Source organism: Peromyscus eremicus, chromosome 13 (assembly GCF_949786415.1).
Source record: "Peromyscus eremicus chromosome 13, PerEre_H2_v1, whole genome shotgun sequence".
NCBI lineage: Eukaryota > Metazoa > Chordata > Mammalia > Rodentia > Cricetidae > Peromyscus > Peromyscus eremicus.
Window position 1 is genome coordinate 21200320 of NC_081429.1, and position 285271 is coordinate 21485590.

Here is a 285271-nt window from a genome sequence, read left to right on the forward strand (position 1 = left end):
CCAGCACCCTGGGGGCAGCTGCCTAAGCTTGGCAGCTTGCCTATAAACTGACTACTGTGCAGCCCCTGGACCCCTACTTGCTCCCCTGAACTGGGCCGGGGCCTTGTCAACAGCAAAGAAAATTACAGTAAGGGCACCGGCGACCATCAAGGGCCTCAGCCATGCTGCTCCTGGCACCCAGTCTTCACCAACACCTCCTTCCTAGCCCATCCCAGCAGCTCCTGCAGCTGTCCCTCCCAGTCACTAGCAGCCCCTAGCAGCCCCAGTTCCCGAAAATGTCACACACAGACAGCGCGGCTACTGCCCCGTGCACGGTAAGGGGCAAGGAGCTTGAGGCGCGCCAAGATCCTGACCCAAGAGAGGTGGCTTTTCATCAGAGCCTACCCGCCCCCAGCCACCCTGCACTCTTCCTTCACCCCTGAGCCGCAGGAGGCTGAAACCTGGGTTTGAATCCCTTCGGAGCCTGGTCTAAAGAGCACCACCGTGGGATCTGTGCCCAGCAAAGAATACAAGGGTACAGAACCCTGAGCTGGCAAGGGGAAATAGCCAGGCACATATGAGCAGGAATGCAGCCAAAAAGCATGAGAGACGTTCAAAATCCGAGACCAGAGAAACCCACCTCAAGTCCACGGCAGGGAAACCTAGTCAAGGCTCAGGCACCCTTCACTTTAGAGCGGTGGTCCTCAACCTTCCTAATGCTGCGATCCTTTAATACAGTCCCTCATGTTGTGGTGACCCCCAACCATAAAATCATTTTCGTTGCTACTACATAACTGTAATTTTGCTACTGTTATGAGTCATAAGTTAAATACCTGATATGCAGATGATCTGATATGCAACCCCTGTGAAACATCCTTCGACCCCAGAGGGGTTGCAACCCACAGGGTGAGAACCGCTTCTCAAGAGACTCAAAGCAGATACAGTAGTTGGGATGGGCCCCCTTGGGTAGGAAAGGCCCGTCCCAGAGTAAATCTTAGACAGTGGCCCAGTGAGAGGGTTAAAGATGCTAAGAGGGTCTGGTACATGTCCCATCCTTCTGACCCTCACTCCAGCTAGGTCTGTGGCTCAGGCCTCCAGATCCGTAATAGGCTGATGTGAACCCCAATTCCCAGCCACAAGTTCCCATAACTACCCTCTCTGCTTGAGTCTGAGCTGGCCCCAAGGATGCTTGTTCGTTCTTTACGTTTCATCAGCCCATGCCCTACTGGAAGCATTCCCCATATCTAGAAAGATCTTTTAATCTAACTATAATCCATCCCAGGGCCCGGATCTTTTTGCGTATTCCTCAGCCTGGTGGTGTTCCTGTCTCTTTCTGCTCTGGGACTCCAAGGCTCCAAGGTGTGTTGGCACCGTGGCACAGGAAGATTCAGGTCTCTGTAAGGGGACAAGTTGCTGTTGTGTGACAAGACTTTTGCTGGGGAGATGCAACACAAGCCTACTCACCCCTGATAGGGAGCCCAGGACAGACGAAAGTAGGAGAGGAGTGCCATCCAAGTCCAGCGAGGTGAACCAATGCGGTTTATTGGGGTAATTTACACGAGTATCAGTGAGGTCTACTTAAAGGAGCAGAAATGACTCACAGGCAGCTGCATTACCACAATCTAAGCTGCAAAGAAAACTCCGAGTCTAGAGCAGCTGCCTGGAAGAAACAGAAACCCCTGAGCTGCCTGGACTGTTTAGAGCAACCGAGTCCCTTGGAAGAGAGACTTCCAGCCCGTTGAGCTGCGGGCACGCTGTGCTCCTGGTTCCCAGCTTTTGTGGGCTGTCCCTTATGGTGGCATAGGTTTTGGTGAGTTTGTATTACTTTCACATCATAATAAACTCAAAAGACTGTAAGCTGAAGCCCTCCTTACATAAGCCTGGGATGGTAATGTGAGAACTAGCTCTTCCACCGCAGGGGAGCCAGCTCAGGCCTCTCCATTGAAGGGGAAGGAGCGCCCCCTGGTGGAGGAGAGGAGCGCAGCCCTAGAGGAAGATGGAATCTTGCATCAACAGTGTTAACCCCAGGTCTTTTGCTGTCTCCCAAAAGCATACCACACCCTTCTCAATTTGCGTCTCCAAAACAGGTGGGATCCTGTTCTGTCAAGTCAAGAGACATTTTTTATGGGTGGGTAGCTGTGTATGAGTCACAGCAACTCCTCATGTGCTGGTTAGACTGGAGTCTGTACTCTACTTTTTTCATTTATCTATCCTTCTGTCGGTCTATCTATCATCTATCAATCATCTATCTATCTATCTCTCTCTCTCTCTCTCTCTCTCTCTCTCTCTCTCTCTCTCTCTCTCTCTCTCTCTCTCTATCTATCATCTACCTACCTATCTACTTATTTTTGAGGCAGAGCTTCTCTATGTAGCCCTGGCTATCTAGGAACTCACTATGTAGACCAGGCTGGCCTTGAATTCATAGAGATCTACCTCCCTCTGCCTCTTGAGCGCTGGGATTAAAGGAATGTATCACCATACCCAGTTCTCCTTCTACCTTTATAAAGGTCCCAGGGAATTAAATTCAGGTTACCAGATTTGCACAGCAAGTGAGTGTCTTTACCCTCTACGCCACCTCACTGATCCAAGGAACATTTACTGATCACTTACTACATGCAAACTGCTGGGTGGGATGGTGGGGGTAACGTGTGTGTGTTCACTAGCATCCTTATTGGTATCAGGTTGGGTGAAGGTCCACTCAGGACAATGCTACCCCCACCTAAGACTTATCCCAGGTCCCCTAAGAGCCCTGTTGGTGAAATTTTGCAGATGGAGGCTAAAGACCCCTGACCAATCTGAGGCCCATTGGCATTGGGAATCTACCTAAGCTAGCATATAGGACTCCCAGCCCAGAAGCCTCTGGATAGTGGGAGCAGACTCTGGCAGGCTGCAGCTTTGCTGGGCTGGCAGAGGAAAGCAAGCCACATCCTGAAGGCCCTGTGTCAGACAGGAAGTAGCAAAGGACACTCACATCCTCAACTTGGGACTTCCTGTTAGAGCTTTGCTTGGGGAACCTACATCATTGGGACCAGGAAAGAAAAAGTTCTCAGCCTTATAGGATCCTAACAGTTTGTTACCAGTCAGTGAAACCACAGTGTGGATGAGCACGTGAGTCAGGCTGAGGGAAAACTTAAAGGCCAATTGCGGGCCCCCACCCCCCACAAGCAGGGCCTTGAAAACACCAAGTTGGGAAGGAGAGGGACTGGGATGTGAACACCTGTCACCCTCTTTCTCTTTTCTTTTTTTAAATTCTTTGAGACAGGGTTTCTCTGTGTAGCCCTGGCTGTTGTGAAACTCGCTCTATAGACCAGGCTGACTCAAATTCAGAGGTTCGCCTGCCTCTGCCTCCTGAGTGCTGGGACCAAAGGTGTGCGCCACCACCATCTGGCATGTGTCACGCTCTTAGCACACATTTCATTTATTCCCCCATTACAGCAATGTCAGATCGATCCAAGGAAATGAGGAAAATGGCTCAGTAACTTAGCGAGGATCTCCCAGCTTAGACACAAGTGAAGTGTGACGGATGCTAAGCTTATGCCCTCGCTCTTTCTGCCTCGCACATTTCTGGTGGAAATTCTTCCTGCCTCAGCCTCCCCAGTGCTAGGATCACAAGGATTCACTGCCAGCCCAGACTGATGCTTCCCCTGGGCCATGGAAAACAGCTCTACCTACAGAAAACACACCCATGTAAATTTTGCTTCTTAACTACAGAGAGCACAACTGGTCAGCAGAACGGGGATCCTCCTAAGGCCATGGTCATGTGGGCCTGGCACCTCCAGTTATGTGCATCATGAGTGTGGGCATCTATACTGGCTAGTATGGTGGTTTGAAAGAAAATGGCCCCCAAAGGAGTGGCCTTGTTGAAGGAAGTGTGTCACTGTGGAGACTAGCTTTGAGGTCTCATATATGCTCAAGCCATGCTTAATGAGACAGACCACTTCCTGTTGCCTGTGCAAGATGTACGACTCTCAGTTACCTCTCCAGTACCATGTCTGCCTGCATGCCACCATGTCCCGCCATGACGATAATAGACTGAACCTCTGAAACTGTAAACCAGCCCCATTAAATATTTTCCTTTACAAGAGTTGCCATGGTCATGGTGTCTCTTCACAGCAATAGAAACTCTAACTAAGACAGCCAGTATGAGCTTCTGTGCTATCCAGCTAAAGAGAAGCCCCGGAATGCACAGTGGGCAAAGATTTCACAGCAGCCTGGAAAGTCTGGGAATTCGAGGCTTGTAAGAGGCTTGGTGGAGCAGGAACTCTCTGCCCAGGAGAAAGGAGTTAGCAGCCTGGCTGGGTCTGTCCTCTAGGAAAGTGCCCGTAACAGTGGGAAGGCTGATGAGGGAACAGATGGGCTACCTGGAGGAACACTTGAGCTGGGTGACAAGACCCAGAAATGTAGCACTAGCCCTGCCACTCCTTTAAAGAACACATCGGAGCTGGGTGTGACTGTTGTATAAGTCCTGGTCCCTCTTACAGAGGCAGGCTAGAGCTAAAGGCTTGGCTCTAAAACTCTGGAGAACCCCAAGAACAGAAGTGCAGATCAGAATCTTCAAGGAACGCGAAAGGCAAGGCAGATAAAGAAACAGCTTCCAGAAGAGACAGCAGGGAAAAACAAAAAAGGAGGAGGCAGAGAAAGCAGTGGCCAGTGGCAGAGAGCTTGTCCAGCCGAGCAGGCAAGCCAGGGCTACGTAATATGATTGTTTCAAAAAGCAAAACACACCTTAAACCTTTTGAACATGGAGCCTGAGGAAAGCAATGAAGGATGTCACCACCAATAGAGACTTTAGCTTGTCAACTGTTGAGGTCCTCGACCAGCCCATCCGTACTGTGGAATGAAGGTATACTGGGCACAGCAGTGGCATTGCCTCCTAATGAGGGCACTGAAGGCTGTACACCCATCCAGCTCTCATCCGTCATTGTTGCTCTGGCCTCAGATGGTGCAGAATGATGTTCTGAGAAGTGCCCCATACCCTACAAGAGGATAGATAGGACAACTTGGCATGACTGCTCTGGGCTGTTTCATCAACCCTGCTTGCAAGAGCTCTCTGCCTTCCAGAAGACTCCCCCCTCCCAGATTCCAAGGGGAAGTCGTCCCTGCAAGTATATAGCTCATAATTTCCCTGCATCACATCACCTTCCACAACAGATAGCCACAACATCTAGCTGACGGTGGCTCAGCATAACTTAGTAACGTGTAGGGTCCTTGATATGCCCACTGTGTCTTTGCGTGTGCATGTCCAAAGAAGGCTGAAGGGAGCAATGGATCCCGCTAGAGCTGGAGTTACAGGTGACTGTGAGTAGACCAAAGTGGGTGCTGTGAACCTAACTTGTATCCTCTGTAAGAAGAGTTAGCACTCATAACCTCTGAGCTATCTCTCAAGGCACTCTACACATACATCTTTTAAAAGCATTTCTTTCTTTCTTTTCTTTTTTTTTTTTTTTTTTTTGCTTTTTTTGGTTTTTTTTTTTTTTTTTTTTTTTTTTTTTTGGGACAGGGTTTCTCTGTGTAGTTTTGGTGACTGTCCTGGATCTCCCTCTGTAGATCAGGCTGGCCTCAAACTCACAGAAATCCGCCTGGCTCTGTCTCCCAAGTGCTGGGATTAAAGGCATGTGCCACCACCACTGCCTGTCTCTATATTGAATTTTTAAAGAAAGTTGAGACAGGAAAAGCAGGATCTTTTAAAAGATTTATTAAGCCAATTGAGTATGCATGGCTGGAGGAGAGGGGACGTTTGGGGGACTTCCATTGATGTCCTGTGGTAGGGCACAGGCAGGGCGTGGGCTTCTCGGAGCTGGAAACAGAAGAGAGCTGAGGCTCGCAGACCTGGGCCAACACAGGGAGTAGGACATCTTCCCGGCCTGGGCCCCGCCAGCTGTCATTCCAGAGAGCCGGAAGTCCGAGAGCCGGAAGTCGGGCAGCCGAGCTGGCGGACACTAGGACCCGGGGGTGCGGGTCGAGCGGAAGGGGGCGCGGAAGCGGGCGGCGCGGGACTGCCGGGCAGCGGGGCGGTGGCGAGCAGGTGACGCCGCCGCCTTGGGTCAGGCGTGCGGGCCCGGCCGGTGCGGGCAGTGACAGCGAGGCCCGGAGCAGAGCGACCCTGCAGCGGATCGGAGGAGGCCGGTGAGGGCGCCGGGGGGGGCGGGCCGGGCCGTGCAGGGCTCGGGCTGCAGGGTAGAGACGCACCCCTTGGCTGCCTGAAGTTTCCAGGGAGCACGGGTCGGGGAGGAGGATGTGCTCCAGGGTGCCGGGCGCTGACGAAATGATGAATTGCACGGGAAGACACGCTCGTGGTGGGCGTTGGTGATTCTGGGTCAGTCCGGTGTTTGTTTACCAGATGCCAAATGCCTGCCACTAGGAACATGTCATTCATGCTAGGGGAAAAAAAAAAAGAGTACGGTCTCTTGTCAATTTAATATAAAAAGAAATATTGATTAACATGGGTAGATGCAAGAGAAACACTCTCATTCGGGATTGTTTATATGTTCATGGGACACATAAAAAGTCAAAATGATGAGTAAGCAGGCATTATTGGAGGCCTAGACCGAACTGCAGCCACTTGTGGGGAGTCTCGGAACAAAACTCACGTATAGATGACTTCTGGTAAAGTGCTTTTATTTTTCAGCTACATCTCTATCTTTTCAGCTATTAGTTATTTTTCCCCATTAAGTAGGTGGCCTTCAATCCGTTTTAGATGGTGGCTTAGAAACTTCCCCTTGTGGGTGGAGATGCAAACAGACATCTATCCCCTAGTGACAGGGCCCCAGTGACAAACCAAAGTACAGTTCCATCAAAGCCATCCTTGGGGAACCCCTGAGTTTACCGCGTTTACTTACAGAACATGGGTGACCCCAGAGCAGCGGAATCACCAGAAAGCCACTCTGCGTGGATGATGAGCCCCGCTCAGTTAACTTTCCAGTGTGTACACTAGGTGATGTGCAACTGGGACAGAATTTTACATACCGGGCCAGGAGAGGCAGGAGGGAAGGGCAGAACACCTCACCCCCACCCCCATGAGAGAATGGCACAAGTCCACAGGCCTATCTTGAACTTCACGTTGGAAGTAGTAACCGTTACCCCAATGAAGATGGTGGCTGTCGTGCTTGGAGGGTAGCGTTCTGCACAAATGACACCCCAGACTTTTCCAGCGATGATAGCCATCAACCTCTTTGTAAAAGTAGATAGCAGTATTTAATTCCAGAGTTTACTGTGAAGATGAACAGCTACAACAACAATGCTGACTGACCATTGGGGCTCAGAGCAGAGTCTCTTGTTTTTCCCCTAACATCAGGACCCACGAAGGGGGCATAGGGCAGGGTTTCAAGATAAACTGTCTGACCATTGGGGCTGAAAAAAAAATGTGAACTCTTACATGGTTTTCATTTTTATGTATAAAAACGACAGAACATACTGGTAGATAACAAGTTCTTGAATGAGATAATCGACTCATATCTAGCATAAGCTAAGATTTGATTGTTGAAGTTGTCGTTGGGTCTGCCCAAACTTCCTTAATTAAAATTGGGAGTACTAATAAGTTCCCAGACACGAAGAGAGATAGAAGGCCATTGTGGAGATGAGGTGGACTGGCAGAATAATAAAACGACAATGCTATGATTAATTGTGATTCTTACCCCAAAGCCCATTCTTGGATATGTCTTGCCTAAAAAGAGTAACAGAGACGCTTTATAAAAATTTTACAAATTTTTTTGTGTGTTCAAATGTGATGTTGTGTGGGTACATGTATGTCTTGCTGAGAATGTGAAGGTCAGAGGGTAACTTTTGGGAGTGGGTTTGTGGAGGCCCAAATTACTCAGTGTCAGAGAATCTGAGCTTGCTTTACCCAGCAGGGCTGCATAAGGGGATGATGGGACCATGGGCATGGTTCCCAAGTATTTGGAAGATCTGCACTTGGCTGTACAGTGTGCTTTGATGGCAAGGCGGAGGTCTTTTGCTCCGCCCCAGGCATTGTTATAAAAAGGCCTTTTGAAAAGACAGGAGGGGGCCAGTGAATTTTGATCCAGGTCCTCCCGAAGCTACCCTGTGTTTCTGTCTATCTCCTCTCCACTATCTTACCATCTAAAAGTTTCTTATTCCTCTCTCCTCCTCATAGGAACCCTTTAAAAGGTGGGAGGTGGCCTCGCACAGATGGTGCCCTGAACTTAGGTTCAGGGACCCCCACATGGGTTCTCTCCATCTACGATGTAGGTCCCAGGAACCTGACTCAGGTCAGCAGGTGGCAGCAGCTGCCCTTACCTGCCGAGTCATCTTGCCCGTCTGAGAATTAATTCTTTAGAAGATAGGACATGGGGAAGGATAAGGAAGGAAATTAGGTTCTGCCAGTTGCATACGTGATTTTGACAGTGAAAATAATTGGGTGAAGTTAACAGTCTATTTTAATTGAACCCACTAGATCTCAAATGTGACAGTTGCAGCCTGTAACCAACAGGAATGAGATGTTGTACCTGGAGGTCTTTGGTTGTGTATCGTTCTCCAGCTGCACGCTGAGTGTGTCACCTCACTGGACGACAGGGGTCTCAGGGTTTCATGCCCTTTTCCACACTTGCTTCTATGTATCATTCTGTGTCTTGCTGCTCCTCCCGGGATTCTTACAGGGAAACCATGAGCTGTCATTTACCATTCTGCTCCAACTCCAGCTGTTCCTCGTGCCTGATAGCCACAGGTAGCGCAGAGGGACTTTTCAGATGTCCCTAACCCACAGTGTTCCTCAGTAAAAACCGCATTCACAGCCCGGATTAGCCCTCTTGTGGGGATGTGACAGCCAGCCCTAACCTGATGGCATTGTGTTATTGCCTGCTCCATCCCAGTCAGTTAGTGACACTCACCCCAGAGTGCCCAGATCTGTGTAATAAGTTACACATAGCTCACCTGTGATGGCTAAAGAAACTTAACATGGTACCAGGCACTCCTTAAGGGCCGTTGGCCTTTGCCCTGGAATGCTTGTGAGTTCCTAGTGGCCTGCAGGTGAGATAAGAGTGTGGTGGTGCACACCTTTAATCCCAGCACTCAGGAGGCAGAGCCAGGCGGATCTCTGTGAGTTCAAGGCCAGCCTGCTACAGAGCAAGATCCAGGACAGGCACCAAAACTACACAGAGAAAACCCTGTCTGGAAAAACAATAAAGAATAGGCTAATGGTGTTCCTGCTATGAGGTGTTTAACTGCTTGCTTTCTGCTCATGTAAACTTGGTATTTAACCCTTGCTTCTGCTTGTCACTGTGGGACTGGGGTGAAGTGGCGTTTTTGTTACTGTGCAGCAGGAAAGAGAAACAACTGAGGGGAGTTAGGCAGTTCTCTTTCCGGCCATGAAGTCTGGAGATAACTGTAATGTCCACCTCCGATGTCCAGCTTTGTGAACCCTTCCTTCAGCCCCGCTCAGCACGGCATGCTGTGTGCCTCAAAGGCTGCCTTCCTTCAGTGAGAGTAAATTCATTCAATCTAAGCTTGAAGCAAGTCTTTGGTCTTTCCCAGTGGATTCCAACGCCATAGCACTCTCCACACAGGGGGATTCGGTTGTTTTTGAGTCTGTCTGTCTGCCTGTCTGGTGTTGTATCTCAATCATCTCTGTTGTGATCGACACTTCGTAGCTGACTAGTCTTTACACACAAGATGAGAGTAAATGGCTGTGTTCACTGTCCTAGTTCTCCAGTGAACCTGCTGCTTCCTTGTTTAGAGGATTTGTGTCTGTCCTACCCTCGGGGACATGTGCAGGGACACTCACTCATTCAGTTGCAGGAATTCAGCTTAAACTTTCTATTTTTTTTCCTCTTGATTTTAAAGATGGGAGCCCTCAGGCTTGAATTTAGGTCAGCGTGGCTAGCAAGCTTGCCTCAAGATCAGTGCAAGAGGTGAGGAGACATCTTTGAGAGATTCTGGACTCAGGGTTAGGTTCCTGGATGGTTGTGGAGTAGTTCTCTCCCTCTTAGTGACCTGATAAGTGCAAGGGACAGAATGAGGAGCAACACTAGCTTGGATGGTTGCTCAAGGCGGGTTTCGATCTGGGAAGCTGAGTGTCCTGGTCACTGGATTAGGAAAAAGGTGCCCGTGCCAAGAAAACACTAAAGAGTGGAAGGATCAGATCTGGACGAATCTCGGCCCAAGGAGGTAGGAGAGAACCAGTAGCATAGAAGCAGGAGCCCAGGAAACCAGCAGGAGGAGCCAAGAATAGATATTAGCTTGGTGAAGGTCTTGCTAGGATACAGTCGGGGTCATACCTAGATTTTTATTACTGGAACTACAACTGAGAGCAGGGCCAGTTCTTAGTCTAAAGAATGGAAGGGATCGTAGTAAGAAAAGATAAACGTTTTATACACAGTCCCGCAGCACTTGTAAAGCCTTCTGGTCCTTCCTGTCACACTTAACTCAAAGGCACTCACCTCCATTGCAATCGAGGGCTCCAGGGTGGTGCTTAAGAGGAAATCTGGGGTTTGGTGCCAGGCCTAATGAATGTCTTCCTCTCTATCTTCTGGTGAGAGCCTGGGGTTGCCCCTAATTATAGTGGCCTAGTGCCTCAGTATCAATTCTTTATGGCACATCTCTTGCCAATCATATCAGTGGTAGTTGTAGTGTGATTGCCGCTTTAGTGGCACTAGGGGGCAGCACTAATTAAACCCATATATAAATGTATATATAAATAGACCACTCTGGTCCTGTGGTTTGGAGATACTTTTTCCTGTCTTTGCACGTTTTGGACCCCTTGGCTCTGGCCTGGGTGAGCAAAGCCTGGATGTCCCTCTTCCCAGAGGCGTGAGCCACTACAACATCTGTCTCAGGGACAGCTTCTGAGTCCCTCAGACAGCCATGTGCGGGAGTCCAGCTCCAGCGGGGTTCAGGTCCCAAAGAGGAGGTGTGGAGTCGGCGAGGGAAAGAGACTGACACAATCAAGATGGCTGTCCATATAGAAAACAGACTACACCTTTTTTAAAAAATTTATTTTTCTATTATCAGCTTGATACAGTATAAATTCTTATCCTAATAGTGAAATGTTTCATTGAGGCTTGCCCAGTAATTGAGTAAAACCAAAACTTATTATAAGTCACAGTCATCCTAGGGTGACCCTGCTATGTAGCCTCCCTGGTTCTGTGGGTTGCAGTCTGATTGTTCTTTGCTTTATATCTAGAATCCACTTGTGAGTGAGTACATACCATGTTTGTCCTTCTGGGTTTGGGTTACCTCACTCAGGATGATATTTTCTAGTTCCATCCATTTGCCTGCAAATTTCATGCTGTCATTGTTTTTCTCTGCTGAGTAGTACTCCATTGTGTATATGTACCACATTCTCTTAATCCATTCTTCAGTTGACGGGCATCTAGGTTGTTTCCAGGTTCTGGCTATTACGAATAGTGCTGCTATGAACATAGTTGACAGGCTACACCTTTACACTATAATTGCATTGTAGTTTAACCACAAGCAGTGTTGAAAGCGTACTTAGTGGTTCCAGGGTGAAAGCGGTCATCAGTGTCATTACAGCATTTTTCTTGAAGCAAAAAACCATAACTTTAGCCGGGCGGTGGTACACGCCATTAATCCCAGCACTTGGGAGGCAGAGGCAGGCAGATCTTTGAGTTCTAGGGCAGCCTGGTCTACAGAGTGAGTTCCAGGACAGCCAGAGCTGTTAGAAAAAAGCCTGTCTCGAAAAACCAAAACCAAACAAACACAAAATAGTAAGTTTAACAAGACTCTAAATGCCTATTGCCCTCTAAGGTTCAGTAACCCTGCCAGGTGCCCTCTTACACTTCCTCCTGCCCGGTTCCAGACACTGATTTCTGAGAAACAAACCCATAAGAGCAGCTTTCATTCTTCAAGGGGCGTGAGGCAGCGTTTGTACCGCGTAGCACAAGCTTGCGCTGTTTCCTAATGGTATTCCTTTATGTCTTGGTCATATAACATGGGCTTGTTCCCTTCATCTGCTCCCCAAAGGGAAGGTCCTGACATCTTAATCTTTTTTCATTGTACCATGCCGTTCTGATTCCTTCAGTGTATGCTCCCGTATAAGGCAGAGGAGGAGCAAGCCAGTCTAACCTCCTAACAGAATCTGTTCCCCGTTGGACAGACCAGATCTTGCCGTTGATCCAGTAAGCCACCAATCCTGGGCACTGTTCTATCCTTACTAACTGAACTCTTGCCCCAAATGGCCTCAGGCTTTTGCTCTGGGCTCACTGTTTCTCTAGATGGTGTGTTTTTCATTCATGGGACCAGGTATGCCCAGGTAGTAAATCTTTAACTTCTCTATTCCTGGTGTAATGGGGGAGGGGCGCAGTGGGGAGTCCTGTGTGGGGCGGAAGCAGAGTTATCATGCTACACGGGTCCACGGTGGTGGGGATTATTCTTCCAAAGAATTATTTTGTCTAAAGAGACTGCCATTGAATATAGTCTCATCCTTTACCAAAGCTCCCACAAAACTCACAAAGGAAGAGGCGTAAGGGAGCTCCCATGGCACGTAATGAGAATCACTAACAGTCAAAGTAAGGGCCTGGAGAGATGACTCAGGGCTTAAGAGCACTGGCTGCTCTTCCAGAGGTCCTGAGTTCAATTCCCAGCAACCACATGGTGGCTCACAGCCATCTAAAATGAGATCTGGTGCCCTCTTCTGGCATGCTGGCATACATGCAGACAGAATACTGTATACATAATAAATTTTTTTTTAAAAAGTGAAAGTAAAAGTGGTGGAGAGTTGTGATCCGCAGTGTTGGCATGCTGGACGCGGTCCACGCCACCCAAGGGTCATGTGTCTGCGTTTTTAGTCTGGAGACAGCTGAGCAGTAGGTTTGGGTGACCCCACCCATCCTCTGCTTCCCGTCTGTCTCTTTTGTGCTCTGCCGCCGTGGTCGTGATGTTCTGAGCTTGGGAGGTGGAGGTGAACTGATGTGTTAAGTAGGGTGCTTAGCAGGGTACCCCGGGAGTAAGGTCACAGTGTCCCAGTTTTTCTCAACTCTAGTCTGCCAGTTACGAATTCCCGCCATTGCCCTTAATCTTCTTATCTAGGCCTCTGCAGAGTTCTTTTTCTGCCTCCCATGATACTCACACACAGTAAAGCTGTGTAGAAATCAGCTCCTTTGTATGACCCACCCCCTCCCCCAGTACTGTCTCATGTAGCCCAGGCTGGTCTTGAACTTCCTATGTATCAGAAGATGGCCTTGAACAGCAGCTCCTGCCTCTATCTCCCACGTGCTAGGGTTACAGGAGTGTGACATGACCACCTTGTCTTGTGGCTAGGAGGTAGACAGAGTGACTGTGGGACTATGTTCTTGATGTGTTCGTTCCTACCCACAGGCATCATGACACCCGTGAAGACCCAGCACTCCTTGGCAGGTCAGCCTTACGCAGTGCCCCTCATCCAGCCGGACCTGCGACGTGAGGAGGCCATCCAGCAAGTGGCAGACGCCCTGCAGCACCTACAGAACATCTCTGGAGACATCTTCAGCAGGTGGGACCTGCTACCTGGCTGACCTGATAGAGGGCCACCCCTTTCCTAAGCAGTATTCTCTGTAGCCCTAGGAACGTACCTTCTGCAGACACCCTCCTTAACGATCCAACTAATCCCCAGTGTGGAAAGGGTGTGAGGGGAAAAAGTCCAGCTTGGAAACCTTGTGAGTTCCTGAGGGCTCACCACTACTTACTGTCTAATGCAGCCCCTTAGTCTTCCTGTGGTCCCACGGGCTGCTATGGGGCCGCTATGTCCTTCCCGCCAGACCACGGCCTGCACTGACTCCTGCGGTCAGCCTGCACTGACTCAGTGTTTGGTGCACAGAGTCCTGTGCACTGAGTATGTCGTGTCCCCTTTCAACTAGAGCATAAACTCTGGCCGGGATGACAGACCTAAGTGCTGTAATGCCTTCCTTAACTCCAACCATGACCTGAGGAGTGGGTCACTAGATGGTTTTGCCCTTGTCTGGACAAGAGAGTTGGCTACACAGATGCAGGTGGCTTGGCCATCCACTGTAGGTGGTCTCTTGATGTTATCAATTAACATAGTAAAATTGAGATTGACAATAACAGCAGACCTCTCTAAGTAGATAGAATACACTCTAAAGTAACAGTAGCAATTATACTACAGTAAAGACAGAAGCCAGTGCATCTCATTTATTAGCATCACTAAGTATATTATATTGTGCGTAATTGTATGTGCTGTGCTTTATGCTACTGGGCAAGCAAGAGGTTTGTTTTCACCGGCATATCCTCAAACCCAGGATTAACGTGCTGCATTATGGCAACATTACCTTCAGTAAGTTAGGAGAGGAGAGGTTTTCTGCTCTGCTGTGATGTGATGGGCATACCTTCATGTCTGTGGTCCTTCATTACTGAAACATCATGGTGTGCCGCATGAAAGTAATTACGTGAGCAGTTAACTACAGTTGTACTAAACATCTTTATTTAGCATTAGCCGTCATTGATCTAGCTGCATTAATTCTTTTAGCCCTGGGGATATTCTATGAGGAGGTCATGTTATCCTTCCTCCTTTTTTGGGGGAGGATAGGGGCAGGGATAGAGTGTCATTGACCCAGTCAGACCCTGATCTTGCTGTGTCCTGGAGGATGACCTTAAGCTTCTGATCCTCCTGCTTTCAACTTCCCCGTGCTGGGATTAGAGGTATGCGTCATCATGTCTGGTCACCTCTCACAGACAGGAAAACTCGGCATGGGGTGTGTGTGTGTGTGTGTGTGTGTGTGTGTGTGTGTGTGTGTGAGCAGGATACTAAGTGGGTTAAGGCACTTGCTGCCAAGCCTGATGATCAGACTTTCATCCTTGGGACCCACATGGTGGAAGGAGAGAACTGGTTCCCAAAGGGTGAAAGGGTGTCACCTGACTGCTGCACACACCCCACGGAACATGCTACTCCATCCCCCGTGTGTGCATGTGCGTGTGCATGTATGCTCACATACACACACACACAGAATAAATTTTTTTTTTTATATTTGTTTGTTATTTAAGTAAAGAGACTCCATCAGGTGACAAAAGCAGAGTTAAGCCCATTCGGAAGGGTGGCTGCAGATGGTGGGAGGGTTTTTGTCTCTGGGAGTGGAGTGGGGGTCTATTGGTTAAAATATTAAGGCCACTCCACATAGTTAAAAGGGAGGTTTATTTTGTGGGGTAACTCACAAGTGAAGGGATAAGGTTACAGGGTCTGGGAAAGGTGTAGCACAGTCCGGCCGTGTTCTCTGGAGAACTCTGCTCGGTCTACCTCCAGCGTCCAGCGTCCAGGGTCCAGGAACCAAGAGAGCCGTCGCATCCGGATCTCGGGTCTTCAGGGTCCTCTCTCAGCCCCGCCTTGTAGGCGTGACAGTTACTGAAGCCTCAATGGGGGTTGGAACTTCCAGATCAAAGCTGGAATGGCTACCTACTACAGGGGTCTGTCTAGAGGGATGGGGAAGGGAGGTGTGAGAAGTAACATTTTATGGTAAAGCCTGTGAGGCAGACAGGCCAGGATTGACAGTCCCTAAAGAGAAAGTGAGTGGCAGTCCTAAGGTGGGAAGGGCTGGAAAGGGGTCCGGGGTAACTGGAGCAGCGCAAAGCTGGAGGGTGAGTGGGGCCTTGCCGTCTTGGTTGGTGTTGAATTTGTGTTTCCTAGTGACGAAATACCCGAGACTGTCAACTTAAGGAGGACAGGTTTATCTGGGCTCATAGTTGGGACTTTTGTCTGGTCGTTGGCCACGCTGTTTATCCGTAGCACAGTGCTTCTTGGTGGCAGTGTGGGACAAGGGGGTGACTGGAGTCACGGAGTCCAGAAAGTAAAGAAGCAGGCAGAGGCTGGGATTTTTGTATCTCCCTCAAGGGCATACGTATGTATGTAAGTTGACAGTCTCAGGTACCCCATCCACCTCCTACCATGTGCCCCTCTTCCAGCTAGGCACCAGGGGTTACAAAATGTGTGAGACATGGTTTCCTCTAGAAGCTTAGAACTTAGAATAAGAAAGCAGGGGAAAGTGCTGTAGTTTTTCAGGGATCTAGAAAAGAGAAAAATAATTTGACCATCAGAACTGTCCAAATGAGGTTCTGCTAAAAGTAAGGTTCAGGCTTTTGCAATGAAGGGCTTGAATGATGCCATGGTGGCCCCCCTCCGCACCCCTCCCCTCCCCGCTTGCATCTTCTAGATTGTCTCTGTTCACAGACAGGACTTGGTCTAGTGGTGTCATGTCTGCCAGTGAGGGCAGAGCTCCCAAACTCAGACTCGGGTCCAGCAGGAAACAAGTTTTTCCCGGTATCAGCACATCCTGGAGATGTAGCACCAGCCCTAATGGCCTGCCTGGATTTGCCTCCACATTCAAGGGCTGCTAGCAAGGGGTTGTCACACACTGCTCATTGTGGCCCCAGGTCACAGCACCCTGCTAGAGTCCTGGGTAAAATCCACCTGCAGCTTGAGATTGAAATGGCTTTGTGTGAGAGATACATTTCATAAAGAAAATGAATGTTGCTTCAATTAGGAGGAATGTCTCACCCACTCCCTAGGGCCAGGCCAAGTTCAGGGGAAGGGAGAGGGTGTGTGGATCGGGTTCAGATCTGAGCACAAATGGCATCTGATAGAGTTGGAAATGGGGGTTCCAGGCTTAGACAGACTGAATGCAGTCTGCAGTATGGTCTTTCGTAGGCTGCAGAGAAAGCGGTCCTGCCGTGTGGGGATAGTAAATGGGCTTGAGATTGCAGGCATTTTGGCTTCTAACACATTGTCAGCTCTTTTATGTCAAAGAGAAAAATGATGGCTGTGAACCTTGGGAACTTTGCCTACTGTTCTTCTGTGTCCTCAGCCACACTCTGGGAAGACTTCAGGCAGGAAGCTTGGCCTGAAGCAGGGCTCTGAGTGAAAAGTAGAGACCTGTGAGTTGAGGTCCACTGGGGTTCTTGTAGTTGGACAGGACTTCATGATTTGTCCTGGAGATTCATAGAACCATGTGAAGTTCCTAAACAGAAATAGTGGGGCAGAAGAATTTGGGAAGGACAAAACGGGGAGTGGTCGGGCCCCAGGATCAGCCTGCACAGTTAATGACTGAGGACAAGATGGGCCAGGGCTGTAGCTCCAGCCTGGGAAGCAGAGAGGACCGGAGAAGAAACATCTCAATGAGAGCAGGATAAAGAATGGAGCAGTGGGGAGTGAGGGTGAGCGGGACAGGACAGGACACGGGACTTGGGGCGGGGAAAGGAGGAGTCAGTGAGGGATGGGGTGGTGAGTTCATCCACTTGCCCCTGCTGAGCAATCTACAACCCATGGGACTTTTTACACTTGGTCCTGTAGAGCGAGGATGAGCTCAGCACCTTCCCCCTTCTATATGGCCCACCTGCTTGGGAACCAAGAACAGACAGGTGAGTGGAAAAGCCTACCCACTCTGCCGGGCCCTGGCATCAGCTGATTGTGGGCAGTGCACAGGATGGTACTCATCACAGGTTTCTCATCAGCGCTGAGAAACAGGCCTTCCCTCCTGTGTGCCACAGCAGGAACTTGGCAGAGAGAAGGGCTAGAACCTCTGGGGATTTCTCTAGCTGCTTCTACAGAGGGCCCCTCCCTTTGACCCTAGGGAACCATGCTCTAAGATACTCACACAACAATGTAAAGCCTCCCATAGCTTAGCTATTGTGGTCATTTGAAAGAAAAGGCCCCCAAAGGGAGTGGCACTACTAGGAGGTGTGGCCTTGTTAGAGTAGGTGTGGTCTTGTTGGAGGAAGTGTGTCACTGTGGAGGCGGGCTTTGAGGTCTCATATATGCTCAAGGTACTGCCCAGTGTCACAGTCCTTCCTGTTGCCTTCTGATCAAGATGTAGCCAGCACCATGTCTGCATGCATGCTGCCATGCTCCCCGCCGTGATAATAACGGACTGAACCTCTGAAACTGTAAGCCAGCCACCCCAGTTGAACGTTTTCCTTTGTAAGAGCTGCCGTGGGCATGGCGTCTCTTCACAGCAACAGAAACCCTAACTGAGACAGACATACTCAGAAGGAGTTGGGATTGATGTCCACGGGGTACTAGACAGAGTCTGTGAATATGTGGGTACCCTGACCAGCACAGGCCCAGCCATGACCCCCAAAGCAGCAACCCTCTCAGTTCTTCCTCCTGCTCTTCTATTTCATCCTTCTTCCTGTCTCTTCCTTTCTTTCCTCTTGTTTCTCCCTCTCTCTCGGTTACTTTCATCCCTGTCCCCTGGCCCTCACTTCCTGCGTTCTTCTCTTCTCCCCAAGCAGCACCTGGTGACTACAGGGTTCCACGAGGAGACAGTCAGCTTCTAAGTAATTGACAGGCTACTCAGAACTACCTGAGAGAGTAGAGGCCATTCACCAAAGGCAGGAGTCCAGTGCAAGCATGCTGTAGGGGCTTGCTAGGGTGTGGGGAGGTGGCAGTTCTCTCTGTGGGGAGATGGGAGAACAGATGGGCAGAGGATTGAGGGGGAAGTGGTCCATCAGTCCCCTGGTGGGTACATGGTCAATGATGCCCTGCAAAAGTGGGATCTGCCTGGCTTCACGGGGAGTTGGGGGCTGGGTGTCTAGAGACTCTCCTGGCCATGTTTTCATTCTCCCACAGAGCCTTGTTAAACGTGGTGTGCTCCAAGCCAGAGGCGTCGTTGGAGATGGTGGTGCCTAAGTTACCTTTCCTGTTGCTCTGATAAAATATCCTGTCAGAAGCAACCTGTGGGTGTATTTTGACTCACAGTTTGAGCTGCAGTACAGCCTGGCTTCATAGGGCTAATGCTCAGAGGCCTGCTCTGGGTAAGGGGTCACACGCAGGAGCTGGTATTCTTGGTGGCTGGGGAGATGGAAGAGCATTGAGAGAACGCCATCCTATTACACATGTGGTCAGAATCAGCATCACAGGGAGATAGACCTACTGTGGTTCAGAGGTGTGGGGAAGTGTTTGCCAAGTTTACACGCATTGAGTGGGAACCACGTGGGTGCACCGTGAGCCCCTGGAGATGCGTCTGTGCCAGGCACCATGTAAGACTAAAGTATGGCAGGCAATAAAGAAGGCCTGGCCTTTAGTGTGCACAAGATACACCAGGGATTGTGGGGAAGAGCAAGCAGGCTAGGCCTGGGAAGTGCCTGGGACAGGTGTTCAGTCTGGTCAGGGAAGCTCCAGTGAGGAAAAGCTTTAATGAGCGGAAGGGCTTGGTCCCGTGAGTCTCACTCCATATTCCATTTGGTTCGGAGACCCAAGGCAATGCTGGGTTTGGCATGTCAGGGCACATCAGGATATTTGGCACTGTTGTGCCCACCCCTCACTCTGGAGAGCATGGGACAGGCTGGGGTGGGGCTGTGCAAGTCTCATAAGCCAACACTGGGACTTCGTATGTATTCTGTGAGCCACCCACAGTGTGTAGGGCAGTTCCTCATCTGCTGGAGGTAAATTTAGGAGAGGCCATTGGCCTGGTTGCACTTGTTTTCTTCTCTGCAGAGACCAGAAGTCTGTCAACACCATGTGACCACCAAGGGTAGGTGTGGGTGCAGACATTGTCAGCTGTCAGTTGCTAGTACCTGTGTGAAGTAGCTACTGTCACATCTGTCTTCCTGGGTCCACGAGCCGTATGTTTCAGATGGCATACGTGGGCACCAAGCAAGAGCCACAGTGGCTGTCCTTCTCTGTCTAGAGCTCATGGCAGAGAGTTCCTAGACCCCTTGGGCTGAATAATCGGGGCAGACAGAGGTCCGCCAGCCTTTGTCTTTAAGACCAGTCCAGTAGGCAGGTTGTAGTGTGTTGCGCACTTAAGCCCAGGACTTGGCAAGGTGCAGGTCTGTGGTTGGCACAGGTGCACAGAGACTACAGAGCTTGAAGTAGCCCCCATCCCTACACTTTTTCTTTGGTAGGATCTCCCAGCGAGTAGAGCTGAGTCGGCGCCAGCTGCAGGCCATTAGGGAGAGGGTCTCCTTGGCCCAGGCTAAGATAGAGAAGATCAAGGGCAGCAAGAAGGCCATCAAGGTAGGCCATGACATCTGTGTTCTGTGGCCGGGGCCTTGATCTTCCTGTACCCCTGCTGTTCAACTGCACCTCGCCCTCTTCCTGTCCATGGTCACCCCGTTCTTAGTGCCAAGTCTGAATCTGCAGGTCTTCTCTAGTGCCAAGTACCCAGCACCAGAGCGCCTGCAGGAATATGACTCCATCTTTACCGGTGCCCTCGACCCTGGTCTGCAGAGAAGACCCCGTTACAGGATCCAGAGCAAGCACCGCCCACTGGACGAGCGGGCCCTGCAGGTCTGAATGCCACCTGCATGTCACCTATGGCTGCTGGGAAGCAGGGACTGAAGGTTGACCACAGACTGGGATGGTGCTGAATCCATAAGCCTGGTACTAAAACTCCATCCACTCCGATCCTGTCCCAGGAGAAGCTGAAATACTTTCCTGTGTGTGTGAACACCAAGTCAGAGCCTGAGGATGAAGCGGAGGAGGGACTTGGGGGTCTTCCCAGCAACATCAGCTCCATCAGCTCCCTGCTGCTCTTCAACACCACAGAAAATCTGTATGGCCAAGAGAGAGCCAACGGGAAGAGGGGAGGGAGGGAGGGAGGGAGGGAGGGAGGGAGGCCCTGCTTAGGTAGCTTCAGGGGCCTGAGCCTGGTATAGTTCTCAGGACTGACAAGTTTGATTTGGCTTCTAAGACCTGGGTATCCAAAGGACAAATGCAGTGGGAAGGGGGGTCAGGAGCCTGCCTGGTGCCGGGACAGGTGATGGCCTCCTGACCCAGCCCGCTCCACAGGTACAAGAAGTATGTTTTCCTGGACCCTCTGGCTGGCGCAGTAACAAAAACCCACACGATGCTGGGCACGGAAGAGGAGAAGTTGTTTGATGCCCCTCTGTCGATCAGCAAGAGAGAACAGCTGGAGCAGCAGGTGAGGTGGAGTGCTTGGACAGACGAACCTTGCCAGGGTGCTGTTCCAGGGACGGCTCCATTAAGCCTGTGCCTACCCGGCTGTGCGGGTCCACGTGTGCTGCCTGCCCTGTGGTTACAGTGTGGGGCCTGTGCCCTGGCAGAGCTGTCACACTTCCTGTACCGCCTGACCCTGCAGGCTCCGGAAAACTACTTCTATGTGCCAGACCTGGGTCAAGTGCCTGAGATCGATGTGCCGTCCTACCTGCCTGACCTGCCTGGCATCGCAGATGACCTCATGTACAGTGCGGACCTGGGCCCTGGTATCGCCCCCTCCGCTCCCGGTGCCATCCCAGAGCTGCCCACCTTCCACACAGAGGTAGCTGAACCTTTCCAGCCAGGTGAGCTAGGCCCCAGGATGGACCGGAGCCAGAGAGCCCTTGCTGCCTCCTTCCCCCAGTCCTCACACGTTCCCACTTTCCTTACAGAGCTAGAGGATGGAGTGCTGCTGGCAGCGCCCCCGCCACCACCACCTCCTCCGCCACCTCCCCCAGCTCCCACGGTGGTGGTCAGTACCCCCCAACCACCAGTGTTCCCTGAAGTGGCGGCTGCACCCTGCCAGGCTGCCAGGGAGGAAGACACGAGCAGCAGCGTGGCCCACTCAGGTAGGGGCAGTGCAGATGGGGTTCACGTGGCTGGCCCTCATTAATCGGACCCCCAGCTTTCTCATGTTGGATCCCCGAAGACTTCTCTGTAGGTCGTTTGTTCCCAGGTCCGGGATCTGCAGAGTTCTCATTGTGGATACCTACCTCGTCTTACAGGGTTGATGGAGGGTTTCTGTGCTATGCAGAGTTGGATTCTGACTTTACAGGGCAGAGGAAGCCTGGGGATGGTGTTGTGCCCTGTTTCTAGTTAAGCCGGTGGGAAAGGGTCTATCAGCAAACTTGAAACTTCCAGATTTCAGTTTTCCATTGTATCTCTCAGCCTATCTCCAGCCGCTTCGAGGGGTGGAAAATCCTTTGTTGGCTCATGGTGCTCAGCACATTCGACTCACAGGGCCTGTCACTGCAGAGTGTCATCGAAATAGGGGGTGGAGAGGGAGGAGAGATGCCTAGACACGAGGCCCCTCAGCTCATTGTCTGCAGAAATCCAAGACCATCTTGCATAGTCCTAGAAGCCACAGTTCCACAGCTGGGCTTCCCTGTGGATGACAGGCCCCTCCATTTGCCAGGATCCTGAAGTCACCTCCAGCCTCAGGCTGGGCAACTTTCCTCATCTTGCAGTGCTGAGCAATCCTTTCCCCTTCTTCTCCTTACAGCCTCTGTCCAAGGAGCTCCTAAGGAGGTGGTTGACCCCTCCAGTGGCCGGGCCACTCTGCTCGAGTCTATCCGCCAAGCTGGGGGCATTGGCAAGGCCAAGCTGCGCAGTGTGAAGGAGCGCAAGCTGGAGAAGAAGAAACAGAAGGAACAGGAGCAAGGTGAGGGCACCAAGGGTCTGCTGCAGCAGCCAGGCTCCCGGTCAACCCACAGGAAGTCCCTTGTGGCTACCCTGATAGGTACCCTTGTCCCTCTGGCCTGGGCTATGGGTTCCCTGGGAGAAGCTTTCCCATCTTGAGCTCTCCCAGCTGAAACCATGAGGAAGTAGAACCTTTGACAAGCATTGTCCCAGGGAACCTGACGTCTTCAGAGATGAGACGGAGGACTGATCCTTATCCATCCTGAGGATAAGGCTTTATGTCTGCCAAGAGTCCTTGCTCGTGGCATCCTAGTTAATCTGTGTGTAAAGTGTCAGAAGCCCTGGGTTTACATCACGGATCTTCTGGCCTGCTTTGTGACCGTCTATCAATATAGCCTGGCCTCTTTGAGCCTCTGTGCCTGTCCATACAGGGGTACAGAGAACTGAAACATGAAGGCAGGACTGGGCCATGGGCATGCCATGGCAAGAGAGCGGGTGTGGGAGTGCTGCAGGGGGCAGGTGGTCCCAGTGTGCGACTGTCCTTGATAATACCGTGCTTGGTCTCTTCTTCCCTCACCCTTTGCTCTCCCACCGCAGTGAGAGCCACCAGCCAAGGCGGGGACTTGATGTCAGATCTCTTTAACAAGCTGGTCATGAGGCGCAAAGGTAGGCATCTTGTGCATCTCTATCTTCAGGGGCTGGTGAAATGGGGCCCCCCTGTCTCTCTCTCATCGCCTCTCCCTCCCAGGTATTTCTGGAAAAGGACCCGGCACTGGAACCAGCGAGGGACCCGGTGGAGCCTTCAGCCGAATGTCAGACTCCATCCCCCCTCTGCCGCCCCCGCAGCAGCCCGCGGGAGACGAGGACGAGGATGACTGGGAGTCCTGAGAGCGCTTTCAGCCTTCTCCCACAGTCAGCAGGACGGGCTGGGAGGGGCTCCTTGGCCAGCTGGGGCCTTTCAGGTCCTGTTGCCCAAGGAGGTCCGGGGGGTTTTGTGCCAGGTCTGTACCCAGTTTCTCTTCATGGAGTGAGGCTGTGTGAGCCGTCTGCTGCTCCCCTGCTTCATGTGACTGCTTTGCTTGATCCTCACCTGAGGAGTACCACAGCGACAGGGTGGAATGAAGAAAGTCACTGTAGCCCTGAACCCAAGCCAACAGTGCCCTTTCAATAAACCAGGAGTAGCCATGCTGGCTGCCGACAGCTTCTTGGAGTGTGAACTGTCCTTCCCGAATGTTCTCAGGCACGGTGCGGGAAGTCTGGGGGAACTGGGCTCTTTCTCCGGCATCAAGGCAAATGGAGATGAGGGCAGCTATTGTGTGTGTGTGGGGGGGGGGCGTATTTTTCCACGGGAAAAATGTCTTGGTGTTTGCTGAAGGGGCTGAGGAGAATTTAGAGGCAAGCCAGGGAGTCCCGTGAAGGACAGAACACATGAGGGACAGGGATGTTGTTAGGAACTGAAACTGGCTTGAGGTCCCTGTGGATACAAGAGCCCTGAAGATGTCGATTCCTGTGGTCGAGATGAGAGGATCGAAGATCAAGGACTCCTCATTGCACAGATGCCTCCTGGGAAGGCCAGCAGGAAGTTGGTCCTGGCCTGCACAGATGCCTCCTGGGAAGGCCAGCAGGAAGTTGGTCCTGGCCTGCACAGATGCCTCCTGGGAAGGCCAGCAGGAAGTTGGTCCTGGCCGTGTTGGGTGGGACAAGCAGATCTTGGGGGCTGAGCTGCCCCGGGCTAGGCAGGTAGGGCTAGGGCTTGCTGTTTCTTCAAGCTGATCCACATTTGCTCCTGGTAGCTCTTTGGTATATGGGCCATGTGGGGGCCACTCAGGTGTGCCATAGGCTGTCAGAAGAGCTGGAGCTCTCTGGATGAAACTGCGTGTGCAGGAAAGTTACCAAGGGGGCTTTGTGGGGAGGGGAAGGCAGCCTGAACCTTCCACACAGCGGTGAGGGCAAGACCAGAGGTGGTTTTCACCTTCACTGGGTGTGGAAACCAGATCGGCAGCTCTGCCAGGACAGGAGGGTAGGCACATGCCCGCAGCTTCTCTGGGACCTGATGGTCACTTGAGGGTGGGACTCTGAGTTACCTCACAGTGGGTGGCCATCTGGTAACTCCCCCTCCTCTGCCCTCACATGGGAAATATGGCAGGTACCGTTCCTCATCTTCAGCTGTCTGTCAGCCCCCAGCTTGCCTCTAGCTTGGTGACAGACAACCTTGATACTCGGATTCTTCCCCAGTGCCTTTCCTGGTGGGGACCTGACGTGGAGTTCTAGTCTGGGAAGGACACAGAAGATGGCTGGTCTGTTCTTACCTGTCCTGGTGTCCTGGCTCTGCAGTCAAGGCCAGGTTTCATGGACCCAGGCCGGTGGCATGTGTGAGAGGTGAAGTCATCGAGAAGAGCAAGTGGATGGAGCCCAAATTCTCTTGTGAAGTCAGGGACTAGCTACTGTCAAACAGGGCCTTGCCACCCCTGGCCCATGGGTGACACCCTCAGACCAGGGTCATTAACAGGCAGGGCTCAGCCACCTTCCTTGAATAGGTCTGTAAAACAAAGCATAGTGTAAAGTAGGAAAGGGAGCTTTGTTCAGTGTGACTCCCCTGGGGAGGGAGCAAAGAGGTCTGCTTATCTCCCTCACTGCTGCCAAGTCCATCTTTGGAGTCCTAACATGAGCTTTAGGTTTAAACAAAAGGTAAGAGATATGGTCAAATGTGGTCCAGCCCATCATGACAAGCCAGCTGTATGGAGCCAGGCTCCCCTCTGCCTAGTCCCAGAGCCTCAGCCTTTTCCTTCTCCTGGTATGAGATCCTAAGGGAAATTCCAGTTCCTGGAGGTACATCATCAGCTCAACCGTCTGATAGACAAAGGAAGGACACAGGTGTCCCTAGAATATCTTTGTTCTTGTGAAGATGGTCCCAGGCTCCTCTCCCCAGCCCTCCCCTGTTCTCTGAAATGCTGGAGATACTTCAAAGGGTCTGATAAGTAAACTGTCTTAAGAGTATCACCACATACTTGTGGGGGGACACAGGAGCCAATAGCATATATGGCCAGGCCTTCACAGCTTCATCAGCTGTTGTTACCTACCACTTTCACAGCCCCTCTGGCTCTTTCCCTGTCCCCATCCTGCACCTACCCCCTGAGAAGGGTGTGTTTCAGCTCGGAGACCCAGTCCATGCCAAGGAACTGAATCCTCAGCAAGTCACAGCTACCCACATCTCTGCTCCATGGGGCTTCAGCCCCAGCAAAGAGGGCGCTGCCTACCAGGCCAAGTCATCAGAAGTTAATCCCCTTGGCCCTCTTCCTCAGACCACAGAGAAGAGCAGGGCTTCTTCAGATGGCCTCCAGCCAGGCTTCTCTGGGGAAGCCCACTACTATTCCAAGCTGCCAAGCCTATATGGTCTCTGGATCCAGTCTTATTTCCACCCCTCTGCTTGGAATTGCTCTCGTCACCTGATCCGCCTGGTTTGTTTTCTTGATACTGTGGAAGTCTAGAGAGCTGGCAGGATTGAGAAATGGGAAAGCAAAACCTCACATGGGCTGCACCAGTGGGAGTGCAGAAAGAGTGCAGAATCCCAACCAGCAGACCACTAGGGGCAGTCAGGTTTGTCTGGAGAGTGTGGGGCAGACCATGCTTTCCAAAAAGAGGACTTCGGAAGACCCGTGGTGTCTTGGGACTGCTTAAGATCCTGGGTTTTCACCAGGCAGTGGTGATACATGCTCCCAGCTCTTTGGGAGGCAGAGGCAGGGATCTTTGAGTTCTGGAACAGCCAGGGTTACCCAGAGAAATCCTGTCTTGAAGGAAAAAAAAAGAAAAGAAAAAGGAAGCTCCTGGGTTTTGAAGCCTGGGGCTGGAACTTGACACAATCTAACTTTAGGGCAACAGTAACTCAGCCCACAGAGCCTGGAAGTGAGTTAAGGAGGCAGAAACTGAAGCATCACAGGTTGGCAAGCTTGAGGAGTCCCAGGAGGCACTCCAGATGGCACTGTCCTCACAAAGTGGGGTCTGGCTGCAGGGCTACTCAGCGTTTCCTGATGGCCAGGCCCACCAGCAGTCCCTCTGGGCACGGATGTGGCACAGAAGGGGAAGAAACACACCACTGCCTTGGGGCTCACTTCATGGGCTGCGGAGAATGTGACCTGACTCATCTAAGTGCAGAAGTCAGCAAGGAGCCCCCCAGGAGGCAGGTCCTGCAGCCCTGTTGTGTGACACTGTTCCCAGGAGATGGGAACAAAAGTCTACTTATCTCTGATAGGGAACCGATGTGAGGCGCCCACCAAAGTCCAACTCGGTGAACCAATGAGTTTTACTGGGGTTGCAGGGATATGGGTGAAGGGTGACAGGGGTGGACACTTCTCAAAGACAGCTGCCATCACCCAAAGCCTGCTGCAGCCTGTCAGCCACCAAAGCTGGAACACTGGAGCACACCGCACAACCCGCAGGCAGTGAGAGGTCCCTTTCAGATAGCTTGGTTGGCCTGAGCCTTTTCCAGGTAGCTCAGCTTGTCCTGGCGTGCCTGCCAACAGCCCCATGATCAGCTTCAGGCACTTCCTGAAGCTGCTTTGAGTTCTTTGCTGAGCTTAAGGAGATTCCTCTCAAGATGGACTGTTTACTTTCCCTTAGATTCTCTTCTGGTGAATATCCCGTGTGTTAATGAGCTTCCCTCCACGGTGGAAGGTCGTCATTTCATAGGAACTGCCTCACAGCATCCCACCACTTGCTCCTATGTCCTTTCTGCCCGATTTTCTGCAGTGGTCCGGAGCCTTGGAGGGGGTAACATGGAAATCTGACTGGTCTTCTAACTCTAGTAGGGTAGGGAAACTTTTTTAAGTTTTAAAAGACAAGAGTCTCTCTGTTTCAAGACAGGCAGCCCTGGCTGCCCTGGATTCGTTCATTCTATAAACCAGGCTAGCCTCAAACTCACAGAGATCTACCTGCCTCTACCTCTTGAGTGCCGGGACTAAAGGTATGCACCAACACAGTTCAGCACTTTTTTTTTCTTTTTTTTTAAATCTGTTTCTAGAACATGGCTGATGGTCAATGTCAGTGGTATTTCTTCGGTGGTAAAATACAAGTGTGGAAAATACAGAGAACAAGAAACAGAAGAACATAAATGATCGTTGACAGCAGCAATAACCTCTAGTTATAAGGGCAAGTGTTGGGAAGTGCTCAGCTAGTACATCGTACTCACTGACTAGAGCAATGGCAATTGTTTTTCTCTGGGACCTATGACTTCCCTGGCCATAGGTTCTGTGTAAGCCCCTAGCACTAGATGTGAATTTCCTCTCATGAAGCAGACCTTCGTCTAATCGGAGAGCTGGGTCCATCCATAAATACATGTGCCACTATGGCACTATCTGGCAAGTCTTGTCAGGCACTTTTTGTTATCAGGTATGCAGAATCCATAACTGAGTAGGACTTGGGATCATAATTATTCTCAGTGACCTGAGTAACATCTCTGGTGATACAAGAGCTGGACCATAGGATGGGAACACTTCCAACTCAGTTCAAGACCTGCAACCAAAGCAAGGGATGTCTTCAGTAAGAGTGTTGCACCATCCAGTTTTGGAATGTAACCAACATCAATGGAGATCTTTATTGTTTTAGTGGCCTCTAGAGCATCCCTGGCCAACATCTCAGGAGGTAATCCACCCCTAATACTGGGATTTTTAACAACTTTATAGTTTCTGTGAGCATCTGTTTTTACTTTTACAAGATATCCTTGTTTATTCTTTGTGAACTGATTTTTTGTTAGTTTTAGTGTGTGTGTGGTTTTTTTTTTTTTTTTTTAGATTTACTTATTTAGGGCTGGGCGGTGGTGGTGCACGCCTTTAATCCCAGCACTTGGGAGGCAGAGCCAGGCAGATCTCTGTGAGTTCGAGGCCAGCTTGGTCTACAGAGGGAGATCCAGGACAGGCACCAAAACTACATGGAGAAACCCAGTCTCAGAACGCCCTCCCCACCCCCCCACCAAAAAAGATTTATTTATTTAGCATGTATACAATGTTCTACCTGCATCCCTACAGGCCAGAAAAGGGCACCAGATCTCACTACAGATGGTTGTGAGCCACCATGTGGTTGCTGAGAATTGAACTCAGGAAGAACAACCTTAATCTGTGAACCATCTCTCCAGCCCATGTATTTTTTTTGTCTTGGTTGATTTTTTTAAATTTATTTTTTAATTACACTCATGATATTCATTAATTTGTGGTATTCATTGATTACATTTGCAGTATTCATTCAATAACTATATTTATGATATTCATTAATTTCATGATATTATGTCCTGATACTACTGTCCGTTTGTGGGGCTTTTCCATCACACAAAACAGAGATTCTGTACTTAGGAAATCATTGCTCTATATTCCTTTCTTCTTCATATATATATTCTATATATTTCAATTCTATAGTATTTGTCCTTTTTTTTAAATGTAAAAACATTTTATGTACAACTATAGGAGAAATAATACACAGATAGCTTGAACATAAAAACAGGTTATAATTCAAAAGTCCAAGGTTATTTAAAACTGGAAAATACTTTCTTTGTAGAAAATAGTAAAAAATGATAACATTTCCCAATAAGCCCTTTTAAGCCAAGTTTTCGGTTCAGTGTGAGGTTCCTAGGAAGCCATGGGCCGGCCTGTGTTCCAGGTGCTTGGGATTCAGTCTCCCTCATTTCATGGCTTTCTTTCCCACTTGCGCATTCTCTCATAGGTGGCAGTGCTGTCCCACCAGAAGTCGCTCCATGTAGCCATCAGGCAGGCCATGGAGTCTAGCTGCAAGGACGGGGAGTCACCGTCACCAAGGCACTGTGTCATCGTAAACATACATAGTGTGGAGGTCAGTGGTGACGGGGATAATGCGCCTCTTTCTTCTCGAATCTGCCATTGTGGAGAGTGACATAGTTCCTTCCTTGAATGCCCGAGCTTAGAATTTCTCTGAAGATAGGGCCTGATCGAGGGTGACCTGAGCAGAGGTCCTGTCTTCTCAGGTCCTGGCTCTCCAGCAGGAGTGAGAACTCCAGAGACCCAGTTTAAAACAAAATGGCTTCTTTCTGTGCTCATCACCTGTCCTTCAGCCAGGCTGCCGCTGACATTCTTCTGGCCTCTGCAGGCACAGAACACATATGCGGTGTGTGTAACACATGCAGACATTGATGTGCCAAAAAATAAAAAATAAATAAATGCTTAAAAAGAAACCCACCAAGCTCATGAGAACTATGTGGCCAAGGATGGTGAGAGGAACAGAGCAGATTTTGCTCCGTGTGTCTTGTCTTGTGCTAGCTCTAGGCTTCAGGGAAGCCTAGCTACTCTGACCTGCAGTTTGCCCTTGGGTTCACGTTGTGGCTTTAGTAAACATCCTCTACGGCTAAAGAAAACAAAGAAACCCACAAATTAAACAAAGAATTAAAAAAAAAAATTCTTAGAGGTATATGTCAAGGATGTCAGAGCCCCACAAATGGCGCATGACCTCCGATTTCTGGGGCTGAGCCATTGTTCCCCTTTCTGATGATCTCTGGCTGCTGTCTCTCCCTCACCATCTGCCTTTCCCATCACCAGAGGACTGGGGACAGGGCACTGCAGCATGGTGGCCGGGATTACTCTGCCACCACTGTCCTAGGGCCTGGAAGCTAAGGAAGAGTTTTCAGAATACTATTTCATGGGAAGTGAGAATTACATGAAATTAACACTGGTGCCCATTAACAATGTATTATTACCAGAAGACATGGCTAATCATCCAGGCTGGCAGCGTGCCACATGGCTGCTCTCAGTCCGTCTGTCTCATCCCTTCTATCCTCCCGGGCTCTGCCCAGCTGTGACCTTCACACAAGACAGTCTCCTCCAACTCCCTGTATTTCCATGCACCCTCTGAGGTCCATGACTCTGTTTACCTGTTTTCATGAGGACTTACCTCAGCACCTTTGTCTTCCTGGTTGTCCTGGACTCTGCCAGCTCCCTGTGGATGGCTTGGCCACCAGACTACCGATCCTGGGATCCAGCCCCTACTGAGGGCCTGGCACATGACCGTGTCCATCGAGTGTCAACTGACAAAAGAACAGCTCAGATCATTGCACAAAGGCAGCCCAGAAGCTGGGCTCAAACCTCAGACCCAGTCTTCTCTCTCATTCCTTGTAGGTAAGAATGGGATCAGGGCTGTGGAGGAAGAACCGTTCCCATGATGCTACAGGGGACCGGAGCAGGCACATGCCAGGAAGTGAGGAACAGGCTGCATGGCTAGAGCTGTAAGCCCAGCTCTGTCACATATCCCACACCTGGAACAAAATCCTAAGAGATGCAGTGACACAGGTCACAGGGCCACCCTCTGACACGTCTGGAGAGACCCTCCTCCAGGTCTCAGAAGCCAGAGGAAGGATTCTCAAGGAAGTTGTCGCCCTCTTGAGGGCAGAGCTCTTACTACAAGGATGCTGCAGGGACCTAAATCAAGAAAACGGATTTATGGCTTCATCATCTAGCTCCTAAGTGCTTTTGGCCTACAGCTGGCTCTGTCCATGCAGTTGTTGGCACACTGGGGAGCAGAGGACCCCTAGTGGTGGGACTGGACAGTCTGAGAACTCCTTGGACTTAGAAAGGGAGCTGTGAACGGGAACATCAGTGTAACAGCTCCTGGCTCGAAAGACCTAGGCTCGAAAACCCCAGGAGCCTTTCTAGGTTGAAACTCAAGAGTTTCATTCACGATAGTGAAGATGGGTCATGTCTAGGAGGGTCATAACTGGCAACAGCCTTGTGGCCTTGCCGTGTTGTCTGGCTTCTCTACCATCCATACCTTCCCAGGCTGAGGGTTTTGGGCAAACAGCCGTATCCTCAGAAGACTGAGTCACAGAGGTTCTTGAGGGGTTCAGTAGTAAACAGAGAGCCAGGCTGGAGACAGTAGAGGCCTGAGGGTACTGTTTCTCCCAAGAGTCTGCATCATGAAGCCCCCTCACAGTCCTTGCTATATTTTCCACACCACATCAGACCTTTGCGGGGACACTTATCCAAACCAGTCAAGAAGGTGTGATGACTCACTGTCACCTCTGACTGCTGGGATTATTTTGTTAACCCACCAATCCTAGCCGCTAGACCTGTGTGTAAAATGAACGACGATGAAGCCTGTTTGATGCAGCGTGAAGTGACTTTAGGGTTAAAAAGGATGTTGGGGTTAAGATGGCGAGGTCCTGCATACTAGAGGGCTGGTACACACGAGACAGCTAGAGAAGAGGAAGGACTGGGGTCTGAGAAGACCAGGCCGGTATGAGCATGTCTGGCTCTCATTCCCATGAAACCTCCCCTGCCCTAAGGAACACATGAAAAACGCTGATGCCTGTTTCCGTAGTATTCTTGATCCTAATGCAGCTATTTGTAACAGACTAAACTGTGAGAACAACTTCTGAAAAGCCTCCCACTATCTCCAGCCCATCCCACAGACGAGGGTCTAGATACGAGGTAACCGAGACAGAGTGCAGTCCATCCATGAGAGTTAGCTACTGCAAGCTTTGCCTTGAGCCTCTGATGCCTATGAGTAGGTGAGAACAAAACCAGCATAATTAATTAAAGGCTAGCAGACCCCAGAAGGATTGAGTCTAGCTGCTGCCCAGCTCCTTATACAGCGGGCAAAAGGGCAGAGAATGAATCATTCTTGTCTCTTGGGAAAGAAGAGGGAGAAGGGGCCCCAAGCTTGAGGCTGTGGTTAGGATTTCTAGCCACAGCCTCTGCAAGTGGGTCATGTCCAGTGTCCTTTATGCAGTAAACAGAGTTTAATAAGGACCGATCGCTATGCCTTCTGTGCTGTGTGCGCTTTTTAGTGACAGAAAACCAAATCTCGACAGATTGACTGTTCCTCAGAGCCTGGCAATTCTTTATTTTTCATTACCCAACTCTAACGAATTCACCGTAGTACAACTTCGTACCTACAGTACTGCGAAACAGATTCACTATGTACATTAAGGAGGAAAAATTCATAAATAGATGCATGAAGTACTACACCAAAAAAAAAAAAAAAACCCTCTTCAGGCTTTATATCTCTGATAAATTTATTTTAACGTTTAACATTCTTCCAGAAAAGTCTTATTTAGCAACGATAACTGGACAGACCAAAAATCTAACGTCGGAGGTTAGATCAAGGCTCGATCCCTTAAGGCTCGATCCCAATATCGGCGGACGCTCACACCCCCTTCAAACCCAGGCTCACAGCCTGCCGGTGATCTGAAGTGCGCAGGCGCAGTGGCGCGGAGGGCGTGTCCGCGTGTCCGGTTTTCCTGCGGGCGGACGCTCCTCCTCCAAGTGCAGCCGCGGTTCCAACTCAGCCGCCGCTTGCTCGCCTTGGCGAGACCGTCCTGCGGCTGAGGTGAGTTCGGTGCTGCGTGGGGGCAGAGCTGAGGGCGAAGGAAGCGAAGCGAGAAAAGTCAGGCTCGAGCGGAGACGCAAACGGAGGGCGCCAGCGAGAGCCACGGGGCGGAGTGAGCGGAGCGCGCGGAACGGCCGGAAGTGGGGGGTGGGGGGTGGAGACAGCGCGTGATTGACTGGCCGAGAACCAATGCGAGGGGCAGCCCGGGGATAGCGGCGCCTTCAGGTTGAATGTGTGGAGTGTGGTGAGTTCTAAAATTTAGGAAAGCTGTATTAAGCGATTTTTTTTTCTCCAGGGAATTATTTTATCTAGTGAACGTCAGGTGTGCACCATTACCACCTCTGTTAAACATGAAGACACAGGTTTTATTGATAATTACTAACTTGAGATCCATTTTGGCAATCTGCCCCGGGGCCCGGCCGGTACTGTTAAGTGCTCTGCTGTACTGCTGTTTTTTAGGGTTCAGGAAGGAAGATCGGATGTATGTAAATCTACCACAGTGATAATGGAAGTGGCGTAAAAGTGGGAGTCAATAATAAATACATAGTTCCCACACTGTCCTGAAATCCAGGCTAGCTTGCAGTTTTCATATGCAGGGAGTCCCTGTCTGCCAGCTGCGCCTGTATGCCTGGTATATTCCCAGACAGCGACACTCTTCACCTCCGAGTGCATCATTCCAGGCAATCGCCTTTTTAGTCTTGCTGGTTCTGTTGTACTTAGGTGAGCTTGACCGAAGCAGAGCTCTCTGGACCCGGGTTAAATCCGTGCTTCTCTTCTTGGAGTAGCTAATGTTTCCTCTCCTAACACCCCCGACAGCTAGTGAGCCGTCACCCCAGCCAGCAATTATTTAATTTCTGTAGCATCAGCAGCCAGCAGCCATGTTCTGTTATGATGTTGGTGATAGGTTAAGTGAGATTAAAAAAAAAAAGAGGAGGCTGCAGAATGTTTAACACATGCCAAATGCTCAGAATTTATTGGTTACCTTTTAAAAATTATTTTTATTTTATCATTTTATGTGTATGGATATTTTGCTCGCATGTATGTCTGGATCCCTGGAACTGGAGTTAGAGGCAGTTGTGAGCTGCCATGTGGGTGCTGGGAATTGAACATGGGCCCCTCAGGAAGAGCAGCCAGTGCTCTTAACTGCTGAGCCATCTCTCCAGCCCCCGTTGGTTACTTTTCTTCTCCTTCCCTTCATGTTTTAATGGTTTTTCAGTTACATAGCTCTTTTTATTATTGAATTATCTTAGTTTGTGATTTGGGTCTTGGTTTTTGTTCTTTTGTTTTGGTAATTTCTCCACCTGGGCAGTCATTTTTCTACCTCTAACTATAATTGGAAGAACACATTGGTAACTGCTTTTCCTCATAAATAGATTGACAGCTCTCACTGTCATTTAGGATACTGCAGTTAAAAAAAAAGTTTTCAATTTATTAATAATAAACTGGGTCTTAGGGTTATTAATATTTGGACTTAGAGGAGATGGACCTGTCCGGTTAACTCTCAAGAGGGTTGTGGGTGAATGTGACCTCCAGATGGCAAAGAGATGGTAGAGGAAAACACAGTTTCAGAAGAGACACAACATGGGGAGCTGAGAGCCCTTGACCTGGCACGGGGAGAGGAATCCTGTGGCCCTAGTATTGGGAAGCCATCCCAGTCAGAGATTAGTGGCTGTGAAAAGCGTCCTTCCAGTCTGGCACCAAACAACTTTTTTTTAGTGGGAACCCCCAGACTCCCACTCGCTGCTAGTAAGCTGTCTGCCATTGAGCCCCAGGAAGCTCTTACGTCTTGAGGCCAGAAAACGATGACCAGTAGATGGCGCTGCCTGTGTCGCTCTAGAGGTTAGGATGTAGCAAAGCAGATGTGAGCTGTCCGGTGCAGGAGGCTGTGGATGTGAACTGTCTGAAGGAGCCTGGCCCTTCTGTGCCGTTTCCCTTAGTTTTAAGGGCCTCCTCGGTCGCAGGAGCAGGTGAGGCAGCTGGGGCGTGGGAATGCCCCATCACAGAGTCCTTGGAGAAGGAAGGAATCACAGGGGCAGCTTTGAGCCAAAGGACGCTCGCCTTGGCGTGAAAGTGCTCTGCTTTTGTGGAGGCACTGGAAGGCTATTCCGTAGCAGCGTGAGAGGCTCATGTTAGGGGTTTCCTGGGCTGGACTCTGCAATAATAATGTCTGACCAGCACCGTCAGATTGAATGTACGGCCCTGGCATATCATGTGTATGTATAAATGGACAGAATGTGGTCTCTGCTTGCCAGAAAATGTACAGCTGAGAGGGGAATTCTGTGACAAGTGAGAAAACTGCTTTGGGCTAAAGATTTCAAGCCAATTCATGGCTCATGAGAAAGGTAGTAGATTTCTCTTACTTTTTTTTTTAAACTCTAGGGCAATGGCTGACGAAAGCCAGGAGATCGGTGGCATCCATTTCCCTTTCCCCTTCCCACCCTATCCTATCCAGAAGGACTTCATGGCGGAGCTCTACAAGGTTTTGGAGGCTGGCAAGATTGGGATCTTTGAGAGTCCAACTGGCACAGTGAGTATGAGGGATGAGGGAGTGTCAGCCACTAAGACAGCCTGGAGGTAGCCTTGCTTTCCTTGACAGTTCTGTGCAGACATTGCCTTCCTTGAGAAGAAAGCGGGCACAGGAGTCGTCAGTTTATCTTTCTGCATAGTACTGACTTCCGCTATTAAACTGTTAAGCACAGCACCACAGTTTGAGGAAAATCAGGCTAAAGGCAGCTGAGACTTGAAAATTGCAGTGGACAGTGTAACACCAATGCTTTGGGATTTCTCTGGCACACTGCTGCTTTGATGTTCTGGGACATAAACATGGCTGTGGCTTTTCTCCAGGTTCGGCGTACTGTTTTAGAGTGTAGGATATGGGTTCCTGAGTGCTGTTAGGCGCCCACTGAGGGACCCTCCGTTTTCCTTCCTGACCCAGATTGAGTGAGCGATGTAGTTGAGGTGGGCTGTTGAGACTGAAAGGGCTGTGGCTGGTGATCCCCAGCTTCTTTCCGGCACTCTGGTGTGTTACCTTGCGTGGTGAGTACTATGTGATGGTGTGAAGATTCTCAAACTCTAGGCTTCAACCTCACAGATACAAAAGCCTCTGGTCCCTGTTAACTGCATGCCTGGTATCTGTAGAGCTTGGCAAGGTTGGCCTACGGGAGGCTCTTCACATGAGTTTTCTGAACGAACAAATGAAAGACAGTGAATTATCCCCATCCTTATAAGTGTGCAGAAGTACATCTCTAGAATTGACACCCAGGATTCTGGGACAGAAAATATGTCTTCTGGGATACTCCATTGTTCCTTTTCATTCCTTTTACACCAGTGGTTCTCAACTTGTAGGTCGTGACCCCTTTGGGTCACAAAAATGAAAAAAAAATGGCCCTTTCACAGGAGTCACATATCAGATCTCCTGCATATCAGATATTTACATTATGATTCATAACAGCAGCAAAATTACAGTTGTGAAGTAGCAGCAAGAATAACTTTATGGTTGGTGGTCACCACACATGAGGAACTGTATTAAAGGGTCGCAGCGTTAGGAAGGTTGAGAACCGCTGCTCTATATGGTGAGTGGAAACATTTTCTGGGTGCCTTGTGAAGATTGTTCTATGGCTTAGGAGCATATTTGGATTTGCAGGGTTTTTGTTTTTTGAAACAGGGTTTCTCTGTGAGTACTTGCTATCCTGGAACTCACTCTGTAGACCAGGCTGGCCTCGAACTCAGAGATCTACCTGCCTCTGCCTCCCAAGTGCTGGGATTAAAGGCATGTGCTACCACAGTCCGACTGGATCTGCAGCTTTTTAACAAGTTCCAGTCAGCCTCTTTTAGTACCATTAGCATTATTATTATTATTTTTTAATTTCTATTTTACATTACTTGAGACAAACCAGGGCCTCAAACATAGCAGTGGAGCTCTTTACCACCCACTTACCTTGCAGCCCTCTCAGTCTGTGATTTTTATGGTCTTCTTACAATACCTAAGCCTGTGGGACTTTAGTTACCGTCGGTGTTTGTGTTAGAGTGCACGCTGTTAACTTTGGAAGGTGATTTGGGGTGTACCCTTAGGAACTGCTGCTCCCTTTTTAGTGAGGCTAGATAGGGGCTCTGTCCCTGGGCCATTGGTGCACGCTAGTGTCTTACTGTCTTGCCCAACAACATCTGAAGACAGTATTTCTTTTCCACAGTCAGCACATGACCAACCCCCCAGGCTCTTCTGGAGGAGTGCTGCTTGGATTTCTTTCCATTTAGTGTTTTCTGGAAATGGAAACAGTGCAGTGGGGTGTTCTTTAAGTTGTGTGATCTGTCTATTCCTCAGAAGGGTCATCCTGCCAAGAACCATTCAAAATATTAATGAAAGCTGATAGATTCCACATCTCAGGATAGTGATATTCCATCATTATTTAAAAGTAGCAAGTACTCCATTTCTTACTTTACTGCCAGGTATTTTTTTGTATTCTGCTTTCTGTATATTAACTATCCTAACGCTTGTGTCGGCTGCATGAGTGGATCTTACTATTTTCTGTCCCAGTTTTGCATATATATGGAAATGAGCTTTGAGAGTCAGCTCAGAGTCCCAGAGCTAGTAAGATGAGTTACTGTTTCATCCAGGATTGCAGGCGAGGAGTCTAAGGCTTATTATGTACCTCCCAGGGCAGGTAGGTCTAGAACCCTGGTCTGCAGACTCACAGCCACCCTGGACTAAGTAGGCAGAGGGGTCAGTAGACAGAAGGCTAGCTCTAAAGATTCACCTGAAACCCAAATGGGTCCTAGGAGCAGCAGCATGGGGAACTCCTCCCTAGAACTGTGTCCCTCTCCTGGGACTTCATAGATAGCGTACCACAGATTGGGTGCACAGCAGAAATCCTGCATCTTACAGTTCTGGAATCACATATTAGCAGGTTTGGTTCATTCTGAGGGCTATGTGGGAAGGGTATCCAGGCCCACTCCTTGGCTTGTAGATGCCATCTTCTTCCTGTGTTTCTTCATGGTGCCTTTCTTCTGTGTGTGTCTCCATCTGAATGTCCCTTTTTCATAAGGTTCCTAATCCTTGTAAGAATTAGGATCCACCTAAGATCCTCCTGTTAACTAATTGGATCCGCCGTGATTCTGTTTCCAGGTAAGTTCACATCCTGAGATACTGGAGTTAGAGTTCAGCCCCGGGGGTGCATGTCCACCTGTGAAAGGGACCATGGAAAACTGACCTTAGTCAAGAACAGGGTTGTGGACAGCAGTAGTCTTCAACAGTAGGGACTCCTGGGACTGACTATGTTGTGTCTGGACTTCAGTTGCCTTAAAGCTTAGAGTCCAACGTGGCCTTGGCAAGAATTTGGGATTTGTCTTTGTTTTTTTTTTTTTTTTTTTTTTCAAGACAGGGTTTCTCTGTGTAGCTTTGGCACCTTTACTGGAACTCACTCTGTAGCCCAGGCTGGCCTGGAACTCACAGAGATCCGCCTGCCTCTGCCTCCCGAGTGCTGGGATTAAAGGCGTGCACCACCACCGCCCAGATGGATTTCATGCTTTGTATTTCTTGGCTATTAGTGAATTTTTTCCACCATTGTTTAGTTATATTAGTTTGCAGTGTTTGTAAGTTGAGACGACACTTGAATTCTTTTGGAACGTGGAGCTATGTGGTTTCAAAGCTGCTCGTTACTGCTTCTTGGACCAGGTTTTACACCCCCTGGCCTGTTTCTGTGGACTCTGCTACTAACTCGTTTCCTTTCTACATGGTCTCAGAGCATCCTCACGCTTAGAAGTACAGCTTCTTACTGTTAACCGGGGAAGCTGTCCTTCCGGGAAGCTTGGCTGCTGGCCTTGTGTGAGGTCATCCTTCTTCCTGCAGGGCAAGTCCTTAAGTCTCATTTGTGGGGCCCTCTCCTGGCTCCGCGACTTTGAACGGAAGAGAGTGCAGGCGGAGGCCCGTCTCCTTGCACCTGGGACCGGCCCCACGTGTGGTGGGCAGAACTCGCTTCCATCTTCCTCCTCTTGCCAAGAGCCCTCTGGCACCCCGAGGGCTGGCGGAGAACCTGACTGGGTCACTGAATTTGTTCAGAAGAAAGAAGAAAGGGACCTGGTGGAGAGGCTGAAGGTGAGCTCCGAGGGGCTGAGAGGGGAGCGATCAGGGACACAGCTCTCCCTGATTATTTTCAATTTATTACAAGTTGAGGAATTCCGTATCCTTTGTTTTGGTGGTGCCTTTCAACCCTTCTGTGAACTTGTGTGGCTATCGCCGTCTCTTTCTGATGCGAGCAGACCTTTCCCATGTATGGCTCACTCGGCGAGGGACTCGGTTGAAGAATGACTTTTGTATGCCCCAGAGAGAGAGGATGTAGCTCTTTTGCACTGACCTGCAGTGGGGCCAGACCTGCAGAGATGGAGCGTGTGTGTGTGTGTGTGTGTGTGTGTGTGTGTGTGTGTGTGTGTGTGGTGGGGGTAGGAGGGTTGGTTCGGGGTGGCGGGGAGGTGTGTGAGGCAAGGACGAGAAGGCCCCTAGTAGACCCCTCGCTGAGAAGGGCCCGGGGTGGCCCTCCTGCAGGAGTCTCTCTGCTGCCCCTCTCCTTTAGGAGGAGCAGGTGAAGAGGAAGAAGCGGGAAGAGCATCTGCAGCAGGTCGGCCAGGATGGAAGAAGGCTCAAGTTTGCAGCGAAGCGCATGGTGAGCATCTGGAGGGCTGCAGCATGTGAGGCAGCTGGACGCTGCCTGCGGTGGAGGTGAGAGACCAGAGTGGTAGACTCCAGTCCCTGCTCCGTTGGCCAATAGCTAGGGATCTTAAGTGGTGGAGAACTTGAGTCTGGAAGAGGCATTTTTGAGTCGGGTAGGGAGGCTCGTGTGATGAGGTCAGCCTGGGTGCCCTGTCCTTGGTGACAGCTCTGTCGGGGAGTTGGTGGGGCCCCAGTGCTGAGACTTCTTTTTGTCTTTGTTCCTACCCAGAAGAAGGAGGAAGAGGAGACCGAGACTCTCCTGCGCCTCAGCAGGGAGATGCTGGCTGAAGGGACCGGGCCGGAACGCCTGGAGCAGCTGGAGTGTGGGGAGGAGGAGCTGGTTCTGGCGGAGTACGAGAGTGATGAGGAGAGAAGAGCCAGCAGGTGAGACCTCTGCTGCAGTCAGTCTGCAGCCCTGCTGGTGCAGCCCTGCCCTCAGGCCACCTGACGAGAGGGCCTGATAGCCAGCTGCCCTTCACTCTATTCCGGCTTTTAGAGTCCATAAATGCTGGTGACAGCCATCACTGGCCTTTACTCTGTGCTGGTCCCTTGTGTATGTTGAGATAGTTTTCCCCATGGTAGCTCAGTGGTGGAATCCTGGAGGGTATGGATTGGTCAAGTGCCATGTCTTGACCATTGCTGTGGGCTTGTAAATGGAGGGGAGAGCTAGGCCTGGACCTAGGCCACCTGGCTCTAGATCCCATATTCCCCACCACTAAAGCATGTGTGGAGTGCATGGTCCTAACTGTCAAGGAGTTCCTGACTCAAACTTGGACACTGTTTTAAGGCTTCTGGTCCAGATGGGCAGGTTCCTATTTTATGAGCTTCACTTGGGGGTGAATTAGGAAACCCAGATGGGAGGGACTTGGTCACTTCTGCATCTCACAGAGCCTTTCCAGACCTTCTTTTTTCATTCCCACCTTAATTCTCGTGGAGGGAGTCCTGAGGAGCAGGGCTTGGCGGTTGCCTGGGACATGTCTGTGTTGTATTCTGGGCTTACCCCTCGGTCCTGTTGATGTCTGAGTAAAGGGCTGCCCTCCTTGTCAGTGAGCACCCAGAGCACATTCCAGTACTTTTAGGTATTTGGTTGTCCTCCGTGTGCTGTGTGAAAACTCACCTCTCTGTTTGTCTGTCTCTTAGAGTGGATGATGATGAGGAGGATGACTTGGAGGAAGAACATATAACCAAGGTAAGCTAAGCTGCCTACTCCTTGGATGCTTCTAGAGGTGGGAGAGGGGAGTTCCTAGGCCCAGGACTCTTTGTTCTAGCAGTTTCTCAGCCTCCTGTGGGTGAAGAGCTCCCAGCCTTAGAGGTGTGTGCTTCCCAAATGCAGAGCATGATCGCTCTTGTTGCTCCCTTGACTAGCTAGGCTCAGAGGGGAGGCCTCGGGAGATGCAGCATTTGGGGCCAGGGACTCACAGGGTTTCCCTTTGCAGTGGGCACTAGTGAGGGCAAGGGAGGGGCAAGCCAGTGTTGTAGATGTAACCAACCTTCTTATTAATAAGAAACACAGAACCAATGCAAAGAAGAAAACCAAGAGGTCAGAGCTAAGAGCTAAAACCTTACCCTTCCTCCTGCGGTGGTCCTACCTCTCCGAACCAGATCTACTTCCTGTGTTAAAGTCCTTATATAGAATTTCTGTTCTGCCTTCTCATTGGTTGTAAACCCAACCACGTGACCGCCTCGTCACGGCCTGTCTATATAGACCTCCAGGTTTTCCATGATTGGTATTGAGATTAAAGGCGTGTGTATCCAATAATGGCTGTATCCCTGAACACACAGAGACTTACCTAGCTCTGCCTACCAAGTGCTGGGATTACAAGTATACGCCACCACTGCCCTGCTTTCCTATGGCTTGCTAATAGCTCTGACCCCCGGGCAACTTTATTTATTAACATACAAATAACATTTTAATATAAATAAAATATCACCATACAGTGTGCCCTCCTTATTCTTGGACTCTCATGGTGTGTTTCTCTTCCTGCTTGTATTTCACATGCGTGGAGTGTAGTGAGCCATGTGGGGTCTGTCATTCTCCATTTTAAAAGTACATGCTTTCATCCAAGATGGATCTTTTCTGTTGAAAGTAGGTGTCCTTCTCTGCTGTCTCTCTCCTCACTGCTGAATCGTAGAGTAACCAGAATGTGTACCTCAGACTCCATCTTTCCCTTCAGGGCACACGTAGGGAATAACTTTCCACCCGTGTTCTCCAGAGGGCTGAGAGGATCACTTCTGAATCAGGAGTCGGTGCTGTGGGGAAACTCACTCTCCGAGGGTCTCCAGCTCCTGCTGTGTGGTAGGACTTGAGGTCCAGTGTGAGTTGTGAGAGTTGAGTCCTAGGGACTGCTTGAACTTCCAGAGCTCTGCTAAGCCCTCCTCAGGTGTTAGCTGACCTGAGCTGACGTGTGCACTTGTAAGCGCCCTCCTTCCTCCTGCAGGACCTCAGGCCAGTATGAGATAGTCAGACCCCTCTTTGAATCCCTCACTTTCCTCTGGTCAGATTTATTACTGCAGTCGGACACACTCACAGCTGGCCCAGTTTATACATGAAGTACGCAAGAGCCCTTTCGGCAAGGAGACCCGGCTAGTCTCTCTTGGCTCTCGGCAGGTAAGCAAAGGGGGTGGGTATGGGGAGCTCAGCCCAGACAGATTCCTTCTTCTGTGTCTTTCGTCTTGGCCCAGGCATAGAAAACTGGTGGGGTGGAGGCAAGGGGGGATTGGGATCCCTGCTCCTTTGCTGGCCTATTGTTCTTGAGAAGGTGCAGGAGAAGCAGGCTGGGTAGTGGTCCTTCCTGTGACCTGTAGCCAGCACCACTTCTGGTCTTTAACAGAAGCCTGTCAGTAGTCAGTATCAAAGATGTTGAGCTGAACTAAGGAACGCTGAGAGTGGGGGACACAGTCTTTCCCAGGGAAGAGCACACCATTGGTTATCCTAGACCAAAGGGTCAGTGAAAACATAGTTACAGATGGAGCAGGCTGTAGTTAGGAATATTTATGCATGTAGGTATACATATATGGCTGTAATACCAATTCATGAAAAAAGTTTGAAAGAGATCCAGGAGCATTTGCAGAGAGGAGAGGGAAGGGAAAAATATTGTAATTATAATCTCAAAAAATAGAAATTAAAAACTGTACTATTGGTCATGCTTCTCTCATCCAGTCCCAGAGACCACAACAAAGGACAGTATATTTTATTCAATGAGCTGTTTGCTAAAAAAAAAACCTCACAGAAAACTCATCCTTTGGTTGGGAAAGAAACAGACTATTAGCACATTAAAAAAGCGTTCATTTAAGTCAGGCATGGTGGTGGGGACACATCTTTAATTTCAATACATGGGGAGGAGAGGCAGGCAAATCTCTGAGTTTGAGGCCAGCCTGGTCGATGTAGTGAGTTCCAGGAAGTCAGAGCTATGTAGTGAGACCCTGTCTCAAAAAAATAAAAAGCTGGGTGGTGGTGGTGCACGCCTTTAATCCCAGCACTTGGGAGTCAGAAGCAGGCTGATCTCTGTGAGTTTGAGGCCAGCCTGGCCTACAGAGTGAGTTCCAGGACAGCCAGGAATACAAAGTGAAACCCTCTCTTGAACCTCCCCCTTTAAACTCCCCCCCAAAACAAAAAACAACAAACTAAACAAACAAACAAACAAAAAACCCAAACCTCTCATACCCAAATGGGGCCAGGGCTCTAGCTGCAAAGAAGCAAGCTTCAAAAATACATAAAATGGGCTGGAGAGATGACTCGGTGGGTAAGAGCACTTGTTGCTCTTCCAGAGGATCCAGATTCAATTTCCAGCACCTATACGGCAGCTAACAGCCATCTGTTACTCTAGTCCAGGTGATCGTAGGCTGTCCTCTAGCCTCCTTGGGAACCAGACACACATGGTGCACAGACATACATGCAGACAGAACACCTACACACCTAAACTAGGAGTAGATAAGTCCGCACTGATCAGTACAGAGCACAGTGGGCGGCACGTTTGAAGACAGCAGCCCCAATCTCAGAAAAGGTGATGAGTTTTGTGTGCTATACCTTGGGCACAGACAAATTTCTCTCATTCAGGAAGGCAGAAGAGCAATTTAGTGGTCACATTTATATTAACGGTCCATTCTGTATTTGAGGGGAAACAGGTCAAGATGAGACAATATTTAGGGTTGACTGAGGGTGAGCTTGGTGATCGAGGTTTTGCCCAATGTGCATGAAGACCACTGCTTTCTCTCTCCTTCTCTCCTGCCTTATAGAACCTTTGTGTGAATGAAGATGTGAAAAAGCTGGGTTCTGTGCAACTTATGAATGACCGCTGTGTGGACATGCAGAGAAGCAAACACGGTATGCACAGGAACGTGGGCTGTGCTGTTCAGTGGAAGTGGCAGGAATGTGGTGGGGTTGTTATAGGGCCATGACGATGAAGACTGTGTTACCCAGAAATAATGGGCAAGCAGGCCCTGGTTCCTTCCTCAGACCCCCTCCTTGGGCAAGAACGTTACGCTTTCTGGGTCAGGGTCAGGGACCTGGCTCAGAGATGTTTGTGCCATCTGTGGAGAGTACAAAGTAAAATCCCAGAGTGCTCTGATGAGTCCACAATTGGCAACAAGAAACGTGTTTGGACATCACTGCACCTACTTCTGACCCCAGAGCTCCTTCCTCCCCTTGCTTTCTCTCAATCTCCCACCACAGAGAAGAATGGAGCTGGGGAAGACAAGCCAAAGAGAAGGAGACGGAAAATCCAGACCTCTTGCCCATTCCATAACCATGAGCAGATGCAGCTTCTCCGGGACGAGATTCTGCTGGAGGTGAAGGACATGGAGCAGCTTGTGGCCCTTGGGAAGGAGGCACGGGCTTGCCCCTATTACGGAAGCCGCTTTGCCATCCCTGCAGCCCAGGTGAGTGTGCTGGAGAAATGGGAAGTAGTTCTTGCACTAACTGGGGCTTGCAAGGCTTTCCCCTTCCTCTTTAGTAGTTGAGGATGTCCCTGCATAGGTTATGTAACGGTAACGCCCGCGTTACTGTCACCCGTTCACCATGTCCGAGCGAGGGGCTGCGGATAAAAAATAGAGACAAGAAACAGCGAGTCATTCGCCACGGCTGTAAGCCGGGTGCCAGCCGAATGCCGTTTATTGAAAGAGGGAGGAAACCTTAAATACAGGCTTACAGCACAATGGGAGATCCCCGGAGGGCAGAAGTTTGCTACTGAATGTTCTACATTCTTGCATCTAAGCTGTTAACGCCCAATATGCAGGATACACAAACAAGGAACTTCCCTAAAGCATTCAGGAGGGTGGATACCGGCAGGGAATTAGAATAGGGAGGACATCTGGTCAAGGTCGGCAAGCAGGCAACGGCTTTACTCAATATGGGAGGAGACCAGGGCCCTACAGGTCCCCCCTTTTTACTAAAAAATGAGCTTCTGACTTAGGTTGCGTGGGACGTCAGCAGGTCACCTTACCCGTCATGGAGACACCTGCCCAGGCCCCGCAAGTGCTCTGTCTTAGGTTGGTGAGCGCCCCCCAAGCATTACCCGTCTCTGAATACTCATTATCATACAGGCTCAACCACGTGAGCTGTAGAGTAAACTGTTGCCAAAGATCTCAAAGTGGCGCTGGGCTTGCAATCTGTGCGACACAGAAAAGACCAACAGTAGTCCTAACCCACCCATAGCCAGGAGGCTAAAGGCGACTGAGCCATTCCCTTCTTAAACGAGCCTTACTGCAAATTGGAGTCCTTGTAAAGTGGTATCCCATAAACAAATGGAACTTGAGTTTAAATAATTTTTACAACTTTCAAAGCCAATTTAAATGTATAAATGTAGAATTAAATTTATCATGCCCAATAAAATAAAAGATTAACTAACTGTAGTAGCTACTTTTGCTGCCAGGATCTCCATTGTGCTAGCTGTAGAACCCAATTATGAAATAGCCATCCCAGAAATAGTAGCAGCAGTGGCCACCACCGCTGTAACAGCAACAATGGCAACATCGATGTCCGAGTCTCTTCTGGAGCGTGTGAGCATCATCTGTGTCTAACTGTCACGGTCCACTGGCATGGACGCAGCTCCAGGAACACGAACCACCAAGGCCCATTTTTCTTCATCCCAGCACTACTTAGGCTGGCAGGTCTGCAAAAGAACAACTAAGAACCATAAAGAAAACAAAAACAAAAACAGCAAACAAGGAGCAGAACTAATGGTCTCATAAACGGCTACATTCAGGCTCACAAATTTTAAGGTGTCTTCAAAAGAGGCTAGAAGAATTTCAGGAGGCCAATAGATGTTGCACAGAGCCATTCCTGAAAAGTAGGTACTACACCAGCTTGAAGAGGGTTGCAAAATGTGAAAAGGCTTAGCTGGCATGTTACTGTTAACAAATGAAGGTCATTGACCTTCGGGGTTATCCTTAATCTCCAAGGTGTGACACATTCTTAACATTTTTGAAAAAAGTTACCATACATTACCTTCTGAAGAATCCAACCACATGGCTACAGTCCCTAGGCTTACAATAATGTTTGCCAAGGCTGGCCGTATTGGGCTCTCAATCCCCATTGGCATCAGAAGGGGAGAGTTTTTTATGAAGGCCCAATAGGTCTCTGCCATGTTGGGCTTCAGCAGCAGCCACAGGGCGCACGCAGCGTTCAGGAACCCAAAGAGGAACTTCATTGTCCTGCGGAAAGACACAAACAGATCCCCGGGCCCACACCAACACCGGATCGGGTCCCCTCCAAGTGCCAGTAGAAAGGTCCTTCCATCGCACCAGAGGATGATTTGCAACAGGAGCCCTCCAGTGCTTATCTGCAGTGGATACTCCAGCAGAATCCACCGATAAAAAATTTAAAATATATAAAACAAGGGAAAGAATAGAATGTGGAGAGGAGAGATGAGCCCCTAGCTCCCCCCTTTTTACTTTAGAAATATATGTTTTTAAGGTACGATGGCAGCGTTCTACTATAGCCTGTCCTTGAGGATTATAAGGAATACCAGTCTTATTAACAATAGAAAAGTCTTGGCAGAATTTTGAAAATCCCGTACTGCTGTAGGCGGGACCATTATCAGTTTTTATGCATTTTGGCACGCCCATGTAAGCAAAAGCATGAAGGCAATGATTCTTTACATCCTTAATCTTTTCCCCTGAATGAGCAGAAGCAAAAATTAAAGAAGAATATGTATCAATAGACATATGGACATATTGTAATTTTCCAAAGGAAGGTACGTGTGTGACGTTCATCTGCCACACATGATTAGGTAAAAGTCCTCGGGGATTAACTCCCAAATGAGGAACAGGTAAAAATTCAACACAAATAGGACATGATTTAACTATCTGGATGGCTTGTTCCCGGGTTATGCCTGTATGATGACGAAGAGATCCAGCATTAAGATGATAACATTGATTCAACTGAGTAGCCTTATCAAAGGCAGAACAAACTAATGTGACAGCCATACGAGTAATGGTGTCAGCCCTCTGATTACCTTCACTTAGAGGTCCAGGCAATTGAGTGTGAGCTCTAATATGGCCCACATAAAGGTTATGTGAGCGGGACCATATAAGTCCTTGCACTTGCAATAAATATTCATGAATGGGAGAAATGGATGGTATGTAGGCTGTTGTCTCCAAAGGCATAATGGCATGTGCCACATATTGACTATCAGTATAAATATTTACACTCTCATCAGAAAACATCTGTAAAGCAAGCAACAGCGCCTGTACCTCTGCCATTTGGGCAGAAGTGCCCTGGACTTTCATTCTCTTTACTATGTTACCAGAAACCACCACAGCAAAACCATGTGAAGTGCCATCAGTAAATACCACATGGGCCTGAGGAATAGGAGTCATCTGTACTATCTTGGGAAATATAACAGGATGCAATTTAAAAAAAATTTACACACATCATTGGAGGGATAGTGAGTATCAAACTGACCCTGCATGGAGCATGTCAATATGGCCCAATCATTATCATTAGCTTGCAACCATGCTATTTGAGACTGGGTGTATGGGGTCACCACAATATCTGGCTCCTTACCGAAAGTTTGAACACTGATCTTGATTCCCTTAAATATAATCTGAGCAACAGCCTGTGGATAAGGAGTGATGTTTTTTGCTGGAGAAGCTGGGGAATGTACCCATAGAATAGAACCTGTTTGCCAAAACACTCCAGTAGGTGAATGAGTAAAACAAAATATTCATGACCTAAATAATGATAGGGAAAAGATACCTGTACCTTTTCTGGGGCAATCTGTAAATTAGCCAGGCTAAGAACCTCTTGTAATTTAGAAAAGGCATCAAAAATAAGTTTTTTATCTTTAGCAGCCAATAAAATATCATCCATATGAGTCAATCACAATTAAATGCCAATGTTTAGGAATTGCCACAGGAACAGGCAAGCCAGGTTGTGTTGCTCCCATGAGAAGCATGGTTTTATTTACAGCTCTAAGATCTTGTAATAGCCGCCATTTTCCTGACTTCTTGTAGAGGCCAGTTGGGATCTCAGGATTCTTGAAGTTATAGATATGTCCAGCACCAGAATCCAGTAATCTTTTAATCTCAATCCCATATAATTTTATTTTTAACTTAGGCTGTTTATCATTGATAACTGTTTGTCAAAACACCTTTTTCCTATACTTTCAAAGCCTCCAGTTCTACATATAGGTGCCATTTTGCAATTAAAATATGAAAGCAATATTAATCGAGCAATTTTATCACCAGCTTCTATTTTCATGGTCCTTTTTACATATACCAATTATAAAAGCATTAAATACAATCTCTACAGGATTAAGAGGTAACTTTAGGTAATACTTCTGAGTATTTTTATAAAATCTTAAAAAGAGGATCCTTTTTTATAGATTCCAAGTAACATTAATGTAAATTGCCAAATATTAACAATGTGGACCAAACAATTTACTTGTATTTTATTTACTGGAAAAATAATTTTGTAATCTCTTTATCAGTAAAAGATTATTATTTATGGGTTTATGTTAGCAACATTATTTAATAAGCGAACAACCCAATACATTTCAGGTGTTATATTTCTATAGAATTAAACCAAGAATTTCCAGAAAGCAACTTAAATTGCAGGGCCAAATTTTCAGTAATGATCAACAGACAAGAGCATACCTAATATATAGTTTAAAATTATGAATTCTGTTCCTTTAGTTTATCTACCATGAGAATCAAATATTCATCCAAACATTTATTAAGACAGTCAAAAGAACAGAACATCCTTTATTCAAACAGCATTGACTTAGCATTCTGTGTCCTGACCGAAACCATTTTTCACCAGAAGTTAGGCCCGTTTAAACTTTTAGGCGCTAGTCCCTCTCCCGGACTCTGCTGGCTTGGTCCATTCTGTTGGCCTTGTGGCTCCACCTCCTGCTTTGGCATACCTGCCCACCCACTGCTCCGGGCTATCTCACACACTGCTGCTGCAGCATGTGCCTTTGACCACAGCCATACTGGACATGCAACACACACACACACACACACACACACACACACACACACACACACACATTTCTGTTTAAACTTTTAGCGTTAGTCCCTTCCTGGGCCTCTGCTCACTTGGAGCGAGCTGAAGCTGTGGCTTAGCTTTGGCTCCGTCCAGTGCCCAGGCTCTAGTGCTGGTGCCCGCCCGGGCCGCGCTCCATTGCAGCTCCACCTCCCACCGGCCTGTACCTGTCTGCCCGCAGCTCCGAGCTATCTTGTGCATGTCCACCACTGCCGCCGCTGGGCGCGCGCCCCGCACACACAAACTCATGTTTAAACTTCCTACTCCCATGAAGGGACTACCTAATGAGTTATTCCCACCATAAGGGAAAAACAGAAAAACATTTCCCACGAAGGGATCCTAAATATTGAATTATTCCCACTCTGAGGGAGAAATAAAAAGCATTTGAACCAAAATAAGCAAACAGACAGCAGAACTTCTAACCTCTGGGCTCTCTTGCTGTTCAGCCAGCAGCAATGAGGTCTACCTGCCGATTCTTAGTAATTCAGATGCTGCACTGCAGAAAGAGCTCAGAGTTTCAGCTATCCTGAAAATTCTACAATTGGAAAGAGTCTTTTCTTCCTCCATTATCACTGGGAAGAGGCTTCTCTCTTTCCTTCATCCTTCCTCTACAGAGCCCTAATCTTTAGGCCTAGTTTCAAAAAATTTTTCCTTTTTTTACCGGGAAAATCCTTTTTTCTTGATTAAAATTTTTCTCCCTTTTCTAACAGGAAATTTCCTTTCCTTCCCTCTTCTCTATTGGGAAGATTTCCTTTTTTATTTAAAATCTTTAGCTGTCTTGCCCTTTCTTAACTTCGGTGCCTTCCTGCTTCAACAGTCCAATCAACTGACTGTGAGCTAGCTGCACCCATTTCAATTCACCCTTATCTTTTCTTTTTTTCTTTAAATTGCTGGCCAGCCTTACCCGGGTGTCCATCAGCTCGTCCCTTCTTTCTCGGATCTCGGTAACGTCTTGGTAGAATCTCGGTAGGGACCTCCATTTGTAACGGTAACGCCCGCGTTACTGTCACCCGTTCACCATGTCCGAGCGAGGGGCTGCGGATAAAAAATAGAGACAAGAAACAGCGAGTCATTCGCCACGGCTGTAAGCCGGGTGCCAGCCGAATGCCGTTTATTGAAAGAGGGAGGAAACCTTAAATACAGGCTTACAGCACAATGGGAGATCCCCGGAGGGCAGAAGTTTGCTACTGAATGTTCTACATTCTTGCATCTAAGCTGTTAACGCCCAATATGCAGGATACACAAACAAGGAACTTCCCTAAAGCATTCAGGAGGGTGGATACCGGCAGGGAATTAGAATAGGGAGGACATCTGGTCAAGGTCGGCAAGCAGGCAACGGCTTTACTCAATATGGGAGGAGACCAGGGCCCTACAGGTTAGGCAGACAACTGTGCTGCCTCGCATCTGCATGGCATAAAATTATCTTATCCAGAGCGTGGCGTTGCTCTGGGCTAGAGGCCAGTTGGCGTTATTGAGCATTCAGCAGATAGGAGCCTGTTCGTGCTAAGAGTTGCTCATCTGAAGAAACCAGACTGAAAGGGTGTTGGGCAGGAGTTGAGCCCAGAACATGAGCATAACCAAACGGCTTTTCAGGTTGACTGCTGACGTATCCACCGCCTGCCTGCACCTGGCAATCCTGTCTTGCTCAGACCTGCCCTATCTTTATATGGAGAGGAAACACTCAATTTTGTCTGATAGCCCCTTGCTGTTCACTGTGGCTGATGTATGTCATGCTGTCTTGCTGCCTCCGTGAAACGTGTCACTCATAGGGAGATCCGTGTCATCTGGGAGACTTAGATGGATTTCAAAAGAGAACAGGTCTTAGTAATCATACTGCACAGTGTAGTGCTCACTCGTGACGTCCCTGCTCTATGTGGGTACTCACTGTCCACAGATGTCTCAGTGAGTTAGTGCTGCCGCCATTTATATAGAAGTATGAAGACCTGGAATTGGCGTGGTCTTGACATGTGGAAGCAGTTTTCACCTCGTTTTCCTTTGTAACAGTCCATTGAAGTCGCCCTGTTCTCCCCATGAGAACACTGGGGCCCAGAAAGATGGTTTTCTCTCCTCTCGCTATCTTAAATGCTGGTACCCATATTGGCACCTGGGCCTTGAGTTTCCAGTTTTCTGAATTTTCGTTACCGGTATCTTTTTGTGTGTGTTTGGTGGGTGCATGTGTCTGCACGCATGTGTGCAGGCCAGAGAACAACTTTGGGTGTGGCAAAGCTAGTGGGTATGTGAGCCTGTTCTTGTCTCCCTGCTGCTGAGATTTCAAGTGGTACCACCATCCCTGGCTTTTTCCCCATGGGTTTGTGGCTCAGACTTAGCCCTTGCTTTCAAGGAAAACGCTTTACCAACAGAGCGATCTCCTTCACTTATCTGTTGTCTTTTAATTGGAAGATATTCATAGCAACATATACCTTCAGATTTGATGTTATACTCACCCCTCAATTGACATGGTTTGTCAAATTCACTTAGCTGATGAAAAACCAAGGGTCACTTAGATTTTGCCAGGGTCACAGCTCCAGGACCACAGGCTACTGTTGCTTTCTGGTACTCAGTGTGCTGAAGCAGTTTGGAGCCTGAGGGCTATCTTGGGATCTTAGATGAGGTTCACCTCCAGGGACTCCACCCCCTCCCCTTCCCCAGATGATCAGCTCCAATGTTGGTTCCTCACTGTTGACAGTCCACATAAAACATCGGAAGGAAGGTCTATTGGAGCAGGCAGAACAGTGAGCTGTGCTGTTCTGGCTTGAACACCCCTGTGCAAGGTTGGAGTGAGAAACTGAACAACTCCACAGGACTTTAGTGGCCTGGAGTTTATTGCAGGATAAGCCTTCTGCTGTGTGCAAGACTGGTTGCTTCACTGTCCGACGGTCATCTTTCCCTACAGCTGGTGGTGCTACCTTACCCAATGCTGCTGCATGCAGCCACCAGACAGGCTGCGGGAATCAGGCTGCAAGGCCAAGTGGTCATCATCGATGAGGCGCACAACCTGATCGACACCATCACCAACATCTACAGCACAGAGGTCAATGGTTCCCAGGTGGGTCAGCCTCTCCCATCTTGGGCAGAGTGACATAGGTCATTCCTTTAAATGCCTGGGCCAGGAATTCCTCTGGATGTTGGGCTTGGTAGAGGGCGAGCTGAACCAAAACTCTGTCTTTTCCTGTTCATCGCCAAGTGTGAGGTTCTTGGTACCCAGCTTGAGCAGAGTGGCATCTTCTGTCTTCAGCTGTCCTTCAACCAGGATGCTGCTAACTAGTTCTCTGTCAGTAGGATGGTGGTGTCAGGGACCAGGAGTCTCACAGGGTCGCATTTTATCATTATTGATACTGCTTGGGGGGTCTCTGCAGGCTCCTGTTTACTGTCATCTGGTATGTGGCAAGCATTGAAAGGGGTTCTGTGTGCTTCACACTTTTCTCTTGGGGTGGGGGTTCGCCGCTTCAGCTTCGGAGCTTTGGGGTTCTGGAGGGCAAAATTGTGTGTCGTATACCCACATTACACAGATTGAGGTGAGCCAGGATTTGACCCCTGGCTTCTGAGCATGAAACCTTTGTGATTATCTGTCACCATCTTGAATCTTACTCTTGGTGGAGTGTGAGTCATCTCCTAACCCAGTTCCCCTGTGGCATTTAGGACCTTGGGCTTTGGCCTTTTCCTTACCCTTGCAGCTGTCATCAACCCATGGCCTCTACATGCTTGGCCCTTGTCTGTTTCTGTCAAGCTGCCCATCACCTTGATGGTATCCTGGGCTGACATTTCCTAGACACGGACTAATGTCTCTCTGCAGAGATCCTCTTAACCATATCCTGGGATGCCTTCATGCTGTTCTGTTTTCTCCCCAGCTCTGCCAGGCCTATTCCCAGTTACTCCAGTACATGGAAAGATACGGGTAAGACACTACCCTGAGGAAGAAGATCTAGCCATGCTCAGTCTCAGTGGCCTCCAGCTCAGCCTTCCAGAGCACAATGGAGGTTATTGTTAGTGCCCAGGTCTTGGAGGATTCGGTTGAACTGGTCTGTCCTAGTGTGTGCCCTCCACATCCTAGGCTTTTTGGACAGAGCAGCAGGCTCTGAAAGCCTTGGTTTTAGCCAGCCTTTTAATCTGCTGAAGCCCAGTGTGTCAGGCTCTAGGCAGAAAGACCCAGTGGCATCCAGTGGAGGGAAGCTGCTGCAGAATCCTGTGGTAGCTCTGCCTGTGACTTCTTCCTCAGGAAGCGTTTGAAGGCCAAGAACCTAATGTACATCAAGCAGATCCTGTACTTGCTGGAGAAGTTTGTGGCTGTTTTGGGAGGTAGGAGCGTCATCCCCTGGACCACTCCTGAGCTTGACGTGGTGTTAGTCTTGTTCCTTGAATGCCAGTCAGCACACTTGGGTGTGTCCCGCTTTTAAGCACTGGTTTGATCATTTGGGGATGCTCTTTCCAGTTTAACTTGAGATGTTTGACCATAGCTTTTTCATTGTTGTGACTTTTGGCCCTAGTTACTTCTCCATGGTTTGTTCCTTTCGCTTTAAGAAACCTGACTGTATGGTTATGTTAATCACATGGTGCAGAGTGAAACCTGTTGTGTGGCATAGTCACAGCCACACAGCGTACTGGCACTGACACACAGGCAGTTCTCATTTGCCCCTGTGTGGCTAGAAGCCCAGGAGCTTTAAGCCTCATTACAGAGGAAAAGCTAAAGCTCAGGGTGCGACCTGCCTGTGGTTCATGAGACTGGAGGCTGCTGACTCCGGCATCCGAGATTCTTGGGTTATTCTGGTCTGGGACTGTTTCATTATGTGAACATGCCTTTTTTTTTTTTTTTTTTTTTTTTAAGATTTATTTATTTATTTATTATGTATGCAGTGTTCTGCCTGCATGCATGCCTGCAGGCCAGAAGAGGGCGCCAGATCTCACTATGGATGATTGTGAGCTATAATGTGGTTGCTGGGAATTGAACTCGGGGCCTCTGGAAGAGCAGCCAGTGCTCTTAACCTCTGAGCCATCTCTCCAGCCCCATGAATATGCTTTTAAAGGCTTCTGTAGAGCTGGATTTCCAGAAAGGCAGTGCAGGCTTTTCTAGAGAGATCTTGCCCCGTGCTGGTACTCTGACTTCCTTCTGTGCTGTGCCACAGCTCCTGTCTTCTGGAAGATCCTATTTTTTCCCTTGCCCTGCTCAGAGTGACAGTGGGGAGACTGCTCTGCCCCTGTCCCCTGCCTGGCCTTGGGCTCCTGCAACCTCCTGACTTCTTAGTGTGCTCTTTGTCTGCTGTAAATGCCCCAAGCAAAGTCTCTAGTGAATGTTCCTTGTAGAACTGCCACCATGACCTACTCAAATTCCCTTTTTTAGGTAACGTTAAGCAAAATCCTAGTACACAGAGCCTGCTCCAGACAGGTGAGGAAGTCGCTGTCGAGGGTGGGAGGTGATGTGAACCACTCAGAGCTCCACTCTGGGACTGAGCAGGGGACTCAGCAAGGTACAAAACCAGGGTCCTTTGTCTGTTTGCAGGTTCTGAGCTGAAGAGCATCAACGACTTTCTCTTTCAGAGCCAGGTGGACAACATCAACCTGTTCAAGGTAAAGGTCTATTCTGATTTAAGCACCTTCTGATTTACTTAAGGCTAGAAAGGAGAGGTGGGGATGGAGTGCAGCTGTTGGACAGGTGGGGATGGAATGCAGCTGTTGGACAGGTGGGGATGGATTGCAGCTGTTGGACAGGTGGGGATGGAGTGTGGCTGTTGGAGAGGTGGGGATGGAGTGCAGCTGCTGAGCACTTGTCTGTTATGAGTAAGGCCTTGTGTTCTGCCTCTAGCACACGATCAGAATAAACATGGAAGAAATAAAATGCAAATCACTGTCCTTGAATAGTCTGCTGTCCGAGGACCTGAATCGGGAAAGGCAGTTAGCAGGTCTTCATACTGGACATCAACAGCCAAATGGTCTTCAGTTGAGTTGGGAGCTGTAGGGTTTGGCAAGGGATGTTGCTGTTCTTTGCACTCCTAGGCCCAAACGCAGCTTCCGGTACTCCCCATCCTTTCCCATCTCCGTTCTGCCAGTCTTTCTCCAGGGAATTGTTTTCAAATTATAATCCATGGTGCAATGTTTGAGGCTGGAGCCTTGGGTTGGATGGCAGTCTCTGTCAGACCTTTGCTTATGTTGCCTTTGCTGTCTGATGCTCTCGCAGGTGATGGTAGCTATGAACCTAAACCTCAACCTCGTGTGTCTAAATTGAGTATTATTCCCTCCGTGGATGCTGTCCCTTTGTTCTGAGCACTATGCCAGAACACACTCCAGCCATTTAAGAAGAGGAATAGTTGCTCTGGAGGACTGGCCCAAGCTACACACCAGTGAACCAAGGGTGGCTGGATGGGGCCAATGCTCAAACCCAGCTAGACCCATCCTAGATCTGATTCCCTTTCCTTTCCTTTCCTTTCCCCTTTCCCCTTTTCCCTTTTTCCTTTCCTTTTTCCTTTCCTTTCCTTTCCTTTCCTTTCCTTTCCTTTCCTTTCCTTTCCTTTCCTTTCCTTTCCTTTCCTTTCCTTTCCTTTCCTCTCTCTCTCTTCTCTCACTCCCCCCCCCTTTTTTTTTTTTAAAGATTTATTTATTATTATACAGTGTTCTGCATGCATGTATGCCTGCACACCAGAAGAGGTCACAAGGTCTCATTATAGACGATTGTGAGCCACCATGTGGTTGCTGGGAATTGAACTCAGGACCTCTGGAGGAACAGCCAGTGCTTTTAACCTCTGAGCCATTGCTCCAGCCCTCGAGGACAATTTGTTTGTTTGTTTTTCAAGATATGGTTTCTCTGTGTCGCCTTAGCTGTCCTAGAACTCATTCTGGCCTCGAACTCATAGATTCACCTGCTTCTGTCTCTGCTGGAGTTAAAGGCATGTGCCGTCACCACCCGGCTGCCTTCATTTTCAAAGCGGCTGTCCCTTAGAGTAACGCCTTTGGTCATTGTCACTTCTGTGATCCTATCAGTCGTCTTTGGTACCTCTCTTCTCCCCTTTGTGTCCCACTCTAAGTAGCTGACAGGTCCCATGCTCCTTCTCCAGCTTGCTCAGCCCCCTCCCTTTTCACTTGTTTTGTGAAGGCTGGCTGCAGCAGTCTTAACCAGATGCCAGTCTTTGTAGCCGTTTTTCTAAGTCATCCAACCTCTTGCTCTCAAATTGTGAACTGAGCTGAGGCACCAACCCCTACATACTGAACACAGTAGGGGACTGCAACTCAGTCTTTCCTGGGACAGGCCCAGGACCTACCTCCTTCTTGCTTTTGTGCAAAGGATTAGATTTTTTCTTTGTTTTTTTTTTTAAAAGATTTGTCTTTTTATGTGTGCGCCGTGTGCATGTGCACACATTCGTGTTTTGAATTCAGGTGTGCCTGTGTCCCAGTATGTGTGTCAGATTAGAGGACCATGTCCCCTGTTGGTCCTTGCTTCCTACCCTGTTGTTTTTCCACTGTGTACGCCAGGCGAGCTGGCTCACAGGCTTTTCTTGGCTGTCTCTTGTCTCTGCCTCCCACTTCTCAGTAAGAGCGCTGGGATTATAGACACTCGCATCCCTGTCTCTGGCCGTTGTGTGTTCTCTGAGTATTCCAACTCAGGTTTCGTGGTTGTGTGGCAAGCTTGTGAGCCATCTTTCCAGCCCTTGGGATTGTTTTCAAAGTACCTTTTCCTTCTTCAAGGCCCAGTCTGCATACGGGCACTTTTAAAATTTTATATATATGAGTGTTTTGCCTGCATGTATGTCTGTGTACCACATGTGTGTCTGATGCATGAGGACGGTCGTGAGAGGGCCTCAGATCTGCCAGAACTGGAATTGTGGATGGTTGTGAGCCGCCATGTAGGTCCCAGGTCTTCTGGAAGAGCAGCCAGTGCTCTTAGCGGCTGAGCCAACCTTCTCAGCCTTCAGATCTTGTCTTGAACACCCTTAGGGTGATCTGAGCAGTGGGGATATTTGTGAGGAGGCTGTGGTTGTGAGGTCCCCTGTGAGGAACCCTGAGTTCTTGTGGGTAGTAGAGCAGTGACCTCAGAAAGTAGACCAGTAAGATTTCTTAGGATGCTTTGGGCTCCTCTGAGGTGCCAGTGAGCCAGAGTCCCTTAGTGGTATGGGGTGGCCATCTCTAGAGTTGTTTAGATCACACTTTGCTTCCTTCTCACATAGGCCTGTGCTGGTTTTGCAGGTGCAGCGGTACTTGGAGAAGAGCATGGTCAGCAGGAAGGTACCTCTCCCGTTGTCCTGGCAAGGAGCCAGAGCAGTCCTGCCTGCTTTGCTCTGCTGCCCCGGGGACACTAGGCCTCTGATTCCACTGTCCATAGCGTGGAGTGGTCTCTGGCGTGGGAGGAAGTGGACTGCAGACTGGCTTGGTGTCTCCTTCAGGGTTTCTTCTCATTCTGTGTGTCTGTCCTGCTCTCCCCACACATAGCTCTTTGGCTTCACAGAACGCTTTGGAGTTGTTCTTCCGTCTCCCTCGGCCTCTCAGGAGAACCGCAATCTGGACGGCTTCCAGCACTTCCTGAAGAGCCTGCAGTCAGGGCCTACTGAGGGTGAGTTGGGATGGTGAGAGAGAAGAGCCAGGCGCAGGCCCTTGGAGAGGACATGGACTTGACCTAAGGAAGGCCTTCTTTCCCATCCCACCCTTTTCTGCAGACTCCCTGGAGGAAGGCCAGGCCACAGCCCCACGGCCTGCCTCTCCACTGATGCACATTGAGGCCTTTCTGGCAGCTCTCACCACTGCCAACCAGGATGGCAGGGTTATCCTGAGCCGCCAAGGTAATCGAAACAAAGGGGCCTAGCTTGAAAGGGCTCTACCATCCTGCCCCTACTCTCTGTGTGAAGGAGCCACTCTAGGCCTGGAGCCGGCAGTGGTCCTGGAGACTGGGTTTCAGAGGTGCGGAATTGTCTCAGGCAAGGTCCCTACAGAACCTGGAATCTTACGGTTGAGGTTAGATGGGGTTGGACTTTGTTTTTGTTTTCTCGTCTGAGGGTTATGTGATTCTGGCCAGACTGTCTTTGCACCCGAGTCTTCCCATAAGTCCATAGTACCGAGGGCAAGAGAAATGGGGTTTTTCTTAAAGGGAGAGTCCTAGCTCGCGGGCCTCTGTGGATCATCTGGGGTTTCCTGTGCCTAATCTACTCCTCTCTTTGTCTGTCGTCTGTCTGTCTGTCTTCCAGGCAGTGTTGGTCAAAGCAGCCTCAAATTCTTGCTCTTGAACCCAGCTGTGCATTTTGCCCAGGTGGTGAAGGAATGCCGAGCAGTGGTCATTGCTGGCGGCACCATGCAGCCGGTAAGGCACCACCAGGACATATAAGTGTCAGCCCTCTTCTCTGTCCCCTGGAACCCTAAACAGAAATGGGCCAGCACATGCAGGCCCAGCAGTGACCACTAGGTGCCGCTGCCCTTGCCTTTGGGCTGGTGTGCAGCCCCGGAGCAGGCTTCTCTGAGAAAAGCCCTCTGTAGTCCCAGACTCTGACTTAGTCCCCTTCTGGTACCAGCATCTCTCTTAGAAGGTGATTACATGTATGATCTTAGAAAAGTTATATAGTTTTATTATAGAAATCAAAGACAAGCTGTAGACATCAGAATTCTACCAACAAAAGATTCATGCTGGTGTATGTACCATCCATATGTACTTACATACATTTTGCATATGTATGTACATATTTTTTTTAAAACCACACTCTACATTATTGGTATAATTTGCTTTTTCTCTCTGAAGCAAAATGTTAATATTTATCCTTGTCAGCAAATATTTATTCTAGCATATTCTACAGTAGTGTTGCATTCTGACCACATAGATGATGTTACATTTCACCATACGCCACTCACACCACACCCGCTTTGTTTGTTACTTAGACTGTTTTCCCATTTTCTCTGGTTCTGTGATCAATGAGAACAAAGGACTAAGGACTGTTTCCTAATTTCATCCTGAGTGCACTCAGGGTTAACACTGTTGGGCTCCTAAGCACAGGCTCCAGCCTTTGCTGCCTGCTGGAATAGTCCCAGAGCTTTCTTTGGCTTTTCTGTTTTGTTTTCCCTGTATTACTGCGGATGGACCTCAGAACCATGTATGGGCCAGGCAGATACTCTGCTGTCAAGGCACAGTCCAAGCCCACATAGGCATTTGCTTTGTTTTTGGTTTGTGGTGCAGGTGTGTGTACACAGATTTGTACATTTGTATTTATTTGGTGGGTTAATGTTGTGCATGGTCATTATTGTTCTGGTTTTGTTTTTGTTTTTGTTTTGTTTTTTTGGGGGGGGGATGGTGTCTCACCATGTAGAATTGGTATTTGTTTGTTTGTTTTGAGACAGGGTCTCTCTACATAGCCCTTGCATTCGCTCTGTAGACCAGGCTGGCCTCAAACTCACAGAGATCGACCTGCCTCTGCCTCTCAGGTCCTGAGATTAAAGGTGTGTGTCACCATGCCCAGCTCTTATTATGTAGTCTTGAATGGCCTTGACTGGAGTTACAGACTGTTGTTAGTCACTATGTGGATGCTGGGAGCCAAACCCAGGTGCTGTGCCAGAGCATTGAGTGCTCTTAACCGTATAGCCATCTCTCCAGCCCCCCAATTATTTATTAGATGTTTTGTACATGTATATATGTTGAGTATTATATTCCTCCTTGTATCTCACTCTCTTCCCTGTTCTCACTCCTTTCCCTCTCACTGGTCCCCTTTGTCCCCATAGACAGTGCCACTTCAACTGTGTGTCGTGTACATGTAATAATTTCATTATTTATAGAGACTCTAGGACTGTGGCTGGCTTAATCACTTAATGTGATCTTCCTCGGTTGCAACCATGTTTTCTGACAACTACACACACACACACACACACACACACACACACACACACACACACACACATTTTTTTTTTTGAGACAGGATTTCACTGTGTAGCCCTGGCTGTCTTGGGACTCACTGTGTAGATCATGCTGGCCTCAAACTCACAGAGAGAGTGCTGGATGAAAGGCCACATTTTCTTTGTCCAAGCCTCTGTTGGCTCTGTTGATGGGTATCTTATTTACTAATTGGGCTTTATACTTAGTGCTGCAGTGACCACTGGTGTGAAGTGCCTCTGTGGTACATTGGGGTGTTTCGGCTGAATATTCTGCTGGAGTAGTATAGCTAGTGTTAGGTCTCAGAAAAGGGGACAGAGGGCTAACTGAGGTGTCTGTTAACATATCAAAGGGTGTGCTCTCTCAGCTCTCCCAGCCAGCGTGGTACCTGTGGTTCCTCCCAGCTCTCTCACCCTGCCCCCCACCAAAAATTCTCCCTTCCTGGGGTTAGACTTCCTCTTCCCTTCTCCAAGCCTGATCCCTGTGTAACTCAGCCATGTTGGCTGTGCTGCTCTCTTGCCCTCTTGGCCCCGGGGGCAGACTCTCAGTCAGCTCCTCTCTTGCTCCCCCACACCCCCATCCCTCTCCTCTCGTGGTACCGTTTAGTCTGCCGGTCATGTTCAGCTGGACTCGTCCCTCTGCCTGCTTTCTCTCTTACATCTACAATGAAAATCTTCTCTGCACTTTAGGAGGAGTCATGGCCTCCTCCTTTTATTTGATTTTTTCATTCAGCTGGGCCATATTTTCTATGTGTTCTGTTTTGAGAAACATGCATACTGATTTCCTTCCATAGTGGCTAGACCCCATTTTCTTTTTCTTTTTTTTTTTTGGTTTCTGGTTTTTGTTTTTTCCAGACAGGGCTTCTTTGTGTAGTTTTGGTTCCTGTCCTGGACCAGGCTGGCCTTGAACTCACAGAGATCCCCCTGGCTCTGCCTTTCCGAGTGCTGGGATTAAAGGCTTGCGCCACCATCACCTGGCTAGACCTCATTTTCATTAGCGGTGTATAAGGGCTCCTATTGTCCACATCCAGGCCGGCACTCATTTTTCTGTTTTCCGGCCTTTTAAGCAGTATTTCCGTGCTTTGAGAAGTTCACATGATGTGTTTTGAACATATTCATTGTCCCCTCCACCTCTTCCCATCACGTCCATTTTGTGTTGCCCAGTTAGTCGTGGCAGTAAGTCCTGTGTGATTGGTGTATTAGAGACTCACATCCTTAAAGGAAACTGACTTCCCTCTCGCAGCATCTGTCAAAGGCCAGCCATTCCTTAGTTAGTGGTGGGATTTTGTCCCCACAACTCCGTCCATGCTGTGATTCTGCCTGGCTCGAGCTCGCTCTGGTCTCAGTCTGTCACAATCACCGTGACATAGTTAACCTGCCCTCTTGTGTCCTGAAACAGTTTTCTTTTCTTTTCTTTTCTTTTCTTTTTTTTTCGAGACAGGGTTTCTCTGTGTAGATTTGGTGCCTGTCCTGGAGCTCTCCCTGTAGACCAGGCTGACCTCGGACTCACAGATCCGCCTGCCTCTGCCTCCCGAGTGCTGGGATTAAAGTTGTGGGCCACCACCGCCTGGCGTGAAACAGTTTTCTTAATGTTACTTACCACCTCAGGCTCTTAAAGTCTTTCTTCCCTTTTCCACCTCTTCCTGATGATGCCTAAGCCTTGAGTGTTCTGTTTTCTTATCCTAACCTAACTGTCATTAGGTTAGGATAAGGTAGGAATCTTAATGCAGTTTTGATTTTCATTTCTCTGGTAGCTTGTAAAGTTGAACATTTTTTCATACATTTATTGGCCATTTCTTTTTTCCTCTATTGAGAACTCTTTGTTTCGTTGGTCCATTTCCTCACTGGGTTGTTTGGTTTCTTGTTTCATTTTTGAGTTCTTTGTATGTTGTAGATAGTAGTCTGCACTGTTGATTTTGATACACAGAAAGGGCCTGGAGCCAAATGTGCCATCTTCCTTTGCTCTTTTTTCTTAAGTTTTCTGTCAGCACTGGATGCTGTTACTGGTTGTTTTAACTAAAGGTCATTGGCCCTTGTACTTCCTCTTCTGGTGTATGGGTTTGCTGCCTCCTATCCCAGACTTTTCTTACCTTCACTGCAGAGCACACAACCCCCCAAGCTCTGAGGTCACAGGGCCCTGATGTTATGGCTGCAGGTGTCTGACTTTCGGGAGCAGCTGCTGGCATGTTCTGGAGTGGAAGCTGAGCGGGTGGTGGAGTTCTCCTGTGGTAAGGAACTGTGGGGAGGGTAGAGTGGGCCAAGAACTCTGAGGTCTTGATTTAGTTACACTTGGCCAAAGGCAGAGGGCACTACTGGACTTGAACCTTATTCTCAGTGGGTTTTCTCACTACCATACTTTTCCCAGGTTCTCCAGTTCTGGGCTCTCCTCACCACATTGCTTATATTGGCTATGTCAGAGCAGAGAGAAGTTGTGTACATTTAAAATTCTTGCTTCTGGTTGGGGAAATGACTTGAGAAACTGCCCTACCTGGACACTAATTTTCAGCCCTCCTTTGATATCACCAGGTCACGTGATCCCTCCAGACAACATCTTGCCCCTTATTATATGCAGCGGACCCTCTAACCAACAGCTGGAATTCACCTACCAGAGGAGAGAGCTGCCTCAGATGGTTAGTGCCAGCCCACGTCCCGTCTTCTCTGTTGTATGGCCAGGGGAGAATTCTTAGCAGCATTGGCATTGGGGCAGATGGTCACATCTGGCATGAGGAAATTCATTTTTTTTTTAGATATTTATCAAGGAAGATCTTGGCTGCTTCCTCTCTTGAAGGAGACCATTTGTCCCTCTGCCTGCTTTCTCTCTTACATCTACAATGAAAATCTTCTCTGCACTTTAGGAGGAGTCATGGCCTCCTCCTTTTATTTGATTTTTTTCATTCAGCTGGGCCATATTTTCTGTGTGTTCTGTTTTGAGAAACCTGCATACTGATTTCCCTCCATAGTGGCTAGACCCCATTTTCTTTTCCTTTTTCTTTCTTTCTTTCTTTTTTTCTTGTTTCTGGTTTTGGTTTTTGTTTTTTCCAGACAGGGCTTCTTTGTGTAGTTTTGGTTCCTGTCCTGGACCAGGCTGGCCTTGAACTCACAGAGATCCACCTGGCTCTGCCTTCCCGAGTGCCTTCCCTCTATCCCCTCTCTAAGGGTACTCTTGAGCAGGGAGAAATGAGGAATATGTAGATAGAAATGTAGAGGAGAGAGATAGAAAACACAGGATAGCCTTGAGAGGGCCTGGATCCAAACTTACCAGCCCCTTCTGTCTCTACTAAAGGGCTTTTAAAGGAATGCCAAGAGGTGGAGCAAAAGACCTTCCCCCAGCCCAGTCAAGTATAGACCATCCCAGATACTGCTGACCATGCATGTGGTCCAGCCATCTCCTAATGCAGCCCTGCTGTGTAAAGCAAGCTCAGATCTCACTAGGAAAACTGTGTGGGTTCCCACAAGTCCCTCTCAATTTTTTAAAGAGTCCCTGAGGCAACACAGAATAGACTGAGGTCTTCTGTCTTAGGTCGTTCTCTATGATTATTTCTTCCATGACCCGTCATGGACATATGCTTTTCATCAAGCTTACTCCGTCTGCTGTCTTCAGGCTGGAAGTTATCAAGAGAAAGTTGCCCGTCATTGACTCTCAGCCTCTGGTAGGAAGGCGTACTGAACTTAGTTTAGCTCTGGCCCAGGTTCCTATTGAGCTTACAACCTCCACAGCAATCTCCATAGCTGCCACACCTCCCAGTTACAGGAGTGGAGGATGATAGAGATGGCATATCGTTTTTGGAATGGGTCCTAAGATGTGTATAACAGCCTTAGCTGTGCCAAGCCCTTTTAAAATCAATAAGCTCTTATGCTAACCGCATCCAATAAACTATAGCCATCTTAAAGATTCCCTTAGCTTTTTTCCAAACTCTGGTTCATTAACCTTAACATAATTCTGGTATAAATATCACCATACATATTTACAACTCTCTTAATTGAATTATTATCATTATACATATTTACACTTTTTTTGCTAGCTTTCTTGAGCATTTAGACTCACATCAACATTTATACACTTCACAAACTCACATTCAACATATACTGATTTATACTTTTTTTTGTTTTGTTTTGTTTGAGACAGGTTTTCTCTGTATAGTTTTGGTGCCTGTCCTGGATCTCGCTCTGTAGACCAGGGTGGCCTAGAACTCACAGAGATCCACCTGGCTCTGCTTCCCAAGTGCTGGGATTAGAGGCATGCTCCACCACTGCCTGGCTGATTTATACTTCTTACAGGCTTATATTCTTAAGGAAATCTATAGATCTATTTTCTATTTTACAAACTTACATTCATAAGAACTATTAGAAAGACTCTCTTAACAGAACTAGCTTACACTAGAAAGAATAGGACTAACATTAGCAAGTATCTAACTTAGCAAACACCTAAAAGAGATTTCTTAACACCTAGAAGTGATTTAGAAAAGATTTCTTAACATTTAGAAGAGATGTTACATTATCTTCCAACAAGACAGAAAGTAATTTTTTTTGGACTTCATTTAGAAAGTAGAAATAAGACTAAACTGTTAGTTATCAAACCCAAAAAAGGAGAAGAGAATGAGAAGAAAACCTCCTGAGGGCATTCTGTTTCTGAATAGCAGTTCTACAGCAGTCAGTTTCCCATGACTGTCAAAGTTGGAGTGGGGTTCCAGACCTGCAGCTTTCAGTGGCTCCCCTTTGCACCAAACACATTGCTGAAACTTCACCCCAAACTCCTCAGCAGTCTGGAGGTCTCCTCGTTCTCCTACTATCCCCAGACTGCAAAATGGAACCTCAATATCATCTGCCTTTCACTCCAGTTCCACTAGAGGAGTGTCATTGGAGCTGACATTCCTCTGTTCCACACTCATCACCAAACTCTCAAGACAATTTTCCTCCTTCTTAATTTTTTTTTTAAAGCTGCATTTGCCATGAGTTCTTTTAACAATGCTGATGTTTCTGATGGATTTTTATTAGCCCAATATTTCTGGCAAGGTTATTTGTTCACCAAAACTGCCACTATTCAAAGGAGTCAAGAACATAGATGTTAGCCGGGCGGTAGTGGTGCACGCCTTTAATCCCAGCACTTGGGAAGCAGACCCAGGCTGTGAGTTCAAGGCCAGCTTGGTCTACAGAGCGAGATCCAGGGCAGGCTCCAAAACTACCCAGAGAAACTGTGTCTTGAAAAACAAAAACAAAAACAAAACAAAACAAAAATCTAAAGAACATTTTCATGATTTAGTATTTTCACCTCATTCATAAGCCTCTCAACTCCTGATGTTATTATTAGCAGCTGTGATATACACTGACCATGAGTTATTTAGCTCAGATTGTAGTTGTATCTTTTTAACCGTCCGTATTTAGTACATTTTTCCTGTTCTTCACAAACATCAGTGCATTCACTGAGCAAGCATTCTGATTTAGCATTGTTTTCTTACAGAGAACTTTCAGGCGAAGTGACTATTTTGTGATATAGCTGGATTTTGTGGAGTTTGGTCCCCATCTGTAAAGCAGTCATTTCTTTTTGAGTGCCTGTTTCCTTGTCCCCCTGTTAGAGTTACAAAGGAATCACTCATTACAGGCTGTTTGTTAAAGGACTTTTTATTATTTGCCCATAAGTTTTTTCCATATGTAAAGCAATGTTCAGTGTTTGGACTGCTTTCCCTTGCTTTTGTAAGGATTTTAAAATGGCTTGTGACAAACAGTGTGAGTATTTTAAATGTCTCCTGAGAGGCAAGCTTTTGATCACCCGTTTGTTTTTTGGGAGTTAAGCCAAGCTATATAGCAGTGCTTGGAAAAAAGCAAAGTTGTCGTGTCCCTCCCCCCCCCCCAGACAGGGTTTCTCTGTGTAGCTTTGGAGCCTGTCCTGGAACTCGCTCTGTAGACTAGGCTGACCTCGAACTCACAGAGATCTGCCTGGCTCTGCCTCCTGAGTGCTGGGACTAAAGGTGTGTGCCACCACTTCCCGGCTACAAAAGCAGAGTTTGAAGTTGAGAATTTGAAAGTTTTTGTTCTAGCTTGTCTGCCTTTTCTCTGTACAGGCTTGCTATGCTGTCTTTCCCAGCATGCTTTTCTCTACAGCATCACTATGTTTCAGACTTCATTTCCCAAGGTGCCTTTCTCTATATTGGCATGCCACTACAAACTACCTTTCCCATAGTGCCTCTCATGTTGGCCACTTCTGTTTCCCTTTACACGACGAAACGCAAGGTTCTAAAGTGAAGTTTCTGCTCTTAGCATGGGAGGTTTGAGTCAAGATTTTTGCTTTTCCAACACAGGAGATAGGGAGATGTCTATTCTCCCTGAGCTGGCATTGCTATATGTTTTTCTTTCCTGACACTGTACCTGGAGCTGAGTCATACCCACCCGCTTGTGTTCTGATGGGTACTTTCGTGCCCGAAGCAAATTTCCCTTGGGGCTTGTTCATCTGCCCCAAACAGTCAGTAAAAAGAAGCGAAAGCACTCAAAACAAAGCTTTCCTACAGTTCCTTCAGAGACACTCCCTCCCAGACAGCTCTCAGTTTGGTCTCAGCTCATCCCTTTCCCAAGAAACAATCCCTGAAGCTACAATGGCGGATTTGTTCCTCTGCTAACTGCTTCTGGAGGTAGAGGCTTCTCTCCCCAAATCTGCAACCAACACTTGGAACCCAGACACAGTTTTTTTTTTTTTTTTTTTTTTTTTTTTAATTACACTAGCAGCTTTTCCCAGGTCCTGCACAATTTGGGGAGGAATCTGTCCCTTCTCCGTCTTGTCCTGTCCCAGATCCTCCCCCAGATAGATTCCCTTATGTGGCAGCGCAGGTGCAGATAGAACACGGCTTTATTGCTTCCTCCTCCTGCACTTTCCCACTTGTACGGCTAAGTTCTAGCTTCAGAGGGAATTCTAAATGCTGTTTTTCTAATATTAGCTTAAAAGAGACAGTGCTAGCGAAGAGAATTTGTCTAGTTCCAGGTTGTCTTTTTGTTTTTTCTTTCTTTTTTTTTTTGGTTTTTCGAGACAGGGTTTCTCTGTGTAGCCTTGCGCCTTTCCTGGAACTCACTTGGTAGTCCAGGCTGGCCTCGAACTCACAGAGATCCGCCTGGCTCTGCCTCCCGAGTGCTGGGATTAAAGGCATGCACCACCACCGCCCCGCATCTTTTTGTTTTTTCTTAAAGTGAACCACAGGTGATTTTTCTATACATATCATTAACAGATGAATCTAATTTTGTCCTTACAGAAAGAGAAACTGAGAAAGAAAGTTCTGAAAGACTTTTTAGTATTTTAGAGAGAGATTATGAAGTTTTTCCCAAGAAAGCTTTCAGTTTTTGAGAGAAAGACCACTAAGGTTCCTCCAAACTTCTGTTATCTAATCTTTGACTTCAGTGGCCAAGAGGAAACTAATTCTGTTAGTACAGTGTTGTACAAGTTTCCTTACTGCTGACTGAGCAGAGGGTTTCTGTTTCCTCCATATCTGCCTCAGGGAAAATTCTCTCCTCTACCACTTGGGACCTGAAGTTTCCCACAGGAATCTTTCTCCCCGTTAAGCTCTTCCCTGATAGATATTTCCTCTCATTTTTTTCCCAGTTTGCATTCCTAGATCCATCGTTAGAATATTCAGGACATGGTTCCGCTATGTTGCTGCTTTATAATGTAAAGTAAAACAGAAGTTTTACTTTACATTATATTCCTACATTCTACTTTTCTAAGTTTTTCCTATACCATATTACTGCACTCTACCTTCCTTATTTTTCATAGAATTTTAACAGAAAAAAAAAGAAACCTAGATAAGAGAGAAATTACACTATAGCCTTACTCGAGCGTCTTTCAGCCCCTCATTCTTCCTCCTGAGAAGAAAAACTCCCACCTTCACTTTCATTACAAAATCGGAGCAGTCCAACTGCTTCTCAAAGGGCTTCTCCCCAAGCTTTTGCCAAGTACTCTGGTGAGGCTCTGTTTAGGCACCATTTGAGGGAAACCAGCTCTGTCTCCACCCCAGGATACTCTTGAGCAGGGAGTAATGAGGAATATACAGATAGAAATATAGAGGAGAGAGAGACAGCTAGAAAACACAGGATAGCCTCAGGAGGGCCTGGGTCCAAACCCACAATCACTTTCTGTCTCTACTAAAGGGCTTTTAAAGAAATGCCAAGGGGTGAAGCAAAAACCTCCCCCAGCACAGCCAAGTGTAGGCCATGACAGACACCTAGTGACCATGCATGTGATCCAGCCATCCCATAATGCAGCCTTGCTGTGTAAAGCAAGCTCAGATCTCATTAGGAAAACTTTGTGGGCTCCCACACTCTCCTTAGACTACTAAATGTTTTCTAAAGAGCTCCCAGCATCCCATTAATGCAGGATGGAAGAAGGCCAACAATGGGGGGCGGGGCCTCTTGCTCCTTGCCTGTATCCTGGGAAGGATGCATATCTTGGCCACAACTCCTGTGGCATCTCAATGTTGATTTGTTCTGGATTGTGCCCCTCATGACACTGGGACTTAGGGAGATCTAAGTTTATACCAAAAGTCTGGCTCATTTCTGGGGTGCCAGAGATGGGATGTGTCATAAAGTCAAGCACTCACCAGAATCCCCAGTTGGGCATGACTGTTAAGAGGGTAGTGCATTCCATGCTGTAGAAGGGGAGCTGCTTGGCCTCTATCCTCTGTGGGTGTGGTTGTGGGACCTGTTCCGGGCTAGCTCTTTGTCTGTCTTCTGCAGATGGAGGAGACAGGCCGCATCCTCTGTAACTTATGCAATGTGGTCCCTGGAGGGGTAGTATGCTTCTTCCCTTCCTATGAGTATCTGCGCCAGGTACATGCACACTGGGACAAGACTGGCCTGCTGGCACGTTTGTCTGTCAAGAAAAAGGTGAGTGCCCCTTAGCCTGGTTATGAAGACATTGCTACCTGCAATTCTTCCTAGGGTCCCTCAGTCTTGTGGAATTGGCATGGTCCAGATTCTCCCAGCTTCTAAATCTACCAAGTCTAGGCCTGGGACACTGGGTGCGGGGATTCCCCAAAGCTTGATTACATGTTCCATGCTCAGGCTCAAACCCCAGACTGAGGCTCAAGACTGAGTATTTTGAAGCCTTTTGCTGGGTGACCTTCTTCCTTCAGTTATTCCAAGAACCCAAGAGAGCAAGTCAGGTGGAGCAGGTGCTGACGGCGTATTCCAAGTGCATTACGGTGAGAGGTGGAAGTGAGGCTGGATCCACAAGCCCTCTGTGCCTGGCAGCTGGGAACAGCTGTAATCTCCCAGGTTTGGCTCAGGCACTCTGGTGTGGCTCTTACCCCACAGTGCTGCATTCAGGCAGGAGGCCATCTGACAGGGGCCTTGCTCCTCTCTGTGGTTGGAGGGAAGATGAGTGAAGGGATCAACTTCTCTGATGACTTGGGTCGGTAGGTGTGGCATCCTTTTGTCTTCTGGGGCTGAGGGCCCTAGGCCCTACCTGGTGAGCCATGCCATAGGGTCGGTACCCATATGGGTGGCTTGGGGTCTATAGGGTGTGGGTGGAGTGTCTGAAACCTTTCTCCATCTGGCTTTGTAGAACAGAGAAGTGGGCAGCCATGACTTGGAATCACACAATTGGTTCAAAATAGCAGGTAGTTGATCTCATGTAGATGATGACCCCATGGCTGTTAGTCACTTATGCCATGGGCCATATAACCCACTACAGGTGTGTGGTGATGGTGGGGATGCCGTACCCCAACCTTAAGTCTCCAGAATTGCAAGAGAAGATGGCCTACTTGGATCAGACCCTTGTGAGTATCTGCATTTTTTTAGAAGATGAAAGAAAATGTCTAGGGAGTTCTGATCTTCCAATTTCTGTTTTTTGTTTTTTCTTTTCTTAGCCTAGAACACAAGGTCAGGCTCCCCCAGGGAAGATGTTGATAGAGAATTTGTGTATGAAGGCTGTAAACCAATCCATAGGTGAGTCTGAGCTGCTGCTGGGGCAGATGGATGGGTTAAGGGAGGAGGAATTTTCCTGTTGTGTTGTCCATTTGAGGAGCAAATGAGGGAGAAGACCAATGGACATGCAGTATTGGTAGGCAATTGAAATCAAGAGTCCCATGCTGTGTGTCTACCCAGGCAGGGCCATTAGGCACCAGAGGGACTTCGCCAGCATTGTGCTCCTGGATCATCGCTATGCCCGCCCTGCTGTCCTGGCGAAGCTGCCAGCCTGGATCCGAGACCGTGTGGAGGTCAAAGCCACCTTTGGTCCTGCCTTTGCTGCGATGCGGAAGGTTAGGTTTGCTCCCGGTGTCCCAGGCTCCCCCAGAGAGAAGTAAAGCTTCTCATGGCTTTTCTCTCCCTGCAGTTTCATCGAGAGAAGTCACACCCCTGTCTGGTGTAGGATCCTCTTTTATTCTCTCTGCTTGACTCGACCTTTGTGTCTGGCCTAAGATGGTCTACAGCATATGCAGACTGTGAAGTCTACACCAGCCTTCCAGAGGCAGTGGATTCCAGTGTTGTGACTTCCACAGAAAAACCACCGGGACAAACCCAGTTCATCCTGAAGGAACATGGCCTGGGGCACCTCATTCCCTGAGACCGATTTTCCCCCAGCACCTAGCTCAATTTAGCTTTCTCTTGGCTTCAGGAGGCTGTGCAGGCAGCAGCTCTCTGCCCTCTTGTGAGGCAAGGCTCACCCTGCCATCATCCTGTCTAGAGACAGAAAGCTGTTCTTGGCCTTTGAATCCAGTCTCAGCCTCAGATGTCCCTATTCAGGGCTCTGCTGCCCACCGGGCCTTCACATTCAGCCTGTATTGACTGGGTCTCCAGGAAGAGGTGGATCTCTCTTGTTTGGCTGCTGCTCCTTCCTTCTAATGATGCCAGCAGAATCATTAGACTCTCCATGTGACTATTTTAGAGTCCCTCTGAGTGATACCAGGGCATTTTTGACTGTGGAGAAATATCCCTCGCTCTGCAATAGTGACCCCCGGTCACCTCTATATGGGACCAAAAAAAAATGCTCTACTCCCTCAGACATTCTGTCTCATTGCTGAGACCACCAGGGCAGGAGGACAACCCATGATCTGCTGAGCCATCTGCACCTGGCAAGGCCACCCTTTCTCTACTAAATAAAAGAGCACTGGAGTCGCCATTGTTTAGTGTGTGTGTGTTTTCTCAGTTCTAACAAAGGTAGGCAAAGTACTCTGGCATGGTGCAGGTAAGGCAGTCACATGAGGTAGTGGAGCTGGCACATGGTGTACACAGCCCCAGGACATGAAAAGAGATGAGGCAAGATGAAGGGCAGTTGTCCAGCCACTCGGCCCTCTGTGGACAACAGGAACTTTAGAGATCCACTTGCCCAGGAGCATCTGCGGGCTGTTCCTGCTGGAGTGAATGAGGAAGGCCCTGTCTTGCCTAGGGTTGCTGGTCTATAATTAATATCATATCTTTTTTGGCCACATTATACAATTGGGTCATAGATTCAAATGTTTGGACATAATTGGTCATGGTTGTCAGTGAAGCTTCCTAAATCCATTTTGCTTTCATTGAGTTCAGACAGGGAAAATTGGACCCGTATCTGCATTCGGGTTCTAGGGAACCCAGAGTCAATCTAAGGAAAACATCCCACTTGAACGAGCCCAGATTCTTAAAAGGAGAATGGTTGTTTTACAGGTGCTCATTTAGGAATTTCAGAATAGAGAGGCGTCTTAGCTGTCAAGATTGTGAAGAACTCTTAACATGGGGGATTCCTTGCATAGAGATTTTATTCCTGTCCTTGGTAGATCCCTCCATGAGTGAGGCAATCATAGCTAGAATCCGGGTGTCTAATCAGAACCTTGGGGTGAGGCCCAGATTATCTCAGAGAAGAGCAGTTGAATAAAGGGCATCTCTTACTAACTCCCTCCCTTCCTGTACACAAGGCATCTCTCATCAGCTCCACACCTTTCTGCCTGTACACAAAGCCCAACTGGAACATAACTTCTCTGGGGGGCCAAGACATTTCAGACTCAACATTTCTTAAGGAATAATCTGATTAGGGCTGGGTGAAGTAGAAGTTGGGAACCTTCTGTCTAAGTGCTTAGTGGTAGAATTTTGCAGTTCTTTAGAATGGGAGATAAAGGTGTGTCTGGTTGGATCTTAGAGGTACCTGTGTTCAGAGATAGGGGACTTCCCTGGACTCTATAAGTTCTCTCCAGTTCCTAGGCACCCTACATATCAAACTAGGAGAGTTTTATGGTGAGAAGATGAATAATTGAAAAGCATTAAAATAGTAAGAAGGGGTGGGAAGTAACCAATAAATGTCAATGTTGCCATATATTAAAAATTATACGGTGTTGTGGAATATTTGTTTAGGATGTGTTAACATTCATCTATGTTGTGGAATGTTTGTTTAAGGATGCAAAGATGTGTTGCATTCTTTTATGTTGCATTTGTTCAACTCTGTAAAGCTGTGTTACTTTGCCTGCCTAAAACATCTGATGGTCTAATAGAGTGCTGAATAGCTATTAGCAAGGCAGAAGAAAGGATAGGAGGGGCTGGCATGCAGAGATAATAAATAGGAGGAGAAATCTAGGCTCAAGAGAAGAAGGGAGAATGAGAGAAAAAGAAGGAGAAGAGGATGCCAGGAGCCAGCCATGGAATAAGAAGGAAAGAAAGATATATAGAATAAAGAAAAATAAAAAGCCCAGAAGCAAGAGGTAAAGAGAAATGGGATAATTTAAGTTAGAGAAGCTGGCAAGAAACAAACCAGGCTAAGGCCAGGCATTCATAAATAATAGTAAGCCTCTGTATTTATCTAGGCTCTGAGTAGTAGGCTCCCAAAGAAGTGTTTTTTTTTTTTTTTCTTTTTTTCTTTTTTAAAGAAACAGCTACAATACAGGTTGTTTTTATTGCCCTATTTAATCTGTCACCAACACTACCTCAGCATGTAGGTGTTGGACACTGATGCTACAGAAGTTATGTAACTGCTGGCTGGGGACATAGCTCACTGGTAGAGCCCTTGCTTAGCAGCAGCCCTGAGCTCACTCTCCAACAGAAAGCTGTCGGGGGTGTTAAGGAGGGGAAACATTCATTACTCTAAGAAGAGAATCACGGATTTAACCCAGGTCCACAGGGCTCTGGTTCAGTCAAGCTCACATAGGTACTATAGAACTAGCAAGACTAAAAAGGTGATTTTCTGGAATGATGCACATGAAGATGAAGAATGTCACTGTCTGAGAAACCCAGGAACATGGGCAGCAGGCAGATTGGGACTCCCTGCACATGAGAACTGCAAGTTCGATTGGACTTCAAGACAGCCCAGGAACCTCACCACATATATGCTATGGGCTGTCACTCTGTTCAACAACACGTGGAAACTACAATCTTCACTTTGCTATACATTTTTTTTTTATTTATACAAACCTTGAACTGGAATGGCTTCTTGAGCAACCGCTCCCTTTTGATTTCAGCTCCTACTGCCAAGGAAAATTCCTCAAATTCCTTAGTTCTAAATCTCAAGTGAACACCTGATTAATCTTACCTGTCTGTTTATGATAGGTCGCTAGTTGTTGTCCCCGTCTTGGAGCTGGAGAGAACCAACCTGCTCCTTTCCTTAGTGTCTCCATGGTTGTATCGGTCCTGAACCTTTGGTGAACTTAGCTATCCTGTACCGCTTTATGACTACTTTCATACAACGACACAACGACCGTTTTTGGTAAAGTTTGTCTCCTTTATAAATTATACACAAATTAACATAGATGTGAGTAAAGTGGGTTGAACCCAAGAAATGCACTCTAACCCACCCCATCTATATCTGTCTCTCTAGTTTCCATCCTTTCTCTCTCCCCCCTTATTTTCTCTCCCTTCATTCTCCCTCCTTCCTTTCCACCCCACTCCCAAACCTTTAGCTCTGGGGTTTTCTGTCTTATGCTCATGTCTCTCCCACTCTGTATGAGGGGAAACACCAAGTTTCTCAACCTCAGAAGGATCATATGACAAAACTGTATTATTTCCTTCCCATTCTCCAACTGTGATATTTATGACAACCCAGTCAAGCCATGCTTCCCATATGATCTCTAAAGTGCCTTGAGTTCACCTGTGCAGCAGACACCACTCTAGAAAGAGCTTGCCTGACCTGCTGTCCATACAGAGCTGCCCTTATTCACATGCTCCCCTGGTCCTTCTTCAGCATCCTCCCCTGGTCCACATTCAGCATCCTCCCCTGGTCCACATTCAGCATCCTCCCCTGGTCCACATTCAGCATCCTCACCTGGTCCACATTCAGCATCCTCACCTGGTCCACATTCAGCATCCTCACCTGGTCCACATTCAGCATCCTCACCTGGTCCACATTCAGCATCCTCACCTGGTCCACATTCAGCATCCTCACCTGGTCCACATTCAGCATCCTCACCTGGTCCACATTCAGCATCCTCACCTGGTCCACATTCAGCATCCTCACCTGGTCCACATTCAGCATCCTCACCTGGTCCACATTCAGCATCCTCACCTGGTCCTCCCCATCTCCATCCTCCCGGTCCTCACTCTGTGTAATCAGAGTCTGAGGCAGTGTGGGTTAGAGGAAGATGGCCACGATTGAGATCTAAAGTTCTTTTCAATAAACCTGTGTCTCTCTGCATAAAGAGGTGGGGACAGTCTTACTTGGTTTCGACTCAACAAAAGAATCCCTGAGGAAGACACACATCCCTAAATCAATCAACGTAGGACACTTTCTTTGATTGTTTAATTAAATTTGTTTATTTTATATCGCAACTACAGGTTCCCTGTAGGAAAAGACACTCCCATTACCTTTCATAATAAGGAGAATCTTCTAAGATATAAAGAAAAATAAAGTTCCTGGTCTTCCATTACTGTAGCTTTGTCAAATTTTATACTTCATTCTGCTTTAGGAGTCATTGGTACCCACCACTCCACTGCCTTTTGGAATTGCCCTCTAAATGTTTCCACCAATGCATTTTTGATCTATCTTGATTTATCTTTGTTCTGATATTACCTTGAAACTGCTTCCATGTGGGAGCATGGAACCTGAGGTATCCAGACTCTGTGTTTCCTGGGACATGATCATTCAAATTTTGTTCCAGAATTAACTGTCTCTCATTCCCTTTGAGGTTAAGAGCTGTAATTTTTGCATTGCTAGAACAGTGACGACAGGTTTTTAGAGCAGGGATGAGGAATAGAAGCCATGGTGCAGGAGCAGGAAACCTCAAAATGCTTGCTGGACAAGACCTGGCCTATCATTGAGTGAGGTGTGGGGTCAGAGTGTCAAGGAGCAGACAAAGGCATGAGGACATGTTGCTATAGCAGCAAATCCTGGTGCTGCCCTTCAGGTTGTGCTCAACTCTGATTGGTTCAATGGTGGCTAGAAGCTGTCCTCTGAGGGTCTGCTCCAGGGCAGTCCATTGAAGGAACCTGAAGTGACACACTAGCAGATGCTAGCCACTAAGTTCAACCACACTGGTGGCAGCCATGACGGCCATGCCAGAGGAGGTAGATAGTGGGACAGATAACGTCCCCTCTCCCAACGTTCTGATCTGGGTTGACTAAACCTTGGGTGTGGAACTCTGTCAGAATAGACCCTAATACCGACCTGAACACATGACATGAGTGAAAAGGTAGGAGGTGCCTCAGGATGGAGAATCTGAGGGAACAGACTCTCTCTTAAACAGAGTTTGTCCAGGCTTGTTCCACAGGGGGCTGGACAGAAAGCTCACCAGAAGTGCTTTTGCCATGGGCTAGGACACCAATCCCCAGAGCCCCTCATGAGTCATTTAAAGTAGAGTGAACATTTGAGAACATACTATGTGAAGTCATCTACCAAGTCCATATCCAGGCAGCGGCCACTGGCAGAAACCGTGGAACAAAGACCATGGAGCAAGACTCTGCCGCCTCCTGCCTTCCTTAAGTGTGTGGTCAGAGGCATTCCTTGGACAGACATGAAAAATGTCAGTGTACCCCAGATCCAATACTAACATCAGCCTGAAGAAATTATTCTACCCAAGTCGAGCTTGTTCAAGCAGTGTGTTTACTGGAGCTCCATGCAGAGGTATGGGTCGGGATCACTTATAACAAGGTTGACTCAAGGGCAGCTGCATCTCTCCATGCCTGTCCCAGCACTGGCCTCAGCTTAGAAGAGCTGTGTTTCTGGAGCTCTCTGACAAACTGGATATCTTGCCATGCTGGTCATTGTTGTAGTTCATAGGCATCCCAGCTGGGCAAGACCATTTATGGCTTCTTCCTCAACTTCCTCCTTTTTTTTTTTTGTGTGTGTGTGTGTGTGTGTGTGTGTGTGTGTGTGTGTGTTTCGAGACTGGGTTTCTTTGTGTAGTTTTGGTGCCTGTCCTGGGTCTCACTCTATAGACCAGGCTGGTATGGAACTCACAGAGATCTGTCTGGGTCTACCTCCCAAGTGCTGAGATTAAAGGCGTGCGCCACCACCGCTCGGCTAACAACCTCCTTCTTAAAAGCCCGAAATGATCTGAGATACTCATCCACAAAGGCCACTGACACATCATACTGGCTTAGACTTCTGAATAAGTAAATATTGGCCTCTTTGATCCATGAGGCAAAAGCTACTGAAGGTCACAGGGTGAAATGTCTTCATGCTTTTCATTTTCTTCTGTTGTCCCAAGGAGAGCCACCAGGTTGAACCCAGCTCCCCCGTATTCACAAAAGATTGTCATTTGCATGAGATTCAGCAAACCCTCAGAAGCAATGCCCTTGCCACCTGGGCAGCACCCTGATTTGCAAACTGTTTCCACACTGAAATAGTCATTGCAGAGGCAGAGGAGGAGAAGGAAGGCATGCCTTTCAGGATTCTTTTGCCACTTGCAGCTCAAAAGAGATGCATACTGGTATCTTCCCAGATTGAAATGAAAGGCCCTCACAGCTGTGTGATAGTGTTTAGAGACAGGCCTTCTGTAGGGAGGCAGAGACAGATTTTGTCGTGAGGGCAGGCCTTTCAGCATGCACTTAGGTCTAGCTTAAATGAAATCCCTGTCATATGAGGACCCAGAGGTGTGCAGCCTCTGCAGAGCAGGAAAGGACCTCACCAGGAACCCACTCATCTGTTACCAGATGAATATTAACTGCAAATGCCTTCTCCTCTAGTCCCTGAGCAATGCTGAGGGGCTGAAGCCCAGGACACATTAAAGAAGGGAAAGGGACCCAGCACAAAGCAGGGCCTCTCTCAGAAGAAGCATGACAGAGGGTAGAATACAATGTTTGACTCTGCAAAACTAGTTTTCCATGTGCTCACATGAAATCCACTGGCAGAAAGAAGTCAGACTTCTCCCAAAAGACAGAGAATTATAGGTTCTCTTGAAATGACAATGTTCCAATGCTTAAATCCCAGGATTATCATCCAGTTGTCATAGCTGATTGAAACAACAACTGAACAATTCTACTTTGTGACTGAGTAGGAACAGCCTGTTAGCTGCGGTCCACAGTATCAGCACCGTATATATTTGTCAGGAGACAAAGTGTAGATCCAGGTCCACACTGCAAGGGCACTGGGGAAATGCAAATGGAGAAAATGGATGGAACTGATCAAAGAGTCCTACAGCCTGCAGACCAAAGAGACCCAGAAACCTCATTTGTTGTGTGACCTCCATCACCCACTTAATGGGACCTCACCTCCTTAAATTGTAAATTACTGGTCAGAATGCTTGTTCTTCCTCCTCTTGAGAGCTGCAGATAGAGGATGTCAAAGAGCTTATTCTATATAACTATTTGTTTAATATAAAACTCAGTGTGTATGTGTCTGAGTATCTGTGTCCATACTACAACACAGAGGTCCAAGTGCTCAGCTTGTAAGCCACAGTGACTCCATGTTATCCATCCCTCCCACTTGTCCCCTCAGTGCTGATAGATAACATTTCAGTGCATAATTCCAGGCCATTTCCTTCAGACTGTGACCTCAGCTTCCTGAAATCTCTCTACCTTGCACTATTGGGGGTTCAACCTGATCCCAGGCTTAAAGAGTCAGGGACTCAACTCACTGCAGTTGCTCATGCCCTAAACTACGGTAGAATGCTTGAGCTGGGCATCATACCTTTGTGTGCATATGGAGGCCCTTCCACCTTGCCTATGTTGGACAGCTGGGCACTCCACAGATCCAGAGAGGCCGGCCTGCAGGATAGGGTTTGTCTGCTTTGGTGAGGTTTAATAACTTCTCCAACCTCTTAGGTTCCCAGTTATATATGAATACTGACTTAAGAATTCTTCAAGGGTGTTTCAGGAGCATTAGAACCCCAGTGGATTTAATCAAGGCAATAGATCACTCAAACATCATCATTGGGATGTTCCAGTTGATAAAGAGAAACAATTGTTATCTGCAGAATGGGGGTCCCAGCAGAAGGAAAGAACCTGCAAATTACAGAGGAGTCAGCATAGTGTCTTCCTTGCTTGGTGCTATGGGAGGCAGCCATCGGGCCAAGTTAAGTGCCATAGCCATGAACCAGGGCTTTGAACACAGAGATTTGAAGCCAAAAAACATTCTGCTATAGGATGCAGGAACAACAAAATGGGTGACTTTGGAGACCAGGCTCTGGACCAGGAGGACCTGGGGACATTCTAGGCACATTTCCTTCTCCTGAGAGAAAACATTCTAAGCATATTCTCCTTCTCTTGAGAGACAGACTGGCAGACAGACAGAAAGACAGACACACACAGAAATAGAGATAGAGAGATAGAGGTAGATAGATAGAGAGAGAGGGAATATGAATGAATTTGTGCTTTTGAACATGTAATGAACCTGAGGTGGACATCCCAACTCCTTGTTTTCTTCTTGCTTCAGCAACACTGCCCTCTTTAAAGGGACCACTTTTAAAGAGTTGCAGCAGAGGACTCAAAGGATGTTTATTATCTTTTGATCTCATCTCCTCCAAAGTAGGAAGCATCCTCCACTGACAGTTAACTGTCCTCCAGAGGTAGAAATCTACAGTGGAACTTCTGAGGAGGAACCAACGTCTGATGATCAGTGACAAATGCTCACCAGGTTTTTCTCTTGAGAAAAGAGCCGACTAGGCAAGCAGCACATCCCAGTCCTCTTGACTGACACAGTTAAAATGTTCGTGGGACCCAAGCATCCTGATCGAATGGAGTTCCATCCAGCCACACCTGTATCTTGCTGCTCCACCACACACACTAAGGGCTTACTTCAGAGTGCTGCTAGCTGGTAGAAATGGGAGAAAGATCATCAATGTATTGCTCTCAGGTGATAGAGATATATAGGTGTAGAGGTGGCCGCATGCTGCTCCGGAAAGCCTAGAGATGTGCGAGGCTAAAGGAGCCATGGGAACTTTCGTCTCTTCTTCACCACCCTGCTCTCCCTGTGTATGCCAGCTACAGTGCAGATGAGAAATGAGCTCCTTTGGGGAAGTGTCCTGACTCCTTCTTGCATTTTCTGCTTACATAATATCCTAAGTCTAAACCTGGCCTCTATCCACTAAAAGATATTGCTAGAGGCTGTAGGAAAAGGCTAAGTCCATCAGCTGGACAGCAGAAGAGCTCCCAATTTGGAGTGCCAGGCTCATTCACCCAGAACATTTTCCCAACTCCTCCTTCACTAGGTGCAGTATGATTGCCAGGATTCCCTGAGCACAGATAGACATCATGGTGGAGACTTGCTCGGGTTTTTTAAAGTGTGGCATCCTGTTATTTTCATCATTTTGAATCGAGACAAAGAGGGAAAAACGTACAGTGTGTGTAAGGGACACATTGTAAGTGATCATCATTGGCCCACACATCAGGCCGAAGTGATAAAAGACGCTGTACCCTTGAGACACTGCACATGACTGGATGGTACTAGGGGACTCCTGGAGAGGACAGAGTGAGACTGTGGAGGGGAAATGTGCCTGGGGTCAACATGGAGACAGTTACTCTGGGCTATATATAGCCTACTGTGATTGGTCCAGTTCTTCCTCAGACCTCACTGTTAGGGATGAGTGTCCTGTATATAAGGCTGTGGGCTGGCCTGCAGTTCTGTCCCTACAGACCAGGGAGCTGATTTCAGTTACCTGTGGAACTTTTTCACCGCTATCTAGCTTGTTAGTTGTTGAGTTGCAGCTTCACAAAGACCTTCACAGGAGCATATTGGCCACCTAGTCTCATGGCCTGGGAGCCCTAAAAGAAGAAAATAGAAAGTCCATACAGGGTTTTACTGTCCATGGGTCAGGCTGCATTTGGCTCTGTGAAACTGGCCTATCATTGCCTCACAGGCACCCCTCTGGCCATAAAAGTTGTAGACAATGTACAGCAGCACCTCTGGTTCATAAACTATACCATCCTAACATCATTCGCCTGTTCCAGGTTATAGTAACACCACAACATTACTACTTTGTGACAGAGATTGCCCCCGGAGGAAACTTTTTCCAATTAATAATGAAGGAGGGCAGGCTGCAGGAGGTAGAGGTATGAAAAAGTATTCAGGCAGATCGTGTCAGCCATCAAGTTTTGCCATGAGCTTGACATCAACCATTGAGACCTAAATTCCTTCTAGATGAAGAGGGCAATGTGAAGGTGACAGACTTTGGTATCACCATCTGATGTAGAGCTGGCACTGTACTTCAAGAGCAATGTGGGACCAAGACCTTCAATGCCCCAGAAATGGTACTGGGAGATGGCTATGATGGGAGGAAGCCAGATGTGTGGAGTATGGGTGTGCTGTTCTATTTTATCAACACCAGGTACCACCACTTCCAAAGAAGCACCCTGGAAGAGATCAAGGAGAATATCATAAAACAGACCTATGATGTTCCAGCTCATGTCTCTGGATATCTTGAAAACTTGCTTCACTAAATGCTGACAGTTGCCCCACAGAGGAGACTTGGTGACCTTCAGCAACATCCGTGGCTCATGAAATGGGAAGAAAACATCCCATGTGACACCTATTTAGATCCCAATGTCCTAGACACACTGTCATCTTGGGTTTAATATCAATGCCACTGTGTAATCCTTTATAAAGAGAAAACACAATGAAATGATGGGGACATACCTCATCATCAAAGAGCAGTCACGTAAGGACTGGCGTTTTCGCTTGGCTGCACCACCTCAGCCAAGTCTGTGGAACTTGGAGTTGCGCATCCCCCATCCCCAGTACATCTCTCGATCTCTAATCTTCACCTAAAACAGAGGGCCAGTGAACCCACCTTTGACCTCCTCCACACCCAGACCTCACACCAGCACTTGCATGTTGTGCCAACAGCACCAGGGCAGAAGGTGGCTAGAAGTGCCTCCATGCCTCTATGTTGTCCCCAGAAGAAGAGCCCCATTTGTAGCTCTGCCCCCTATCCAGAGCTGTGGCTGCACCACGTATCTACAGCAGCATATTGAGAGAGGAAATGTCCGGGCACCTGGGCCGGACTCTGACATGGAAATGGCATCATCTCTTCTGAACATCGGGTGCTTCAAGACACTACACAAGGCAATCACAACTTGACTGTCAACAGTGTGCTGCTTACCTCGGGCTCTAAACACACAAGCCCATCCTATTTTCATCAACAAAATGGCTCCCCTGAAAGAGACAGGGTGCAGAGCCCAGGGAGAAAATGGGCAGGCAGGTATTGCCTATGCTGTCTTTCCCAGCATGCTTTTCTCTATAGCATCACTGTGTATCAGACTTCATTTCCCAAGCTGCCTATCTCTATGGGCATGCCACTGCAAACTACCTTTCCCATAGTGCCTCTCATGTCCACCACTTCCATTTCCCTTTACATGGCTGAAGTTTCTAAAGTCAAATTTCAGCTTTAACAGGAGAGGTTTGAGTCAAGATTTTTGCTTTTTCACCACAGGAGATAGGAGATGTCTGTTCTCCCAGGGCTGGCTTTGTTATATGTTTTTCTTTGCTGATACTTTCCCCGGAGCGAGTGGTGTATATTCAAGGAAGGTGCTTTTGTGCCCAAAGGAAAAATCACTGGGGCCTTGCTCATCTGCCCCAGCCAGTCAGTAAAAACAAGTGAAAGCACTCAAAACAAAGCTTTCCTACAGTTTCTTCAGAGAGACTCCCTCCCAGACAGCTCTGGGTTTGCTCCCAGCTCATCCATTTCCTCACAAACAGCCAGAGGCTGTAGGAAAAGCCTGAGTCCATCAACTGGACAGCAGAAGAGCTCCCAATTTGGAGAGCCAGGCTCATTCACCCAGGAGACATTTAGAAGCTCCTTCTGCAGTCAGTGTATTATGCTTGCCAGGATTTCCTGAGCCCACAGAGACATCATGGTGGGGTCCTGCTCAGGGTTTTGTAAAGTGTGGTGTCCTCTTATTTTTCAGCCTTCTGTCTCAGAATGGAGACAAAGAGGGACAGATGTGCAGAGTATGACAGGGACCTCCTTGTGAGTAGTCACCATTGGAGCACACACCAGGCCGAAGTAATGGAGGGAGCTGTTCCCTTGGGACACTGCACATGGTAGGAAACTCCTAGGAGACTCCTGGAGAGGATAGAGTGAGACAGTGGAGGGGAAATATGCTTGGGGCCGAACATGGAAACAGTCACTGGGGGCGATATATAACCTACTGTGATTGGTCTATTTCTTACTCAGACCTCACTGTGAGGGATGAGTGTCCTGTATATAAGGCTGTGGGCTGGGCTGAAGTTCTGTCCCTACAGACCAGGGAGCTGAATTCAGTAACCTTGGAACTTTTTCACTGCTATCTAGCTTGTTAGTTGTTGAGTTGCAGCTTCACAAAGATCTGTCTGAACTGAAGCACAGTGACCACGTAGCCTCATGGCCTGCCAGCTCTAAAAGAAGAACTGGAAAAGTCTATACATGTTCTTACTTACCATTGACCAGGGTGCATTTGGCTCTGTGAAACTGGCCTATCATCTCCTCACAGGCACCCATTGGCCATAAATGTTATAGGCAACTTAGAGCAGGACCTCTGGTTATCATGTCAGATGGTAACCCTGGATAAACTACACCATCCTACATCACTCACCTCTTCCAGATTCTTACAACAGCACAACCTTTCTTTGTGACTAAGAAAACTTGTTCCAATGAGTAAGGGAGGAGGGCAGGCTGCAGGAGGAAGAGACACAGAAAATATTCGGGCAGATCATTTCAGGCATCAAGTTTTGCAATGACCTTGACCTTGTCCATGTAGACCTGAATTCTGAAAGTATCCTTCTAGATGAAGAGGACAATGTGGACTTTGGAATAGTCACCAGATGTAGATCTGGCACAGTACTGCAAGGTCAATGTGGGACCAAGACCTTCAGTGCCCCAGAACTGGTACTGGGAGATGGCTATGATGGGAAGAAAGCAGATGTGTGGAGTCTGGGTGTGCTGCTCTACTTTATCACTACCGAGTACCACCCCTACTGAGGAAGCACCCTGGAAGAGATCGAGGAGAATATCATAAAATGGACCTATGATGTGCGTGCACTATCATATTTCTTATTTCCATTCTGTTTGCTGTTCCTGATGCCTCTTTGTGAGTTTCCTTCCATCCCCAAGTATTTCCTCCTTCAAATTTGTATCTTATGTATTACATACTATGACTCCTGCTTCTTGTCCACAGCATCTCTTCTTCCATTTCCCATCACACTTGGCCACACTTGCTTTTATGCCCTAAGCATAGACACAAAGTCACACACACACACACACACACACACACACACACACACACACACACAGTCACATTCACACACAGAGTACAGAAACACACATCTGGCTTCTGCATATTACAGAAAACCTGGCACGTATATCTTATTTCACTTAACATAATGATCTCCAGTTCTACCCCATTCCTGCTTATCTCATTTTCTTTGCAGCTACTGATGGGTTTCTTTCCCCATTCTTGTGTTGGTGGAAATCCCAGCTGGTTCCTTTTCAGAGCTGTTGTGCACAGTGCAACAATGAATCTGGGTGTGTAAGCATTCCTGCCATACATTGATGGGTTAGACAGCTGTCCTATATTAGTTGTTCCGAGGAACTTAATGGTGGCAGCCAGCATGCTGCCCCAGTTTCAGTTCCCACTAGCAGTGTGTAAGCATCCAGGTTTCTCTGCACCTTGCTCAGCATCTGCTGGCCTTGGTTTTCTTGATCCTAGCCGTTATGACTGGGGTGAGAGGTCACTTAAAGACGTTTTATTCCATGTCCCAGATGAGGAGCATGGTGAACACTGTTTCAAGTTTGTGTTACTTCTTTTTTTTTTTTTTTTTTTAAGATTTATTTATTTATTATGTATACAGTGTTCGGCCTGCATGCCAGAAGAGGGCGCCAGATCTCATTACAGATGGTTGTGAGCCACCATGTGGGTGCTGGGAATTGAACTCAGGTCCTCTGGAAGAGCAGCCAGTGCTCTTAACCTCTGAGCCATCTCTCCAGCCCGTGTGTTACTTCTTTTGAGGACCATCTATCTCTTCAGTTCACTCTGCTGTTTGAGGATTAGCTGAAGTGATTTTTCTTGTGTCATTTTACAGCTTTCCATGTGTTTGAAGTATCCATCAGATCTCGTGCTAACAACTTTTGTTTTTGTTTCTTGCCTTTTCTGCAGGTGTCCCTTCACTTTGGTCACATTTCCTTTGGTGTGCAGAAGCTTTTTGATGTCACATAAGGCCACTTGTCAGTTCCTGAAGTATTTTCCCAGACTATGTGGTAAAGTGTGTGCTGATTTCCTGTAGCACCTCAGGTCTTATCTTTGATTCATTTGGAATGATCCTAATGTGAGCTCATATGGATTTCCGTCTTCTACGTGTTGATATTCAGTTTTCCCAGCATTTGTTGACAAAGGTGCCCTTTTTTCCTACAGATGTCCATCACCAACTTTACATAGATTTAGGTGACTCTTGCTTGTGGGTTCATTTTTAGATCCTCCATTGTATTCCAGTAACCCGCATGTGTGTTCCTGTGCCACTACCACACTGTTTTTGATTCTATGGCTCTGTATTGTTGTGATCCTGCCAGCACCGTGATTTCTTCTCCTCCTCTTCTTCCACCTCTTAATCATCTTCTTCCTCTTCCTCCTTCTCTTCTACTCTACACCTCTCTTTTTTTGAGGCAGGTCTCACTGTGCAGCTCTCTGTCATGAAATTCACTATGTGGACCAGGCTGTCCTTAAACTCAAGTATCCCCCACCTCATCTGGGATTTGTGGCGTGTGCCAACACTCCTGGCAGGACTGTCTTCTGATTTAGGACTACTCTGGTTCTTCAAGGACTTTTGGGTTTCCATACGAAAACTCTTTCTTCTCTGTCTGTGAAGAATGTAACTGGAGTCTCAGTGCAGATTGAGCTTTATCAGCAGATTACTCCCAGCAATATAGCCACAAGCTCAAGAAGTCATTCCATCTTCCAGAATCTTCTTCAGTCTCTACAGCTTCTGGATATTTTCTTTATGTACATTCTTCTCATCTGTTTGTTTAGGCTTATTTGTACTTTTTCTTCTGAAAAGATTGTGAGTAGGATTGGATTTCCTGGTTTCTTTGTCAATAAATCTGTGATAGGTTTGTAGAAACAAAAGATTATCAGGATTAGCTATATAAATAAATTCTATATGGATATAAAAATGTAAGTGCTGTATTATGCCAGAAATTGAATAGTGAATTCATCAGCTTTGGCCTGAGGATTTTTCCTTAGGCCTATTGACAATTGGCACTCTGACCATTCAGAGTTCATAATACACTGCTTGGGACTTGGCAATCTGCCCATGCTAGCCTGGAGATTTTCTGTCTGTCTAGCACCCTTTTAACAGCCAGAGTGTTCTAGAAGTTGGGTTATGTGGTTGATGAGGGAATATGATGGTGGAAGATATCTCTTTTCTGTCACAGTTTATTAACAGTATATTACTAAATATTGCCCCGGCCATTGGGTCCTCAACGGGGACCTAAAGGGAGGGCAGTTGAATGAGATGGACAAGAGACACAAAGAATGAGAGCAAGACAGGATGTCTGATCACGCTCCAAAATTTTATTTTTCTCTCAAGGCGTACATAGTTAGGCAAAGGGAGTTGCAAGCAGGAAGGGACTTAACTATGGGGGTTGCAAGCAGGAAGGCACTTAATTATGGGCTGGTCGGCCAGCAGGGAATGTTGCTCTGGGGGTTATCTATCTACTCTTGTCTAACTGCCTAATTGCCTAATGGCAGCTCGTTCACCTGATATCTGAGAAGAGGTTCTGGTATCTGTGAGAAGAGGTTCTGGTGCTATGGAGACTTAAGCAAGGCCTAGATCTAAGAAAAGAGGAGAGAAGCCCAAATATGGCAGCATGTGTGTCAAGGGTCGCTTAAGCTTATGGCTCCCATCAAAATATATTACTAAATATTATATTACTAAACATATGACCTCATGCAAAACAAAGTTAAGCACATGTCCAGGGATAGAAATGATATGATTTATGTTTTGGAACTGCTAATTGAGTTCTGCAGAATCTTGAACCCTGACCACCAATGGCCTGACTCAACTCTTATCTCACCTACACCTTGCCTCCTCTCGGGAACCTGTCAATTGCTTAGGTTGGCCCCTGGCAGTTGTCTTTATTGCAGGAAGTCAGAGGGCTCTAGGATGTTCTCAACCTTCATGTGCATCTACCATGTTCACGGATGTCTGGACCTCATTGAGTGGGACACACATACATATACATCCAGGCACAGGAGCGCACACACATCCAAACACCTTCTCCAGTGTCTTGGACAAACAAGCCTCTGTACTTCAGTTCTCTTCCTGATGCTTTCCCAAGATACATACAGGGACCCACTGCCATGACCCTCAATGATTCAGCTGGAGCTCCACCCCATCCTTCCCCCTCTGCTAAGCTCTGCATTCCTTCCTTGGGCCGTGACTGAGAGGGTGCAGGTGGGACTCCTGTGATGGCGGAAGGGCTCATGACTTCTCAGCACTGCATCCACGACTGGAAGTGAAGAGCTTATTGGAGAGGGCTGCCTTGCTTTTGAGTCTTGCTGCCTGCCTAGTGTTAGGTCTTCGTAGTCTCTGAAGTGATCATGTTCCACACTTGATATCTGAATATTAGATATTTGAGGGCAGAGAATGAGGAAATCACTAGCTAGCTGTGTTCAGTCCAGTTCTCTAGTGGGCCAGCTGCCTCCCTGTTTAGAGCATTAGTGCACATGTGCAGACGATCACACACAGTTAGACACAGCAGCCCAGGGGGAAATTCAACTCCAGATGTGAGCACTCTGCTTTCCCCTCCTCAAATGTGGAACTAAGTCAGGGTCTTCAGCAGACTTGCCTCAGGGCCAGTACCAGGAGAACGAGGGAGAGAAAAATCAGTGGGATAGTGTGTGATCTCAAAGGGGTGGGTTCTTTGCCCAACTGAGGAGCTCCACATTGGTAATCCGTTTGTGACTTGGAAAAGGGAAAGGAAGCAGATTGTGCGGAATGACTCCAGCTTTGATGGGGACTTCTGTGGCTCACTTTTCTTTTTGCTATGGGAAGAAAAAGCAACCTAAGAAGGAGGATGTGTTCTTGCTCAGACTTTGATTGCTATAAGCCGCAAGAATGTAGTAAGAATTCAGCTGAATATGGTAAAGCTATACCTAGAAGAATTAGGGAATTCTTCCAGAGGAACCCAAATCTCAAGGAGTATTTGGTGTTATTGGGCTTTTAATATATCAGTTGTTTCCTGCTATGAATTTCTTGTGTGCTCTCATACCTTCCCCAAGCACTTCTAACAGTGTATTTTATTTTATAAACTTCTCTAGCATCCAAAGCCAAAAGGCAGACAGGACCATTCAATGAGTCTCCTGAATTAAGGTAAACACCCTTATGGCTTAGGAGACAGGGAAACTTAGGTGCATAGCTTTGTTTCTTGAGCAAATGAAGCTCAGACCCTCCTTTGTTTTACAGTCCAAACAGCAATCCAGAGCACTTGACTCAGAACACAAGGCTTTTTTGCCTACCAGGTGCAGTGTGGCTACCTGCCATGAGGCAGGTTTCCTAGCTCTGAGCAGAGTTACCCCTCCCTGCCAGTATACTCCAACATAGAATAGAGAGGCAGTTACATTTTAGTGACTTATACACTCTCTTATCTCACCACCTGTAAGATTGTAGTTTGAGCAAATTTATCACAAACTTGTAACGTTTCACCTAATCACTTATAAGAACATATTTTGAGCACATAAATTCCCTTTCTGACTCATTCCAGGCCTTATCTGACCCCACTTCCTCTATTCACTCCCCCTTTGGGTTGCCAATGAAGCTGGCTATCACTGCTCTTGTGGGGACCTTGGAAGCCTTGCATTGTGTTGTGAGAGTTACTGTTTTCAAGGTCATTGTATTGTGAGAGTTACTGCTTGCAAGGTCATTGTATTGTGAGAGTTACTGCTTTCAAGGTCATTGTATTGTGAGAGTTACTGCTTGCAAGGTCATTGTATTGTGAGAGTTACTGCTTGCAAGGTCATTGTATTGTGAGAGTTACTGCTTGCAAGGTCATTGTATTGTGATAGTTACTGCTTGCAAGGCCATTGTATTGTGAGAGTTACTGCTTGCAAGGTCATAGACCAGTTCTGGGAGAGGAACAGGAAGAAACCAAGATGGAGAGAAATGAAGATGAAGACAGGACGAGGCAAAAGAGCTTAGTTAGAACTAGGATAGGACAGGAGGAAAAGGGACAGAGAGGAGCTAAGCATGAGAACAGAACTGAAGCTGTGTAAATAGAATTTTATCTCAGAGGAATAAAGTGGATGGACAAAAGAGCTCGTGTACTTAGATTCATTCCCTCAGATTGCCCCCACCTTTCATAGCATCTTCCCCAGGCCTCTGGGAGAAATCTCCTCAGGGCAGGCCCCATCCCCAAGGAAATTTTGATATTTAATGGCACAGTATGTCCTGGTGGGGAAGCAGGGTAAAGGACTGAGAGCAACTTGTCACATTGTGCCCACAGTCAGGAATCCCAGACAGATGATGCTGATGCTCTAGTTGGTTTCTCCATTTTTTTTGCAGCGTGAGGAATCATTCCACACAAAACATTCAGGATGAGTCTTACTACCTCAGACACACCTCTCCAGAAACACCCTCAGATATGTGCCCAGATTGATGCCTCCTAAGCAAACCTAGATCTTGCCACTGTGCCCAGAGCAGGGACAGGTCTGGTAAGCTGCCCGCGGTAGCCAGCCATGAGTGCTGTCACTTAACCAATATTTGGTGCTGTTCAGACTCAGATAGATCAACGAGGACCTGCTGCCACTTGCTGCCTCCTCCCCCATCCAGTGAGACTAGGAACACACACGTGTCCCTCGCCTCTGCTGGACCCCCACACAGCTGCCACTACTGCTACCGCCATGATTCTTCACCACAGTGAGTGAGTCCACCATACTCGCGGCTCTTGTCTGAGCTATATTCTTTGCGGCGGACACCCCCGGGGATTGTCCTCGGGCTGCGCTGGCAACGGCAGACACATTTTCACTCCTGACGAGGGGGTCATTGCTGTCTCAGGTCCACTGCGGACCACCTGCAGCACAGCTGCAGCCCTTAGCATCCCTTGATGAAGAGGATGGCTAACTTGAGCTGATTCATAGATCTTTCTTCACTCCTCAGGGACGCCTGGGATTAGAGTCTGATCCGGTTTTTATTTTAATTTTTTATTTTCTCTGGGCTACAGCCATGGGACAAAGGGGCGGATACATTTACCGCTTACGTTGGCGGATGGGGGTGGTTACTGGTAAATCTGGCCACATAACACCTTTGCGGGAACTTCTGCCAGCAAACGGCAAATAAAAGGGTTACTTTATCCCCAAGCTTTCTGCTAAATCTCTGAACCCTTCTTCTCCCTCCCCATTTCTGCCTCTGCCACGTGCAACCTTTTCTGTCTGACTTCGGCCGGCAGTGGGAGGGCTAAAATGGGCAGGCATGGGCGGCTTCTACTGACTTTTGCCCAAACTCACCTTAACTCCACCCACTCATTTTAAAACTGCCTTGAGAAACACAGATGGGTCTGGTAGCATCTAAGATCCATACAAATAAGTTTACAGTAGTCAGAATGGCTCTTAAGCCAAAAAATCAGCTTATAGCCTCAGACAAGTCTTCCAAAAGGATCGGTTTATAGTCTGCCTCCTGGCAGATCTTCCAAAAGCTGTCCTTAAACCAACAATCATCAAAAAAAAAAAAAAAATTAAGACACAGAGTAAAATCCGTCTCTTGTTCCTCAGATCTCCCTGACTAAAACTTAAGCGTCTGGAGAGCAAAGCTCCTGACCCCACAGGCAAAAAAGTCATCTGTGGCATTTAAGTTGTGCCAGGGAAGAGATAAAAGCCTGAAAACAAAATTGCCAAGTGCTGGCACTCGCTGCCTCCCAAAAGCTGTTGGGTCCCTGTTTTAAGTGAGGAAAAAGGCCACGGGCTAGTGAGGACCCTGCCAGGCCATCAACAGCCTTGTTAAAAGTGCTGCCTATCAAATGGATGGATCTAGAAAAAAATCATCCTGAGTTAGGTAACCCAGACTCAGAAAGACAAACATGGTATGTACTCACTCATAGGAGGACACTAGATGTGGAACAAGGATGACTGGACTGCTACTCACATCACCAGGGAGGCTACCTGGAAAACAGGACCCCAAGAAAGACACTGGGATCGCCCAATGACGGAGAAATGGATGAGATCTATATGAACAACCTGGATATGAGTGGGGGAAATGAAGGGCGAGGGTCGAGGGAAAGAGAGCTTGGGGGAGCGGGAGATCCCAGCTGGATCAAGAACAGAGAGGGAGAACAAGGAATAGGAGACCATGGTAAATGAAGACCACATGAGAATAGGAAGAAGTGAAGTGCTAGAGAAGCCCACAGAAATCCACAAAGATACCCCCACAATAGACTGCTGGCAATGGTCGAGAGACAGCCTGAACTGACCTACTCTGGTGATGGGATGGCCAAACACCCTAATTGTCGTGCTAGAAATCTCATCCAATGACTGAGGGATCCATGGGTGGATCTCTGGGAGTCCAATTAGCGAGAATGAGGAGGGTTTATATGAGCGAGAATTGTTGAGACCAAGGTTGGATAAAGCACAGGGACAAATAACCAAACGAATGGAGACACATGAACTATGAACCAATGGCTGAGGGGCCTCCAACTGGATCAGGCCCAATGAATGGGTAAGACAGTTGATTGGCTTGATCTGTTTGGGAGGCAGCCAGACAGTGGGACCAGGTCCTGTGCTCATTGCATGAGTCGGCTGTTTGAAACCTGGGGCTTATGCAGGGTCACTTGGCTCGGCCTGGGAGGAGGGGACTGGACCTGCCTGGATTGAGTCTACCAGGTTTATCTCAATCCTTGGGGGAGGCTTTGCCCTGAAGGAGGTGGGAATGGAGGGTGGGCTGGGGGGAAGAGGAAGGGGGATGGGAGGGGGGAGAACAAGGGAATCCGTGGCTGATATGTAGAACTGAATTGTATTGTAAAATAAAATAAAATAAAATAAAAATAAAAAATTTAAAAAAAGTGCCACCTATAAAGACAACCAGTCAGCTGACTGCCCCCAGGCGCCAAGACGTATGGGTACATCAAGCTAAGACCTCCAGCAGACCTAGGCTTGGCTACAGACATAACAGGGAACCCAGAACGCAGGAGAGAAGCAATCCGTTTCTTTCCTTCTGGACACCAGAGCCATTGACTCAGTCCTGGGAGTTTAGGGATATCACCTTTCCTTTCTCTATTGTTGGGTACAGAGGACAGCCTTACCCACCTCACCAGATTTAATTGCACCTTCAGAGTTACTGAATAGAAAAAGATTTCCAGCTAAGATAAGAGCTCATTGTCTCACTCCAGATCTGCCTGTGTTTCTCACGTGCACACAGACAGGGCCTTGATCTTTGCCTTGTCCCTAATTCAAAAAAATAAGTTCTCATGCACCACAAGCTTTTCTCTTCCCAGTTCCCTGTTCTAACTCACTGTTCAGCCAATGATACAGGACCACCACAGAACCGGAGTCCAGAGATCATCAAGTAAGAAACTGTAACAGCTAAAAGGTATTTACACCCCCAGACCCAAAAGTGTCTGGGCACTACAAAAAAGACTTTAATGTAAACATCTATTATTGTGATGTGCTTTTAACAATTGATCACATGTCTCCTGGATGCCTAACTGGTAAAGGAAACAGGTGCTTTAAAATAATCAGTCTCTGATAAAGCTTAACATGTTTCAAAATCCATCTGGACAGGCTGGATCTACCTCAGATAAGTGTCAACATAAAATAATAATGATTCTTTCTCTCTAAGCTTTTTTCTGTGTCACCAGCATCTTGTCGGACAGAAGATTCCCAGCGACAGCCAAGAGGGATACATGTCTCCAGAACAATGGATGGGAGACAGTATCCCACAACGCCTGTCTACCTCGGAAGGTTCCCCTTCCCCATTCCCCCAAGAGCCAACGGATGTCCAATAGTCAGCTGGAAGCAGTTTTTGAGAGAAACGATGCCTCTATTCCCATCTACCTGCTTTTTTTTTTTTTTTATAATAAGCAAAAGTCTGGGATGTAAGGATTATGTCCTTAATTATGTCACCAGCCTGCTAAAGTGTCCCAGCCTAAAAAGTGGGAGTGTCCTCTCTTTCCGCACTCTGTCCTTCCGTATTCTTTCCCCTCTGCACAGTCTCTCTCTCTCTCTCTCTCTCTCTCTCTCTCTCTCTCTCTCTCTCTCTCTCTCTTTCTGTCTCAATAAAGCTTTAGAAAGGTAACCTGGCTTGTAATTCTTCTGCCACCTCAACATCCATCAGCATGGCCGCCGCAGGCAGTGGCCAGCCATGAGCACCGTCACTTAACCAACAACTGGGCTTAGGGCTCTCTGCTCTCACTGCTGTGTAGGACACAGACCAAGCCCCTGAGCTTGAAAATAAAGGCTCTTTGCTTTTACATGCAAGATTCAGTCTTTGTGGCGGTCTTTTGGGGGTCCCCGCAATCTGGGCATAATATTTGGGGGCTTGTCCCATATTCTTCAAGCCCACCAGACTACCACACATAGAGCCTGAAGCTGGCCTGTATGTTTTCTGTGTGTCTGTGTTTACCTGTGTCTACTTTGGTGTTTTCTGTGTTTACTTTCCTTTGGTTCCGTTTGGATATCCTTTTGTAAATGAGCTTTTGGAATATGCTTTTAGAAGTGGGCCTCTGGGCCATTTGGATATCCTTTGGAAGTGCCCAAAATTTGTAAGTACCTGCAGGTATTTGATTTGTATAGACGACATGGGTCGCTCCCAAAGGACCGACATGAGGCTGGTGTCTTTTTGTTTTCGGTTTTGTCTCCAGGTGCCAGGAGAGCTGTTCTGTTGTCTTGTATGTTGTGAAACGTTTTGTTTGCCTTTGTGTTGGAATGTCCTACCTACACAAATGTGTGAATGTGTAAGAAAGTGGCCACAGGTATGCATGTTTTATGTCTGAGCTTGTATGTGGGTTATGACTCCCAATGGAAGCTGTGCATGGACAGCCTTTGGGAACAGATTGCCAGCAAGAGAAGGAGGGTCCCTTTGATAGGGCTGGGACAGACTAAGAATGCTCCTGCCTCATCGCCTCCTTGTTCTCTGGCTGGCAGTGCACTGGCCCAGGAAGTGGCTCATTGTTATGGTGCAGTGGGGCATCGGCAGCAGCTGTGAGGACTCGGAGTGGCCGGTGCTGGGGCATGCCATGGGCACTGTGGCCCAGATGAAGGGCAGGTTTGAGGCCAGCCACTGTGCAGGGAGCCTCAGGGTAGAGACTTTGTGGTACAGTGCAGGCAGGAGTCAGCAGGGGCCTCAAGGAGCTCAGAGCATGCCTGAGCCTGGAGGGGGCTGTTGGAGAACTGCCCCTCCAGGGTCACACTTGAGGGTCCAGAGGGCCCTGCCGGGGCATGGAGTCACTTTGAGTCAGCCTCTCTAGTGTACTTGAGAGTCTGGGTTTAATAACAATCTTTTGTCCCGTGTTGTGCGCTATCCCCTTCCTCTCCCATGCTGATAGCTGAGGCTCACATGACCAGCCCTGGGGCCTGCCCACCAAACCTAAGGGAGGATTGGTTTCTAGGACAGAGTGGAATATCACTGCCTATGGTTGTTAAGCTACAGTGGACCATGTTATAATGCTGCAGCATTCAGATTCAATTGATTATAAATATTTGTCATCATTTAAAATGATTGGTTATAAATTATTATTGATTAAAAAAACTACTGCTAGTTAAAAATGCTTCACATTGGTACAATGTTGATGCAAACAGAGTTATTCTTGTTATGGTATATGCATGTATTTCTGTTCTTGTTTAAAATATTGCAGCTTTACATTATATCCTAGACTATTGAGGGAAATCACAAGAAAGACTTTGGTAAGAGTTTCCATGTTTAAAAAAAGAAGAGAGAAATTTGTCTGAAGTAAATGCCTAAATGGACTGAGGGAACATGGGAGGTTATAGAAGGTCAGAGGGGGTATGCTGTGAATATGGAAGATTGTAGAAGATCACAGGGAATGCCAACTATGTTTGTTGTGGTTTCTTATACCTGCAAATACTGAATTTAAAAGTTAATTATGGTTGGTTTCCATTTTAAAATTAGCTGATGATTCTCCAATCTGTTTATGTTAAAAATGGATGTGTGTGTGTGTGTGTGTGTGTGTGTGTGTGTGTGTACATGTATGTGACTTGGATTTAACTGTATGTGTGAATATAAGCTAGGTTTAACTGTACTGATGTGTATGTAACTTGGATCCAATGGTGCATATGTGTGCAAGTAATTATTGTTTGGAAAAACATGTCTTAAACGGCAACCATGTGGCTCTCCTCCATCTTGTCTGGTGACCTCATAGGCATCCAGCCATGTGGCTGGCAACCATCGTTTACTAAAGGTTATAAAGCTCTATTCAAGTTAACAAAAAGCTAACTTAGAGACTTACACCTGAGTACTTATGTTTTTGCTAAGTGTTCAACAGTAAGCTTCTAGAGAATTTAAATAGATGGCTACATATGTTTAATAAATAAGGTATTTGATAAATATTAAAGCTGCACCTCAATGCTTTTATACACAGGAATATACCTTGCTCGGGCAGCCAAACTATGTAATTTAAGATTTACTCATGTAATAAGAAGATAATGGTTTTCAAGACATGAAGGGATCATAGGGAAGAGCTGAGGTTTACAAATGTATGGCAGGGCTAGAGTTCCAAAGAGAGTCCAGTTTTAAAATGCCAGTGCTAGGTGATGACCACCAGAAGTACCAGCCACAGTGTAAAGGAGCAGGCTGAGATCTAGAAGGCAGGCTATGTATATGCTGACAAGAGTAGGGCCAAAGAAATGATCTAAGCTTCTCAGAAAAAGAACCAAAAGGATTATGAATGAATCCCAGATATTGAACTTTGGGATTGTTTGCACTCTGGAGCTTGGTCTTACTTTATACAGATTGTGGTTAGGCCTTGTTTTTTTCCTCTTAAAGTAAAAGAAGGTACTTTATTGTTGCAGAATGATTTTTGAGAGATCTTAACCTTTTTAAAAACAATTTTTAAAATATTTAAAAGACGGGTTGGAAAGATGGCTCAGTAGTTAAGAGCACTGACTGCTCTGCCAGAGGATTCTCTGCCAGGTTCAATTCCCAGCACCAACAGGGCAGCTTACAACTGCCTGTAACTCCAGTTCCAGGGGATCTGGTACCTTCACACAGATATACACGCAGGCAAAACACCAAAGAACATGAGATAAATAAAATTAAAAAAATATTTAAAAGGCTAAAAATTAGTGTCAGAGCCATAAGCTCCAAATACTAACCAGAAAGTGGGATGTTCATTTCTTGTGATGCAGCAAGACAATGACCTAAGCAGTCTGGCATAGGGCTTGATACAGCTTCTGACTCCATGAGACTGGACGCTTTATGGGTTGAAAAACTTTTTAAAGGGGTAGCCTAGGACCACCTGTATGTCAGATGTTTGCAATGAGATTCATAACAATGGCAAATCTGCAGTTATGACATAGCATTGACAAAGTTCAAAACCGGTGACTCAGAGAATGTTTCTCCTTACCCAAGGTCCATTCAGGCTTAAGAATGTTGTCTACCCTCCTTGTCTTTGCTAAACTTGTTAAACTTAAGCTATTTAAACTGTAACACATATATGTTTTATATTGATATTTTATATTCTTTACTGAACCCGTATTTGATACTAGAAGAGATTTGATTTAAAATCATTGTTTTAAAGCTACTTATTGTAGACTGTTAGAGAAAATAAGTAAATAGTCAGTCATAAATAATCAAGTTTTTAAATTGTAGTCAGGCTAAGTACTAATGTAATTAATTACAGGGATAAGCTTTACTCAGTCCCTTGCATATGTTTTCAGGGTTGAGCTTGAAAGAAGTAACAAAGTTTGTCTATCGGATACACCTGGACAGCCCTCATACTTCAGAGATCTCCAGAATATGGCACTTAAATGTTGATCTAAAAGCTCATTATGTCAGACAGACTCCCAGATCCCAGCAGTGACCCAAGGTCTCCAAAAAAGATTACCTATGAGGCACCACAGCATTTCTTCCTGGATTATGGCAATACTGATCATAGGGCAAGATGCCCAATGCAACATCTGCCACCAGAGCCTGGCCCAGACTGTGGAGAAGCAGCAGGACACTGAAACTTATTTCACCTTTTGCCTGGACAAAGGAAGATCAGTCTTCCCGTGTCCCTCTTCCACAGGAAAAACACTTCCTTATAGGCCTGGTGGCCAAAGAAGATTGATGCTATTATGACTGGTACTTCCAATGTTATGGAGACCTGGGTATGGACTGGTCCCTGTCATTTGTAGGATTGTAAGGTGCTTGGTCTGCCCTCAGATATAATTTATCCTTCTCAGATCTCTGATAGTACTGACAATTAGGCTAGCTATACCTTTGTCAGCTTGGCAGCATCAGACAACCAGATCCTTCTGTAAGGCTATTATAGCCAGTTTGTTAGCTCATTTTTAAATAAATGTTCTGAGATATAAAAGTTTAAATAAGTCATAAAGGTTTAAATATGGGTCTAAGAAAGATCTGAGGATATGAAAGCTTATAAGTTTGAGGATCCCAGAAAATGATTTAGACTATGAAGAAATGTTTCAGATTGCTCTCCTGTTCTATGGTATAAGAGTTCAGAGGCCGGGCGGTGGTGGTGCACGCCTTTAATCCCAGCACTCAGGAGGCAGAGCCAGGTGGATCTCTGTGAGTTCGAGGCCAGCCTGGGCTACCAAGTGAGTTCCAGGAAAGGCACAAAGCTACACAGAGAAACCCTGTCTTGAAAAACCAAAAAAAAAAAAAAAAAAAAAAAAAAAAAGAGTTCAGAACTTAACATTTAATAGAGTTCTGATAAGCTGATAGAATAATGGCTATTTACTGTTCATCTACAAGCTCAACATATTAAATTTATTTTAATTGTCATTTATAAACCTAGAAGTGCTTCTCATCAGGCCAAAATAAACATCCTGTCCAATTTATACTTGGCTATCTGGACAGAAGGAAAATTCATATGCTTTTAACTGAAATCTGTAGTTCTTGTTGGGTCACAAAGGTATGAGTCCACTTCTGTTGTTTTACAGATACCCATCACCTGCTTTGTCTGTGATATGGATTTCAGTACAGATTTGATAATACTACCTTATCTAAAACTTTTATGTCACATTGTAAGATAGTTCCTGTAGGCCTCAGAGGATTAAAAGAGTCATAAAACTTGGATCCATTTCACAGATATCAGAAGGACCCCTGATAAGTATAACTTATTCCTAAGGATGGTATATTTTCTCTCTCCTGGTCCTGGGACTCCTGCTCTTCCCAGTTACTAAGGATATGGGCCATAGGGTTCCGAATAAGTTCATACATTTTAACTTCTGTTCCTATTTAAGTTTGTCTCAACAGATTTCCACTTGGCTGCCAGATACCTCCAAGCTTCAGTTGCTGACTGCACTGCTCTGGATGGCTGTGAGCTCCGGAATACAGCTGACACGGACCAGCCCAGCCAACCTGATTTGTTCCCTGTCTCTACAGGGTCAGATAGCCACATGCTTCTGCCAATGCCCCATTGCCCAGCCTTTGACTAGCCTTTTTGGGGCCCTAACAATGGCACTCCAATGCCAGGTTGAAGCAGCTCCAGAAGAAAATATGTCGTCCCATGTTCCCTGTCCAGAGAAGGCTGAAATGCTGGGTCAAAAGGAAACTCCCTGGCATAGAGGCAAGATGGCCAACTATAATGCTCATTGACATACCAGGAAAATAGGTTCAGAGTTGTCAATTGTTAAAGTTATTAACTGAAAGGGCTCTGCAATAAGATAAGAGACTTGACATTCTTTGTGCAGAACCAAACAGGTATTACATAAGATTATAATCTGGTTGTACTCAAAGATCAGAACTACAAGGCCTTAAGAATGACAGTAGATAAAAATGTCACTGCCCTAGAAAAATCTGTTAGCTAATGGTTTGTAAGTCCCCAAACCCTTGCATCCCTGGACAGGTAGGACTCATAATTGAGTCCTATCTTTGGTACCTGTGAAGGGGGGAATGTTGAGGGTCCCCAGCACAGCTTGACCACACAGCAGCCATGACAAGCTTAGGGGCCCAGACACAGCTTCTGTGACAGGCTTACTGGCAGGCAACACCCAGATCCAGGAAAAGCCATGAACTGACACCAACCAGGGATCCACTGAGGGACGAGTAAGTAACTGACATCCCAGACATGCCAACCATTAGATAAGGTGGCCAGATGTCCCTGAGTCTAGCACAAACCTATTTTTGTTTTACAGATACCCCTAGACAATTGTCAGCCAATCAGCATCCTGAACCCTGGAAATCCCCTCATCCTAAACTCTGCTATGATAAAAAACTTTACCGTAACTGAACTTAGAGCTCTCTGCTCTCACCACTGTGAGGGACAGAGACTGAGCTTGAAAATAAAGGCTCTTTGCTTTTACATGTTGGATTAGATCTTTATGGTGGTCTTTTGGGGGTCCTCATGATCTGGGCATAACAGAGATAGTGTGGATTATCAGTACACACCACCACAAACACAACTGCACCTCACACCACCACCATCATCACTACATCCACTATATTCCTACTAAGGAAAACACTTAACAACCACTACCACAACCACTTATTATCCTACCAACTTCTTAGAGACACTGCCTCTTCACAGACTGCAGAACAGGAAGGAAATAGACTCTGAATGAGAGTGAGAGAGCAAGAGAAACTCCATTTTAAAGAAAACTTCATGTCTAGAAATACTAAGATAAAAGCTGAACCAAGTTTCAGAGACACAGACACCCAGCTAAGACTCAGGACAATCTCTTCTGTCAACTTGACACAAGAGTCACAAGGGAGAGGTAACTGAGAAATCGCCTGAAATTACCCAGGGTGGGTAAGCTGCTGGCCAAGAAATAGCAAAAACAAAGGCTTAATCCATCAAAGTCTCCAACAGTACTGGGAGAGTCTCCAAATGTATTTGGTTTTCTATAGTTCTTCTCTTGGCTAAATGTTCCTGTTAACTGAAGTATAACCTGAAATGGGAAGGCTTGTATCACCTAGCTTGTAGTTTTTCCCTTTAAAAACCCTTCACTCTGAGAGCTCAGGGCCGTCCTCCTTCACTCTAGCTAGCCAGTGTGTTGGACGTGGACCAAGTCCAGGCTTATGTATTTTAATAAACCCCTTTGTACTTGCTTGGGATATTGACTCTGTGGTGGTCTTGCTTGGGGGTCTCGCTACAGGGGCACAAGAGGAGGCAGGAATACTGGCTGGGTTCTGTCAACTTGACACAAGAGTCACAAGGGAGAGGTAACTGAGAAATCGCCTTCACCACTTTGTCCTGTGGGCATGGCCATGGGCCAGTTTCTTAAACACTGATGAGGCTGTTCCAGCCCACTGTGGGCGATGTCAGCCCTGGGCAGTGGTCCTGAGTCATATGAGAAAGCAAGCTGAGCAAGTCATGCAGAACACGTCAGTAACTTTCCCCCATGGTTCTTCTCTCTGCTACTGCTTGAGGTTTTACACTGACTATCCTCAGTGATGGGCTTTGACTGGAATATGTAAGCTAAAGAAATCCTTTCTTCCTAAGATGTTTTTGGTCATGGTGTGGGACAGCAGGCAGCTGGATGGTGGTCCCACCACCCATGAAGAAACCATAAAGTACCCTAGTCCATTGCTTTCAGAGGAGGTGAGGCCTGTCATGGAGAAGATGAGCAGGATTCAGAAGATGGGTCAGGACAGAGTAGCCATTTTACTTTGGTCACTCAGTTCCCACAAGTCCTTATGAGCTAGTTTATGTTTGTCTCAAAGACAACAAGAGCTTGACCTCTGGTTGAGAGACAAGATCCTGTCCCCAAAATGGAGTGAATCTCAGGAACTGTGAGATAGGAATGACTGGAGATGGTTGGAGAAGCAGACAGGAAGCTGCAACCATGCTCTAGGAGTCGTCCTGGACAATGGTCATAAGGCCAATCAGCACCCAGGATCACAAGGGAGAAATTCAGATCTCCTATCTATAAGGAGCCCAGTCAACACAGCAGTTTCCCAGGACTCCTTGAGGTGAACAGGCATGACAGGAGTCTAGAGCCCTTCCCCACTCCCAACTAGCACTACCTCCTCAGCAAGAGAGTAAGCCCATGCCCAGAGACCCCAGGGGGCCTCCTCCTACTTTCTGGGAGTTCATATTTAAAGTGGTCTTTAGTCAACACTGGAAGCAAACCCCTGGGCCAGGACTAGGACTAAAAGGTTCAGGTTAGAGAGAGGCCAAGCACTCCCCATGCCATGGATCTTTCTGCCTTTAGTCCCCTGCTGGTCCCAAGAACAGAAGAGTGTAAACATGGCTTTGACAAATCCCTAATGACTTTGCCTCTCTACAGGAGACCTGTTCAAAAGGTACCTGATCCTCAAAAAGCCAGAAATGGTTTGAGGTACACAGAGGCCAATGACAAAGGCCATGAAGACTGTGCTGGCTGTAATGTGCTGGCTGCAATTTGTAGATGAGTAAATATCCATCTGTCTGTCTGATCCACTGAAGCAGAAGCTGGTGGAGACTAACCTCATTTTGATGAGAAGGGGAAAGGTACCTGGGGCACAGCATGAAGACAGCCACTGTAGGCTATAGATAGCCTGCTGTGTTTGGTCCATTTCTCACTCTGACCTCACAAGGAGCAACTGTGAGGGATGAGGGTCCTGTATATAAGGCCGTGGGCTGGGCTGCAGCTCTGTCCCTACAGACCAGGGAGCTGATTTAGGTGACCTGTGGGACTCTCCTAGCTATCTGGTTAGTTGTTGAGCTGAGACTTTGCCACCACCTGTCTGCACAGGAGCACAGTGACCACCTAGTCTCATGGACCGCCACCCCAACACGAAGAGCCTGAACAGCCAATATATGGTCCTATTTCCCATCGGCCACGGTGCATTTGGCTCTGTGCAACTGGCCTACCATCGCCTCACAGGCATCCCAGTGGCAGTAAAAGTGATAGAAAACCTTGAGGAGGACCTCCAGTTCATCATATCTGAGATGGTGGCCCTCGAAAAACTGCACCACCCCAACATCATTCGCCTCTTCCAGGTGCTGGTAACACCAGAGCGAACCTGCTTCATCACGGAGTATGTCCCGGGAGGAGACTTGTTCCAAAAAGTGACGGAGGAGGGCAGGCTGCAGGAGGAAGAGGCACAGAAAATATTCGGGCAGATCCTGTCAGCCGTCAAGTATTGCCATGACCTTGACATCGTCCATCGAGACCTGAAGCCCGAAAATATCCTCTTAGACGAAGAGGGAAACGTGAAGCTGGCAGACTTTGGTTTCGCCACCAAGTATAGAGCAGGAACTCTACTGCAAAGGCAATGTGGGACCAAGACCTTCAATGCCCCAGAACAGATACTGGGATTGGGCTATGATGGGAAGAAGACGGATGTGTGGAGTCTGGGTGTGCTGCTCTACTTCATCACTACCGGCAACCACCCCTTCCAAGGAGACACCATGGAAGAGATCCAGGGGAAGATCGTCACAGGCACCTATGACATTCCAGCTCATGTCTCTGGGCAACTGGAAAATTTAATACACCAAATATTGACAGTTGCCCCAGAGAAGAGGCCCTCCATTGAAGACCTTCAGCAACATCCATGGGTCATGAACTGGAAAGAAAATATCCCAAGTGAAACCTTGCTAGATCCAAAGATCCTAGACACACTCTCTGACCTTGGCTTTAATAGGAATGATGTTTTGGAATCACTCAAAAAAAATACTTACGACCAGTTTATGGGGACATACCTCATCATAAAAGAACAGGCACGCAAGGGGCTGCCGCTTGAGCTCGGCTGCACCACCTCAGTCAAGCCTGTGGACGCTGGAGCTGCTCCTCCTGCGTCCCTAGCATATCCCTCTGTCTCTGGTCTTCCCCCAAAAGAGAGTGCCAGTGAGCCCATCTTTGGCCTCCTCCACACCCAGACCTCACCACAGCACCTGCCTGTTGTGCCAACAGCACCAGGGCAGAAGGTGGCCAGAAGTGTCTCCATGCCTGTACGTTGTCCCCAGAAGAAGAGCCCCACTATTAGCTCTGCCACCCTATCCAGAGGCGAGACTTCTCCAAGTGTCTGCAGCAGCATATCAGAAGACGAAACCCTCCCGTCCCCTGGGACTGACTCTGACACGGAAAATGCACTGAACCCTCAGAACATCGGGTGCTTCCAGAGACTGCGCAAGAGAATCAGGGCCTGCTTCTCAAGATTATGCTGCTTCTCTGGGGATCGAAAGACACAAGTCCAGCCCATGTTCAACAACAAAGTGATTCCCCTGAAAGAGACAGAATGAAAAGCCCAAGGAATTGTGCACGCAGGTATGAGAGGGTACATATGTGCTTTGCATTTTATTTCCTCTGCCTTTTCATCTGAAAAATCAGAAATGTGTATGCTTGTTTTGTGGGGACCAAAGGGGTGTTCAGATGTATTTCTGCACCAGCTGGATTAAACTCTGCTACTTAGCATACCTCCTCAGGAAGAAATCCTGCTAGAACATACTCAGGTGGTGTCCGATGTAACTCAACTAACAGTAGACAACAAAAGACTGTGATTGGAGTGGGGAGGGTGGGGGGTGTTGTGATGTGGAACTGTTGTCCACAGGGAACAGATGTTCATATACCAGACTCTGCTTGGAGATCTAGGGCCTGGCAGAGTGACTATGGTCAAAGCCCAAGGGACCATTTCAATGTCTCTCTACAGATCAACTGGACAGGAAGAGTGTGTCAAGTCCTGTGAGGCCTGATGTCACATTGAAGAAGTCAACTGTGGGAGGCTGAGCTGGGTCCCAGTTCCTGCATACCCTGGGTACCCAGTCTAGAGGAGAAGTCTGCAATATCACAGGACTCTCCACTGTGGCATTCCAGGAGAATGCCCTCAAAGGGCAGTGGTTGCTTCCAGAACATCCATCAGCTTTCCAATCCTCAGGCTTTGACATCTGAGGAGCCTGGAGGTGGGGACTCTACTGATTTTTTCATGGCAGCCATGTGACCTAGGTCCTTGTATTTCCTGGGCATTGTGTTCTCAATTATGGGGTCTCTGACTACAAAGGCAGGTGGTTCCTTGTTGCTGAGGGTCATGCCTGACTAGAACAAGATGTGACTGGAAAAACAAGATCAATTCTCTTACCTAAGCAAGGGATGGAGACGGGATGTGAGGCCATTGTGCATAGGGAACAAATGTCCAGATGGAATCTAATGTGATGATCTGGTGCCTGGCAGAGGGACAATGGTCAAGGCTTTAAGGGGTCTCCTGGAGATTTCCCTGCAGTTCAGATGGACAGACAAGAAGTAATGAGCTCTGACCTGTATTCTGATAGCACAGTGTGGGTCATAGGCCAGGTCTTGTCACAAGTATCTGCAGATGAAAGTCTGGATGCTTAGTATCTCCTGCTGCATGTCCATTCCATGGGTCAACTGGCAACCCAAGAAGTCATTGTGATTGCAGTGCCACAGGAGTCTCTACAGGGAACTAACTCCATTCTCAAGAGCAGAGGATACTGGGATAGCCATCCAAAGCATCTGATGATCAGGCAGGAATCAGTGAGTGTGTCTTCAAGCCCTACATGCCAAGAAGAAAATAAACTCATTCTCAAGGGGTACTAACGATGGCCCTCCCCCTCCACCTCCATGTACTCTATGTCCAATTATCCAGTTGACATTTCCTTAAAACAATCACGGTAGAACCCTACTCCAGATTTTGGGGAACACAGTTGGGACAGGGTTCTGGACCTCTCTGTCCTTCCATGTCTACATGGACATTTAGGATGTGTGCAGTCTCTGGATGGTCCTGTGCCAACTGCAGGATGGGCAGAACTGGTGTTTTGTCCCCATCTAATGCAGAAAGCCTTGTGCCATTATGTGATCCTGTTGAGAGGCTGTTCTGCCCTTCAGGCCAATGGGCTGATTCACCTGTCCCCATATAAAGACAGCCCAGCATGCCCTTACCGGGTGCTACTGTCACTATGGAGACACTAAGACAAGAAGGACTTTGACAGTACGAAGTGGGATGGGAAGACGTTGTGAGGCCCAGCTGTACCTGGGAACTAGACAGAGAAACCACCGATCCCCTCTTCAGACCTGCTTTCTGTACTGGTGTCCTTGTCCTGAAGCTCTGTCACAGAGAAGGAAACAATTTCTCCCAGAATCTCCTTCAGCCTTCATTCTGAGTCTTCTAGATGGGAAGAACCTGGAGGAGGGTCTCTCCAGATGTGTCAGAGGTTGGCCCTATGAACTGTGTCACTGCATCTCTTGGGATTGTGTTCCAGGTGTGGGCTGTCTGACAGAGCTAGGCTTACAGCTCTAGCCATGCAGCCGGTTCCTCACTTCCTGGCATGTGCCTGCTCCAGTCCCCCTGTAGTACCATGGGAGCGGTTCTTCCTCCACAGCCCCGACGCCATTTTACCTACATGGAATGAGAGAGAAGACTGGGTCTGGGGTTTGAGCCCAGCTTCTGGGCTGCCTTTGTGCAATGATCTGAGCTGTTCTTTTGTCAGTTGACACTCGATGGACACAGCCATGTGCCAGGCCCTCAGTAGGGGCTGGATCCCAGGATCAGTGATCTGGTGGCCACGCCGACAACAGGGATCTGGCACTCTGGCAGAGTCCAGGACAACCAGGAAGACAAAGGTGCTGAGGTAAGTCCACATGTAAACAGGTAAACAGAATCACGGACCTCAGAAGGTGCATGGAAGTACAGGGAGTTCGAGGAGACTGTCTTGTGTGAAGGTCAAAGCTGGGCAGAGCCCCGGAGGATAGATTGGATGAGACAGACACCTTGAGAGAAGCCATGTGTCATGCTCCAGCCTGGATGGCCGCATCTCATGTCTCTCTGTCACAGTGAAGTGTTTATGGGCACTGAAAACAAATTTCTTGCAATTGAACTTTTGATGAAACGGTGTTCTGGAATCTCTCCTGGCTCTCAGGCCCTGGGAGTGTTGGCAGTTCCAACAGGGCCAAAGAACTGTAGTATGTGCTACTCTTTTGCTGGTGATGGAAAAGGCAGGCGAGGGGACAGAATAGTGGGATAAGAGCCCGACGTCATTCTGAGAGGGTAACTGTTTTGGACCCCCAGCATTAAGAGGCCATGTTCCTTCTGTGGGACCCCACCATACTTCACATATACCTGTAGGAGTTTCAGAGCCAGTGATCATTCCAGGTAAAATGTCACCAGGCAGCCCTCCTGGACCTGGGTGATCCCTCAGCCCCTGATGCTGTTTTCTGTTCCAACCAGATCCTCAGTCACCTTGAGGAGACCCATCTCACTCCAGGATTTTACTTTCTACTCTGAAAAGAAGGCCCTGAGTGATGCAGGTAGGATGCGTCACAAATCCTCTCTGCTCTGACCTGCTGTCACTGTCTTCTTTGTGGATGTCACCAGAAACAGCAGAGCAGTCAAGCATCATGAGGCATCCCTGATGGGGACATCCCAGGCTCAAGTCACAGTCAACTGTGCACCAAGGTCCTTCCGTGTTGGTGGCTGGGCAGTCTGAACACAAAGTCTTGCTGTGTCCGTGAGGGCCCGGGCCCTGGGACTCTCTAACTTCCTGTTGCAGTTGTTGCTGTGTCTGATGCTCCTGCTGCCAAAACCTACGTCATGGATTTGAAAACATGAGTTTCCAACCTCAAACCAGGACATTTCTATGTCAGAGAGGACAATGTCTAGATCTGAAATGGAAGACCAGGTGAGGAATGTGGGAAGGTGCCATGAGGCTTTCTCACCCCCATTCCCCATGTTATATCTACCAGAGTCTAAACAGACATTAGTTGTAGGAATGAATAATCCCCTGGTATACTGATGGGGAGTGAGGGATCCCTGGGTGGATGTCTCATGCAGAGTCCATTCAGATCCCTCTGGGGGGTCCTGTTCTTCTTCATTCTTTGAACATCAGGGGGTATAGACTCTCTCACACTCATTGTCACTTTGCACAGCTGCTCACCACTTCACTAACATGCTCCCAGTTGGTTTTAACTTGTAGATCCCAGCCTCCGTTTCTACAGGGAAGGTTTAGTGTGGTCAAACAGGGAATCCCACTAAAACAGTGCAGTGAGTAGCTGGACTTCCCTGATGCCTAGAGCCTGCACCGGACAGGGCACCTGGATCTATACCAGCTGTTTCTCTCCCCAGCAAAGACCTTGTGATCATTCACTAGCTTGGAAATTTAGTGTTCTCGGGTTCCATCTTCAGTTACCTTGTCTTTTCTGAATGGTCATTGCCTAACCCTAGTGTGGGCTTTCATTAGCCAGGAACATGGGGACAGCCTATAATGATGTCTCCTGTGCACTCTCTCTGCTGTGCTCTCCCTCTGAGCACTTTGTCCCCTGTGACTCTCATTGTGGGCGAATCATCTGTGTTCCCACATCTTCCTTCAGGAAGTCTCTGTTCAGTGTCAGGGCCTCAGGAAGGGATGGGCTGGCTTATGTTCAAGGTACTTGGACTCCTGTCCTTCTCATCCCATGGTTTTCTATCCTCTCCCTCCTCCGTTACAACTCCTGGTGCATGTGTCCACCTTTCCGGCCATGATCTCGGTCTGCAGGACAGGAGGTCCCAGTTCCTAAGTCAGACAGCCTCATCTGCATCATCACAACCATCTGTAGCAGGGAGGTAAACAGGGTGTGGCCCTCTCTCTTCCCCTGCATGCCACTGTCCAGAGTGACATAGTTCATTCCTTTCAATGCCTAGACCTAGAATTCCTCTGAAGATGGGGTTTGGCAAAGGGCCAACTGAGCAGAGGTCCTGTCTTTTCAGGCCCACCGGTTATTCCTAAATGTGAGAAATCTGGGAATCTGTTTTTTTTTCACATTGGGTGCTTCAAGAGACTACACAAGAGAATCATGGTTTGCCTATAAAAAATGCGCTGCTTCAATCACAAAAGCCCATCCTATGTTTAACAACGAAGGGGTTCCCCTGAAAGAGACAGGGTGCAGAGCATGCAGGTATGAGAGGGTACATGTGTGCTTTGCATTTTATTTTCTCTGCCTTTTCATCTGAAAAATAAGAAATGTGTATGCTTGTTTTGTGGGGACCAATGGGTTGTTCAGATGTATTTCTACACCAGCTGGCTTAAACCCTGCCACTTAGCATACCTCCTCAGGAAGAAATCCTGCTGGAACATACTCAGGTGGTGTCCGATGTAACTGAACTAGCAGTAGACAACAAAAGACTATGATCGGAGTGGGGAGTGTGGGGGGTGTTGTGATGTGGAGCTGTTGTCCACAGGGAAAAGATGTTTATATACCAGACTCTGCTTTGGGATGTAGTACCTCGCAGAATGACTATGGTCAAAGGTCAAAGGGCCATTTCAATGTCTCCCTACAGTTCAACTGGACAGGCAGAGTGTGTCAAGACCTGTGAGGCCTGATGTCACATGGAAGAGTCAACTGTGGGAGGCCGAGCTGGATCCCAGTTCCTGCATACCCTGAGCACCCAGTCTAGATGAGATGTCTGCAATATCACAGGACTCTCCACTGTGGCATTCCAGGAGAATGCCCTCAAAGGGCAGTGGTTGCTTCCAGAACACCCATCAGCTTTCCAACCCTCAGGCTTTCACATCTGAGGAGCCTGGATGAGGGGACTGTACTGATTTTTTCATGGCAGCCATGTGAGTTAGATCCTTGCATTTCCTGGGCATTGTGTTCTCAATTGTAAGATCTCTGACTTCAAAGGCCAGTGGTTCATTGTTGCTGAGGGTCAGGCCTGACTAGGACAAGACTTGACTGGAAAAAGAAGGTCAATTCTCTAACTTAAGCAAGGGATAAAGAAGGGATGTGAGGCCATTGTGCATAGGGAACAAATGTCCTGATGGAATCTAATGTGATGATCTGGTGCCTGGCAGAGGGACAATGGTCAAGGCTCTAAGGGGCCACCTGGAGATTTCCCTGCAGTTCAGATGGACACACAAGTGTACTGAGCTCTGAATTGTATTCTGATAGCACAGAGTGGGGCATCAGCCAGGTCTTGTCACAAGTATCTGCAGATGAAAGTCTGGATGCTTAGTATCTCCTGCTGCATGTCTAGTCCATGGGACACCGGGCAACCCAAGAAGTCATTGTGATTGCAGTGCTACAGGAGTCTCCACAGGGAACTAACTCCATTCTCAAGAGCAGAGGATACTGGGAATGGAAAGCATCTGATGATCAGGCAAGAAGCACTGAGGATGTCTTCCAGCCCTACGTGCCAAGAAAAAAATAAACTCATTCTCATGGGGCACTAATGCTGGACCTATTTCCCCTCCCTTCCTCCATGTACTCTATGTTCTATCCAGAAAACATTTCCTTAAAACAATCATGGAAGAACCATACTCCAGATTTTGGAGAACACAGTTGGGAGAGCGTTCTGGTTCCATGTCTATATGGACATTTAGGATGTGTGCAGTCTCAGGATGGTCCTGTGCCAGCTGCAGGCTGGGCTGAGCTAGGGCTTTGTCACCATCTAATGCAGAAGCCCTTGTGCTAATATGTGATCCTGTTGACAAGGCTGTTCTGCCCTTCAGGCCAATGGGCTGATTCACCTGTCTCCATATAAAGACAACCCAGCATGCCCTTACCGGGTGCTACTGTCACTATGGAGACACTAAGACAAGAAGGACTGTGACAGTACGAAGTGGGATGGGAAGACATTGTGAGGCCCAGCTGTACCTGGGAACTAGACAGAGAAACCACCGATCCCCTCTTCAGACCTGCTTTCTATATTGTTGTCCTTGTCCTGAAGCTCTGTCACAGAGAAGGAAACAATTTCCCCCAGAATCTCCTTCAGCCTTCATTCTGAGTCTTCTAGATGGGAAGAACCTGGAGGAGGGTCTCTCCAGATTTGTCAGAGGGTGTCCTTGTGAGCTGGGTCACTGCATCTCTTGGGATTTTGTTCCAGGTGTGGGATGTCTGACAGAACTGGGCTCACAATTCTAGCCATGCAGCCTGTTCCTCACTTCCCGGCATGTGCCTGCTCCAGTCCCCCTGTAGTACCATGGGAGCGGTTCTTCCTCCACAGCCCTGATCCCATTCTTACCGACAAGAAATGAGAGAGAAGACTGGGTCTGAGGTTTGAGCCCAGCTTCTGGGCTGCCTTTGTGCAATGATCTGAGCTGTTCTTTTGTCAGTTGACACTCGATGGACACGGTCTTGTGCCAGGCCCTCAGTAGGGGCTGGATCCCAGGATCGGTAGTCTGGTGTCCAAGCCTTCCACAGGGAGCTGGCGGAGTCCAGGACAATCAGAAAGACAAAGGTGCTCAGGTAAGTCCACATGAAAACAGGTAAACAGAGTGATGGACCTCAGAGTGTGCATGGAAGTACAAGGAGTTGGAGGAGACTGTCTTGTGTGAAGGTCACAGCTGGGCAGAGCCCAGGAGGATAGAAGGGATCAGACAGAGGGACATGAGAGCAGCCATGTGGCACCTGAGTAGAGGTCCTGTCTTTTCAGGTCTACCCTTTCTTCCTACTTGTGAGAAATCTGGGGATCTGTGCCTGTCACCTGGGATGCTGCTGCTGACTTCTCTCAGTGGAACACTAGTGTGAGAGCAGCATGAAAATCCTTCCACACTCTCTTCTCATTATAACTGCTCCTCCTTGGAAGGCCGATTTTGGTTCAATGCTCAGGGCTTTCGAAAGCGCTCCTTTGCTGTCATCTGACATTTTGCATGCACTGACAGAGATTCCCTCACCTCCTTGCCAGAACTCCATAGAGGATTCTTACATTGTACTTGGAGGTTTGAGAATCAGCGTGATTCAGGCAGTGTGCGCTGGATTCCTTAGAGAATGAGTGGAGACCGGAGCTCAAAGATGCTGTCGGACTAAGAGAACCATCAGACATCTGCCACCTGCTTTCCCTGGGTGGTCAGTGTGATTGTCTGGAACAAGACTGTTCAGGTTCATTTCCACTGGGGTGATTTTGACTTACACTTCGGGATTGTAGTCCATTACACAGGGAACTCAGGGCACAAACGCATAGCGGCTAGTCATATCATAGCCACAGTGAATAGCAGACAGAAATAAATGCACACAATTGAGCTTGCTTGCTTGTGTCCACTAGAGATCCCCACTCTTGTGCAGTCTGGAACCCAAGTCCAGGGAATGGCCCAGCCCTGAAGAGTTGGGTCTGCCCATATCAATTAAGACAATGCAATAGCTCTTTTACAAACATGCTCACAGGTGACCCTCTTGAAGATGATTCCTCAGTGAGGAGTGGAGTCCCAGGTTACTCTGGGCTGCACAAGTTGTCAGTTCAAACCAAGCAGCACAATTGCTCCCAGTGCTCACCACAGCTCCCAGCACTGAAAACTGTCAGCTCCATGACCAGAGCCTTCAGCCTCTTTGCTTTGCCTGGATTCAAACTGACACCCAGCAGCACATCCTCCCTTGTCCTCTCAGCTTCTCCCCCTGGATAACTGACCTTGTCTGTACTCAGCAGACATCACTGGGATGTCTCCACTGTGTCCCGGCCCGATGCTTCCTAGACATAGGTTATTTCCCAGAAGATGATGCTGCCTCCAGGTTGAATCTTTCCTCTCTTTCCAGCTCTGCCAGGCTCATCTCAAGTTGTGACACCCCTCCTTCCATGAACGGTAGCGACTTTCAGTCCTTGTTCCGACTACTAGCCTAGGCTTGAGCAGAGTCAGTCGATTTCGGCTCCATCATGGTATGTATGTTGCCTGCAAACCTTAGCCTTTTATAGACAGATGGTCTATCTCTGACAGCCTAGGACACCTTGTCAAGCATTTAAAATTATTCATATCTTGTTTCATTGTCTATTTATTTGACTATTTATTTATTGTCTATTTATTTCCTCCTCTCACCCTGTCTCCTCTCCTTTCCTCTTTGTTGTGTGTGTGTGTGTGTGTGTGTGTGTGTGTGTGTGTGCGTGTGTGTAGCACCTATGTTCTGTGCCTAGGATCTGGAGGTTACAGGATAACCCTATGAAGTCATTCTCTCCAACCACTTTGAAGGACACAGGGATTGAACACTGTTGCTTACTCCTCCAAATGTTTTTGCAGGTGGGGAACCTAATGGACAAGAAGCAGTGTCAGAACTTGTTGGAGAAGTCTATGACTGCTCTGGGGAAATGGGAGCCTTGACCTTGGCCCACACTTGTGCTGTTCTCCTTCTTTGGATGCCAGTCAGGACAACGAGATCTCTGTCCCTCAGAATTGCCTTGGTTGTTGATTTAGGGAATCTCCAACATCTCAGCTTAGTTCTCTGGCTTTAGATCTGATTGAATCTTAGCATTCTAGATGATTTACCCCTGTTCTTTATGCCCAGTTTACTTTACCAAACTTAATGTGGCTGTAACAGTAAGTATGTAACATTTTAGGACATGGCTACCCCCATTGGCATACTCAGAGCCTTTGCCCAAGGGTGCTCTCTGTGAGGAGAGCAAGCCAGGAACTTTTATCCCTACTCAGGGATGAGAACAAACTAAATTTCAGAGCATGACTGCCACAGTGTGGTCCCTGAGCCTGGAAGCTCCTGGCTCCACTGTTCAAGCTTCTTTGTTTATTCTGTGTTGGGACCTTTTCCATCCCTTGCTTGGTAGTGTCAACAGACCCTTCTATGGAAACTGGAGTCCAGAAAGCCCAGGGCAGGCTTTCCAGCAGGATCTTGACCCATGTTGGCTCTCCTGGTTTTCATCCCTGCCTTCATCAATAACATACTCATATCTGTCCTTAGAGCTCTTCTGCTCCTGTGCACTGCACTCAGTGAGGAGGTTGGGAGCAAGTGTAAAATGAATGAAATACAGGCTCTGGATTCTATCAGAAACCTGCATCACACCCCTGAAGCTCTGAGAAGCCGACAACTAGTTCAAGAACAAATATTCTCTGAGGTCATGAAGACAAGGTAGAGAGTGGGTACCCCAAAGAAGTGGGTCAGAGGTCTCCCTCCCTGCCTTACTCAAATCCTCTTTTGTAGGGAACACTAACAAATCCATATAGTCCTATCTCCTGGAAGACAGGTCAAGCTGTTCCTGTCAGAAGGGTGGGTGATTGATATGAGCCACTCAGAACTTCACTATGAAACAGAAAGCCAAGACTCAGATTACTTTTCCCACAGTCTTCCTCAGGCTGGTCTTAGAACTGAAGATCACCCAAGACATCCTCTTTTAGCTAAGGTAGGAAGGCCAACTCAGAGGCTCTTAGCTTCTGATGCTAGCACAATGGGGTTCTGAATAGCTATGAGGGGAGAGAGCTGACAGTGCAGCTGTGTCCTGGGGCACATGCCTGGCATAAGTGAGGCCCTGAGGAAATGTCTATAATCTCTCAAAGGGAAGTCCCCACGCAGTCTCAGGTCCCAGGGTCTGTAGCAGAGGCTTTGGCTGCAACCAAATCCTGCCTCTTCCTGAATCGAAGCAGAGGAGGGGTGGATTGAGAGTGGGGGACAAACAGGATGAAGGGGAGAGACGGGGAGGAGAGGAGGGAGGGGGAAACTGTGGCCAGGACATAAAATAAATAAATTTTTAAGATGCATACATACTAAAAACAATCCTAAAGCAAATGACCAGCAGGAACCTTCTCTCTGCTGTCCCTGGTAAGGGGCTGGTGAAAAACCCTTACTTTGCATACCTAAGCACAAGAGGAGACCCCATTTCCACCTCAGATCTTTCTGCCTCCCTCCTGCCAGCCTTTCTTAGGACCTGCTTTGGGAATGTGATCCAAGGTCCATGGGTTAAGGTTAGGAGGGTAGAAACATGGCTGCATATGCCCAACCCAAATCCTCTTGCTGGAGCTCTTGTGTGGGATGGTTGCCTCAGTCCTTTCTTACCTTGCGCCACCCAGGTGTTTCTGGAATCATAATCCAATGCTTCTAAACTTTCAGTATGAAGAACAGGGTACTTAGTGTGTTCGGGACTGCCTGGGAAGGGATGCCCATGGGAGGAAGAAATCTGACCACCAGGTGGAAGGCACTCAAGTGACCCCAGGTAGCTTGAGCCATCTTTATTTATACTTCAACAGAGATTTTCTCCCAGGATACATGAACAGTTTCATTACTGTTTCTACTTTTTGACTTTTAAGAAAACATCACATTTTAAGAAAGACATTGTGGTCATTATATAAGCCCTCATTGCTCCACTTTATGATTCCCCAAAACACACTTTCCCAACCCCCACACAACTTCATTCTAGACATGGAGTTCAGCATTTTTGCAGGCTTAACTAAATATCCAGCCACACATATCCTGCTCTCACAGTACTCAGAGCAGCTACTTGTAATTCCAAATTAAAAACTAATAGACATGGGTACAATGCTTTAAGGACAACAGTATCCAAGCTCCAACAAGTATTTCATGTCTGTAAGATATGCTTTGAAATAGTTCCCTTTTCTACAAGAGGGTCCCATGTGTCAGTCTCTGTAAAGGCAGACTTTGGTAAGGCACTCTTTTCCTGTACTACCACACCACTTTTCTTTCACCAATATAAGCTCCTGTGTATGGTGGAGATGGAAGCATTCATCCCACATTTTGCATTGCATTTTTTCCTCCTGGAGCATACCAGATCCTACCATTGGCTCTATATGCTTGGTGTCCAGGGAACTTACTCTCAGCAGTTGTCACTGTGTGTGTTTCTGAGGCTTTTTCCCTAGTCTGTGGTAATCATGCCTTACTCTCCTTTCCAGAACGGTAAAATTAAAAACCATCGAAGAATCAACAGTACAATGAGAGAGAAAAGAGCCTACAAGCTGCATGAATTCAGGCAAGTTCTGCAATCCTGAGGTCCACTGTTCTTTGCCAAGTGAGAGACCATCTCTACAGGCTTTGCCATGCAGAGACCCCTTGGACAGGCATTCATATGCTGATCAGAGACTAGGCTGCATGACTCCCTACACTGAACACTGTGCCTGTGTCTGAGACCGAGTTAAGGTGCACTGTGTCCTTGTGAGAAAAAGGAAAACAAGGCTGAATAAGGTCTCTCCTGAGGGTGAGTACCTGGGCCACACCAACCAGTCAAGGCTCCCAGGAAAGAGCCGTTTTTATTAGCCCTACTGGACATGCCCCAGACCCAGGATCTCTCCCCAATCCTGACTTGCTTTTCAGAACAGGCTCCCCATCAGACATACCCATTTTAGTCATTCTCACCACTACCCCCTTGACACACAGTCCAGACCTCAGTCACCTTTCATATACCTCTCCCTTGGTGTGACCCATCCAGAGAGTTGCCATATCCAGTGTCCTAACATAGCTCTAGAGTGACCCAGCTCTCACTGCATAGCTAGGTGGCAGGCTTGGTTCTGCAGCCATTCTTTTCTCTTCCTTACACTTTCTTAGAAAGTCAGACCTAGGGAATGTTATCCCAGGATGACCCTCCCCTTGTAAGTCTTCACAGCGTCCAGGACCATGTCCTTGGCATTTGGAGGTGAGCTCCGGCACCAACTCCACCCATTGCACACAGCAGCTAAACCACATCCTTTATGATAAACTTATAACATTTCACCTAACCACTTATAAGAACATGTTTTGAGCCAATAAACTCCCTTTCTGACTTATTCCAGGCCTTATCTGACCCCACCTCCTCTATTCACTCCCCTTTTGGGTAGGACATGAAGATGGCTATCACTGCTGCATGTACTTAGATTCATTCCCTCAGATTAGCCCCAAGGTTCCTCATTTGTAGAGTCTTCTCCAGGACTGTGGGAGAAATCTCCTCAGGGCAGGCCCCCAAGGAAATTTTGATATTTGATAGTACAGTATGTCATGGTGGGGAAGCAGGGTAAAGGAGTGAGAGAAACTGGTCACATTGTTTCCACATTCAAGAATCCCAGACAGCTGAATGTTCATGCTCCTGTTGGTTTCTCCATTTTTTTTTTTTTTTTACAACTGGGGATGCAGCCTGAGGAAACATTCCACACAAAACATTGAGGAGGGTCTTACTACCTCAGACACACCTCTCCAGAAACACCCTCAGATATGTGCCAAGTTTTCTTCCTCTTAAACAAACAGAGTTCCTGCCACAGTACCTAGAATCCAGTCTCAACCTCAGATGTCATTATTCAGGGCCCTGCTGCCCACATTCCAGCTGTATTGACTGGTTCTCCAGGAAGAGGTGGATCTCTCTTGCTTAGCTGCTGTCCCTTCCTCAAGCCAGGGGACCTCTTTGCTTCAGCCACCTGAGAAGAGGCCAATACCACCACACCTACCAAGGCATGTGCAGCAATGCCAGCAGAATCATTAGACTCTCCATGTGACTATTTTAGAGTCCCTCTGAGTGATACCAGGGCATTTTTGGCTATGGAGAAATATCCCTCCCTCTGCAATAGTGACCCCAGGTCACCTCTACATGGGACCCAGAAAAAATGCTCTACTCCCTCAGACATTCTGTCTCATTGCTGAGACCACCAGGGCAGGAGGACAACCCACGATCTGCTGAGCCATCTGCACCTGGCAAGGCCACCCTTTCTCTACTAAATAAAGGGCACTGGAGTCGCCATTGTTTAGTGTGTGTGTGTTTTCTCAGTTCTAACAAAGGTAGGCAAAGTACTCTGGGGTGGCACAGGTAAGGCAGTCACATGAGGTAGTGGAGCTGGCACATGGTGTACACAGCCCCAGGATATCAAAAGAGGTGACACAAGATGAAGGGCAGTTGTCCAACCACTCGGCCCTCTGTGGACAGCAGGAACTTCAGAGGTCCACCTGCCCAGGAGCCTCTCGGGCTGTCCCTGCTGGAGTGAATGAAGAAGGCCCTGTCCTGCCTAGGGTTGCTGGTCTATAATTAAAATCACATCTTTGTTGGGCACATTATTCTATTGGGTCATACATTCAAATGTTTGGACATAACTGGTCATGGTTGTCAGTGAAGCTTCCTAAATGCATTTTGTCTTCTCTGAATTCAGACAGGGAAAATTAGACCTGTACCTGTCCTAGGGTCCCCAATGTCAATCAAAGGAAAAGGAGCCCCGATTCTCAAAAGGAGGATGGTTGTTTTGAGGGTACTCATTTGGAATTTCAGAACAGAGAGGAGACTTAGCTATCAAGATTGTGAAGAACTCTTAACATGAGGGATTCTTTGCATAGAGATTTCATTCCTGTCCTTGGAAAATCCCTCCATGAGTGAGCCAAATGTAGGGAGATCCAAGAGTTTAATCTCCATCCCAAGGTGATGCCCAGGTTATCTCAGATAAGAAAAGTTAAATAAAGTGCATCTCTCATCAGCTCCCTTCTTTCCTGTACACAGGGTATCTCTCACTAGTTTCCTGCTTTTTTGCCTGTACAAAAGCCCAACTGGAATGTGACTTCTCTCTGGGGCCAAGACGTCTCAGACTCAACATCTGTTAAGGAGTAAGATCAGGACAGGGTGCAGTAGAAGTTGGGATCCTTCTGTCTAAGTGCTTAGTGGTAGAATTTTCCAGTTCTTTAGAGACGGAGATAAAGGTATGTTGATATATCTTGGAGGTTCCTGTGTTCAGAGACAGGGAAATTCCCTGGACTCTGTAAGTTCTCTGCATTTCCTAGGCACCCTACATAGCTAACTAGGAGAGTTTCATGGTGAGAAGATGAATAATTGAAAAGCATTAAAATAGGAAGAAGGGGTGGGAAACAACCAATAAATTGTGACTATTGCCCTGCATTTAACATTTTACAGTGTTGTGGAATATTTGTTTAGGGTGTGTTACATTCATCTATGCTGTGCAATGTTTGTTAAGGCCGTTGCACCACAGAAGTTACCCACTACAAGATAATCAGAAACACCCATGGTCCACCACACATGAACAAAGTTCACAGACTCTTCCAAGTGAGACCTGTCCAGGACACCACATCTTAGCTGTGCTCTCTGACCTTGGATGTGACTCAAACATCATCTGTGCATCAATGCAGAAGAGAAATTCTGACAAAAACATGGGGATGTTTCTCACCCTGAAAGACTCTGAAGGACCTCTGCAAAGATTGGGACCCTGGCCATAGACCTTCCAATGCCACACAAACCCCTCCCCTTCTGCTATTCTCCATAAACCAAGAGCCAGTGATCCTGCCCTTGACCTTTTAGGCATCTTTTCTCAGATTGGCACCTGCCTAAGGACACGTCATGGGGTAAAAGTGTCTTCATGGTTTACATTTTCTTCTGTTGTCCCAAGAAGAGCCACCAGATTGTACCCAGTTCTCCTGAGGCCACAAAAGACTGTCCTTTGCATGAGATTCAGCAAACTCTCAGAAGCAATGCCCTTGCCACCTGGGCAGCACCCTGATTTGCAAACTGCTTCTATATTGAAATAGTCATTGCAGAGGCAGAGGAAGAGAAAGAAGGCATGCCTTTCAGGATTCTTTTGCCACCTGCAGCTCAAAAGAGATGCATACTGGTCTTCCCCAGATTGATATGGCAAGGCTCTCACACCTGTGTGATAGTGTTTAGAGACAGGCCTTCTGTAGGGAGGCAGGGACAGATTTTGTCCTGAGGGCAGGCCTTTCAGCATGCACTTAGGTCCAGCTAGAAAGAATTCCCCAGCATATGGGGACCCAGAGATGGGCAGCCTCTGCAGAGCAGGAAGGGACCTCACAGGAACCACCCCATCTGTTACCTGATGAATAAATACTAACTGTAAATGTTTTCTCCTCTAGTTCCTGAGCTACAGCTGAGGGGCTCAATCCCAGGACACATCAAGGAAGGGAAAGGGGCCCAGCACAAAGACGGAACTCTCTCAGAAGAAGCATGACAGAGGGTAGACTACAATGTTTGAGTCTGCAAAACAAGTTTTCCATGTGCTCACAGGGATTCACTAGCAGAAAAAGTCAGACTCCTCCCAAAAGACAGAAAATTATAGGTTCTCTTGAAATGACAATGTTACCAAGCTTAACTCAGGATTATCATCTACTTGTCTTAGCTGTTTGAAACAACACCTGAACAATTCTACTTTGTGACCTAGTAGGAACAGCCTGTTAGCTGCAGTACACATTATCAGCACCATACATATTTGTCTGGAATCAAAGTGTAGAACCAGGTACACACTGCAAGGGCACTGGGGAAATGCAAATGGAGAAAATGGATGGAACTGATCAAAGAGTCCTACAGCCTGCAGACCAAAGAGACCCAGAAACCTCATTTGTTGTGTGACACCATCAAGCTGCTTAATGGGACCAAAACTTCTGAAATTGTAAATAACTTGTCAGAATGCTTGTGCTTCCTCCTCTTGAGAGCTGCAGGTAGAGGATGTCAAAGAGCTTATTCCATATAACTCTTTGTTTAAAATAAAAGCTAGTGTGTATGTGTCTGAGTATCTGTGTCCATACTACAACACAGAGGTCCAAGTGCTCAGCCTGGAAGCCACATTGACTCCATGTCATCCATCCCTCCCACTTGTCCCCCAGTGCTGATAGACAGCATTTCAATGCAGGATTCCAGGCCCTTATCTTCTGACTGCAAACTCAGCTTCCTGAAATCTCTCCATCTTGTACTACTGGGGGTTCAACCTGAACACAGGCTTAAAGAATGGCCAGGGACTCACCTCACTGCAATTTTGCTTATGCTGTGAAGTACAATGGAATACTTGGCCTGGGTATCATGCCTGTGTGTGCATATGGAGGCCCTTTCAGCCTGCCTATGCCAGACAGCTGGACCCTCCCCAGATCTAGAGAGGCCAGCCTGCAGGACAGGCTTTGGCTGCTTTGGTGAGGTTTACTAACTTTCCCAAACTCGTAGGTTCCCAGTTATATGTGAAGACTGACTTCAGAGTTCCTCAAGGGTGTTTTGGGAGCAGTAGAACCCTAGTGGATTTAATCAAGGCAATAGATCACTCAAACATCATCATGCAGATGTGCATGTGATAAAGAGAAACAATGCTTAGCTGCAGAATGGGGATTCCAGCAGAAGGAAAGAATCCTCAAAGTGCAGAAGAGTCAGCATAGCGTCTTCCTTGCTTGGTGCTATGGGAGGCAGCCATCTGGCCAAGTAAGTGCCATAGCCATGAACCAGGGCATGGAACACAGAGATTTGAAGCCAAAAAACATTCTGCTACAGGATGCAGGAACAACAAAATGGGTGACTTTGGAGACCAGGCTCTGGACCAGGAGAACCTGGGGACATTTTAAGCACATTCTCCTTCTCCTGAGAGACAGAGAGAGAGAGGGATAGGGAGAGAGAGATGGAGGGAGATGGGTGGGGAGATTGAGAGAGGGAGAGAAAATATGAATGAATATGTGGTTTTGAATAAGTGATGAACCTGAGGTGGACATCCCAAGTCAGTGTTTTCTTCTTGCTTCAGCAACATTGCCCTCTCTTATAGAAATCACTTTTCAAGAGTTGCAGCAGAAGACTCAAAGGATGTTTAAAATATTTCCATGTCATCTCCTCCAAAGTAGGAAGCATCTTCCACTGACTGTTATCTTTCCTCCTGAGGTGGAAATCTACAGTGGAACTTCTGAGGAGGAACCAAGGTCTGATGATCAGTGACAAATGCTCACCATGTTTTTCTCTTGAGAAAAGAGCCGACTAGGCAAGCAGCACATCCCAGTCCTCTTGACTGACATAGTTAAAATGTTCGTGGGACCCAAGTGTCCTGATGGAATGGAGTTCCATCCAGCCACGGCTGTATCTTGCTGGTGCACCACACACACTAAGTAGGCTTACTTCAGAGTGCTGCTAGCTGGTAGAAATGGGAGAAAGATCATCAATGTATTGCTATCAGGTGATGTGTAGAGGTGGTGACTAATGGCTCCACAATGCTCAGAATCCTGCAGGTCTAAAGCAGCCATGGAAACCTCCATCTCATGTCCACCACCCTGCTCTCCCTGCGTGTGCCAGCTACAGTCCAGATGAGAAATGAGTTCCTCGTTAGAGGCGTCCCAACTCCTTGCAATTTGTCTTTACACTTGCAGGGGATCCTAAGTCTAAGCCTGCCCTCTAACCACTAAGAGCACTTGCTAGAGGCTGTAGGAAGGGCTGAGTCCATCAGCTGGACAGGAGAAGAGCTCCCAAATTGGAGATCTAGGCTTATTCACTCAGGACATTTTTAGCAGCTCCTTCTGCAGTAGGTACATTATGATTGCCAAGATTCCCTGAGCCCAGATAAACATCATGGTGGGGTCCTTCTCAGCGTTTTGTAAAGTGTGGTGTCCTGTTATTTTTCAACCTTATGTCTCAGAATCGAGACAAAGAGGGACAGTTTGAAGAGTTTGAGATGAACTCTTTCTAAGTGATCACCATTGGAGCACACACCAGGCTAAAGTGATGAAGGGAGCTGTTCCCTTGGGACACTGCACATGGCTGGAAGCTACTAGGGGACTCCTGGAGACGATAGAGTGAGACAGTGAAGGGGAAAGGTGCCTGGGGCCTAACATGGAACCAGTCACCATGGGCTATATATAGCCTACTGGTTTTGGTCCATTTCTCACTCAGACCTCACGTGAGAAATGAGTGTCCTGCATATATGGCTGTGGGCTGGGCTGCAGTTCCGTCCCTACAGACCAGGGAGCTGATTTCAGTAACCTGTGGAACTGTTACACTGTTATCTAGCTTGTTAGTTGTTGAGCTGCAGGTTCACAAAGAACTGTCTGCACAGGAGCACAATGACCATCTCTCCTCATGGCCTGCCACCCGCAAAAAAAGAACCAGAAAAGTACATTCAGGCTCCTACTTATCATTGGCCAGGGTGCATTTTGCTCTGTGAAACTGGCCTGTCATTGCCTCACAGGCACCCAAGTGGCTATAAAAGTTGTAGACAAGGGTGAGCAGGACATTTGGTTCATCGTGTCAGATGGTGACCCAGGATAAACTACACCATCCTAACATCATTCGCCTCTTCCAGGTTATAGTAACACCACAACATTTCTACTTTGTGACTGAGATCGCCCCGGGAGGAGACTTGTTCCAACTAATAATGGTGGAGGGCAGGCTGCAGGAGGAAGAGGCAGAGAAAATATTCTGGTAGATCCTGTCAGACATCAAGTTTTGTCATGACCTTGACATCGTCCATTGAGACCTGAAATCTGAAAATATCCTTCTAGATAAGGAGGGCAACGTGAAGCTGGCAGACTTTGGTCTTGCCACCTGGTTAGAGCTGGCACTGTACTGCAAGAACAATGTGGGACCCAGACCTACAATGTCCCAGAACTGGTACTGAGAGAGGGCTATGATGGAAGCCCTCCATTGAAGATCTTCATAAATATCCTTGGGTCATGAAATTGGAAGAAAACATCCCAAGTGACACCTACTTAGATACCAATGTCCTAGATACACTGTCGTCTTGGCTTTAATATCAATGCTGTCTTGTAATACTTTGTAAAGAAAAAAATACAAAAAATGATGGGGACATACCTCATCATCAAAGAGCAGTCACACAAGGATCCGGGTTTTTCACTAGGCTGCACCACCTCGGCCAAGCCTTAGGACCTTGGAGTTGTGCCTCCCTCCATCCCCAGTTCATCTCTCGATCTCTAATCTTCACCTAAAACAGAGGGCCAGTGAACCCACCTTTGGTCTCTTCACACCCAGCCCTCACACCAGCACCTGCCTGTTGTGCCAACAGCACCAGGGCAGAAGGTGGCTAGAAGTGCCACCATGCCTCTATGTTGTCCCCAGAAGAAGAGCTCCACTTGTAGCTCTGCCCCCTATTCAGAGCTGTGGCTGCTCCACTTATCTACAGCAGCATATTGAGAGAGGAAATGACCCGGCACCTTGGCCAGTCGTTGACATGGAAAAGGCATCACCCCTTCAGATCATCGGGTGTTTCAAGAGACTGCACGAGAGAATCAGGGTTTTCCTGTCAAGAGTGTGCTGCTTCCCTCGGGCTACAAACACAAGCCCATCCTATGTTCACCAATGAAGTGGCTCCCCTGAAAGAAGCAACCTGTAGAGCCTAGTGAGGAATTGGGCAGGCAGATATTGCCTATGCTGTCTTTCCCAGCATGCTTTTCTCTATAGCATCACTGTGTATCCGACTTCATTTCCCAAGCTGCCTTTCTCTATTTTGTCATGCCACTACAAACTACCTTTCCCATAGTGCCTCTTGTGTCCACCACTCCATTTCTCTTTATATGGCTAAAGTTTCTAAAGTCACATTTCAGCTCTAACATGGGAGGTTTGAGTCAAGATTTTTGCTTTTTCACCACAGGAGATAGGAGATGTCTGTTCTCCCTGGGCTGGCTTTGTTATATGTTTTTCTTTGCTGACACTTTCCCCATGGTGAGTGGTGCATATTTGAGGATGGTGCTCTTGTGCCCAAAGAAAAAAATCACTGGGGACTTGCTCATCTTGCCAGGCAGTCAGTAAAAAGAAGTGAAAGCACTTAAAACAAAGCTTTCCTACAGTTCCTTCAGAGAGACTCCCTCCCAGACAGCTCTTGGTTTGGTCCCAGCTCATCCTTTTCTTCACAAACAGTCCCCAACACCACAGTGGTGGCTTTGTTTCTCTTCTAACTGCTTCTGGAGGTAGGGGCTTATCTCCCTGAATCTGCCTTAGTGTCCCCCCTCCCCCATACCCTTGCATTCACTGCTTAAAAACCACATACTGATTTTTTTTGACCTAGTAGCCTTCCCCAGGTCCAACATGTTTTGGGGAGGAATCTGTCCCTTCCACATCCTGTCCTGGCTCAGATCCTCCTCAGACAGAGTCCTTTACATGGCAGCACAGGTGCAGACGCACCTCGGCTTTATTGCTTCCTCCTCCTGTACTTTCCTACATGCACGGCTAAGTTCTAGCTTCAGAGGGATTTCTGGATGCTGTTTTTCTAATATTAGCTTAAAAGAGACAGTGCTAGCAGAGATATTTGTCTAGTTCCAAGTAGTCTTTTTGTTTTATCTTAGAGTGAACCACAGGTGATTTATCTATACATATCATTACAGGTGAATCTTATTTTGTTCTCACAGAAAGAGAAACTGAGAAAGAAAGTTCTGAAAGGCTTTTTAGTTTTTTGTTTTTTTTTTGTTTTTTGTTTTTTTTGTTTTTTGTTTTTGTTTTTTGTTTTTTGTTTTTTCCCCGAGACAGGGTTTCTTCATGTAGCTTTGCGCCTTTCCTGGAACTCACTTGGTAGCCCAGGCTGGCCTCGAACTCACAGAGATCCGCCTGGCTCTGCCTCCGGAGTGCTGGAATTAAAGGCGTGCGCCACCACCGCCCGGCGGCTTTTTAGTTTTAAGAGAGAGATTATGAAGTTTTTCCCAAGAAAGCTTTTAGTTTTTGAGAGAAAGCCCACCAAGTTTTCCTGAAACTTCTGTTCTCTAAACCTTGGTTTCAGTGGCTAAGAGATAACTAGTTATGTTGGTATGGTGCTGTACAAGTTTCTTCAGGCACTGCTGACTGAGGGAGGGTTTCTGTTTCATCTGCATCCGCCTCAGGGTAAACTCCCTCCTCTGCCACTTTGGGCCTAAAGCTTCCTACAGGAATCTTTTTCTCCCTGTTAAGCTCTTCTTTGATAGATATTTCCTCTGATTTTTCCCAGTTTGCATTCCTAGATCCATAGTTAGAATATTCAGGACATGGTTCTTCTGTGTTGCTGCTTGTCTTTTTCTAAGTTTTACTTTACATTATATTCCTACATTCTACTTTTCTAAGTTTTTCCTACACTATATACTACACTCTACCTTCCTTATTTTTCATAGATAGAACTTTAAGAGAGAAAAGAAACACAGATAAGAGAGAAATGTATGCTGTGAAGTCACCATACTCACGTGACTTTCAGCCCCTCATTCTTCCTCCTGAGAAGAAAAACCCCACATTCACTTTCACTACAAAACTGGACTTGTCCTTCTGCTTTGCATGGTGCTTTCTCCCTAATTTTTCACCAGCTACTCTGGTCAGGCCCTTTTTAGGCACCATTTGAGGGAGACTCCCTATTCCTAAACTCCCCAGGGTACTCTTGAACAGGGAGTAATGAGGAATATGCAGATAGAAATATAGAGGAGAGAGAGACAAGTAGAAAACACAGGATAGCCATGGGAGGGCCTGGGTCCAAACCCACAATAACTTTCTGTCTCTACTAAAGGGCTTTTAAAGGAACGCCAAGGGGTGAAACAAAAGACCTCCCCCCACTCTAGCCAAGTGTAGGCCATCCTAGGTACTTGGTGACCATGCATGTAGTCTTGCCATCCCATAACGCAGCCCTGCTGTATAAAGCAAGCTCAGATCTCACGAGGAAACATTTGTGGGCTCTCACACTCTCCTTAGACTACTACATATTTTCTAAAGAGCTCCCAGCATCCCATTAATGCAGGATGGAAGAAGGCTAACAATGGGGGGCGGGGCCTCTCGCTCCTTGCCTGTATCCTGGGAAGGATGCATTTTTGGGCACATCTCTTATGGCATCTCAGTGTTAATTTGTTCTGGATAATGCCCCTCATGACACTGGGACTTAGGGAGATCTCAGTTCATACCAAAAGTCTGGCTGATTTCTTGGTGCCAGAGATGGGTTGTGTCATAAAGGCAGGCACTCACCAGAATCCCCAGTTGGGCAAGTCTGTTAAGAGGATTGTAAATTCCATGCTGTAGGAGGGGAGCTGCTTGGCTTCTATCCTCGGTGGGTATGATTTGGGACCTATTCCTGGCAAGCTCTTTGTCTGTCTTCTGCAGATGGAGGAGACAGGCTGCATTCTCCGTATTTTGTACATCATGTTCCCTGGAGAGGTGGTATGCTTCTTCTCTTCCTATGAGTACCTGAGCCAGGTACATGCACAATGAGACAAGACTGACCTGCTGGCACATTTGTCTGTCAAGAAAAAGGTGAGTGCCTGGTAGTCTGTTTATGAGGACATTGCTACCTGCAACTCTTCCTAGGGCCCCTCAGTCTTGTGGAATTGGCATGGTCCGGATTCTCCCAGCTTCTAAATCTACCAAGTCTAGGCCTGGGACACTGGGTGCGGGGATTCCCCAAAGCTTGATTACATGTTCCATGCTCAGGCTCAAAACCAAGACTGAGGCTCAAGACTGAGTATTTTGAAGCCTTTTGCTGGGTGACCTTCTTCCTTCAGTTATTCCAAGAACCCAAGAGAGCAAGTCAGGTGGAGCAGGTGCTGACGGCGTATTCCAAGTGCATTACGGTGAGAGGTGGAAGTGAGGCTGGATCCACAAGCCCTCTGTGCCTGGCAGCTGGGAACAGCTGTGATCTCCCAGGTTTGGCTCAGGCACTCTGGTGTGGCTCTTACCCCACAGTGCTGCATTCAGGCAGGAGGCCATCTGACAGGGGCCTTGCTCCTCTCTGTGGTTGGAGGGGAGAAGAGTGAAAGGATCAACTTCTCTGATGACCTGGACCAGTAGGTGCTGTGTCCTCTTGTGTGATGGGGCTGAGGGCCCTAGGCCGTACCTGGTGAGCCATGCTATAGGGTCAGTACCCATGAGGTCTGCTTGGGGTCTGTAGGGTGTGGGTGGAGTGTCTGGAACCTTTCTCCATCCGGCTTTGTGGAACAGAGAAGTGGGCAGCCATGACTTGGAATCACACAATTAGTTCAAAATCGCAGGTAGTTGATTTCATGTCGATGATGAGCCCAGGGCTCTTTGTCACTTATGCCATGGGCCATGTAACCCACTGCAGGTGTGTGGTGATAGTGGGGATGCCGTACCCCAACCTTAAGTCTCCAGAGTTGCAAGAGAAGATGGCCTACTTGGATCAGACCCTTGTGAGTATTGGCAGTGTATTAAAGTGGAAAGGAAATGTCTAGGGAGGGAGTGGTGTAGAAAGCCCTGGATGGAAGGACCTACCTTATGACAGCATAGTGTACAGATGTTTTCATTCCTCCTCAGAGCTTTTAGAGTATACCTCTAGCCCCCTTGATCTTCTCTATAAAATATCCTATAGCATGAGGTGTCGGCTCAGACCCTTGCAACCTGACCTTGATCCAAAGTCTTGGATACCAGGCAGGAAAAAGTTGGTTCTGATCTTCCATGTTCTGTTCTTTTTTTTTTTTTTCCCTTAGCCTAGCATACAAGGTAAGGCCCCTCCAGGGAAGTTATTGGTGGAGATTCTGGGTATGAAGGCTATAACCAATCCATAGGTGATCTGGGCTGCTGCTGGGGCAGATGGATGGGTTGAGGGAGAATGGATTTTTCTGCTGCAGTGTCTATTTGAGGAGCATATGAGGGCGAAGACCCAGTGGACATGCAGTATTGGTAGGCAATTGAACTCAAGAGTCCCATCCTTTTTGTCTATCCAGGCAGGGCCATTAGGCACGAGAGGGACTTCGCCAGCATTGTGCTTCTGGATCATCGCTATGCCCGCCCTGCTGTCCTAGGGAAGTTGGCAGTTTGGTCCTGCCTTTGCTGCTGTGTGGATGGTTAGGTTTGCTCCCAGAGTCCCAGGCTTCCCCAGAGAGAAATAAAGCTTCTCATGTCTTTTATCTCCCTGCAGTTTCATCGAGAGAATTCACACCCCTGTCTGGTGCAAGATCCTCTTTTATTCTCTCTGCTTGACTCGACCTTTGTGTTTGGCCTAAGATGGTCAACAGTATATGCAGACTGTGAAGTCTACACCAGCCTTCCAGAGGCAGTGGATTCCAGTGTTGTGACTTCCATAGAAAAGCCACCGGGACAAACTCAGTTCATCCTGAAAGAACATGGCCTGGGGTACCTCATTCCCTGAGACTGATTTTCGCCACAGCACCTAGTTCAAGTTCAGCTTTCTCTTGGCTTCAGGAGGCTGTACAAGCAGCAGCTCCCTGCCCTTTTGTGAGGCGAGGCCCAGCCTGTCATCATCCTTTCTAGGGACAGATAGAGCTGTTCTTGGCCACTATATCAAGTCTCAGCCTCAGATGTCCCTATTCAGGGCTCTGCTGCCCACCGGGCCTTCACATTCAGGCTATATTGACTGTGTCTCTAGGAAGAGTTGGATCTCTCTTGCTTGGCTACTGCTCCTTCCTCAAGCCAGGGGACCTGTTTGTTTCAGCCACCTGAGAAGAGGCCAATACCACCACACCTACCACGGCATGGGCAGCAATGCCAGCAGAATCATTAGACTCTCCATGTGACTATTCTAGATTTCCTCTGTGTGATACCAGGGCATTTTTGGCTATGGAGAAATATCCCTCGCTCTGCAATAGTGACCCCAACTCGCCTCTTTTTGCAACCCAGAAAAAATACTCAACTCCCTCAGACATTCTGTCTTATTTCTGAGAACACTAGGGCAGGAGGACAACCCTTGGTGTGCTGAGCCATGGGCACCTGGCAAGGTCACCTTTTCTCTACTAACAAAGGCAAGCAAAATACTCTGGGGTGGCGCAGGTAAGGCAGCCACATGAGGTAGTGGAGCTGGCACATGGTGTACACAGCCCCAGGACATGAAAAGAGATGAGACAAGATGAAGGGCAGTTGTCCAGCCACTCGGCCCTCTGTGGACAACAGGAACTTTAGAGGTCCACCTGCCCAGGAGCCTCTCGGGCTGTCCCTGCTGGAGTGAATGAGGAAGGCCCTGTCCTGCACAGGTGCTGGTCTACAATTAACATCACATCTTTGTTGGCCACATTATACAACTGGATCATAGATTCACATGTTTGGACATAACTGGTCATGGTTGTCAGTGAAGCTTTCTGTATCCATTTTGCTTTCTTTGAATTCAGACAGGGAAAACTGGATCTGTATCTGCACTGGGGTCTGAGGGACCCCAGAGTCAATCTAACAAAAACATCCCTCTTGAAGGAGCACAGATTCCCAAAAGGAAGATGATTTTTTTATTTGGGAAGGGTTGATTTAGGATTTTTGGAACAGACAGGCGACTTAGTTATAAAGATTGTGAAGAACTCTTAACAGGGGGTATTCTTCGTATAGGGATTTCATTCCTGTCCTTGTAGATCCCTCCATGAGTGAGCCAATCATAGATAGAATGCAGGTGTCTAATCAGCACCTCGGGTGAAGCCCAGATTATCTCAGATAAGAGCAGTTGAATAAAGGGCATGTCTCACCGACTATGTCCATTCCTGTACACAGGGAATCACTCACTGACTCTCTCCCTTACTATACACAAGGCATGTCTCACCAACTCTCTCCCTTCCTTCCTGTACATAGGTTGTCTGTAACCAGCTCCCTTCCTTCCTGTACACAGGGCATTTCGCACCAGCTCCCTTCCCTACTGTACACAGGGCTTCTCTCAATAGCTTCCCACTTTTTTGCCTGAACAAAACGCCCAACTGGAACATATCTTCTCTCGGGGGCCCAGACATCTCAGACTCAACATCTTTAAGGAATAGTCTGATTAGATCTTTAGTATTATCATAAGAGAAAAAAGTCCTTGAGGGAAAAGTACTGACAGCTCCTATATGCTAATGTGAGCAGTGTGGTATCCACTTCTTGTTACATGGAGCAGTTATGAGTGAAAAAGAAAGAGCATGTAGGTCTGTGGTCTGGCTTGGGGATTCATCCCTGTGCTCTAGGTACTCAGTTTTTTGCCACCTAAGGGACACAGATGTACCTGTGATATCTTAGTTTCCAGTTCTTGGGTTGAGATTTTCCCAGGACCTGTCACAAGAGGAGGAAGGTAGGAGCTCAACCTCACTTCTAGGCCAGAATCTTCAGAAAGAGAGCCTTGGGAGTAAGTATGTGGTGCATCTTACTATAGTTGTGGGCAAGATTCAGTAAAATTAGCCTACTCTGGCCTCTCAGGGACCCAGCAGGCACACAAATTCTATCCTGGAGGGAAGGAGAAGCATCTGTGCTACATTTTTGTCAGAAATGCCCCTTTTCCAAAGGTCACAGTATCTGCGTGTATACTGCCTGTCCCACATCATGGTAGCATCTATTTTGACTTAATAACTGAGTGGGCTGAGGAGGAATCTTGATGGCTGCAGGAAGAAGAGGCCCAGAAACAATCTGAACAGACCACAACAGTGATCAAATACTGCCACAAAACAAAGCCTAAAGCACCCACTTGAATGCAGACAGCAAGGTTAGAGTTGGACACTAGGCCTGAGCCTTTCAATGCTCCATAACTCTTTCTCAGAAAAGGATCTGATGAGAATGATGGGTGGAGTCTGGGCAGGATGCTCCCTGTGTTATGAGCACTGACCACCTCCCCTGCTTAGGGAACACCACTCATAGACTGCAGGAACACATCCTTAAGAGTGACATCTGATATTCCAGGTCATGTCTCTGGGCAGTTAAAAACCCTCAGTCACCAACTTTAGGCAGTTTCACCACAGAAGTCACCCACTACAAGATATTCAGAAACACCCATGGTCCACCACACATGAACAAATTTCACAGACTCTTCCAAATGAGACCTGCCCAGGCCAGAACATCTTAGCTGTGCTCTGTGACCTTGGATGTGACTCAAACATCATCTGTGCATCAGTGCAGAAGAGAAATTCTGAGAAAAACACGGGGATATTTCTCACCCTGAAAGGATCTGCAGAACCTTAGGCTTATCTGAAGGACCTCTCAAAGATTGGGACCCTGGCCATAGACCTTCCAATGCTACACCAATACCTCCACTTCTGCTTTCCCCCAGAAAACAAGAGCCAGTGATCCTGCCTTTGACCTTTTAGGCATCTTTTCTCAGATTGGCACCTGCCTGAGGACATGTAATAGGGTAAAAGTGTTTTCATGCTTTTCATTTTCTTTTGTTGTACCAAGAAGGGCCACCAATTAGAGCCCAGCTGCCACGTGTTTAAAAAGACTGTCCTTTGCATGAGATTCAGCAAACTCTCAGAAGCAATGCCCTTGCCACCTGGGCAGCACCCTGATTTGCAAACTGTTTCCACACTGAAATAGTCATTGCAGAGGCAGAGGAAGAGAAGGAAGGCATGCCTTTCAGGATGCTTTTGCTACCTGCAGCTAAAAAGAAATGCATACTGGTATCTTCCCAGATTGAAATGAAAGGCCCTCAGAGCTGTGTGATAGTCTTTAGAGACAGGCCTTCTGTAGGGAGGCAGGGACAGACTTTGTCCTGAGGGCAGGTCTTTCAGCATGTATTTAGGTCCAGCTAGAAAGAAGTCCCCATTACATGAGGACCCAGAATTGGGCAGCCTCTGCAGATCAGGAAGGGGCCTCTCAAGAAACCCACTCATTTGTTATCTGAAGAATATTAACTGAAAATGCTTTCTCCTCTAGTACCTGAGCAATAGCTGATGGGCTGAAGCCCAGGACACAACAAGGAAGGGAAAGGGGCCCAGCACAAAGCAGGGCCTCACTCAGAAGTAGCCTGATACAGGGTAGAATACAATGTCTGACTCAGCAAAACTAGTTTTCCATGTGCTCACAGGGAATCCTCTGCCAGAAAAAGTCAGACTCCTCCCAAAAGACAGAAAATTATAGGTTCTCTTGAAATGACAATGTTACCAAGCTTAAATCCCAGGATTATCATCCAGTTGTCAAAGCTGATTGAAACAACACCTGAACAATTCTACTTTGTGACTGAGTAGGAACAGCCTGTTAGCTGCAGTCCACAATATCAACACCGTAGATATTTGTCAGGAGACAAAGTGTAGATCCAGGTCCACACTGCAAGGGCACTGGGGAAATGCAAATGGAGAAAATGGATGGAACTGATCAAAGAGTCCTACAGCCTGCAGACCAAAGAGACCCAGAAACCTCATTTATTGTGTGACCTCCATCACCCACTTAATGAGACCTCACCTCCTTAAATTGTAAATTACTGGTCAGAATGCTTGCTCTTCCTCCTCTTGAGAGGTATGTTTAGAGAATGTCAAAGAGCTTATTCCAAATAACTCTTTAATATAAAAGTCAGTGTGTGTGTCTGAGTATCTGTGTCCATACTACAACACAGAGGTCCAAGTTCTCAGCCTGGAAGCCACAGTGACTCCATGTCATCCATCCCTCCCACTTGACCCTCTTGTACTGATAGACAGCATTTCAGTGCAGGGTTTCAGGCCATTTTTTCAGACTGTGACCTCAGCTTCCTGAAATTTCTCTACCTTGCACTACTATGGGTTCAGCCTGAACCTAGGCTTAAACAATTGCCAGGAACTCAATTCAATGTGATATTGCTTATGCCCTCAACTACAATGGCATGCTTGACTGGGGTGTCATGCCTGTGTGTGCATACGGAGGCCCTTTCAGCCTGCCTGTTTTGCACAGCTGGACCTTCCCCAGGTCTAGAGAGGCCAGCCGGCAGGATAGGCTTTGGCTGCTTTGGTGAGGTTGACTAACTTTCCCAACCTCTTAGGTTCCCAGTTGTATGTGACGACTGACTTCAGAATGTCTCAAGCATGTTTTGAGAGCTGTAGAATCCCAGTGGATTTAATCAAGGCAATAGATCACTCAAACATCATCATTGGAGTGTTGCAGGTGATAAAGAGAAACAATTCTTAGCTGCAAAATAGTGGTTCCAGCAGAAGGAAAGAACCCTCAAAGTGCAGAAGAGTCAGCATAGTGTCGTCCTTGCTTGGTGCTACGGTTGGCAACCATCTGGCCAAGTAAGTGCCATAGCCATGAACCAGGGCATGGAACATAGAGATTTGAAGCCAAAAAACATTCTTCTACAGGATGCAGGAACAACAAAATGGGTGACTTTGGAGACCAGGCTCTGGACCAGGAGAACCTGGGGACATTCTAGGCACATTCTTCTTCTCTTGAGAGACAGAGAGACAGACAGAGAGATAGGAAATATGAATGAATGTAGTTTTGAACATGTGATGAACCTCAGGTGGATATTTCAACTCAGTTTTTCCTCTTGCTTCAGCAGCATAACACTCAGGGGCTCATACCCCTCAGCCTGTACTGCATATAATTCACCCCAGAATACAGGGACGGGCAACAGTAAAGGCTTATGTAGTTGCCAGTCAACTGTGCATGGCTCTTGTGTCCTCAGCATGTGCAATGAAGAGCATCAGGGTGAAACTCTTAATTTGTGGCTGCTGCTTGGCATCAGGCTGCATTCACCCTGTTTTCCTGGAGGCTGTGTTTCCACATATACCAGTACAGATTCCAGAACCTGTCCAGGCTACAAATGCCTACAAATGTCTACAAGTCTACTATATGCTGTTGTTTGTAGGTGGCACACTGGAGCTGGCTGGTTGAGTTGAGCTTCAGCCTTGCAGTCAAGCATAGTTTAGAGGAACATGGAGAAGGCCCCCAGGGGTGCTTCATTCTTGAGGACACTGTGGGATGTGATAACAGCACATAGAAGGGCAAGTCCCACCCCATAGACATTTAGCCCAGGCTGAGATTAATGGAGGCCTGGTGCCCATCCAGACCTTCTCCCCACACAGCAAGGCTGTATGCAATCCTTCCTTTTATTCGGAAGCCATGCTTTGAGTCTTCACTTGGAGAAATGGTTTGGTCCCCGCTGAGGTACCATTCCTTGAGATGCTGATTTCTGCATCCACAGGTGCAGCAGACTTAGAGCACTGCCAGCATCATCCCCTCCAGGTATCACTCTGAGGTGTGATCTTCTTCAGTGCCTGGATGTCAGCCTCTACCATAAGAATGGCTTGGCTTGAGGATCCATATGAGATGGGGAGAGCAGCAGATCCACTGTAAATAACAACAGGAGATAGGCATGTGTCCAGTGCCCTGTTTCATCTTTGCAGACAGCCTTATGGAATAGGACAGAAGAGTCCCAGATCTGCTCCTGAAACTGCCTTCATATTCCTTCCTAAGGGCATTCATCCAGTCCAGGACCTGTGCCATGGGCCAAGTCAAGTGCAACCTCATTACTTCCTGCCTTTTGACTGTCTAGCTAGGGAGGGCCAATAGGTTGAGGCCTAGGGCTCTGTCCATGCTCCCTTTGTGCCTTGACTCCACCTGTTACTGGAATAGTCCAAACTAGCCTGAGTCCCTACCCAACTCCCTCAGAACCACAGGGTTTGGGGTCTCCATGCTGTCTACTTAAGATGCCCAGGCCACGGGAAGCCCACAGGCAGCTGCTCTGATATCTTAGGAGAGTTTGTTTGAGGACCACCACCCTGCTGTGCAGAATGTCTCAATGTATCTCCTGCCATCTGAAACAGTGTTCCCTTTGAGCACAGGACTGCTTCCCTTCTGCTGCTGCTCCTGTGCTCTGGTGGCTGGGGATGGCCTTTCGGTTCTCCTCCTTTGGGTGTTGAGCTGTTAGAAATGCCAGGAGGAGATAAGGTCCCTATCTGAGTACCACATCTCCAGCAGTGGGCTACATAATGGAAGTTAAACCCCAGCTTGTGGCAGTTAGGGCTTGCCTGTCCCCCAAAGTTCTGCCCACCAAAGCCTTTTCTCAGAGGGGGCGTGTCTTAGCCTCCCTTCCATATTCATTCTCTGACACCAAAGTATCCACTGCCCCTGATGATCTATGGATAAAGTAGATGTCTGTCCTAGGTTACTTTCTATTGATGTGCCAAACACCAGGACCAAAAGCAACCTGGGGAGGAAAAGGTTTATTTGGCTCACACATCCTGATCATTGACCATCATTGAAGGGAAGTCAAGGCAGGAACTCAAGTAGGGCAGGAACCTGGAGGCAGGAAGTGAAACATATGTTGACTGGCTTGCTGAGCTGGGTTTCCTATACAACTCAGACTTCCTGCCCAGTGTTGCCACATCCCCCAGTGGACAACCATCCTCCCATACCAGTCATTAATTAAGAAAATACCAAGCAGGGGTTGGAGGCCCATACCTGTATTCCCAGCCCTTGGGAGTTAGAGGCAAATAAATCTCTATGAGTTCAAGGCCAGCCTGGTCTACAAAGTGAGTTCCAGGACAGGCTTCAAAAGCTATGCAGAGAAGCAATGTCTCAAAAATAAAATAAAATACCCACACATTGTCCTATCCTGAAAAAAACAGGACACCACACTTTACAAAATCCTGAGCATAATCCCACCATGAATTTTTTGTGGGCTCTGGAATCCTGGCAAACATAATAGACTGACTGCAGAAGGAGCTACTAAAAATGTCCTGGGTGAATGAGCCTGGCTCTCCAACTTGTGAGCTCATCTGCTGTCCAGCTGATGGACTCAGCCTTTCCTCTGGCATCTAGCAAGTGCTCTTAGTGGTTAGAGGGCAGATTTGGACCTAGAATCCCCTGTAAGCAGAAAGATGAAATGCAAGGATTCAGCACACCTCTACAGAGGAGCTCATTTCTCCTCTAGACAGTGGCTGGCATACAGAGGGAGAGTAGGGTAGTGAACAAAGGAAGAAGGTTTCCATGGCTCCTTTAGCCCTGCAGGACTCTGGACTTTCTGGAGCAGCATGCGGCCACCTCTACACATCACCTGATAGCAATACATTGATGATCTTTCTCCCATTTCTACCAGCTAGCAGCACTCTGAAGTAAGCCTACTTAGTGTGTGTGGTGCACCAGCAAGATACAGCCGTGGCTGGATGGAACTCCATTCCATCAGGACACTTGGGTCCCACGAACATTTTAACTATGTCAGTCAAGAGGACTGGGATGTGCTGCTTGCCTAGTCGGCTCTTTTCTCAAGAGAAAAACATGGTGAGCATTTGTCACTGATCATCAGACCTTGGTTCCTCCTCAGAAGTTCCACTGTAGATTTCCACCTCAGGAGGAAAGATAACAGTCAGTGGAAGATGCTTCCTACTTTGGAGGAGATGACATGGAAATATTTTAAACATCCTTTGAGTCCTCTGCTGCAACTCTTGAAAAGTGATTTCTATAAGAGAGGGCAATGTTGCTGAAGCAAGAAGAAAACACTGACTTGGGATGTCCACCTCAGGTTCATCACTTATTCAAAACCACATATTCATTCACATTTTCTCTCCCTCTCTCACTCTCCCCACTCTTTCTCTCCACCTCTCTCTCCCTCTCCCTCTCTCTCTCTCTCTCTGTCTTTCAGGAGAAGGAGAATGTGATTAGAATGTCCCCAGGTTCTCCTGGTCCAGAGCCTGGTCTCCAAAGTCACCCATTTTGTTGTTCCTGCATCCTGTAGCAGAATGTTTTTTGGCTTCAAATCTCTGTGTTCCATGCCCTGGTTCATGGCTATGGCACTTACTTGGCCAGATGGCTGCCTCCCATAGCACCAAGCAAGGAAGACGCTATGCTGACTCTTCTGCACTTTGAGGATTCTTTCCTTCTGCTGGAATCCCCATTCTGCAGCTAAGCATTGTTTCTCTTTATCACATGCAACACCCGCATGATGATGTTTGAGTGATCTATTGCCTTGATTAAATCCACTAGGGTTCTACTGCTCCCAAAACACCCTTGAGGAACTCTGAAGTCAGTCTTCACATATAACTGGGAACCTACGAGTTTGGGAAAGTTAGTAAACCTCACCAAAGCAGCCAAAGCCTGTCCTGCAGGCTGGCCTCTCTAGATCTGGGGAGGGTCCAGCTGTCTGGCATAGGCTGGCTGAAAGGGCCTCCATATGCACACACAGGCATGGTACCCAGGCCAAGTATTCCATTGTACTTCACAGCATAAGCAAAATTGCAGTGAGGTGAGTCCCTGGCCATTCTTTAAGCCTGTGTTCAGTTTGAACCCCCAGTAGTACAAGATGGAGAGATTTCAGGAAGCTGAGGTTGCAGTCAGAAGATAAGGGCCTGGAATCCTGCATTGAAATGCTGTCTATCAGCACTGGGGGACAAGTGGGAGGGATGGATGACATGGAGTCAATGTGGCTTCCAGGCTGAACACTTGGACCTCTGTGTTGTAGTATGGACACAGATACTCAGACACATACACACTAGCTTTTATTTTCAACAAAGAGTTATATGGAATAAGCTCTTTGACATCCTCTACCTGCAGCTCTCAAGAGGAGGAAGCACAAGCATTCTGACAAGTTATTTACAATTTCAGAAGTTTTGGTCCCATTAAGCGGCTTGATGGTGTCACACAACAAATGAGGTTTCTGGGTCTCTTTGGTCTGCAGGCTGTAGGACTCTTTGATCAGTTCCATCCATTTTCTCCATTTGCATTTCCCCAGTGCCCTTGCAGTGTGTACCTGGTTCTACACTTTGATTCCAGACAAATATGTATGGTGCTGATAATGTGTACTGCAGCTAACAGGCTGTTCCTACTAGGTCACAAAGTAGAATTGTTCAGGTGTTGTTTCAAACAGCTAAGACAAGTAGATGATAATCCTGAGTTAAGCTTGGTAACATTGTCATTTCAAGAGAACCTATAATTTTCTGTCTTTTGGGAGGAGTCTGACTTTTTCTGCTAGTGAATCCCTGTGAGCACATGGAAAACTTGTTTTGCAGACTCAAACATTGTATTCTACCCTCTGTCATGCTTCTTCTGAGAGAGTTCCGTCTTTGTGCTGGGCCCCTTTCCCTTCCTTGATGTGTCCTGGGATTGAGCCCCTCAGCTGTAGCTCAGGAACTAGAGGAGAAAACATTTACAGTTAGTATTTATTCATCAGGTAACAGATGAGGTGGTTCCTGTGAGGTCCCTTCCTGCTCTGCAGAGGCTGCCCATCTCTGGGTCCCCATATGCTGGGGAATTCTTTCTAGCTGGACCTAAGTGCATGCTGAAAGGCCTGCCCTCAGGACAAAATCTGTCCCTGCCTCCCTACAGAAGGCCTGTCTCTAAACACTATCACACAGGTGTGAGAGCCTTGCCATATCAATCTGGGGAAGACCAGTATGCATCTCTTTTGAGCTGCAGGTGGCAAAAGAATCCTGAAAGGCATGCCTTCTTTCTCTTCCTCTGCCTCTGCAATGACTATTTCAATATAGAAGCAGTTTGCAAATCAGGGTGCTGCCCAGGTGGCAAGGGCATTGCTTCTGAGAGTTTGCTGAATCTCATGCAAAGGACAGTCTTTTGTGGCCTCAGGGGAACTGGGTACAATCTGGTGGCTCTTCTTGGGACAACAGAAGAAAATGTAAACCATGAAGACACTTTTACCCCATGACGTGTCCTTAGGCAGGTGCCAATCTGAGAAAAGATGCCTAAAAGGTCAAGGGCAGGATCACTGGCTCTTGGTTTATGGAGAATAGCAGAAGGGGAGGGGTTTGTGTGGCATTGGAAGGTCTATGGCCAGGGTCCCAATCTTTGCAGAGGTCCTTCAGATAAGTCCAAGGTTCTGCAGAGTCTTTCAGGGTGAGAAATATCCCCGTGTTTTTGTCAGAATTTCTCTTCTGCACCGATGCACAGATGATGTTTGAGTCACATCCAAGGTCACAGAGCACAGCTAAGAGGGTGTGTCCTGGTCAGGTCTCCCTTGGAAGAGTCTGTGAACTTTGTTCATGTTTGGTGGACCATGGGTGTTTCTGATTATCTTGTAGTGGGTGACTTCTGTGGTGCAACTGCCTAAAGTTGGTGACTGAGGGTTTTCAGCTGCTCAGGCACATGACCTGGAATTACGGGTGCCACTATTAGGATGTGTTCCTGCAGTCTATGAATGGTGTTTCCTAAGCAGGGGAGGTGGTCAGTACTCATAACTCAGGGAGCATCCTGCCCAGACTCCACCCATCATTCTCATCAGATCCTTTTCTGAGAAAGAGTTATGGAGCACTGAAGGGCTCAGGCCTAGTGTCCAACTCTAACCTTGCTGTGTGCATCCAAGTGGGTTTATTAGGCTTTGTTTTGTGGCTATATTTGATTACTGTTTTGGTCTGTTCAGATTGTCTCTGGCCCCTTCTTCCTGCAGCCATCAAGCTTCCTCCTCAGCACATTCAGATATTAAGTCAAAACAGATGATATCATGATGTGGGACAGGCAAGTCACATTGATATGCTGTTACCTTTGGAGAAGGGGCATTTCTGACAAAAATGTAGCACAGATGCTTCTCTGTGCTTTCCAGGATAGGATCTTTGTGCCCCCGGACTCTGTGAGGACAAAGTAGGTTAATTTTCAGAGTGTTGCCCACCCAACTATATTAAGAAGCACCACATACTTACTCCTGAGGTCTCTTTCTGAACAAGCAGGCCTAGGGGTGAGGTTGAGGCCCTATGTTGCTCTTCTTCTGACAGGTACTTGGAAAATCTCAACCCAAGAACTGGAAAGCAAGACAACACAGGTACATCTGTGTCCCTTAGGTTGCAAAAATCTGATCCCTGGAGTATAGGCATAAAATTGCTACCCAGACCACGAACCTACATGCTGCTGCATTTTCACTCACAACTGCTCCATGTGAACAAGAAATCGACAGCACACTGCTCACATTAACCTACAGTAGCTGTCTCTACTTTTCCCTCAAGGACCGTTTTTCTCCTATAATAATGCTAACGATCTATGGAATGGTTGAATGAGAATGATCCCCCTGAGCTCATAAGCTCATTTCTTGGTCCCCAGTCATAGAACTGCTTGGGAAGGATTAGGAGGAGTGGCCATGTTGGAGCTGGTGTCTCACTAGGGGTGGGTTTGGAGGTTTCCAAAGCCCATGCCTTTCTCAGTGATTCCCTCTCTGCCTTCTACTTGTGGGTGTGGCTGCACTCTTAGCTGATCTTAACCATGCCTTTGCTCTAACATCATGGACACTAATTGTGTAAAATGTGAGGCTGAATTAAACACACTCTTTTTATAAGTTTTTGGCCTTGATCATGATGTCTTATCACAGAAAAAAAAAACAAAAAACAAAAACAAAAACTAAGACACCTTAGTAGTTTTTGCCTCAGTGGGTCAAAGAGGCCAATATTTACTTATTCAGAAGTCTAAGCCAGTATGATGTGTCAGAGACCTTTGCGGCTGAGTACCTCAGATCATTTCAGGCTTAAGAAGGAGGTTGTTGAGGAAGAAGGCATAAATAGTCCTGCCCAGTTGGGATGCCTATGAACCACAACAATGACCAGCATGGCAAGATATCCAGTTTGTCAGAGAGCTCCAGAAACGCAGCTCTTCTAAGTTGAGGCCAGTGCTGGGACATGCATGGAGAGATGCAGCTGCCCTTGAGTCAACCTTGTTATAAGTGATCCTGACCCATACCTCTGCAAGGAGCTCCAGTAAACACACTGCTTGAACAAGCTCGACTTGGGTAGAATAATTTCTTCAGGCTGATGTTAGTATTGGATCTGGGGTACACTGACATTTTTCATGTCTGTCCAAGGAATGCCTCTGACCACACACTTAAGGAAGGCAGGGGGCAGCCGAGTCTTGCTCCATGGTCTTTGTTCCACGGTTTCTGCCAGTGGCCGCTGCCTGGATATGGACTTGGTAGATGACTTCACATAGTATGTACTCAAATGTTCACTCTAGCTTTAAATGACTCATGAGGGGCTCTGGGGATTGGTGTCCTAGCCCATGGCAAAAGCAATTCTGGTGAGCTTTCTCTCCAGCCCCCTGTGGAACAAGCCTGGCCAAACTCTGTTTAAGAGAGTCTATATCCTCAGATTCTCCATCCTGAGGCACCTCCTACCTTTTCACTCATGTCATGTGTTCAGGTCGGTATTAGGGTCCATTCTGACAGAGTTCCACACCCAGGGTTTAGTCAACCCAGATCAGAGCATCACCATTTACCTCCTCTGGGTGGCCATCATGGCTGCCACCAGTGTGGTTGAACTCAGTGGCCAGCATCTGCTAGTGTGTCACTTCAGGTTCCTTCAAGTGGACTGCCCTGGAGCAGACCCTCAGAGGACAGCATCTAGCCACCATTGAATCAATCAGAGTTGAGCACAACCTGAAGGGCAGCACCAGGACTTGTTGCTATAGCAACATGTCCTCATGCCTTTGTCTGACCCTTGGCAATCTGACCCCACACCTCACTCAATGATAGGCCAAGTCTTGTCCAACAAGCATTTTGAGGTTTCCTGCTCCTGCACCATGGCTTCTATTCCTCATCTCTGCTCTAAAAACCTGTCATCACTGTTCTAGCAATGCAAAAATAGAGCTCTTAACCTCAAAGGGAATGAGAGACAGTTAATTCTGGAACAAAATTTGATGTCAGGAGCCAAGTAGCCTAACTGATTCTCATGGGAAAAAGCTGTGTACCCAATCTTCCGTTAACAGTTTCAATAGCAACCATTTTTCAACAAGACCACAGTATGTACCTTTTGATCTACTCCCTGAAACATAATGGTTTGCTGTATGGTCCGTTGATCAGGCCCTGGAACAAAGAGACCTTTTCCTGAACCCTACCTTACCCTAACTTCCTCCTAGTAACTTTCCATACCCCTATCTACTTCTCCTAGCTCCTAGCATATATAAGCCTGATTCCCCTTGCAATAAACGAGACCTTGACGCAACTCAGACTGACTTTGTCTTCCTTTACGTGCCTGGTCTCCTTTCTCTCTCACCCCCATTGATCTTTCAGGAGGTGCCTCCTCGGGTCTCATCAAATAACGTGGCCCGCGGGACGGGTCAATTTGATTGATATGTCCCAGGAAATACAGATTCGGATTACCTCAGGTTCCATGTTCCCACATGGAAGCAGTTTCAGGGTACTATCAGAACAAAGATAAATCAAGGCAGATCAAAAATACATTGGTGGAAACATTTAGAGGGCAATTCCAAAAGGCAGTGGAGTGGTGGGTACCAATGATTCCTAAAGCAGAATGAAGTATAAAATTTGACAAAGCTACAGTAAGGGGAGATCAGGAACTTTATTTTTCTTTGTATCTTAGAAGATTCTCTTTATTATGAAAGGTAATGGGAGTCACTTTTCCTACAGGGAACCTGTAATTGCTATGTAAAATAAATAAATAAATTTAATTAAAACAATCAAAGTATAAGTCTCACGTTTTTTGCTTTGGGGATGTGTGTCTTCCTCGGGGATTCTTTTGTTGAGCCGAAACCAGGTAAGACTGTTCCCACCTCTTTATGCAGAGAGACACAGGTTTATTGATAAGAACTTTAGATCTCAGTCCTGGCCATCTTCCTCTAACTAATACTGCCTCAGACTCTGATTATACAGAGTGAGGACCGGGAGGATGAAGATGGGGAGGACCAGGTGAGGATGGTGAATAAGGACCAGGTGAGGATGTTGAATAAGGACTAGGGGAGCATGCTGAATGTGGACCTGGTGAGGATGCTGAATGTGGACCAGGTGAGGATGCTGAGTGTGGACCAGGTGAGGATGCTGATAAGGACCAGGTGAGGATGCTGAAGAAGGACCATGTGAGCATGTGAATAAGGGCATCTCTGTATGGACAGCAGGGTCAGGCACGCTCTTTCTAGAGTGGTGTCTGCTGCACAGGTGAACTTAAGGCACTTTAGAGATCATATGGGAAGCATGGTTTGACTGGGTTGTCATAAATATCACAGTTGGAGAATGGGAAGGAAATAATACAGAGTTTTGTCATATGATCCTTCTGAGGTTGAGAAACTTGGTGTTTCCCCTCATACAGAGTGGGAGAGACATGAGCATAAGACAGAAAACCCCAGAGCTAAAGGTTTGGGAGTGGGGTGGAAAGGAAGGAGGGAGGATGAAGGGAGAGAAAATAAGGGGGGGAGAGAGAAAGGATGGAAACTAGAGAGACAGATATAGATGGGGTGGGTTAGAGTGCATTTCTTGGGTTCAACCCACTTTACTCACATCTATGTTAATTTGTGTATAATTTATAACTGAGAGAAACTTTACCAAAAACGGTCGTTGTGTCGTTGTATGAAAGTAGTCATAAAGCGGTACAGGATAGCTAAGTTCACCAAAGGTTCAGGATCGATACAACCACGGAGACACTAAGGAAAGGAGCAGGTTGGTTCTCTCCAGCTCCAAGACGGGGACAGTAACTAGTGACCTATCATAAACAGACAGGTAAGACTAATCAGGTGTTCGCTTGAGATTTAGAACTAAGGAACTTGAGGAATTTTCTTTGGCAGTAGGAGCTGAAATCAAAAGGGAGCGGTTGCTCAAGAAGCCATTCCAGTTCAAGGTTTGTGTAAATAAAAAAAAATGTGTAACAAAGTGAAGATTGTAGTTTCCACATGTCGTTGAGCAGAGTGACAGCCCATAGCATATACGTGGTGAGGTTCCTGGGCTGTCTTGAAGTCCAGTCAAACTTGCAGTTCTCATGTGCAGGGAGTCCCAATCTGCCTGCTGCCCATGTTCCTGGGTTTCTCAGACAGTGACATTCTTCATCTTCATGTGCATCATTCCAGAAAATCACCTTTTTAGTCTTGCTAGTTCTATAGTACCTATGTGAGCTTGACCGAAGCAGAGCTCTATGGACCTGGGTTAAATCTGTGATTCTCTTCTTAGAGTAATGAATGTTTCCCCTCCTTAACACCCCCAACAGCTTTCTGTTGGAGAGTGAGCTCAGGGCTGCTGCTAAGCAAGGGCTCTACCAGTGAGCTATGTCCCCAGCCAGCAGTTACTTAACTTCTGTAGCATCAGTGTCCAACACCTATATGCTGAGGTAGTGTTGGTGACAGATTAAATAGGACAATAAAAACAACCTGTATTATAGTTGTTTCTTAAAAAAAAAAAAAAACAAAACTCTTTTGGAGCTCACCATTCAGATCCCAGATAAATACACAAAGACTCATTATTATTATATGAATGTCTGACCTTAGCCTGGTTTGTTTCTTGGCAGCTTTTCTGACTTCAATTATCCCATTTCTCTTTAACTACCTCTTGCTTCTGGGCTTCCTACTTTTCTTTATTCTATATGTCTTTCTTTCCTTCTTATTCCATGGCTGGCCCCTGGCATCCTCCTCTCCTTTTTTGCCCATTTCCCCTTCTTCTCTTGACCCTAGTTTACTTCTATTTATTATCTCTGCATGCCAGCCCCTCCTATCCTTTCTCCTGCCTCACCATTGGCCGTTCAGCTCTTTATTAGACCATCAGGTGTTTTAGGCAGACAAAGTAACACAGCTTCACAGAGTTGAACAAATGCAACATAAAAGAATGCAACACGCCGGGTGGTGGTGGGGCACACCTTTAATCCCAGCACTCGGGAGGCAGAGGCAGGGGGATCGCTGTGAGTTCAAGGCCAGCCTGGTCTACAGAGTGAGATCTAGGACAGGCACCAAAGCTACATAGACAAACCCTGTCTCAAAAAACCAAAAAACAAAAAACAAAAAAAAAAAAAAGAAAACACCCTTTGGGGTTGGGGACTTAGCTCAGTGGTAGAGTGCTTGCCTAGCAAGCACAAGGACCTGGGTTCGATCCTCAGCTGCACCACACACACACACACACACACACACACACACACACACACACACACAAAGAATAAGAATGCAACACATCTTTGCATCCTTAAACAAACATTCCACAGCATAGATGAATGTAACACACCCTAAACAAATATTCCACAACAAAGTAAAATGTTAAATGCATGGCAATATTCACAATTTATTGGTTGTTTCCCACCCCTTCTTCCTATTTTAATGCTTTTCACACCATGAAACTCTCCTAGTTAGCTATGTAGGGTGCCTAGGAAATGCAGAGAACTTACAGAGTCCAGGGAATTTCCCTGTCTCTGAACACAGGAAACTCTTAGATATATCAACACACCTTTATCTCCCTCTCTAAAGAACTGGAAAATTCTACCACTAAGCACTTAGACAGAAGGATCCCAACTTCTACTGCACCCTGTCCTAATCTAATTCCTTAAAAGATGTTGAATCTGAGTCGTCTTGGCCCCAGAGAGAAGTCACATTCCAGTTGGGCTTTTGTACAGGCAAAAAAGCAGGAAACTAGTGAGAGATACCCTGTGTACAGGAAGGAAGGGAGCTGATGAGAGATGCACTTTATTTAACTTTTCTTATCTGAGATAACCTGGGCATCACCTTGGGATGGAGATTAAACTCTTGGATCTCCCTACATTTGGCTCACTCATGGAGGGATTTTCCAAGGACAGGAATGAAATCTCTATGCAAAGAATCCCTCATGTTAAGAGTTCTTCACAATCTTGATAGCTAAGTCTCCTCTCTGTTCTGAAATTCCAAATGAGCACCCTCAAAACAACCATCCTCCTCTTGAGAATCGGGGCTCCTTTTCCTTTGATTGACGTTGGGGACCCTAGGACAGGTACAGGTCTAATTTTCCCTGTCTGATTCAGAGAAGACAAAATGCATTTAGGAAGCTTCACTGACAACCATGACCAGTTATGTCCAAACATTTGAATGTATGACCCAATAGAATAATGTGCCCAACAAAGATGTGATTTTAATTATAGACCAGCAACCCTAGGCAGGACAGGGCCTTCCTCATTCACTCCAGCAGGGACAGCCCGAGAGGCTCCTGGGCAGGTGGACCTCTGAAGTTCCTGCTGTCCACAGAGGGCCGAGTGGTTGGACAACTGCCCTTCATCTTGTGTCACCTCTTTTGATATCCTGGGGCTGTGTACACCATGTGCCAGCTCCACTGCCTCATGTGACTGCCTTACCTGCGCCACCCCAGAGTACTTTGCCTACCTTTGTTAGAACTGAGAAAACACACACACACTAAACAATGGCGACTCCAGTGCCCTTTATTTAGTAGAGAAAGGGTGGCCTTGCCAGGTGCAGATGGCTCAGCAGATCGTGGGTTGTCCTCCTGCCCTGGTGGTCTCAGCAATGAGACAGAATGTCTGAGGGAGTAGAGCATTTTTTCTGAGTCCCATATAGAGGTGACCTGGGGTCACTCTTGCAGAGGGAGGGATATTTCTCCATAGCCAAAAATGCCCTGGTATCATTCAGAGGGACTCTAAAATAGTCACATGGAGAGTCTAATGATTCTGCTGGCATTGCTGCCCATGCCGTGGTAGGTGTCATGGTATTGGCCTCTTCTCAGGTGGCTGAAGCAAAGAGGTCCTCTGACTTGAGGAAGGAGCAGCAGTCAAGCAAGAGAGATCCACCTCTTCCTGGAGAACCAGTCAATACAGCTGGAATGTGAAGGCCCTGTGGGCAGCAGGGCCCTAAATAATGACATCTGAGGTTGAGACTGGATTCTAGGTACTGTGGCAGGAACTAGATTTGCAAAAGAGGAAGAAAACTGGGCACATATCTGAGGGTGTTTCTGGAGAGGTGTGTCTGAGGTAGTAAGACCCTCCTCAATGTTTTGTGTGGAATGTTTCCTCAGGCTGCATCCCCAGCTGTTAAAAAAAAAAATGGAGAAACCAACAGGAGCATGAACATTCAGCTGTCTGGGATTCTTGAATGTGGAAACAATGTGACCAGTTTCTCTCACTCCTTTACCCTGCTTCCCCAACATGACATACTGTACTATCAAATATCAAAATTTCCTTGGGGGCCTGCCCTGAGGAGATTTCTCCCACAGTCCAGGAGAAGACTCTACAAATGAGGAACCTTGGGGCTAATCTGAGGGAACGAATCTAAGTACATGCAGCAGTGATAGCCATCTTCATGTCCTACCCAAAAGGGGAGTGAATAGAGGAGGTGGGGCCAGATAAGGCCTGGAATAAGTCAGAAAGGGAGTTTATGGGCTCAAAACATGTTCTTATAAGTGGTTAGGTGAAATGTTGTAAGTTTATCATAAAGGATGTGGTTTAGCTGCTGTGTGCAATGGGTGGAGTTGGTGCCAGAGCTCACCTCCAAATGCCAAGGACATGGTCCTGGACGCTGTGAAGACTTACAAGGGGAGGGTCGTCCTGGGATAACATTCCCTAGGTCTGACTTTCTAAGAAAGTGTAAGGAAGAGAAAAGAATGGCTGCAGAGCCAAGCCTGCCACCTAGCTGTGCATTGAGAGCTGGGTCACTCTAGAGCTATGTTAGGACACTGGATGTGGCAACTGTCTGGATGGGTCATGTAGCTAGAGTTTTCCTGCCTGGCCCACAGTCAGGACAAATCTCTCTCACCTGCCAGTCCCACAGCTGCTCAGACCCAATCAAGTAAACACAGAGATTTATATTAGTTACAAACTGTATGACTGTGGCAGGCTTCTTACTAACTGTTCTTATAGCTTAATTTAATCCATTTCTATTAATCTATACCTTGCCACGTGGCTCGTGGCTTACCAGCATCTTCACATGCTGTTTGTCATTGTGGTGGCTGGCAGTGTCTCTGACTCAGACTTCCACTTCCCAGCTTTATTCTCCTCCTTGTCCTGCCTATACTTCCTGCCTGGCCACTGGCCAATCAGTGATTTATTTATTTATTGATCAATCAGCAACACACTTGACATACAGACCATCCCATAGCACTTCCCCCCCCCCTTTTTTTTTTCTTCAAAAAGGAAGGTTTTAACCTTAACAAAGTAAAATTACATGTAATTTGGGAATTTGGGCATAGCTTCTTTTACTACTTCCTGCTGGAGGGGGGCGCTGTATCTTATGGGGACACAAAGAAAATTTTAGGATCATGGAGTAGTCCATGAGGCTGTATCGTCTGAGGCAGTTGCCTTGAAACCATTCTGGATGATGGATCATCTGGGCCATGGTGTCATCGGAGACCTTTCAGGGGGGCCTTGGCTGGTCAAACCTGATGTATCTTAATCTGGAACAAGTCCATAGCCTCTGGCTTTCTGTGGGAACAAAAGCAGAGACTCTTTTCCAAAGCAACATATACTTATATCCAAATTTTGAAGTCAAGGTATCTTTAAAATATACATATTGGTTTAACTCAGCTTCCTTTACAATCAAATATCTCTCTGCAGTTAAGAATCCCAAAGACAACGCAATCCAGATTCTCCGTGTAATATTCATGTTTACGTGGCTTATTTTTTATATTAATTTTACTGTCTCTTTAAAGACTTTATTTTTAAAACTATGTTTTTTATATATAACTGTATATATCACCTTTTTTGACTCTTTCAAGCCTACATATCTTTTACACACATTGTAAACTGTTACATCTGAATCTGTCTTATTGTGAATCTATTGTTTAAACTCCACAGCTGTGGCTGCTGGCTCCGCCCACCTCAGCTTCCAAACATGGCAGTGGTACAGTAAGTTTACCGCTAGCTCTGGGAGCTATCGTGGGTCTATGCTTTTATCCAAGCAGCGTGTAGCCCAGAAAGCTATTTTTCATTTTGTACTAACAAAGGCTAAATCCACCACGCAGCTTAATGTGCCACTTGCAGAGGCCTCATTTACGCCATACTGCAGGTTGAGCACACACACTAGGAGACTACCAGTAGCTCAAACCCGCAGCTGCCGCTCATTTGAGAGAGACAATTAGGAAGCTGTTTTTAGCTCTGTTTTAGAATCTTTTTTCTCAATTTTTAGGTGGAAACTCTTGCCACCACGTTGGATGCCATTTGTAGCTAGAGTTTTCCTGCCTGGCCCACGGTCAGGACAAATCTCTCTCACCTGCCAGTGCCACGGCCTCTCAGACCCAACCGAGTAAACACAGAGGTTTATATTAGTTACAAACTGTATGACCATGGCAGGCTTCTTGCTAACTGTTCTTTGTAGCTGGAGTTTTCCTGCCTGGCCCACAGTCAGGGCAAATCTCTTTCACCTGCCAGTCCCCCAGCCACTCAGACCCAACCAAGCAAACACAGAGACTTATATTGCTTACAAACTGTATGGCCGTGGCAGGCTTCTTGCTAACTGTTCTTACAGCTTAAATTAATCCATTTCCATTAATCTATGCCTTGCCACATGGCTCGTGGCTTACCGGCGGCATCTTCACATGCTGTTTCTCATCGTGGTGGCTGGCAGTGTCTCTCTGACTCAGCCTTCCACTTCCCAGCTTTATTCTCCTCCTTGCCCTGCCTACACTTCCTGCCTAGCCAACAGCCAATCAGTGTTTTATTGATTAATCAGCAACACATTTGCCATACATCCCACAGCACTTCCCCCTTTTTTTTTTCAAAAAGGAAGGTTTTAACCTTAACAAAGTAAAATTACATATAATTTGGGAATTTGGGCGTAGCTTCTCTTACTACTTCCTGCTGGAGGGGGGCGCTGTATCTTATGGGGAAACAAAGAAAATTTTAGAATTATGGAATAGTCCATGAGGCTGTATCGTCTGAGCCAGATGCCTTCAAACCATTCTGGATGTTGGATCATCTGGGCCATGGTGTCATCGGAGATCTTTCAGGGGGTCTTGGCTGGTCAAACCTGATGTATCTTAATCTTGAACAAATCCATAGCCTCTGGCTTTCTGTGGGAACAAAAGCAGAGTCTCCTTTCCAAAGTAACATATCCTTACATCCAAATTTTGAAGTCAAGATATCTTTAAAATATACATTTTGGCATAACTCAACAGCTTTTACAATCAAATTTTTTCTGCAGTTAAAAATTCCAAAAACAACACAATCCAGATTCTCTGTGTAATAGTCATCTTCACATGGCTTATTTTTTATATTAATTTTACTGTCTCTTTAAAGACTTTATTTTTTAAAACTATGTATTTTTTTCTATAACTGTATATATCACCTTTTTTCTTTTTCAAGCCTACGTATCTTTTACACACATTGTAAACTATTACATCTGAATCTGTCTTATTGTGAATCTATTGCTTTAACCTGCAGCAGCTGTGGCTGCTGGCTCCGCCCACAGCTTCTCAACATGGCTACGTTTACCACCAGCTCTGGGAGCTATCATGGGTCTATGCTTTTATCCAAGCAGCATGTAGTCCAGAAACTTCTTTTTTTGTTTTATACTAGCAATGTCTAAATCCACCATGCAGCTTAATGTGCCACTTGCAGAGGCCTCATTTCCGCCCTACTGCAGATCAAGCACACGCGCTAGGAACCTGCCAATAGCTCAAACCAGCAGCTGCCGCTCATTTGAGAGAGACAATTAGGAACTGTTTTTAGCTCCGTTTTAGAATCTTTTTTTCTCAGTTTTTAGGTGGAAACTCTTGCCACCACGTTGGGCGCCATTTGTAGCTGGAGTTTTCCTGCCTGGCCCACAGTCAGGGCAAATCTCTTTCACCTGCCAGTCCCCCAGCCACTCAGACCCAACCAAGCAAACACAGAGACTTATATTGCTTACAAACTGTATGGCCGTGGCAGGCTTCTTGCTAACTGTTCTTACAGCTTAAATTAATCCATTTCCATTAATCTATGCCTTGCCACATGGCTCGTGGCTTACCGGCGGCATCTTCACATGCTGTTTCTCATCGTGGTGGCTGGCAGTGTCTCTCTGACTCAGCCTTCCACTTCCCAGCTTTATTCTCCTCCTTGCCCTGCCTACACTTCCTGCCTAGCCAACAGCCAATCAGTGTTTTATTGATTAATCAGCAACACATTTGCCATACATCCCACAGCAGTTCTTATAGCTTAAATTAATCCATTTCTATTAATCTATACCTTGCCACGTGGCTCGTGGCTTACCAGCATCTTCACATGCTGTTTGTCATAATGGCGGCTGGCAGTGTCTCTGACTCAGACTTCCACTTCCCAGCTTTATTCTCCTCCTTGTCCGACCTATACATCCTGCCTGGCCACTGGTGAATCAGTGATTCATTTATTGACCAATCAGCAACACACTTGACATACAGACTATCCCACAGCAGGGTCATAACAAGGGAGAGGTTTATGAAAGGTGACTGAGGTCTGGACTGTGTGTTAAGGGGGTAGCCGTGAGAATGACTAAAATGGGTATGTCTGATGGGGAGCCTGTTCTGAACAGCAAGTCAGGATGGGGGAGAGATCCTGGGTCTGGGGCATGTCCAGTAGGGCTAATAAAAACGGCTCTTTTCTGGGAGCCTTGACTGGTTGGTGTGGCCCAGGTACTCACCCTCAGGAGAGACCTTATTCAGCCTTGTTTTCCTTTTTCTCACAAGGACACAGTGCACCTTAACTCGGTCTCAGACACAGGCACAGTGTTCGGTGTAGGGAGTCATGCAGCCTAGTCTCTGATCAGCATATGAATGCCTGTCCAAGGGGTCTCTGCATGGCAAAGCCTGTAGAGATGGTCTCTCACTTGGCAAAGAACAGTGGACCTCAGACATTGCAGAACTTGCCTGAATTCATGCAGCTTGTAGGCTCTTTTCTCTCTCATTGTACTGTTGATTCTTAGATGGTTTTTAATTTTACCGTTCTGGAAAGGAGAGTAAGGCATGATTACCACAGACTAGGGAAAAAGCCTCAGAAACACACACAGTGACAACTGCTGAAAGTAAGTTCCCTGGACACCAAGCATATAGAGCCAATGTTAGGATCTGGTATGCTCCAGGAGGAAAAAATGCAATGAAAATGTGGGATGAGTGCTTCCATCTCCACCATACACAGGAGCTTATATTGGTGAAAGAAAAGTGGTGTGGTAGTACAGGGAAAGAGTGCCTTACCAAAGTCTGCCTTTACAGAGACTGACACATGGGACCCTCTTGTAGAAAAGGGAACTATTTCAAAGCATATCTTACAGACATGAAATACTTGTTGGAGCTTGGATACTGTTGTCCTTAAAGCATTGTACCCATGTCTATTAGTTTTTAATTTGGAACTACAAGTAGCTGCTCTGAGTACTGTGAGAGCAGGATATGTGTGGCTGGATATTTAGTTAAGCCTGCAAAAATGCTGAACTCCATGTCTAGAATGAAGTCGTGTGGGGGTTGGGAAAGTGTGTTTTGGGGAATCATAAAGTGGAGCAATGAGGGCTTATATAACGACCACGATGTCTTTCTTAAAATGTGATGTTTTCTTAAAAGTCAAAAAGTAGAGACAGTAATGAAACTGTTCATGTATCCTGGGAGAAAACCTCTGTTGAAGTATAAATAAAGGTGGCTCAAGCTACCTGGGGTCACTTGAGTGCCTTCCACCTGGTGGTCAGATTTCTTCCTCACATGGGCATCCCTTCCCAGGCAGTCCCGAACACACTAAGTACCCTGTTCTTCATACTGAAAGTTTAGAAGCATTGGATTATGATTCCAGCAACACCTGGGTGGCGCAAGGTAAGAAAGGACTGAGGCGACCATCCCACACAAGAGCTCCCGCAAGAGGATTTGGGTTGGGCATATGCAGCCATGTTTCTACCATCCTAACCTTAACCCATGGACCTTGGATCACATTCCCAAAGCAGGTCCTAAGAAAGGCTGGCAGGAGGGAGGCAGAAAGATCTGAGGTGGAAATGGAGTCTCCTCTTGTGCTTAGGTATGCAAAGTAAGCGTTTTTCACCAGCCCCTTACCAGGGACAGCAGAGAGAAGGTTCCTGCTGGTCATTTGCTTTAGGATTGTTTTTAGTATGTATGCATCTTAAAAATTTATTTATTTTATGTCCTGGCCACAGTTTCCCCTCCCTCCTCTCCTCCCCGTCTCTCCCCTTCATCCTGTTTGTTCCCCACTCTCAATCCACCCCTCCTCTGCTTCGATTCAGGAAGGGGCAGGATTTGGTTGCAGCCAAAGCCTCTGCTACAGACCCTGGGACCTGAGACTGCGTGGGGACTTCCCTTTGAGAGATTATAGACATTTCCTCAGGGCCTCACTTATGCCAGGCATGTGCCCCAGGACACAGCTGCACTGTCAGCTCTCTCCCCTCATAGCTATTCAGAACCCCATTGTGCTAGCATCAGAAGCTAAGAGCCTCTGAGTTGGCCTTCCTACCTTAGCTAAAAGAGGATGTCCTGGGTGATCTTCAGTTCTAAGACCAGCCTGAGGAAGACTGTGGGAAAAGTAATCCGAGCGTAGGCTTTCTGTTTCATAGTGAAGTTCTGAGTGGCTCATATCACCCACCCTTCTGACAGGAACACCTTGACCTGTCTTCTGGGAGATAGGACTATATGGATTTGTTAGTGTTCCCTACAAAAGAGGATTTGAGTAAGGCAGGGAGGGAGACCTCTGACCCACTTCTTTGGGGTACCCACTCTCTACCTTGTCTTCACGTCCTCAGAGAATATTTGTTCTTGAACTGGTTGTTGGCTTCTCAGAGCTTCAGGGGTGTGATGCAGGTTTCTGATAGAATCCAGAGCCTGTATTTCATTCATTTTACACTTGCTCCCAACCTCCTCACTGAGTGCAGCGCACAGGAGCAGAAGAGCTCTAAGGACAGATATGAGTATGTTACTGATGAAGGCAGGGATGAAAGCCAGGAGAGCCAACATGGGTCAAGATCCCGCTGGAAAGCCTGCCCTGGGCTTTCTGGACTCCAGTTTCCATAGAAGGGTCTGTTGACACTACCAAGTAAGGGATGGAAAAGGTCCCAACACAGAATAAACAAAGAAGCTTGAACAGTGGAGCCAGGAGCTTCCAGGCTCAGGGACCACACTGTGGCAGTCATGCTCTGAAATTTAGTTTGTTCTCATCCCTGAGTAGGGATAAAAGTTCCTGGCTTGCTCTCCTCACAGGTAAATGAGAGCACCCTTGGGCAAAGGCTCTGAGTATGCCAATGGGGGTAGCCATGTCCTAAAATGTTACATACTTACTGTTACAGCCACATTAAGTTTGGTAAAGTAAACTGGGCATAAAGAACAGGGGTAAATCATCTAGAATGCTAAGATTCAATCAGATCTAAAGCCAGAGAACTAAGCTGAGATGTTGGAGATTGCCTAAATCAACAACCAAGGCAATTCTGAGGGACAGAGATCTCGTTGTCCTGACTGGCATCCAAAGAAGGAGAACAGCACAAGTGTGGGCCGAGGTCAAGGCTCCCATTTCCCCAGAGCAGTCATAGAGTTCTCCAACAAGTTCTGACACTGCTTCTTGTCCATTAGGTTCCCCACCTGCAAAAACATTTGGAGGAGTAAGGAACAGTGTTCAATCCCTGTGTCCTTCAAAGTGGTTGGAGAGAATGACTTCATAGGGTTATCCTGTAACCTCCAGATGTTAGGCACAGAACATAGGTGCTACACACACACACACACACACACACACACACACACACACACACGTACACACACACACACACACACACAGAACAAAGAGGAAAGGAGAGGAGACAGGGTGAGAGGAGGAAATAAATAGACAATAAATAAATAGACAAATAAATAGACAATGAAACAAGACTACCGATCCTGGGATCCAGCCCCTACTGAGGGCCTAGCACATGTGCGTGTCCATCGAGTGTCAACTGCCAAAGAACAGCTCAGATCATTACACAAAGGCAGCCCAGAAGCTGGGCTCAAACCTCAGATCCAGTCTTCCCTTTCATTTCTTGTCAGTAAGAATGGGATTGGGGCTGTGGAGGAAGAACCGCTTCAATGGTATTAGAGCGGGACTGGAGCAGGCACATGCCGGGAAGTGAGGAACCGGCTGCATGGCTAGAACTGTGAGCCCAGTTCTGTCAGACATCCCACACCTGGAACAAAATCCCAAGAGATGCAGTGACCCAGCTCACAAGGACACCCTCTGACAATTCTGGAGAGACCCTGCTTCAGATTCTTCACATCGAGAAGACTCAGAATGAAGGCTGAAGGAGATTCTGGGAGAAATTGTTTCCTTCTCTGTGACAGAGCTTCGGGACAAGGACACCAGTACAGAAAGCAGGTCTGAAGAGGGGATCGGTGGTTTCTCTGTCTAGTTCCCAGGTACAGCTGGGCCTCACAACGTCTTCCCATCCCACTTCATACTGTCAAAGTCCTTCTTGTCTTAGTGTCTCCATAGTGATAGTAGCACCCGGTAAGGGCATGCTGGGCTGTCTTTATATGGGGACAGGTGAATCAGCCCATCGGCTTGAAGGGCAGAACAGCCTCTCAACAGGATCACATATTGGCACAAGGGCTTCTGCATTAGATGGTGACAAAGCCCCAGCTCAGCCCAGCCTGCAGCTGGCACAGGACCATCCAGAGACTGCACACATCCTAAATGTCCATACAGACATGGATGGACAGAGAGGTCCAGAACCCTGTCCCAACTGTGTTCCCCAAAATCTGGAGTATGGTTCTACTGTGATTGTATTAAGGAAATGTCAACTGGATAATTGGACATAGAGTACATGGAGGTGGGGGTGGGCCATCGTTAGTACCCCTTGAGAATGAGTTTATTTTCTTCTTGGCATGTAGGGCTTGAAGGCACCCTCACTGCTTCCTGCCTGATCATCAGATGCTTTGCATTCCCACTATCCTCTGCTATTGAGAATGGAGTTAGTTCCCTGTAGAGACTCCTGTGGCACTGCAATCACAATGACTTCTTGGGTTGCCAGTTGGCCCATGGACTGGACATGCAGCAGGAGATACTAAGCATCCAGACTTTCATCTGCAGATACTTGTGACAAGACCTGGCCGATGCCCCACACTGTGCTATCAAAATACAGGTCAGAGCTCAGTACTTCTTATCTGTCCATCTGAACTGCAGGGAAATCTCCAGGAGGCCCTTTTGAGCCTTGACCATTGTCCCTCTGCCAGGCAGCAGATCATCACATTAGATTCCATCTGGACATTTGGTCCTATGCATAATGGCCTCACATCCCGTCTCCATCCCTTGCTTAGGTAAGAGAATTGACCTTGTTTTTCCAGTCCAGTCTTGTTCTAGTCAGGCATGACCCTCAGCAACAACGAATCACATGCCTTTGAATTCAGAGATCTCACAATTGAGATCACAATGCCCAGGAAATGCAAGGACCTAGATCACATGGCTGCCATGAAAAAATCAGTACAGTCCCCTCATCCAGGCTCCTCAGATGTGAATGATCGAGTATTGGAAAGATGATGGATATTCTGTAAGCAAGCACTGCCCTTTGAGGGCATGCTCCTGGAATTCCACAGTGGAGAGTCCTGTGATATTGCAGACTTCTCCTCTAGACCAGGTGCCCAGGGTATGCAGGAACTGGAATACAGCTCAGCCTCCCACAGTTGACCTCTTCAATGTGACATCAGGCCTCACAGGACTTGACACACTCTGCCTGTCCAGTTGAACTGTAGGGAGACATTGAAATGGCCCTTTAGGCTTTGACCATAGTCACTCTGCCAGGCTCTAGATCCCTAAGCAGAGTCTGGTATATGAACATCTGTTCCCTGTGGACAACAGTTCCACATCACAACACCCCCACCCTCCCCACTCTGATCACAGTCTTTTGTTGTCTACTGTTAGTTCAGTTACATAGGACACCACCTGAGTATGTTCCAGCAGGATTTCTTCCTGAGGAGGTATGCTAAGTAGCAGGGTTTAATCCAGCTGGTGTAGAAATATTTAGGAACATCCCATTGGACCCCTCAAAACAAACATATACCTTTCTGATATTTCGATGAAAAGGCAGAGAAAATAAAATGCAAAGCACATATGCACCCTTTCAAACCTGCGTGCCCAATTCCTTGGGCTTTTCATTCTGTCTCTTTCAGGGGAGCCACTTTGTTGTTGAACATGGGCTGGACTTGTGTCTTTTGATCCCCAGAGAAGCAGCATAATCTTGAGAGGCAGGCCCTGATTCTCTTGCGCAGTCTCTGGAAGCACCCGATGTTCTGAGGGTTCAGTGCATTTTCCATGTCAGAGTCAGTCCCAGGGGACGGGAGGGTTTCGTCTTCTGATATGCTGCTGCAGACACTTGGAGAAGTCTCGCCTCTGGATAGGGTGGCAGAGTTAATAGTGGGGCTCTTGTTCTGGGGAAAACATAGAGGCATGGAGGCACTTCTAGCCACCTTCTGCCCTGGTGCTGTTGGCACAACAGGCAGGTGCTGTGGTGAGGTCTGGGTGTGGAGGAGGCCAAAGATGGGCTCACTGGCCCTCCATTTTTGGGAAAGACCAGAGACAGAGGGATATGCTAGGGACGCAGGAGGAGCAGCTCCAGCATCCACAGGCTTGACTGCGGTGGTGCAGCCGAGCTCAAGCGGCAGCCCCTCTCGTGCCTGTTCTCTGATAATTAGGTATGTCCCCATAAACTCATCGTATTTGTTTTTTTGCAAGGATTCCAAAACGTCATTTGTATCAAGGCAGAAGTCAGAGAGTGTGTCTAGCACCTTGTGATCTAAGAAGGTTTCACTTGGGATATTGTCTTTCCACTTCATAACCCATGGATGTTGCTGAAGGTCTTCAATGGAGGGCCTCCTCTCTGGGGAAACTGTCAACATTTGGTGAATTAAATTTTCCAGTTGCCCAGAGACGTGAGCTGGAATGTCATAGGTGTCTGTGACGATCTTCCCCTGGATCTCTTCCATGGTGTCTCCTTGGAAGGGGTGGTTCCCGGTAGTAATAAAGTAGAGCAGCACACCCAGACTCTACATATCCGTCTTCTTCCCATCATAGCCCAATCCCAGTATCTGTTCTGGGGCATTGAAGGTCTTGGTCCCACATTGCCTTTGCAGTAGACTTCCTGCTCTATACTTGGTGGCAAGACCAAAGTCTGCCAGCTTCACGTTTCCCTCTTTGTCTAAGAGGATATTTTCAGGCTTCTGGTCTCGATGGACGATGTCAAGGTCATGGCAATACTTGACGGCTCACAGGATCTGCCTGAATATTTTCTGTGCCTCTTCCTCATGCAGCCTGACCTCCTCCATCACTCTTTGGAACAAGTCTCCTCCCAGGGCATACTCGGTGATGAAGGAGATTTGCTCTGGTGTTACCAGCACCTGGAAGAGGCGAATGATGTTGGGGTGGTGCAGTTTTTTGAGGGTCACCATCTCAGATACGATGAACCAGAGGTTCTCCTCAAGGTTTTCTATCAATTTTACTGCCACTGGGATGCCTGTGAGGCGATGGTAGGCCAGTTGCACAGAGCCAAATGCACCGTGGTCGATGGGATAGAGGACCATATATTGGCTGTTCAGGCTCTTCGTGTTGGGGTGGCTGTCCATTGACTAGGTGGTCACTGTGCTCCTGTGCAGACAGGTGGTGGCGAAGTCTCAGCTCAACAACTAACCAGATAGCTGGAGAGTCCCACAGGTCACCTAAATCAGCTCCCTGGTCTGTAGGGACAGAGCTGCAGCCCAGCCCACGGCCTTATATACAGGACCCTCATCCCTCACAGTTGCTCCTTGTGAGGTCAGAGTGAGAAATGGACCAAACACAGCAGGCTATCTATAGCCTACAGTGGCTGTCTTCATGCTGTGCCCCAGGTACCTTTCCCCTTCTCATCAAAATGAGGTTAGTCTCCACCAGCTTCTGCTTCAGTGGATCAGACAGACAGATGGATATTTACTCATCTACAAATTGCAGCCAGCACATTACAGCCAGCACAGTCTTCATGGCCTTTGTCATTGGCCTCTGTGTACCTCAAACCATTTCTGGCTTTTTGAGGATCAGGTACCTTTTGAACAGGTCTCCTGTAGAGAGGCAAAGTCATTAGGGATTTGTCAAAGCCATGTTTACACTCTTCTGTTCTTGGGACCAGCAGGGGACTAAAGGCAGAAAGATCCATGGCATGGGGAGTGCTTGGCCTCTCTCTAACCTGAACCTTTTAGTCCTAGTCCTGGCCCAGGGGTTTGCTTCCAGTGTTGACTAAAGACCACTTTAAATATGAACTCCCAGAAAGTAGGAGGAGGCCCCCTGGGGTCTCTGGGCATGGGCTTACTCTCTTGCTGAGGAGGTAGTGCTAGTTGGGAGTGGGGAAGGGCTCTAGACTCCTGTCATGCCTGTTCACCTCAAGGAGTCCTGGGAAACTGCTGTGTTGACTGGGCTCCTTATAGATAGGAGATCTGAATTTCTCCCTTGTGATCCTGGGTGCTGATTGGCCTTATGACCATTGTCCAGGACGACTCCTAGAGCATGGTTGCAGCTTCCTGTCTGCTTCTCCAACCATCTCCAGTCATTCCTATCTCACAGTTCCTGAGATTCACTCCATTTTGGGGACAGGATCTTGTCTCTCAACCAGAGGTCAAGCTCTTGTTGTCTTTGAGACAAACATAAACTAGCTCATAAGGACTTGTGGGAACTGAGTGACCAAAGTAAAATGGCTACTCTGTCCTGACCCATCTTCTGAATCCTGCTCATCTTCTCCATGACAGGCCTCACCTCCTCTGAAAGCAATGGACTAAGGTACTTTATGGTTTCTTCATGGGTGGTGGGACCACCATCCAGCTGCCTGCTGTCCCACACCATGACCAAAAACATCTTAGGAAGAAAGGATTTCTTTAGCTTGCATATTCCAGTCAAAGCCCATCAATGAAGATAGTCAAGGTAAGAACTCAAGCAGGAGCAGAGAGAAGAATCATGGGGGAAAGTTACTGACGTGTTCTGCATGACTTGCTCAGCTTGCTTTCTCATATGACTCAGGACAACTGCCCAGGGCTGACATCGCCCACAGTGGGCTGGAACAGCCTCATCAGTGTTTAAGAAACTGGCCCATGGCCATGCCCACAGGACAAAGTGGTGAAGGCGATTTCTCAGTTACCTCTCCCTTGTGACTCTTGTGTCAAGTTGACAGAACCCAGCCAGTATTCCTGCCTCCTCTTGTGCCCCTGTAGCGAGACCCCCAAGCAAGACCACCACAGAGACAATATCCCGAGCAAGTACAAAGGGGTTTATTAAAATACGTAAGCCTGGACTTGGTCCACGTCCAACACACTGGCTAGCCAGGTGAAGGAGGACGGCCCTGAGCTCTCAGAGTGAAGGGTTTTTAAAGGGAAAAACTACAAGCTAGGTGATACAAGCCTTCCCATTTCAGGTTATACTTCAGTTAACAGGAACATTTAGCCAAGAGAAGAACTATAGAAAACCAAATACGTTTGGAGACTCTCCCAGTACTGTTGGAGACTTGGATGGATTAAACCTTTGTTTTAGCTATTTCTTGACCAGCAGCTTACCCACCCTGGGGGCAGGGGGTCGCCTTGTCCTGAGTCTTAGCTGGGTGTCTGTGTCTCTGAAACTTGGTTCAGCTTTTATCTTAGTATTTCTAGACATGAAGTTTTCTTTAAAATGGAGTTTCTCTTGCTCTCTCACTCTCAGTCAGAGTCTATCTCCTTCCTGTTCTGCAGTCTGTGAAGAGGCAGTGTCTCTAAGAAGTTGGTAGGATAATAAATGGTTGTGGTAGTGGTTGTTAAGTGTTTTCCTTAGTAGGAATATAGTAGATGTAGTGATGATGGTGGTGGTGTGAGGTGCAGTTGTGTTTGTGGTGGTGTGTACTGATAATCCACACTATCTCTGTTATGCCCAGATGATCAGGACCCAGAAAAGACCACCATGGAGATCTATTCCCACATGTAAAAGCAAAGAACCTTTATTTTCAAGCTCAGTCTCTGTCCCTCACAGTGGTGAGAGCAGAGAGCTCTAAGTCCAGTAAGGGTAGAGTATTTTATCATAGCAGAGGTTAGCATGAGGGGATTTCCAGGGTTCAGGACACTGATTGGCTGACAATTGTCTAGAGGTATGTGTAAAGCAAAAATAAAAAAGATAAAACACAAAAAAGATGGAACTGTGATTGAGGATGAACCTCCATCAGATTGTCTATAACCTACAGGAAAGTGGATGGTTTTTTTTTATTTTATTATATTTATTTTTATTTCATTTTATTTTTGAGACATGGTTTCTCTGGATAGCTTTTGAAGCCTGTCCTGGAACTCACTTTGTAGACCAGGCTGGCCTTGAACTCAGAGATTCACTTGCCTCTAACTCCCAAGGACTGGGAATACAGGCATGGGGCACCACTGCCCAGGCTGGCATTTTCTTGATTAATGACTTGTGTGGGAGGATGGTTGTCCACTGGGGGATGTGGCAACACTGGGCAGGAAGTCTGAGTTGTATAGGAAAGCCAGCTCAGCAAGCCAGTCAACATATGTTTCACTTCCTGCCTCCAGGTTCCTGCCCTACTTGAGTTCCTGCCTTGACTTCCCTTCAATGATGGTCAATGATCAGGATATGTGAGCCAAATAAACCCTTTCCACCCGAGGTTGCTTTTGGTCCTGGTGTTTGGCACATCAATAGAAAGTAACCTAGGACAGACATCTACTTTATCCATAGGTCACCAGGGGCAATGGATACTTTGGTGTCAGAGAATGAATATGGAAGGGAGGCTAAGACACACCCTCTCTGAGAAAAGCCATTGGTGGGCAGAACATTGGGAGATGGGCAAGCCCTAACTGCCACAAGCTGGGGTTTAACTTCCATTATGTAGCCCACTGCTGGAGATGTGGTACTCAGATAGGGACCTTATCTTCTCCTGGCATTTCTAACAGCTCAACACCCAAAGGAGGAGAAACAAATGGCCATCCCCAGCCACCAGGGCACAGGAGCAGCAGCAGAAGGGAAGCAGTCCTGTGCTCAAAGGGAACACTGTTTCAGATGGCAGGAGATACATTGAGACATTCTGCACAGCAGGGTGGTGGTCCTCAAACAAACTCTCCTAAGATATCAGAGCAGCTGCCTGTGGGCTTCCCGTGGCCTGGGCATCTTAAGCAGAAATCATAGAGAACCAGAACCCGGTGGTTCTGAGGGAGTTGGGTAGGGACTCAGGCTAGTTTGGACTATTCCAGTTACAGGTGGAGTCAGGGCACAAAGGGAGCATAGAAAGAGCCCTAGGCCTCAACCTATTGGCCCTCCCTAGCTAGACAGTCCAAAGGCAGGAAGTAATGAGGTTGCACTTGACTTGGCCCATGGCACAGGTCCTGGACTGGATGAAAGTCATTGATGATGTCCTTAGAAAGCAATACGAAGGTGGTTTCAGGAGCAGATCTGGGACTCTTCTGTCCTATTCCATAAGGCTGTCTGCAAAGCTGAAACAGGGCACTGGACACATGCCTGTCTCCTGTTGTTATTTCCAACGGATCTGCTGCTCTCCCCATCTCACATGGATCCTCAAGCCAAGCCATTCTTATGGTAGAGGCTGACATCCAGGCACTGAAGAAGACCACACCTCAGAGTGATACCTGGAGGGGATGATGCTGGCAGTGCTCTAAGTCTGCTGCACCTGTGGATGCAGAAATCAGCATCTCAAGGAATGGTACCTCAGTGGGAACCAAACCATTTCCCCAAATGAAGACTCAAAGCATAGCTTCCAAACAAAAGGAAGGATTGTATACAGCCTTGCTGTGTGGGGAGAAGGTCTGGATGGGCACCAGGCCTGCATTAATCTCAGGGTGGGCTAAATGTCTATAGGGTGGGACCCTAGTCTTGCCCTTTTATGTGCTGTTATCACATCCCACAGTGCCCTCAAGAATGAAGCACCCTGGGGGCCTTCTCCATGTTCCTCTAAACTATGCTTGACTGCAAGGCTGTAGCACAACTCAATCAACCAGCTCCAGTGTGCCACCTACAAACAACAGGATATAGTAGACTTGTAGACATTTGTAGGCATTTGTAGCCTGGACAGGTTCTGGAACCTGTACTGGTACATGTGGAAACACAGCCTCCAGAAAAAAAAGAATGAATGCAGCCTTTCCAAGCAGCAGCCACGAATTAAGAGTTCCACCCTGATGCTCTTCATTGCACATGCTGAGGACACAAGAGCCATGCACAGTTGACTGGCAACTACATAAGCCTTTACTGTTGCCCGTCCCTGTATTCTGCGGTGGATTATATGCAGTACAGGCTGAGGGGTATGAGCCCCTGAGTGTTATGCTGAATGTTATGAGGATACAGAACTCAGCCTGAAAAGGCTTCAGAACAAAAAAAAAAAAAAAAAAAAAGTTCTCTATTAACTCGTTTGAGTGAGACTTGTCTCTGCTCTCTGTGACCCATGCCCAGAAACCTCTTCTACAGATTGGATCCCATAAGTAGCTAATTTTACTTGGCTGTCGTTTGCACCAGATCAAATCCCTCCTTACAGCCAACTGGCCACTTCTGGCATTGCTCTCCTGAAAATGGAAAACACTGCTGCCTAGATTCACTGTCTCACTCAGTCCTCTCCAGGAGTCTCCTAGGAGCTTCCAGCCATGTGCAGTGTCCCAAGGGAACAGCTCACTCCATCACTTCGGCCTGGTGTGTGCTCCAATGGTGACTACTTACAAGGAGGTTGTCACACTCTGCACATCTGTTCCTCTTTGTCTCGATTCCCAGACAGAAGGCAGAAAAATGACAGGACACCACACTTTACAAAACCCTGAGCAGGACCCCACCATGATGTCTCTGTGGGCTCAGGAAATCCTGTCAAGCATAATGCACTGACTGCAGAAGGAGCTTCTAAATGTCTCCTGGGTGAATGAGCCTGGCTCTGCAAATTGGGAGCTTTTCTGCTGTCCAGCTGATGGACTCAGCATTTTCCTACAGCCTCTAGCTATATGTGAGGAAAAGGATGACCTGGGACCAAACCCAGAGCTATCTGGGAGGGAGTCTCTCTGAAGGAACTGTAGGAAAGCTTTGTTTTGAGTGTGTTCACTACTTTTTACTGACTAGCTGGGGAGATGAGCAAGTACCCAGGGATTTTTCCTTTGGGCACAAAAGCTCTTATGCACCATTCACTCTGGGGAAAGTCTCAGCAAAGGAAAAGATATAAAAAAGCCAGCCCTGGGCGAACAGACATCTCCTTAATCCTGTGGTGAAAGCAAACTCAAACCTCTCATGTTAAAGCTGAAATATGACTTTAGAAACTTTAGTCATGTAAAGGGAAATGGAAGTGGTGGACATGAGAGGCACTACGGGAAAGGTAGTTTGTAGTGGCATGACAAAATAGAGAAAGGCAGCTTGGGAGTTGAAGTCTGAAACATAGTGATGCTATAGAGAAAAGCATGCTGGGAAAGATAGCATAGGCAGTACCTGCATGACCAATTCCTCACTAGGCTCTGCAGTGTGCCTCTTTCAGGGGAGCCACTTTATGGGTGAACATAGGATGGGCTTGTGTGTTTGGAGCCTGAGAAAAGCAGCAAACTCTTGACACGCAATTCCTGATTCCCTTGTGCTGTCTCTTGAAGTACGAGATATTCAGTATGGTCCATGCATTTTCCATGTTACGGTCCGGCCTAGGCACCAGGTAATTTCCTCTTCCAATATGCTGCTGTAGATACTTGGGGCAGCCGAAGCATTTGATAGGGTGCATGGCTACAAGTCGGACTCTTCTTCTGGGGACAACATAGAGGCATGGAGGCACTTCGGGCCACCTTCTGCCCTGTTGCTGTTGGCACAACAGGCAGATGTTGTGGTGAGGGCTAGATGTGGAAGAGGCCAAAGGTGAGCTCACTGGCCCTTTGTTTTAGGTGAAGGCCAGAGATAGAGGGATGTACTCGTGATGGGGGAGACGCAAATCCATGGTCCAAAATATTTGCTGAGGTGGTGGAGCCAAGCAAAAACCCCAGATCCTTGTGTAACTACTCTTTCATGATGAGGTATATCCCCAGCATTTTATCATATTTTCTATTTACAAAGGATTACAAGACAGCAGTGACATTAAACCCAAGACAACAGTGTGTCCAGGACATTGGGATATAAATAGGTGTCTCTTGGGATGTTTTCCTCCCATTTCAGGAGCTACGGATATTGCTGAAGGTCTTCAGTGGAGGGCCTCCTCTCTGTGGCAACTGTCAGAATTTAGTGATTTAGGCTTTCAAGTGACCCAGAGACATGAGCTGAAATGCCATAAGTCCGTTTTATGATATTATCCTCGATCTCTACCAGGGTGCTTCCTGAGTAGGGGTGGTACCCGGTGGTGATAAAATAAAGCAACACACCCAGACTCCACACATCTGCTTTCTGTCCATCATAGCCTTTTCCTAGTACCAGTTCTGGGACATTGAAGGTCTTGGTCCCACATTGCCCTTGCAGTACAGTGCCAGTTCTACATTACATGGTGATATCAAAGTCTGCTAGCTTCACATTGCCCTCTTCTTCTAGAAGGATGTTTTCAAAATTCAGGCCTCATTGGATGATGTCAAGGTCATGGAAAAACCTGATGGCTGACACGAACTGCCTGAATATTTTCTATGCCTCTTCCTCCTGCAGCCTGCCCTCCACCCTCACTCATTGGAACAAGTTTTCTTAGACAAGAAATATTGTGCGTTTGTAAGAATCTGGAACAGACAAATTATATTAGGATGGTATAGTTTATCCAGGGTCGCTTTCTTACACAATATGCAAATGCCATGCTCTATGTTCTCTATTACATTTATGGATATTGGGTGCCTGTGAGACAATGAGGCAATGACAAGCCAGTTTCACAAAGCCAAATGCACCCTGGCCGATGGTAAGCAGGAAAATGTATTGACATTTCAGGTTCTTCTTTTAGGGCTGGCAGGTCATGTGGCTAGGTGCTCACTGTAATCCTGTGCAGAGAGATCTTTGTGAAGCCGCAACTCAACAAATAACAAGCTGGATAGCAGTGAAAAAGTTCCAAGGTTACTGAAATCAGCTCCCTGGTCTGTAGGGACCGAACTGCTGTCAGCCCACAGCCTTATACACAGGAAACACATCCCTCACAGTGAGGTCTGAGGGAGAAATGGACCAATCACAGCAGGCTATATATAGTCCACAGTGACTGTTTCCATGTTAGGGCCCAGGAACATTTGCCCTTCAATGTTACACTCTGTCCTCTCCAGGAGTCCCCTAGAAGCTTCCAGCCATGTGCAGTGTCCCAAGGGAACAGCTCACTCCATCACTTCAGCCTGGTGTGTGCTCCAGTGGTGACTACTTACAAGGAGGTTGTCACACTCTGCACATCTGTTCCTCTTTGTCTCGATTCCTATACAGAAGGCAGAAAAATGACAGGACACCACACTTTACAAAACCCTGAGCAGGACCCCACCATGATGTCTCTGTGGGCTCAGGAAATCCTGGCAAGCATAATGCCCTGACTGCAGAAGGAGCTTCTAAATGTCTCCTGGGTGAATGAGCCTGGCTCTCCAAATTGGGAGCTCTTCTGCTGTCCAGCTGATGGACTCAGCCTTTTCCTTCAGCCTCTGGCTGTTTGTGAGGAAATGGATGAGCTGGGACCAAACCCAGAGCTGTCTGGGAGGGAGTCTCTCTGAAGGAACTGTAGGAAAGCTTTGTTTTGAATGTGTTCACTACTTTTTACTGACTAGCTGGGGAGATGAGCAAGTACCCAGGAATTTTCCTTAGGGCACAAAAGCACTTATGCACCACTCACTCCGGGGAAAGTATCAGCAAAGGAAAACATATAACAAAGCCAGCCCTGGGAGAACAGACATCTCCTTAATCCTGTGGTGAAAGCAAAATTCTTGACTCAGACCTCCCATGTTAAAGCTGAAATGTGACTTTAGAAAGTTCAGCCATGTAAAGGGAAATGGAAGTGGTGGACATGAGAGACACTATGGGAAAGGTAGTTTGTAGTGGCATGACAAAATAGAATAGGCAGCTTGGGAAATGAAGTCTGAAACATAGTGATGCTATAAAGAAAAGTATACTGGAAAGCCAGCATAGGCAATACCTGAGTGCCCAATTCCTCACTGGGCTCTACAGGTTGTCTCTTTCAGATGAACCACTTTATTGGTGAACATAAAATGAGCTTATGTGTTTGGAGCCCGAAGAAAGCAGCACACACTTGACAGGAAAGTCGGAAACACCCCATGTTCAGAAGAGGAAATGACTTTTGCATGGCAAGGTCCGACTCAGGTGCCTGGTCATTTCCTCTTCCAGTATGCCGCTGTAGATACTTGGGGCAGCCACAGCTCTGGATAGGGGGCAGAGCTACAAGTGGGGCTCATCTTCTGGGGAAAACATAGAGGCATGGAGGCACTTCTAGCCACCTTCTGCCCTGGTGCTGTGGGCACAGCAGGCAGGTGCTGTGGTGAGGTCTGGGTGTGGAGGAGGACAAAGATGGGCTCACTGGCCCTCTGTTTTTGGGGAAGACCAGAGACAGAGGGATAGGCTAGGGACGCAGGAGGAGCAGCTCCAGCGTCCACAGGCTTGACTGAGGTGGTGCAGCCGAGCTCAAGCGTCAGCCCCTTGCGTGCCTGTTCTCTGGTGATGAGGTATGGTCCCATAAACTCAATGTATGTATTTTTTTGGAGAGATTCCAAACCGTCATTCATATTAAAGCCGAGGTCAGAGAGTGTGTCTAGGACCTTTGGACCTGGCAAGGTTTCACTTGGTATATTGTCTTTCCACTTCATAACCCATGGATGTTGCTGAAGGTCTTCAATGGAGGGCCTCTTCTCTGGGGCAACTGTTAATAGTTGGTGAATTAAATTTTCCAGTTGCCCAGAGACGTGAGCTGGAATATCATAGGTGCCTGTGAAGATCTTCCCCTGGATCTCTTCCATGGTGTCTCCTTGGAAGGGGTGGTTGCCGGTAGTGATAAAGTAGAGCAGCACACCCAGACTCCACTCATCTGCTTTATTCCCATTGTAGCCCTCTCCCAGTACCAGTTCTTGGGCATTGAAGGTCTTGGTCCCACATTGCCCTTACACTATAGTGCCAGCTCTACATCTGGTGGAGATACCAAAGTCTGCCAGGTTCACATTGCCCTCTTCATCTAGATGTCAAGCCATGGCAACACTTGATGGCTAAGAAGATGCACACTCTTGACAGGCAAGCCCTGATTCTCTTGTGTAGTCTCCTGAAGCACCTCTAATTTTCTGTCTTTTGGGAGGAGTCTGACTTTTTCTGCCAGTGGATTCCCTGTGAGCACATGGAAAACTTGTTTTGCCCAGTCAGACATTCTATCCTCTGTCAGGCTTCTTCTGAGAGAGGCTCTGCTTTGTGCTGGGCCTCTTTCCCTTCCTTGATGTGTCCTGGGCTTCAGCCCCTCAGCTGTAGCTCAGGGACTAGAGGAGAAAACATTTACAGTTCCTATTCATCAGGTAACAGATGAGGGGGTTCCTATGAGGTCCCTTCCTGCTCTGCACAGGCTGCCCATCTTGGGTCCCCATATGATGGGGACTTCTTTCTAGCTGCAACTAAGTGCATGCTGAAAGGCCTGCCTTCAGGACAAAATCTGTCCCTGCCTCCCTACAGAAGGCCTGTCTCTAAACACTATCACACAGCTGTGAGGGCCTTGCATTTCAATCTGGGAAGATACCAGTATGCATCTCATTTGAGCAGCAGTTGTCAAAAGCATCCTGAAAGGCATGCCTTCCTTCTCCTCCTCTGCCTCTGCAATGACTATTTCAGTGTGGAAACAGTTTGCAAATCAGGGTGCTGCCCAGGTGCCAAGGGCATTGCTTCTGAGAGTTTGCTGAATCTCATGCAAAGGACAGTCTTTTGTGGCCTCAGGGGACCTGAGTACAATCTGGTGGCTCTTCATGGGACAACAGAAGAAAATGAAAACCAAGAAGACACTTTTACCCCGTGATGTGTCCTCAGGCAGGTGCCAATTTGAGAAAAGATGCCTAAAAGGTCAAGGGCAGGATCACTGGCTCTTGGTTTATGGAGAAAAGCAGAAGGGGAGGGGTTTGTGTGGCATTGGAAGGTCTATGGCCAGGGTCCCAATCTTTGCAGAAGTCCTTCAGATAAGCCCAACGTTCTGCAGAGTCTTTCAGGGTCAGAAATATCCCCGTGTTTTTCTCAGAATTACTCTTCTGCATTGATGCACAGATGATGTTTGAGTCACATCCAAGGTCACAGAGCACAGCTAAGAGGGTGTGTCCTGGGCAGGTCTCACTTGGAAGAGTCTGTGAACTTTGTACATGTTTGGTGGACCATGGGTGTTTCTGATTATCTTGTAGTGGGTGACTTCTGTGGTGCAACTGCCTAAAGTTGGTGACTGAGGGTTTTCAGCTGCCCAGGCACATGACCTGGAATTTTGGCTGCCACTATTAGGATGTGTTCCTGCAGTCTATGAATGGTGTTCCCTAAGCAGGGGAGGTGGTCAGTGCTCATAACGCAGGGAGCATCCTGCCCAGACTCCACCCATCATTCTCATCAGATCCTTTTCTGAGAAAGAGTTATGGAGCATTGAAGGGCTCAGGCCTAGTGTCCAACTCTAACCTTGCTGTGTGCATCCAAGTGGGTGCTTTAGGCTTTGTTTTGTGGCAGTATTTGATCACTGTTCACGTTCAGATTGTTTCTGGGCTTTTTTTTCCTGCAGCCATCAAGATTCCTTTCCAGCACATTCAGTTATTCAGTCAAAATAGATGCTATCATGATGTGGGACATGCAGGTTGCATTCATATGCTGTGACCTTTGGAGAAGGGGCATTTCTGACAAAAATGTAGCACAGATGCTTCTCTGTGCTTTCCAGGATAGGATTTTTGTGCCCCCAGACCCGGTGATGACAGAGTAGGTTAATTTTCAGAGTGTTGCCCACCCAACTATATTAAGAAGCACCACATACTTACTCCTGAGGTCTCTTTCTGAACAAGCAGGCCTAGGGGTGAGGTTGAGGCCCTATGTTGCTCTTCTTCTGACAGGTACTTGGAAAATCTCAACCCAAGAACTGGAAAGCAAGACAACACAGGTACATCTGTGTCCCATAGGTTGCAAAAATCTGCTCCCTGGAGTATAGACATAAAATTGCTACCCAGACCACGGACCTACATGCTGCAGCTTTTTCACTCACAACTGCTCCATGTGAACAAGAAATCGACAGCACACTGCTCACATTAACCTACAGTAGCTGTCTCTACTTTTCCCTCAAGGACCGTTTTTCTCCTATAATAATGCTAACGATCTATGGAATGGTTGAATGAGAATGATCCCCCTGAGCTCATAAGCTCATTTCTTGGTCCCCAGTCATAGAACTGCTTGGGAAGGATTAGGAGGAGTGGCCATGTTGGAGCTGGTGTCTCACTAGGGGTGGGTTTGGAGGTTTCCAAAGCCCATGCCTTTCTCAGTGATTCCCTCTCTGCCTTCTACTTGTGGGTGTGGGTGCACTCTTAGCTGATCCTCACCATGTCTTTGCTCCAACATCATGGACACTAATTGTGTAAAATATGAGGCTGAATTAAACACACTCTTTTTATAAGTTTTTGGCCTTGATCATGATGTCTTATCACAGAAAAAAAAAAACAAAAAACAAAAACAAAAACTAAGACACCTTAGTAGTTTTTGCCTCAGTAGGTCAAAGAGGCCAATATTTACTTATTCAGAAGTCTAAGCCAGTATGATGTGTCAGAGACCTTTGCGGCTGAGTACCTCAGATCATTTCAGGCTTAAGAAGGAGGTTGTTGAGGAAGAAGGCATAAATAGTCCTGCCCAGTTGGGATGCCTATGAACCACAACAATGACCAGCATGGCAAGATATCCAGTTTGTCAGAGAGCTCCAGAAACGCAGCTCTTCTAAGTTGAGGCCAGTGCTGGGACAGGCATGGAGAGATGCAGCTGCCCTTGAGTCAACCTTGTTATAAGTGATCCTGACCCATACCTCTGCAAGGAGCTCCAGTAAACACACTGCTTGAACAAGCTCGACTTGGGTAGAATAATTTCTTCAGGCTGATGTTAGTATTGGATCTGGGGTACACTGACATTTTTCATGTCTGTCCAAGGAATGCCTCTGACCACACACTTAAGGAAGGCAGGGGGCAGCCGAGTCTTGCTCCATGGTCTTTGTTCCACGGTTTCTGCCAGTGGCCGCTGCCTGGATATGGACTTGGTAGATGACTTCACATAGTATGTTCTCAAATGTTCACTCTACCTTTAAATGACTCATGAAGGGATCTGGGGATTGGTGTCCTAGCCCATGGCAAAAGCAATTCTGGTGAGCTTTCTCTCCAGCCCCCTGTGGAACAAGCCTGGCCAAACTCTGTTTAAGAGAGTCTATATCCTCAGATTCTCCATCCTGAGGCACCTCCTACCTTTTCACTCATGTCATGTGTTCAGGTCGGTATTAGGGTCCATTCTGACAGAGTTCCACACCCAGGGTTTAGTCAACCCAGATCAGAGCATCACCATTTACCTCCTCTGGGTGGCCATCATGGCTGTCACCAGTGTGGTTGAACTTAGTGGCCAGCATCACTTCAGGTTCCTTCAATGGACTGCCCTGGAGCAGACCCTCAGAGGACAGCTTCTAGCCACCATTGGACCAATCAGAGTTGAGCACAGCCTGAAGGGCAACACCAGGACTTGCTGCTATAGCAACATGTCCTCATGCCTTTGTGTGACCCTTGGCACTCTGACCCCACACCTCACTCAATGATAGGCCAGGTCTTGTCCTGCAAACATTTTGAGGTTTTCTGCTCCTGCACCATGGCTTCTATTCCTCATCCCTGCTCTAAAAACTTGTCGTCACTGTTCTAGCAATGTGAAAATTACAGCTCTTAACCTCAAAGGGAATGAGAGACAGTTAATTCTGGAACAAAATTTGATACGTCCCAGGAAACACAGAATCTGGATACCTCAGGTTCCATGCTCCCACATGGAAGCAGTTTCAGGGTACTATCAGAACAAAGATAAATCAAGGCAGATCAAAAAATACATTGGTGGAAACATTTTGAGGGCAATTCCAGAAGGCAGTGGCATGGTGGGTACCAATGACTCCTAAAGCAGAATGAAGTATAAAATTTGACAAAGCTACAGTAAGGGAAGATCAGGAACTTTATTTTTCTTTCTATCTTAGAAGATTCTCTTTATTATGAAAGGTAATGGGGGTGTCTTTTCCTACAGGGAACCTGTAGTTGTGATGTAAAATAAATAAATAAATTTAATTAAAACAATCAAAGAAAGTATAAGTCTCACGTTGATTGATTTAGGGATGTGTGTCTTCCTCAGGGATTCTTTTGTTGAGCCAAAACCAGTTAAGGCTATCACCACCTCTTTATGCAGAGAGACACAGGTTTATTGAAAAGAACTTTAGATCTCAATCGTGGCCATCTTCCTCTAACCCACACTGCCTCAGACTCTGATTACACAGAGTGAGGACCGGGAGGATGGAAATGGGGAGGACCAGGTGAGGATGCTGAATGTGGACCAGGTGAGGATGCTGAATGTGGACCAGGTGAGGATGCTGAATGTGGACCAGGTGAGGATGCTGAATGTGGACCAGGTGAGGATGCTGAATGTGGACCAGGTGAGGATGCTGAATGTGGACCAGGTGAGGATGCTGAATGTGGACCAGGTGAGGATGCTGAATGTGGACCAGGTGAGGATGCTGAATGTGGACCAGGTGAGGATGCTGAATGTGGACCAGATGAGGATGCTGAATGTGGACCAGGTGAGGATGCTGAATGTGGACCAGGTGAGGATGCTGAATGTGGACCAGGTGAGGATGCTGAATGTGGACCAGGTGAGGATGCTGAATGTGGACCAGGTGAGGATGCTGAATGTGGACCAGGTGAGGATGCTGAATGTGGACCAGGTGAGGATGCTGAATGTGGACCAGGTGACGATACTGAATGTGGACCAGGTGAGGATGCTGAATGTGGACCAGGTGAGGATGCTGAATGTGGACCAGGTGAGGATGCTGAATGTGGACCAGGTGAGGATGCTGAATGTGGACCAGGTGAGGATGCTGAATAAGGACCAGGTGAGGATGCTGAAGGAGGAACAGGTGAGGATGCTGAAGAAGGACCAGGTGAGCATGTGAATAAGGGCAGCTCTGTATGGACAGCAGGGTCAGGCAAGCTCTTTCTAGAGTGGTGTCTGTTGCACAGGTGAACTCAAGGCACTTTAGAGATCATATGGGAAGCATGATTTGACTGGGTTGTCATAAATATCACAGTTGGAGAATGGGAAGGAAATAATACAGAGTTTTGTCATATGATCCTTCTGAGGTTGAGAAACTTGGTGTTTCCCCTCATACAGAGTGGGAGAGACATGAGCATAAGATAGAAAACCTCAGAGCTAAAGGTTTGGGAGTGGGGTGGAAAGGAAGGAGGGAGGATGAAGGGAGAGAAAATAAGGGGGGAGAGAGAAAGGATGGAAACTAGAGAGACAGATATAGATGGGGTGGGTTAGAGTGCATTTCTTGGGTTCAACACGCTTTACTCACATCTCTGTTAATTTGTGTATAATTTATAACTGAGAGAAACTTTACCAAAAACGGTCGTTGTGTCGTTGTATGAAAATAGTCATAAAGTGGTACAGGATAGCTAAGTTCACCAAAGGTTCAGGACCGATACAACCACAGAGACACTAAGGAAAGGAGCAGGTTGGTTCTCTCCAGCTCCAAGACGGGGACAGCAACTAGTGACCTATCTTAAACAGACAGGTAAGATTAATCAGGTGTTCGCTTGAGATTTAGAACTAAGGAATTTGAGGAATTTTTCTTGGCAGTAGGACCAAAAACCAAAAGGGAGCGGTTGCTCAAGAAGCCATTCCAGTTCAAAGTTTGTGTAAATAAAAAAAAAAATGTATAACAAAGTGAAGATTGTAGTTTCCACGTGTCATTGAGCAGAGTGACAGCCCATAGCATATATGTGATGAGGTTCCTGGGCTGTCTTGAAGTCCAGTCGAACTTGCAGTTCTCATGTGCAGGGAGTCCCAATCTGCCAGCTGCCCATGTTCCTGGGGTTCCCAGACAGTGACATTCCTCACCTCCGAGTGCATCATTCCAGGAAATCGCCTTTTTAGTCTTGCTAGTTCTATAGTACCTACGTGAGCTTGACCGAAGCAGAGCTCTATGGACCTGGGTTAAATCCGTGATTCTCTTCTTAGAGTAATGAATGTTTCCCCTCCTTAACACCCCCGACAGCTTTCTGTTGGAGAGTGAGCTCAGGGCTGCTGCTAAGCAAGGGCTCTACCAGTGAGCTATGTCCCCAGCCAGCAGTTACTTAACTTCTGTAGCATCAGTGTCCAATACCTATATGCTGAGGTAGTGTTGGTGACAGATTAAATAGGGCAATAAAATCAACCTGTATAGTAGTTGTTTTAAAAAAAAAAAAACTCTTTTGGAGCTCACCATTCAGATCCCAGATAAATACACAAAGACTCACTATTATTTATGAATGTCTGACCTTAGCCTGGTTTGTTTCTAGGCAGCTTTTCTGACTTCCATTATCCCATTTCTCTTTAACTACTTCTTGCTTCTGGGCTTCCTACTTTTCTTTATCCTATGTGTCTTTCTTTCCTTCTTATTCCATGGCTGTCCCCTGGCATCCTCCTCTCCTTTTTTGCCCATTTCCCCTTCTTCTCTTGACCCTAGTTTACTTCTGTTTATTCTCTCTGCATGCCAGCCCCTCCTATCCTCTCTCCTGCCTCACTATAAGCTGTTCATCTCTTTATTAGACCATCAGGTGTTTTAGGCAGGCAAAGTAACACAGCTTCACAGAGTTGAACAAATGCAACATAAAAGAATGCAACACGCCGGGCAGTGGTGGGGCACGCGTTTAATCCCAGCACTCAGGAGGCAGAGGCAGGGCGATCGCTATGAGTTCAGGGCCAGCCTGGCCTACAGAGTGAGATCCAGGACAGGCACCAAAGCTACATAGACAAACCCTGTGTCAGAAAACCAAAAAAAAAAAACCACTCTTTGGGGTTGGGGATTTAGCTCAGTGGTAGAGTGCTTGCCTAGCAAGCGCAAGGACCTGGGTTCAATCCTCAGCTGCACCACACACAAAAAATAAGGATAAGAATGCAACACATCTTTGCATCCTTAAACATTCCACAGCATAGATGAATGTAACACACCCTAAACAAATATTCCACAACACTGTAAAATGTTAAATGCATGGCAATATTCACAATTTATTGGTTGCTTCCCACCCCTTCTTCCTATTTTAATGCTTTTCACACCATGAAACTCTCCTAGTTAGCTATGTAGGGTGCCTAGGAACTGGAGAGAACTTACAGAGTCCAGGGAATTTCCCTGTCTCTGAACACAGGATTCTCCAAGATATATCAACATACCTTTATTTCCCTCTCTAAAGAACTGGAAAATTCTACCACTAAGCACTTAGACAGAAGGATCCCAACTTCTACTGCACCCTGTCCTAATCTTATTCCTTAAGAGATGTTGAGTCTGAGATATCTTGGCCCCAGAGAGAAGTCACATTCCAGTTGGGCTTTTGTACAGGCAAAAAAGCAGGAAACTAGTGAGAGATACCCTGTGTACAGGAAGGAAGGGAGCTGGTGAGAGATGCACTTTATTTAACTTTTCTTATCTGAGATAACCTGGGCATCACCTTGGAATGGAGATTAAACTCTACAATTGGCTCACTCATGGAGGGATTTTCCAAGCACAGAAATGAAATCTCTATGCAAAGAATGCCTCATGTTAAGAGTTCTTCACAATCTTGATAGATGTCTCCCCTCTGTTCTGAAGTTCCAAATGAGCACCCTCAAAACAACCATCCTCCTTTTGAGAATCGGGGCTCCTTTTCCTTTGATTGACGTTGGGGACCCTAGGACAGGTACAGGTCTAATTTTCCCTGTCTGAATTCAGAGAAGACAAAATGCATTTAGGAAGCTTCACTGACAACCATGACCAGTTATGTCCAAACATTTGAATCTATGACCCAATTGTATAATGTGCCCAAAAAAGATGTGATTTTAATTGTAGACCAGCAACCCTAGGCAGGACAGGGCCTTCCTCATTCGCTCCAGCAGGGACAGCCCGAGAGGCTCCTAGGCAAGTGGATCTCTAAAGTTCCTGTTGTCCACAGAGGGCCGAGTGGTTGGACAACTGCCCTTCATCTTGCGTCACTTCTTTTGATGTCCTGGGGCTGTGTACACCATGTGCCAGCTCCACTGCCTCATGTGACTGCCTTACCTGCGCCACGCCAGAGTACTTTGCCTACCTTTGTTAGAACTGAGAAAACACACACACACTAAACAATGGCGACTCCAGTGCCCTTTATTTAGTAGAGAAAGGGTGGCCTTGCCAGGTGCAGACGGCTCAGCAGATCATGGGTTGTCCTCCTGCCCTGGTGGTCTCAGCAATGAGACAGAATGTCTGAGGGAGTAGAGCATTTTTTCTGGTTCCCATATAGAGGTGACCTGGGGTCACTCTTGCAGAGGGAGGGATATTTCTCCACAGTCAAAAATGCCCTGGTATCACTCAGAGGGACTCTAAAATAGTCACATGGAGAGTCTAATGATTCTGCTGGCATTGCTGCCCATGCCTTGGTAGGTGTGGTGGTATTGGCCTCTTCTCAGGTGGCTGAAGCAAAGAGGTCCTCTGACTTGAGGAAGGAGCAGCAGTCAAGCAAGAGAGATCCACCTCTTCCTGGAGAACCAGTCAATACAGCCGGAATGTGAAGGCCCTGTGGGCAGCAGGGCCCTGAATAATGACATCTGAGGTTGAGACTGGATTCTAGGTACTGTGGCAGGAACTAGGATTGCTTAGGAGGCAGAAATCTGGGCACACATCTGAGGGTGTTTCTGGAGAGTTGTGTCTGAGGTAGTAAGACCCTCCTCAATTTTTTGTGTGGAATGTTTCCTCAGGCTGCATCCCCAGCTGTTAAAAAAAAAATGGAGAAACCAACAAGAGCGTCAACATTCAGCTGTCTGGGATTCTTGAATGTGGACACAATGTGACCAGTTTCTCTCACTGCTTTACCCTGCTTCCTCACCAGGATATACTGTGCCATTAAATATCAAAATTTCCTTGGGGGCCTGCCCTGAGGAGATTTCTCCCAGAGTCCTGGAGAAGAATCTGCAAATGAGGAACCTTTAGGGTAATCTGAGGGAATGAATCTAAGTACATGCAGCAGTGATAGCCATCTTCATTTCCTACCCAAAAGGGGAGTGAATAGAGGAGGTGGGGCCAGATAAGGCCTGGAATAAGTCAGAAAGGGAGTTTATGGGCTCAAAACACGTTCTTATAAGTGGTTAGGTGAAATGTTATAAGTTTACCATAAAGGATGTGGTTTAGCTGCTGTGTGCAATGGGTGGAGTTGGTGCCGGAGCTCACCTCCAAATGTTAGGACATGGTCCTGGACGCTGTGAAGACTTACAAGGGGAGGGTTGTCCTGGGATAACATTCCCTAGGTCTGACATTCTAAGAAAGTGTAAGGAAGAGAAAAGAATGGCTACAGAGCCAAGCCTGCCACCTAGCTGTGCATTGAGAGCTGGGTCACTCTAGAGCTATGTTAGGACACTAGATGTGGCAACTGTCTGGATGGGTCATGTAGCTAGAGTTTTCCTGCCTGGCCCACAGTCAGGACAAATCTCTCTCACCTGCCAGTCCCACAGCTGCTCAGATCCAACCAAGTAAACACAGAGATTTATATTAGTTACAAACTGTATGACTGTGGCAGGCTTCTTACTAACTGTTCTTATAGCTTAATTTAATCCATTTCTATTAATCTATACCTTGCCACGTGGCTCGTGGCTTACCAGCATCTTCACATGCTGTTTGTCATTGTGATGGCTGGCAGTGTCTCTGACTCAGACTTCCACTTCCCAGCTTTATTCTCCTCCTTGTCCTGCCTATACTTCCTGCCTGGCCACTGGCCAATCAGTGATTTATTTATTGATCAATCAGCAACACACTTGACATACAGACCATCCCATAGCACTTCCCCCCCCTTTTTTTTCTTCAAAAAGGAAGGTTTTAACCTTAACAAAGTAAAATTACATGTAATTTGGGAATTTGGGCATAGCTTCTTTTACTACTTCCTGCTGGAAGGGGGCGCTGTGTCTTATGGGGACACAAAGAAAATTTTAGGATCATGGAGTAGTCCATGAGGCTGTATCGTCTGAGGCAGTTGCCTTGAAACCATTCTGGATGATGGATCATCTGGGCCATGGTGTCATCGGAGACCTTTCAGGGGGGCCTTGGCTGGTCAAACCTGATGTATCTTAATCTGGAACAAGTCCATAGCCTCTGGCTTTCTGTGGGAACAAAAGCAGAGACTCTTTTCCAAAGCAACATATACTTATATCCAAATTTTGAAGTCAAGGTATCTTTAAAATATACATATTGGTTTAACTCAGCTTCCTTTACAATCAAATATCTCTCTGCAGTTAAGAATCCCAAAGACAACGCAATCCAGATTCTCTGTGTAATATTCATCTTTACGTGGCTTATTTTTATATTAATTTTACTGTCTCTTTAAAGACTTTATTTTTAAAACTATGTTTTTTATATATAACTGTATATATCACCTTTTTTTGACTCTTTCAAGCCTACATATCTTTTACACACATTGTAAACTGTTATATCTGAATCTGTCTTATTGTGAATCTATTGTTTAAACTGCAGCAGCTGTGGCTGCTGGCTCCGCCCACCTCAGTTTCCAAACATGGCAGTGGTACAGTAAGTTTACCGCTAGCTCTGGGAGCTATCGTGGGTCTATGCTTTTATCCAAGCAGCGTGTAGCCCAGAAAGCTATTTTTCATTTTGTACTAACAAAGGCTAAATCCACCACGCAGCTTAATGTGCCACTTGCAGAGGCCTCATTTACGCCATACTGCAGGTTGAGCACATCTTATATACAGGACCCTCATCCCTCACAGTTGCTCCTTGTGAGGTCAGAGTGAGAAATGGACCAAACACAGCAGGCTATCTATAGCCTACAGTGGCTGTCTTCATGCTGTGCCCCAGGTACCTTTCCCCTTCTCATCAAAATGAGGTTAGTCTCCACCAGCTTCTGCTTCAGTGGATCAGACAGACAGATGGATATTTACTCATCTACAAATTGCAGCCAGCACATTACAGCCAGCACAGTCTTCATGGCCTTTGTCATTGGCCTCTGTGTACCTCAAACCATTTCTGGATTTTTGAGGATCAGGTACCTTTTGAACAGGTGTCCTGTAGAGAGGCAAAGTCATTAGGGATTTGTCAAAGCCATGTTTACAGTCTTTGGTTCTTGGGACCAGCAGGACTAAAGGCAGAAAGATCCATGGCATGGGGAGTGCTTGGCCACTCTCTAGCCTGAACCTTTTAGTCCTAGTCCTGGCCCAGGGGTTTGCTTCCAGTGTTGACTAAAGACCACTTTAAATATGAACTCCCAGAAAGTAGGAGGAGGCCCCCTGGGGTCTCTGGGCATGGGCTTACTCTCTTGCTGAGGAGGTAGTGCTGGTTGGGAGTGGGGAAGGGCTCTAGACTCCTGTCATGCCTGTTCACCTCAAGGAGTCCTGGGAAACTGCTGTGTTGACAGGGCTCCTTATAGATAGGAGATCTGAATTTCTCCCCTGTGATCCTGGGTGCTGATTGGCCTTATGACCATTGTCCAGGACGACTCCTAGAGCATGGTTGCAGCTTCCTGTCTGCTTCTCCAACCATCTCCAGTCATTCCTATCTCACAGTTCCTGAGATTCACTCCATTTTGGGGACAGGATCTTGTCTCTCAACCAGAGGTCAAGCTCTTGTTGTCTTTGAGACAAACATAAACTAGCTCATAAGGACTGGTGGGAACTGAGTGACCAAAGTAAAATGGCCACTCTGTCCTGACCCTTCTTCCCGATCCTGCTCATATTCTCCATCACAGGCTGCACCTCCTCCGCCTAAAGCAATGGACTAGAGTACTTTATGGTTTCTTTATGGGTGGTGGGACCACCATCCAGCTGCCTGCTGTCCCATACCATGACCAAAAAAATCTTAGGAAGAAAGGATTTCTTTAGCTTGCATATTCTAGTCAAAGCCCATCAATGAAGATAGTCAAGGTAAGAACTCAAGCAGGAGCAGAGAGAAGAATCATGGGGGAAAGTTACTGACGTGTTCTGCATGACTTGCTCAGCTTGCTTTCTCATATGACTCAGGACAACTGCCCAGGGCTGACATCGCCCACAGTGGGCTGGAACAGTCTCATCAGTGTTTAAGAAACTGGCCCATGGCCATGCCCACAGGACAAAGTGGTGAAGGCGATTTCTCAGTTACCTCTCCCTTGTGACTCTTGTGTCAAGTTGACAGAACCCAGCCAGTATTCCTGCCTCATCTTGTGCCCCTGTAGCGAGACCCCCAAGCAAGACCACCACAGAGACAATAACCCGAGCAAGTACAAAGGGGTTTATTAAAATACGTAAGCCTGGACTTGGTCCACGTCCAACACACTGGCTAGCCAGGTGAAGGAGGACGGCCCTGAGCTCTCAGAGTGAAGGGTTTTTAAAGGGAAAAACTACAAGCTAGGTGATACAAGCCTTCCCATTTCAGGTTATACTTCAGTTAACAGGAACATTTAGCCAAGAGAAGAACTATAGAAAACCAAATACGTTTGGAGACTCTCCCAGTACTGTTGGAGACTTGGATGGATTAAACCTTTGTTTTAGCTATTTCTTGACCAGCAGCTTACCCACCCTGGGGGCAGGGGGTCGCCTTGTCCTGAGTCTTAGCTGGGTGTCTGTGTCTCTGAAACTTGGTTCAGCTTTTATCTTAGTATTTCTAGACATGAAGTTTTCTTTAAAATGGAGTTTCTCTTGCTCTCTCACTCTCATTCAGAGTCTATTTCCTTCCTGTTCTGCAGTCTGTGAAGAGGCAGTGTCTCTAAGAAGTTGGTAGGATAATAAATGGTTGTGGTAGTGGTTGTTAAGTGTTTTCCTTAGTAGGAATATAGTGGATGTAGTGATGATGGTGGTGGTGTGAGGTGCAGTTGTGTTTGTGGTGGTGTGTACTGATAATCCACACTATCTCTGTTATGCCCAGATGATCAGGACCCAGAAAAGACCACCATGGAGATCTATTCCCACATGTAAAAGCAAAGAGCCTTTATTTTCAAGCTCAGTCTCTGTCTCTCACAGTGGTGAGAGCAGAGAGCTCTAAGTCCAGTAAGGGTAGAGTATTTTATCATAGCAGAGGTTAGCATGAGGGGATTTCCAGGGTTCAGGACGCTGATTGGCTGACAATTGTCTAGAGGTATGTGTAAAGCAAAAATAAAAAAGATAAAACACAAAAAAGATGGAACTGTGATTGAGGATGAACCTCCATCAGATTGTCTATAACCTACAGGAAAGTGGATGGTTTTTTTTTATTTTATTATATTTATTTTTATTTCATTTTATTTTTGAGACATGGTTTCTCTGGATAGCTTTTGAAGCCTGTCCTGGAACTCACTTTGTAGACCAGGCTGGCCTTGAACTCAGAGATTCACTTGCCTCTATCTTCCAAGGACTGGGAATACAGGCATGGGGCACCACTGCCCAGGCTGGCATTTTCTTGATTAATGACTGGTATGGGAGGATGGTTGTCCACTGGGGGATGTGGCAACACTGGGCAGGAAGTCTGAGTTGTATAGGAAAGCCAGCTCAGCAAGCCAGTCAACATATGTTTCACTTCCTGCCTCCAGGTTCCTGCCCTACTTGAGTTCCTGCCTTGACTTCCCTTCAATGATGGTCAATGATCAGGATATGTGAGCCAAATAAACCCTTTCCACCCGAGGTTGCTTTTGGTTCTGGTGTTTGGCACATCAATAGAAAGTAACCTAGGACAGACATCTACTTTATCCATAGGTCACCAGGGGCAATGGATACTTTGGTGTCAGAGAATGAATATGGAAGGGAGGCTAAGACACACCCTCTCTGAGAAAAGCCATTGGTGGGCAGAACATTGGGAGATGGGCAAGCCCTAACTGCCACAAGCTGGGGTTTAACTTCCATTATGTAGCCCACTGCTGGAGATGTGGTACTCAGATAGGGACCTTATCTTCTCCTGGCATTTCTAACAGCTCAACACCCAAAGGAGGAGAACCGAAAGGCCATCCCCAGCTACCAGGGCACAGGAGCAGCAGCAGAAGGGAAGCAGTCCTGTGCTCAAAGGGAACACTGTTTCAGATGGCAGGAGATACATTGAGACATTCTGCACAGCAGGGTGGTGGTCCTCAAACAAACTCTCCTAAGATATCAGAGCAGCTGCCTGTGGACTTCCCGTGGCCTGGGCATCTTAAGCAGAAATCATAGAGACCTAGAACCCTGTGGTTCTGAGGGAGTTGGGTAGGGACTCAGGCTAGTTTGGACTATTCCAGTTACAGGTGGAGTCAAGGCACAAAGGGAGCATAGAAAGAGCCCTAGGCCTCAACCTATTGGCCCTCCCTAGCTAGACAGTCAAAAGGCAGGAAGTAATGAGGTTGCACTTGACTTGGCCCATGGCACAGGTCCTGGACTGGATGAAAGTCACTGATGATGCCCTTAGAAAGGAATACGAAGGTGGTTTCAGGAGCAGATCTGGGACTCTTCTGTCCTATTCCATAAGGCTGTCTGCAAAGCTGAAACAGGGCACTGGACACATGCCTGTCTCCTGTTGTTATTTCCAACGGATCTGCTGCTCTCCCCATCTCACATGGATCCTCAAGCCAAGCCATTCTTATGGTAGAGGCTGACATCCAGGCACTGAAGAAGACCACACCTCAGAGTGATACCTGGAGGGGATGATGCTGGCAGTACTCTAAGTCTGCTGCACCTGTGGATGCAGAAATCAGCATCTCAAGGAATGGTACCTCAGCGGGGACCAAACCATTTCTCCAAGTGAAGACTCAAAGCATGGCTTCCGAATAAAAGGAAGGATTGTATACAGCCTTGCTGTGTGGGCAGAAGGTCTGGATGGGCACCAGGCCTGCATTAATCTCAGGGTTGGCTAAATGTCTATAGGGTGGGACCCTAGTCTTGCCCTTTTATGTGCTGTTATCACATCCCACAGTGCCCTCAAGAATGAAGCACCCTGGGGGCCTTCTCCATGTTCCTCTAAACTATGCTTGACTGCAAGGCTGTAGCACAACTCAATCAACCAGCTCCAGTGTGCCACCTACAAACAACAGGATATAGTAGACTTGTAGACATTTGTAGGCATTTGTAGCCTGGACAGGTTCTGGAACCTGTACTGGTACATGTGGAAACACAGCCTCCAGAAAAAAAAGGGTGAATGCAGCCTTTCCAAGCAGCAGCCACGAATTAAGAGTTCCACCCTGATGCTCTTCATTGCACATGCTGAGGACACAAGAGCCATGCACAGTTGACTGGCAACTACATAAGCCTTTACTGTTGCCCGTCCCTGTATTCTGCGGTGGATTATATGCAGTACAGGCTGAGGGGTATGAGCCCCTGAGTGTTATGCTGAATGTTATGAGGATACAGAACTCAGCCTGAAAAGGCTTCAGAACAAAAAAAAAAAAAAAAAGTTCTTTATTAACTCGTTTGAGTGAGACTTGTCTCTGCTCTCTGTGACCCATGCCCAGAAACCTCTTCTACAGATTGGATCCCATAAGTAGCTAATTTTACTTGGCTGTCGTTTGCACCAGATCAAATCCCTCCTTACAGCCAACTGGCCACTTCTGGCATTGCTCTCCTGAAAATGGAAAACACTGCTGCCTAGATTCACTGTCTCACTCAGTCCTCTCCAGGAGTCTCCTAGGAGCTTCCAGCCATGTGCAGTGTCCCAAGGGAACAGCTCACTCCATCACTTCGGCCTGGTGTGTGCTCCAATGGTGACTACTTACAAGGAGGTTGTCACACTCTGCACATCTGTTCCTCTTTGTCTCGATTCCCAGACAGAAGGCAGAAAAATGACAGGACACCACACTTTACAAAACCCTGAGCAGGACCCCACCATGATGTCTCTGTGGGCTCAGGAAATCCTGTCAAGCATAATACACTGACTGCAGAAAGAGCTGCTAAAAATGTCCTGGGTAATTGAACCTGGCTCTCCAAATTTTGAGCTCTTCTGCTGTCCAGCTGATGGACTCAGCCTTTTCCTACAGCCTCTGGTTGTTTGTGAGGAAATGGATGAGCTGGGACCAAACACAGAGATGTCAGGGAAGGAGTCTCTCTGAAGGAACTGTAGGAAAGCTTTGTTTTGAATGTGTTCACTACTTTTTACTGACTAGCTGGGGAGATGAGCAAGTACCCAGGAATTTTCCTTAGGGCACAAAAGCACTTATGCACCACTCACTCCAGGGAAAGTATCAGCAAAGGAAATCATATAACAAAGCCAGCCCTGGGAGAACAGACATCTCCTTAATCCTGTGGTGAAAGCAAAATTCTTGACTCAGACCTCCCATGTTAAAGCTGAAATGTGACTTTAGAAAGTTCAGCCATGTAAAGGGAAATGGAAGTGGTGGACATGAGAGACACTATTGGAAAGGTATTTTGTAGTGGCATGACAAAATAGAATAGGCAGCTTGGGAAATGAAGTCTGAAACATCGTGATGCTATAAAGAAAAGTATACTGGAAAGCCAGCATAGGCAATACCTGAGTGCCCAATTCCTCACTGGGCTCTACAGGTTGCCTCTTTCAGATGAACCACTTTATTGGTGAACATAAAATGAGCTTATGTGTTTGGAGCCCGAAAAAAGCAGCACACACTTGACAGGAAAGTCGGAAACACCCCATGTTCAGAAGAGGAAATGACTTTTGCATGGCAAGGTCCGACTCAGGTGCCTGGTCATTTCCTCTTCCAGTATGTCACTGTAGATACTTGGGGCAGCCACAGCTCTGGATAGGGGGAAGAGCTACAAGTGGGGCTCTTCTTCTGGGGAAAACATAGAGGCATGGAGGCACTTCTGGCCACCTTCTGCCCTGGTGCTGTTGGCACAACAGGCAGGTGCTGTGGTGAGGTCTGGGTGTGGAGGAGGACAAAGATGGGTTCACTGGCCCTCTGTTTTTGGGGAAGACCAGAGACAGAGGGATATGCTAGGGACGCAGGAGGAGCAGCTCCAGCGTCCACAGGCTTGACTGAGGTGGTGCAGCCGAGCTCAAGCGGCAGCCCCTTGTGTGCCTGTTCTCTGATGATGAGGTATGTCCCCATCAACTCATCATATCTGTTTTGATGAAGGAATACAAAACGTCATACGTATTAAAGCCGAGGTCAGAGAGTGTATCTAGCACCCTGTGATCTAAGAAGGTTTCACTTGGGATATTGTCTTTCCACTTCATAACCCATGGATGTTGCTGAAGGTCTTCAATGGAGGGCCTCCCCTCTGGGGCATCTGTCAACATTTGGTGAATTAAATATTCCAGTTGCCCAGAGACGTGAGCTGGAATGTCATAGGTGCCTGTGAGCATCTTCCCCTGGATCTCTTCCATGGTGTCTCCTCGGAAGGGGTGGTTCCCGGTAGTGATAAAGTAGAGCAACAAACCAGACTCCACACATCTGCTCTATTCCCATTGTAGCCCTCTCCCAGTACCAGTTCTGGGGCATTGAAGGTCTTGGTCCCACATTGCCCTTACACTACAGTGCCAGCTCTACATCTGGAGGAGATACCAAAGTCTGCCAGGTTCACATTGCCCTCTTCATCTAGAAGGATACTTTCAGAATTCAGGTCTCCATGGACGATGTCAAGCCATGGCAACACTTGATGGCTAACAAGACGTAACCGAGTGTTTTCTGTGCCTCTTCCTCCTGCAGCCTGCATTCCTCCCTTACTCTTGGAACAAGTTTTTCAGTCACAAAGAAACGTTGTGGTTTTATAGGAATCTGGAAGAGGTAAATTATGATAGGATAGTGTACTTCATCTAGGGTCACCATCTGACCCAATAACCCGAGTTCCTGCTCTATGCTGTCTGTAAAGTTTATGGACAAGGGTGCCTGTGAGGCGATGATTGGCCAGTTACAGAGCCAAATGTACCCTGGCCGATGATAGGTAGGAACATGGATAGACTTTTTGGATTCTTCTTTTGGATGTGGCAGGCCATGAGAATGGGTGGTCACTGTGCTTCTGGACAGACCAATCTTTGTGAAGTCGCCACTCAACAAATAACAAGCTAGATGGCGGTGAAAAAGTCCCACAGGTAACTGAAATCAGCTCCCTGGTCTGTAGGGACAGAACTGCTGTCAGCTCCCAGCCTTATATACAGGACACTCATCCCTCACAGTGAGGTCTGAGGGAGAAATGGACCAATCACAGTCGGCTATATATGGCCCACAGTGACTGTTTCCATGTTAGGGCCCAGGAACATTTCCCCTTCACTGTCACACACTATCCTCTCCAGGAGCCTCCTAGGAGCTTCCAGCCATGTGCAGAGTCTCTACAGCTCCCTTTCTCACTTCTGCCTGGTGTGTGAGCTCCAGTGGTGACTACTTACAAGGAGGTAGGTCCCTGTCACACTCTGTATATATGTCCCTCTTGTTCTTGATTCCTAGACAGAGGATAAAACTAAGAGGACACCACACTTTACAAAACCCTGAGCAGGAACCCACCATGATGTCTCTGTGGGCTCAGGAAATCCTGGCAAGCATAATGCACTGACTGCAGAAGGAGCTTCTAAATGTCTCCTGGGTGAATGAGCCTGGCTCTCCAAATTGGGAGCTCTTCTGCTGTCCAGCTGATGGACTCAGCCTTTTCCTACAGCCTCTAGCTGTTTGTGAGGAAAAGAATGACCTGGGACCAAACACAGAGCTGTCTGGGAGGGAGTCTCTCTGAAGAAACTGGAGGAAAGCTTTGTTTGGAGTGCTTTCTCTTGTCTTTACTGACTGCCTGGGGCAGATAGGAAGCACCCAGTGATTTTTCCTTTGGGCACCAAAGCACCTTCCCTGAATATGCACCACTCGCTCTGGGGAAAGTCTCAGCAAAGGAAAACATATAACAAAGCCAGCCCTGGGAGAACAGACATCTCCTTAATCCTGTGGTCCAAATGCAAAAACCTTGACTCAAACCTCTCCTGTTAAAGCGGAAATGTGACTTAGAAACTTTAGCCATGTAGAGGGAAATGGAAGTGGTGGACATGAGAGGCACTATGGGAAAGGTAGTTTGTAGTGGCATGCCAATATAGAGAAAGGCAGCAGCGTGGCCAATGAAGTCAAAAACATCGTGATGCTATAGAGAAAAGCATGCTGGAAAAGCCAGCATAGGCACTACCTGCCTGCCCCATTCCTCACTGGACTCTACAGGTTGATTCTTTCAGTGGATCCACTGTATTTTTGAACATAGGATGGGCATGTGTGTTTGGAGCCCAAGCTAAGCAGCACTCTCTTGACAGGCAAGCCCTGATTCCCTTGTGCTGTCCCTTGAAGCACCAGATGATCTGAAGGGGCGAAACCTTTTCCATGTCAAAGTCCGGCCCAGGTTCCCGATCATTTCCCCTTCCAATATGCCACTGTAGATACTTGGGGCAGCCACAGCTCTGCATAGGGGGCAGAGCTACAAGTGGGACTCTTGTTCTGGGGAAAACATAGAGGCATGGAGGCACTTCTAGCCACCTTCTGCCCTGGTGCTGTGGGCACAACAGGCAGGTGCTGTGGTGAGGTCTGGGTGTGGAGGAGGACAAAGATGGGTTCACTGGCCCTCTGTTTTTGGGGAAGACCAGAGACAGAGGGATATGCTAGGGACGCAGGAGGAGCAGCTCCAGCGTCCACAGGCTTGACTGAGGTGGTGCAGCCGAGCTCAAGCGGCAGCCCCTTGTGTGCCTGTTCTCTGATGATGAGGTATGTCCCCATCAACTCGTCGTATCTGTTTTGATGAAGGAATACAAAACGTCATACGTATTAAAGCCGAGGTCAGAGAGTGTATCTAGCACCCTGTGATCTAAGAAGGTTTCACTTGGGATATTGTCTTTCCACTTCATAACCCATGGATGTTGCTGAAGGTCTTCAATGGAGGGCCTCCCCTCTGGGGCATCTGTCAACATTTGGTGAATTAAATTTTCCAGTTGCCCAGAGACGTGAGCTGGAATGTCATAGGTGCCTGTGAGCATCTTCCCCTGGATCTCTTCCATGGTGTCTCCTTGGAAGGGGTGGTTCCCGGTAGTAATAAAGTAGAGCAACAAACCAGACTCCACACATCTGCTCTATTCCCATTGTAGCCCTCTCCCAGTACCAGTTCTGGGGCATTGAAGGTCTTGGTCCCACATTGCCCTTACACTACAGTGCCAGCTCTACATCTGGAGGAGATACCAAAGTCTGCCAGGTTCACATTGCCCTCTTCATCTAGAAGGATACTTTCAGAATTCAGGTCTCCATGGACGATGTCAAGCCATGGCAACACTTGATGGCTAACAAGACGTAACCGAGTGTTTTCTGTGCCTCTTCCTCCTGCAGCCTGCATTCCTCCCTAACCTTGGAACAAGTTTTTCAGTCACAAAGAAATGTTGTGGTTTTATAGGAATCTGGAAGAGGTAAATTATGATAGGATAGTGTACTTCATCTAGGGTCACCATCTGACCCAATAACCCGAGTTCCTGCTCTATGCTGTCTGTAAAGTTTATGGACAAGGGTGCCTGTGAGGCGATGATTGGCCAGTTACAGAGCCAAATGTACCCTGGCCGATGATAGGTAGGAACATGGATAGACTTTTTGGGTTCTTCTTTTGGATGTGGCAGGCCATGAGAATGGGTGGTCACTGTGCTTCTGGACAGACCAATCTTTGTGAAGTCGCCACTCAACAAATAACAAGCTAGATGGCGGTGAAAAAGTCCCACAGGTAACTGAAATCAGCTCCCTGGTCTGTAGGGACAGAACTGCTGTCAGCTCCCAGCCTTATATACAGGACACTCATCCCTCACAGTGAGGTCTGAGGGAGAAATGGACCAATCACAGTCGGCTATATATGGCCCACAGTGACTGTTTCCATGTTAGGGCCCAGGAACATTTCCCCTTCACTGTCACACACTATCCTCTCCAGGAGCCTCCTAGGAGCTTCCAGCCATGTGCAGAGTCTCTACAGCTCCCTTTCTCACTTCTGCCTGGTGTGTGAGCTCCAGTGGTGACTACTTACAAGGAGGTAGGTCCCTGTCACACTCTGTATATATGTCCCTCTTGTTCTTGATTCCTAGACAGAGGATAAAACTAAGAGGACACCACACTTTACAAAACCCTGAGCAGGAACCCACCATGATGTCTCTGTGGGCTCAGGAAATCCTGGCAAGCATAATGCACTGACTGGAGAAGGAGCTTCTAAATGTCTCCTGGGTGAATGAGCCTGGCTCTCCAAATTGGGAGCTCTTCTGCTGTCCAGCTGATGGACTCAGCCTTTTCCTACAGCCTCTAGCTGTTTGTGAGGAAAAGAATGACCTGGGACCAAACACAGAGCTGTCTGGGAGGGAGTCTCTCTGAAGAAACTGGAGGAAAGCTTTGTTTGGAGTGCTTTCTCTTGTCTTTACTGACTGCCTGGGGCAGATAGGAAGCACCCAGTGATTTTTCCTTTGGGCACCAAAGCACCTTCCCTGAATATGCACCACTCGCTCTGGGGAAAGTCTCAGCAAAGGAAAACATATAACAAAGCCAGCCCTGGGAGAACAGACATCTCCTTAATCCTGTGGTCCAAATGCAAAAACCTTGACTCAAACCTCTCCTGTTAAAGCGGAAATGTGACTTAGAAACTTTAGCCATGTAGAGGGAAATGGAAGTGGTGGACATGAGAGGCACTATGGGAAAGGTAGTTTGTAGTGGCATGCCAATATAGAGAAAGGCAGCAGCGTGGCCAATGAAGTCAAAAACATCGTGATGCTATAGAGAAAAGCATGCTGGAAAAGCCAGCATAGGCACTACCTGCCTGCCCCATTCCTCACTGGACTCTACAGGTTGATTCTTTCAGTGGATCCACTGTATTTTTGAACATAGGATGGGCATGTGTGTTTGGAGCCCAAGCTAAGCAGCACTCTCTTGACAGGCAAGCCCTGATTCCCTTGTGCTGTCCCTTGAAGCACCAGATGATCTGAAGGGGCGAAACCTTTTCCATGTCAAAGTCCGGCCCAGGTTCCCGATCATTTCCCCTTCCAATATGCCACTGTAGATACTTGGGGCAGCCACAGCTCTGCATAGGGGGCAGAGCTACAAGTGGGACTCTTGTTCTGGGGAAAACATAGAGGCATGGAGGCACTTCTAGCCACCTTCTGCCCTGGTGCTGTGGGCACAACAGGCAGGTGCTGTGGTGAGGTCTGGGTGTGGAGGAGGACAAAGATGGGTTCACTGGCCCTCTGTTTTTGGGGAAGACCAGAGACAGAGGGATATGCTAGGGACGCAGGAGGAGCAGCTCCAGCGTCCACAGGCTTGACTGAGGTGGTGCAGCCGAGCTCAAGCGGCAGCCCCTTGTGTGCCTGTTCTCTGATGATGAGGTATGTCCCCATCAACTCGTCGTATCTGTTTTGATGAAGGAATACAAAACGTCATACGTATTAAAGCCGAGGTCAGAGAGTGTATCTAGCACCCTGTGATCTAAGAAGGTTTCACTTGGGATATTGTCTTTCCACTTCATAACCCATGGATGTTGCTGAAGGTCTTCAATGGAGGGCCTCCCCTCTGGGGCATCTGTCAACATTTGGTGAATTAAATTTTCCAGTTGCCCAGAGACGTGAGCTGGAATGTCATAGGTGCCTGTGAGCATCTTCCCCTGGATCTCTTCCATGGTGTCTCCTTGGAAGGGGTGGTTCCCGGTAGTAATAAAGTAGAGCAACAAACCAGACTCCACACATCTGCTCTATTCCCATTGTAGCCCTCTCCCAGTACCAGTTCTGGGGCATTGAAGGTCTTGGTCCCACATTGCCCTTACACTACAGTGCCAGCTCTACATCTGGAGGAGATACCAAAGTCTGCCAGGTTCACATTGCCCTCTTCATCTAGAAGGATACTTTCAGAATTCAGGTCTCCATGGACGATGTCAAGCCATGGCAACACTTGATGGCTAACAAGACGTAACCGAGTGTTTTCTGTGCCTCTTCCTCCTGCAGCCTGCATTCCTCCCTAACCTTGGAACAAGTTTTTCAGTCACAAAGAAATGTTGTGGTTTTATAGGAATCTGGAAGAGGTAAATTATGATAGGATAGTGTACTTCATCTAGGGTCACCATCTGACCCAATAACCCGAGTTCCTGCTCTATGCTGTCTGTAAAGTTTATGGACAAGGGTGCCTGTGAGGCGATGATTGGCCAGTTACAGAGCCAAATGTACCCTGGCCGATGATAGGTAGGAACATGGATAGACTTTTTGGATTCTTCTTTTGGATGTGGCAGGCCATGAGAATGGGTGGTCACTGTGCTTCTGGACAGACCAATCTTTGTGAAGTCGCCACTCAACAAATAACAAGCTAGATGGCGGTGAAAAAGTCCCACAGGTAACTGAAATCAGCTCCCTGGTCTGTAGGGACAGAACTGCTGTCAGCTCCCAGCCTTATATACAGGACACTCATCCCTCACAGTGAGGTCTGAGGGAGAAATGGACCAATCACAGTCGGCTATATATGGCCCACAGTGACTGTTTCCATGTTAGGGCCCAGGAACATTTCCCCTTCACTGTCACACACTATCCTCTCCAGGAGCCTCCTAGGAGCTTCCAGCCATGTGCAGAGTCTCTACAGCTCCCTTTCTCACTTCTGCCTGGTGTGTGAGCTCCAGTGGTGACTACTTACAAGGAGGTAGGTCCCTGTCACACTCTGTATATATGTCCCTCTTGTTCTTGATTCCTAGACAGAGGATAAAACTAAGAGGACACCACACTTTACAAAACCCTGAGCAGGAACCCACCATGATGTCTCTGTGGGCTCAGGAAATCCTGGCAAGCATAATGCACTGACTGCAGAAGGAGCTTCTAAATGTCTCCTGGGTGAATGAGCCTGGCTCTCCAAATTGGGAGCTCTTCTGCTGTCCAGCTGATGGACTCAGCCTTTTCCTACAGCCTCTAGCTGTTTGTGAGGAAAAGAATGACCTGGGACCAAACACAGAGCTGTCTGGGAGGGAGTCTCTCTGAAGAAACTGGAGGAAAGCTTTGTTTGGAGTGCTTTCTCTTGTCTTTACTGACTGCCTGGGGCAGATAGGAAGCACCCAGTGATTTTTCCTTTGGGCACCAAAGCACCTTCCCTGAATATGCACCACTCGCTCTGGGGAAAGTCTCAGCAAAGGAAAACATATAACAAAGCCAGCCCTGGGAGAACAGACATCTCCTTAATCCTGTGGTCCAAATGCAAAAACCTTGACTCAAACCTCTCCTGTTAAAGCGGAAATGTGACTTAGAAACTTTAGCCATGTAGAGGGAAATGGAAGTGGTGGACATGAGAGGCACTATGGGAAAGGTAGTTTGTAGTGGCATGCCAATATAGAGAAAGGCAGCAGCGTGGCCAATGAAGTCAAAAACATCGTGATGCTATAGAGAAAAGCATGCTGGAAAAGCCAGCATAGGCACTACCTGCCTGCCCCATTCCTCACTGGACTCTACAGGTTGATTCTTTCAGTGGATCCACTGTATTTTTGAACATAGGATGGGCATGTGTGTTTGGAGCCCAAGCTAAGCAGCACTCTCTTGACAGGCAAGCCCTGATTCCCTTGTGCTGTCCCTTGAAGCACCAGATGATCTGAAGGGGCGAAACCTTTTCCATGTCAAAGTCCGGCCCAGGTTCCCGATCATTTCCCCTTCCAATATGCCACTGTAGATACTTGGGGCAGCCACAGCTCTGCATAGGGGGCAGAGCTACAAGTGGGACTCTTGTTCTGGGGAAAACATAGAGGCATGGAGGCACTTCTAGCCACCTTCTGCCCTGGTGCTGTGGGCACAACAGGCAGGTGCTGTGGTGAGGTCTGGGTGTGGAGGAGGACAAAGATGGGTTCACTGGCCCTCTGTTTTTGGGGAAGACCAGAGACAGAGGGATATGCTAGGGACGCAGGAGGAGCAGCTCCAGCGTCCACAGGCTTGACTGAGGTGGTGCAGCCGAGCTCAAGCGGCAGCCCCTTGTGTGCCTGTTCTCTGATGATGAGGTATGTCCCCATCAACTCGTCATATCTGTTTTGATGAAGGAATACAAAACGTCATACGTATTAAAGCCGAGGTCAGAGAGTGTATCTAGCACCCTGTGATCTAAGAAGGTTTCACTTGGGATATTGTCTTTCCACTTCATAACCCATGGATGTTGCTGAAGGTCTTCAATGGAGGGCCTCCCCTCTGGGGCATCTGTCAACATTTGGTGAATTAAATTTTCCAGTTGCCCAGAGACGTGAGCTGGAATGTCATAGGTGCCTGTGAGCATCTTCCCCTGGATCTCTTCCATGGTGTCTCCTTGGAAAGGGGTGGTTCCCGGTAGTAATAAAGTAGAGCAACAAACCAGACTCCACACATCTGCTCTATTCCCATTGTAGCCCTCTCCCAGTACCAGTTCTGGGGCATTGAAGGTCTTGGTCCCACATTGCCCTTACACTACAGTGCCAGCTCTACATCTGGAGGAGATACCAAAGTCTGCCAGGTTCACATTGCCCTCTTCATCTAGAAGGATACTTTCAGAATTCAGGTCTCCATGGACGATGTCAAGCCATGGCAACACTTGATGGCTAACAAGACGTAACCGAGTGTTTTCTGTGCCTCTTCCTCCTGCAGCCTGCATTCCTCCCTAACCTTGGAACAAGTTTTTCAGTCACAAAGAAATGTTGTGGTTTTATAGGAATCTGGAAGAGATAAATTATGATAGGATAGTGTACTTCATCTAGGGTCACCATCTGACCCAATAACCCGAGTTCCTGCTCTATGCTGTCTGTAAAGTTTATGGACAAGGGTGCCTGTGAGGCGATGATTGGCCAGTTACAGAGCCAAATGTACCCTGGCCGATGATAGGTAGGAACATGGATAGACTTTTTGGATTCTTCTTTTGGATGTGGCAGGCCATGAGAATGGGTGGTCACTGTGCTTCTGGACAGACCAATCTTTGTGAAGTCGCCACTCAACAAATAACAAGCTAGATGGCGGTGAAAAAGTCCCACAGGTAACTGAAATCAGCTCCCTGGTCTGTAGGGACAGAACTGCTGTCAGCTCCCAGCCTTATATACAGGACACTCATCCCTCACAGTGAGGTCTGAGGGAGAAATGGACCAATCACAGTCGGCTATATATGGCCCACAGTGACTGTTTCCATGTTAGGGCCCAGGAACATTTCCCCTTCACTGTCACACACTATCCTCTCCAGGAGCCTCCTAGGAGCTTCCAGCCATGTGCAGAGTCTCTACAGCTCCCTTTCTCACTTCTGCCTGGTGTGTGAGCTCCAGTGGTGACTACTTACAAGGAGGTAGGTCCCTGTCACACTCTGTATATATGTCCCTCTTGTTCTTGATTCCTAGACAGAGGATAAAACTAAGAGGACACCACACTTTACAAAACCCTGAGCAGGAACCCACCATGATGTCTCTGTGGGCTCAGGAAATCCTGGCAAGCATAATGCACTGACTGCAGAAGGAGCTTCTAAATGTCTCCTGGGTGAATGAGCCTGGCTCTCCAAATTGGGAGCTCTTCTGCTGTCCAGCTGATGGACTCAGCCTTTTCCTACAGCCTCTAGCTGTTTGTGAGGAAAAGAATGACCTGGGACCAAACACAGAGCTGTCTGGGAGGGAGTCTCTCTGAAGAAACTGGAGGAAAGCTTTGTTTGGAGTGCTTTCTCTTGTCTTTACTGACTGCCTGGGGCAGATAGGAAGCACCCAGTGATTTTTCCTTTGGGCACCAAAGCACCTTCCCTGAATATGCACCACTCGCTCTGGGGAAAGTCTCAGCAAAGGAAAACATATAACAAAGCCAGCCCTGGGAGAACAGACATCTCCTTAATCCTGTGGTCCAAATGCAAAAACCTTGACTCAATCCTCTCCTGTTAAAGCGGAAATGTGACTTAGAAACTTTAGCCATGTAGAGGGAAATGGAAGTGGTGGACATGAGAGGCACTATGGGAAAGGTAGTTTGTAGTGGCATGCCAATATAGAGAAAGGCAGCAGCGTGGCCAATGAAGTCAAAAACATCGTGATGCTATAGAGAAAAGCATGCTGGAAAAGCCAGCATAGGCACTACCTGCCTGCCCCATTCCTCACTGGACTCTACAGGTTGATTCTTTCAGTGGATCCACTGTATTTTTGAACATAGGATGGGCATGTGTGTTTGGAGCCCAAGCTAAGCAGCACTCTCTTGACAGGCAAGCCCTGATTCCCTTGTGCTGTCCCTTGAAGCACCAGATGATCTGAAGGGGCGAAACCTTTTCCATGTCAAAGTCCGGCCCAGGTTCCCGATCATTTCCCCTTCCAATATGCCACTGTAGATACTTGGGGCAGCCACAGCTCTGCATAGGGGGCAGAGCTACAAGTGGGACTCTTGTTCTGGGGAAAACATAGAGGCATGGAGGCACTTCTAGCCACCTTCTGCCCTGGTGCTGTGGGCACAACAGGCAGGTGCTGTGGTGAGGTCTGGGTGTGGAGGAGGACAAAGATGGGTTCACTGGCCCTCTGTTTTTGGGGAAGACCAGAGACAGAGGGATATGCTAGGGACGCAGGAGGAGCAGCTCCAGCGTCCACAGGCTTGACTGAGGTGGTGCAGCCGAGCTCAAGCGGCAGCCCCTTGTGTGCCTGTTCTCTGATGATGAGGTATGTCCCCATCAACTCGTCATATCTGTTTTGATGAAGGAATACAAAACGTCATACGTATTAAAGCCGAGGTCAGAGAGTGTGTCTAGCACCCTGTGATCTAAGAAGGTTTCACTTGGGATATTGTCTTTCCACTTCATAACCCATGGATGTTGCTGAAGGTCTTCAATGGAGGGCCTCCCCTCTGGGGCATCTGTCAACATTTGGTGAATTAAATTTTCCAGTTGCCCAGAGACGTGAGCTGGAATGTCATAGGTGCCTGTGAGCATCTTCCCCTGGATCTCTTCCATGGTGTCTCCTTGGAAGGGGTGGTTCCCGGTAGTAATAAAGTAGAGCAACAAACCAGACTCCACACATCTGCTCTATTCCCATTGTAGCCCTCTCCCAGTACCAGTTCTGGGGCATTGAAGGTCTTGGTCCCACATTGCCCTTACACTACAGTGCCAGCTCTACATCTGGAGGAGATACCAAAGTCTGCCAGGTTCACATTGCCCTCTTCATCTAGAAGGATACTTTCAGAATTCAGGTCTCCATGGACGATGTCAAGCCATGGCAACACTTGATGGCTAACAAGACGTAACCGAGTGTTTTCTGTGCCTCTTCCTCCTGCAGCCTGCATTCCTCCCTAACCTTGGAACAAGTTTTTCAGTCACAAAGAAATGTTGTGGTTTTATAGGAATCTGGAAGAGGTAAATTATGATAGGATAGTGTACTTCATCTAGGGTCACCATCTGACCCAATAACCCGAGTTCCTGCTCTATGCTGTCTGTAAAGTTTATGGACAAGGGTGCCTGTGAGGCGATGATTGGCCAGTTACAGAGCCAAATGTACCCTGGCCGATGATAGGTAGGAACATGGATAGACTTTTTGGATTCTTCTTTTGGATGTGGCAGGCCATGAGAATGGGTGGTCACTGTGCTTCTGGACAGACCAATCTTTGTGAAGTCGCCACTCAACAAATAACAAGCTAGATGGCGGTGAAAAAGTCCCACAGGTAACTGAAATCAGCTCCCTGGTCTGTAGGGACAGAACTGCTGTCAGCTCCCAGCCTTATATACAGGACACTCATCCCTCACAGTGAGGTCTGAGGGAGAAATGGACCAATCACAGTCGGCTATATATGGCCCACAGTGACTGTTTCCATGTTAGGGCCCAGGAACATTTCCCCTTCACTGTCACACACTATCCTCTCCAGGAGCCTCCTAGGAGCTTCCAGCCATGTGCAGAGTCTCTACAGCTCCCTTTCTCACTTCTGCCTGGTGTGTGAGCTCCAGTGGTGACTACTTACAAGGAGGTAGGTCCCTGTCACACTCTGTATATATGTCCCTCTTGTTCTTGATTCCTAGACAGAGGATAAAACTAAGAGGACACCACACTTTACAAAACCCTGAGCAGGAACCCACCATGATGTCTCTGTGGGCTCAGGAAATCCTGGCAAGCATAATGCACTGACTGGAGAAGGAGCTTCTAAATGTCTCCTGGGTGAATGAGCCTGGCTCTCCAAATTGGGAGCTCTTCTGCTGTCCAGCTGATGGACTCAGCCTTTTCCTACAGCCTCTAGCTGTTTGTGAGGAAAAGAATGACCTGGGACCAAACACAGAGCTGTCTGGGAGGGAGTCTCTCTGAAGAAACTGGAGGAAAGCTTTGTTTGGAGTGCTTTCTCTTGTCTTTACTGACTGCCTGGGGCAGATAGGAAGCACCCAGTGATTTTTCCTTTGGGCACCAAAGCACCTTCCCTGAATATGCACCACTCGCTCTGGGGAAAGTCTCAGCAAAGGAAAACATATAACAAAGCCAGCCCTGGGAGAACAGACATCTCCTTAATCCTGTGGTCCAAATGCAAAAACCTTGACTCAATCCTCTCCTGTTAAAGCGGAAATGTGACTTAGAAACTTTAGCCATGTAGAGGGAAATGGAAGTGGTGGACATGAGAGGCACTATGGGAAAGGTAGTTTGTAGTGGCATGCCAATATAGAGAAAGGCAGCAGCGTGGCCAATGAAGTCAAAAACATCGTGATGCTATAGAGAAAAGCATGCTGGAAAAGCCAGCATAGGCACTACCTGCCTGCCCCATTCCTCACTGGACTCTACAGGTTGATTCTTTCAGTGGATCCACTGTATTTTTGAACATAGGATGGGCATGTGTGTTTGGAGCCCAAGCTAAGCAGCACTCTCTTGACAGGCAAGCCCTGATTCCCTTGTGCTGTCCCTTGAAGCACCAGATGATCTGAAGGGGCGAAACCTTTTCCATGTCAAAGTCCGGCCCAGGTTCCCGATCATTTCCCCTTCCAATATGCCACTGTAGATACTTGGGGCAGCCACAGCTCTGCATAGGGGGCAGAGCTACAAGTGGGACTCTTGTTCTGGGGAAAACATAGAGGCATGGAGGCACTTCTAGCCACCTTCTGCCCTGGTGCTGTGGGCACAACAGGCAGGTGCTGTGGTGAGGTCTGGGTGTGGAGGAGGACAAAGATGGGTTCACTGGCCCTCTGTTTTTGGGGAAGACCAGAGACAGAGGGATATGCTAGGGACGCAGGAGGAGCAGCTCCAGCGTCCACAGGCTTGACTGAGGTGGTGCAGCCGAGCTCAAGCGGCAGCCCCTTGTGTGCCTGTTCTCTGATGATGAGGTATGTCCCCATCAACTCGTCGTATCTGTTTTGATGAAGGAATACAAAACGTCATACGTATTAAAGCCGAGGTCAGAGAGTGTGTCTAGCACCCTGTGATCTAAGAAGGTTTCACTTGGGATATTGTCTTTCCACTTCATAACCCATGGATGTTGCTGAAGGTCTTCAATGGAGGGCCTCCCCTCTGGGGCATCTGTCAACATTTGGTGAATTAAATTTTCCAGTTGCCCAGAGACGTGAGCTGGAATGTCATAGGTGCCTGTGAGCATCTTCCCCTGGATCTCTTCCATGGTGTCTCCTTGGAAGGGGTGGTTCCCGGTAGTAATAAAGTAGAGCAACAAACCAGACTCCACACATCTGCTCTATTCCCATTGTAGCCCTCTCCCAGTACCAGTTCTGGGGCATTGAAGGTCTTGGTCCCACATTGCCCTTACACTACAGTGCCAGCTCTACATCTGGAGGAGATACCAAAGTCTGCCAGGTTCACATTGCCCTCTTCATCTAGAAGGATACTTTCAGAATTCAGGTCTCCATGGACGATGTCAAGCCATGGCAACACTTGATGGCTAACAAGACGTAACCGAGTGTTTTCTGTGCCTCTTCCTCCTGCAGCCTGCATTCCTCCCTAACCTTGGAACAAGTTTTTCAGTCACAAAGAAATGTTGTGGTTTTATAGGAATCTGGAAGAGGTAAATTATGATAGGATAGTGTACTTCATCTAGGGTCACCATCTGACCCAATAACCCGAGTTCCTGCTCTATGCTGTCTGTAAAGTTTATGGACAAGGGTGCCTGTGAGGCGATGATTGGCCAGTTACAGAGCCAAATGTACCCTGGCCGATGATAGGTAGGAACATGGATAGACTTTTTGGATTCTTCTTTTGGATGTGGCAGGCCATGAGAATGGGTGGTCACTGTGCTTCTGGACAGACCAATCTTTGTGAAGTCGCCACTCAACAAATAACAAGCTAGATGGCGGTGAAAAAGTCCCACAGGTAACTGAAATCAGCTCCCTGGTCTGTAGGGACAGAACTGCTGTCAGCTCCCAGCCTTATATACAGGACACTCATCCCTCACAGTGAGGTCTGAGGGAGAAATGGACCAATCACAGTAGGCTATATATGGCCCACAGTGACTGTTTCCATGTTAGGGCCCAGGAACATTTCCCCTTCACTGTCACACACTATCCTCTCCAGGAGCCTCCTAGGAGCTTCCAGCCATGTGCAGAGTCTCTACAGCTCCCTTTCTCACTTCTGCCTGGTGTGTGAGCTCCAGTGGTGACTACTTACAAGGAGGTAGGTCCCTGTCACACTCTGTATATATGTCCCTCTTGTTCTTGATTCCTAGACAGAGGATAAAACTAAGAGGACACCACACTTTACAAAACCCTGAGCAGGAACCCACCATGATGTCTCTGTGGGCTCAGGAAATCCTGGCAAGCATAATGCACTGACTGGAGAAGGAGCTTCTAAATGTCTCCTGGGTGAATGAGCCTGGCTCTCCAAATTGGGAGCTCTTCTGCTGTCCAGCTGATGGACTCAGCCTTTTCCTACAGCCTCTAGCTGTTTGTGAGGAAAAGAATGACCTGGGACCAAACACAGAGCTGTCTGGGAGGGAGTCTCTCTGAAGAAACTGGAGGAAAGCTTTGTTTGGAGTGCTTTCTCTTGTCTTTACTGACTGCCTGGGGCAGATAGGAAGCACCCAGTGATTTTTCCTTTGGGCACCAAAGCACCTTCCCTGAATATGCACCACTCGCTCTGGGGAAAGTCTCAGCAAAGGAAAACATATAACAAAGCCAGCCCTGGGAGAACAGACATCTCCTTAATCCTGTGGTCCAAATGCAAAAACCTTGACTCAATCCTCTCCTGTTAAAGCGGAAATGTGACTTAGAAACTTTAGCCATGTAGAGGGAAATGGAAGTGGTGGACATGAGAGGCACTATGGGAAAGGTAGTTTGTAGTGGCATGCCAATATAGAGAAAGGCAGCAGCGTGGCCAATGAAGTCAAAAACATCGTGATGCTATAGAGAAAAGCATGCTGGAAAAGCCAGCATAGGCACTACCTGCCTGCCCCATTCCTCACTGGACTCTACAGGTTGATTCTTTCAGTGGATCCACTGTATTTTTGAACATAGGATGGGCATGTGTGTTTGGAGCCCAAGCTAAGCAGCACTCTCTTGACAGGCAAGCCCTGATTCCCTTGTGCTGTCCCTTGAAGCACCAGATGATCTGAAGGGGCGAAACCTTTTCCATGTCAAAGTCCGGCCCAGGTTCCCGATCATTTCCCCTTCCAATATGCCACTGTAGATACTTGGGGCAGCCACAGCTCTGCATAGGGGGCAGAGCTACAAGTGGGACTCTTGTTCTGGGGAAAACATAGAGGCATGGAGGCACTTCTAGCCACCTTCTGCCCTGGTGCTGTGGGCACAACAGGCAGGTGCTGTGGTGAGGTCTGGGTGTGGAGGAGGACAAAGATGGGTTCACTGGCCCTCTGTTTTTGGGGAAGACCAGAGACAGAGGGATATGCTAGGGACGCAGGAGGAGCAGCTCCAGCGTCCACAGGCTTGACTGAGGTGGTGCAGCCGAGCTCAAGCGGCAGCCCCTTGTGTGCCTGTTCTCTGATGATGAGGTATGTCCCCATCAACTCGTCGTATCTGTTTTGATGAAGGAATACAAAACGTCATACGTATTAAAGCCGAGGTCAGAGAGTGTGTCTAGCACCCTGTGATCTAAGAAGGTTTCACTTGGGATATTGTCTTTCCACTTCATAACCCATGGATGTTGCTGAAGGTCTTCAATGGAGGGCCTCCCCTCTGGGGCATCTGTCAACATTTGGTGAATTAAATTTTCCAGTTGCCCAGAGACGTGAGCTGGAATGTCATAGGTGCCTGTGAGCATCTTCCCCTGGATCTCTTCCATGGTGTCTCCTTGGAAGGGGTGGTTCCCGGTAGTAATAAAGTAGAGCAACAAACCAGACTCCACACATCTGCTCTATTCCCATTGTAGCCCTCTCCCAGTACCAGTTCTGGGGCATTGAAGGTCTTGGTCCCACATTGCCCTTACACTACAGTGCCAGCTCTACATCTGGAGGAGATACCAAAGTCTGCCAGGTTCACATTGCCCTCTTCATCTAGAAGGATACTTTCAGAATTCAGGTCTCCATGGACGATGTCAAGCCATGGCAACACTTGATGGCTAACAAGACGTAACCGAGTGTTTTCTGTGCCTCTTCCTCCTGCAGCCTGCATTCCTCCCTAACCTTGGAACAAGTTTTTCAGTCACAAAGAAATGTTGTGGTTTTATAGGAATCTGGAAGAGGTAAATTATGATAGGATAGTGTACTTCATCTAGGGTCACCATCTGACCCAATAACCCGAGTTCCTGCTCTATGCTGTCTGTAAAGTTTATGGACAAGGGTGCCTGTGAGGCGATGATTGGCCAGTTACAGAGCCAAATGTACCCTGGCCGATGATAGGTAGGAACATGGATAGACTTTTTGGATTCTTCTTTTGGATGTGGCAGGCCATGAGAATGGGTGGTCACTGTGCTTCTGGACAGACCAATCTTTGTGAAGTCGCCACTCAACAAATAACAAGCTAGATGGCGGTGAAAAAGTCCCACAGGTAACTGAAATCAGCTCCCTGGTCTGTAGGGACAGAACTGCTGTCAGCTCCCAGCCTTATATACAGGACACTCATCCCTCACAGTGAGGTCTGAGGGAGAAATGGACCAATCACAGTAGGCTATATATGGCCCACAGTGACTGTTTCCATGTTAGGGCCCAGGAACATTTCCCCTTCACTGTCACACACTATCCTCTCCAGGAGCCTCCTAGGAGCTTCCAGCCATGTGCAGAGTCTCTACAGCTCCCTTTCTCACTTCTGCCTGGTGTGTGAGCTCCAGTGGTGACTACTTACAAGGAGGTAGGTCCCTGTCACACTCTGTATATATGTCCCTCTTGTTCTTGATTCCTAGACAGAGGATAAAACTAAGAGGACACCACACTTTACAAAACCCTGAGCAGGAACCCACCATGATGTCTCTGTGGGCTCAGGAAATCCTGGCAAGCATAATGCACTGACTGGAGAAGGAGCTTCTAAATGTCTCCTGGGTGAATGAGCCTGGCTCTCCAAATTGGGAGCTCTTCTGCTGTCCAGCTGATGGACTCAGCCTTTTCCTACAGCCTCTAGCTGTTTGTGAGGAAAAGAATGACCTGGGACCAAACAGAGAGCTGTCTGGGAGGGAGTCTCTCTGAAGAAACTGGAGGAAAGCTTTGTTTGGAGTGCTTTCTCTTGTCTTTACTGACTGCCTGGGGCAGATAGGAAGCACCCAGTGATTTTTCCTTTGGGCACCAAAGCACCTTCCCTGAATATGCACCACTCGCTCTGGGGAAAGTCTCAGCAAAGGAAAACATATAACAAAGCCAGCCCTGGGAGAACAGACATCTCCTTAATCCTGTGGTCCAAATGCAAAAACCTTGACTCAAACCTCTCCTGTTAAAGCGGAAATGTGACTTAGAAACTTTAGCCATGTAGAGGGAAATGGAAGTGGTGGACATGAGAGGCACTATGGGAAAGGTAGTTTGTAGTGGCATGCCAATATAGAGAAAGGCAGCAGCGTGGCCAATGAAGTCAAAAACATCGTGATGCTATAGAGAAAAGCATGCTGGAAAAGCCAGCATAGGCACTACCTGCCTGCCCCATTCCTCACTGGACTCTACAGGTTGATTCTTTCAGTGGATCCACTGTATTTTTGAACATAGGATGGGCATGTGTGTTTGGAGCCCAAGCTAAGCAGCACTCTCTTGACAGGCAAGCCCTGATTCCCTTGTGCTGTCCCTTGAAGCACCAGATGATCTGAAGGGGCGAAACCTTTTCCATGTCAAAGTCCGGCCCAGGTTCCCGATCATTTCCCCTTCCAATATGCCACTGTAGATACTTGGGGCAGCCACAGCTCTGCATAGGGGGCAGAGCTACAAGTGGGACTCTTGTTCTGGGGAAAACATAGAGGCATGGAGGCACTTCTAGCCACCTTCTGCCCTGGTGCTGTGGGCACAACAGGCAGGTGCTGTGGTGAGGTCTGGGTGTGGAGGAGGACAAAGATGGGTTCACTGGCCCTCTGTTTTTGGGGAAGACCAGAGACAGAGGGATATGCTAGGGACGCAGGAGGAGCAGCTCCAGCGTCCACAGGCTTGACTGAGGTGGTGCAGCCGAGCTCAAGCGGCAGCCCCTTGTGTGCCTGTTCTCTGATGATGAGGTATGTCCCCATCAACTCGTCATATCTGTTTTGATGAAGGAATACAAAACGTCATACGTATTAAAGCCGAGGTCAGAGAGTGTGTCTAGCACCCTGTGATCTAAGAAGGTTTCACTTGGGATATTGTCTTTCCACTTCATAACCCATGGATGTTGCTGAAGGTCTTCAATGGAGGGCCTCCCCTCTGGGGCATCTGTCAACATTTGGTGAATTAAATTTTCCAGTTGCCCAGAGACGTGAGCTGGAATGTCATAGGTGCCTGTGAGCATCTTCCCCTGGATCTCTTCCATGGTGTCTCCTTGGAAGGGGTGGTTCCCGGTAGTAATAAAGTAGAGCAACAAACCAGACTCCACACATCTGCTCTATTCCCATTGTAGCCCTCTCCCAGTACCAGTTCTGGGGCATTGAAGGTCTTGGTCCCACATTGCCCTTACACTACAGTGCCAGCTCTACATCTGGAGGAGATACCAAAGTCTGCCAGGTTCACATTGCCCTCTTCATCTAGAAGGATACTTTCAGAATTCAGGTCTCCATGGACGATGTCAAGCCATGGCAACACTTGATGGCTAACAAGACGTAACCGAGTGTTTTCTGTGCCTCTTCCTCCTGCAGCCTGCATTCCTCCCTAACCTTGGAACAAGTTTTTCAGTCACAAAGAAATGTTGTGGTTTTATAGGAATCTGGAAGAGGTAAATTATGATAGGATAGTGTACTTCATCTAGGGTCACCATCTGACCCAATAACCCGAGTTCCTGCTCTATGCTGTCTGTAAAGTTTATGGACAAGGGTGCCTGTGAGGCGATGATTGGCCAGTTACAGAGCCAAATGTACCCTGGCCGATGATAGGTAGGAACATGGATAGACTTTTTGGATTCTTCTTTTGGATGTGGCAGGCCATGAGAATGGGTGGTCACTGTGCTTCTGGACAGACCAATCTTTGTGAAGTCGCCACTCAACAAATAACAAGCTAGATGGCGGTGAAAAAGTCCCACAGGTAACTGAAATCAGCTCCCTGGTCTGTAGGGACAGAACTGCTGTCAGCTCCCAGCCTTATATACAGGACACTCATCCCTCACAGTGAGGTCTGAGGGAGAAATGGACCAATCACAGTCGGCTATATATGGCCCACAGTGACTGTTTCCATGTTAGGGCCCAGGAACATTTCCCCTTCACTGTCACACACTATCCTCTCCAGGAGCCTCCTAGGAGCTTCCAGCCATGTGCAGAGTCTCTACAGCTCCCTTTCTCACTTCTGCCTGGTGTGTGAGCTCCAGTGGTGACTACTTACAAGGAGGTAGGTCCCTGTCACACTCTGTATATATGTCCCTCTTGTTCTTGATTCCTAGACAGAGGATAAAACTAAGAGGACACCACACTTTACAAAACCCTGAGCAGGAACCCACCATGATGTCTCTGTGGGCTCAGGAAATCCTGGCAAGCATAATGCACTGACTGGAGAAGGAGCTTCTAAATGTCTCCTGGGTGAATGAGCCTGGCTCTCCAAATTGGGAGCTCTTCTGCTGTCCAGCTGATGGACTCAGCCTTTTCCTACAGCCTCTAGCTGTTTGTGAGGAAAAGAATGACCTGGGACCAAACAGAGAGCTGTCTGGGAGGGAGTCTCTCTGAAGAAACTGGAGGAAAGCTTTGTTTGGAGTGCTTTCTCTTGTCTTTACTGACTGCCTGGGGCAGATAGGAAGCACCCAGTGATTTTTCCTTTGGGCACCAAAGCACCTTCCCTGAATATGCACCACTCGCTCTGGGGAAAGTCTCAGCAAAGGAAAACATATAACAAAGCCAGCCCTGGGAGAACAGACATCTCCTTAATCCTGTGGTCCAAATGCAAAAACCTTGACTCAAACCTCTCCTGTTAAAGCTGAAATGTGACTTAGAAACTTTAGCCATGTAGAGGGAAATGGAAGTGGTGGACATGAGAGGCACTATGGGAAAGGTAGTTTGTAGTGGCATGCCAATATAGAGAAAGGCAGCAGCGTGGCCAATGAAGTCAAAAACATCGTGATGCTATAGAGAAAAGCATGCTGGAAAAGCCAGCATAGGCACTACCTGCCTGCCCCATTCCTCACTGGACTCTACAGGTTGATTCTTTCAGTGGATCCACTGTATTTTTGAACATAGGATGGGCATGTGTGTTTGGAGCCCAAGCTAAGCAGCACTCTCTTGACAGGCAAGCCCTGATTCCCTTGTGCTGTCCCTTGAAGCACCAGATGATCTGAAGGGGCGAAACCTTTTCCATGTCAAAGTCCGGCCCAGGTTCCCGATCATTTCCCCTTCCAATATGCCACTGTAGATACTTGGGGCAGCCACAGCTCTGCATAGGGGGCAGAGCTACAAGTGGGACTCTTGTTCTGGGGAAAACATAGAGGCATGGAGGCACTTCTAGCCACCTTCTGCCCTGGTGCTGTGGGCACAACAGGCAGGTGCTGTGGTGAGGTCTGGGTGTGGAGGAGGACAAAGATGGGTTCACTGGCCCTCTGTTTTTGGGGAAGACCAGAGACAGAGGGATATGCTAGGGACGCAGGAGGAGCAGCTCCAGCGTCCACAGGCTTGACTGAGGTGGTGCAGCCGAGCTCAAGCGGCAGCCCCTTGTGTGCCTGTTCTCTGATGATGAGGTATGTCCCCATCAACTCGTCATATCTGTTTTGATGAAGGAATACAAAACGTCATACGTATTAAAGCCGAGGTCAGAGAGTGTGTCTAGCACCCTGTGATCTAAGAAGGTTTCACTTGGGATATTGTCTTTCCACTTCATAACCCATGGATGTTGCTGAAGGTCTTCAATGGAGGGCCTCCCCTCTGGGGCATCTGTCAACATTTGGTGAATTAAATTTTCCAGTTGCCCAGAGACGTGAGCTGGAATGTCATAGGTGCCTGTGAGCATCTTCCCCTGGATCTCTTCCATGGTGTCTCCTTGGAAGGGGTGGTTCCCGGTAGTAATAAAGTAGAGCAACAAACCAGACTCCACACATCTGCTCTATTCCCATTGTAGCCCTCTCCCAGTACCAGTTCTGGGGCATTGAAGGTCTTGGTCCCACATTGCCCTTACACTACAGTGCCAGCTCTACATCTGGAGGAGATACCAAAGTCTGCCAGGTTCACATTGCCCTCTTCATCTAGAAGGATACTTTCAGAATTCAGGTCTCCATGGACGATGTCAAGCCATGGCAACACTTGATGGCTAACAAGACGTAACCGAGTGTTTTCTGTGCCTCTTCCTCCTGCAGCCTGCATTCCTCCCTAACCTTGGAACAAGTTTTTCAGTCACAAAGAAATGTTGTGGTTTTATAGGAATCTGGAAGAGGTAAATTATGATAGGATAGTGTACTTCATCTAGGGTCACCATCTGACCCAATAACCCGAGTTCCTGCTCTATGCTGTCTGTAAAGTTTATGGACAAGGGTGCCTGTGAGGCGATGATTGGCCAGTTACAGAGCCAAATGTACCCTGGCCGATGATAGGTAGGAACATGGATAGACTTTTTGGATTCTTCTTTTGGATGTGGCAGGCCATGAGAATGGGTGGTCACTGTGCTTCTGGACAGACCAATCTTTGTGAAGTCGCCACTCAACAAATAACAAGCTAGATGGCGGTGAAAAAGTCCCACAGGTAACTGAAATCAGCTCCCTGGTCTGTAGGGACAGAACTGCTGTCAGCTCCCAGCCTTATATACAGGACACTCATCCCTCACAGTGAGGTCTGAGGGAGAAATGGACCAATCACAGTAGGCTATATATGGCCCACAGTGACTGTTTCCATGTTAGGGCCCAGGAACATTTCCCCTTCACTGTCACACACTATCCTCTCCAGGAGCCTCCTAGGAGCTTCCAGCCATGTGCAGAGTCTCTACAGCTCCCTTTCTCACTTCTGCCTGGTGTGTGAGCTCCAGTGGTGACTACTTACAAGGAGGTAGGTCCCTGTCACACTCTGTATATATGTCCCTCTTGTTCTTGATTCCTAGACAGAGGATAAAACTAAGAGGACACCACACTTTACAAAACCCTGAGCAGGAACCCACCATGATGTCTCTGTGGGCTCAGGAAATCCTGGCAAGCATAATGCACTGACTGCAGAAGGAGCTTCTAAATGTCTCCTGGGTGAATGAGCCTGGCTCTCCAAATTGGGAGCTCTTCTGCTGTCCAGCTGATGGACTCAGCCTTTTCCTACAGCCTCTAGCTGTTTGTGAGGAAAAGAATGACCTGGGACCAAACACAGAGCTGTCTGGGAGGGAGTCTCTCTGAAGAAACTGGAGGAAAGCTTTGTTTGGAGTGCTTTCTCTTGTCTTTACTGACTGCCTGGGGCAGATAGGAAGCACCCAGTGATTTTTCCTTTGGGCACCAAAGCACCTTCCCTGAATATGCACCACTCGCTCTGGGGAAAGTCTCAGCAAAGGAAAACATATAACAAAGCCAGCCCTGGGAGAACAGACATCTCCTTAATCCTGTGGTCCAAATGCAAAAACCTTGACTCAAACCTCTCCTGTTAAAGCTGAAATGTGACTTAGAAACTTTAGCCATGTAGAGGGAAATGGAAGTGGTGGACATGAGAGGCACTATGGGAAAGGTAGTTTGTAGTGGCATGCCAATATAGAGAAAGGCAGCAGCGTGGCCAATGAAGTCAAAAACATCGTGATGCTATAGAGAAAAGCATGCTGGAAAAGCCAGCATAGGCACTACCTGCCTGCCCCATTCCTCACTGGACTCTACAGGTTGATTCTTTCAGTGGATCCACTGTATTTTTGAACATAGGATGGGCATGTGTGTTTGGAGCCCAAGCTAAGCAGCACTCTCTTGACAGGCAAGCCCTGATTCCCTTGTGCTGTCCCTTGAAGCACCAGATGATCTGAAGGGGCGAAACCTTTTCCATGTCAAAGTCCGGCCCAGGTTCCCGATCATTTCCCCTTCCAATATGCCACTGTAGATACTTGGGGCAGCCACAGCTCTGCATAGGGGGCAGAGCTACAAGTGGGACTCTTGTTCTGGGGAAAACATAGAGGCATGGAGGCACTTCTAGCCACCTTCTGCCCTGGTGCTGTGGGCACAACAGGCAGGTGCTGTGGTGAGGTCTGGGTGTGGAGGAGGACAAAGATGGGTTCACTGGCCCTCTGTTTTTGGGGAAGACCAGAGACAGAGGGATATGCTAGGGACGCAGGAGGAGCAGCTCCAGCGTCCACAGGCTTGACTGAGGTGGTGCAGCCGAGCTCAAGCGGCAGCCCCTTGTGTGCCTGTTCTCTGATGATGAGGTATGTCCCCATCAACTCGTCGTATCTGTTTTGATGAAGGAATACAAAACGTCATACGTATTAAAGCCAAGGTCAGAGAGTGTATCTAGCACCCTGTGATCTAAGAAGGTTTCACTTGGGATATTGTCTTTCCACTTCATAACCCATGGATGTTGCTGAAGGTCTTCAATGGAGGGCCTCCCCTCTGGGGCATCTGTCAACATTTGGTGAATTAAATTTTCCAGTTGCCCAGAGACGTGAGCTGGAATGTCATAGGTGCCTGTGAGCATCTTCCCCTGGATCTCTTCCATGGTGTCTCCTTGGAAGGGGTGGTTCCCGGTAGTAATAAAGTAGAGCAACAAACCAGACTCCACACATCTGCTCTATTCCCATTGTAGCCCTCTCCCAGTACCAGTTCTGGGGCATTGAAGGTCTTGGTCCCACATTGCCCTTACACTACAGTGCCAGCTCTACATCTGGAGGAGATACCAAAGTCTGCCAGGTTCACATTGCCCTCTTCATCTAGAAGGATACTTTCAGAATTCAGGTCTCCATGGACGATGTCAAGCCATGGCAACACTTGATGGCTAACAAGACGTAACCGAGTGTTTTCTGTGCCTCTTCCTCCTGCAGCCTGCATTCCTCCCTAACCTTGGAACAAGTTTTTCAGTCACAAAGAAATGTTGTGGTTTTATAGGAATCTGGAAGAGGTAAATTATGATAGGATAGTGTACTTCATCTAGGGTCACCATCTGACCCAATAACCCGAGTTCCTGCTCTATGCTGTCTGTAAACTTTATGGACAAGGGTGCCTGTGAGGCGATGATTGGCCAGTTACAGAGCCAAATGTACCCTGGCCGATGATAGGTAGGAACATGGATAGACTTTTTGGATTCTTCTTTTGGATGTGGCAGGCCATGAGAATGGGTGGTCACTGTGCTTCTGGACAGACCAATCTTTGTGAAGTCGCCACTCAACAAATAACAAGCTAGATGGCGGTGAAAAAGTCCCACAGGTAACTGAAATCAGCTCCCTGGTCTGTAGGGACAGAACTGCTGTCAGCTCCCAGCCTTATATACAGGACACTCATCCCTCACAGTGAGGTCTGAGGGAGAAATGGACCAATCACAGTCGGCTATATATGGCCCACAGTGACTGTTTCCATGTTAGGGCCCAGGAACATTTCCCCTTCACTGTCACACACTATCCTCTCCAGGAGCCTCCTAGGAGCTTCCAGCCATGTGCAGAGTCTCTACAGCTCCCTTTCTCACTTCTGCCTGGTGTGTGAGCTCCAGTGGTGACTACTTACAAGGAGGTAGGTCCCTGTCACACTCTGTATATATGTCCCTCTTGTTCTTAATTCCTAGACAGAGGATAAAACTAAGAGGACACCACACTTTACAAAACCCTGAGCAGGAACCCACCATGATGTCTCTGTGGGCTCAGGAAATCCTGGCAAGCATAATGCACTGACTGGAGAAGGAGCTTCTAAATGTCTCCTGGGTGAATGAGCCTGGCTCTCCAAATTGGGAGCTCTTCTGCTGTCCAGCTGATGGACTCAGCCTTTTCCTACAGCCTCTAGCTGTTTGTGAGGAAAAGAATGACCTGGGACCAAACACAGAGCTGTCTGGGAGGGAGTCTCTCTGAAGAAACTGGAGGAAAGCTTTGTTTGGAGTGCTTTCTCTTGTCTTTACTGACTGCCTGGGGCAGATAGGAAGCACCCAGTGATTTTTCCTTTGGGCACCAAAGCACCTTCCCTGAATATGTACCACTCGCTCTGGGGAAAGTCTCAGCAAAGGAAAACATATAACAAAGCCAGCCCTGGGAGAACAGACATCTCCTTAATCCTGTGGTCCAAATGCAAAAACCTTGACTCAAACCTCTCCTGTTAAAGCTGAAATGTGACTTAGAAACTTTAGCCATGTAGAGGGAAATGGAAGTGGTGGACATGAGAGGCACTATGGGAAAGGTAGTTTGTAGTGGCATGCCAATATAGAGAAAGGCAGCAGCGTGGCCAATGAAGTCAAAAACATCGTGATGCTATAGAGAAAAGCATGCTGGAAAAGCCAGCATAGGCACTACCTGCCTGCCCCATTCCTCACTGGACTCTACAGGTTGATTCTTTCAGTGGATCCACTGTATTTTTGAACATAGGATGGGCATGTGTGTTTGGAGCCCAAGCTAAGCAGCACTCTCTTGACAGGCAAGCCCTGATTCCCTTGTGCTGTCCCTTGAAGCACCAGATGATCTGAAGGGGCGAAACCTTTTCCATGTCAAAGTCCGGCCCAGGTTCCCGATCATTTCCCCTTCCAATATGCCACTGTAGATACTTGGGGCAGCCACAGCTCTGCATAGGGGGCAGAGCTACAAGTGGGACTCTTGTTCTGGGGAAAACATAGAGGCATGGAGGCACTTCTAGCCACCTTCTGCCCTGGTGCTGTGGGCACAACAGGCAGGTGCTGTGGTGAGGTCTGGGTGTGGAGGAGGACAAAGATGGGTTCACTGGCCCTCTGTTTTTGGGGAAGACCAGAGACAGAGGGATATGCTAGGGACGCAGGAGGAGCAGCTCCAGCGTCCACAGGCTTGACTGAGGTGGTGCAGCCGAGCTCAAGCGGCAGCCCCTTGTGTGCCTGTTCTCTGATGATGAGGTATGTCCCCATCAACTCGTCGTATCTGTTTTGATGAAGGAATACAAAACGTCATACGTATTAAAGCCAAGGTCAGAGAGTGTATCTAGCACCCTGTGATCTAAGAAGGTTTCACTTGGGATATTGTCTTTCCACTTCATAACCCATGGATGTTGCTGAAGGTCTTCAATGGAGGGCCTCCCCTCTGGGGCATCTGTCAACATTTGGTGAATTAAATTTTCCAGTTGCCCAGAGACGTGAGCTGGAATGTCATAGGTGCCTGTGAGCATCTTCCCCTGGATCTCTTCCATGGTGTCTCCTTGGAAGGGGTGGTTCCCGGTAGTAATAAAGTAGAGCAACAAACCAGACTCCACACATCTGCTCTATTCCCATTGTAGCCCTCTCCCAGTACCAGTTCTGGGGCATTGAAGGTCTTGGTCCCACATTGCCCTTACACTACAGTGCCAGCTCTACATCTGGAGGAGATACCAAAGTCTGCCAGGTTCACATTGCCCTCTTCATCTAGAAGGATACTTTCAGAATTCAGGTCTCCATGGACGATGTCAAGCCATGGCAACACTTGATGGCTAACAAGACGTAACCGAGTGTTTTCTGTGCCTCTTCCTCCTGCAGCCTGCATTCCTCCCTAACCTTGGAACAAGTTTTTCAGTCACAAAGAAATGTTGTGGTTTTATAGGAATCTGGAAGAGGTAAATTATGATAGGATAGTGTACTTCATCTAGGGTCACCATCTGACCCAATAACCCGAGTTCCTGCTCTATGCTGTCTGTAAACTTTATGGACAAGGGTGCCTGTGAGGCGATGATTGGCCAGTTACAGAGCCAAATGTACCCTGGCCGATGATAGGTAGGAACATGGATAGACTTTTTGGATTCTTCTTTTGGATGTGGCAGGCCATGAGAATGGGTGGTCACTGTGCTTCTGGACAGACCAATCTTTGTGAAGTCGCCACTCAACAAATAACAAGCTAGATGGCGGTGAAAAAGTCCCACAGGTAACTGAAATCAGCTCCCTGGTCTGTAGGGACAGAACTGCTGTCAGCTCCCAGCCTTATATACAGGACACTCATCCCTCACAGTGAGGTCTGAGGGAGAAATGGACCAATCACAGTCGGCTATATATGGCCCACAGTGACTGTTTCCATGTTAGGGCCCAGGAACATTTCCCCTTCACTGTCACACACTATCCTCTCCAGGAGCCTCCTAGGAGCTTCCAGCCATGTGCAGAGTCTCTACAGCTCCCTTTCTCACTTCTGCCTGGTGTGTGAGCTCCAGTGGTGACTACTTACAAGGAGGTAGGTCCCTGTCACACTCTGTATATATGTCCCTCTTGTTCTTGATTCCTAGACAGAGGATAAAACTAAGAGGACACCACACTTTACAAAACCCTGAGCAGGAACCCACCATGATGTCTCTGTGGGCTCAGGAAATCCTGGCAAGCATAATGCACTGACTGGAGAAGGAGCTTCTAAATGTCTCCTGGGTGAATGAGCCTGGCTCTCCAAATTGGGAGCTCTTCTGCTGTCCAGCTGATGGACTCAGCCTTTTCCTACAGCCTCTAGCTGTTTGTGAGGAAAAGAATGACCTGGGACCAAACACAGAGCTGTCTGGGAGGGAGTCTCTCTGAAGAAACTGGAGGAAAGCTTTGTTTGGAGTGCTTTCTCTTGTCTTTACTGACTGCCTGGGGCAGATAGGAAGCACCCAGTGATTTTTCCTTTGGGCACCAAAGCACCTTCCCTGAATATGTACCACTCGCTCTGGGGAAAGTCTCAGCAAAGGAAAACATATAACAAAGCCAGCCCTGGGAGAACAGACATCTCCTTAATCCTGTGGTCCAAATGCAAAAACCTTGACTCAAACCTCTCCTGTTAAAGCGGAAATGTGACTTAGAAACTTTAGCCATGTAGAGGGAAATGGAAGTGGTGGACATGAGAGGCACTATGGGAAAGGTAGTTTGTAGTGGCATGCCAATATAGAGAAAGGCAGCAGCGTGGCCAATGAAGTCAAAAACATCGTGATGCTATAGAGAAAAGCATGCTGGAAAAGCCAGCATAGGCACTACCTGCCTGCCCCATTCCTCACTGGACTCTACAGGTTGATTCTTTCAGTGGATCCACTGTATTTTTGAACATAGGATGGGCATGTGTGTTTGGAGCCCAAGCTAAGCAGCACTCTCTTGACAGGCAAGCCCTGATTCCCTTGTGCTGTCCCTTGAAGCACCAGATGATCTGAAGGGGCGAAACCTTTTCCATGTCAAAGTCCGGCCCAGGTTCCCGATCATTTCCCCTTCCAATATGCCACTGTAGATACTTGGGGCAGCCACAGCTCTGCATAGGGGGCAGAGCTACAAGTGGGACTCTTGTTCTGGGGAAAACATAGAGGCATGGAGGCACTTCTAGCCACCTTCTGCCCTGGTGCTGTGGGCACAACAGGCAGGTGCTGTGGTGAGGTCTGGGTGTGGAGGAGGACAAAGATGGGTTCACTGGCCCTCTGTTTTTGGGGAAGACCAGAGACAGAGGGATATGCTAGGGACGCAGGAGGAGCAGCTCCAGCGTCCACAGGCTTGACTGAGGTGGTGCAGCCGAGCTCAAGCGGCAGCCCCTTGTGTGCCTGTTCTCTGATGATGAGGTATGTCCCCATCAACTCGTCGTATCTGTTTTGATGAAGGAATACAAAACGTCATACGTATTAAAGCCAAGGTCAGAGAGTGTATCTAGCACCCTGTGATCTAAGAAGGTTTCACTTGGGATATTGTCTTTCCACTTCATAACCCATGGATGTTGCTGAAGGTCTTCAATGGAGGGCCTCCCCTCTGGGGCATCTGTCAACATTTGGTGAATTAAATTTTCCAGTTGCCCAGAGACGTGAGCTGGAATGTCATAGGTGCCTGTGAGCATCTTCCCCTGGATCTCTTCCATGGTGTCTCCTTGGAAGGGGTGGTTCCCGGTAGTAATAAAGTAGAGCAACAAACCAGACTCCACACATCTGCTCTATTCCCATTGTAGCCCTCTCCCAGTACCAGTTCTGGGGCATTGAAGGTCTTGGTCCCACATTGCCCTTACACTACAGTGCCAGCTCTACATCTGGAGGAGATACCAAAGTCTGCCAGGTTCACATTGCCCTCTTCATCTAGAAGGATACTTTCAGAATTCAGGTCTCCATGGACGATGTCAAGCCATGGCAACACTTGATGGCTAACAAGACGTAACCGAGTGTTTTCTGTGCCTCTTCCTCCTGCAGCCTGCATTCCTCCCTAACCTTGGAACAAGTTTTTCAGTCACAAAGAAATGTTGTGGTTTTATAGGAATCTGGAAGAGGTAAATTATGATAGGATAGTGTACTTCATCTAGGGTCACCATCTGACCCAATAACCCGAGTTCCTGCTCTATGCTGTCTGTAAACTTTATGGACAAGGGTGCCTGTGAGGCGATGATTGGCCAGTTACAGAGCCAAATGTACCCTGGCCGATGATAGGTAGGAACATGGATAGACTTTTTGGATTCTTCTTTTGGATGTGGCAGGCCATGAGAATGGGTGGTCACTGTGCTTCTGGACAGACCAATCTTTGTGAAGTCGCCACTCAACAAATAACAAGCTAGATGGCGGTGAAAAAGTCCCACAGGTAACTGAAATCAGCTCCCTGGTCTGTAGGGACAGAACTGCTGTCAGCTCCCAGCCTTATATACAGGACACTCATCCCTCACAGTGAGGTCTGAGGGAGAAATGGACCAATCACAGTCGGCTATATATGGCCCACAGTGACTGTTTCCATGTTAGGGCCCAGGAACATTTCCCCTTCACTGTCACACACTATCCTCTCCAGGAGCCTCCTAGGAGCTTCCAGCCATGTGCAGAGTCTCTACAGCTCCCTTTCTCACTTCTGCCTGGTGTGTGAGCTCCAGTGGTGACTACTTACAAGGAGGTAGGTCCCTGTCACACTCTGTATATATGTCCCTCTTGTTCTTGATTCCTAGACAGAGGATAAAACTAAGAGGACACCACACTTTACAAAACCCTGAGCAGGAACCCACCATGATGTCTCTGTGGGCTCAGGAAATCCTGGCAAGCATAATGCACTGACTGGAGAAGGAGCTTCTAAATGTCTCCTGGGTGAATGAGCCTGGCTCTCCAAATTGGGAGCTCTTCTGCTGTCCAGCTGATGGACTCAGCCTTTTCCTACAGCCTCTAGCTGTTTGTGAGGAAAAGAATGACCTGGGACCAAACACAGAGCTGTCTGGGAGGGAGTCTCTCTGAAGAAACTGGAGGAAAGCTTTGTTTGGAGTGCTTTCTCTTGTCTTTACTGACTGCCTGGGGCAGATAGGAAGCACCCAGTGATTTTTCCTTTGGGCACCAAAGCACCTTCCCTGAATATGTACCACTCGCTCTGGGGAAAGTCTCAGCAAAGGAAAACATATAACAAAGCCAGCCCTGGGAGAACAGACATCTCCTTAATCCTGTGGTCCAAATGCAAAAACCTTGACTCAAACCTCTCCTGTTAAAGCGGAAATGTGACTTAGAAACTTTAGCCATGTAGAGGGAAATGGAAGTGGTGGACATGAGAGGCACTATGGGAAAGGTAGTTTGTAGTGGCATGCCAATATAGAGAAAGGCAGCAGCGTGGCCAATGAAGTCAAAAACATCGTGATGCTATAGAGAAAAGCATGCTGGAAAAGCCAGCATAGGCACTACCTGCCTGCCCCATTCCTCACTGGACTCTACAGGTTGATTCTTTCAGTGGATCCACTGTATTTTTGAACATAGGATGGGCATGTGTGTTTGGAGCCCAAGCTAAGCAGCACTCTCTTGACAGGCAAGCCCTGATTCCCTTGTGCTGTCCCTTGAAGCACCAGATGATCTGAAGGGGCGAAACCTTTTCCATGTCAAAGTCCGGCCCAGGTTCCCGATCATTTCCCCTTCCAATATGCCACTGTAGATACTTGGGGCAGCCACAGCTCTGCATAGGGGGCAGAGCTACAAGTGGGACTCTTGTTCTGGGGAAAACATAGAGGCATGGAGGCACTTCTAGCCACCTTCTGCCCTGGTGCTGTGGGCACAACAGGCAGGTGCTGTGGTGAGGTCTGGGTGTGGAGGAGGACAAAGATGGGTTCACTGGCCCTCTGTTTTTGGGGAAGACCAGAGACAGAGGGATATGCTAGGGACGCAGGAGGAGCAGCTCCAGCGTCCACAGGCTTGACTGAGGTGGTGCAGCCGAGCTCAAGCGGCAGCCCCTTGTGTGCCTGTTCTCTGATGATGAGGTATGTCCCCATCAACTCGTCGTATCTGTTTTGATGAAGGAATACAAAACGTCATACGTATTAAAGCCGAGGTCAGAGAGTGTATCTAGCACCCTGTGATCTAAGAAGGTTTCACTTGGGATATTGTCTTTCCACTTCATAACCCATGGATGTTGCTGAAGGTCTTCAATGGAGGGCCTCCCCTCTGGGGCATCTGTCAACATTTGGTGAATTAAATTTTCCAGTTGCCCAGAGACGTGAGCTGGAATGTCATAGGTGCCTGTGAGCATCTTCCCCTGGATCTCTTCCATGGTGTCTCCTTGGAAGGGGTGGTTCCCGGTAGTAATAAAGTAGAGCAACAAACCAGACTCCACACATCTGCTCTATTCCCATTGTAGCCCTCTCCCAGTACCAGTTCTGGGGCATTGAAGGTCTTGGTCCCACATTGCCCTTACACTACAGTGCCAGCTCTACATCTGGAGGAGATACCAAAGTCTGCCAGGTTCACATTGCCCTCTTCATCTAGAAGGATACTTTCAGAATTCAGGTCTCCATGGACGATGTCAAGCCATGGCAACACTTGATGGCTAACAAGACGTAACCGAGTGTTTTCTGTGCCTCTTCCTCCTGCAGCCTGCATTCCTCCCTAACCTTGGAACAAGTTTTTCAGTCACAAAGAAATGTTGTGGTTTTATAGGAATCTGGAAGAGGTAAATTATGATAGGATAGTGTACTTCATCTAGGGTCACCATCTGACCCAATAACCCGAGTTCCTGCTCTATGCTGTCTGTAAACTTTATGGACAAGGGTGCCTGTGAGGCGATGATTGGCCAGTTACAGAGCCAAATGTACCCTGGCCGATGATAGGTAGGAACATGGATAGACTTTTTGGATTCTTCTTTTGGATGTGGCAGGCCATGAGAATGGGTGGTCACTGTGCTTCTGGACAGACCAATCTTTGTGAAGTCGCCACTCAACAAATAACAAGCTAGATGGCGGTGAAAAAGTCCCACAGGTAACTGAAATCAGCTCCCTGGTCTGTAGGGACAGAACTGCTGTCAGCTCCCAGCCTTATATACAGGACACTCATCCCTCACAGTGAGGTCTGAGGGAGAAATGGACCAATCACAGTCGGCTATATATGGCCCACAGTGACTGTTTCCATGTTAGGGCCCAGGAACATTTCCCCTTCACTGTCACACACTATCCTCTCCAGGAGCCTCCTAGGAGCTTCCAGCCATGTGCAGAGTCTCTACAGCTCCCTTTCTCACTTCTGCCTGGTGTGTGAGCTCCAGTGGTGACTACTTACAAGGAGGTAGGTCCCTGTCACACTCTGTATATATGTCCCTCTTGTTCTTGATTCCTAGACAGAGGATAAAACTAAGAGGACACCACACTTTACAAAACCCTGAGCAGGAACCCACCATGATGTCTCTGTGGGCTCAGGAAATCCTGGCAAGCATAATGCACTGACTGGAGAAGGAGCTTCTAAATGTCTCCTGGGTGAATGAGCCTGGCTCTCCAAATTGGGAGCTCTTCTGCTGTCCAGCTGATGGACTCAGCCTTTTCCTACAGCCTCTAGCTGTTTGTGAGGAAAAGAATGACCTGGGACCAAACACAGAGCTGTCTGGGAGGGAGTCTCTCTGAAGAAACTGGAGGAAAGCTTTGTTTGGAGTGCTTTCTCTTGTCTTTACTGACTGCCTGGGGCAGATAGGAAGCACCCAGTGATTTTTCCTTTGGGCACCAAAGCACCTTCCCTGAATATGCACCACTCGCTCTGGGGAAAGTCTCAGCAAAGGAAAACATATAACAAAGCCAGCCCTGGGAGAACAGACATCTCCTTAATCCTGTGGTCCAAATGCAAAAACCTTGACTCAAACCTCTCCTGTTAAAGCGGAAATGTGACTTAGAAACTTTAGCCATGTAGAGGGAAATGGAAGTGGTGGACATGAGAGGCACTATGGGAAAGGTAGTTTGTAGTGGCATGCCAATATAGAGAAAGGCAGCAGCGTGGCCAATGAAGTCAAAAACATCGTGATGCTATAGAGAAAAGCATGCTGGAAAAGCCAGCATAGGCACTACCTGCCTGCCCCATTCCTCACTGGACTCTACAGGTTGATTCTTTCAGTGGATCCACTGTATTTTTGAACATAGGATGGGCATGTGTGTTTGGAGCCCAAGCTAAGCAGCACTCTCTTGACAGGCAAGCCCTGATTCCCTTGTGCTGTCCCTTGAAGCACCAGATGATCTGAAGGGGCGAAACCTTTTCCATGTCAAAGTCCGGCCCAGGTTCCCGATCATTTCCCCTTCCAATATGCCACTGTAGATACTTGGGGCAGCCACAGCTCTGCATAGGGGGCAGAGCTACAAGTGGGACTCTTGTTCTGGGGAAAACATAGAGGCATGGAGGCACTTCTAGCCACCTTCTGCCCTGGTGCTGTGGGCACAACAGGCAGGTGCTGTGGTGAGGTCTGGGTGTGGAGGAGGACAAAGATGGGTTCACTGGCCCTCTGTTTTTGGGGAAGACCAGAGACAGAGGGATATGCTAGGGACGCAGGAGGAGCAGCTCCAGCGTCCACAGGCTTGACTGAGGTGGTGCAGCCGAGCTCAAGCGGCAGCCCCTTGTGTGCCTGTTCTCTGATGATGAGGTATGTCCCCATCAACTCGTCGTATCTGTTTTGATGAAGGAATACAAAACGTCATACGTATTAAAGCCGAGGTCAGAGAGTGTGTCTAGCACCCTGTGATCTAAGAAGGTTTCACTTGGGATATTGTCTTTCCACTTCATAACCCATGGATGTTGCTGAAGGTCTTCAATGGAGGGCCTCCCCTCTGGGGCATCTGTCAACATTTGGTGAATTAAATTTTCCAGTTGCCCAGAGACGTGAGCTGGAATGTCATAGGTGCCTGTGAGCATCTTCCCCTGGATCTCTTCCATGGTGTCTCCTTGGAAGGGGTGGTTCCCGGTAGTAATAAAGTAGAGCAACAAACCAGACTCCACACATCTGCTCTATTCCCATTGTAGCCCTCTCCCAGTACCAGTTCTGGGGCATTGAAGGTCTTGGTCCCACATTGCCCTTACACTACAGTGCCAGCTCTACATCTGGAGGAGATACCAAAGTCTGCCAGGTTCACATTGCCCTCTTCATCTAGAAGGATACTTTCAGAATTCAGGTCTCCATGGACGATGTCAAGCCATGGCAACACTTGATGGCTAACAAGACGTAACCGAGTGTTTTCTGTGCCTCTTCCTCCTGCAGCCTGCATTCCTCCCTAACCTTGGAACAAGTTTTTCAGTCACAAAGAAATGTTGTGGTTTTATAGGAATCTGGAAGAGGTAAATTATGATAGGATAGTGTACTTCATCTAGGGTCACCATCTGACCCAATAACCCGAGTTCCTGCTCTATGCTGTCTGTAAAGTTTATGGACAAGGGTGCCTGTGAGGCGATGATTGGCCAGTTACAGAGCCAAATGTACCCTGGCCGATGATAGGTAGGAACATGGATAGACTTTTTGGATTCTTCTTTTGGATGTGGCAGGCCATGAGAATGGGTGGTCACTGTGCTTCTGGACAGACCAATCTTTGTGAAGTCGCCACTCAACAAATAACAAGCTAGATGGCGGTGAAAAAGTCCCACAGGTAACTGAAATCAGCTCCCTGGTCTGTAGGGACAGAACTGCTGTCAGCTCCCAGCCTTATATACAGGACACTCATCCCTCACAGTGAGGTCTGAGGGAGAAATGGACCAATCACAGTCGGCTATATATGGCCCACAGTGACTGTTTCCATGTTAGGGCCCAGGAACATTTCCCCTTCACTGTCACACACTATCCTCTCCAGGAGCCTCCTAGGAGCTTCCAGCCATGTGCAGAGTCTCTACAGCTCCCTTTCTCACTTCTGCCTGGTGTGTGAGCTCCAGTGGTGACTACTTACAAGGAGGTAGGTCCCTGTCACACTCTGTATATATGTCCCTCTTGTTCTTGATTCCTAGACAGAGGATAAAACTAAGAGGACACCACACTTTACAAAACCCTGAGCAGGAACCCACCATGATGTCTCTGTGGGCTCAGGAAATCCTGGCAAGCATAATGCACTGACTGGAGAAGGAGCTTCTAAATGTCTCCTGGGTGAATGAGCCTGGCTCTCCAAATTGGGAGCTCTTCTGCTGTCCAGCTGATGGACTCAGCCTTTTCCTACAGCCTCTAGCTGTTTGTGAGGAAAAGAATGACCTGGGACCAAACACAGAGCTGTCTGGGAGGGAGTCTCTCTGAAGAAACTGGAGGAAAGCTTTGTTTGGAGTGCTTTCTCTTGTCTTTACTGACTGCCTGGGGCAGATAGGAAGCACCCAGTGATTTTTCCTTTGGGCACCAAAGCACCTTCCCTGAATATGCACCACTCGCTCTGGGGAAAGTCTCAGCAAAGGAAAACATATAACAAAGCCAGCCCTGGGAGAACAGACATCTCCTTAATCCTGTGGTCCAAATGCAAAAACCTTGACTCAAACCTCTCCTGTTAAAGCGGAAATGTGACTTAGAAACTTTAGCCATGTAGAGGGAAATGGAAGTGGTGGACATGAGAGGCACTATGGGAAAGGTAGTTTGTAGTGGCATGCCAATATAGAGAAAGGCAGCAGCGTGGCCAATGAAGTCAAAAACATCGTGATGCTATAGAGAAAAGCATGCTGGAAAAGCCAGCATAGGCACTACCTGCCTGCCCCATTCCTCACTGGACTCTACAGGTTGATTCTTTCAGTGGATCCACTGTATTTTTGAACATAGGATGGGCATGTGTGTTTGGAGCCCAAGCTAAGCAGCACTCTCTTGACAGGCAAGCCCTGATTCCCTTGTGCTGTCCCTTGAAGCACCAGATGATCTGAAGGGGCGAAACCTTTTCCATGTCAAAGTCCGGCCCAGGTTCCCGATCATTTCCCCTTCCAATATGCCACTGTAGATACTTGGGGCAGCCACAGCTCTGCATAGGGGGCAGAGCTACAAGTGGGACTCTTGTTCTGGGGAAAACATAGAGGCATGGAGGCACTTCTAGCCACCTTCTGCCCTGGTGCTGTGGGCACAACAGGCAGGTGCTGTGGTGAGGTCTGGGTGTGGAGGAGGACAAAGATGGGTTCACTGGCCCTCTGTTTTTGGGGAAGACCAGAGACAGAGGGATATGCTAGGGACGCAGGAGGAGCAGCTCCAGCGTCCACAGGCTTGACTGAGGTGGTGCAGCCGAGCTCAAGCGGCAGCCCCTTGTGTGCCTGTTCTCTGATGATGAGGTATGTCCCCATCAACTCGTCGTATCTGTTTTGATGAAGGAATACAAAACGTCATACGTATTAAAGCCGAGGTCAGAGAGTGTATCTAGCACCCTGTGATCTAAGAAGGTTTCACTTGGGATATTGTCTTTCCACTTCATAACCCATGGATGTTGCTGAAGGTCTTCAATGGAGGGCCTCCCCTCTGGGGCATCTGTCAACATTTGGTGAATTAAATTTTCCAGTTGCCCAGAGACGTGAGCTGGAATGTCATAGGTGCCTGTGAGCATCTTCCCCTGGATCTCTTCCATGGTGTCTCCTTGGAAGGGGTGGTTCCCGGTAGTAATAAAGTAGAGCAACAAACCAGACTCCACACATCTGCTCTATTCCCATTGTAGCCCTCTCCCAGTACCAGTTCTGGGGCATTGAAGGTCTTGGTCCCACATTGCCCTTACACTACAGTGCCAGCTCTACATCTGGAGGAGATACCAAAGTCTGCCAGGTTCACATTGCCCTCTTCATCTAGAAGGATACTTTCAGAATTCAGGTCTCCATGGACGATGTCAAGCCATGGCAACACTTGATGGCTAACAAGACGTAACCGAGTGTTTTCTGTGCCTCTTCCTCCTGCAGCCTGCATTCCTCCCTAACCTTGGAACAAGTTTTTCAGTCACAAAGAAATGTTGTGGTTTTATAGGAATCTGGAAGAGGTAAATTATGATAGGATAGTGTACTTCATCTAGGGTCACCATCTGACCCAATAACCCGAGTTCCTGCTCTATGCTGTCTGTAAAGTTTATGGACACGGGTGCCTGTGAGGCGATGATTGGCCAGTTACAGAGCCAAATGTACCCTGGCCGATGATAGGTAGGAACATGGATAGACTTTTTGGATTCTTCTTTTGGATGTGGCAGGCCATGAGAATGGGTGGTCACTGTGCTTCTGGACAGACCAATCTTTGTGAAGTCGCCACTCAACAAATAACAAGCTAGATGGCGGTGAAAAAGTCCCACAGGTAACTGAAATCAGCTCCCTGGTCTGTAGGGACAGAACTGCTGTCAGCTCCCAGCCTTATATACAGGACACTCATCCCTCACAGTGAGGTCTGAGGGAGAAATGGACCAATCACAGTCGGCTATATATGGCCCACAGTGACTGTTTCCATGTTAGGGCCCAGGAACATTTCCCCTTCACTGTCACACACTATCCTCTCCAGGAGCCTCCTAGGAGCTTCCAGCCATGTGCAGAGTCTCTACAGCTCCCTTTCTCACTTCTGCCTGGTGTGTGAGCTCCAGTGGTGACTACTTACAAGGAGGTAGGTCCCTGTCACACTCTGTATATATGTCCCTCTTGTTCTTGATTCCTAGACAGAGGATAAAACTAAGAGGACACCACACTTTACAAAACCCTGAGCAGGAACCCACCATGATGTCTCTGTGGGCTCAGGAAATCCTGGCAAGCATAATGCACTGACTGGAGAAGGAGCTTCTAAATGTCTCCTGGGTGAATGAGCCTGGCTCTCCAAATTGGGAGCTCTTCTGCTGTCCAGCTGATGGACTCAGCCTTTTCCTACAGCCTCTAGCTGTTTGTGAGGAAAAGAATGACCTGGGACCAAACACAGAGCTGTCTGGGAGGGAGTCTCTCTGAAGAAACTGGAGGAAAGCTTTGTTTGGAGTGCTTTCTCTTGTCTTTACTGACTGCCTGGGGCAGATAGGAAGCACCCAGTGATTTTTCCTTTGGGCACCAAAGCACCTTCCCTGAATATGCACCACTCGCTCTGGGGAAAGTCTCAGCAAAGGAAAACATATAACAAAGCCAGCCCTGGGAGAACAGACATCTCCTTAATCCTGTGGTCCAAATGCAAAAACCTTGACTCAAACCTCTCCTGTTAAAGCGGAAATGTGACTTAGAAACTTTAGCCATGTAGAGGGAAATGGAAGTGGTGGACATGAGAGGCACTATGGGAAAGGTAGTTTGTAGTGGCATGCCAATATAGAGAAAGGCAGCAGCGTGGCCAATGAAGTCAAAAACATCGTGATGCTATAGAGAAAAGCATGCTGGAAAAGCCAGCATAGGCACTACCTGCCTGCCCCATTCCTCACTGGACTCTACAGGTTGATTCTTTCAGTGGATCCACTGTATTTTTGAACATAGGATGGGCATGTGTGTTTGGAGCCCAAGCTAAGCAGCACTCTCTTGACAGGCAAGCCCTGATTCCCTTGTGCTGTCCCTTGAAGCACCAGATGATCTGAAGGGGCGAAACCTTTTCCATGTCAAAGTCCGGCCCAGGTTCCCGATCATTTCCCCTTCCAATATGTCACTGTAGATACTTGGGGCAGCCACAGCTCTGCATAGGGGGCAGAGCTACAAGTGGGACTCTTGTTCTGGGGAAAACATAGAGGCATGGAGGCACTTCTAGCCACCTTCTGCCCTGGTGCTGTGGGCACAACAGGCAGGTGCTGTGGTGAGGTCTGGGTGTGGAGGAGGACAAAGATGGGTTCACTGGCCCTCTGTTTTTGGGGAAGACCAGAGACAGAGGGATATGCTAGGGACGCAGGAGGAGCAGCTCCAGCGTCCACAGGCTTGACTGAGGTGGTGCAGCCGAGCTCAAGCGGCAGCCCCTTGTGTGCCTGTTCTCTGATGATGAGGTATGTCCCCATCAACTCGTCGTATCTGTTTTGATGAAGGAATACAAAACGTCATACGTATTAAAGCCGAGGTCAGAGAGTGTATCTAGCACCCTGTGATCTAAGAAGGTTTCACTTGGGATATTGTCTTTCCACTTCATAACCCATGGATGTTGCTGAAGGTCTTCAATGGAGGGCCTCCCCTCTGGGGCATCTGTCAACATTTGGTGAATTAAATTTTCCAGTTGCCCAGAGACGTGAGCTGGAATGTCATAGGTGCCTGTGAGCATCTTCCCCTGGATCTCTTCCATGGTGTCTCCTTGGAAGGGGTGGTTCCCGGTAGTAATAAAGTAGAGCAACAAACCAGACTCCACACATCTGCTCTATTCCCATTGTAGCCCTCTCCCAGTACCAGTTCTGGGGCATTGAAGGTCTTGGTCCCACATTGCCCTTACACTACAGTGCCAGCTCTACATCTGGAGGAGATACCAAAGTCTGCCAGGTTCACATTGCCCTCTTCATCTAGAAGGATACTTTCAGAATTCAGGTCTCCATGGACGATGTCAAGCCATGGCAACACTTGATGGCTAACAAGACGTAACCGAGTGTTTTCTGTGCCTCTTCCTCCTGCAGCCTGCATTCCTCCCTAACCTTGGAACAAGTTTTTCAGTCACAAAGAAATGTTGTGGTTTTATAGGAATCTGGAAGAGGTAAATTATGATAGGATAGTGTACTTCATCTAGGGTCACCATCTGACCCAATAACCCGAGTTCCTGCTCTATGCTGTCTGTAAAGTTTATGGACAAGGGTGCCTGTGAGGCGATGATTGGCCAGTTACAGAGCCAAATGTACCCTGGCCGATGATAGGTAGGAACATGGATAGACTTTTTGGATTCTTCTTTTGGATGTGGCAGGCCATGAGAATGGGTGGTCACTGTGCTTCTGGACAGACCAATCTTTGTGAAGTCGCCACTCAACAAATAACAAGCTAGATGGCGGTGAAAAAGTCCCACAGGTAACTGAAATCAGCTCCCTGGTCTGTAGGGACAGAACTGCTGTCAGCTCCCAGCCTTATATACAGGACACTCATCCCTCACAGTGAGGTCTGAGGGAGAAATGGACCAATCACAGTCGGCTATATATGGCCCACAGTGACTGTTTCCATGTTAGGGCCCAGGAACATTTCCCCTTCACTGTCACACACTATCCTCTCCAGGAGCCTCCTAGGAGCTTCCAGCCATGTGCAGAGTCTCTACAGCTCCCTTTCTCACTTCTGCCTGGTGTGTGAGCTCCAGTGGTGACTACTTACAAGGAGGTAGGTCCCTGTCACACTCTGTATATATGTCCCTCTTGTTCTTGATTCCTAGACAGAGGATAAAACTAAGAGGACACCACACTTTACAAAACCCTGAGCAGGAACCCACCATGATGTCTCTGTGGGCTCAGGAAATCCTGGCAAGCATAATGCACTGACTGGAGAAGGAGCTTCTAAATGTCTCCTGGGTGAATGAGCCTGGCTCTCCAAATTGGGAGCTCTTCTGCTGTCCAGCTGATGGACTCAGCCTTTTCCTACAGCCTCTAGCTGTTTGTGAGGAAAAGAATGACCTGGGACCAAACACAGAGCTGTCTGGGAGGGAGTCTCTCTGAAGAAACTGGAGGAAAGCTTTGTTTGGAGTGCTTTCTCTTGTCTTTACTGACTGCCTGGGGCAGATAGGAAGCACCCAGTGATTTTTCCTTTGGGCACCAAAGCACCTTCCCTGAATATGCACCACTCGCTCTGGGGAAAGTCTCAGCAAAGGAAAACATATAACAAAGCCAGCCCTGGGAGAACAGACATCTCCTTAATCCTGTGGTCCAAATGCAAAAACCTTGACTCAAACCTCTCCTGTTAAAGCGGAAATGTGACTTAGAAACTTTAGCCATGTAGAGGGAAATGGAAGTGGTGGACATGAGAGGCACTATGGGAAAGGTAGTTTGTAGTGGCATGCCAATATAGAGAAAGGCAGCAGCGTGGCCAATGAAGTCAAAAACATCGTGATGCTATAGAGAAAAGCATGCTGGAAAAGCCAGCATAGGCACTACCTGCCTGCCCCATTCCTCACTGGACTCTACAGGTTGATTCTTTCAGTGGATCCACTGTATTTTTGAACATAGGATGGGCATGTGTGTTTGGAGCCCAAGCTAAGCAGCACTCTCTTGACAGGCAAGCCCTGATTCCCTTGTGCTGTCCCTTGAAGCACCAGATGATCTGAAGGGGCGAAACCTTTTCCATGTCAAAGTCCGGCCCAGGTTCCCGATCATTTCCCCTTCCAATATGCCACTGTAGATACTTGGGGCAGCCACAGCTCTGCATAGGGGGCAGAGCTACAAGTGGGACTCTTGTTCTGGGGAAAACATAGAGGCATGGAGGCACTTCTAGCCACCTTCTGCCCTGGTGCTGTGGGCACAACAGGCAGGTGCTGTGGTGAGGTCTGGGTGTGGAGGAGGACAAAGATGGGTTCACTGGCCCTCTGTTTTTGGGGAAGACCAGAGACAGAGGGATATGCTAGGGACGCAGGAGGAGCAGCTCCAGCGTCCACAGGCTTGACTGAGGTGGTGCAGCCGAGCTCAAGCGGCAGCCCCTTGTGTGCCTGTTCTCTGATGATGAGGTATGTCCCCATCAACTCGTCGTATCTGTTTTGATGAAGGAATACAAAACGTCATACGTATTAAAGCCAAGGTCAGAGAGTGTATCTAGCACCCTGTGATCTAAGAAGGTTTCACTTGGGATATTGTCTTTCCACTTCATAACCCATGGATGTTGCTGAAGGCCTTCAATGGAGGGCCTCCCCTCTGGGGCATCTGTCAACATTTGGTGAATTAAATTTTCCAGTTGCCCAGAGACGTGAGCTGGAATGTCATAGGTGCCTGTGAGCATCTTCCCCTGGATCTCTTCCATGGTGTCTCCTTGGAAGGGGTGGTTCCCGGTAGTAATAAAGTAGAGCAACAAACCAGACTCCACACATCTGCTCTATTCCCATTGTAGCCCTCTCCCAGTACCAGTTCTGGGGCATTGAAGGTCTTGGTCCCACATTGCCCTTACACTACAGTGCCAGCTCTACATCTGGAGGAGATACCAAAGTCTGCCAGGTTCACATTGCCCTCTTCATCTAGAAGGATACTTTCAGAATTCAGGTCTCCATGGACGATGTCAAGCCATGGCAACACTTGATGGCTAACAAGACGTAACCGAGTGTTTTCTGTGCCTCTTCCTCCTGCAGCCTGCATTCCTCCCTAACCTTGGAACAAGTTTTTCAGTCACAAAGAAATGTTGTGGTTTTATAGGAATCTGGAAGAGGTAAATTATGATAGGATAGTGTACTTCATCTAGGGCCACCATCTGACCCAATAACCCGAGTTCCTGCTCTATGCTGTCTGTAAAGTTTATGGACAAGGGTGCCTGTGAGGCGATGATTGGCCAGTTACAGAGCCAAATGTACCCTGGCCGATGATAGGTAGGAACATGGATAGACTTTTTGGATTCTTCTTTTGGATGTGGCAGGCCATGAGAATGGGTGGTCACTGTGCTTCTGGACAGACCAATCTTTGTGAAGTCGCCACTCAACAAATAACAAGCTAGATGGCGGTGAAAAAGTCCCACAGGTAACTGAAATCAGCTCCCTGGTCTGTAGGGACAGAACTGCTGTCAGCTCCCAGCCTTATATACAGGACACTCATCCCTCACAGTGAGGTCTGAGGGAGAAATGGACCAATCACAGTCGGCTATATATGGCCCACAGTGACTGTTTCCATGTTAGGGCCCAGGAACATTTCCCCTTCACTGTCACACACTATCCTCTCCAGGAGCCTCCTAGGAGCTTCCAGCCATGTGCAGAGTCTCTACAGCTCCCTTTCTCACTTCTGCCTGGTGTGTGAGCTCCAGTGGTGACTACTTACAAGGAGGTAGGTCCCTGTCACACTCTGTATATATGTCCCTCTTGTTCTTGATTCCTAGACAGAGGATAAAACTAAGAGGACACCACACTTTACAAAACCCTGAGCAGGAACCCACCATGATGTCTCTGTGGGCTCAGGAAATCCTGGCAAGCATAATGCACTGACTGCAGAAGGAGCTTCTAAATGTCTCCTGGGTGAATGAGCCTGGCTCTCCAAATTGGGAGCTCTTCTGCTGTCCAGCTGATGGACTCAGCCTTTTCCTACAGCCTCTAGCTGTTTGTGAGGAAAAGAATGACCTGGGACCAAACACAGAGCTGTCTGGGAGGGAGTCTCTCTGAAGAAACTGGAGGAAAGCTTTGTTTGGAGTGCTTTCTCTTGTCTTTACTGACTGCCTGGGGCAGATAGGAAGCACCCAGTGATTTTTCCTTTGGGCACCAAAGCACCTTCCCTGAATATGCACCACTCGCTCTGGGGAAAGTCTCAGCAAAGGAAAACATATAACAAAGCCAGCCCTGGGAGAACAGACATCTCCTTAATCCTGTGGTCCAAATGCAAAAACCTTGACTCAAACCTCTCCTGTTAAAGCGGAAATGTGACTTAGAAACTTTAGCCATGTAGAGGGAAATGGAAGTGGTGGACATGAGAGGCACTATGGGAAAGGTAGTTTGTAGTGGCATGCCAATATAGAGAAAGGCAGCAGCGTGGCCAATGAAGTCAAAAACATCGTGATGCTATAGAGAAAAGCATGCTGGAAAAGCCAGCATAGGCACTACCTGCCTGCCCCATTCCTCACTGGACTCTACAGGTTGATTCTTTCAGTGGATCCACTGTATTTTTGAACATAGGATGGGCATGTGTGTTTGGAGCCCAAGCTAAGCGGCACTCTCTTGACAGGCAAGCCCTGATTCCCTTGTGCTGTCCCTTGAAGCACCAGATGATCTGAAGGGGCGAAACCTTTTCCATGTCAAAGTCCGGCCCAGGTTCCCGATCATTTCCCCTTCCAATATGCCACTGTAGATACTTGGGGCAGCCACAGCTCTGCATAGGGGGCAGAGCTACAAGTGGGACTCTTGTTCTGGGGAAAACATAGAGGCATGGAGGCACTTCTAGCCACCTTCTGCCCTGGTGCTGTGGGCACAACAGGCAGGTGCTGTGGTGAGGTCTGGGTGTGGAGGAGGACAAAGATGGGTTCACTGGCCCTCTGTTTTTGGGGAAGACCAGAGACAGAGGGATATGCTAGGGACGCAGGAGGAGCAGCTCCAGCGTCCACAGGCTTGACTGAGGTGGTGCAGCCGAGCTCAAGCGGCAGCCCCTTGTGTGCCTGTTCTCTGATGATGAGGTATGTCCCCATCAACTCGTCGTATCTGTTTTGATGAAGGAATACAAAACGTCATACGTATTAAAGCCGAGGTCAGAGAGTGTATCTAGCACCCTGTGATCTAAGAAGGTTTCACTTGGGATATTGTCTTTCCACTTCATAACCCATGGATGTTGCTGAAGGCCTTCAATGGAGGGCCTCCCCTCTGGGGCATCTGTCAACATTTGGTGAATTAAATTTTCCAGTTGCCCAGAGACGTGAGCTGGAATGTCATAGGTGCCTGTGAGCATCTTCCCCTGGATCTCTTCCATGGTGTCTCCTTGGAAGGGGTGGTTCCCGGTAGTAATAAAGTAGAGCAACAAACCAGACTCCACACATCTGCTCTATTCCCATTGTAGCCCTCTCCCAGTACCAGTTCTGGGGCATTGAAGGTCTTGGTCCCACATTGCCCTTACACTACAGTGCCAGCTCTACATCTGGAGGAGATACCAAAGTCTGCCAGGTTCACATTGCCCTCTTCATCTAGAAGGATACTTTCAGAATTCAGGTCTCCATGGACGATGTCAAGCCATGGCAACACTTGATGGCTAACAAGACGTAACCGAGTGTTTTCTGTGCCTCTTCCTCCTGCAGCCTGCATTCCTCCCTAACCTTGGAACAAGTTTTTCAGTCACAAAGAAATGTTGTGGTTTTATAGGAATCTGGAAGAGGTAAATTATGATAGGATAGTGTACTTCATCTAGGGCCACCATCTGACCCAATAACCCGAGTTCCTGCTCTATGCTGTCTGTAAAGTTTATGGACAAGGGTGCCTGTGAGGCGATGATTGGCCAGTTACAGAGCCAAATGTACCCTGGCCGATGATAGGTAGGAACATGGATAGACTTTTTGGATTCTTCTTTTGGATGTGGCAGGCCATGAGAATGGGTGGTCACTGTGCTTCTGGACAGACCAATCTTTGTGAAGTCGCCACTCAACAAATAACAAGCTAGATGGCGGTGAAAAAGTCCCACAGGTAACTGAAATCAGCTCCCTGGTCTGTAGGGACAGAACTGCTGTCAGCTCCCAGCCTTATATACAGGACACTCATCCCTCACAGTGAGGTCTGAGGGAGAAATGGACCAATCACAGTCGGCTATATATGGCCCACAGTGACTGTTTCCATGTTAGGGCCCAGGAACATTTCCCCTTCACTGTCACACACTATCCTCTCCAGGAGCCTCCTAGGAGCTTCCAGCCATGTGCAGAGTCTCTACAGCTCCCTTTCTCACTTCTGCCTGGTGTGTGAGCTCCAGTGGTGACTACTTACAAGGAGGTAGGTCCCTGTCACACTCTGTATATATGTCCCTCTTGTTCTTGATTCCTAGACAGAGGATAAAACTAAGAGGACACCACACTTTACAAAACCCTGAGCAGGAACCCACCATGATGTCTCTGTGGGCTCAGGAAATCCTGGCAAGCATAATGCACTGACTGGAGAAGGAGCTTCTAAATGTCTCCTGGGTGAATGAGCCTGGCTCTCCAAATTGGGAGCTCTTCTGCTGTCCAGCTGATGGACTCAGCCTTTTCCTACAGCCTCTAGCTGTTTGTGAGGAAAAGAATGACCTGGGACCAAACACAGAGCTGTCTGGGAGGGAGTCTCTCTGAAGAAACTGGAGGAAAGCTTTGTTTGGAGTGCTTTCTCTTGTCTTTACTGACTGCCTGGGGCAGATAGGAAGCACCCAGTGATTTTTCCTTTGGGCACCAAAGCACCTTCCCTGAATATGCACCACTCGCTCTGGGGAAAGTCTCAGCAAAGGAAAACATATAACAAAGCCAGCCCTGGGAGAACAGACATCTCCTTAATCCTGTGGTCCAAATGCAAAAACCTTGACTCAAACCTCTCCTGTTAAAGCGGAAATGTGACTTAGAAACTTTAGCCATGTAGAGGGAAATGGAAGTGGTGGACATGAGAGGCACTATGGGAAAGGTAGTTTGTAGTGGCATGCCAATATAGAGAAAGGCAGCAGCGTGGCCAATGAAGTCAAAAACATCGTGATGCTATAGAGAAAAGCATGCTGGAAAAGCCAGCATAGGCACTACCTGCCTGCCCCATTCCTCACTGGACTCTACAGGTTGATTCTTTCAGTGGATCCACTGTATTTTTGAACATAGGATGGGCATGTGTGTTTGGAGCCCAAGCTAAGCAGCACTCTCTTGACAGGCAAGCCCTGATTCCCTTGTGCTGTCCCTTGAAGCACCAGATGATCTGAAGGGGCGAAACCTTTTCCATGTCAAAGTCCGGCCCAGGTTCCCGATCATTTCCCCTTCCAATATGCCACTGTAGATACTTGGGGCAGCCACAGCTCTGCATAGGGGGCAGAGCTACAAGTGGGACTCTTGTTCTGGGGAAAACATAGAGGCATGGAGGCACTTCTAGCCACCTTCTGCCCTGGTGCTGTGGGCACAACAGGCAGGTGCTGTGGTGAGGTCTGGGTGTGGAGGAGGACAAAGATGGGTTCACTGGCCCTCTGTTTTTGGGGAAGACCAGAGACAGAGGGATATGCTAGGGACGCAGGAGGAGCAGCTCCAGCGTCCACAGGCTTGACTGAGGTGGTGCAGCCGAGCTCAAGCGGCAGCCCCTTGTGTGCCTGTTCTCTGATGATGAGGTATGTCCCCATCAACTCGTCATATCTGTTTTGATGAAGGAATACAAAACGTCATACGTATTAAAGCCGAGGTCAGAGAGTGTATCTAGCACCCTGTGATCTAAGAAGGTTTCACTTGGGATATTGTCTTTCCACTTCATAACCCATGGATGTTGCTGAAGGTCTTCAATGGAGGGCCTCCCCTCTGGGGCATCTGTCAACATTTGGTGAATTAAATTTTCCAGTTGCCCAGAGACGTGAGCTGGAATGTCATAGGTGCCTGTGAGCATCTTCCCCTGGATCTCTTCCATGGTGTCTCCTTGGAAAGGGGTGGTTCCCGGTAGTAATAAAGTAGAGCAACAAACCAGACTCCACACATCTGCTCTATTCCCATTGTAGCCCTCTCCCAGTACCAGTTCTGGGGCATTGAAGGTCTTGGTCCCACATTGCCCTTACACTACAGTGCCAGCTCTACATCTGGAGGAGATACCAAAGTCTGCCAGGTTCACATTGCCCTCTTCATCTAGAAGGATACTTTCAGAATTCAGGTCTCCATGGACGATGTCAAGCCATGGCAACACTTGATGGCTAACAAGACGTAACCGAGTGTTTTCTGTGCCTCTTCCTCCTGCAGCCTGCATTCCTCCCTAACCTTGGAACAAGTTTTTCAGTCACAAAGAAATGTTGTGGTTTTATAGGAATCTGGAAGAGGTAAATTATGATAGGATAGTGTACTTCATCTAGGGCCACCATCTGACCCAATAACCCGAGTTCCTGCTCTATGCTGTCTGTAAAGTTTATGGACAAGGGTGCCTGTGAGGCGATGATTGGCCAGTTACAGAGCCAAATGTACCCTGGCCGATGATAGGTAGGAACATGGATAGACTTTTTGGATTCTTCTTTTGGATGTGGCAGGCCATGAGAATGGGTGGTCACTGTGCTTCTGGACAGACCAATCTTTGTGAAGTCGCCACTCAACAAATAACAAGCTAGATGGCGGTGAAAAAGTCCCACAGGTAACTGAAATCAGCTCCCTGGTCTGTAGGGACAGAACTGCTGTCAGCTCCCAGCCTTATATACAGGACACTCATCCCTCACAGTGAGGTCTGAGGGAGAAATGGACCAATCACAGTCGGCTATATATGGCCCACAGTGACTGTTTCCATGTTAGGGCCCAGGAACATTTCCCCTTCACTGTCACACACTATCCTCTCCAGGAGCCTCCTAGGAGCTTCCAGCCATGTGCAGAGTCTCTACAGCTCCCTTTCTCACTTCTGCCTGGTGTGTGAGCTCCAGTGGTGACTACTTACAAGGAGGTAGGTCCCTGTCACACTCTGTATATATGTCCCTCTTGTTCTTGATTCCTAGACAGAGGATAAAACTAAGAGGACACCACACTTTACAAAACCCTGAGCAGGAACCCACCATGATGTCTCTGTGGGCTCAGGAAATCCTGGCAAGCATAATGCACTGACTGGAGAAGGAGCTTCTAAATGTCTCCTGGGTGAATGAGCCTGGCTCTCCAAATTGGGAGCTCTTCTGCTGTCCAGCTGATGGACTCAGCCTTTTCCTACAGCCTCTAGCTGTTTGTGAGGAAAAGAATGACCTGGGACCAAACACAGAGCTGTCTGGGAGGGAGTCTCTCTGAAGAAACTGGAGGAAAGCTTTGTTTGGAGTGCTTTCTCTTGTCTTTACTGACTGCCTGGGGCAGATAGGAAGCACCCAGTGATTTTTCCTTTGGGCACCAAAGCACCTTCCCTGAATATGCACCACTCGCTCTGGGGAAAGTCTCAGCAAAGGAAAACATATAACAAAGCCAGCCCTGGGAGAACAGACATCTCCTTAATCCTGTGGTCCAAATGCAAAAACCTTGACTCAAACCTCTCCTGTTAAAGCGGAAATGTGACTTAGAAACTTTAGCCATGTAGAGGGAAATGGAAGTGGTGGACATGAGAGGCACTATGGGAAAGGTAGTTTGTAGTGGCATGCCAATATAGAGAAAGGCAGCAGCGTGGCCAATGAAGTCAAAAACATCGTGATGCTATAGAGAAAAGCATGCTGGAAAAGCCAGCATAGGCACTACCTGCCTGCCCCATTCCTCACTGGACTCTACAGGTTGATTCTTTCAGTGGATCCACTGTATTTTTGAACATAGGATGGGCATGTGTGTTTGGAGCCCAAGCTAAGCAGCACTCTCTTGACAGGCAAGCCCTGATTCCCTTGTGCTGTCCCTTGAAGCACCAGATGATCTGAAGGGGCGAAACCTTTTCCATGTCAAAGTCCGGCCCAGGTTCCCGATCATTTCCCCTTCCAATATGTCACTGTAGATACTTGGGGCAGCCACAGCTCTGCATAGGGGGCAGAGCTACAAGTGGGACTCTTGTTCTGGGGAAAACATAGAGGCATGGAGGCACTTCTAGCCACCTTCTGCCCTGGTGCTGTGGGCACAACAGGCAGGTGCTGTGGTGAGGTCTGGGTGTGGAGGAGGACAAAGATGGGTTCACTGGCCCTCTGTTTTTGGGGAAGACCAGAGACAGAGGGATATGCTAGGGACGCAGGAGGAGCAGCTCCAGCGTCCACAGGCTTGACTGAGGTGGTGCAGCCGAGCTCAAGCGGCAGCCCCTTGTGTGCCTGTTCTCTGATGATGAGGTATGTCCCCATCAACTCGTCGTATCTGTTTTGATGAAGGAATACAAAACGTCATACGTATTAAAGCCAAGGTCAGAGAGTGTGTCTAGCACCCTGTGATCTAAGAAGGTTTCACTTGGGATATTGTCTTTCCACTTCATAACCCATGGATGTTGCTGAAGGTCTTCAATGGAGGGCCTCCCCTCTGGGGCATCTGTCAACATTTGGTGAATTAAATTTTCCAGTTGCCCAGAGACGTGAGCTGGAATGTCATAGGTGCCTGTGAGCATCTTCCCCTGGATCTCTTCCATGGTGTCTCCTTGGAAGGGGTGGTTCCCGGTAGTAATAAAGTAGAGCAACAAACCAGACTCCACACATCTGCTCTATTCCCATTGTAGCCCTCTCCCAGTACCAGTTCTGGGGCATTGAAGGTCTTGGTCCCACATTGCCCTTACACTACAGTGCCAGCTCTACATCTGGAGGAGATACCAAAGTCTGCCAGGTTCACATTGCCCTCTTCATCTAGAAGGATACTTTCAGAATTCAGGTCTCCATGGACGATGTCAAGCCATGGCAACACTTGATGGCTAACAAGACGTAACCGAGTGTTTTCTGTGCCTCTTCCTCCTGCAGCCTGCATTCCTCCCTAACCTTGGAACAAGTTTTTCAGTCACAAAGAAATGTTGTGGTTTTATAGGAATCTGGAAGAGGTAAATTATGATAGGATAGTGTACTTCATCTAGGGCCACCATCTGACCCAATAACCCGAGTTCCTGCTCTATGCTGTCTGTAAAGTTTATGGACAAGGGTGCCTGTGAGGCGATGATTGGCCAGTTACAGAGCCAAATGTACCCTGGCCGATGATAGGTAGGAACATGGATAGACTTTTTGGATTCTTCTTTTGGATGTGGCAGGCCATGAGAATGGGTGGTCACTGTGCTTCTGGACAGACCAATCTTTGTGAAGTCGCCACTCAACAAATAACAAGCTAGATGGCGGTGAAAAAGTCCCACAGGTAACTGAAATCAGCTCCCTGGTCTGTAGGGACAGAACTGCTGTCAGCTCCCAGCCTTATATACAGGACACTCATCCCTCACAGTGAGGTCTGAGGGAGAAATGGACCAATCACAGTCGGCTATATATGGCCCACAGTGACTGTTTCCATGTTAGGGCCCAGGAACATTTCCCCTTCACTGTCACACACTATCCTCTCCAGGAGCCTCCTAGGAGCTTCCAGCCATGTGCAGAGTCTCTACAGCTCCCTTTCTCACTTCTGCCTGGTGTGTGAGCTCCAGTGGTGACTACTTACAAGGAGGTAGGTCCCTGTCACACTCTGTATATATGTCCCTCTTGTTCTTGATTCCTAGACAGAGGATAAAACTAAGAGGACACCACACTTTACAAAACCCTGAGCAGGAACCCACCATGATGTCTCTGTGGGCTCAGGAAATCCTGGCAAGCATAATGCACTGACTGCAGAAGGAGCTTCTAAATGTCTCCTGGGTGAATGAGCCTGGCTCTCCAAATTGGGAGCTCTTCTGCTGTCCAGCTGATGGACTCAGCCTTTTCCTACAGCCTCTAGCTGTTTGTGAGGAAAAGAATGACCTGGGACCAAACACAGAGCTGTCTGGGAGGGAGTCTCTCTGAAGAAACTGGAGGAAAGCTTTGTTTGGAGTGCTTTCTCTTGTCTTTACTGACTGCCTGGGGCAGATAGGAAGCACCCAGTGATTTTTCCTTTGGGCACCAAAGCACCTTCCCTGAATATGCACCACTCGCTCTGGGGAAAGTCTCAGCAAAGGAAAACATATAACAAAGCCAGCCCTGGGAGAACAGACATCTCCTTAATCCTGTGGTCCAAATGCAAAAACCTTGACTCAAACCTCTCCTGTTAAAGCTGAAATGTGACTTAGAAACTTTAGCCATGTAGAGGGAAATGGAAGTGGTGGACATGAGAGGCACTATGGGAAAGGTAGTTTGTAGTGGCATGCCAATATAGAGAAAGGCAGCAGCGTGGCCAATGAAGTCAAAAACATCGTGATGCTATAGAGAAAAGCATGCTGGAAAAGCCAGCATAGGCACTACCTGCCTGCCCCATTCCTCACTGGACTCTACAGGTTGATTCTTTCAGTGGATCCACTGTATTTTTGAACATAGGATGGGCATGTGTGTTTGGAGCCCAAGCTAAGCAGCACTCTCTTGACAGGCAAGCCCTGATTCCCTTGTGCTGTCCCTTGAAGCACCAGATGATCTGAAGGGGCGAAACCTTTTCCATGTCAAAGTCCGGCCCAGGTTCCCGATCATTTCCCCTTCCAATATGCCACTGTAGATACTTGGGGCAGCCACAGCTCTGCATAGGGGGCAGAGCTACAAGTGGGACTCTTGTTCTGGGGAAAACATAGAGGCATGGAGGCACTTCTAGCCACCTTCTGCCCTGGTGCTGTGGGCACAACAGGCAGGTGCTGTGGTGAGGTCTGGGTGTGGAGGAGGACAAAGATGGGTTCACTGGCCCTCTGTTTTTGGGGAAGACCAGAGACAGAGGGATATGCTAGGGACGCAGGAGGAGCAGCTCCAGCGTCCACAGGCTTGACTGAGGTGGTGCAGCCGAGCTCAAGCGGCAGCCCCTTGTGTGCCTGTTCTCTGATGATGAGGTATGTCCCCATCAACTCGTCGTATCTGTTTTGATGAAGGAATACAAAACGTCATACGTATTAAAGCCAAGGTCAGAGAGTGTATCTAGCACCCTGTGATCTAAGAAGGTTTCACTTGGGATATTGTCTTTCCACTTCATAACCCATGGATGTTGCTGAAGGCCTTCAATGGAGGGCCTCCCCTCTGGGGCATCTGTCAACATTTGGTGAATTAAATTTTCCAGTTGCCCAGAGACGTGAGCTGGAATGTCATAGGTGCCTGTGAGCATCTTCCCCTGGATCTCTTCCATGGTGTCTCCTTGGAAGGGGTGGTTCCCGGTAGTAATAAAGTAGAGCAACAAACCAGACTCCACACATCTGCTCTATTCCCATTGTAGCCCTCTCCCAGTACCAGTTCTGGGGCATTGAAGGTCTTGGTCCCACATTGCCCTTACACTACAGTGCCAGCTCTACATCTGGAGGAGATACCAAAGTCTGCCAGGTTCACATTGCCCTCTTCATCTAGAAGGATACTTTCAGAATTCAGGTCTCCATGGACGATGTCAAGCCATGGCAACACTTGATGGCTAACAAGACGTAACCGAGTGTTTTCTGTGCCTCTTCCTCCTGCAGCCTGCATTCCTCCCTAACCTTGGAACAAGTTTTTCAGTCACAAAGAAATGTTGTGGTTTTATAGGAATCTGGAAGAGGTAAATTATGATAGGATAGTGTACTTCATCTAGGGTCACCATCTGACCCAATAACCCGAGTTCCTGCTCTATGCTGTCTGTAAAGTTTATGGACAAGGGTGCCTGTGAGGCGATGATTGGCCAGTTACAGAGCCAAATGTACCCTGGCCGATGATAGGTAGGAACATGGATAGACTTTTTGGATTCTTCTTTTGGATGTGGCAGGCCATGAGAATGGGTGGTCACTGTGCTTCTGGACAGACCAATCTTTGTGAAGTCGCCACTCAACAAATAACAAGCTAGATGGCGGTGAAAAAGTCCCACAGGTAACTGAAATCAGCTCCCTGGTCTGTAGGGACAGAACTGCTGTCAGCTCCCAGCCTTATATACAGGACACTCATCCCTCACAGTGAGGTCTGAGGGAGAAATGGACCAATCACAGTAGGCTATATATGGCCCACAGTGACTGTTTCCATGTTAGGGCCCAGGAACATTTCCCCTTCACTGTCACACACTATCCTCTCCAGGAGCCTCCTAGGAGCTTCCAGCCATGTGCAGAGTCTCTACAGCTCCCTTTCTCACTTCTGCCTGGTGTGTGAGCTCCAGTGGTGACTACTTACAAGGAGGTAGGTCCCTGTCACACTCTGTATATATGTCCCTCTTGTTCTTGATTCCTAGACAGAGGATAAAACTAAGAGGACACCACACTTTACAAAACCCTGAGCAGGAACCCACCATGATGTCTCTGTGGGCTCAGGAAATCCTGGCAAGCATAATGCACTGACTGCAGAAGGAGCTTCTAAATGTCTCCTGGGTGAATGAGCCTGGCTCTCCAAATTGGGAGCTCTTCTGCTGTCCAGCTGATGGACTCAGCCTTTTCCTACAGCCTCTAGCTGTTTGTGAGGAAAAGAATGACCTGGGACAAAAAACACAGAGCTGTCTGGGAGGGAGTCTCTCTGAAGAAACTGGAGGAAAGCTTTGTTTGGAGTGCTTTCTCTTGTCTTTACTGACTGCCTGGGGCAGATAGGAAGCACCCAGTGATTTTTCCTTTGGGCACCAAAGCACCATCCCTGAATATGCACCACTCACTCCTGGGAAAGTCTCAGCAAAGGAAAACATATATCAAAGCCAGCCCTGGGAGAACAGACATCTCCTTAATCCTGTGGTCCAAAAGCAAAAACCTTGAATCAAACCTCTCCTGTTAAAGCGGAAATGTGACTTAGAAACTTTAGCCATGTAGAGGGAAATGGAAGTGGTGGACATGAGAGGCACTATGGGAAAGGTAGTTTGTAGTGGCATGCCAATATAGAGAAAGGCAGCAGCGTGGCCAATGAAGTCAAAAACATAGTGATGCTATAGAGAAAAGCATGCTGGAAAAGCCAGCATAGGCACTACCTGCATGCCCAATTCCTCACTGGACTCTACAGGTGGATTCTTTCAGTGGATCCACTGTATTTTTGAAACTAGAATGGACTTGTGTGTTTGGAGCCCAAGCTAAGCAGCACTCTCTTGACAGGCAAGCCCTGATTCCCTTGTGCTGTCTCTTGAAGCACCAGATGATCTGAAGGGGCGAAACCTTTTCCATGTCAAAGTCCGGCCCATGTTCCGGATCATTTCCTCTTCTAGTATGTCACTGTAGATACTTGGGGCAGCCACAGCTCTGCATAGGGGGCAGAGCTACAAGTGGGGCTCTTCTTCTGGGGAAAACATAGAGGCATGGAGGCACTTCTAGCCACCTTCTGCCCTGGTGCTGTGGGCACAACAGGCAGGTGCTGTGGTGAGGTCTGGGTGTGGAGGAGGACAAAGATGGGTTCACTGGCCCTCTGTTTTTGGGGAAGACCAGAGACAGAGGGATATGCTAGGGACGCAGGAGGAGCAGCTCCAGCGTCCACAGGCTTGACTGAGGTGGTGCAGCCGAGCTCAAGCGGCAGCCCCTTGTGTGCCTGTTCTCTGATGATGAGGTATGTCCCCATCAACTCGTCGTATCTGTTTTGATGAAGGAATACAAAACGTCATACGTATTAAAGCCGAGGTCAGAGAGTGTGTCTAGCACCCTGTGATCTAAGAAGGTTTCACTTGGGATATTGTCTTTCCACTTCATAACCCATGGATGTTGCTGAAGGTCTTCAATGGAGGGCCTCCCCTCTGGGGCATCTGTCAACATTTGGTGAATTAAATTTTCCAGTTGCCCAGAGACGTGAGCTGGAATGTCATAGGTGCCTGTGAGCATCTTCCCCTGGATCTCTTCCATGGTGTCTCCTTGGAAGGGGTGGTTCCCGGTAGTAATAAAGTAGAGCAACAAACCAGACTCCACACATCTGCTCTATTCCCATTGTAGCCCTCTCCCAGTACCAGTTCTGGGGCATTGAAGGTCTTGGTCCCACATTGCCCTTACACTACAGTGCCAGCTCTACATCTGGAGGAGATACCAAAGTCTGCCAGGTTCACATTGCCCTCTTCATCTAGAAGGATACTTTCAGAATTCAGGTCTCCATGGACGATGTCAAGCCATGGCAACACTTGATGGCTAACAAGACGTAACCGAGTGTTTTCTGTGCCTCTTCCTCCTGCAGCCTGCATTCCTCCCTAACCTTGGAACAAGTTTTTCAGTCACAAAGAAATGTTGTGGTTTTATAGGAATCTGGAAGAGGTAAATTATGATAGGATAGTGTACTTCATCTAGGGTCACCATCTGACCCAATAACCCGAGTTCCTGCTCTATGCTGTCTGTAAAGTTTATGGACAAGGGTGCCTGTGAGGCGATGATTGGCCAGTTACAGAGCCAAATGTACCCTGGCCGATGATAGGTAGGAACATGGATAGACTTTTTGGATTCTTCTTTTGGATGTGGCAGGCCATGAGAATGGGTGGTCACTGTGCTTCTGGACAGACCAATCTTTGTGAAGTCGCCACTCAACAAATAACAAGCTAGATGGCGGTGAAAAAGTCCCACAGGTAACTGAAATCAGCTCCCTGGTCTGTAGGGACAGAACTGCTGTCAGCTCCCAGCCTTATATACAGGACACTCATCCCTCACAGTGAGGTCTGAGGGAGAAATGGACCAATCACAGTCGGCTATATATGGCCCACAGTGACTGTTTCCATGTTAGGGCCCAGGAACATTTCCCCTTCACTGTCACACACTATCCTCTCCAGGAGCCTCCTAGGAGCTTCCAGCCATGTGCAGAGTCTCTACAGCTCCCTTTCTCACTTCTGCCTGGTGTGTGAGCTCCAGTGGTGACTACTTACAAGGAGGTAGGTCCCTGTCACACTCTGTATATATGTCCCTCTTGTTCTTGATTCCTAGACAGAGGATAAAACTAAGAGGACACCACACTTTACAAAACCCTGAGCAGGAACCCACCATGATGTCTCTGTGGGCTCAGGAAATCCTGGCAAGCATAATGCACTGACTGGAGAAGGAGCTTCTAAATGTCTCCTGGGTGAATGAGCCTGGCTCTCCAAATTGGGAGCTCTTCTGCTGTCCAGCTGATGGACTCAGCCTTTTCCTACAGCCTCTAGCTGTTTGTGAGGAAAAGAATGACCTGGGACCAAACACAGAGCTGTCTGGGAGGGAGTCTCTCTGAAGAAACTGGAGGAAAGCTTTGTTTGGAGTGCTTTCTCTTGTCTTTACTGACTGCCTGGGGCAGATAGGAAGCACCCAGTGATTTTTCCTTTGGGCACCAAAGCACCTTCCCTGAATATGCACCACTCGCTCTGGGGAAAGTCTCAGCAAAGGAAAACATATAACAAAGCCAGCCCTGGGAGAACAGACATCTCCTTAATCCTGTGGTCCAAATGCAAAAACCTTGACTCAAACCTCTCCTGTTAAAGCGGAAATGTGACTTAGAAACTTTAGCCATGTAGAGGGAAATGGAAGTGGTGGACATGAGAGGCACTATGGGAAAGGTAGTTTGTAGTGGCATGCCAATATAGAGAAAGGCAGCAGCGTGGCCAATGAAGTCAAAAACATCGTGATGCTATAGAGAAAAGCATGCTGGAAAAGCCAGCATAGGCACTACCTGCCTGCCCCATTCCTCACTGGACTCTACAGGTTGATTCTTTCAGTGGATCCACTGTATTTTTGAACATAGGATGGGCATGTGTGTTTGGAGCCCAAGCTAAGCAGCACTCTCTTGACAGGCAAGCCCTGATTCCCTTGTGCTGTCCCTTGAAGCACCAGATGATCTGAAGGGGCGAAACCTTTTCCATGTCAAAGTCCGGCCCAGGTTCCCGATCATTTCCCCTTCCAATATGTCACTGTAGATACTTGGGGCAGCCACAGCTCTGCATAGGGGGCAGAGCTACAAGTGGGACTCTTGTTCTGGGGAAAACATAGAGGCATGGAGGCACTTCTAGCCACCTTCTGCCCTGGTGCTGTGGGCACAACAGGCAGGTGCTGTGGTGAGGTCTGGGTGTGGAGGAGGACAAAGATGGGTTCACTGGCCCTCTGTTTTTGGGGAAGACCAGAGACAGAGGGATATGCTAGGGACGCAGGAGGAGCAGCTCCAGCGTCCACAGGCTTGACTGAGGTGGTGCAGCCGAGCTCAAGCGGCAGCCCCTTGTGTGCCTGTTCTCTGATGATGAGGTATGTCCCCATCAACTCGTCGTATCTGTTTTGATGAAGGAATACAAAACGTCATACGTATTAAAGCCGAGGTCAGAGAGTGTGTCTAGCACCCTGTGATCTAAGAAGGTTTCACTTGGGATATTGTCTTTCCACTTCATAACCCATGGATGTTGCTGAAGGTCTTCAATGGAGGGCCTCCCCTCTGGGGCATCTGTCAACATTTGGTGAATTAAATTTTCCAGTTGCCCAGAGACGTGAGCTGGAATGTCATAGGTGCCTGTGAGCATCTTCCCCTGGATCTCTTCCATGGTGTCTCCTTGGAAGGGGTGGTTCCCGGTAGTAATAAAGTAGAGCAACAAACCAGACTCCACACATCTGCTCTATTCCCATTGTAGCCCTCTCCCAGTACCAGTTCTGGGGCATTGAAGGTCTTGGTCCCACATTGCCCTTACACTACAGTGCCAGCTCCACATCTGGAGGAGATACCAAAGTCTGCCAGGTTCACATTGCCCTCTTCATCTAGAAGGATACTTTCAGAATTCAGGTCTCCATGGACGATGTCAAGCCATGGCAACACTTGATGGCTAACAAGACGTAACCGAGTGTTTTCTGTGCCTCTTCCTCCTGCAGCCTGCATTCCTCCCTTACTCTTGGAACAAGTTTTTCAGTCACAAAGAAATGTTGTGGTTTTATAGGAATCTGGAAGAGGTAAATTATGATAGGATAGTGTACTTCATCTAGGGTCACCATCTGACCCAATAACCCGAGTTCCTGCTCTATGCTGTCTGTAAAGTTTATGGACAAGGGTGCCTGTGAGGCGATGATTGGCCAGTTACAGAGCCAAATGTACCCTGGCCGATGATAGGTAGGAACATGGATAGACTTTTTGGATTCTTCTTTTGGATGTGGCAGGCCATGAGAATGGGTGGTCACTGTGCTTCTGGACAGACCAATCTTTGTGAAGTCGCCACTCAACAAATAACAAGCTAGATGGCGGTGAAAAAGTCCCACAGGTAACTGAAATCAGCTCCCTGGTCTGTAGGGACAGAACTGCTGTCAGCTCCCAGCCTTATATACAGGACACTCATCCCTCACAGTGAGGTCTGAGGGAGAAATGGACCAATCACAGTCGGCTATATATGGCCCACAGTGACTGTTTCCATGTTAGGGCCCAGGAACATTTCCCCTTCACTGTCACACACTATCCTCTCCAGGAGCCTCCTAGGAGCTTCCAGCCATGTGCAGAGTCTCTACAGCTCCCTTTCTCACTTCTGCCTGGTGTGTGAGCTCCAGTGGTGACTACTTACAAGGAGGTAGGTCCCTGTCACACTCTGTATATATGTCCCTCTTGTTCTTGATTCCTAGACAGAGGATAAAACTAAGAGGACACCACACTTTACAAAACCTTGAGCAGGAACCCACCATGATGTCTCTGTGGGCTCAGGAAATCCTGGCAAGCATAATGCACTGACTGGAGAAGGAGCTTCTAAATGTCTCCTGGGTGAATGAGCCTGGCTCTCCAAATTGGGAGCTCTTCTGCTGTCCAGCTGATGGACTCAGCCTTTTCCTACAGCCTCTAGCTGTTTGTGAGGAAAAGAATGACCTGGGACCAAACACAGAGCTGTCTGGGAGGGAGTCTCTCTGAAGAAACTGGAGGAAAGCTTTGTTTGGAGTGCTTTCTCTTGTCTTTACTGACTGCCTGGGGCAGATAGGAAGCACCCAGTGATTTTTCCTTTGGGCACCAAAGCACCTTCCCTGAATATGCACCACTCGCTCTGGGGAAAGTCTCAGCAAAGGAAAACATATAACAAAGCCAGCCCTGGGAGAACAGACATCTCCTTAATCCTGTGGTCCAAATGCAAAAACCTTGACTCAAACCTCTCCTGTTAAAGCGGAAATGTGACTTAGAAACTTTAGCCATGTAGAGGGAAATGGAAGTGGTGGACATGAGAGGCACTATGGGAAAGGTAGTTTGTAGTGGCATGCCAATATAGAGAAAGGCAGCAGCGTGGCCAATGAAGTCAAAAACATCGTGATGCTATAGAGAAAAGCATGCTGGAAAAGCCAGCATAGGCACTACCTGCCTGCCCCATTCCTCACTGGACTCTACAGGTTGATTCTTTCAGTGGATCCACTGTATTTTTGAACATAGGATGGGCATGTGTGTTTGGAGCCCAAGCTAAGCAGCACTCTCTTGACAGGCAAGCCCTGATTCCCTTGTGCTGTCCCTTGAAGCACCAGATGATCTGAAGGGGCGAAACCTTTTCCATGTCAAAGTCCGGCCCAGGTTCCGGATCATTTCCTCTTCTAGTATGTCACTGTAGATACTTGGGGCAGCCACAGCTCTGCATAGGGGGCAGAGCTACAAGTGGGGCTCTTCTTCTGGGGAAAACATAGAGGCATGGAGGCACTTCTAGCCACCTTCTGCCCTGGTGCTGTGGGCACAACAGGCAGGTGCTGTGGTGAGGTCTGGGTGTGGAGGAGGACAAAGATGGGTTCACTGGCCCTCTGTTTTTGGGGAAGACCAGAGACAGAGGGATATGCTAGGGACGCAGGAGGAGCAGCTCCAGCGTCCACAGGCTTGACTGAGGTGGTGCAGCCGAGCTCAAGCGGCAGCCCCTTGTGTGCCTGTTCTCTGATGATGAGGTATGTCCCCATCAACTCGTCGTATTTGTTTTGATGAAGGAATACAAAACGTCATACGTATTAAAGCCGAGGTCAGAGAGTGTGTCTAGCACCCTGTGATCTAAGAAGGTTTCACTTGGGATATTGTCTTTCCACTTCATAACCCATGGATGTTGCTGAAGGTCTTCAATGGAGGGCCTCCCCTCTGGGGCATCTGTCAACATTTGGTGAATTAAATTTTCCAGTTGCCCAGAGACGTGAGCTGGAATGTCATAGGTGCCTGTGAGCATCTTCCCCTGGATCTCTTCCATGGTGTCTCCTTGGAAGGGGTGGTTCCCGGTAGTAATAAAGTAGAGCAACAAACCAGACTCCACACATCTGCTCTATTCCCATTGTAGCCCTCTCCCAGTACCAGTTCTGGGGCATTGAAGGTCTTGGTCCCACATTGCCCTTACACTACAGTGCCAGCTCTACATCTGGAGGAGATACCAAAGTCTGCCAGGTTCACATTGCCCTCTTCATCTAGAAGGATACTTTCAGAATTCAGGTCTCCATGGACGATGTCAAGCCATGGCAACACTTGATGGCTAACAAGACGTAACCGAGTGTTTTCTGTGCCTCTTCCTCCTGCAGCCTGCATTCCTCCCTAACCTTGGAACAAGTTTTTCAGTCACAAAGAAATGTTGTGGTTTTATAGGAATCTGGAAGAGGTAAATTATGATAGGATAGTGTACTTCATCTAGGGTCACCATCTGACCCAATAACCCGAGTTCCTGCTCTATGCTGTCTGTAAAGTTTATGGACAAGGGTGCCTGTGAGGCGATGATTGGCCAGTTACAGAGCCAAATGTACCCTGGCCGATGATAGGTAGGAACATGGATAGACTTTTTGGATTCTTCTTTTGGATGTGGCAGGCCATGAGAATGGGTGGTCACTGTGCTTCTGGACAGACCAATCTTTGTGAAGTCGCCACTCAACAAATAACAAGCTAGATGGCGGTGAAAAAGTCCCACAGGTAACTGAAATCAGCTCCCTGGTCTGTAGGGACAGAACTGCTGTCAGCTCCCAGCCTTATATACAGGACACTCATCCCTCACAGTGAGGTCTGAGGGAGAAATGGACCAATCACAGTCGGCTATATATGGCCCACAGTGACTGTTTCCATGTTAGGGCCCAGGAACATTTCCCCTTCACTGTCACACACTATCCTCTCCAGGAGCCTCCTAGGAGCTTCCAGCCATGTGCAGAGTCTCTACAGCTCCCTTTCTCACTTCTGCCTGGTGTGTGAGCTCCAGTGGTGACTACTTACAAGGAGGTAGGTCCCTGTCACACTCTGTATATATGTCCCTCTTGTTCTTGATTCCTAGACAGAGGATAAAACTAAGAGGACACCACACTTTACAAAACCCTGAGCAGGAACCCACCATGATGTCTCTGTGGGCTCAGGAAATCCTGGCAAGCATAATGCACTGACTGGAGAAGGAGCTTCTAAATGTCTCCTGGGTGAATGAGCCTGGCTCTCCAAATTGGGAGCTCTTCTGCTGTCCAGCTGATGGACTCAGCCTTTTCCTACAGCCTCTAGCTGTTTGTGAGGAAAAGAATGACCTGGGACCAAACACAGAGCTGTCTGGGAGGGAGTCTCTCTGAAGAAACTGGAGGAAAGCTTTGTTTGGAGTGCTTTCTCTTGTCTTTACTGACTGCCTGGGGCAGATAGGAAGCACCCAGTGATTTTTCCTTTGGGCACCAAAGCACCTTCCCTGAATATGCACCACTCGCTCTGGGGAAAGTCTCAGCAAAGGAAAACATATAACAAAGCCAGCCCTGGGAGAACAGACATCTCCTTAATCCTGTGGTCCAAATGCAAAAACCTTGACTCAAACCTCTCCTGTTAAAGCGGAAATGTGACTTAGAAACTTTAGCCATGTAGAGGGAAATGGAAGTGGTGGACATGAGAGGCACTATGGGAAAGGTAGTTTGTAGTGGCATGCCAATATAGAGAAAGGCAGCAGCGTGGCCAATGAAGTCAAAAACATCGTGATGCTATAGAGAAAAGCATGCTGGAAAAGCCAGCATAGGCACTACCTGCCTGCCCCATTCCTCACTGGACTCTACAGGTTGATTCTTTCAGTGGATCCACTGTATTTTTGAACATAGGATGGGCATGTGTGTTTGGAGCCCAAGCTAAGCAGCACTCTCTTGACAGGCAAGCCCTGATTCCCTTGTGCTGTCCCTTGAAGCACCAGATGATCTGAAGGGGCGAAACCTTTTCCATGTCAAAGTCCGGCCCAGGTTCCCGATCATTTCCCCTTCCAATATGTCACTGTAGATACTTGGGGCAGCCACAGCTCTGCATAGGGGGCAGAGCTACAAGTGGGACTCTTGTTCTGGGGAAAACATAGAGGCATGGAGGCACTTCTAGCCACCTTCTGCCCTGGTGCTGTGGGCACAACAGGCAGGTGCTGTGGTGAGGTCTGGGTGTGGAGGAGGACAAAGATGGGTTCACTGGCCCTCTGTTTTTGGGGAAGACCAGAGACAGAGGGATATGCTAGGGACGCAGGAGGAGCAGCTCCAGCGTCCACAGGCTTGACTGAGGTGGTGCAGCCGAGCTCAAGCGGCAGCCCCTTGTGTGCCTGTTCTCTGATGATGAGGTATGTCCCCATCAACTCGTCGTATCTGTTTTGATGAAGGAATACAAAACGTCATACGTATTAAAGCCGAGGTCAGAGAGTGTGTCTAGCACCCTGTGATCTAAGAAGGTTTCACTTGGGATATTGTCTTTCCACTTCATAACCCATGGATGTTGCTGAAGGTCTTCAATGGAGGGCCTCCCCTCTGGGGCATCTGTCAACATTTGGTGAATTAAATTTTCCAGTTGCCCAGAGACGTGAGCTGGAATGTCATAGGTGCCTGTGAGCATCTTCCCCTGGATCTCTTCCATGGTGTCTCCTTGGAAGGGGTGGTTCCCGGTAGTAATAAAGTAGAGCAACAAACCAGACTCCACACATCTGCTCTATTCCCATTGTAGCCCTCTCCCAGTACCAGTTCTGGGGCATTGAAGGTCTTGGTCCCACATTGCCCTTACACTACAGTGCCAGCTCCACATCTGGAGGAGATACCAAAGTCTGCCAGGTTCACATTGCCCTCTTCATCTAGAAGGATACTTTCAGAATTCAGGTCTCCATGGACGATGTCAAGCCATGGCAACACTTGATGGCTAACAAGACGTAACCGAGTGTTTTCTGTGCCTCTTCCTCCTGCAGCCTGCATTCCTCCCTTACTCTTGGAACAAGTTTTTCAGTCACAAAGAAATGTTGTGGTTTTATAGGAATCTGGAAGAGGTAAATTATGATAGGATAGTGTACTTCATCTAGGGTCACCATCTGACCCAATAACCCGAGTTCCTGCTCTATGCTGTCTGTAAAGTTTATGGACAAGGGTGCCTGTGAGGCGATGATTGGCCAGTTACAGAGCCAAATGTACCCTGGCCGATGATAGGTAGGAACATGGATAGACTTTTTGGATTCTTCTTTTGGATGTGGCAGGCCATGAGAATGGGTGGTCACTGTGCTTCTGGACAGACCAATCTTTGTGAAGTCGCCACTCAACAAATAACAAGCTAGATGGCGGTGAAAAAGTCCCACAGGTAACTGAAATCAGCTCCCTGGTCTGTAGGGACAGAACTGCTGTCAGCTCCCAGCCTTATATACAGGACACTCATCCCTCACAGTGAGGTCTGAGGGAGAAATGGACCAATCACAGTCGGCTATATATGGCCCACAGTGACTGTTTCCATGTTAGGGCCCAGGAACATTTCCCCTTCACTGTCACACACTATCCTCTCCAGGAGCCTCCTAGGAGCTTCCAGCCATGTGCAGAGTCTCTACAGCTCCCTTTCTCACTTCTGCCTGGTGTGTGAGCTCCAGTGGTGACTACTTACAAGGAGGTAGGTCCCTGTCACACTCTGTATATATGTCCCTCTTGTTCTTGATTCCTAGACAGAGGATAAAACTAAGAGGACACCACACTTTACAAAACCTTGAGCAGGAACCCACCATGATGTCTCTGTGGGCTCAGGAAATCCTGGCAAGCATAATGCACTGACTGGAGAAGGAGCTTCTAAATGTCTCCTGGGTGAATGAGCCTGGCTCTCCAAATTGGGAGCTCTTCTGCTGTCCAGCTGATGGACTCAGCCTTTTCCTACAGCCTCTAGCTGTTTGTGAGGAAAAGAATGACCTGGGACCAAACACAGAGCTGTCTGGGAGGGAGTCTCTCTGAAGAAACTGGAGGAAAGCTTTGTTTGGAGTGCTTTCTCTTGTCTTTACTGACTGCCTGGGGCAGATAGGAAGCACCCAGTGATTTTTCCTTTGGGCACCAAAGCACCTTCCCTGAATATGCACCACTCGCTCTGGGGAAAGTCTCAGCAAAGGAAAACATATAACAAAGCCAGCCCTGGGAGAACAGACATCTCCTTAATCCTGTGGTCCAAATGCAAAAACCTTGACTCAAACCTCTCCTGTTAAAGCGGAAATGTGACTTAGAAACTTTAGCCATGTAGAGGGAAATGGAAGTGGTGGACATGAGAGGCACTATGGGAAAGGTAGTTTGTAGTGGCATGCCAATATAGAGAAAGGCAGCAGCGTGGCCAATGAAGTCAAAAACATCGTGATGCTATAGAGAAAAGCATGCTGGAAAAGCCAGCATAGGCACTACCTGCCTGCCCCATTCCTCACTGGACTCTACAGGTTGATTCTTTCAGTGGATCCACTGTATTTTTGAACATAGGATGGGCATGTGTGTTTGGAGCCCAAGCTAAGCAGCACTCTCTTGACAGGCAAGCCCTGATTCCCTTGTGCTGTCCCTTGAAGCACCAGATGATCTGAAGGGGCGAAACCTTTTCCATGTCAAAGTCCGGCCCAGGTTCCCGATCATTTCCCCTTCCAATATGCCACTGTAGATACTTGGGGCAGCCACAGCTCTGCATAGGGGGCAGAGCTACAAGTGGGACTCTTGTTCTGGGGAAAACATAGAGGCACGGAGGCACTTCTAGCCACCTTGTGCCCTGGTGCTGTGGGCACAACAGGCAGGTGCTGTGGTGAGGTCTGGGTGTGGAGGAGGACAAAGATGGGTTCACTGGCCCTCTGTTTTTGGGGAAGACCAGAGACAGAGGGATATGCTAGGGACGCAGGAGGAGCAGCTCCAGCGTCCACAGGCTTGACTGAGGTGGTGCAGCCGAGCTCAAGCGGCAGCCCCTTGTGTGCCTGTTCTCTGATGATGAGGTATGTCCCCATCAACTCGTCGTATCTGTTTTGATGAAGGAATACAAAACGTCATACGTATTAAAGCCAAGGTCAGAGTGTATCTAGCACCCTGTGATCTAAGAAGGTTTCACTTGGGATATTGTCTTTCCACTTCATAACCCATGGATGTTGCTGAAGGCCTTCAATGGAGGGCCTCCCCTCTGGGGCATCTGTCAACATTTGGTGAATTAAATTTTCCAGTTGCCCAGAGACGTGAGCTGGAATGTCATAGGTGCCTGTGAGCATCTTCCCCTGGATCTCTTCCATGGTGTCTCCTTGGAAGGGGTGGTTCCCGGTAGTAATAAAGTAGAGCAACAAACCAGACTCCACACATCTGCTCTATTCCCATTGTAGCCCTCTCCCAGTACCAGTTCTGGGGCATTGAAGGTCTTGGTCCCACATTGCCCTTACACTACAGTGCCAGCTCTACATCTGGAGGAGATACCAAAGTCTGCCAGGTTCACATTGCCCTCTTCATCTAGAAGGATACTTTCAGAATTCAGGTCTCCATGGACGATGTCAAGCCATGGCAACACTTGATGGCTAACAAGACGTAACCGAGTGTTTTCTGTGCCTCTTCCTCCTGCAGCCTGCATTCCTCCCTAACCTTGGAACAAGTTTTTCAGTCACAAAGAAATGTTGTGGTTTTATAGGAATCTGGAAGAGGTAAATTATGATAGGATAGTGTACTTCATCTAGGGCCACCATCTGACCCAATAACCCGAGTTCCTGCTCTATGCTGTCTGTAAAGTTTATGGACAAGGGTGCCTGTGAGGCGATGATTGGCCAGTTACAGAGCCAAATGTACCCTGGCCGATGATAGGTAGGAACATGGATAGACTTTTTGGATTCTTCTTTTGGATGTGGCAGGCCATGAGAATGGGTGGTCACTGTGCTTCTGGACAGACCAATCTTTGTGAAGTCGCCACTCAACAAATAACAAGCTAGATGGCGGTGAAAAAGTCCCACAGGTAACTGAAATCAGCTCTCTGGTCTGTAGGGACAGAACTGCTGTCAGCTCCCAGCCTTATATACAGGACACTCATCCCTCACAGTGAGGTCTGAGGGAGAAATGGACCAATCACAGTAGGCTATATATGGCCCACAGTGACTGTTTCCATGTTAGGGCCCAGGAACATTTCCCCTTCACTGTCACACACTATCCTCTCCAGGAGCCTCCTAGGAGCTTCCAGCCATGTGCAGAGTCTCTACAGCTCCCTTTCTCACTTCTGCCTGGTGTGTGAGCTCCAGTGGTGACTACTTACAAGGAGGTAGGTCCCTGTCACACTCTGTATATATGTCCCTCTTGTTCTTGATTCCTAGACAGAGGATAAAACTAAGAGGACACCACACTTTACAAAACCCTGAGCAGGAACCCACCATGATGTCTCTGTGGGCTCAGGAAATCCTGGCAAGCATAATGCACTGACTGCAGAAGGAGCTTCTAAATGTCTCCTGGGTGAATGAGCCTGGCTCTCCAAATTGGGAGCTCTTCTGCTGTCCAGCTGATGGACTCAGCCTTTTCCTACAGCCTCTAGCTGTTTGTGAGGAAAAGAATGACCTGGGACAAAAAACACAGAGCTGTCTGGGAGGGAGTCTCTCTGAAGAAACTGGAGGAAAGCTTTGTTTGGAGTGCTTTCTCTTGTCTTTACTGACTGCCTGGGGCAGATAGGAAGCACCCAGTGATTTTTCCTTTGGGCACCAAAGCACCATCCCTGAATATGCACCACTCACTCCTGGGAAAGTCTCAGCAAAGGAAAACATATAACAAAGCCAGCCCTGGGAGAACAGACATCTCCTTAATCCTGTGGTCCAAAAGCAAAAACCTTGACTCAAACCTCTCCTGTTAAAGCGGAAATGTGACTTAGAAACTTTAGCCATGTAGAGGGAAATGGAAGTGGTGGACATGAGAGGCACTATGGGAAAGGTAGTTTGTAGTGGCATGCCAATATAGAGAAAGGCAGCAGCGTGGCCAATGAAGTCAAAAACATAGTGATGCTATAGAGAAAAGCATGCTGGAAAAGCCAGCATAGGCACTACCTGCATGCCCAATTCCTCACTGGACTCTACAGGTGGATTCTTTCAGTGGATCCACTGTATTTTTGAAACTAGAATGGACTTGTGTGTTTGGAGCCCAAGCTAAGCAGCACTCTCTTGACAGGCAAGCCCTGATTCCCTTGTGCTGTCTCTTGAAGCACCAGATGATCTGAAGGGGCGAAACCTTTTCCATGTCAAAGTCCGGCCCATGTTCCGGATCATTTCCTCTTCCAGTATGTCACTGTAGATACTTGGGGCAGCCACAGCTCTGCATAGGGGGCAGAGCTACAAGTGGGGCTCTTCTTCTGGGGAAAACATAGAGGCATGGAGGCACTTCTAGCCACCTTCTGCCCTGGTGCTGTGGGCACAACAGGCCGGTGCTGTGGTGAGGTCTGGGTGTGGAGGAGGACAAAGATGGGTTCACTGGCCCTCTGTTTTTGGGGAAGACCAGAGACAGAGGGATATGCTAGGGACGCAGGAGGAGCAGCTCCAGCGTCCACAGGCTTGACTGAGGTGGTGCAGCCGAGCTCAAGCGGCAGCCCCTTGTGTGCCTGTTCTCTGATGATTAGGTATGTCCCCATCAACTCATCGTATTTGTTTTTATTGAGGGATTTCACTTGGGATATTTTCTTTCCACTAAATAACCCGTGAAATCTGCTGAAGTTCTTCAATGGAGGGCCTCTTCTCTGGGGCAACTGTCAATATTTGATGAATTAAGTTTTCCAGTTGCCCAGAGACACGAGCTGGAATGTCATAGGTGTCTGTGACGATCTTCCCCTGGATCTCTTCCATGGTGTCTCCTTGGAAGGGATGGTTCCCTGTAGTGATAAAGTAGAGCAGCACACCCAGACTCCACACATCCGTCTTCTTCCCATCATAGCCCAATCCCAGTATCCGTTCTGGGGCATTGAAGGTCTTGGTCCCACATTGCTTTTGCAATAGAATTCCGCTCTATACTTATTGGTGAGACCAAAGTCTGCCTGCTTCACGTTTCCTTCTTCGTCTAAGAGGATTTTCAGGCTTCTGGTCTCGATGGACGATGTCAAGGTCATGGCAATACTTGACGGCTGACAGGATCTGCCCGAATATTTTCTGTGCCTCTTCCTCCTGCAGCCTGACCTCCTCCTCACTCTTTGGAACAAGTCTCTCCCCTGGGCAAGCTCTGTGATGAAGCAGATTTGCTCTGGTGTTACCAGCACCTGGAAGAGGCGAATGATGTTGGGGTGATGCAGTTTTTCGAGGGCCACCATCTCAGATATGATGAACTGAAGGTTCTCCTCAAGGTTTTCTATCACTTTACTGCCACTTGGATGCCTGTGAGGCGATGGTAGGCCAGTTGCACAGAGCCAAATGCACCGAGGCCGATGGGATATAGGACCATATATTGGCTGTTCAGGCTCTTCGTGTTGGAGTGGCAGTCCATGAGGCTAGGTGGTCACTATGCTCCTATGCAGACAGTGGTGGTGAAGTCTCAGCTCAACAACTAACCAGATAGCTAGGAGAGTCCCACAGGTCACCTAAATCAGCTCCCTGGTCTGTAGGGACAGAGCTGCAGCCCAGCCCACGGCCTTATATACAGGACCCTCATCCCTCACAGTTGCTCCTTGTGAGGTCAGTGTGAGAAATGGACCAATCACAGCAGGCTATCTATAGCCTACAGTGGCTGTCTTCATGCTGTGCCCCAGGTACCTTTCCCCTTCTCATCAAAATGAGGTTAGTCTCCACCAGCTTCTGCTTCAGTGGATCAGACAGACAGATGGATATTTACTCATCTACAAATTGCAGCCAGCACATTACAGCCAGCACAGTCTTCATGGCCTTTGTCATTGGCTTCTGTGTACCTCAAACCATTTCTGGCTTTTTGAGGATCAGGTACCTTTTGAACAGGTCTGCTGTAGAGAGGCAAAGTCATTAGGGATTTGTCAAAGCCATGTTTACAGTCTTCTGTTCTTGGGACCAGCAGGAGAAAAGGCAGAAAGATCCATGGCATGGGGAGGGCTTGTCCACTCTCTATCATGAAACTGTTAGTCCTAGTCCTGGCCCAGGGGTTTGCTTCCAGTGTTGACTAAAAGCCACTTTAAATATGAACTCCCAGAAAGTAGGAGGAGGCCCCTGGGGTCTCTGGGCATGGGCTTACTCTCTTGCTGAGGAGGTAGTGATGGTTGGGAGTGGGGAAGGGCTCTAGACTCCTGTCATGCCTGTTCACCTCAAGGAGTCCTGGGAAACTGCTGTGTTGACTGGGCTCCTTATAGATAGGAGATCTGAATTTCTCCCCTGTGATCCTGGGTGCTGATTGGCCTTATGACCATTGTCCAGGACAACTTCTAGAGCATGGTTGCAGCTTCCTGTCTGCTTCTCCAACCGTCTCCAGTCATTCCTATCTCACAGTTCCTGAGATTCACTCCATTTTGGGGACAGGATCTTGTCTCTCAACTAGAGGTCAAGCTCTTGTTGTCTTCGAGACAAACATAAACTAGCTCATAAGGACTGGTGGGAACTGAGTGACCAAAGTAAAATGGCCACTCTGTCCTGACCCTTCTTCCCGATCCTGCTCATATTCTCCATCACAGGCCGCACCTCCTCCGCCTAAAGCAATGGACTAGGGTACTTTATGGTTTCTTTATGGGTGGTGGGACCACCATCCAGCTGCCTGCTGTCCCACACCATGACCAAAAAAATCTTAGGAAGAAAGGATTTTTTTAGCTTGCATATTCTAGTCAAAGTCCATCAATGAAGATAGTCAAGGCAAGAACTCAAGCAGGAGCAGAGACAAGAATCATGGGGGAAAGTTACTGACTTGTTCTGCATGACTTGCTCAGCTTGCTTTCTAATATGACTCAGGACCACTGCCCAGGGCTGACATCGCCCACAGTGGGCTGGAACAGCCTCATCAGTGTTTAACTGGCCCATGGCCATGCCCACAGGACAAAGTGGTGAAGGTGATTTCTCAGGTTCCTCTCCCTTGTGACTCTTGTGTCAAGTTGACAGAACCCAGCCAATATTCCTGCCTCTTCTTGTGCCCGTGTAGCGAGACCCCCAAGCAAGACCACCACAGAGCCAATATCCCGAGCAAGTACAAAGGGGTTTATTAAAACACATAAGCCCGGGCTTGGTCCATGTCCAGCACACTGGCTAGCCAGGTGAAGGAGGATGGCCCTGAGCTCTCAGAGTGAAGGGTTTTTAAAGGGAAAAACTACAAGCTAGGTGATACAAGCCTTCCCATTTCAGGTTATACTCCAGTTAACAGGAACCTTTAGCCAAGAGAAGAACTATAGAAAACCAAATACGTTTGGAGATTCTCTCAGTACTATTGGAGACTTGGATGGATTAAGCCTGTGTTTTAGCTATTTCTTGACCTGCAGCTTACCCACCCTGGGGGCAGGGGGTCGCCTTGTCCTGAGTCTTAGCTGGGTGTTTGTGTCTCTGAAACTTGGTTTTATCTTAGTATTTCTAGACATGAAGTTTTCTTTAAAATGGAGTTTCTCTTGCTCTCTCACTCTCATTCAGAGTCTATCTCCTTCCTGTTCTGCAGTCTGTGAAGAGGCAGTGTCTCTAAGAAGTCAGTGGGATAATAAGTGGTTGTGGTAGTGGTTGTTAACTGTTTTCCTTAGTAGGAATATAGTGGATGTAGTGATGATGGTGGTGGTGTGAGGTGCAGTTGTGTTTGTGGTGGTGTGTACTGATAATCCACACTATCTCTGTTATGCCCAGATCATGAGGACCCCCAAAAGACCACTATGGAGATCTAATCCCACATGTAAAAGCAAAGAGCCTTTATTTTCAAGCTCGGTCTGTGTTCCTCACAGCAGTGAGAGCAGAGAGCTCTAAGCCCAGAAAGGGTAGTGTTTTTTATCATAGCAGAGGTTAGGATGAGGGGTTTTCCAGGGTTCAGGACGCTGATTGGCTGACAATTGTCTAGAGGTATGTGTAAAGCAAAAATAAAAAAGATAAAAAATAAAAAAAATGGAACTGTGATTGAGGATGAACCTCCATCAGATTGTCTATAGCCTACAGGAAAGTGGATGGGTTTTTTTTTATTTTATTTTATTTATTTTTATTTCATTTTATTTTTGAGACATGGTTTCTCTGGATAGCTTTTGAAGCCTGTCCTGGAACTCACTTTGTAGACCAGGCTGGCCTTGAACTCAGAGATTCACTTGCCTCTAACACCCAAGGGCTGGGAATACAGGCATAGGCCACCACTGCCCAGGCTGGTATTTTCTTGATTAATGACTGGTATGGGAGGATGGTTGTCCACTGCGGGATGTGGCAACACTGGGCTGGAAGTCTGAGTTGTATAGGAAAGCCAGCTCAGCAAGCCAGTCAACATATGTTTCACTTCCTGCCTCCAGGTTCCTGCCCTACTTGAGTTCCTGCCTTGACTTCCCTTCAATGATGGTCAATGATCAGGATGTGTGAGCCAAATAAACCCTTTCCACCCCAGGTTGCTTTTGGTCCTGGTGTTTGGCACATCAATAGAAAGTAACCTAGGACAGACATCTACTTTATCCATAGGTCATCAGGGGCAGTGGATGCTTCAGTGTCAGAGAATGAATATGGAAGGGAGGCTAAGACACGCCCCCTCTGAGAAAAGCCGTTGGTGGGCAGAACTTTGGGGGATGGGCAAGCCCTAACTGCCACAAGCTGGGGTTTAACTTCCATTATGTAGCCCACTGCTGGAGATGTGGTACTCAGATAGGGACCTTATCTCCTCCTGGCATTTCTAACAGCTCAACACCCAAAGGAGGAGAACCGAAAGGCCATCCCCAGCCACCAGGGCACAGGAGCAGCAGCAGAAGGGAAGCAGTCCTGTGCTCAAAGGGAACACTGTTTCAGATTGCAGGAGATACATTGAGACATTCTGCACAGCAGGGTGGTGGTCCTCAAACAAACTCTCCTAAGATATCAGAGCAGCTGCCTGTGGGCTTCCCGTGGCCTGGGCATCTTAAGTAGACAGCATGGAGACCCCAAACCCTGTGGTTCTGAGGGAGTTGTGTAGGGACTCAAGCTAGTTTGGACTATTCCAGTGACAGGTGGAGTCAAGGCACAAAGGGAGCATAGAAAGAGCCCTAGGCCTCAACCTATTGGCCCTCCCTAGCTAGACAGTCAAAAGGCAGGAAGTAGTGAGGTTGCACTTGACTTGGCCCATGGCACAGGTCCTGGACTGGATGAAAGTCACTGATAATGCCCTTAGGAAGGAATATGAAGGTGGTTTCAGGAGCAGATCTGGGACTCATTTGTCCTATTCCATAAGGCTGTCTGCAAAAATGAAACAGGGCACTGGACACATGCCTGTCTCCTGTTGTTATTTACAATGGATCTGCTGCTCTCCCCATCTCACATGGATCCTCAAGCCAAGCCATTCTTATGGTAGAGGCTGACATCCAGGCACTGAAGAAGATCACACCTCAGAGTGATACCTGGAGGGGATGATGCTGGCAGTGCTCTAAGTCTGCTGCACCTGTGGATGCAGAAATCAGCATCTCAAGGAATGGTACCTCAGTGGGGACCAAATCATTTCTCCAAGTGAAGACTCAAAGCACAGCTTCCGAATAAAAGGAAGGATTGTATACAGCCTTGCTGTGTGGGGAGAAGGTCTGGATGGACACCAGGCCTCCATTAATCTCAGCCTGGGCTAAATGTCTATGGGGTGGGACTTGAGCCTTGCCCTTCTATGTGCTGTTATCACATCCCACAGTGCCCTCAAGAATGAAGCACCCCTGGGGGCCTTCTCCATGTTCCTCTAAAGTATGCTTGACTGCAAGGCTGAAGCTCAACTCAACCAGCCAGCTCCAGTGTGCCACCTACAAACAACAGCATATAGTAGACTTGTAGACATTTGTAGGCATTTGTAGCCTGGCCAGGTTCTGGAATCTGTACTGGTACATGTGGAAACACAGCCTCCAGAAAAAAAGGGTGAATGCAGCCTGATGCCAAGCAGCAGCCACGAATTAAGAGTTTCACCCTAATGCTCCTCATTGCACATGCTGAGGACACAAGAGCCATGCACAGTTGACTGGCAACTACATAAGCCTTTACTGTTGCCCGTCCCTGTATTCTGCGGTGGATTATATGCAGTACAGGCTGAGGGGTATGAGCCCCTGGGTGTTATGCTGCTGAAGCAAGAGGAAACACTGAGTTGAAATATCCACCTGACGTTCATCACATGTTCAAAACTACATTCATTCATATTCCCTATCTCTCTGTCTGTCTCTCTGTCTCTCAAGAGAAGAAGAATGTGCCTAGAATGTCCCCAGGTTCTCCTGGTCCAGAGCCTGGTCTCCAAAGTCACCCAATTTGTTGTTCCTGCATCTTGTAGAAGAATGTTTTTTGGCTTCAAATCTCTGTGTTCAATGCCCTGGTTCATGGCTATGGCACTTACTTGGCCAGATGGTTGCCACCCATAGCACCAAGCAAGGACAACACTATGCTGACTCTTCTGCACTTTGAGGGTTCTTTCCTTCTGCTGGAACCACTATTTTGCAGCTAAGAATTGTTTCTCTTTATCACCTGCAACACTCCAATGATGATGTTTGAGTGATCTATTGCCTTGATTAAATCCACTGGGATTCTACAGCTCTCAAACCATGCTTGAGACATTTTGAAGTCAGTCTTCACATACAACTGGGGACCTAAGAGGTTGGGAAAGTTAGTCAACCTCACCAAAGCAGCCAAAGCCTGTCCTGCAGGCTGGCCTCTCTAGACCTGGGGAGGGTCCAGCTGTGCAAAACAGGCAGGCTGAAAGGGCCTCCATATGCACACACAGGCATGATACCCCGGTCAAGCATGCCGTTGTAGTTGAGGGCATAAGCAAAATTGCATTGAATTGAGTTCCTGGCAATTGTTTAAGCCTAGGTTCAGGCTGAACCCATAGTAGTGCAAGGTAGAGAAATTTCAGGAAGCTGAGGTCACAGTCTGAAAAAATGGCCTGGAACCCTGCACTGAAATGCTGTCTATCAGTACAAGAGGGACAAGTGGGAGGGATGGATGACATGGAGTCACTGTGGCTTCCAGGCTGAGCACTTGGACCTCTGTGTTGTAGTATGGACACAGATACTCAGACACACACACTGACTTTTATATTAAAGAGTTATTTGGAATAAGCTCTTTGACATTCTCTAAACGTACCTCTCAAGAGGAGGAAGAGCAAGCACCAGTAATTTACAATTTAAGGAGGTGAGGTCCCATTAAGTGACTCGATGGAGGTCACACAACAAATGAGGTTTCTGGGTCTCTTTGGTCTGCAGGCTGTAGGACTCTTTGATCAGTTCCATCCATTTTCTCCATTTGCATTTCCCCAGTGCCCTTGCAGTGTGGACCTGGATCTACACTTTGTCTCCTGACAAATAACTACGGTGTTGATATTGTGGACTGCAGCTAACAGGCTGTTCCTACTCAGTCACAAAGTAGAATTGTTCAGGTGTTGTTTCAATCAGCTTTGACAACTGGATGATAATCCTGGGATTTAAGCATTGGAACATTGTCATTTCAAGAGAACCTATAATTTGTCTGTCTTTTGGGAGAAGTCTGACTTTTTCTGGCAGAGGATTCCCTGTGAGCACATGGAAAACTAGTTTTGCTGAGTCAGACATTGTATTCTACCCTCTGTCAGGCTACTTCTGAGTGAGGCCCGGCTTTATGCTGGGTCCCTTTCCTTTCCTTGATGTGTCCTGGGCTTCAGTCCCTCAGCTATTGCTCAGGTAATAGAGGAGAAAGCATTTTCAGTTAATATTCTTCAGATAACAAATGAGTGGGTTTCTGGAGAGGCCCCTTCCTGATCTGCAGAGGCTGCTCAATTCTGGGTCCTCATATAATGGGGACTTCTTTCTAGCTGGACCTAAATACATGCTGAAAGACCTGCCCTCAGGACAAAGTCTGTCCCTGCCTCCCTACAGAAGGCCTGTCTCTAAAGACTATCACACAGCTGTGAGGGCCTTTCATTTCAATCTGGGAAGATACCAGTATGCATTTCTTTTTAGCTGCAGGTGGCAAAAGCATCCTGAAAGGCATGCCTTCCTTCTCTTCCTCTGCCTCTGCAATGACTATTTCAGTGTGGAAACAGTTTGCAAATCAGGGTGCTGCCCAGGTGGCAAGGGCATTGCTTCTGAGAGTTTGCTGAATCTCATGCAAAGGACAGTCTTTTTAAACACGTGGCAGCTGGGCTCTAATTGGTGGCCTTTCTTGGTACAACAAAAGAAAATGAAAAGCATGAAAACACTTTTACCCTATTACATGTCCTCAGGCAGGTGCCAATCTGAGAAAAGATGCCTAAAAGGTCAAGGGCAGGATCACTGGCTCTTGTTTTCTGGGGGAAAGCAGAAGTGGAGGTATTGGTGTGGCATTGGAGGGTCTATGGCCAGGGTCCCAATCTTTGAGAGGTCCTTCAGATAAGCCTAAGGTTCTGCAGATCCTTTCAGGGTGAGAAATATCCCCGTGTTTTTCTCAGAATTTCTCTTCTGCACTGATGCACAGATGATGTTTGAGTCACATCCAAGGTCACAGAGCACAGCTAAGATGTTCTGGCCTGGGCAGGTCTCATTTGGAAGAGTCTGTGAAATTTGTTCATGTGTGGTGGACCATGGGTGTTTCTGAATATCTTGTAGTGGGTGACTTCTGTGGTGAAACTGCCTAAAGTTGGTGACTGAGGGTTTTTAACTGCCCAGAGACATGACCTGGAATATCAGATGTCACTCTTAAGGATGTGTTCCTGCAGTCTATGAGTGGTGTTCCCTAAGCAGGGGAGGTGGTCAGTGCTCATAACGCAGGGAGCATCCTGCCCAGACTCCACCCATCATTCTCATCAGATCCTTTTCTGAGAAAGAGTTATGGAGCATTGAAAGGCTCAGGCCTAGTGTCCAACTCTAACCTTGCTGTCTGCATTCAAGTGGGTGCTTTAGGCTTTGTTTTGTGGCAGTATTTGATCACTGTTGTGGTCTGTTCAGATTGTTTCTGGGCCTCTTCTTCCTGTAGCCATCAAGATTCCTCCTCAGCCCATTCAGTTATTAAGTCAAAATAGATGCTATCATGATGTGGGACAGGCAGTATACACGCAGATACTGTGACCTTTGGAAAAGGGGCATTTCTGACAAAAATGTAGCACAGATGCTTCTCTTTCCCTCCAAGATAGAGTTTGTGTGCCTGCTGGGTCCCTGAGAGGCCAGAGTAGGCTAATTTTACTGAATCTTGCCCACAACTATAGTAAGATGCACCACATACTTACTCCCAAGGCTCTCTTTCTGAAGATTCTGGCCTAGAAGTGAGGTTGAGCTCCTACCTTCCTCCTCTTGTGACAGGTCCTGGGAAAATCTCAACCCAAGAACTGGAAACTAAGACATCACAGGTACATCTGTGTCCCTTAGGTGGCAAAAAACTGAGTACCTAGAGCACAGGGATGAATCCCCAAGCCAGACCACAGACCTACATGCTCTTTCTTTTTCACTCATAACTGCTCCATGTAACAAGAAGTGGATACCACACTGCTCACATTAGCATATAGGAGCTGTCAGTACTTTTCCCTCAAGGACTTTTTTCTCTTATGATAATACTAAGGATCTAATCAGACTATTCCTTAAAGATGTTGAGTCTGAGATGTCTGGGCCCCCGAGAGAAGTTATGTTCCAGTTGGGCGTTTTGTTCAGGCAAAAAAGTGGGAAGCTATTGAGAGAAGCCCTGTGTACAGTAGGGAAGGGAGCTGGTGCAAAATGCCCTGTGTACAGGAAGGAAGGGAGCTGGTTACAGACAACCTATGTACAGGAAGGAAGGGAGAGAGTTGGTGAGACATGCCTTGTGTATAGTAAGGGAGAGAGTCAGTGAGTGATTCCCTGTGTACAGGAATGGACATAGTCGGTGAGACATGCCCTTTATTCAACTGCTCTTATCTGAGATAATCTGGGCTTCACCCGAGGTGCTGATTAGACACCTGCATTCTATCTATGATTGGCTCACTCATGGAGGGATCTACAAGGACAGGAATGAAATCCCTATACGAAGAATACCCCCTGTTAAGAGTTCTTCACAATCTTTATAACTAAGTCGCCTGTCTGTTCCAAAAATCCTAAATCAACCCTTCCCAAATAAAAAAATCATCTTCCTTTTGGGAATCTGTGCTCCTTCAAGAGGGATGTTTTTGTTAGATTGACTCTGGGGTCCCTCAGACCCCAGTGCAGATACAGATCCAGTTTTCCCTGTCTGAATTCAAAGAAAGCAAAATGGATACAGAAAGCTTCACTGACAACCATGACCAGTTATGTCCAAACATGTGAATCTATGATCCAGTTGTATAATGTGGCCAACAAAGATGTGATGTTAATTGTAGACCAGCACCTGTGCAGGACAGGGCCTTCCTCATTCACTCCAGCAGGGACAGCCCGAGAGGCTCCTGGGCAAGTGGACCTCTGAAGTTCCTGCTGTCCACAGAGGGCCGAGTGGCTGGACAACTGCCCTTCATCTTGTCTCATCTCTTTTCATGTCCTGGGTCTGTGTACACCATGTGTCAGCTCCACTACCTCATATGACTGCCTTACCTGCGCCACACCAGAGTACTTTGCCTACCTTTGTTAGAACTGAGAAAACACACACACACTAAACAATGGCGACTCCAGTGCCCTTTATTTAGTAGAGAAAGGGTGGCCTTGCCAGGTGCAGATGGCTCAGCAGATCATGGGTTGTCCTCCTGCCCTGGTGGTCTCAGCAATGAGACAGAATGTCTGAGGGAGTAGAGCATTTTTTCTGGGTCCCATATAGAGGTAACCTGGGGTCACTCTTGCAGAGGGAGGGATATTTCTCCATAGCCAAAAATGCCCTGGTATCACTCAGAGGGACTCTAAAATAGTCACATGGAGAGTCTAATGATTCTGCTGGCATCATTAGAAGGAAGGAGCAGCAGTCAAGCAAGAGAGATCCACCTCTTCCTGGAGAACCAGTCAATACAGCCGGAATGTGGGCAGCAGGGCCCTGAATAATGACATCTGAGGTTGAGACTGGATTCTAGGTACTGTGGCAGGAACTCTGTTTGTTTAAGAGAAAGAAAACTGGGCACATATCTGAGGGTGTTTCTGGAGAGGTGTGTCTGAGGTAGTAAGACCCTCCTCAATGTTTTGTGTGGAATGTTTCCTCAGGCTGCATCCCCAGCTGTTAAAAAAAAAAAAATGGAGAAACCAACAAGAGCGTCAACATTCAGCTGTCTGGGATTCTTGAATGTGGAAACAATGTGACCAGTTTCTCTCACTGCTTTACCCTGCTTCCTCACCAGGATATACTGTGCCATTAAATATCAAAATTTCCTTGGGGGCCTGCCCTGAGGAGATTTCTCCCACAGTCCTGGAGAAGACTCTACAAATGAGGAACCTTGGGGCTAATCTGAGGGAATGAATCTAAGTACATGCAGCAGTGATAGCCATCTTCATGTCCTACCCAAAAGGGGAGTGAATAGAGGAGGTGGGGCCAGATAAGGCCTGGAATAAGTCAGAAAGGGAGTTTATGGGCTCAAAACACGTTCTTATAAGTGGTTAGGTGAAATGTTATAAGTTTACCATAAAGGATGTGGTTTAGCTGCTGTGTGCAATGGGTGGAGTTGGTGCCGGAGCTCACCTCCAAATGCCAAGGACATGGTCCTGGACGCTGTGAAGACTTACAAGGGGAGGGTCATCCTGGGATAACATTCCCTAGGTCTGACTTTCTAAGAAAGTGTAAGGAAGAGAAAAGAATGGCTGCAGAACCAAGCCTGCCACCTAGCTGTGCAGTGAGAGCTGGGTCACTCTAGAGCTATGTTAGGACACTGGATATGGCAACTGTCTGGATGGGTCACACAAGGGAGAGGTATATGAAAGGTGACTGAGGTCTGGACTGTGTGTCAAGGGGGTAGTGGTGAGAATGACTAAAATGGGTATGTCTGATGGGGAGCCTGTTCTGAAAAGCAAGTCAGGATTGAGGAGAGATCCTGGGTCTGGGGCATGTCCAGTAGGGCTAATAAAAACGGCTCTTTCCTGGGAGCCTTGACTGGTTGGTGTGGCCCAGGTACTCACCCTCAGGAGAGGCCTTATTCAGCCTTGTTTTCCTTTTTCTCACAAGGACACAGTGCATCTTAACTCGGTCTCAGACACAGGCACAGTGTTCAGTGTAGGGAGTCATGCAGCCTAGTCTCTGATCAGCATATGAATGCCTGTCCAAGGGGTCTCTGCATGGCAAAGCCTGTAGAGATGGTCTCTCACTTGGCAAAGAACAGTGGACCTCAGGATTGCAGAACTTGCCTGAATTCATGCAGCTTGTAGGCTCTTTTCTCTCTCATTGTACTGTTGATTCTTCGATGGTTTTTAATTTTACCGTTCTGGAAAGGAGAGTAAGGCATGATTACCACAGACTAGGGAAAAAGCCTCAGAAACACACACAGTGACAACTGCTGAAAGTAAGTTCCCTGGACACCAAGCATATAGAGCCAATGGTAGGATCTGGTATGCTCCAGGAGGAAAAAATGCAATGAAAATGTGGGATGAGTGCTTCCATCTCCACCATACACAGGAGCTTATATTGGTGAAAGAAAAGTGGTGTGGTAGTACAGGAAAAGAGTGCCTTACCAAAGTCTGCCTTTACAGAGACTGACACATGGGACCCTCTTGTAGAAAAGGGAACTATTTCAAAGCATATCTTACAGACATGAAATACTTGTTGGAGCTTGGATACTGTTGTCCTTAAAGCATTGTACCCATGTCTATTAGTTTTTAATTTGGAACTACAAGTAGCTGCTCTGAGTACTGTTGGAGCAGGATATGTGTGGCTGGATATTTAGTTAAGCCTGCAAAAATGCTGAACTCCATGTCTAGAATGAAGTCGTGTGGGGGTTGGGAAAGTGTGTTTGGGGAATCATAAAGTGGAGCAATGAGGGCTTATATAACGACCACAATGTCTTTCTTAAAATGTGATGTTTCCTTAAAAGTCAAAAAGTAGAGACAGTAATAAAACTGTTCATGTATCCTGGGAGAAAATCTCTGTTGAAGTATAAATAAAGATGGCTCAAGCTACCTGGGGTCACTTGAGTGCCTTCCACCTGGTGGTCAGATTTCTTCCTCCCATGGGCATCCCTTCCCAGGCAGTCCCGAACACACTAAGTACCCTGTTCTTCATACTGAAAGTTTAGAAGCATTGGATTATGATTCCAGGAACACCTGGGTGGCACAAGGTAAGAAAGGACTGAGGCGACCATCCCACACAAGAGCTCCAGCAAGAGGATTTGGGTTGGGCATATGCAGCCATGTTTCTACCATCCTAACCTTAACCCATGGACCTTGGATCACATTCCCAAAGCAGGTCCTAAGAAAGGCTGGCAGGAGGGAGGCAGAAAGATCTGAGGTGGAAATGGAGTCTCCTCTTGTGCTTAGGTATGCAAAGTAAGGGTTTTTCACCCTTACTTTTCAGCCCCTTACCAGGGACAGCAGAGAGACGGTTCCTGCTGGTCATTTGCTTTAGGATTGTTTTTAGTATGTATGCATCTTAAAAATTTATTTATTTTATGTCCTGGCCACAGTTTCCCCTCCCTCCTCTCCTCCCCGTCTCTCCCCTTCATCCTGTTTGTCCCCCACTCTCAATCCACCCCTCCTCTGCTTCGATTCAGGAAGGGGCAGGATTTGGTTGCAGCCAAAGTCTCTGCTACAGACCCTGGGACCTGAGACTACGTGGGAACTTCCCTTTGAGAGATTACAGACATTTCCTCAGGGCCTCACTTATGCCAGGCATGTGCCCCAGGACACAGCTGCACTGTCAGCTCTCTCCCCTCATAGCTATTCAGAACCCCATTGTGCTAGCATCAGAAGCTAAGAGCCTCTGAGTTGGCCTTCCTACCTTAGCTAAAAGAGGATGTCCTGGGTGATCTTCAGTTCTAAGACCAGCCTGAGGAAGACTGTGGGAAAAGTAATCTGAGTCTTGGCTTTCTGTTTCATAGTGAAGTTCTGAGTGGCTCATATCACCCACCCTTCTGACAGGAACAGCTTGACCTGTCTTCCGGGAGATAGGACTATATGGATTTGTTAGTGTTCCCTACAAAAGAGGATTTGAGTAAGGCAGGGAGGGAGACCTCTGACCCACTTCTTTGGGGTACCCACTCTCTACCTTGTCTTCATGTCCTCAGAGAATATTTGTTCTTGAACTGGTTGTCGGCTTCTCAGAGCTTCAGGGGTGTGATGCAGGTTTCTGATAGAATCCAGAGCCTGTATTTCATTCATTTTACACTTGTTCCCAACCTCCTCACTGAGTGCAGTGCACAGGAGCAGAAGAGCTCTAAGGACAGATATGAGTATGTTATTGATGAAGGCAGGGATGAAAACCAGGAGAGCCAACATGGGTCAAGATCCTGCTGGAAAGCCTGCCCTGGGCTTTCTGGACTCCAGTTTCTATAGAAGGGTCTGTTGACACTACCAAGGTGTCCCAACACAGAATAAACAAAGAAGCTTGAACAGTGGAGCCAGGAGCTTCCAGGCTCAGGGACCACACTGTGGCAGTCATGCTCTGAAATTTAGTTTGTTCTCATCCCTGAGTAGGGATAAAAGTTCCTGGCTTGCTCTCCTCACAGAGAGCACCCTTGGGCAAAGGCTCTGAGTATGCCAATGGGGGTAGCCATGTCCTAAAATGTTACATACTTACTGTTACAGCCACATTAAGTTTGGTAAAGTAAACTGGGCATAAAGAACAGGGGTAAATCATCTAGAATGCTAAGATTCAATAAGATCTAAAGCCAGAGAACTAAGCTGAGATGTTGGAGATTCCCTAAATCAACAACCAAGGCAATTCTGAGGGACAGAGATCTCGTTGTCCTGACTGGCATCCAAAGAAGGAGAACAGCACAAGTGTGGGCCAAGGTCAAGGCTCCCATTTCCCCAGAGCAGTCATAGACTTCTCCAACAAGTTCTGACACTGCTTCTTGTCCATTAGGTTCCCCACCTGCAAAAACATTTGGAGGAGTAAGCAACAGTGTTCAATCCCTGTGTCCTTCAAAGTGGTTGGAGAGAATGACTTCATAGGGTTATCCTGTAACCTCCAGATCCTAGGCACAGAACATAGGTGCTACACACACACACACACACACACACACACACAACAAAGAGGAAAGGAGAGGAGACAGGGTGAGAGGAGGAAATAAATAGACAATAAATAAATAGTCAAATAAATAGACAATGAAACAAGATATGAATAATTTTAAATGCTTGACAAGGTGTCCTAGGCTGTCAGAGATAGACCATCTGTCTATAAAAGGCTAAGGTTTGCAGGCAACATACATACCACGATGGAGCCGAAATCGACTGACTCTGCTCAAGCCTAGGCTAGTAGTCGGAACAAGGACTGAAAGTCGCTACCGTTCATGGAAGGAGGGGTGTCACAACTTGAGATGAGCCTGGCAGAGCTGGAAAGAGAAGAAAGATTCAACCTGGAGGCAGCATCGTCTTCTGGGAAATAACCTATGTCTAGGAAGCATTGGGCCGGGACACAGTGGAGACATCCCAGTGTTGTCTGCTGAGTACAGACAAGGTCAGTTATCCAGGGGGAGAAGCTGAGAGGACAAGGGAGGATGTGCTGCTGGGTGTCAGTTTGAACCCAGGCAAAGCAAAGAGGCTGAAGCCTTTGGTCATGGAGCTGACAGTTCAGTGCTGGGAGCTGTGGTGAGCACTGGGAGCAATTGTGCTGCTTGGTTTGAGCTGACAACTTGTGCAGCCCAGAGTAACCTGGGACTCCACTCCTCACTAAGGAATCATCTTCAAGAGGGTCACCTGTGAGCATGTTTGTAAAAGAGCTATTGCATTGTCTTAATTGATATAGGCAGACCCAACTCTTCAGGGCTGGGCCATTCCCTGGACTTGGGTTCCAGACTGCACAAGAGCGGGGATCTCTAGTGGACATAAGCAAGCAAGCTCAACTGTGTGCATTTATTTCTGTCTGCTCTTGACTGTGGCTATGATATGACTAGCCGCTATGCATTTGTGCCCTGAGTTCCCTGTGTAATGGACTACAATCCCGAAGTGTAAGTCAAAATCACCCCAGTGGAAATGAACCTGAACAGTCTTGTTCCAGATAATCACACTGACCCCCCAGGGAAAACAGGTGGCAGATGTCTGATGGTTCTCTTAGTCCGACAGCATCTTTGAGCTCCGGTCTCCACTCATTCTTGGAATGAGGAATCCAGTGCACACTGCCTGAATCACGCTGATTCTCAGACCTCCAAGTACAATGTAAGAATCCTCTATGGAGTTCCGGCAAGGAGGTGAGGGAATCTCTGTCAGTGCATGCAAAATGTCAGATGACAGCAAAGGAGCGCTTTCGGAAGCCCTGAGCATTGAACCAAAATCGACCTTCCGAGGAGGAGCAGTTATAATGAGAAGAGAGGGTGGAAGGATCTCCATGCTGCTCTCACACTAGTGTTCCACTGAGAGAAGTCAGCAGCAGCATCCCAGGTGACAGGCACAGATCCCCAGATTTCTCACAAGTAGGAAGAAAGGGTAGACCTGAAAAGACAGGACCTCTACTCAGGTGCCACATGGCTGCTCTCATGTCCCTCTGTCTGATTCCCTTCTATCCTCCTGGGCTCTGCCCAGCTGTGAACTTCACACAAGACAGTCTCCTCCAACTCCCTGTACTTCCATGCACACTCTGAGGTCTGTGACTCTGTTTAACTGTTTTTATGTGGACTTACCTCAGCACCTTTGTCTTCCTGATTGTCCTGGACTCGGCCAGCTCCCTGTGGAAGGCTTGGACACCAGACTACCGATCCTGGGATCCAACCCCTACTGAGGGCCTGGCACATGGCCGTGTCCATTGAGTGTCAACTGACAAAAGAACAGCTCAGATCATTGCACAAAGGCAGCCCAGAAGCTGGGCTCAAACCTAAGACCCAGTCTTCTCTCTCATTCCTTGTAGGTAAGAATGGGGTGAGGGCTGTGGAGGAAGAACCGCTCCCATGATGCTACAGGGAGACCGGAGCAGGCACATGCTAGGAAGTGAGGAACAGGTTGCATGGCTAGAGCTGTGAGCCCAGTTCTGTCAGACATCCCACACCTGGAACAAAATCCCAAGAGATGCAGTGACCCAGATCACAAGGACACCCTCTGACAAATCTGGAGAGACCCTGCTTCAGATTCTTCACATCTAGAAGACTCAGAATGAAGGCTGAAGGAGATTCTGAGAGTAATTGTTGCCTTCTCCGTGACAGAGCTTCGGTACAAGGACACCAGTATAGAAAGCAGGTCTGAAGAGGTGGTTTCGCTGTCTAGTTCTCAGGTACAGCTGGGCCTCACAATGTCTTCCCATCCCACTTCGTACTGTCACAGTCCTTCTTGTCTTAGTGTCTCCATAGTGACGGTAGCACCCGGTAAGGGCATGCTGGGCTGTCTTTATATGGGGACAGGTGAATCAGCCCATTGGCTTGAGGGGCAGAACAGCCTTGTCAACAGGATCACATATTGGTACAAGGGCTTCTGCATTAGATGGTGGCAAAGCCCCAGCTCAGCCCAGCCTGCAGCTGGCACAGGACCATCCTGAGACTGCACACATCCTAAATGTCCATACAGACATGGAAGGACAGAGAGGTCCAGATCCCCATCCCAACTGTGTTCTCGAAACTCTGGAGCAGGGTTCTACTGTGACTGTCAGAAGGAAATGTTTTCTGGATAGAACATAGAGTACATGGAGGAAGGGAGGGGAAATAGGTCCAGCATTAGTGCCCCTTGAGAATGAGTTTGTTTTCTTCTTGGCATGTAGGGCTCGAAGACATCCTCAGTGCTTCTTGCCTGATCATCAGATGCTTTCCATTCCCAGTATCCTCTGCTCTTGAGAATGGACTTAGTTCCCTGTGGAGACTCCTGTAGCACTGCAATCACAATGACTTCTTGGCGCGCCGGTGTCCCATGGATTGGACATGCAGCAGGAGATACTAAGCATCCAGACGTTCATCTGCAGATACTTGTGACAAGACCTGGCTGATGCCCCACTCTGTGCAATCAGAATACAATTCAGAGCACAGTACACTTGTGTGTCCATCTGAACTGCAGGGAAATCTCCAGGAGGCTCCTTAGAGCCTTGACCATTGTCCCTCTGCCAGGCAGCAGATCATCACATTAGATTCCATCAGGACATTTGTTCCCTATGCACAATGGCCTCACATCCCTTCTCTATCCCTTGCTTAAGTCAGAGTATTGACCTTCTTTTTCCAGTCAAGTCTTGTCCTAGTCAGGCATGACCCTCAGCAACAATGAACCACCTGCCTTTCAAGTCAGAGACCCCACAATTGAGAACACAATGCCCAGGAAATGCAAGGATCTAGCTCACATGGCTGCCATGAAAAAGTCAGTAGAGTCCCCTCATCCAGGCTCCTCAGATGTGAATGATCGAGGGTTGGAAAGCTGATGGATGTTTTGTAAGCAACCACTGCCCTTTGAGGGCATTCTCCTGGAATGCCACAGTGGAGAGTCCTGTGATATTGCAGACATCTCGTCTAGACTGGGTGCTCAGGGTATGCAGGAACTGGGATCCAGCTCAGGCTCCCACAGTTGACTTCTTCAATGTGACATCAGGCCTCACAGGTCTTGACACACTCTGCCTGTCCAGTTGAACTGTAGGGAGACATTGAAATGGCCCTTTGGGCTTTGACCATAGTCATTCTGCCAGGCCCTAGATCCCCAAGAAGAGTCTTGTATATGAACATCTGTTCCCTGTGGACAACAGCTCCACATCACAACACCCCCCACCCTCCCCAATCGGATCACAGTCTTTTGTTGTCTACTGCTAGTTCCGTTACATCGGACACCACCTGAGTATGTTCCAGCAGGATATCTTCCTGAGGAGGTATGCTAAGTGGCAGGGTTTAAGCCAGCTGGTGTAGAAATACATCTGAACACCCCATTGGTCCCCACAAAACAAGCATACACATTTCTTATTTTTCGGATGAAAAGGCAGAGAAAATAAAATGCAAAGCGCACATGTACCCTCTCATACCTGCATGCCCAATTCCTCACTCTTCTCTGCACCCTGCCTCTTTCATGGGAATCGCTTTGTTGTTAAACATAGGATGGGCTTTTGTGATTGAAGTAGCACATTTTTTTATAGACAAACCATGATTCTCTTGTGTATTCTCTTGAAGCACCCGATGTGAAAAAAAACAGATCCCCAGATTTCTCACATTTAGGAATAACCGGTGGACCTGAAAAGACAGGACCTCTGCTCAGTTGGCCCTTTGCCAAACCCCATCTTCAGAGGAATTCTAGGTCTAGGCATTGAAAGGAATGAACTATGTCACTCTGGACAGTGGCATGCAGGGGAAGAGAGAGGGCCACACCCTGTTTACCTCCCTGCTACAGATGGTTGTGATGATGCAGATGAGGCTGTCTGACTTAGGAACTGGGACCTCCTGTCCTGCAGACAGAGATCATGGCCGGAAAGGTGGACACATGCACCAGGAGTTGTAAGGGAGGAGGGAGAGGATAGAAAACCATAGGATGAGAAGGACAGGAGTCCAAGTACCTTGAACATAAGCCAGCCCATGCCTTCCTGAGGCCCTGACACTGAACAGAGACTTCCTGAAGGAAGATGTGGGAACACAGATGAATCGCCCACACAGAGAGTCACAGGGGACAAAGTGCTCAGAGGGAGAGCACAGCAGAGAGAGTGCACAGGAGACATCATTATAGGCTGTCCCCATGTTCCTGGCTAATGAAGGCCCACACTAGGGTTAGGCAATGGCCATTCAGAAAGGACAAGGTAACTGAAGATGGAACCCGAGAACGCTGAATTCCCAAGCTAGTGAATGATCACGAGGTCTTTGCTGGGGAGAGAAACAGCTGGTGTAGATCCAGGTGCCCTGTCCGGTGCAGGCTCTAGGCATCAGGGAAGTCCAGATACTCACTGAACTGTTTTAGTGGGATTCCCTGTTTGACCACACTAAACCTTCCCTGTAGAAATGGAGGCTGGAATCTACAAGTTAAAACCAACTGGGAGCATGTTAGTGAAGAGGTGAGCAGCTGTGCAAAGTGACAATGAGTGTGAGAGAGTCTACACCCCCTGATGTTCAAAGAATGAAGAGGAACAGGACCCCCCAGAGGGATCTGAATGGACTCTGCATGAGACATCCACCCAGGGATCCCTCACTCCCCATCAGTATACCAGGGGATTATTCATTCCTACAACTAATGTCTGTTTAGACTCTGGCAGATATAACATGGGGAATGGGGGTGAGAAAGCCTCATGGCACCTTCCCATATTCCTTACCTGGTCTTCCATTTCAAATCTAGACATTGTCCTCTCTGACGTAGAACTGTCCAGGTTTGAGGTTGGAAACTCATGTTTTCAAATCCATGACGTAGGTTTTGGCAGCAGGAGCATCAGACACAGCAACAACTGCAGCAGGAAGTTAGAGAGTCCCAGGGCCCGGGCCCTCACGGACACAGCAAGACTTTGTGTTCAGACTGCCCAGCCACCTACACGGAAGGACCTTGGTGCACAGTTGACTGTGACTTGAGCCTGGGACGTCTCCATTAGGGACACCTCATGATGCTTGACTGCTCTGCTGTTTCTGGTGACATCCACAAAGAAGACAGTGACAGCAGGTCAGAGCAGAGAGGATTTGTGATGCATCCCACCTGCCCCACTCAGTGCCTTCTTTTCGGAGTAGAAAGAAAATCCTGGACAGTGACGGGTCTCCTCAAGGTGACTGAGGGTCTGGTTGGAACAGAAAACAGCATTAGGGGCTGAGGGATCACCCAGGTCCAGGAGAGCTGCCTGGTGACATGTTTTACTTGGAATGATCAGTGGCTCTGAAACTCCTACAGGTATATGTGAAGAATGGTGGGGTCCCACAGAAGGAACATGGCATCTTAATGCTGGGAGTCCACGACAGTTACCCTCTCAGAATGACGTCGGGCTCTTGTCTTTCCCACTGTTCTGTCCCCTCACCTGCCTTTCCTATCACCAGCAAAAGAGCAGCACGTACTACAGTTCTTTGGCCCTGTTGGAACTGCCAACACTCCCAGGGCCTGAGAGCCAGGAGAGATTCCAGAACACCATTTCATCAAAAGTTCAATTGCAAGAAATGTATTTTCAGTGCCCATAAACACTTCACTATGACAGAGAGACATCAGATGCAGCCATCCAGGCTGGCAGGGTGCCACCTGGCTTCTCTCAAGGCCCTCTGTCTCATCCATTGTATCCTCCGGGGCTCTGCCCAGCTGTGACCTTCACACAAGACAGTCTCCTCCAACTCCCTGTCCTTCCATGTACCCTCTGAGATCCGTGACTCTGTTTACCTGTTTTCATGTGGACTTACCTCAGGACCTTTGTCTTCCTGATTTTCCTGGACACTACCAGAGTGCCAGCTCCCTGTGGACGGCTTGACCACCAGACTACCGATCCTGGGATCCAGCCCCTACTGAGGGCCTGGCACATGGCCGTGTCCATCGAGTGTCAACTGACAAAAGAACAGCTCAGATCATTGCACAAAGGCAACCCAGAAGCTGGGCTCAAACCTAAGACCCAGTCTTCTCTCTCATTCCTTGTCGGTAAGAATGGGATCAGGGCTGTGGAGGAAGAACCGCTCCCATGATGCTACAGGGAGACTAGAGCAGGCACATGCCAGGAAGTGAGGAACAGGCTGCATGGCTAGAGCTGTAAGCCTAGCTCTGTCACATATCCCACACCTGGAACAAAATCCCAACAGATGCAGTGACCCAGCTCACAGGGCCACCCTCTGACACATCTGGAGAGACCCTCCTCCAGGTTCTTCCCATCTAGAAGACTCAGAATATAGGCTGAAGGAGATTCAGGGAGAAATTGTTGCCTTCTCCGTGACAGAGCTTTGGTACAAGGACAGTAGTATAGAATGCAGGTCTGAAGAGGGGATCGGTGGTTTCGCTGTCTAGTTCCCAGGTACAGCTGGGCCTCACAATGTCTTCCCATCCCACTTCGTACTGTCACAGTCCTTCTTGTCTTAGTGTCTCCATAGTGACGGTAGCACCCGGTAAGGGCATGCTGGGCTGTCTTTATATGGGGACAGGTGAATCAGCCCATTGGCTTGAGGGGCAGAACAGCCTTGTCAACAGGATCACATATTGGTACAAGGGCTTCTGCATTAGATGATGACAAAGCTCCAGCTCAGCCCAGCCTGCAGCTGGCACGGGACCATCCGGAGACTGCACACATCCTAAATGTCCATACAGACATGGAAGGACAGAGAGGTCCAGATCCCCATCCCAACTGTGTTCCCGAAAATCTGGAGCAGGGTTCTACTGTGACTGTCAGAAGGAAATGTCTTCTGGGTGATTGGACATAGAGTACATAGAGGAAGGGAAGGGAAAGGGGGCCAGCGTTAATGCCCCATGAGAATGAGTTTGTTTTCTTCTTGGCATGTAGGGCTTGAAGACATCCTCAGCGCTTCTTGCCTGATCATCAGATGCTTTGGATGGCTATCCCAGTATCCACTGCTCTTGAGAATGGAGTTAGTTCCCTGTGGAGACTCCTGTAGCACTGCAATCACAATGACTTCTTGGGTTGCCCGGTGTCCCATGGACTGGACATCTAGCAGGTGATACTAAGCATCCAGACTTTCATCTGCAGATACTTGTGACCAGACCTGGCTGATGCCCCACTCTGTGCTATCAGAATACAATTCAGAGCTCAGTACACTTGTGTGTCCATCTGAACTGCAGGGAAATCTCCAGGTGGCCCCTTTGAGCCTTGACCATAGTCCCTCTGCCAGGAACTAGATCATGACATTAGATTCCATCAGGACATTTCTTTCTTACGTACAATGGCCTCACATCCCTTCTCCATCCCTTGCTTAGGTGAGAGAATTGACCTTGTTTTTCAAGTCACATCTTGTTCTAGTCAGGCATGACCCTCAGCAACAAGGAACCGCTTGCCTTTGTAGTCAGAGATCCCACAATTGAGAACAAAATGCCCAGGAAATGCAAGGATCTAGCTCACATGGCTGCCGTGAAAAAATCAGTAGAGTCCCTCCTCCAGGCTCCTCAGATGTGAAAGACTGAAGATTGGAAATTGATGGATGTTTTGTAATCAACCTCTGTCCTTTGAGGGCATTCTCCTGGAATGCCACAGTGGAGAGTCCTGTGATATTGCAGACATCTCGTCTAGACTGGGTGCTCAGGGTATGCAGGAACTGGGATCCAGCTCAGGCTCCCACAGTTGGCCTCTTCAATGTGACATCAGGCCTCACAGGACTTGACACACTCTGCCTGTCCAGTTGAACTGTAGGGAGACATTGAAATGGCCCTTTGACCTTTGACCATAGTTACTCTGCCAGGCCCTAGATCTCCAAGCAAAGTCTTGTATATGAACATCTGTTCCCTGTGGACAACAGCTCCACATCACAACACCCCCCACCCACCCCACTCCGATCACAGTCTTTTGTTGTCTACTGCTAGTTCAGTTACATTGGACACGACCTGAGTATGTTCCAGCAGGATATCTTCCTGAGGAGGTATGCTAAGTGGCAGGGTTTAATCCAGCTGGTGTAGAAATACATCTGAACATCCCATGGACCCCACAAAACAAATATATACCTTTCTGATATTTCGATGAAAAGGCAGAGGAAATAAAATGCAAAGCACATATGCACTTTCAAACCTGCATGCCCAATTCCTTGGGCTTTTCATCCTGTCTCTTTCAGGGGAGCCACTTTGTTGTTGAACATGGGCTGGACTTGTGTCTTTCGATCCCCCGAGAATCAGCATAATCTTGAGAGGCAAGCCCTGATTCTCTTGCACAGTCTCTGGATGTACCCGATGTTCTGAGGGTTCAGTGCATTTTCCATGTCAGAGTCAGTCCCAGGGGACGGGATGGTTTCCTCTTCTGATATGCTGCTGCAGACACTTGGAGAAGTCTCGCCTCTGGATAGGGTGGCAGAGCTAATAGTGGGGCTCTTGTTCTGGGGACAATGTACAGGCATGGAGGCACTTCTGGCCACCTTCTGCCCTGGTGCTGTTGGCACAACAGGCAGGTGCTGTGGTGAGGTCTGGGTGTTCAGGAGGCCAAAGATGGGCTCACTGGCCCTCCGTTTTTGGGGAAGACCAGAGACAGAGGGATATGCTAGGGATGCAGGAGGAGCAGCTCCAGCGTCCACAGGCTTGGCTCAGGTGGTGCAGCCGAGCTCAAGCGGCAGCCCCTTGCGTGCCTGTTCTTTGATGGTGAGGTATGTCCCCATAAACTCATCGTATGTATTTTTTTGGAGGGATTCCAAAACGTCATTCGTATTAAAGCCGAGGTCAGAGAGTGTGTCTAGGACCTTTGGATCCACGAAGGTTTCACTTGGGATATATTCTTTCCAGTTCATGACCCATGGATGTTGCTGAAGGTCTTCAATGGAGGGCCTCCTCTCTGGGGCAACCGTCAATATTTGGTGAATTAAATTTTCCAGTTGCCCAGAGATGTGAGCTGGAATGTCATAGGTGCCTGTGACGATCTTCCCCTGGATCTCTTCCATGGTGTCTCCTTGGAAGGGGTGGTTCCCGGTAGTGATAAAGTAGAGCAGCACACCCAGACTCCACACATCCGTCTTCTTCCCATCATAGCCCAATCCCAGTACCTGTTCTGGGGCATTGAAGGTCTTGGTCCCACATTGCTCTTGCAGTAGAGTTCCAGCTCTACAACTGGTGGAAAGACCAAAGTCTGCCAGCTTCACGTTTCCCTCTTCGTCTAAGAGGATATTTTCGGGCTTCAGGTCTCGATGGACGATGTCAAGGTCATGGCAATACTTGACGGCTGACAGGATCTGCCCGAATATTTTCTGTGCCTCTTCCTCCTGCAGCCTGCCCTCCTCCGTCACTTTTTGGAACAAGTCTCCTCCCGGGGCAAACTCCGTGATGAAGCAGATTCGCTCTGGTGTTACCAGCACCTGGAAGAGGCGAATGATGTTGGGGTGGTGCAGTTTTTCGAGGGCCACCATCTCAGATATGATGAACTGGAGGTCCTCCTCAAGGTTTTCTATCAATTTTACTGCCACTGGGATGCCTGTGAGGCGATGGTAGGCCAGTTGCACAGAGCCAAATGCACCGTGGCCGATGGGAAATAGGACCATATATTGGCTGTTCAGGCTCTTCGTGTTGGGGTGGCAGTCCATGAGGCTAGGTGGTCACTGTGCTCCTGTGCAGACAGGTGGTGGTGAAGTCTCAGCTCAACAACTAACCAGATAGCTAGGAAAGTCCCACAGGTCACCTAAATCAGCTCCCTGGTCTGTAGGGACAGAGCTGCAGCCCAGCCCACGGCCTTATATACAGGACCCTCATCCCTCACAGTTGCTCCTTGTGAGGTCAGAGTGAGAAATGGACCAATCACAGCAGGCTATCTATAGCCTACAGTGGCTGTCTTCATGCTGTGCCCCAGGTACCTTTCCCCTTCTCATCAAAATGAGGTTAGTCTCCACCAGCTTATGCTTCAGTGGTTCAGACAGACAGATGGATATTTACTCATCTACAAATTGCAGCCAGCACCTTACAGCCAGCACAGTCTTCATGGCCTTGGTCATTGGCTTCTGTGTACCTCAAACCATTTCTGGCTTTTTGAGGATCAGGTACCTTTTGAACAGGTCTGCTGTAGAGAGGCGAAGTCATTAGGGATTTGTCAAAGCCATGTTTACACTCTTCTGTTCTTGAGACCAGCAGGGGACTAAAGGCAGGAAGATCCATGGCATGGGGAGGGCTTGGCCACTCTCTAGCATGAACCTGTTAGTCCCAGTCCTAGCCCAGGTGTTTGCTTCCAGTGTTGACTAAATCCACTTTAAATATGAACTCCCAGAAAGTAGGAGGAGGCCCCCTGGGGTCTCTGGACATGGGCTTACTCTCTTGCTGAGGAGGTAGTGCTGGTTGGGAGTGGGGAAGGGCTCTAGACTCCTGTCATGCCTGTTCACCTCAAGGAGTCCTGGGAAACTGCTGTGTTGACTGGGCTCCTTATAGATAGGAGATCTGAATTTCTCCCCTGTGATCCTGGGTGCTGATTGGCCTTATGACCATTGTCCAGGACAACTTCTAGAGCATGGTTGCAGCTTCCTGTCTGCTTCTCCAACCGTCTCCAGTCATTCCTATCTCACAGTTCCTGAGATTCACTCCATTTTGGGGACAGGATCTTGTCTCTCAACCAGAGGTCAAGCTCTTGTTGTCTTTGAGACAAACATAAACTAGCTCATAAGGACTGGTGGGAACTGAGTGACCAAAGTAAAATGGCCACTCTGTCCTGACCCTTCTTCCCGATCCTGCTCATATTCTCCATCACAGGCCGCACCTCCTCCGCCTAAAGCAATGGACTAGGGTACTTTATGGTTTCTTTATGGGTGGTGGGACCACCATCCAGCTGCCTGCTGTCCCACACCATGACCAAAAACATCTTAGGAAGAAAGGATTTCTTTAGCATGCATGTTCCACTCAAAGCCCATCACTGAGGATAGTCAGGGTAAGAACTCAAGCAGGAGCAGAGAGAAGAACCATGGGGGAAAGTTACAGGCTTGTTCTGCATGAATTGCCCAGCTTGCTTTCTCATAATACTCAGGACCACTGCCCAGGGCTGACATTGCTCACAGTGCGCCAGAATGGCCTCATTAGTTTTTAAGAAAGTGCCATACATTTGTAAACCTCAGCTCTTCCCTATGATCCCTTCATGTCTTGAAAACCATTTTCTACTGATTATATGAGTAAATCTTAAATTACACAGTTTAGCTGCCAGAACAAGGTATATTCTTGTGTATAACAGTATTGAGGTACAACTTTAATATTTATAAAATACCTTATTTATTAAACATATATAGCCATCTATTTAAATTCTCTAGAAGCTTACTCTTGAACACTTAGCAAAAACATAAGTACTCAGGTGTAAGTCTCTAAGTTAGCTTTTTGTTAACTTGAATAGAGCTTTATAACCTTTAGTAAAAGATGGTTGCCAGCCACATGGCTGGCCGCCTATGAGGTCACCAGACAAGATGGAGCAAAGCCACATGCTTGCTGTTTAAGACATGTTTTTCTAAACAATAATTACTTGCACACATATGCACAATTGGGTCCAAGTTACATACACATCAGTACAGTTAAAGCTAGCTTACATTCACACATACAGTTAAATCCAAGTCACATACATTTACATACACACACACACACACACACACACACACACACATATCCATTTTTAACATAAAGAGTTTAGAGAATCATCAGCTAATTTTAAATTGGAAACCAACCATAATTAACTTTTAAATTCAGAATTTGCAGGTATAAGAAACAACAAACATAGTTGGCATTCCCTGTGATCTTCTACAACCTTCCATATTCACAGCATACCCCCTCTGACCTTCTATAACCTCCCATGTTCCCTCAGTCCATTTAGGCATTTACTTCAGACAAATTACTCTCTTCCTTTTTTAAACATGGAAACTCTTACCAAAGTCTTTCTTGTGATTTCCCTCAGTAGTCTAGGGTATAATGTAAAGCTGCAATATTTTAAACAAGAACAGAAATACATGCATATACCATAACAAGAATAACTCTGTTTGCATCAACATTGTACCAATGTGAAGCGTCTGTAACTAGCAGTAGTTTTGTTAATCAATAATACTTTATAACCAATCCTTTTAAATGATGACAAATATTTATAACCAATTGAATCTGAATGCTGCAGCATTATAACACGGTCCACTGTAGCTTAACAACCATAGGCAGTGATACTCCACTCTGTCCTAGAAGCCAATCCTCCCTGAGGTTTGGTGGGCAGGCCCCAGGGCTGGTCATGTGAGCCTCAGCCATCAGCATGGGAGAGGAAGGGGATAGCACACAAGACGGGACAAAAGATTGTTATTAAACCCAGATTCTCAAGTACACTAGAGAGGCTGACTCAAAGTGACTCCATGCCCCGGCTGGGCCCTCTGGACCTGAAGGCCACTCCTCCAGTGTGACCCTGGAGGGGCAGTTCTCCAACAGCCCCCTCCAGGCTCAGGCATGCTCTGAGCTCCTTGAGGCCCCTGCTGACTCCCGCCTGCACTGTACCACAAAGTCTCTACCCTGAGGCTCCCTGAACAGTGGCTGGCCTCGAACCTGCCCTTCATCTGGGCCAGAGTGCCCATGGCATGCCCAGCACCGGCCACTCCGAGTCATCACAGCTGCTGCTCATGCCCCACTGCACCACAACAATGAGCAACTTCCTGGGCCAGTCCACTGCCAGCCAGAGAACAAGGAGGCAATGGGGTAGGAGCATTCTTAGTCTGTCCCAGCCCTATCAAAGGGACCCTCCTTCTCTTGCTGGCAATCTGTTCCCAAAGGCTGTCCATGCACAGCTCCCATCAGGAGTCATAACGCACATACAAGCTCAGACATAAAACATGCATACCTGTGGCCACTTTCTTACACATTCACACATTCGTATAGGTAGGACATTCCAACACAAAGGCAAACAAAACGTTTAAGACAACAGAAGAGCTCTCCTGGCACCTGGAGACAAAACCAAAAACTAAAAGACACCAGCTTCATGCCGGTCCCATGGGAGCGACCCATTTCGTCTATACAAATCAAATGCCTGCAGGTAATTACAAATTTTGGGCACTTACAAAAGGATATCCAAATGGCCCAGAGGCCCACTAATAAAAGCATATTCCAAAAGCTCATTTACAAAAGGATATCCAAACGGAACCAAAGGAAAGTAAACACAGAAAACACCAAAGTAGACACAGGTAAACACAAACACACAGAAAACATACAGGCCAGCTTCAGGCTCTATGTGTGGTAGTCCGGTGGGCTTGAGGAATATGGGACAAGCCCCCAAATATTATGCCCAGATTGCGGGGACTCCCAAAAGACCACCACAAAGACTGAATCTTGCATGTAAAAGCAAAGAGCCTTTATTTTCAAGCTCAGGGGCTTTGTCTGTGTCCCACACAGCAGTGACAGCAGAGAGCCCTAAGCCCAGTTATTGGTTAAGAGGGGGTGCTCATGGCTGGCCACTGCCTGCGGCGGCCATGCTGATGGATGTTGAGGTGGCAGAAGAATTACAAGCCATGGTTACCTTTCTAGAGCTTTATTGAGACAGAGAGAGAGAGAGAGAGAGAGAGAGAGAGAGAGAGAGAGAGAGAGAGACCATGCACCATGCAGAGGGGAAAGCATATGGAAGGACAGAGTGCGGAAAGAGAAGGCACAGAGAGGGCACTTTTTAGGCTGGGATGCCTTAGCAGGCTGGTGACAAAATTAAGGACATAATCCTTACATCCCAGATTTTGCTTAGTATAAAAAAAAAAAAAAAGCAGGTAGATGGGAATAGGGGCATCGTTTCTCTCAAAAGCTGCTTCCAGCTGACTATTGCACTTCTGTTGGCTCTTGGGAGAATGGGGAAGGGGAAACTTCCGAGGTAGACAGGCGTTGTGGGATACTGTCTGCCATCTGTTGTTCTGGAGACATGTATCCCTCTTGGCTGTTGCTGAGAATTTTCTGTCTGACAAGATGCTGGTGACACAGAAAAAAGCTTAGAGAGAAAGAATCATTATTGTTTTATGTTGATATTTATCTGAGGTAGATCCAGCCTGTCCAGATGGATTTTGAAACATGTTAAGCTTTATCAGAGACCGATTAATTTGAAGCACCTGTTTCCTTTACTAGTTCATCATCCAGGATCAGGTGATCAATTGTTAAAAGCATCTCACAATAATAGATGTTTGCATTAAAGTCTTTTTTGTAGTACCCAGACACTTTTGGGTCTGGGGGTGTAAATACCTTTTAGCTGTTACAGTTTCTTACTTGATGATCTCTGGACTCCGGTTCTGTGGTGGTCCTGTATCATTAGCTGAACAGTGAGTTAGACCAGGAAACTGGGAAGAGAAAAGCTTGTGGTGCACGAGAACTTATTTTTTTGAATTAGGGACAATGCAAAGATCAGGGCCCTGTCTGTGTGCACGTGAGAAACACAGGCAGTGGATCTGGAGTGAGACAATGAGCTCTTATCTTAGCTGGAAATCTTTTTCTATTCAGTAACTCTGAAAGTGCAATTAAATCTGGTGAGGTAGGTAAGCCTGTCCTCTGTACCCAACAATAGAGGCGAGGTGGCATTCCAAAACTCCCAGGACTGAGTCAGTGGTTTTGGTGTCCAGAAGGAAAGAAACGGATTGCTTCCCTGCTGTGTTCTGGGTTCCCTGTCATGTCTGTAGCCAAGCCTAGGTCTGCTGGAGGTCTTAGCTTGATGTATCCATGTGTCTTGGCACCTGGGGGCAGTCAGCTGACTGGTTGTCTTTATAGGCAGCACTTTTAACAAGGCTGTTGATGGCCTGGCAAGGCCCTCGCTAGCCCATGGCCTTTTTCCTCACTTAAAACAGGGACCCAACAGCTTTTGGGAGTCAGCGAGTGCTTGGCAATTTTGTTTTTGGGTTTTTATCTCTTGCCTGGCACACCTTAAATGCCACAGATGACTCTTTTGCCTGTGGGGTCAGGAGCCTTGCTCTCCAGATGCTTAAGTTTTAGTTGGGGAGGTCTGGGGAACAAGAGACGGATTTTACTCTGTGTCCTGAATTTTTTTTTTTTTTTTTTGTTTTGATTGTTGGCTTAAGGACAGCTTTTGGAAGATCTGCCAGGAGGCAAACTATAAACCGATCCTTTTGGAAGACTTGTCTGAGGCTATAAGTTGATTTTTTTGGCTTAAGAGCCGTCCTGACTACTGTAAACTTAATTGTATGGATCATAACCACTACCAGACCCATCTGTGTTTCTCAAGGCAGTTTGAGAATGAGTGGGTGGAGTTAAGGTGAGTTAGGGCAAAAGTCAGTAGAAACTACCCACACCTGCCCTTTTGAGCCCACCCACTGCCGGGCCGAAGTCTGACAGGAAAAGTTGCATGTGGCAGAGGCAGAAAGGGGGAGGGAGAAGGAGAAGGGTTCAGAGCTTTAGCAGAAAGCTTGGGGATAAAGTAACTCTTTTATTTGCCCATTCGCTGGCAGAAGTTCCTGCAAAGGTGTTATGTGGCCAGATTTACCGGTAACCGCCCCTATCCGCCAATGTAAGTGGTAAATGTATCCGCCCCTTTGTCCCATGGCTGTAGCCGAGAGAAAAATAAAAAATTAACATAACAAACCGGGATCAGACTCCAATTCCGGGTGTCCCTGAGGAGTGAAGAAAGATCTATGAATCAGCTCGTTAGCCATCCTCATCATCAAGGGATGCTAAGGGCTACAGCTGTGCTGCAGGTGGTCCACAGTGGACCTGAGACAGCATTGACCCCCTCATCAGGAGTGAAAATGTGTCTGCCATTGCCAGTGCAGCCCGAGGACAATCCCCGGGGTGTCCGCCGCAAAGAATATAGCTCAGACAAGAGCCGTGAGTATGTGTGTGCGCTCCTGTGCCTGGATGTATATGTATGTGTGTCCCACTCAATGAGGTCCAGACATCCGTGAACATGGTAGATGCACAAGAAGGTTGAGAACATCCTAGAGCCCTCTGACTTCCTGCTATAAAGACAACTGCCAGGGGCCAACCTAAGCAATTGACAGGTTCCAGAGAGGAGGCAAGGTGTAGGTGAGATAAGAATTGAGTCAGGCCACATTGGTGGTCAGGGTTCAAGATTCTACAGAACTCAATTAGCAGTTCCAAAACATAAATCATATCATTTCTATCCCTGGACATGTGCTTAACTTTGTTTTGCATGAGGTCATATGTTTAGTAATATAATATTTAGTAATATATTTTGACGGGAGCCATAAGCCTAAGCGACCCTTGACACATGCTGCCATATTTGGGCTTCTCTCCTCTTTTCTTAGATCTAGGCCTTGCTTAAGTCTCCATAGCACCAGAACCTCTTCTCACAGATACCAGAACCTCTTCTCAGATATCAGGTGAACGAGCTGCCATTAGGCAATTAGGCAGTTAAACAAGGGTAGATAGATAACCCCCAGAGCAACATTCCCTGCTGGCCGAACAGCCCATAATTAAGTCCCTTCCTGCTTGCAACCCCCTTTGCCTAACTATATATACCTTGAGAGAAAAATAAAATTTGGAGCGTGATTAGACATCCTGTCTTGCTCTCATTCTTTGTGTCTCTTGTCCCTCTCATTCACCTGCCCTCCCTTTAGGTCCCCATTGAGACCCTGCTGGCTGGGGCAATATTTAGTAATATACTGTTAATAAACGGTGACAGAACAAAGAGTTTCTCTTTTACCATCACATTCCCTCATCAACCACATAACCCAACTTCTAGGACACTCTGGCTGTTAAAAGGGTGCTAGACAGACAGAAAATCTCCAGGCTAGCATGGGTAGAATGCCAAGTCCCAAGCAGTGTATTTTGAACTCTGAATGGTCAGAGTGCCAATTGTCAATAGGCCTAAGAAAAATCCTCAGGCCAAAGCTGATGAATTCATTATCAATTTCTGGTATAATACAGCACTTACATTTTTATATCCATATAGAATTTATTTATATGGCTAATCCTGATAATCTTTTGTTTCTACAAACCTATCAGAGATTTATTGACAAAGAAACCAGGAAATCCAATCCTGCTCACAATCTTTTCAGAAGAAAAAATACAAATAAGCCTAAACAATGAGATGAAAAGAATGTACATAAAGAAAATATCCAGAAGCTGTAGAGACTGAAGAAGATTCTGGAAGATGGAATGACTTCTTGAGCTTGTGGCTATATTGCTGGGAGTAATCTGCTGATAAAGCTCAATCTGCACTGAGACTCCAGTTACATTCTTCACAGACAGAGAAGAAAGAGTTTTCGTATGGAAACCCAAAAGTCCTTGAAGAACCAGAGTAGTCCTAAATCAGAAGACAGTCCTGCCAGGAGTGTTGGCACACGCCACAAATCCCAGATGAGGTGGGGGATACTTGAGTTTAAGGACAGCCTGGTCCACATAGTGAGTTTCATGACAGAGAGCTGCACAGTGAGACCTGCCTCAAAAAAAGAGAGGTGTAGAGTAGAAGAGAAGGAGGAAGAGGAAGAAGATGATTAAGAGGTGGAAGAAGAGGAGAAGAAATCACGGTGCTGGCAGGATCACAACAATACAGAGCCATAGAATCAAAAACAGTGTGGTAGTGGCACAGGAACACACGTGCAGGTCACTGGAATGCAATGGAGGATCTAAAAATGAACCCACAAGCAAGAGTCACCTAAATCTATGTAAAGTTGGTGATGGACATCTGTAGGAAAAAAGAGCACCTTTGTCAACAAATGCTGGGAACACTGAATATCAACACGTAAAGACGGAAATCCATATGAGCTCACATTAGGATCATTCCAAATGAATCAAAGATAAGACCTGAGGTGCTACAGGAAATCAGCACACACTTTACCACATAGTCTGGGAAATACCTCAGGAACTGACAAGTGGCCTTATGTGACATCAAAAAGATTCTGCACACCAAAGGAAATTTGACCAAAGTGAAGGGACACCTGCAGAAAAGGCAAGAAACAAAACCAAAAGTTGTTAGCATGAGATCTGATGGATACTTCAAACATATGGAAAGCTGTAAAATGACACAAGAAAAATCACTTCAGCTAATCCTCAAACAGCAGAGTGAACTGAAGAGATAGATGGACCTCAAAAGAAGTAACACAAACTTGAAACAGTGTTCACCGTGCTCCTCATCTGGGACATGGAATAAAATGTCTTTAAGTGACCTCTCACCCCAGTCATAACGGCTAGGATCAAGAAAACCAAGGCCAGCAGATGCTGAGCAAGGTGCGGAGAAACCTGGATGCTTACACACTGCTAGTGGGAACTGAAACTGGGGCAGCACGCTGGCTGCCACCATGAAGTTCCTCAGAACAACTAATATAGGACAGCTGTCTAACCCATCAATGCATGGCAGGAATGCTTACACACCCAGATTCATTGTTGCACTGTGCACAAAAGCTCTGAAAAGGAACCAGCCAGGATTTCCACCAACACAAGAATGGGGAAAGAAACCCATCAGTAGCTGCAAAGAAAATGAGATAAGCAGGAATGGGGTAGAACTGGAGATCATTATGTTAAGTGAAATAAGATATACGTGCCAGGTTTTCTGTAATACGCAGAAGCCAGATGTGTGTTTCTGTATTCTGTGTGTGAATGTGATTCTGTGTGTGTGTGTGTGTGTGTGTGTGTGTGTGTGTGTGTGTGTGTGTGTGACTTTGTGTCTATGCTTAGGACATAAAAGCAAGTGTGGACAAGTATGATGGGAAATGGAAGAAGAGATGCTGTGGACAAGAAGCAGGAGTCATAGTATGTAATACATAAGATACAAATTTGAAGGAAGAAATACTTGGGGATGGAAGGAAACTCACAAAGAGGCATCAGAAACAGCAAACAGAACGGAAATAAGAAATGTGATAGTGCACGCACTCACACACAGACACAATCTCAATGAAGCCCATTTCTTTTTAAATTGGTTTGAAAAAATAACCTAAAATATAAGATAATATAAAGTATTTCTAAAAATGTGCATGGTTGAAAAGAGAGGAAGGATATAAACAGGATGGTTGGCCAAACCCAAGGACACCTTTTATATCCCCAGATCCCAAGTAAAAAGCCTTATTGGGTGTCACACAAAATCAAGTCCCTACAGCAGAGTGGAAGTGGGAGAGAGAATGGCCTGGAAGGTCCCAGGCCAGCTAGACTGACATATGCAGCCCAAAATGAAACAACAGACTCTGGATCAACAAGTGTAGAAGGAGAGAACTTATTGATTTCCTCTGACCACCACATGTGTGCCTTGGCATGTAAGTGCCCAGAATACGAACACATATACTCACATACACAAGCTACCCACTTGTACATGCACACACTCACATACTCACGTATGCACACCCACAAAGGCTAAAGTAATTCGAGATTAGATGCTATAATCAAATCTATACTGACCAGACCCTAGTGTTTGTGAAGGGTTGGTGTGTTGGACAGGGACAAGGGAACTTGTAAGGGTTAGAGTTTCTTCAGCTACACTTAAAGGTTTTGTAAATTATTCTGAAATAATCCAGTGGATGAAATAATGGCTCCAAAGGATGTTCAATTCCAGGCACAGGTTAAAAA

The 285271-nt window shown here is 47.7% G+C and overlaps 4 protein-coding genes, 8 long non-coding RNA genes and 1 pseudogene across 28 annotated transcripts; 8 read left to right on the forward strand and 5 right to left on the reverse strand.

Moving 5' to 3' along the window:
- The first annotated feature begins 5954 nt into the window (after positions 1–5954).
- On the forward strand, positions 5955–23436 carry Washc1 (WASH complex subunit 1). Of its 2 annotated transcripts, XM_059278316.1 has the most exons (12): positions 15305–15516; positions 17225–17292; positions 19370–19406; positions 19780–19891; positions 20018–20164; positions 20293–20429; positions 20666–20798; positions 20976–21177; positions 21265–21441; positions 22095–22253; positions 22829–22897; positions 22980–23436. In XM_059278316.1, the coding sequence occupies exons 2-12, from the start codon at positions 17232–17234 to the stop codon at positions 23117–23119; spliced, it is 1374 nt and encodes a 457-aa protein (XP_059134299.1). In that variant the 5' UTR covers positions 15305–15516; positions 17225–17231; the 3' UTR covers positions 23120–23436. The 2 variants fall into 2 exon arrangements, with proteins under 2 accessions (XP_059134298.1, XP_059134299.1); XM_059278315.1 differs by lacking the exons at positions 15305–15516; positions 17225–17292; positions 19370–19406 and adding exons at positions 5955–6105; positions 13270–13423.
- A 9001-nt stretch (positions 23437–32437) lies between these two features.
- Positions 32438–71842, forward strand: Ddx11 (DEAD/H-box helicase 11). 5 transcript variants are annotated; one of them, XM_059278672.1, is made up of 27 exons: positions 32438–32569; positions 34949–35096; positions 38415–38660; positions 39136–39225; positions 39502–39656; positions 40413–40461; positions 41773–41880; positions 43509–43596; positions 43945–44150; positions 51653–51805; positions 52608–52654; positions 52976–53055; positions 54095–54139; positions 54254–54321; positions 56929–56967; positions 57172–57292; positions 57396–57518; positions 57921–58033; positions 61739–61811; positions 62110–62213; positions 68296–68445; positions 68694–68762; positions 68875–68975; positions 69254–69338; positions 69429–69507; positions 69667–69821; positions 69896–71836. In XM_059278672.1, exons 2-27 carry the CDS (start codon positions 34953–34955, stop codon positions 69929–69931), a joined length of 2727 nt encoding a protein of 908 aa, XP_059134655.1. In that variant the 5' UTR covers positions 32438–32569; positions 34949–34952; the 3' UTR covers positions 69932–71836. The 5 variants fall into 5 exon arrangements, with proteins under 5 accessions (XP_059134655.1, XP_059134656.1, XP_059134657.1 ...); XM_059278673.1 differs by lacking the exon at positions 41773–41880 and having other exon boundaries at positions 69896–71838; XM_059278674.1 differs by lacking the exons at positions 69429–69507; positions 69667–69821 and having other exon boundaries at positions 69896–71840.
- On the reverse strand, positions 67831–105633 carry LOC131923560 (uncharacterized). The gene is made up of 3 exons (XR_009382647.1): positions 103978–105633; positions 100437–103459; positions 67831–68431 (listed from the first exon to the last, which is right to left on the reverse strand). It is a non-coding gene; the product is annotated as an uncharacterized LOC131923560 (long non-coding RNA).
- LOC131923557 (putative sperm motility kinase W) lies at positions 99665–106820 on the forward strand. 3 transcript variants are annotated; one of them, XM_059278677.1, is made up of 3 exons: positions 99665–102219; positions 102602–104534; positions 105131–105526. In XM_059278677.1, exon 1 carries the CDS (start codon positions 100728–100730, stop codon positions 102192–102194), a length of 1467 nt encoding a protein of 488 aa, XP_059134660.1. In that variant the 5' UTR covers positions 99665–100727; the 3' UTR covers positions 102195–102219; positions 102602–104534; positions 105131–105526. The 3 variants fall into 3 exon arrangements, 2 of the variants coding, with proteins under 2 accessions (XP_059134660.1, XP_059134662.1); XM_059278679.1 differs by having other exon boundaries at positions 105278–105526; XR_009382642.1 differs by lacking the exon at positions 99665–102219 and adding an exon at positions 106434–106820 and having other exon boundaries at positions 102248–104534; positions 105131–105581.
- Positions 106821–108126: 1306 nt separating this feature from the next.
- LOC131923559 (uncharacterized) lies at positions 108127–111783 on the forward strand. Of its 3 annotated transcripts, XR_009382645.1 has the most exons (5): positions 108130–109125; positions 109313–109758; positions 110407–110527; positions 110883–111043; positions 111556–111783. It is a non-coding gene; the product is annotated as an uncharacterized LOC131923559 (long non-coding RNA). The 3 variants fall into 3 exon arrangements; XR_009382644.1 differs by having other exon boundaries at positions 108127–109125; positions 109313–110527; XR_009382646.1 differs by lacking the exon at positions 109313–109758 and having other exon boundaries at positions 108134–109125; positions 111556–111774.
- An 889-nt stretch (positions 111784–112672) lies between these two features.
- On the forward strand, positions 112673–115303 carry LOC131923558 (uncharacterized). The gene is made up of 3 exons (XR_009382643.1): positions 112673–112801; positions 113496–113797; positions 114819–115303. It is a non-coding gene; the product is annotated as an uncharacterized LOC131923558 (long non-coding RNA).
- Positions 115304–118683: 3380 nt separating this feature from the next.
- LOC131923561 (uncharacterized) lies at positions 118684–125014 on the forward strand. The gene is made up of 3 exons (XR_009382648.1): positions 118684–118753; positions 124364–124830; positions 124943–125014. It is a non-coding gene; the product is annotated as an uncharacterized LOC131923561 (long non-coding RNA).
- A 17793-nt stretch (positions 125015–142807) lies between these two features.
- LOC131923106 (uncharacterized) lies at positions 142808–152181 on the reverse strand. 5 transcript variants are annotated; one of them, XR_009382516.1, is made up of 6 exons: positions 151870–152181; positions 151183–151350; positions 150916–151110; positions 150110–150212; positions 149114–149416; positions 142808–144555 (listed from the first exon to the last, which is right to left on the reverse strand). It is a non-coding gene; the product is annotated as an uncharacterized LOC131923106 (long non-coding RNA). The 5 variants fall into 5 exon arrangements; XR_009382517.1 differs by having other exon boundaries at positions 142808–144430; positions 151183–152180; XR_009382515.1 differs by having other exon boundaries at positions 150916–151071; positions 151183–152177.
- A 5029-nt stretch (positions 152182–157210) lies between these two features.
- Positions 157211–159063, forward strand: LOC131923314 (uncharacterized). Its single transcript, XR_009382570.1, has 2 exons — positions 157211–157353; positions 158970–159063. It is a non-coding gene; the product is annotated as an uncharacterized LOC131923314 (long non-coding RNA).
- Positions 159064–164000: 4937 nt separating this feature from the next.
- Positions 164001–167904, reverse strand: LOC131923634 (putative sperm motility kinase W; annotated as a pseudogene).
- An 8108-nt stretch (positions 167905–176012) lies between these two features.
- LOC131923069 (uncharacterized) lies at positions 176013–178704 on the forward strand. Its single transcript, XR_009382498.1, has 2 exons — positions 176013–176444; positions 177303–178704. It is a non-coding gene; the product is annotated as an uncharacterized LOC131923069 (long non-coding RNA).
- Positions 178705–260860: 82156 nt separating this feature from the next.
- LOC131923147 (uncharacterized) lies at positions 260861–267470 on the reverse strand. Of its 4 annotated transcripts, XR_009382535.1 has the most exons (8): positions 266306–266402; positions 265613–265659; positions 265039–265199; positions 264372–264539; positions 264105–264299; positions 263289–263391; positions 262295–262596; positions 260861–261401 (listed from the first exon to the last, which is right to left on the reverse strand). It is a non-coding gene; the product is annotated as an uncharacterized LOC131923147 (long non-coding RNA). The 4 variants fall into 4 exon arrangements; XR_009382534.1 differs by lacking the exon at positions 266306–266402 and adding an exon at positions 266944–267470 and having other exon boundaries at positions 265039–265659; XR_009382533.1 differs by having other exon boundaries at positions 264105–264162; positions 265039–265659.
- Positions 267471–269016: 1546 nt separating this feature from the next.
- Positions 269017–275475, reverse strand: LOC131923468 (putative sperm motility kinase W). The gene is given in 3 exon segments (XM_059278510.1): positions 269017–269445; positions 270510–270959; positions 271564–275475. A coding segment is annotated over 1 exon segment (1392 nt). The 5' UTR covers positions 275371–275475; the 3' UTR covers positions 269017–269445; positions 270510–270959; positions 271564–273978.
- Between the last annotated feature and the right edge of the window lie 9796 nt (positions 275476–285271).

Bases quoted from the DNA above. Each gene is read 5' to 3' on its own strand.
- Washc1 (XM_059278315.1), top strand. From the start codon at position 13,275: ATGACACCCGTGAAGACCCAGCACTCCTTGGCAGGTCAGCCTTACGCA. The intron at 13,424-19,779 runs GTGGGACCTGCT...TTTCTTTGGTAG, and splicing joins TCTGGAGACATCTTCAGCAG to GATCTCCCAGCGAGTAGAGC. The intron at 20,165-20,292 runs GTCTGAATGCCA...ATCCTGTCCCAG, and splicing joins TGGACGAGCGGGCCCTGCAG to GAGAAGCTGAAATACTTTCC.
- Ddx11 (XM_059278672.1), top strand. From the start codon at position 34,953: ATGGCTGACGAAAGCCAGGAGATCGGTGGCATCCATTTCCCTTTCCCC. The intron at 39,226-39,501 runs GTGAGCATCTGG...GTTCCTACCCAG, and splicing joins AGTTTGCAGCGAAGCGCATG to AAGAAGGAGGAAGAGGAGAC. The intron at 68,446-68,693 runs GTGAGTGCCCCT...TTCTTCCTTCAG, and splicing joins GTTTGTCTGTCAAGAAAAAG to TTATTCCAAGAACCCAAGAG.
- LOC131923557 (XM_059278677.1), top strand. From the start codon at position 100,728: ATGGACCGCCACCCCAACACGAAGAGCCTGAACAGCCAATATATGGTC.